At 43.7% G+C, this 281,144-nt stretch overlaps 3 protein-coding genes, 1 long non-coding RNA gene, 1 other non-coding gene and 1 pseudogene across 6 annotated transcripts; 5 read left to right on the top strand and 1 right to left on the bottom strand.

The window, feature by feature from the left end:
• Positions 1-9,282: 9,282 nt before the first annotated feature.
• Positions 9,283-24,199, top strand: LOC110542591 (aldo-keto reductase family 1 member C1-like). The gene is made up of 8 exons (XM_060368494.1): positions 9,283-9,429; positions 12,227-12,394; positions 13,779-13,895; positions 16,209-16,286; positions 16,711-16,833; positions 19,750-19,859; positions 20,289-20,454; positions 23,970-24,199. The coding sequence occupies exons 1-8, from the start codon at positions 9,349-9,351 to the stop codon at positions 24,003-24,005; spliced, it is 879 nt and encodes a 292-aa protein (XP_060224477.1). The 5' UTR covers positions 9,283-9,348; the 3' UTR covers positions 24,006-24,199.
• Positions 24,200-32,584: 8,385 nt separating this feature from the next.
• On the top strand, positions 32,585-32,746 carry LOC132648203 (U1 spliceosomal RNA). Its single transcript, XR_009586576.1, has one exon. It is a non-coding gene; the product is annotated as a U1 spliceosomal RNA (small nuclear RNA).
• Positions 32,747-62,208: 29,462 nt separating this feature from the next.
• On the top strand, positions 62,209-226,189 carry Plekhm3 (pleckstrin homology domain containing M3). 2 transcript variants are annotated; one of them, XM_021642033.2, is made up of 9 exons: positions 62,209-62,418; positions 64,801-64,887; positions 82,200-83,031; positions 96,540-97,472; positions 126,057-126,202; positions 135,355-135,548; positions 157,989-158,052; positions 198,420-198,577; positions 220,226-226,189. In XM_021642033.2, exons 3-9 carry the CDS (start codon positions 82,431-82,433, stop codon positions 220,401-220,403), a joined length of 2,274 nt encoding a protein of 757 aa, XP_021497708.1. In that variant the 5' UTR covers positions 62,209-62,418; positions 64,801-64,887; positions 82,200-82,430; the 3' UTR covers positions 220,404-226,189. The 2 variants fall into 2 exon arrangements, with proteins under 2 accessions (XP_021497708.1, XP_021497707.1); XM_021642032.2 differs by lacking the exon at positions 64,801-64,887 and having other exon boundaries at positions 62,211-62,418.
• Positions 144,047-274,162, bottom strand: LOC132648077 (uncharacterized). The gene is made up of 8 exons (XR_009586456.1): positions 274,061-274,162; positions 267,869-268,123; positions 236,612-236,806; positions 203,404-203,619; positions 202,766-202,828; positions 149,919-150,221; positions 148,482-148,730; positions 144,047-146,216 (listed from the first exon to the last, which is right to left on the bottom strand). It is a non-coding gene; the product is annotated as an uncharacterized LOC132648077 (long non-coding RNA).
• LOC110551444 (tubulin alpha-1C chain-like) lies at positions 188,726-190,843 on the top strand (annotated as a pseudogene).
• Positions 274,163-274,219: 57 nt separating the features above from the next.
• Fzd5 (frizzled class receptor 5) lies at positions 274,220-280,284 on the top strand. The gene has a single exon (XM_021642025.2). It carries the CDS (start codon positions 274,348-274,350, stop codon positions 276,106-276,108), a length of 1,761 nt encoding a protein of 586 aa, XP_021497700.1. The 5' UTR covers positions 274,220-274,347; the 3' UTR covers positions 276,109-280,284.
• The last annotated feature ends 860 nt before the right edge of the window (positions 280,285-281,144 follow it).

Here is a 281,144-nt window from a genome sequence, read left to right as displayed (position 1 = left end):
ACAAACAGATTCTAGCTTTGAACTTTACCCTCTTCCACTTACCGTTGAAAAGAGTATTCATTCATTCGTTCACTCATTCATTCATTTATATGTGTTGGAGGAGGCACATACATGCCACAATACACGTGTGGAGGTCGGAGGACAACTCGTAGGAGTTGGTCAGGGATCAAGCTAGAGTCACAAAGTCCTGTCAGCCCTTCTTGTCCCTTCTTCATGCCACCTGCCCCCCCCACTCTACTTTGTCACCCTCTCTCCCCACGACATAAGCTATTTTCTTTTCCTCAGCTAAGTCTCCACTTCAAACTTTTCGTGGATACCCCATTTTCCCCACTTTTCAGGATATTCTCCCTGATTCCTTGGCTTTTCATTCGCTTACCCACTGGCTTCATGGTGGCCTTGTTTCTCACAGTTCTTTAGTATTGGGTGATGGGTGTTATTTGGGTTTTTGTTTGTTTGTTTGTTTCCTACTCCTTTTTGCTCTCATGACAAGCCTCCATTTAAGACTCATGGGTCATAACTTTTCCTTGGCAGCACCCAAGCCAGGCTCACAGCCCTGCCTGGTAGCCACAGACTAGAATCACAGAGTCAAGGTTTGCCCGGCCCCCAAAGAGAGGACAAAGTCAGCCCTGAACATCTTGGTGAAACCCTGTCTCATATGAACATTTGACAAGGCTAACACATGTGAGTAAGGGCCCTAGTTTCAGTCCTCAGTACCAGGTAGGACCCGTGGAGGATATAAACAGCCACAGAAATAAATTGCCATTTATTCATGACCACCACAGCCTGTAAGACTTATGTTGTTGGGGCTGGAGAGATGACTCAAAGGTTAAGAGCACTGTTTGATCTTCCAAAGGTCCTGAGTTCAATTCCCAGCAACCACATGATGGCTCACAGCCATCTATAATGAGAGCGGATGCCCTCTTCTGGCCTGCAGGTGTACATGCAGACAGCACATGGTACACATAACAAATAAATAAATCTTAAAAACAAAACAAACAAAAAAAGACAATATATTGTTATACAAACCAACAAAAATCCCAACAGTTCTATTTTGCCAATGAAGACTCAGGAGCCAGATGTTGCAGTGAAAATCTGCTAGCTTGGAGAACCAGAAAAAGCACACAGATGAAAAAGGCTGGAGAGATGGCTCAGGGGTTGGAGCACTGGCTGCTCTTCTAGAGGTCCAGAGTTCAATTCCCAGCAACTACATGATCCCTCACAGCCATCTATAATGAGATATGGTGCCCTTTTCTGCAGGCACATATGCAGGCAGACTACTCTATAAATAATAAATGCATCTTTAAAAAATACATCTTTAAAAAAGAAACAGAACAAAGCACACAGATGACCTTCCTACTCAGCTCATGACCCAGATGGAAAAAGCCAAAAGCCCAAGGCTAAAGCCCACTCAGCTGACAGCCCAGGAGGAAAAGGCCAAAAGCTAAAAGCTGAAAAGCCAAAGAGCTAAAGAGCTCCTTCTTCTTCTCCACACTGCCTTAAATACCCCTCTCTCCAAGTCCCTCCTTACTACTTAATAATCCCTGTCAGCTGGTTAATTGCTCCACCTCTTGACCTAGGGTTAACTTTATTAAATTCTGTTTACAGAAAGTTCTTGGATTAAATGTGAGTGTTATGTGAGTGTTAGGACTGAGCCGTGCCAAACAATAAACAGGTTTTTACAGTTCACAACCTTGGGATTCACAATGGGATCAAAGATCCCGCAATACACTTCAGTTGCCATGGTTACAATTCCCCATACTCATGACTGATGGCTTTCTGATGGAAATATGACTCAAGTGTCTGTCTGTATATATGTATGTGTGTTTATGGAGATGATGTCTCTCTACATAGCCCTGCCTCTGCCTCCTGAGTGCTGTGGTTAAAGCTATGTGCCACCAGGCCTGGCTATACTCGAGTATTCTTAAGAGTTTCATGAGTAAGAGAACTAATTCAGGGAATCAAACTGGGACCCTTGCTTTTCCACCAGTGTAAGGGTCGATGCCTCATCTGCCCAGTCAGAGCAATGATTGGCGCTCCCTCAGTGGGGTTCTGTGAGACACAAACAATGGTGTTAAGAGCTGTGTGATACGCATCAGTGTGAGGTATCAATGTTACATTAAAGTATCTTTCTGTTATGCTAACTATTGTGTTTTGTACTGAGGACTGAAAAAAAAAATCTCCAGGCATGGTGATACACATATCTAATCTCAGTACTTGGGAGGCAGAGGCAGAAGGATCATGAGTTTTCAGTCAATTTGGGCTACATAAAAAGACCCTGCCTACCAAAGCAAAGCCAAGCATATATCATCAAGTCTAAATCTCAGTTAATGGTATCTTATTCAGGAAACAGTTTTACTTCATGTGTGTATAGATGTAGAGAGCATTTGGATTACAGAAAGCAAGTCTGCTGTTTTCCAATCAGAAAGCAAATGACTTGATTCCAGGCAACTCATTTTAAAGGGCTTATTACCAAATTGTCCCTTGCTAAAGAAGCCACATAAGAAATGTGTAGGAACTAAAAACTGACCCCTTTACAAGTTAAAGACACTGAAATGGTCAGACTAGAGAAGAAAAAGTTAATGTTCTCATGTACTTAAAAGGCTTTATTGTAGAAAAGAGCCAAGAGTGCTTTCCTCTGTGAGCCCAGGACAGAATTAATATCAAGGATGATATTGGAATGCTAATTTAAAAAATAAAAGTTGGAGTGTTAAAGAGATGTCTCAGAGGTCAAGAGCACTGGCTGCTCTTCCAGAGGTCCTGAGTTCAATTCCCAGCAATCACATGGTAGCTCATAACCATCTATAATGAGATCGGGTACCCTCTTCTGGCATACAGGTGTACATGCAGACAAAAAGACTATGGATAATAAATAAATCTTTAAATAAATAAGAGTTGGGCATGGTGGTGTACAACTTTAATCCTAGCACTCAGGAGGCAGAGGCAGGCAGATCTCTAAGTCTGAGTCTACCCTGTTCTACAGAGTGAGTTCCAGGCAGGGCTATGTGAAAAAAAATCTAACTCAAAAAAAAAAAAAAAAAACCACAAAAAACAAAAACAAACAAAAAAACCTAGAAAAAAACAACCCTCCCAAAACCAAAAAATAAAAAAAAACAAAACAAAACAGAAAGATCCAAAAAAAAAAAAAAAAAAAAAACCAAAAAAACTTTCAAAGAACTCGAAGCCTCCTACAGCAGTGGCCACCCCTTACAGTGAGAAACTCACAGGTCCAAGAACAATGGAGAGGTTTCTGTTCCAGGTGGGAATTGAGCTCTGCTCTGAACTCTCATCTCACCACACATGTTTCAGTGTGATTCAAGGGAAGCATAACAGCTCCCCTGGGTTGCAAGAGACATATGCTCAACTTTAAAGGTTCAAACAAAACCAGGCTTGATGGTGCACACCTGCATCCTGGCATTTTCAAAGTGGAGGCAAGAGGATCAGGAGTTCAGCGCCAGCTGGGCTACAAGAAAACTGTTTAGAGGAGGAGGAGGAGGAGGAGGAGGAGGAGGAGGAGGAGGAGGAGGAGGAGGGGGGGGGGAGGAGGAGGAGGAGGAGGAGGAGGAGGAGGAAGAAGTTGTTTGAACTGAAAAAAGATTCATTTACAGCTGCTGTCACGTGGAACAGGATTCAAGGGTTGTACATGTGGAATGCTATCCTTTTTGTGGGCTTCATGCTGGAGCAGGTTTGTCCATTAGATAGTTCATAGGATGTGCAGATTTGCCCATCTTTTGTCAGTCTCTCAGGACTGTTCAGATAATGCCCAGTCATAGCAGTCTTTGCTGATAATATTCCCAAACAGCAGAATTTCACACTACTTAACTTGGGCTCCGATCGAACAATCTTATCTGATCTGCCGGAGCTGTCTCTATGGCATTAACTAATATTTACCGCAGACTCACAATATCAATGACAGCAAATCTGGGGAACTTCTTGAGGCGCCATGATTTCTGAGAAATTCTTACATTTTAAAGCATCCATAATCATCACTTTCTAATACTCATTTTCCAGTTAGTACTGGTGGTACAGGCCTATACAAAAGATATGGAAATCTTTCTCTATTTTAAATAAAACAATAATTTCAAAAGATCATGTAAAACAGTCTTTTCTCCTTCCCCTCCATGCACTCCCCCTACCCCCAAGTGTACATGAATTAGCTTGGAAGTCTCGTGGTATTTATTTCTAAGCTAGGGCTTTTGCTAACTCTCATATCCAACAGTTTGGTTATAAATTATGGCCTGAATAGGGTATGAGCGTGTAAAAGCTTGTTTCCCCCTTGACAGTGTTAAGAGGTTGACCCTAGTGCAAGGTGGTTTTGTCACTGAAGAGGCCATTGTTGGGTGGGATTAACAAATGTAGGTCTTATGGGACCCTCGGTAGTTCCCTCACAATGAAACTCTTACAGTGTTTCTAGGGCTCACACGACTTCAAGTACGGCCAGCGGACCCTATTCCTTGTGTTTCAGGAGCAATTCTGCACCTGAGCGGTTTAGGACATTACGGGATGCCAAAGGAGGCTGTGCTGGGAGGGGCAGTAGCTGCTGAGAGCCTTGCACAGCAGCATCTTGGGACAGAGGTGGCCACAGTGCTAGTAACCACGGAATGTCCATCTTTACCATCTTCACTTTTCCAGTGGCTACTAGAAAGTGCTTGGCTAAGATATTCGGATATCATGGAAATTCCATACCAGAGAGAGAGAGAGAGAAAGACATAAAGATTAGATCATGATTCCTGTGGCTGACTTAATGAATTATACATATCCACGAAATGCTGTTGAATGTGGGAAGAGAGACACATATTACATAGTTTCTCAAATAAAGAAAAGTAGAAGAAAAAAGTTATTGTAGGAAAGATGAGGTATTATTCCTAAAAAAGAAAATGTTAGTGGTTTGAAAGTGTGAATCTTTAGATCTCATGTTAGAGTAAATTAAAATGTTCAGACTTGGCTATTAAAGGTGAAACAGAAGAAAGTCAACAAGCTTATCTGGGATAATGCCTTTTTGATGAAGCTACAACAGGCAATTGATCACAGGATGGTTTTTCTTCAAATCAATTGATTCTTGGAGAGGAGGTAGTCTGTGCTCTGAGACTGGGTTCTAGCCAAAGCTGGACCAAACTCCAGGATGGTGAAGGAAGAAAAGGTCAGCAAATTTTGGTGAAACTAAATTTAGTATATAATTTAGATTTGAATATAAATTTTGGAGATTTTTTTTTTCCTGCTTTACTTAGAAAGATTTGGGATTGATGAGTCTCTCTTTTGTGACTTAGATCAAGGTAGGAAAGGGATGGGAAAGGAGGGAATAGCAATATTTAGCCAAAAGTTCCCAGACCCAACCACCTGGAAGTCAATGGTGACACTAAAGCTTCTCTTAAAGACAGCCTTGTTCCATCCCCTTGAAGTTCCCAGGCAGAAGGCAACTTTAAGTGGTTTGTCTGTCTCTCAGTCTGTCTGTCTGTTTTGTGACTCTGTCTTTCTCAGTGCTTGACTTGGAATTGACAAAAAGAGAAGGTGAAAGCGATTGACAGCCTCCACAGAAATTTTCTATATGCTAAAATACCATTGTAAGTGACTCCCCTAGACTGTGTCACAGGTTGTTTGCTTTTTGTAACATGCAGGTGAGCCATGAAGGTGTTCTTGTATGGTCCACAGAATGATCAATGTAGCTGGACTTACAGTTTTGAATGAATTAGTTTATTACGTATGTAGCAAGTGAAAGTTAAAATAAAAATAGTGATAGATAAATAGATGATAGAGAAAGAGAGATGATGGATGATAGATAGCAAACATGATTAAATTGTGCAGTCAGAATATCTAGAAGTTGCCAAGTGCCCTGGTGCAGGCCTTAAATCGCAGCACTCGGGAGGCAGAGGCAGGTGGATCTCTGTGAGTTCCAGGCCAGCCTGGTCTACAAAGTGAGTCTAGGGCAGCCAAGACTACGCAGAGAAACCTTGTCTCAAAAAACAAAAACAAACCAACCAACCAACCAAACAAAAAAGAAACCAAGCAAACAAAATCCAGAATTTGACTGAGAGAGTGTGTTTAAAAGCAACCAGCCTGAGTTCTCAGCAGAGAGGTCCTGGGTCCACGCCCGTGAGGCTTACTTGGTCAAAGGGAAAACATCAGCAGAAAGGCAACATTAACCTGGCAGCTTGCAAACATCCGGTAAACACCACCTGGGGAAGCTGAGACAGTCAGCCAGAGTTCCTAATAGACAGTCCTGAGCAGAGGAGAGTGATGAATTCAATGGGGTGAGGATTCCAACTAGAAGAAACAGAAGAATACAGAGACAGCATTATCAAAACGGGTGCTCACAACAGCCAGCAGAAACGGACTGAGAATATCAAGATCCCCAGTGCAGGAAAGTCAAATTCAAGACCCACCAGAACCAGGGACTCTAGGCTCTGCTGCCCAAGGGCGCCTTTGAGGGCACTCTGTGAAGTTCTAGAGGATCAGAGCTCACACAGCAGGACAGAATATGAAAGTCTTTTACACGCAGGTCTCGGGGGAAGCTGAGGCCATTCCCACGGCTGAGTTTCTGGCTTCTCTTTCCCACTGCAGGCACTTTTATATCATGGAAACCTCTAGAGTTTATATTTTCTGTTTCTCTGTGTATTTACATAAAATATATGAAATATAATGTCCCCAGGGATGAGATAGGAACCAGGAACCAGAGCCCAAGGCAGTGGTGCTGGGAGAACTCTCCCCTTGTCCATCTGCCCAGGTTTTAGTTGTGAACCATGTAGTCTGAGTGGGAAAAAAACAAAACAAAACAAAACAAAACACAACCAGAAGACAAAATCCTGACCTGCCCAGTGTGTGCTTAGGAGATTAAGATGCCCTTATTAAGCTTTCTAGAGGGGCTAACTGGGTCTTCTGGAACCCTTTTTTCAGGCTTAGGTAATATCAGGCTTTTTTTTTTTTAAGATTGATTCTGTTTATACCTTTCTACTGGTCTCAGGCAAGCAGAAAAACTTAACATTGCCCCTTCCCCCAATTCCGCAGGTGGAGGTTGTTAGCCTAATTTTTCCTTTTGCGTGAGACTCTTTGTAATAAAACAGCACATTTCTAGGAAGGAGAGAGGGAGGAAGGAAGGAAGGAAGGAAGGAAGGAAGGAAGGAAGGAAGGAAGGAAGGAAGGAAGGAAGAAAACCTCTAGCTGTTTTCAAAGGCATGATGTTTTCACTCTTGGGCTGTTTCACTGCTTTCTTCCTTCCCTGTCAGATTTTCTTGGAGGAGGGTGAGGGGGAAGAGGGGGAAACTAGATTGATGGACAATGACATCCCACCCCTAGACAAGGACCCTTAGAGGATATTTTGAGAAACAAAAAGAATGCTTTGGGTCTTCAATGAGGGAAGCGGCGGCTCTGCTTCCAGAGCTGGTTTCTCAGTGAGCTGGAACGACACTTGGTAACCTTTCACTACACTGTCAGTACAGAAGACATAGCTGCTCTTCAGAATAGGTGTTCAACAAGGGCATCCCGATAGGCCTCCGAGGAGAGAGCTTTCTTCTGAAATTCATGATGTGTGGTGAGACACAGACCAACCCAATTTCCAAACTGGCCGTGCTGGGGCTGTAGGTCCGGTGTACCGTGTTTCCCAACCATGCACGGAGTCCTGGGCCGTGGGAGGAGGAGGATAACAAGTTAAAGGCTATCCTCTATTACGCAGTTAGTTCAAGGTAAACAGTACATGTGACCCAGTTAGCCCCCTTAGAAAGCTTAATAAGGGCATCTTAATCTCCTAAGCATACACTGGGCAGGTCAGGATTTTGTCTTCTGGTTGTGGGTTTTTTGTTTTGTTTTGTTTTGTTTCCACTCAGACTACATGGTTCACAACTAAAACCTGGGGCAGATGGACAAGGGGAGAGTTCTCCCAGCACCACTGCCTTTGGCTCTGGTACCTGGTTCCTATCTCATCCCTGGGGACATTATATTTCATGTATTTTATATAAATACAGAGGAATAGAAAATATAAACTCTAGAGGTTTCCATAATATAAAAGCGCCTGCAGTGGGAATGAGAAGCCAGAAATTCAGCCGTGGGAATGGCCTCAGCTTCCCCTGGGACCTGCGAGTAAAAGAGGGAGGGGGGGGACATCTGGCCCGTGGCATTCCTGGGCAGGTGGAGGCATTCTTCCCATGGAGTCAACGCAGTTCTACGGGATCAGAGCTCATGCAGCAGGCCAAAATATGGAAGTCTTCTACGCGTGTTCTTAATGTTCTAGTATGTCGGTGTGTGTGACTATTATTCCAGCAGTGAGCCTTGTGTTGCATGTTCCTGTGAATGTGCGTCTGTGCTTGTAAGGGAGTATGTGAGTGTGAGCATGCCAGTGTGTTAGCATGTTTGAGTATGTGCCTGTGTGTGAGTGTATGTGAGTGAGTGTGTGCTATGTGTGTGCATAGAGAGATGAGTGTCTGCTGAGTATGTGTATGGATGGTTGAAAGTGCATGTGATTGTATATATTTTTGTACAAATCTGGCATGTGTATGTATGTACATGTGTGTGTATGTTTTGTCTATGTGTGCCTATTTGTGCATGTGTGTATGTGCACATGCATGCACATGTGTCATGTGTACACATGCATGTATTTGCATGTATATGCGTGATGTATGTATGTGCAGCATATGCAGGGGTGGTGCATGAACATGTGTGGACCAGATGAGAATTGTGAGGGTATTGCTCTGTGTAACTCTCTGCATCACTTGCTCGAGACAGTTTCTGGTGGGAGCCGCAGCCAGCCGGCTGGCCAATGCCCCGGTGGTCCTCCTGCGTCCCTACCTAGCAGCTCTGGGGTTATAGGTGTGCACAGGCCCACTCAGATTTTTATGTGGGTGTTGGGGATGTGAACTGGGGTTCTCAAGCTTGTGCAGCAACTGATCTTCCTCACTGAGCCATCTAGCCAGCTCCCACATCTTTGAACGTGACTGTGTGTGATGTGTGGTAGCTTACTCTTTTTGTATGTATGACCAAGAAAGGTTTCATCATAGACAGAAAACCATGATCCCAAACAAGAGAATAGGTGTAGGAAGGCTTTCAGTGTAATAAACAGCCATTACATGTTCAATCAATCTGTGATAAGACAATTCATGGGGGACTATAATGAGAAAACTTGGCAAAAAACTAAATACTTTATCAGCATATAGTAATGTACTCTAGAATTCTCCTTTCTGTGAAGTCCTTGAGCTGGTTCCATTTCTCTGGGGCATGTGAGCTGTGGCCTCCCTCCCCCACACTCTACTGTTTACGGATTGGACAGGAAGTGAGTCGTGACTAACCTTGTACCCCGCAGTTACAGTATTGTCCTGTTACTCTGTACCCAGTGACAGCAGGAAAAACAGAAGCGGAGAGTGCAGAATGAATCCCAACTGTTCTGCAGAACTAAGTGACGGCCACCGCATTCCTGTGCTCGGCTTTGGAACCTTTGCCCCAGAGGAGGTAAGGGTAGTGGTTTGGGAGTTTAGAAAAACAAAAACAAACAGTCAAACAAAAAACTAGACAGGACCAGCAGAAACTGAGAGTTTGACCATGTAGTTAAAGACTATAGTTCATAACTCTGTCTTTACTTTCAGCTTCAACCTGGAATATGCCTGCTTCCAGCTGGGTGTAAAAGAGAAAACTTAATATCTGCCCTCACTGCATAAATGATAGTCACATGTATGTCATGTCTTTGTGGGACGTTTTCATGTTTTGTTTTGTTTTTTTTTTTTTAGCGAATGTCTATTCAGATCACTTCTCCTCTATGTAATTAATTTTGTTACAGAGTTTTCTGAGTTCTCCATGTACCCTGGATAGTAATCATTTTCCAGACAACACATTATTTTTGCATCTCTGTGGTCAGACTACCTCATAGAAACCAAAGAAGGGATCGGTGTTCCGATGTTTTGGGGTTTGGCTTATGGTTCCTGAGCTCCAGTCTGCTGTGGCCAGCTTTGACTGAACAGAACATCAAGGTGGTGGTGATGATGGTGCATGCGGAAGTGGCTGCTTTTCTTCCCCTGGAAGAGAAGCAGGGAGAAGAGAAGCAAAGGAAGGAGCTAGGGCAAGATAACAGTCCCAGGACAGAAAGATGGAGCTAGGGCAGGCGAGCAGTCCGAGGACACAAAGACAGGCTCCTAGTCCCTACTTCCCTCAAAATGATCACACTCCTGCTTTCCATCCTACCACACAAGGAATTGAAATCAAGGGATTAGCCCAATGATCTTGTCAGAGTCCTCTTGATCTAATTACCTCTGCAGATGCCAACATGATGTACCCAGAACTGTGTTTCAGTAATTTCTTGGAGTTTTATTCCTTAAAAAACAAACAAACAAACAAAAAACCAATCCAAATCAAGTCAGAAAAGTGAACCCGCGTAGACAGATGGCTGGCAATGATTTTTCTCTTTCTTCTTCTTCTTATTATTAATTACACTTTATTCATTTTGTATCCCCCCATAAGCCCCTCCCACCTCCCCTCTCGACCCCACCCTTCCTTCCCTTTCTGCATGCATGCTCCTCCTCAAGTCCACTGATAGGGGAGGTCCTCCTCTCCTTCCTTCTGATCTTAGTCTATCAGATCATCTGGAGATTATTCCTCCACTCTCTTATTCCAATCGCTGCAAACAAAAACTACACAAAGACCCGCAGGCAAGTAAAGAATGCTTCCAGTGGGAGAAATAGTTTTCTCCAGGGAAGAGAACACTGGTTGGTCATATGATGTCAAGTGGTCAGCCCTGACAACATATGTGCAAGTAACATTATACGGTCTGAGCAGTTGTATTTAGGAATACATGTATAGACATATACACATCGTCATGTAATGACAATTAATGAAGAAAGAAGTATCCATATCCAGCTGGAAGAGAGCAAGTAAGGGTATGTGGGAGGGTTGGGGGGAGGAAGAAATGTTGAAACTATTGTAATCTCAAAATTTGTAAAAATTAGAAGGATATACATTTTAACCTTATCATCAAAAAGGTAAAAAAAAAAGTACTTCTGCATTATTCTGTGTATGTATTTTAGTTTCTATGTTCTGTACTTTGAGGACATGTCTTAAAGATGGTTCCCTATGCTAATGATTTGAAGGATTTACTCTGTGCTTTCTTCTTTCGGTGTCACTGTTTCAGGGTAACTACAATGCTGCTTTGATTGCTGTGGCCTGGTACCAGGTCTTGAAATTCAAACTACAATGAGAAAATGGTTCATCTTGGAATGGCTGTTACAAATGGATAGCAAAGAGCAAACATTAATGGGGATGCAAAAAAAAGAGAGAGAGAAAACAGGACTCCCATACACTGCTGATAGGAACGTAAATTAATACAAACACTAAAGAAAACAATATAGAAATTCCTTAAAACAGAACTTTTGCATGCTCTACCCATAACATCCTTCACCTATACAGAGGAAATAACGTTGACATGCTGGTGTGGTTCATGCAGCCCTGGTACAGGTTCAGGAACAGCTGCTCACTGACCACTCGGACACCAGACTCAAATCAACAGAGGTTTATTGAACACTAAACAGAAACTGATCGGTCAGGGCCATAATCTGGACTCAGAAGCTAGACTATGACATTGATCTGCTCCTAAAGCAGTTTTTTTGTTTGTTTGTTTGTTTGTTTGTTTGTTTGTTGTAGGGAAAAAAAGTAACCAGGTAGCAACTAGGTAATGAAACTGTAACCAGGTGTAGGAAACAAACCACAAGTAGGTGACAATGACATAACAAAAACGCAAAGGTATCCAGGTGTAGGAAGCAACTTTACATCATTTTGGCTAGACAAAGCTTTTCTAGCTGACCTTTAATTTGATTGGTTCTGCAGTTGGCGGACTTGATAGAGTGTCAAGGTAACAAAGTACTCAAAGTTTGAGAAATGAAACCATAGAGAAATAATCAAAATGGAGACTTGGGGGCAAAATGGCTTCCGATAAGCTAAAGGATACAACAGGAGTCATAGTTATGCTAAGAACTGAAGCAGGTCTCAACAGAGGGCCTATAGAGTTTAACAGGTTACAAGAGCCCCATTAGTAACAATTATGAGTCCAATTTAGGTGTGGTGTCCATCAAGCCAAGAATGAATAAGATGTTGAACACACACACACAAAGTGAAGTATTTGTTTTGCCACAAAGAATTAAGTTTGTCATTTTTATAGAGAACATGAAATAGAGGATTTTTTTACAAACAGTAAGTCAGACAGAAAAACCAAATACATGTATGAAAGCAAATCTCAAAATACTTCTTTTGATTGCTCTTCTAGGTTCCCAAGAGTCTGGTTAAGGAGGCTACCAAAATAGCTATAGGTGCTGGCTTCCGCCATATTGATTCAGCTTATTTCTACCAAAATGAGGAGGAGGTGGGGCTAGCTATTCGAAGCAAGATTGCTGACGGCACTGTGAAGAGAGAAGATACATTCTACACTTCAAAGGTATCGCACGTGTATAGTATGCTGGTGTGCAAATGAATGACATTGGCGTGGCAACGTTTGCATGGCTTGATCATTAGTCAAACGAGGCATAGTGGTCCATTTTTTTTAAATTACATATATTCAACCGGTGTTGAAAACAGAAGAAGGGGGAGATCTCTCTTTCCTTACCACAGTTTGAATTTGTACATTTAGTGCAAAATAATTTTGTTTTTTAAAGTCTTACCTGAAAAAGCAGTATGATTTGTCATGAACAGAAACATGACAAGACTGTTTTCCTAATCTATTGGGTGACTATTATTTCTTTTTGTTTATTTGTTTTTGTTTGGTTTGGTTTTGTGAGACAGGATTTCTCTATGTAGAATTGATTGTCCTGAGCTAGCTTTATAGACCAGGCTGGCCTCGAACTCACAAAGATCCATCCTGAGTGCTGGGATTAAAGGTATGTGCCAACATGTCCAACTTTCTTAAGAAGCTTGACTTACTTTTTTTGTTTGTTTGTTTTCAAGACAGGGTTTCTTTGTGTAGTCCTGACTGTTCTGGACTTGCTTTGTAGACCAGGCTGGCCTCAAACTCACACAGATCCACAAGCCTCTGCCTCCCAAATACTGAGAGTAAAGGCATATGCCACCACACCCAGCTCTGAGAATCTCATAAAACACTGCTGGTCTTATATTGCATCTAATATATATTACAATATCAGGAATATATGTAAATAAAAGAAATATTATGTAAATAATATTATGTAAATGAATGAAATATTAACTCTCAGTGAATGAATGGATGAAGGAATAAGATAGAAACCTCCTTTGAAGGGGAACAGGGACTGTCTCTGATATGAACTCAGTGGCTGGCTCTTTGACCTCCCCAAACCCCGTGGGAGGAGCAGCCTAGCTAGGCCACAGAGGAGGACATTGCAGTCAGTCCTGGGGAGACCTGATAAGCTAGGGTCAGATAGAAGGGAAGGAGGACCTCCCCTATCAGTAGACTTAGAGAGGGGCAGGGAGGAAATGAGGGCGGGAGGGTGGGGTTGGGAGGGAATGAAGGAAGAGGCTACAGCTGGGATACAAAGTAAATAAACTGTAATTAATATAAAAAAATAAAAACTTAATTAAAAAAGAAGCCTCCTTTGTAAACTCTTGTGAAATATAACTCACAAAGTTATATTATATAATAAAAATCAAGCTATTATGTCCAACTTTATACAAGTATTCATAATTTCCTTCCATTGTCTATAGTTTACTAATAAAACCCAAATATGTATCAGGCTTGACATTAATAGATTAGGCAAAGGAAAACTTAAAACTGGACAGAGTATTTTTGCTCTGTAGTCATCAGTTTCTGACTAGTTGAAAAAGTCTCAGTTTTTACTTTCTAACATTTGCAGCTTCCCTCCATATGTCACAGACCAGAGCTGGTCCAGCCTTGCTTGGAAGAGTCACTGAAAAAGCTTCAGCTGGATTATGTTGACCTCTATCTCATTCATTTCCCAGTATCATTGAAGGTAAGCAACCAGCAGCTTCATTCCTACATTGTCTCTGTGATCGGCATGATTTCATTGATGGTTTATATAGGCAGATTGGTAGAAATTTCATGCATGTATCATGGAAATGATTCAGGATAATTCTTGTGAAAAACAAGGAACCCAAATCATGCTAGATTGATGTATTTGGAAAGGTCTTTAGAAGTGTGTCTGCTTATTATTTAAAACAAAACAAAACAAAAAAAAAACACAAAAAAAACACTACTACAGGTTTGTCTTTTGTTCTAATTTCTCCCCACTGGTAGCAAATAATGGCTTGTTTAGGGTTCATGGTTGCTTACATTCAGTGTTTTATCTACGTCTTTCCCCATAAAATTTAGTCTTGAAAACAACGTTGATTGTGGACTCATTTTAATTTTAGTCATTTGGTTTTAAGTTAATCTCTTTACTTTTGATATTGAGATGGTCTGGCTTTGAACTTGCTATACAGCTAAAGCTGACATTGAATCAAGATTCTTTTGCCTCCGTATGCTAGGGTTACAGGAAGGCACTCTCATGTTCACTGGTCTGTTTTTGTTTGAAATTGTTTGCTTTCTGACATCTGACAGCCGCACAAACATGGGCAAGTGGCAGAAACAGGAGCATTTCAATGAATAAAGCGGCACCTCCTAGATATGAGTGCTGTATTAGCAATCATACATTCTTATTTTTGAACTCGTCCTAGCTATGTTGACATTCTGGCTTCAGTGGGAGCTTTTGATCATTGTTTTCAACCATCTGAGTGCTGGAATGACAGGTGTGCACCAACACACCTGTAACATGCTGAATGGTTTTGAACTTTGTCTTTTAATTGGCTGGTTTCCAGCGGCTCCTTAAAATCCATGACTTCGTTTTCTTATCTGTAAATGCCAATAGGAATAATATCGCATAACTGACAGAGAAGCAAAGCAGCTTACATGAACTGATATAGTGCCTGGAACACGGCCAATAGTTGGTAAATGTGTGCGTTAATATTTGTGAAATAATGTATAACAAGACAAATGATACATCTTACTCCGTGTCTAGCAATAATTGAAATTGTACCCATCTTCATATTGTTTAGTCAACAACAAAAAATTACATTTGACTACTGATATCTCCCATGATTCAGTCCCCTTTGTATGGTCCTTGACATACTGGACTAAGAATAATAATAATAATAATAATGCAAAAGAAAAGAAAACCTTACAATTAAACACAGGATTACAGACGTAAGCCATGAAATGTTGCTTTTTGAGAGACATTACTTGACCTCATTTGCTCATTAGGATGATTAATCTTATGACCTGGAAAACAGATTCCTCAGTAAACACATGATATGCTCTGAAAAGAATCCACATTCCAAAGAATTAGTGGGCCACACTTCCTAGCTGGGCCCAGGATTTGTCTGTATTTTCCTTGTCTACCATTGAAAGGGCTGCAAATGGAACTTCCCACCCTTAGGCATTTCTGTGAGCTCCAGAATCTACAGCTGAGAGTTTCCTGCTGTTGATTTTTTTTCTGACTTAATTATCTTTGAGTTTAGAGGAATTTAATCTAAAGAGTCTCTCTGACACCAGTGTCCTGTCTATAATCCTGTTTCCATGTTTTCTTTGTTCTTAGTTCATATTCCTTATAACTGAAAAAACAAAGTCCATAGACTCAGTATTTATTTGTTTATTCTTTTGCTTATTGTTGAGACATGCTCTCACATAGCTCATCAAGAGGTGAAGGATGACCTGGAATTTCACATCCTTCTATTTCTCTCCCCTGTGATCTGGAATTACAGCCATGTGTACCATGCTTGGTATATACAGTGTTGGGCATTGAACCTAAGGCCTTGTGCACACTATTTCAAACTGTCTACCTACCCGGTAAGCTGTACGCTCAGTTCCTTGATGGACAATGTGTAGCTGCCATGTCTAACCTTTGACCTTTGGTATGCTTAGGGAAATTAACACTGGCGGGAGCACTGATTCTGTAAGCATGTCAAGACAGAGATTGCTTATTTGCTGGGGATCATGACCACATAACTACAGACTTTCTCAGTGGCAGGGAGATGTTTCCCCAAGGGAAATCACAGCAGTAAAGCAAGTCAAAAAGACCTAGGGAAATGTTGTGAATTAACACGTGTAATGGATGTGAGAGAGTGAAAGAAATCTATCACCTTAAATATTCCTTACAAGTTCATTCGCAAAATCTTTTGCAAGTATAAACGAGTTTTTGGAGGAGCCCTCTATATTGTGTATATTGTGCATTGCTCTGGGGACAGCCATGACATTGGTGAGATGTTTATAATGGCTGCATCTATTCTAGCCAGGCAATGGTCTTCACCCAACCGATGAAAACGGGCAATTATTATTGGACACAGTGGATCTCCGTGACACATGGGAGGTAAGAACTTGGGATAAAGAACACGGGGAAGTTTAGGTGGGGGGAGGGGGGAGTCAGATCTCAGCTTACAGGTGAGAGTCAGATATGCCCATTTAAATCAAGAAATGCATATCTTTGCTACAGCTACTTTGCTACCGTGAGGAGTAAGGTATCGTTGCAATGCACTGAAGACAGCTAGGAAAGCGTTGGGGGGAAAGTATCTTCCACTCTGTGAAATCATTTCTCTGCTCCCTCTGGAGAACAAAGGCATTCTTTCTGCCATTATCTTCTGCCCATATTTACAGCTGGTTTCTCTCTTCTTGATAACCAGTGCAGTTAGCTTATTCTCCTTTCTCAGCAGTGTCCTTTCCAGCAATACAGCACTGTATTTATGACCATCTACAGTCTTCACAAGTTAGTCTTTTCCACCTTCCCTCTGCCCCAGGCCATGGAGAAGTGTAAGGATGCAGGGTTGGCAAAGTCCATTGGGGTGTCCAACTTCAACCGCAGGCAACTGGAGATGATCCTGAACAAGCCGGGGCTCAAGTATAAGCCTGTGTGCAACCAGGTGAGTGCCCTCAGCTTCCTTTCCTTCTTCTCTTCTCTCCTTCCCTGCTTTATTACTGTCCACACATCATCTTCCTTTGTTATCTAAACTTCCTGGAGCAGAGGACACTAACTGTACGTCAGCTTAGGAAAGTCTTAGTGGAAATGGTTGGCGAGGCACAGTGCCTCTGTGCGTGCAAGCATTTGGAAATGGGAAAGCAGCCAAGGAGAGCTTCACTGACTAATTATGAAGAATAAAGAGTGAAGGAGCCAGTGCAGGGCTGAAGTGATGGCTCAGTGGCCGAGAACACTGCCTTCTCCTCCAGAGGACCCCAGTACAGTTCCCAGCACCCAATGGCACCTCACAACTCCATTTCCAGAAGGTCTGACTTCCTCTTTTGGCTTCCTCTGTATGAAGTTAATTTTAAGTTTACAGAGTGAGTTTTATAATGTCCCTTCTGTTCTCTTTACAGACAAGTTGAGGAGCAATAGTGTTAGGGTCTTGTCCTTGGGTGCTGTCTGTTGATACAGTAAAGACCATGGCCAAAAGAAACTTGGGGAGTAAAGTGCTTATTTCTTCTTAGTTTATAGTCCACCACTGTAAGAAGCCAGGGCAGGAACTCAAGCAGAAACCTCAATGAAGACTAGTTACTGGCTTGCACCCATGGCTTGCTCAGCCTGCTTCCTTATACACTCCAGGACCACCTGCCCAGTGGTGGTGTCTCCTCAGTGAGCTGGGCCCTTGCACATTAATCATTAATCAAGATTCGACTACAGGCAATCTGATGGAGGCATTTTCTCAACTGAGGCTATTCCTCCTAGATAACTCTAGCTTGTGTCAAATTGACAAAAAGATAGCCTGGACACCTCCCCTCCCCCCACCACACCTCATTTATTTTTCTCTCATACAATACATACTTACTGCAACCAGCGATAACAACGGAACACAGCATAACAAGATTCAATAAGACTAGACACAAGCCCTCCTATCAAGGCTGCACGAGGCAACCCAGTAGGAGGAAAGAGTCTCGGGGTTGCAAAAGAGTCAGAAACACCCCCACTCTCACTGTTAGAAGTCCCACAAAAAAACCCAACCTAAACAACCTCAGCATGTAATCAGAGGATCTACCACAGACCCATGAAGGCTCCATGATCGCTACTTCAGTCTCTGCAAGCCTCTGTGAGCCCTGCTTAGTGGATTCTGTGGGCAATGTTCTCCTGGCATCCTTGACCCCTCTTGCACAGGGTTCCCTGAGCTCCACCTAATGTTTTGGTGTGGGTCTCTGCATCTGCTCTCAACATCTCTGATGATGATTGGGCTACGCATTGATCTGATCTATGAGTATATCAGAATATCATTAAGAAACATTTCGTTGATTTTGGTTTTGGTCAGTTGTGGACACTTCTCTTTAAAGGTGTGGTAGAAATCAGTAGCGAATCCATCTGGGCCTAGGTTTCTCCTTGTTTGTTTTAGCTGGAAGGCTGTTATTGCTTCTGTCGAGTTGTTTCCGTGTTGTGACTTTATTTAGGTAAGACGTGATTCGTGCCTAGGGATTTGCCTACTTCTAGACTTTCTAGTTCTTTAGGATGTAATTTTTCTAAGTATGCTGTAACAATCCTCCAGATTTTATTGTAGTTTATTATAACTAACTCCTTCTCTATCACCTATAATTTTAGTAATTTAGTCCCTCTCTCATTCTCTCTCCTCTCTTCTTATTACTCAAGTCAGTATTTTTTTTTAACAGAATGTTTTCTTCTGCTTCAGTTATTACTGGCCAGTCAAGCAATAATTGTCTTGGCGGTGGGGGAGGGGAGGTTATATTAAGATAAATTTTTATGTATTTAAAACCTATTTTCAGTATCTGTTAACATCCTTTCACCTGATTTAGTTATTTTCCTGGGGTTTTCCAGAAATTGACTTTTTATTTTAAGAGACTGATTTGGGGGCTGGAGAGATGACTCAGTGGTTGAGAGCACTGACTGCTCTTCCAGAGATCCTGAGTTCAATTCCCAGAAACTACCTGTAGTGAGATCTGATGTCCTCCTCTGGCAGATAAAGCATCATATACATTAAATAAATAAATAAATTTTTTTTTTTTTTTAAAAAAGAGAGACTGATTTGATTTTTTTTGTGTGTAGAATTCTACAGTAAATAAAATTTTGATGAAGAAGTAAAGATGAGCTACAGTTATTCCTATTTAACGGGGTAAACCTTGTTGTTTCCTTTGTCATCAATGGCCTGAGAGAGGTTTACTATGATAGTCAGTGCACTAGGGGATATTTGGGTTCTCTGTCTGTGTGTATATATCTGTTACTGTGTGTCTTCGTTAGGGTTTTATTGCTGTGAAGAGACACCATGACCAAGGCAAGTCTTACAAAAGAAAACATTTCATTGGAGCTGGGTTACAGTTTCTGAGCTTTAGTCCATTATTCTAGTTATGGGAAGAACGGCAGCATGCAGGCAGACATGGTGCTGGAGGAGCCACGAAAGAGATTTACATCTTGATCTGAAGGAGGCAGCAGGAGACTGTGATTCCACCCTGGGAGGAGCTTGAGCATAGAGAACTCAGAGCCCACACCTCTCCAGGGCTGCCTCTTTTCATAGTGCTCAACCCCTTCACTTCTCTTTCTCTTCCATCTCTCTGCTATATCCTTGCACGTTGTAGTGGCTTGCACCGAGGGCAGGCCACCCCAAGGGCGCCTCTGGCTGGCTTCAGCCTGCCTGCCCTCTGTTTTTATGTTTAAAACAGGGCCTCTCTGTTTTTACGTTTAAAAAGAGGATCGTTATGTGAAGCTGGGTTTTCTATTCAGACTTCACATAGTCTAGACTTTTCAATTCATCTTCTTATGAAAACTGTTTTTGTTTTTTGTTTTTTTTTTTCCATCGACATATGAAGGTTTCTATAATCCAGTATCTTTCTGTCTTGTCCACCTACAGGTAGAATGTCATCCTTATCTCAACCAGAGCAAACTTTTGGATTACTGCAAGTCAAAAGACATTGTTCTGGTTGCCTATGGTGCTCTAGGCACCCAACGGTGTAAGCCATGGTAATAAAGATTGTGACTGAAGCTGGGCTATGGCGGTGCCTTTAATCTCAGCACTAGGGAGGCAGAGGTATAGAAATCTCTGTGAGCCTGTTCTACAGAGTGAGTCCCAGGACGGCCAAGACTACTCAGAGAAACCCTGTCTCAAAATAAGAAAACCAAAACAAACCAAAAAAAGGATTTTAACTAAATCATACATACGACTCTTATAAAATCATTTCAGCCTTGCAATTCTGAGTTTTCTGGAATTAACTCAGCAGTCTTAAGGCGGGGGGGGGGGGGGGATCAACATTTGAAAAGATTCCAGCTAGCCTTACCAGGTTAGAGTCATATTTAGAGTCCGGGGTCTGGAGTGGGCACACCCATGTGTTTTGTAAGCCTCCTAACACATCAGATCTTGACGTCAAGCAGTCACTATTCCCTTCTTTTCAGGATAAATGAGAATGCCCCCTATCTCTTGGAAGACCCCGTTCTTTGTGCCATGGCGGAAAAGCACAAGCAAACTGCAGCCCTAATTTCCCTCTGGTGTCTGCTGCAGCGTGGGATTGTGACTCTCGCCAAGAGTTTCAATGAGAAGCGGATCAAGGAGAACATGAAGGTGAAGAGCAGGCTGTGGGCATCAGGGCTCCTGCACAGTGTCTGTCCAGTGAAGGCCTTTTTGTGAGCTCATCCGTGTTGAGTGACCGTCCTTCGTGTTCCCTGGGCATGTGTGCTTCATGCGCCTGCGCGAACTTTCTCTCTCTCTCTCTCTCTCTCTCTCTCTCTCTCTCTCTCTCTCTCTCTCTCTCTCTCTCTCTCTCTCCAGTACCACTCCGTTGTCATGGCTTCATTGTCCAGATGCTTGGACAATCTTCTCATGTCTAGGCTTAAAACTGCCGCATTATCGTGTTTTCATGCTCTGGGGGTCATTGTAAATTACAGGCCAGGCAAAACTGGAGAGATGGGGAGAAAGATACCTTCTAATGCTGGGAAGACTTGCAAGTTGTATTACGAAAGTGTGCATCTGCGGAGATTAGAAGAACAGGGTGGCAGTGTGAGGGTGGGGTGGGGTACCTTTGTCGTCCTCCTACCACATTTATATGCGCTGAATAGTTGCTTTTCAGATTCAGTAATTGTGGGAGCATCTTCTCCGTGATTTGCCCATGTTTTCATTAGTCTCGTGATATATTTTTAAATCACTGAAATCTCTTCCTTACTGCGGTCACACCTTTCATAATTTTACCTTGTGGTCGGTGAGTATTATGTCTTTCCTATATGGGAAGCAGAATGAGTTTGCTACATTATATACCAGTGCTGATTTTTTTTTTTTTTCCCAACTGGTCTTGACTTCAATAGAAGTTTTTGAGTACTACGCAAAATAAGGATGAATATAAAGAAAGATATATGTTTAAATAACATGTAAAGTTTTTTAGCAATAAAAGTGACCATCTTCCTTTCAGCCAATGTATTTACTTTCCTCTACTGTGACGATTTTATTAGAAAATCAGTGTTTGATTTGTTACTCTCAGTTTTAGTACTGGGCATTGACCCTAGAGCCTTACAGATTCCAGGCAAATTCTCTGCTACTGAGCGATGTCACCTAGCTTGTTTTCTTTCTTTCTTTTCTTTTCTTTCCTTCTTTCCTTCTTTTTTTCTTTCTTACTTTTTGTGCTTTTTACTTAAATGCATTGGCTATTCTTGACTGCCTCTGGGCAGATAAAACTTAGAATAACTTTCTCCCAACACTGCTTCACTACATTGAAACATGGTCTAATTTTTTAGAATGTTAAGCTCTTTAATATAATTTTGGTATAAATTTCTAATTTTAGATCATCTTTTAATATTATTAAATACATTTTCACTTCATTCATTTTGAATGAATTCATTCATTCTGTCAGATTGAGCTTAATAACTTTGATAATACTCATTTTGCTTAGATAATGTTCAAATTTACAGAAAGGTTAGTGAAAAATAATAAATTGTTACCTTTTACCTAGATTCATCAGCTAATAAAGTATGGATACTTTTTTTTTTACTGTTTCTATTTCTTTCTCTTTTTTAAAAAAGCGTGTAGGATCCACACATTTTTAATAACTTATTTTATTTCATGTGTTCTGCATACATGCATATCTGTGTGAGGGTGTCAGATTCCCTGGAACTGGAGTTACAGACGATTGTGAACTGCCATGTAGGTACTGGGAACTGAACCCAGGTCCTCTGGGAGGACAGCCAGTGCTCTTAACCACTAAGCCATCGCTTTAGCCCCCAGGATCCACTCATTTTAATAATTTAGTAATTAGTAAAAATCATTTTGATGCTTAAAGTGTTACAAATTTAAAAAGGGGCATCCTTTTTTGAGGTATCTCCTAAATCCTTTAAAGGAAGTATCATTGGTATTTGAGAAATTTCTGATTACATCAGAAAGGGTATTTTTCACATTCTTATTTATTGATTGGATACACAAAGCCAATGGTATCCATGAAAATTATTGCTACCTCATATATTTTAAAAAGAGGTCATTAGATTCCTCTAGATCTGACATGAAATTCATCCTGTGTTTTTCACATAAAACAGCTCTGTTTCCTCTCCAGTCTGTTTTGAGTTCTGATTTTTGCCTGTCGTATTGTGACGTTTAAATGTATTATACATAGTAATATATTTGCATTCAACTTCCACTTGGTATTCATTAATCGTTTTATTTGATCTTTGCCAAAAGGCAAGAAGCATTTCGTTAATAATTTCAATCCTTTTCGCTGCTGTTACCTTAAAAGTCTTTTGGAATCTATTATCCCCACACCTTTCAGTCTGATTAGCTTGTGCTTTTCAGGGTGGCGAAGACGTGGTCTTACTAAAATCAGTCTACTTAGGTGACAGGTTTTTGAGTTCTAGTTGCCTGCGGAGGACATGGCAGTTATAGACAGCCTCAACAAAAATTACAGACATGCTCCTGCTGGTTTGTGAGTAACCTTGGGAAATACATCATTCGATTCATTTTCTGACGCTGAATTTAATATGGTTGCTAAAAGTTGCCTTAATAGTGGGCAGTGGGGTCAGTGTGAGACGGGGCTTTTGGAAACTCTGGTCGCACATCCCCCACAGAGGTCTGATACACTAACACTGTGCATGCAGTCAAGGTTAGATGGCCACACGTGGGCTTCCGTGTTTATTATCCCACAGACTGCCAATATTGCTGACTTTATACCCACCTGCAAACCCCTAAATTTGACAGCTAGAGAGTGGATATGCATTGGGGGACTTTACCATAGTCTGTTTAGAAGGGTCCAAAACTCGAGCTAATCTTTTAAAATAAATTACTTTTATCACTTTATATGTGTGTTGTTTTCAAGTGAAGAGACCTGCAAACTACATAATGAGCTTCTTGGACATGAAAGTGTATCTCCGAATTCTGTCCTTTTCATTTCTGCATTGAACATAGCGTATTATATATGATGGACAAGGAGTTAAAAGCTTAATGAGTGAATTTGATATTACTAACACTAAACTGTAAGTTTAGTTTCCTACAGAGAACCATTATTGCTACCTCATATGTATTCATATACATATCATATGTATATGTATATATATATGTATACATATATATATACATATATATCACTGGTTCTCAACATGTGGGTCATGCCTCCTTCCACATGAGTTGTATATCAGGTATCCTTCATATAATATATTTACATTATGATTTATAGCAGTAGCAAAATCATAGTTACGAAGTAGTAATGAAATAATTTTATGTTTGGGGGGTCACCACATTGTGAGGATCTGTATTAAAGGGTCACAGCATTAGGAAGATTGAGAAGCACTGGCATATACACATACATACATACACGTTTGAGTCACTGTCTGTGGAAATGTTGTCCACAAGTCATACTCAGATCCCATCCTCACTGACTATCTGGAGTGTGAAAGGATGTCGTATTGCTTTGGTAGACCGATGCTGTAGTTGATGAAAAAGAATGAATGTGCACATTTGAATGCCTAAGTTCTGTCACCTTCCAGGCAGGAGAACGGAAGTGAAATGATTTAGTTCTGACTAACAAATCTTTACTGTGCAGTCGGAAGACGGATCATTCTCTGTACCGTCTGAGCCTGTTCTGTGCATTTTCTTTCTCACTTCAGTACTGCTGCCCACCCCAATTATCCATATTCGGATGAGTATTGACATGGAAACCTTCGTCATGACCTCATCCTGAAGGGAGCATTGTGGGACACGCTGTAGATACTGATGGACGTCACCTCTGGTCAATGCTGCGAGCCAACCCACACTCAGCCGGATGGAGAGGGGTGGCCATGGGGTTTCTGTGAGACTTTGAAGCCAATAAAGTTTTGGTCTGTGAGGTACATGTAAAGCACAGTGCCGCCTTTCTTTGTGTGACTGTTTCTGTCTGACTCACTAAAGTCCGAGCTCAAAAGCACCTGCCTTTAAGTGTTGAGAAGGAAGGGTGTGGATAACCAACCCAAAAGGATGACCAGGTAGTAAATCCTTCCAGTTGGGTGAATGGAATTGAGGTGAGGGGAACTGAACAATTATCTGCTTGAGCTATGTGGCTATATTTACAAGTTTATCATACAGATAAAAGGGAACTTTCCTTCCAGAGTTGAGGGTTAAACCTAATATCTTTCAGTGAATAAAGGGAATAGGACCAACTCTGCTGGGTATTGGCTGAGAGGCTGAAAACCAAATTAACTGACGGGTGAAAAGCTCCTGAATACTTGTTCTGTGCCCAGCTTTCTTAGTTTTAAAACAGACTTGTATTTGATATGGATTCTTTTCCAGTCTCTTTACTAATCATTATTATTGTGTGTGACGTGTGTGATTGTGCGGACATGCAGGCAACAGTACATGTGGCAGCCAGAGGACAACTTTTCAGCACTGTCTCCTCCCACCATGTGTCCTGGGGATTGAACTCTGGTCATCAGCCCTGTGTGACAAACTCTCCTCCCAGCCGAGCCATCTTGCCAGCTCCCTTTCAAATATCTTTAAAACGAGACAAGTATACTTATACATATGGAAAACAAAACGATCTCAAATCCATTAAGTATTAATGACACATTACTATTTAAAAGGTAAACAATACATTTAAGACAGATTCTCCGAACTTAAACCTTTTGAAAACAGCACGTGGAACATAGCAGGACACTTTCAAAAGCCATTAGCCTTTCGCAGTCCCTTTTACAAAATCACACAATCATTTTGGATAAATTTAGGAGTGTAACGTTTCTCAGCGAGGTTTGAGGCCCTAAAGCTTCGTTGCAGATGTCATTTTTGCAGAGAGTGAGACCGTGTCTGGAGCACTGGTCAAAGACACTGAGAACGGCACCGTTGTCGGAGGCACATGCAGGCCACTAGGTGGCGGTAGGAGTCTTAGATGAGGCAAACCTCCACACGTGTTTCCTGCTGGAGGAAGCAAGGAAGCCAGTCTTAAAACTGGCTAGCGGGGGCTGAAGAGGTGGCTGCTTTTCCAGAGGAAAAGGGGTTCGATTCTCAGCACCCAAATGAGCACGGCAGCTCACAACTGTCGGCAACTCCAAAATCTGACACCGACACCAACATACATGCAGGCAAAAAGCCAGTGCACATAAAATAATAATAATAATAATTAAAAAACCTGACTAGCCATGGGTGAATCTGTCACACCTGGAAACTTCATGCTCATCCTGCTTCTTACGTGGTGTGGATTGGACAAATCAGGGTTTATGAGAGAAAGGCTTTGCTACATAGGGAGTATGTTACAGCTAAAACAGTCCACCTGGTGGATGTCAGCACCATTACTAGCAATTGGTACAACTGGTATACCTGGGAAATGAATATAAATCAAGGAGAGCTGGCAGCTGGGACCCGTGTGGGGAGGACACTTGTAGCGCAGAGTGAGAGCAAATTAAACGCAGAGCCGTCACATTCAAATGAAGCATAGTAAAGACAGTAACAATGATGGCTTGAATCAGAGAGCTAGGTGTCCCAGTTTGGTGATCGGGAACCATGGAACAAATCCATCACATATGGGAAAGGGTCCAGGTTCTGGATAACGACCTGGTGGAACTGCAGATTGGGGTACAGTTACACGACTCGTCTTTAACAGTCTTTGAGTGGGTAGTGACGTTACTGTCACCCTTTGTGATAGCCAGTTCTGGAAATGTCAAGAGGAGTAAAATAGGGACTTTGCTCAGAGTCTAACAGAGGGAGGAGTCTGAGCCATAACTGAGGTCAAATGCGCTTAATGTGAAGAGCTGTTGGGACACAGGACAGGAAACGTGGATTCACTCTGGTTAGCTAAGACTTCTGAGCTGGGCTCTGTGGCACACACCTGTGATCTGGGAAGCAGAGACAGGTGGATTTCTTTGAGTTCCAGGCCAGCCTGGTCTACAGATCAAGTCCAGAAAAACCCTGTCTCAAAACAAAAATGAAAACAAACAAAGATTCTTGAGGGAGACTTCCTATTTCACTATGACATTTGAGATGTGTTATGAGACTAGCACAGAAGGACATTGCTGGCACTGTGGCAGCCAGGGCTGAGTGTGGCCCACAGTGGGCAGTGTGACACTCAGCATAGAGAGGTGAGCGGTGGCCGCGGAGGCACAGCGGGGAAGACACTGGAGAGGTAGGTCGGAACAGAGTGACAAGAACTTTTAGATAATGGTACCCATGGAAGGCCTCTAGCCGAGCAGTGGTACCCTTGGAACGGTGCCTCCTTAAGGGCAAAGAACTGATAAATAGGATGGCCAAAGCTGGAAATCCAGGGAGCTGGAGAGCGTTTCTAGAGAATCGGGCCAGCGCCAGCAGCATTTTCTCTGTTCAAAGGGTGGCTTTCGCAGGGTGGTGGTGATGCACGCCTCTAATCCCAGCCAGCACTGGGGAGGCAGAGGCAGGTGGATCTCTGTGAATGCAAGGCCAGCCTGGTCTACAGAGTGAGTTCCAGGACTGTCACACAGCTGTTACACAGAGAAACACTGTCTTGAAACAACAAAAAGAAATAAAACAAACAAACAAACAAACAAAAAATGGGGGGTGGAGGGCTGGCTCTCACTCCCGCCTCAGATTCTCAGGAAATGAGGTGTAGGGTGGCCGGTCTTCTCACACCTGTGAATAACTAAAACTGCACACTCATGCTTAACTGTCCCTTCCCACTCTGGCTCTAGCTCTTTCCTAAATGCTCTTAAACCACCGCACCACACAGGGCAAGTAAAACTTCCTCAGTTAAATTTCTGCGTGATTAGAAGAAATGAAGAGACATTTAAAATCCATACCCAGAGCTGTAGAGACGGCTCAGTGGTTAAAAAATTGGCTGCTCTTCTGTAATGCCAGGATCACAGGACCCTCAGAGACCACCAGGAGATGACTCGATGCAATAGCAAGAGAGCTTTATTATGAGAGCGATTGAACTCGGGACCCAAGTCTCAGTGACAGAACAGTAGAGAAGTGGGACCCTGAGCCCTGAGTGAGCAGGGTTTTTAAAGGAAAAGTCTGTGAGCATGGGGTTTCCATGACAGCAAGCAGGGGGTTCATGTTTCCATGAAAGAAAGCAGGGCGGGGGGATGCATACCTTGACATTACAGAATTGGGTAAAAGCCATAGGGGAGAGGTGACTGTTTACATAATCACAATTGCCAGGGAGATTGTCTCTATTTTTTACTAAACATTTATTCTGTGAGTTTTCCTGGAGGCTGTTGCTTGGAGAGCTAACTTTGTTTTCTGCCAGGTGCACATTCTGTGATATTTCCTGGTACCTGAGTTCAGCTCCTGGGTCAAGATGGCTCCTTATTTCAAAATGGAGTCACCCAGGCTAACTTAAACTCTTCACTTCCGGTGACCCAGGTTCGATTCTCAGCACCCATATGGAGGCTCACAACCATCTGGAACTCTAGTCCCAGGGGATCTAATGCCCCCTTCTGACCTCCATAAGCACCAGGAACACACAGGACACAGGCAATACACACAGGCAAAAGACCCATATACATAAAATAAAAGTAAATAAATAAATTTCAAATGATTAAATAAAAACAAAACCCACAACACATAGCTTGGTGATTACTGGTTTCTCACCGACCAACCAGCAGGCCGGAAGAAAGTTAGATTAAGTTCTCTGAGGCCCTTCATGCAAGTTGGCTGACACAGTCACCACGCATGTTTACAACACAGCACAGACAGTAAGTACTCAACACACACAGAGACAGTAAGTACTCAACACACACAGGCTCCTTTTGCCGAGGTTCTATCTATTGCAGTGTCTTGTGTCTTGTGTGTTGTGTTGTTGTCTAGTCAATGTGGTGTTCTTCCGTTTCACAAACCAGAACCGAACCTTCCTGTAGTTTCAATGAGCTACAAATAACCGCTTTGATGTTTAAAAGAATTTGCTCAGCTCTGCAGTTTTGGTTTCCATCACAATAAGAAAAAAAAAATTAGACAGCATTGTTGGTTTTTCTCCCTGGAAACAGAGAATGAGGGCTTGCTAGGACTTGGGTGTGATGTGGTCCCCAGATGGCTCACTATGGGAGGGTTGGTCACTGCTTGGTGATGCTGTTTGGGTACAGTCTAGGAGCTAGAGAAGGTGCCCTGCCTGGAGAAAGTAAATCTCTGGGGGTTGGGGTGAGGGTGCATACTGTTTTGGGTTGCTCTGTTCTCTCTTTGCGTCCTGTCTCCCCCCAAGGTGAGCAGCCTACTCCTCCACACACCTTCCCACCACTTCAGGACCTAAACTAAACCTCCCTTCCCTTGAGATTTTGTCATAACAGATGCACAGGACATCAAATTCAGCAGCTCTTTTCCCTAAAAACGTATGATAATTTTGTTCTGTTAAGCGAATCTTTTACTTTCTCCCACGTCTTTTCAAGTCTTTCTTTTAAAATTTGCATTGCTTTAAAAATCTTTGTTTCGCTTTTAATTGTGTCTATGTATGTGTGTCTGCACAGGGGTGTGTGCACATGAATGCAGGCATTCATGGAGGGCAAAGGTATCAGACCCCCCAAAAAAAAAGCTGGAGTCACAGGCTGTGGTGAACAACCTAACTTGGGAGCTGGGAACTGAACTCAGGTTCCCTACAAGAGCAGTACATGCCTTTAACCCCTGAGCCATTCTCCAGCTCATTCATTAAATTATATCTTTATTTATTGTTTTTGTGAGTGCTTATGTGTGCAGGCACATGTGTACATGACACAGCACACATGATGTGACAACCTTCAGGGGTCAGTTCTCTCCCTCCATCATGTGGGTTTCAGGGATAAAATTCTGGTCATCAGTCTCGACAGCAGGGACCTTAACCTGCTGAGCCATCTTTCCAGCCTTTTTTCCCCCCTAATTGTTGAAGTCTTGAAAATATATTTTCAACTTTGAAAGGTTTCTAGTGTATATTTTGAGCAAGATTGCAATTTTGATGACATTTTCAGCTACCTAATGTCAAGTTAAAAATAAAGATAAAGTTGAGTGTTTAACATAGAAGCCTAAATGTAAAAGGGCCTCCCTAGCAGAATAAGTGCTGGACGTTTTACACTTTTAAACACTTTGGGTCTGATTTTGTTTAGAAGGGGCTGGACAGAATGTGCAACCATCATTAAACCTGACCCTGCCTGGTGTGCACAATCGTCTTCTAGCAAACCAGGAAAGGCAAGGTCAGCACGCAGAAAACAGCTGAGATCACCGTTATAATGTCTTGGGGCAGATTCACAACTTCAAGTGATCAAAATGTGCCCCTCCACTTCTCGGTACTCTTGTGGGTGAGGCAGGAAAACAGCGTGAGCTCAGAAGTTCATGGTCAAATTGGGCAACATGGTGAGACTGTAACTCTTACTAAGAACAACAGAAAGCAGCTCACAGAAGCTTGCGCAGAAAGAGAATTTATTGTTCTGTGTGATTGAAGAGCTTCATGCGCGGCTGGATACCAGGGCTCAGTGAGGTGATAACCAGCTGTTGTTTTCTTAGGCCTTCACCTTCCCAGCTGTACTTTTCCCGTGTTGGCATCACTTGCCAAATCAAGCCATTTCCGAGGGGTGGTACCTCAAAGAAATGAGCACAGCCGCTCCTTGGAAAGGGCCTGATTTGGCAAGTGATGCCAACACAGGAAAGCATTATTTCTGGGTTTGTCTGTGAGGAGACTGGCATCTGAATCAGTGGCCTGAATCAGGGAGATTGCTCTCCCTAGTGGGGGTGGGCACTGTCCAATCCACAGAGTGCCTGCAGAAAGCAGTAGAGGAAAGGTGAATTCTCTGTCTGTCTGTCTGTTTGTCTTTCTCCCTCTGTCTCTCTGTCTCTCTCTCACGTATACACTCCTCTGGATATGGGGAATCATCTTCTCCTATCTTTAGACATCAAAACTCCAGGTTCTCTGGCCTTCAGACTGGGGCTCACTCCAGCAGTCTCCCAGGGCATCATGTCTGCAGATTTGGATTAGGCCATGCTACTGGATTTTTCTGTTGGGGGTTATATATGGTTTTGGTTTATGATATATTCATGTACTTGGAACAGAGCTTAATTCAGGGAAGGTGCTCAATAGTGTTTTAATCAATGGACAAATGGATAGATGGATGGTGAAGAGATGGATGGGTAGGAGAATGGATGGATGGATGGATGGATGGATGAATAGGTGGTGAGATGGATGGATAAATGGATGGATGAGTGTGGGTAGATGGCTAGATGGGTAAAGGGATAGGTGGGTGGGTGGCTGGATAGATGAATGGATGGATGGATGGATGGATGAAGGAGGTCATGAAGTCCTAACAAAGGAACAAGCTACATCACCCTGTTATGCTCATTGATCATCGAGAAGTGTGTTGTCAGTGGAACTAGCGTATAAGGTGAGGATTAGGAGAAAATGAGGCTAGACAAATAACCCAAAGGCAGCACATACAAGACAGCAAAGAGCTATTGCCTACAGTTCAAGCAAAAGAGTAACATCACATTAGCAAGTTACAAAAATACAACCTGGGCAGCTGAATGGAAGATGAACAGTGGTAAAAGCACAAAAGTCAGGGACCCCACTTAAGAGCTGATCAAACTTCAGTTTCCTATTTCTAGCTGCATGGGCCACCCAACAGATTCCTTCCATTTGACCCTTCGCAGTCCTGAAAAACACTTTGTATCAGCTGAATGAACATTTTTTTTCTTGCCTTGTTAGCCATATATCAGGCAATTTGGAGCCAACAGCCTCATACCAAATTTGTCAGATTCACTAGTGTACCTCTACAAAGGAAATTCAGACAAGGGCAGAATGTTGACCTTGGTCTAAAAGACAGCGAATGATTTATAGTGACAGCATCCCTCATGGTTCACAACAAAATGCTTCTCAGCAGAAGTGTGGGTGGGGACGGACCTCAAGAGGGTTGGGGAGACACAAAGACAGCAAGTGGAAGACGTTTTTGGAAAGGTCACAGAGTGTAGCGGCTGGCATTCGTAAGACTAAGGGGGCTTGGAAAGCTATGATAGCATGAAAGTTAAGAGTCTAGATTCAGGTACCAGCCCGCCTGTGTATGAATTTTTCACATACCACATGCTCTTGAACAAAGTGTTTAAGTTGTGTCTTCATTCCCTCACTCTCTGTTGAACAGACAGAACAATAAAATTTATTTCAAAGGACTGTGGTGCAAAGAATCCATATATAAAAAGTGATTTTAACAATGTGTGGTCTAATGCCAGGGCTTGGTGACTGTGACAGTGATTTCTATTTTCTTATATCTGCATTTGCCATCCATGACAACGTGCAGTGATTGCTTCCAAGAAAAGACTCTGTTCAGTATATTTTACTGTTATTTTAGTCTGAGACAAGGTCTTGTATAGTTTAGAATGACCTTGAACTCCTAATTCTTCCACCACTCATGTTCTAGGGTTATAGGCACGAATCATCCTTCTCAGCTGTACACTGCATGTTCTTCCGTAATTAAACACCAAATTATAGTTTCTTTTCTTATTTCTTATTTTTCTTTGTTTGTTTGTTTGTTGTTATCCCTTGGTTTTTCAAGACAGGGTTTCTCTTTGTAGACCTGGCTGTCTTAGAACTTAACTCTGTAGGCCAGGCTGGTCTTGTACTCACATATAATCACAGAGATCCGCCTGCCACTACCTCATGAGCACTGGGATTAAAGGTGTGTGCCAACACCGCCTTGCAACATCAAATTATCTTTATGAGCAAGATATACATTTGTTCAAAACACTTCCTCTTTCATTTTGAGGCCATCGTCATGAAAGATGAAAAAGATGAATTGAGGCCATTTTCAACAAAAGGCTTATCTATAATGCTGTGAGCCAGGTCAGGAACCCAAAGAGAAACAGTGCTCCAGGAAAAGGATACTGCCAAGCTTTGGGCACACAGCACTAATCTGTTGCTTCCATTTTCCCCCAGATCCCATGATGGTGGTCTCTGTTGTCCAAAACCAAGCCATAAGCCAGCAAAGCAGCAGAGGCCCCAAACATAGACTGCACATTGTTCTATAAGAGCTTGGAAAGAGTGACATCCCAGTTGTATTTCCTGACTGCCATTTTTTAGGCCCTTTGTTCATGGTCACCCAGGAATGATGCATATTCTCCTGGAAGTGCAGTGAAGTTTTGGTGAGTGAGCATTTTCATTGGAAGTCTCCGTAAGCTGTAAGTGAACAAAGGCCTAGAAATTTACTCCACTCAAATAACCTTGGACAAAACCACCTTCCCTCCCTATCTTCAGAACAAGTGATTAGCTAACAATTTATGATTCAGAGCAAGTTGAGAATAAAAACTGATTCCACTGATTTTCTCATTAAAATCAGTTCTATGCATACATGCCCGGCAGGAAAATACCATGATTAGGAAGGTGGTTTTCTCAAGGTGTGGCTCATTTATTGCATTCCAGATGTGCTGACTATGCAGCTTCTCCAAACATGGGAAATTTGACTGCATTATCTATATGAGTGGAAAACTGTGTCCATGCTCCCTCCTCTCTGAACTCTTTGAATCTATATAAATATTTAATTCCTGGCTCAACAAACATTTAAAAATGTTCAATCGCTTACGTTTATCCTAAAGAAATATATGCTAAAGATTATTTATACAAGGCTCTTCTCCACTTTCTCCTCTAATAAATTTAGTTTGTCTGGTTTTATTTTGAGGTCTTTGATCCACTTGGACTTGAGTTTTGTGCAGGCTGATAAATATGGATACAAAATAATTAATTTTGTATCTAGCCACTTTTCTGAAGGTGTTTATGGCTGTAGAAGTTCTCTGGTGGAATTTTTGGGGTCTCTTATGTATACTATCATATCATTTGTGAATACTGATACTTTGACTTCTTCCTTTCCAACTTATATCCCTGTAATCCCCTTTAGTTGTCTTATTGCTCTGGCTAAGTCTTCAAATCCTATATTGAAGAGATACAGTGAGAGTGGGCAGCCTTGTCTTATCCCTGATGTCAAAGGGATTGATTTAAGTTTTTCTCTATTTAATTTGATTTTGGCTTTAGACTTGCTATATATTGCCTTTATTGTGTTTAGGTATGTGTCTTGTATCTCTGATCTTTCAAAAGCTACATGAAGGAGTGTACTCTGCTATGCTGGCAGACAGGAGCCTAGCTGTCCTCTGAAAGCCTCTACCCAGCAGGGGCTGGAAACAGATATTGAGAGACTCACAGCTAAATATTGGTCAAAGCTTAGGGAATCTTGTGGAAAAGTGAGGGGAAGCATAGAAGGACCTGGAAGTATCAGGAGCTCTACAAGAACACCAACAGAGCCAGCTAACCAGGGCTCAGAGGGGCTTTCAGAGATTGAAGCACCCAACCAAGAATCACCCATGGACTAGACCTAGGCCCCCTACACAGATGTAGCCAATGGGCATCTTGTGTTTCATGTAGGTCTCCTAGTAAGGGGAGTGAAAGCTATCTCTGACATGGACTCTATTGCCTGATTTTTGATCACTTCCCCCTGGCAGGGCTGCCTCTCCAGACCATAGGGGAAAAGACCATGCTCAGTCCTGACACAAATTGATGAGGGGGGGTAGATTGGTAGGGGGACTCCCTTTTTTTCTGAGGAATAAGGTAAGGTGGATTGGGGAAGAGGGAGGGAGGATGGGACCAGAAGGAGAGGAGGGAGAGGTCTATGATTGGAAAGTGAATAAATGAATGAATAAATAGATTATTTAATTAATTTTCAAAAAGCAGAAGTTGAAAAAATATTATTTATTCAGTATTCTGTCTGTATATATGTCTACATACCAGAAGAGGACACCAGATGTCATTTTAGATGGTTATGAGCCATCATGTAGTTGTTGGGAATTGAACTCAGAGGACCTTTGGAAGAACAGCCCATGTTGTTAGCCTCCGAGCCATCTCTGCAGCCCCCAAAATATATGCTAAAGACTAAGAGCATAAGAGCATACAACATTGTGATCAGATAGTGTATCTGTGTGGGATGTGGGAAAGGCGAGCGGAACAATTATAACACAAGCTGATAGTATTTTAATAACAGTGTGATTGTACAGTTACTTTAGAAGTGAAGAGAACCACTCCCATCACTTGCTATGCTCTGAGGCTGGTGCTTGAGTAAATGGCCCACACAGAGAAGTCCAGAGCCTTTGCACTATTTTAGAAATACGGTAGGTGAAAAGACCCTTGGTTTAAAGCAGCTTTAAAAGGCCTGCTGCTTTGAAATGCCTATAACTCAGAACTTTCCAGGTATCTTCAGTTGGCCAGGTAACAATTAAATAAGATCGTTAATCAACACTTAACCGTAAGCTAGTAAGTTACTGTAATTCAGTCCTTATATAGAAGAATCCCAGTTGGCAGCAAGCTTGACCACAGCCCATGCTGTTTCCCCTATAGTTGAGAGAAAAGGAGGAAATGTGTGCAGGAACAAAATATTCCCGTGAGCATAAGGGGGTAAGCATATTTAGAAGAAAAATGAAATCAGAATACATGTCAGGATAAATGGAAGAAGTACTGGTCTTTCAACCAAAGGAAATTCCCTCAGGAGGTAGATTACAAAGGTGACTGAATTGCTGAGACATCAAATCCATTGATGAGAACCCTTTCACGTTGCTGTCCTGAACACCTTAAGGGGCTGAGGAGGCTGATCTGGGCTCACAGGTTCAGGGGGAAATTTCACTCCTTTATGGAAGGGAAGTCATGATGGATGTGTTCTGTCTGTGGGGCTGGGGACACAGGCGGCTGCTCGGCACACTGTGAACCAGAAGGTACTAGTGGTTGAATCGAACCGGGGATGGTCACATCTTCAAAGGTCCACCCCTAGCGACCAGCTTCTGCCAACCAGGCCCCTCCTCCTAAAGGCTCCAGGGCCTTCAAGGCAGCACACAAATTCAGGACAAAATTCCCGTGTGCCTGTGGAGGACATTTCCAATTCCACTCGTATCTCAGGTGACCCAGAGATGACCAACAAGATGTGTGAATTAACAGCTTCAAGCTGTAGTGTTGAGAGGGAGAAGAGGTATTACCAAGACCTACAAGGCGTGATTGTCTGGTTAGAAGCAGAACCGCTGGAGAAGTCCTTTGGTCAGAGTCTGGGCCATGGTGTGTGTGGAAGACAACTTCCAGAAGGAACTGGAGCCATGGAGACTGCTACAGAAGATGCCTACAGCAAGAACAGAGAGGCAAAAAAAATACATCCGTACCCCTCTGCCTCTGCCTTCTCCTTCTTTCCTTTCCTCCTTTCTTTCCCTGTCTCCTCTTCCCCCCGCCTTTTTTACACACATCTCTCATTGGTAGAATGTGCATAATCCCTTAAGCTAGAAACTCAGCAAGTCGAAGTTTCCCATAATAGAGCAGAAGCAGTATAGAGAGATATCACATGAGGAAGAAGGGATGATGAAGTCAATGATAGTAGCAATAACAGCAGGGTAGCAGAGGGACCCAAGGAGAGGACTCTAGGCCAGAATGCTATGAGTGTGGACTAGGAGAGAAACAGCCAAGCAGGTTGGAAAGGAACCAGCTGAAGAGGGGAGCTTGGTGACTCTGAGCCACTGCTAAAAAGCCTCAGCTTGTCTTTGTAGATACTTAGCTGACTGACAAAGGAAGTAGTAGATTACATTCAACCTAGCTTTTTTAATTTTTATTTTTATATTTTTTCTTCACAATTTATTCATTATATATCCCAATTGAAGTCCCCTCCCTCAACTTCCCCCAGTTCCACCCTCCCTCCCTCTTCCCCGCATCCCCTTCCCATAGTCCACTGAAAGGGGGGGTTCTCCACCATTGTTATCTGCCCATAGCTTGTTAAGTCTCATCAGGACTACCTGGATCCTCTTCCTCTGTGGCCTGGCAAGGCCACATCACCAGGGGTGAATGATCAAAGATCAGTCAACTGAGTTCATGATAGAGGCAGGCCCTGCTCCCCTTACTCGGAGATCCACATGGAGACTGATCTGCCAATCAGCCACATCTGAGCAGGGGGTCTAGGTCCTTGGTTGGTACATCAGTCTCTACAGGACCCCCTGGGCTCAGATCCTTTAGCTTTGTTGGTCTCCTTCTGGGACCCCTGTCCCCTCCATGTCCCTCTATCTCCACTCCTCTCTTCTTCCATATGACTCCCTGCACTCTGCCCAAAGTTTGGCCATGAGTCTCAGCATCTGCTTCGATCCTCAACTTGTGTGTGGATCCTCAACTTCATATGGAATAACAAAAAATCCAGAATCGCTAAAACAATCCTCTACAATAAGAGATCTTCTGAGGAGGTATCTCCATCCCTGATCTCAAGCTGTACTATAGAGCAAAAGTAATAAAAACTGCATGATACTGGCATAGAAACATACTGGTAGATCAATGGAATTGACTTAAAGGCCTACACACCTATGGTCACCTGAATTTTTACAAAGATGCCAAAACCATAGAAACAATGGAAAAAAGACAGCATCTTCAATAAATGGTGCTGCTCTAACTGGAAGTCCACATGTAGAAAAATACAAATAGACCCATGTCTATCACCCTGCACAAAATTGAAGTCCAAGTAGATGAAAGATCAGCTTAGCTTTAAATCCACCTTTTAGTATAGTATATAAGCCCTTTTGCAGTATTTATGGAAAATTCAGTTTGGAACTTTTCGACTTGGTCTTCAAAGCTTAATACACAGCCGTGTGAATGAAAGCCACAAATGTAATATTGGGCCAAAAAAGATACATGCAAAATGGTCCATACTCTTTGAGTCTGTGTTTCTAAAACCCAAAGCAAGTGAAAGAGACTATGCTATTCAAGTCCCCACTGCAATTAGTCTAGAATAGGATAGAGACAAGAGAGAGCATGGACACGATTCAGGATTTCCAGAATATTCTATTTCTTGGTGTGTATGCGCTAATTCTTTTGATGTGATCAGTTTTGAAGGTTCATTGAGTTCTGTGCACTCTAAATTTGGTATACTTTTCTGCCTATATGTTATATACTTTTGAAAAGGAGTTTGAAAATTAAGTAGCATAAATTGATTTGAAGCATCCCGGGCACAGATGCCATGAACTTATATCAAATCTCCTCACTTCAGTCAAGCAAGGGAACACTCAGGCCTCCATTCCCTTCAGTTACCAGCATTGATCTTTGCTTTTGGGTGGTTGATTGGTTGGTTTTTGGTTTTCAGGGTTCTTTGTTGTTGCTATTGTTTTTTTTTTTTTTTTTAGTTTTTTCTCAAGACAGGATTTCTCTGTGTGATCCTGGCTGTTCTGGAACTCACTGTGTAGACCAGGTTAGCCTCATACTCACTGTCTCTGCTGAGATGACTGTGCCATCACCACTAGTAGCACTAGGCTTTATTAAGAAGACCTAGTCTTTATTAAAGAATGGCATCAGGCAAACTGAAAAAAGAGAGCCCTTGCCTTGTGCAATGCACAGCACAGAGGAAGAAAGGAGGCAGGTGTCAATAAAACAGCCACACAAGAGATTGCAAAAAAAGGGGATGAGAGAATACAAAGAAACCCGCAAAGAGGTGGATTTTCGGTGTTAAACTCAACTAGTCCGCCAGAGGGCGACCACAGACAGGTATTTGCAGTGATTCCTGCCAGTGGGCTTCGTTCGGTCCGTTTTTGTCTCCTGTCTCTCTCTCTCTCTCTCTCTCTCTCTCTCTCTCTCTCTCTCTCTCTCTCTCTCTCTCCTTGTTTATTTACTTTTTACTTTCCATCCCGCGGTGCCCCTCCCCTCCTCCCATCCCCCTTTTCTCTCCTTCCCCCTTCTCCTCTCCTTTTCCCCCCAGAAAATGGGAGACCCCTTCCCTGCCCCCCTCCCCCCGTATTAACCTTCCCCAGTACATCAAGTCACATCAGGACTGAGCACATCTTCATCCCCTGAGGTCAGGCAAGGCAGTGTTGCCAGGGGGAAGTGATCCAAAAGCAGGTAACAGAGTCTATCTCGTCAGGCGCCCCATATGAAGCCCAAGCTGCCCATCGGCTACATGGGTGCAGGGTGCAGGGGGCCTAATTCAGTTCGTGCATGCTCCTTGGTTGATGTCTCAGTCTCCGAAAGCCCCCATGCGACTGGGTTAGCTGTCTCTGTTGGTCTTCTTGTGAGGCTCCTGTCCCCTCCCTGTCCTTCCATCTTTCCCCCAGCACCTCCACAGGACCTCCAGAGTTCTGCCAGTCACTTCTTGAGAGTTGTTGGACCAGCAAAACCTAAGAATTCAAGAGCGATTTAGCGAAAGAAAATGCTGCCTTAACCAATAATATAGTAATGAGTCCTACCAAATGCTTGACCTTACAATTAAAAAATTAGATAGATTAGATAAATTAGATAGATTTAAAGGATCCTATCCAAGTAAAATCTCCTGCTCCCTTTCCTCTTTTTTTCAGACAAGCCTCATGGATCCCAGGCTGGTCTTGAACTCATTATTTAGACAAGACCAATCTTGAACTTCTGCTCTTCCCGCCTCCATCTCCCAGGTGCTAAGATTACAGGCACGTGTCACCACTTCGGTTTTAAGTCCTTCTGGGGATTGAACTCAAGGCTCTGTGCATCCCAGGCAAGCACTGTATCACGCTGAGCTACATCCTCCTTCCTTTTCTTGATTTCCACACATCCTGGCAGTGAGCTGGCAATGAGCTCAGACACGCTTCGCTTTTTCTTACCTATTAGTAACAAACACCCCCTAACCCTCACTCCCACCCCCCAACTCACACATAAACACAGACCCATCAACCTTCCCATCTGCTGAGGCCCACACTCCCTACAGAAAGCATTCCACTGTGGATATGGTAGGACTACATCTGTTTCACATTCAAGCAGATAATGAACAAATGTAATGTATATGTGCTGTCTATAGATGTCTATTACATCATGAGGAGGAAAATCAAAACTAGAAGCAAGGTATTTCTAGCCTGTTTATTATCTAGTATGATCTAAGCATCCTAGAGATATTTAAGACAGGGGGCTCTCTTACTTAAAATTAATTGCCAGGGCTGAAGAGGCATTTGGGTGATGAAGAGTGCCTGCTGCTCTTCCAGGGGGCTTGAGTTTGGTTCCCAGCATGTGCCTGGTGACTCGCAACCACCTATAACTCCAGCCCCAAGGGATCTGATGCCCTCTTTTGGCCTCCACAGACACGCACCCACACGTGCACAGACACAAACACAAAGGCATAAAAATAATCAATAAAAATAAATCATTAAAAATAAGTTGACAGTACAATTAAAAGTCTTAGGAAAGGAAGGAAGGAAGGAAGGAAGGAAGGAAGGAAGGAAGGAAGGAAGGAAGGAAGGGAATAAATTAAAAAAAAAAACATGGTGATGGTTAGAGGACTATGGTCCAGTCATTACCCATCTCCCAGACTCATCTGCTCTAGTTTCTTTCTTCCTTGCTACATTTTAGGATCTAGTTTCCTTGGTGTATGATAGCAGCTGAGTGTGTGTGTGTGTGTGTGTGTGTGTGTGTGTGTGTGTGTGTGTGTTGTGTGTTGGGCAATTGTTCTACCCCTGAGCTGCATCCCCAGCCCTTTTTGAAATTTATGAAAGCGATAAATATTTCCCGTTTGCTGTTTACCTTGCTTGAAACATTCCGGTACCAGGTACTTTGTCACTGCTTGGGGAAAGGCGCTTAGGTCGGTCACTCGTGGGAACCCTCCTCATTCACTGGATGGACATTGCACCCTAATATTTAACTTTTACTCTCCAGCCTCGCCAGCAGCCGGATACTGTGCCTGCATGCAAATGGAAAGAAACATCCAGTGGATTTCCCGGAAGCGTCTTTGTGGACAACATTCCGTCTGTTTAGGACCTGGGACCCTGATAGGGCAGCACGAATGAGAAGAGGGGAGATGGGCTCCCGGAAAGCGTCCCGACTCCCGACTCCATGTGACCGCAGGCAGAGCGGGCTGTAATAGCAACAGAGCTGTAACTCAGTTGGACCACCACGAGCAGCTGCTTTTCGGTCACATGCCACCAACGCTGATGAAATGCACCACCCCTGCCCCGGACACACCACCCTATTTTCTTCAGCACCGTTTTACATACCTTCACCGCCCGTTACTGACGGAGGAGCTGGGCTCTCATTGGTGGCTTCAGTCCCTCTGCTAGTGTGGCATCTTCCATGTGGGAATGCTTTACTATGATTTCTCTAGAGGTTTGTACAACGGGCAGGCAGGGAGCTCAATTCAGTGAAAAGCCCAAGGGAAAGTGTCATAATTCTTCCCACAAGCCATGAGGTTTAACAATTTCCGTAGAGGAAGCAACAGGTAGCCGGTGAACTGTAGCAAAAGTGCTCAGACGCTTGAAGGGAAGCATCAAAAACAAGTAAGAGACAAGCAGCTGCCTGTAGAGTTTATCCCTGAGAGAGAGAGGAAAGCAATGAGGAAACCATTTGGCACTCATGGCAGACACCATCAGTAACGTCTGTAATATGTTTTCTGGCAATTTGTAGAAGAAGAGAAATGATCGAAATTACTAAATTTTTTCCAATGAGAAGTTGTCTTGTATCATAAAAATGAGGAAAAAAAAAAAAAAAGAAGAAGCCACTAGTCATTTTCAATGGCAAAACACTTAAGGAAGGTACACAGAGATGAATGGAAAAATAATCACAGAACAACTGTCTTGTAAACACTGAAGCTGTAATACCAGTGGAGAGAGGAATATGAAATCTGGAAAGATACTAGAGGGCTTAAAACAGATTTGATCAGCACTTGAAGTGGAAAGCACTCACGGGGTAAGCATTGTAATTGTTAGAAGAATTTTGCTTTGAGAAGGATGAATTTAAAAGAAGGGGGAAGGAACTAAAAACAAAAGTTAGAAAAAAAAAAAGGAAAGTGCCTTCGTTCTTAAGAGGGATTGATGAGTGTGTGATGGACGACGGTGCCACACTCGAAGCTTTAAGGCGCTCTGCAGAGAGCATCAGCAGACTTCGAGCTAAGATCAAGACAAGAAGACAGCACGACTCATACCTGAAGTACTTTAAATTGTTGTGAGTCAGTTTTGTTTTGTTTTGTTTTGTTTCTCCTTTTGGTTAAATGAGGAGGATGGAAATACTACCTCTTGTCGGGTCAATCTTTTCTTGAAGATCTCAAGATTGTCCTTCGTTTTACTTTCGAATTAAATTTATTTTTAATTGATTCATTGTAAACAAAACCAAACCAAACCGTTGTAGGCTAGAAAGACAGGTCAGTGGATGAAGCCTGAGGACCTGAGTTCAATCCCACAGAGGAAGGGGAGAAACTGAATTCAGCTAGTTTTCCTCTGACTTATGCACACACCCACATATGCCTACAAGAATAAAAAAACAAATAAAATTTAAATGTAATAATTTTAAAAAACTGTAGCAATATGCCTATTGATGGGCTGATGTGATGTTTGCATGTGCATGTATTGTGAAATGCTTAAAGCAGGTTAAATGCCTGCATGCCCTCAAATACTTGCAGTTGCTTCATGGAATATGCATGGAAATTTCTGCTACCTCACCAAGAGTGCGTGCCCCTCTGTACCCGCACACGCTGGACAACTGCTCCTACCCCTCCCTCTCTCCCGGACTTACAACCCCCACCTTACTTTCCACTTCTATGAGAGCGACATGTTGAGATTCCACAAGTGACAGTCTCTGTTGCCACGTGCCCATGTCAGGTGAAGACCATTTTTATACATCATTAAGGCCAGATAATTTGGGCCTATACATACCAGTAACAATAATAAACCCAAAACTCATGCATTTATCACCACCGTTTTACTTTGGTTTTTGTTTTTGTTTTTTTTTTTTTTCTGGGCTTTTGCTTTCCGGAACACTTTAGAAACCTGTTAGCATATTTTATCACAGTAGAAAGAACTCGCTGTTTCACACAATGGGCAGCCATGGTCAGTGAAAAGCATTTGTTTTCTGTTACTGTTAGCTAACACTCTGGGTTTATTTAGCTTGCACTTCTACATTACAATCTATCACTGAGGGAAGTCAGGGCATAAACTGAAGCAGAGGCCATGGAGGAACACTGCTTACTGGGTTGCTCTTATGGCTTGCTCAGCCTGCTTTCTTAAACAGCCCAGCACCATCCATCCAACACTAGCACCACCTGCAGTAGGCTGGGACCTTTGACGTCAATCATCAACCAGGAAAATGCCCCCACAGACTTGCCTCATAGACATTCAGACCAGAGGCAATTCTTCTTCTGGCATTCCCTCTTCCCGGATGACTCTAGCTTGTGTCAAGCTGACAGAAAACTATCCAGCATAACATGAAAGAAAGGTGCTAAAACAGACAAAACAAAACAACAGCAAAACCACCCCAGGATGATTTAAGAGAGTATGGGAGTCTCTTAAAAATTCTAATTTCTTGGTTAAGAATCCTAAAGATTAACGTCTCTGGAATTAGCAAACACTGGTACAGGGCTTGAGACATTCTGCATACAGGTGGGACTGGGGAGGGGCAGGCGGGACAGGACTGTGACTGTGTGGTCTATTTCCACTGCAGTGATAAAACGCCTTGATAAAAAGCAACTTAAAAGCCAGGCATGGAGCCACATGTTGCTAATCCCAGTACTCTGAGGCAGAGGCAGTAGGGTCTTACAGGCCAGCCAGGGCAATATCTGCCTCAAAATAAAACAAAACAAACAACAACAAAGAAAACTTTAAGAGAAGAAAGGGTTTGTTCCAGTTTGCAACTCCAGGTACAGTCTGATATGAAATAAAAAAAAAAAAAATCAAGGCAGCAGGAACTTCAATAGCCACAGCAAGGCCAGGCCCTACAGTAAAAAGGCTCTACTTTTTTTTTTTCCATCATTCTCTTAAGTACTCTTTCCTAACTTTCTTATGTAAGGCATAGTAACAATTTGCTTGGTTCTGTAAGAAATATAAAGAAAAATAAGAGAGAGCCTGGAGCTCTTCCAAAAGACTCAAGTTCGATTCTCAGCACCCACATCAAACAACTTACAACCTACCACCTGTGGCTCCCGCTCCAGGGAAGTCTGATGCCTCTGGCCTCCACAGGTATGTGCACTCACGTTCACATACTCACACACAGGCACACATCCACACACCTAGTGAAAAATAAAAACAAATAACCTAGGCATGGTGGCATACACTCTTAATCCCAGCCCTTGGGAGGCAAAAACAGGTGGATATATGTGTGTGGATGTGTGCCTGTGTGAAATATCTAGTTTAAAGTCATCAGACTTGAGTGATGACAATTCTCTCCAAGCTAGCTTATTGCAACTCCGTTGAAAATATATAGAAAAAAAAAAGAAAATATATAGCACTGTTTTATTATTATTAATTATAATTATTATTATTATTATTTTTATTTTGAGACAGGACCTACCTGACTAGATATTTCAAATGAACACACATACACACACACACACACACACACACTGGAACATAATCCAAGTATTAGATTGGAAATGACAAACTTTATTCAGTTCGGCACTCATTTTGCAGATGATCTATGTGCAAATCACGGTACAGGGTGGGTCTCAGGCTTCAACAAGACAACTGCCTACAGGGGGCAGCAAGCGCTTATGTAAATACATACATCGACGCTTCACAGCCTTTCGTACAGCCTCTTCTAGGTGGTCAGCTCTCGGAGCCACAGAAATTAGAGTCTGAAATTACCGCTGAAATATGCACATTGACTCACGACAGACAGGCAGCACCGCACTTCAGCACAGGCTGCTTCCTGAATTACCGTCCTCCAGGCGTCCCAGTAGCCTTCAGGTGGACCCTCATTCCCAAAATCGTTCACAGGAGAAGGGAGGGTTGAGATGAAACCGTTCATTCATTCTACCAGTACGTGTTGAGTCGCTTCTGTATGTGAAGACCTACTCCAACAACGGGAAAGAGCAAAGACCTACTCCAACAACGGGAAAGAGGAAAGACCTACTCCAACAACGGGAAAGAGCAAAGACCTACTCCAACAACGGGAAAGAGGAAAGACCTACTCCAACAACGGGAAAGAGGAAAGACCTACTCCAACAACGGGAAAGAGGAAAGACCTACTCCAACAACGGGAAAGAGCAAAGACCTACTCCAACAACGGGAAAGAGGAAAGACCTACTCCAACAACGGGAAAGAGCAAAGACCGCATGGCTCCTTGCAGAGCTTCTCTTCCAGAGGCAGAGAGAGAAGAAAGACTAACTCGTTTAATGACATAACATAATTTAAGCTCATGATAAGGACCATAAAAGAATAGGAAAGAGGGGAGGCTCAAAATACCATTCTCGATAGAGGAGTGGGAGAAAGGCCTCCTGCAATAGTGCATTTGGTCACACTTGTATCCTGTGGGTAATGAAAACACTTGGTGGTGGGCATAAACGTAAAACAACAAAAACCAGGGGAAGTCTCTAGGCAAGGCTTATGTTCACACTGGGAACATCTGGAAAGCAAGAAGTATGGAGACCTGAGGGGTAGGGAAGGAAAAGGGGGAAGAGACAGGTTGGCACATCAGTAGGCACTCTTGGTGAAAGGAGCTTGGACTTTGTTTTGTCAAAAGGATGCCTGTTAGCAGGGAGCTGGTGTGCATGACCTGCTGGATGCTTTACATCTGGCTGCTATGGACAAAATGGGCTGCATTGAGGGTCAGAAGGAGGCTGCATTAGGAGTCATTGTGCTGCTCATACGAGAGATGGTGGCACCAAGAGCCTGGGTCTGCTGTGATGTGACGAAGAGATGGGAAGTTGATGAATGGAGGATGCTTTGGAGGGATAAATATAAAGACTTGCTGGTGGGCTGAATTCTGGAGAGAAGGGAAGAAAAGAGCCAGAGACGGATAGACCTATAGATTTGGGTTTGAACCACAACAGAAGAAAGAAGCTTGGAGCAAAGACCAAGAGATGTCTATGGACTCCTTATTCAAGCATTTCCCACTGAGTTTTAACATCCCAGCATAAGCTATATTTTCTGTTTCTTTTTACCTCTCATTTCAATTAAGACTTGTTTCCAGGAAAACCTTTACAATGTATAAAAAGTTATACTAAGTGTTCATTTGATCCTTTCCCAAAGCTTCAAACACTAGCTTTCTATAACAATGATTAAAACAATTATTAGTGTTGAAATTAAAAAGTTGTTGCAGGCTGGAGAGATGGCTCAGTGGTTTAGAGCACTGCTTGCTCTTCGAGAGGTCCTGAGTTCAATTCTCAGTAACCACATGGTGGCTCACAACCATCTATTCTGGGATCTGATGCCCTCTTCTGGCATGCAGGTGTACATGTAGATAGAGCACTCATAAAACAAACAAACAAATTAAAAAAAAATTTAAAGTTGTTCTGGCTGCTCTTTCAGAGAACCTGGGTTCAATTCCCAGCACCCACATGGTAGCTCACAACCATCTGTAACTCCAGTTCCAGGTGATCTGACACCCTCACATATACATACATGTGAGCAAAACACCAAAGCACATAAAATAAGTATATAGTGAATCATTAAAAAGTTGTTGGGTCTAGTTGATCTATACTGTAATCAAGTAGAGAAAACAATGCTGGAAAACTCAGTCATTTCAGTCATTTATACTCCTGGGGCTGAGATTACCTTCTAACCGGCAGCATGTTCTTTGCTTAACTGGTTGTCTGAGGCTCATCCTACACCCATGTCCTGGTGGGATCTCTGAATTAGGATCATAGCACCTTTTCTCGGCATCTGTCATCCACAATGCATTGCTCCCGGGACCTTCCCTATGTGTCTTACTGTGGTCTCCGGTTGTCTTTCTTGCCTATCTTTCTTGTCTATCTTGCTATTCCCAGAAAATGTCCCATAATTTCTTAGGTGCAACTGATCTTTTGGGCTTTGTGTAAAGTCTTCAAAACCAATAAAATTTCTTAATGAGGCCTTCAATGAGTTAATGAGTAAGAAATGCTTTCTGAGGCTTAGGTAAAAAGAACATCTTTACCTAATGTTTGGGTGGAATCAGTCAATCTGTTACTGGCTGAGTAAGCCTTGCTACCAATTTGTGAAAAAAAAAAAAGAAAACAAACAAACACCAACAACACCAAGTCATGGTTGACAGAACAGGAGAAGTTGTCTACAGCTGTTCTGCATCATAGATTAATTATTTTATATCTCATGGGGGTGGGGGAGGACAGTCAGATTGGGCCAGGTTTGAGTCATGCAAACTTTTGAACATGCTTATTTATTTATTTAGTGTGTAGATGAGAATGTGCCAGGGTATCATGTGAATCAGAAGACAACTGTAAGGAGCCAGTTCTCTCCTTTTGCCATGTGGCTGCCTGGTCTTAATCAGGTCTTTAGGCGTGGTGGCTAGCACTTTTACTGGCTGAGCCATTTTACCAGACCTATGATTTACATTTTTAAGCATCGAATACGTAAGTATTTTTTTTCCGAAAAATAAAAGAATTTTTCTCATGTGAAAAATAATGCAAGTTTTATACTATAAAATATTTAAACACAAAAATACATTTTTTTCCCCTTTTGAGGCATGGTCTCATGTATCCCAGGCTGATCTCCAGCTTGCTATGTATCCAAGGATTACCCTTCAATTTCTTCCTCCTACCTCCTCCTCTAGAGTTCTGGGATTATAGGCTTGCACCACCATACCCCATTTTCTGCAATGCAAGAAAAGGCAATCCAACCCAAGCTAGACAAGTGCTCTACCAGTTAAACTACTTTCCCAGCTAAGAAACTATGCAAACAAAGAACAAGTTAACTATAACCACTCAGAAACTGTTATTATCTTTATTTACATACTATAAAATATATGTTTGCGTATATGTGTGTGTTTGTCTATAAATCATCTTAAGAATCGTGAGTTAGTTCTACGTGATATTCTTTAAAATAACGCTATTTTAAAGTCACAAGATTGAATTTTAGAAAACCACGTTAAAAAATGATAGAGAATCTCTGTGAATTCAAGGCCAGTTAGGGCTACTTGGCACACTGACCCTGTCTCAATCTATAGCAAAACTCTTTTGAGTTATGGCAAAAAGTTGTTCAACATGACATAACAATTGTTTTCATTTTTCAGCATATCTTCTATTTATTATCTCTTTATATATTTGTATTTATTATTGATATAAGCGATAGCTGCTGTTACTATCATGGCTGCAATAACGGGAAGAGAGGAGGAGTTGTTTTGCTGGGAGGCATAAATCCCAGCCCAAGTTCTGACTAAATACAAGACAATCAATTACTTTGAGCCTCAGTTTCCTCAAGTATCTATATCTTGGACCGAATGAAGCCCGAGCCTTTTCCAATTTTAAAATCCTGTCCAAGTCTTATTTTGGAATACAGGTAGTTACTGAGATGTGTTTGTTAAGATGCAAATTTTTACTTTCAAATATTTTATCTGAAATATTCCTATTTTCAAGCTCAGGGGAAAAAAATGGATCACATTCTGAAGGAAATTCAAAGGCTTTGAAGATAGGGCCTATTTACAGAGACCAATTTGTTTCTGTGCATTATTTTAGCATGCAACTCTCCTCACTCCGAAGCCTCGGAGGCTCGGAGCCTCGGAGAAGTGGGGGTGGAGGAAGCCTATTACCATGGAGATGGATGAGAGCAAATGGTCACATCATCAAAAGCAAACTAGAAATGTACAAAGCTTTTGTGATGCTGATCCTTTTTCTTTTTTTTTTTAAGTAAGAAGAAGAAGAAGGGAAAAGGCACAAATAAAAGGACAGATCTCTCTCATTAAATCCAACACTAATTTAGTAATCAGTGTAATAAAGGTACCCTTGAAAGCCTGCTGTGAGGAAAACACAGGATGACAAAGAGGCACAAAAGGTTGCTGGCTGCCAGGTGTAATTTCCAGGTACTCCACAGACATTTGGACTCTGTTCCCTCAGCTTTTCTTTACCAACCGGCCGTCTTCACGGTGGATTCAAACTATCCATTTAGTCACCCTTGTGCATTATCCAAATATTTTGAAGGAGAGAAGTTGCAGGAAAATAGCTCTTTATTTTATGATTCTGAAAAGACAACTTCAAAATTAAGTATGATGGGTCAAGAGTGAGTGTTACTGTGTTTTCCTCTTTATTACTTACCACTTTGGATAATCCAGAAACATTTTTGATTGTGGGGTAAGAATTGAAGTAGGGTAAAAGTCCAAATATACAGGCATTTATCTCCAAATAAAGCTATCAATTGAACTGCTTGCACACATTATCTCTATTTATCATATCTATCTATCTATCTATCCATCTATCTATCATTTATCTATCTATTTTCTAGCTATCTCTACCTGTATCTATCATCTATCTATCATCTCTCTCTATCATTTATCTATCTTTTTTCTACCTGTCTACCCATACCTGGAATTGCTGTTATATCAGTCCATTAGTCTTACTCTGATGGAAACTGAGAAAATAGTAGAGATGGGAAAGTGTGGCTCTATAGCATAACTCAGAGTATGTGCTTAGCACATGTGACAACCCGAGTTCCCACCTACTGGCTCATGCTCGAAGGCAAGCAAACACACACACACAAAGATGCGCACACATATGGTATACACTCACAAACACATACACACACTCATACAAACACATATATATGCACACACAAACAAAGACATACGCACACACATATACAAATGCACAAACACACACATATATATACACATGAATATACATACATATGTACACACACACATTTATGCACATATATACATACACACAGACACACATGTATACACACAATGTGCACACACATACACATGTCCACAAAATTGAACTTACTATATTTGTTACTTTACTTGTGGTATGACGAAGAATCTGACAAAAATAAAATAATGGTTTATTTTGGCTCATTGTCTGGTGAAAAGGGCAAGATAGCAGGAGCAAGAGACAGCTGGTCATGTTTGATCTACAGCCAGGAAACTGAAAGTGATGGTAAGGTGTCTACATTACTGACTTGAAGCAAATTACTGAATCTGTAATCCACCAAAACATAAACAGGACTTTACTGACATTCTTGGGTATGAAAGATTAAAGTTCAAACAACACGTCTAATACTGAATGACATCAAAGAGCCCCTCCTTGAATGAATTTGTTTACAGATAAAATTTGTCCTTCTTCAGGTCTCAGAGACCTGGTGCTTCTTTTCTGATCTAAATTCTACTTGGATCACTCATACACAGAAGGACTCTGCTCCTTCCAGTGCCTTATGAAAGGGCACCTTCTTTTCAGCAATTGGGACAGGGGGTACCAGAGACACCATAAACAGTGCAGGCTGTTGCCATAGCTCTTGGTTACTCACCAGAACTTGGTGGTAAGACCTACATAGCTGAGTCACAAGACATGGAGAACTCAAGCTGACCTGGAAGCATCCTCCTTGCTGGCTAGCTTTCATGATGCCAGAAGGTGCTTTGCAGGCGATGGCAGAGGAAAGTCATCAACAGTCTCACCCAGCTGTAAACTCTGTGAGTTGCCTTGCTGTAATGATTGCTCATTCGTGCAGTAGTGGCATGAATGTTGTGGAGGCAAAAACTGCTTTCTCCTTGGACTTCAAGTAATCAAGGAATGGTGCCTGTAAGGGATGCCCCTGCAAGAAAACATACGAAAGCTGTCTCAACCCTGGAGGTTTGGTCTGAGGGCTCTGCAATGGACCTTTTCTCCAGACCTCATCTGGAGACAGCATTCGGGTACCAGTCCACTTGTTAGGGAATGGGCTGAAGAACATGGGTTGTTTTTTTTTTTTGGGGGGGGGGCATTCAGCATAGATGCCACCTATTTTATTTTTAAATAACTTATTTAATTGTATTTTATGTGGATTGGTGTGAGGATGTCAGATGCCTTGGAAATGGAGTTTCAGACACTTTTGTGAGCTGCCATGTGGGTGCGGGGAATTGAACTCAGGTCCTTTGGAAGAGCAGCCAGTGCTCTTCACCACTGAGCCATCTCTCCAGGCCCCACTTATTTTGTTTAAGGAAGAGGAAGGAGAGCAAAACACTGTGACCTAGAGGAGAATGCACAGAAGGATGAAGGAGACAACTTCTACTGTAGAAGATAGAAAGAAACTTCAGGAAACTGGCAGCCATCGTAAGCACAAGCTTTAAAAGAGGAGAATGAAGCAAGATTGCTTCAGGATAAGCAAAAAATGCAATGCATTTGTGTGCTGGAGAGATGGCTCAGCAGTTAAGAGCACTGGCTGCTCTTCCAGAGGACCGGGTTCAATTCCCAGCACCCACATGGCAGCTCACAACTGTCCTGTTTCAGGGGATCAAACACCCTCACACTGACATACATGCAAGCAAAACACCAATGCACAAAAAAAAAAAAAAAAATTGAACGCAATGCATCGCTTTGTTCAGATGCTGTCAAGACTACCATTGACTGGATACTTATAAATTCAGAATATGTGTGCCATGAGGCTTGTGTATGTTTCTGATAGTACAGGAGGCCAGAAAACCCAAGATTGAGGCTCTAGTCTGATGGTATGAGAAGGATGCTTTAAGAAAGATGCTTCCGGAACTGGGAAGATGGCTCGTTGAAGAAGTGCCTGCCATGCAAGCACGGGGACATGATTTCAGATCCCCTGAACCAGTGTAAGAACTGGGCACAGTGGCATATGCCCATAACTCTAGCACTGGAGGTGCTAGCACAGAGACAGGTGGCCATCCTGCCTAGCCCAATCAGAGGAGCTTTAGTTTGATATGAGAGACCTGTGTCAAAATTACAGCTGGAAGCCTGGTGCTGTGGCCCACGCCTGTAATCCCAACACTGGGGGAAGCAGAGGCAGGTGGATCTCTGTGAGTTCGAGGCCAGCCTGGTCTACAAAGTGAGTCCAGGACAGCCAAGGCTACACAAACAACAACAACAACAACAACAAACAAACAAATAAACAACATCAAAACATCAACAACAACAGATGGAGACCAGTGAAGGAAAGGCATCCAACATCTACCCCTAGGCATATAGGACGTAATAGAAGATAAATCCAGACCTAATTGCAGCTGAGGGTGGTGGCACACCCCTTCAGTCCCAGCACTTAGGAAATGGAGTCAGGAAGATCAGGAGTTCACTGTGTGCATAGCGAGTCCAAGGCTACCGTGCTTCAAAACAACAAAACAAAAATCCGACGAACAACACCAGATGCAGTTGTTATTATCTGTGAAGCTCGGGTTTTTTTTATCTTGATATTTGTAGTCTCATTGAAAGGTACCTATTAATGTAAAGGTATTCTGGTGATTGTAAAGATGTAATTACTATAAGTGCCAAGCATTAACTCATCAGCCTCAAGAGGGTAGTAAAGAAACATGAAGGTCATGACTGAGCCGAGAGAGCTGACGGAGGTGTGGAGGCTGCCAGGGCAGAAAGATGTGCAAAGGCCCTGTGCCACAAATGAACTGGAATGTCAATGGCTTTGTAAATGGCTTCACTGAGTGGAGCAGACAGCTGAGGGGTGCGTGGTTTAAGTCATTACTAGAGAAAAAGAAAAGAACCATGTGTGAATCTCATCAAGTTTTTGTTTGGTACCAGCTGCTGTGGTGTCATAGGAGAATGGGTGGGCTGGGGGATGGGCACTGGGGGTGGTGCTGATGTTATTTTGCCCACCATTGCAGGGCTTTTCAGAGGGGAGCAGATGGAAGCCTAGACCAGGGGGAAGGAAAAGAAGTAACAAGTTAGCTGGACGGTTGTGATACTCGCCTGTAATCCCAACACTTGGGAGGCAGAGGCAAGTGGATCTCTGAGTTTGAGGCCAGACTGTTCTACAGGGCAAATTCCAGGACAGCCAGGGTTAAAAAGAGAAACCCTGTCTCAAAAAACAAAAAAAAACAAAACAATAAAGGAAGAAGAAGAAGAAGAAGAAGAAGAAGAAGAAGAAGAAGAAGAAGAAAGAAGAAGGAAAGAAGAAACAGTTTTGGCCAAACCAGCAAAACATGACCTCCCCTGGTGTGGGGCAAGCTTCCAGAAGAGCTAAGCCCTAGCTGCTTTTGGTTCACAGCTTCCAGATATGGCACAGCAGTTTGAATGGAGGCATACCAAATAAACACCTGAATGACTTCAAGCTTTGTTTGTATCTTTAAAGGAATGATGGGACAGGCAATTTTCCTAAAGTTCAATAGGGAAAATCAGCAGAAGCAGAGTGGGACACATTCCTCAGGATTGTGGTTCTGCCTGATGACCGCTAAGCACTGCTGTTTCCAGAGACAAATTCCCAAGAACCCAATGGCCAAGGACCAAAGAAAGAGGCCTTGGAATCAGAGAGAGCAAGGAGGACAAACATGTTTCCTAATTCTGAAAATCAGAGCCCTGAGTGAGCAGGGGTCCACACTGTTTTTGTGAAAGTCGTTTTGCAGAATGGTAACTTCTGGCTTTGGCCACAGCATCTCTAAAGACAGTTTTTGGGACAAAGGGGCCAAGAAGGGGCTGTTTTAGAGCCATTAGCGGGCTCCCTTCCCCACAGTCCCATTAGCAGGCCTTATTAAACCAACTCAGACAAAGGGCAAAGACGCCCTAGTTAATGGAGGGTCTCCCATAATTACTGTGCTCAGCCGCTTCTTTTTGGGTCTGAATGGTCTTTAAATAATGTTTCTCTTGCTGTGGTCTCAGACAATGACCTAGCAGTCTGCTTTAAGCGGTGCCAATCCCATTAGCTAAAGAATAGCAGAGCTCTGTGTGTGTCTGCAGGCCAAGGAGGGAGGGAGAGAGAGAGGGAGGGAGGGAGAGAGGGCCAGAGAGAGGGAGGGAGACAGAGAGAGAGGGAATCAGGTATGTTTTCTCTCTCTTCCCTCACTTCTACCATACAGAAGGGAGTGAAACACACTCTTGATTCTCATGTCCATTCTGAAAACAGCAAAGTCCTTCCTCTAAGCTGTTGAAGAAAATGCCTCCTTTTTGGTCCATTTCTCTGTAGAGTGTAGTCTTAGTTTTTATTTTATTTAAAAATTTTTAGTGTACAAAATAGTGTTTCGTCATGACACCTTCACCCATTCTCCTTTGCCTACATTTGCCCACTCCCCAGCTCCCTTCCTCTATCTGTCCCCTTCCTCTCCACAAATTCATTTCTCCAATTTTATTTTCTTGGGTTCGTGCATGTTTGTGTGCTTGAGTTTGTGCATGCATGCACGTGTGTACACACATGTGTTGCTAAGCCAGATCCCATGAATAAGGGTTTTTCCTTCTGGGATTAGTTTGTTTTACTTAGCTGGATAATTTCCAGTTCTGTTCATTTTCTGTAGGATGTGATTAAACATGCCCCAGCCCCATGAGAACATTAAGCCTCCAAGCCAGTATGAACATAAAGTCACTCCAGTAAATGTCTGGCATTTAGAAGAACTGGACGATGCCAAAAGGCAAAAGTTACAGAGGACAGTCCCAAGATCTTCAGACCTTCTCTTTTGTAGCCCTTTTTCCTATTTGTCACACTCCCCAATTCCCCATAACTGCTGCCATTCCTGCTCAGATGCATCCTGGGACTTGGGAGCCCAGGAACCACACAGCTCTAAGAGGAAGCCTCCTCAGCAGATGCATTGCAGTCCTGGGGGAGGATATCCCTGGCTGGACTGGGGTGCTACAGTGTTACAGCTCCTCTTTGCTCCTCCTCCTCCTCCTCTTCATCATCATCATCATTATCATCATCATCATCATAATCATCCTTGCAGCTCCCAGGGGAGGGTGTCCCCAGCTAAATCCATGAGCTCAGGAGCCTCAGACCACTCCACTTCTTCACGTCTTCCCACCTTCGATCCTTAGGATGAGAGGGTCACACAAGGCAGCAAATCCCATACAGGAGGTTTATTGGGAGGGACAAATCCAGGGTTGGAGGGGCCAATCCAAGAGTGGCTGTCTCTGCTCCTGAGAGAAGACAGCAGGTAAGTGAACAGTAGGCAGGACTTGTGTAGATTTTCTTAGGGGGTGGAGCTTTACAGGGTAGATTTTTCCAGGGTGAGGACTGGTGGAATTTCAAGTCCTGTAGGGCAGGGTCTGGGCACTCTCCCTCCTTGGGACAGTGACAGCTGAGAATGACAGTTAGAGCCATTAGTGAAGTTTGGGGATAGGGCCTGGCTGCTGGAGCTATTCAAGCAGGGACCTGGCCACTTTCTTGCCTTGAGGGTGTAGTCCCCCCGATCCCTCCCCCCCCCCACTGATCAAAGCGATCTGCCACCACAGACAGCTGTCAGAACCCCTTCTTCCTGGAATGTCAGAGCCCTTTTCTTCCCGCTCCAGGCTCTCAGACAAGAGCAGACAAAATGGCGGCTCCTGTCAGAGGCCTCCTCAGCCAGAGCTGTCCATGGTGACCTTTCCTGTGTCACCCTACTGCCACCACAGGAGCTGCCTAGATGGCGGTACCTCCTCTCCAGTCTCTGTTGGCTATTTACGCTGCAGGGAAGGGCTTCCCTGGTGTGGACTCCCTTTGTAAACTTTGTATATTTTGTAAACTGTAAATCCTCAAGGTGAAAAAGTGGCCAGGCCCCTGCCTGAGATGCTGCAGCAGCCCCTGCCTTCTGCCAGACCTCCCTTCCACCCTCTGTAACGCACAAAGGTCATCTTCAGCCCCTCAGTAAGACCTATCTGGGATTATGATAATTTGAAGTGAAAGTCTGAACAAAAATTTACCAAGCCCTGAGCAGGAAATCCCACCTTGAGCTTCTTCAAAAACCCAGCAATCCCAGAGCAGAACTCACCAATCCCTGAATAGGAAAGCCCACCAATCCTTGAGTTCCCCAAGCTCCAGACTTGAAATTCCACCAATCCCCATGCTGGAAATCCTTGCTCTAGAAAGCTCCGCCTCCTAAGAAATCCTATATAAAGGCTGTGTCTGCTCAGTTCCCTGCTGTCTTCTCCGAGGAGCAGAAGTAGCCGGGGTCCGTCCCTCCTCTCCCAGATTCATCCCTCCAATAAATCTCTTTTAAGAGATTTGCTGCCTGGTGTGACTCTCTCATTGGACGATATCAAGAAGCAATGAAGAGAAGAAGGGAAGAAGAGAAGTGGAGCGAGGCTGAGGCTCCTGAGCTCCTCAGCTCACGTGGGGATACCCCCCTGGGATCTTCCTCTCAGAGAGGTGTGGTTCCTGGGTTCCTGAGTCCTACGGTACCTCTCTTCAGAGATGTAACCCTTTCATTGGGGATACCTTCTCCCTCCACAGCCTTGTGATTCCTGAGTCGGAGGACACCCTTCCACCTGAGCAGGAAGGCCAACAACAGAGGTTTTACAAAGTTTACAAAGGGAGTCCTTGAGTCCTCATGAAGGGCCAACAATAACTAGAGTGCTTGATTGTATTTAAAGCCAAATTTTACCCTTGGCACAGAATATGGGAAAAGGACAACCACAATTCACTCAGGAAGTTCAGAATTCCCCAATGTGAAGGTAAGTTCATCCATCACCTACTTTGTAGTGAAAATGTATAAAATGATAGTAAGAAATGCTGCTGAAAATGCAGCTGTTTGGAACCGGATTTTGCCTGCCTTTGCCTGAGGGACCTTTTCTCAGGGGTTTCAGGATGATCTGACTGGTGTCTATGAACGAACAGTCTAAGCCTAAGGAAGGGGTTCTTGCCAGTTACACAAATGTGTTACTAGATCTGGGTCACCAAGCCCTTTTCTCCCAGCACATACGTCACATGGTGACTCCAGGGAAAAATAATATAATGTAACCAACAGAGTACAAAAGACAATTTTAGGTTCTGTGTTCCAGAAAGACACTCTGGCAGTGAAATGTTCTACCGGGAAAACTAAGAACTCCATTTTAGGTCTCCAGGCTTTGGCATCAACCTGCCTTCCACTGTCCTTCCACGCCCCATAAGGCTGTGTATCTCTCTGTGTGACTTCATTTAAATTTAAGTGCTAGCTTTTCAAGAGCATTAATTTGCAAAGTTATTTGAGAGATGTCAGTTCTTTGTCCATAGACCATTGGTAACCAAGAATGTATGTGCTAAGACATCTTTCTGCAGGAAGGGAACTTTGGGTTTGGAGAGCTGGGTTCTTTTGTGCCTGTGAGTCCTAGTCTGATGAAAAGAACTGAATAAGGTAAAATTTCATGGGCTTTTGGGGTAGGGCCTGGAGTAGGGATTAGGTCCTATGAAAAAGAAAAAGGGATTTCTCTCTACTGAGGGTACTGGAAGGGACAGTTTCCCGAGCAAGCACAGCAGACTACAGTGTGCTGTTTAGGTCTCTAGCAGAGAGGACTCCTTGCTGCTTCTGCTAGGAGCACTGTCAACAGATTTCACTCAGCAGTCAGCCTCTTCAGCTTGTCACCTGCATAAAGTTGCCTTGTCCAAGGATACGTAGAGGCCCACTTCCAGTGACAGAGGGATGTGGGAAAATAATGTCCTGGCCATCTTAGGCAGGGCCATGCTGGAGCTAGCTTCTACTGACTCTCAGGGCCTGACTGTGAACACCAACATGATTGATGTTCTGTGATGTATATCTAGAAGTGGAAATCCAGCTATGTGTATCTAGAGGTCGGATTGTTCATGATATTTCACTAATCAAAAGCATAGTTTTTTTCTTATGTAGGGAGTCAGTTTGCCAGCAAACTACTGTTCTCTTGTACTTAGAATCTTTGCCAAATGTCTGAATGGTCCCTGTCTTGGACGTCTTTGTGGGGTTAGCTGAGGCTGTGGTTGGGCCTCATGGTTATACCTTTCTCCCTGCTCAGTTCAATTTTCTTCCCTTTCTTGCATGTAGGCTGATTTCCTGTACTGAAGCTTTTTTTTTTTTTCTGCTTTGGTCTCTGGGACATTCAACCTGCAAGAAAAACTTTTGAGGGTCTCAAAGTTTCTTTACACTCTTCATATTATGTAGACATTTTATCAGATTCTTGGATTTTTCCCAGAAGGAAACTGATAACATATCATTCAAAATGGTTTTGTTCCATATCAGTATTAAGGCACTTTTTAAAGTGCTTCCTCATTAATAGTGACTCATAATGACCCATGGTCCTCTACTTAGAGGACAAGAGATTTCCCTAGAAGTCATTAATTGATTAGTCACAATCAAATTACTTGGTCAAAAAGATTTATTTATTGATTGATTGATTGATTGATTACATTTTCTGTGTTCCTCCTGCATGCCAGAAGAGGGCACCAGATCTCATCATAGATGGTTGTGAGTCACCATGTGGTTGCTGGGAATTGAACCCAGAACCTCTCTGAAAGAACAGCCAGGGCTCTCAACCTCTGAGCCATCTCTCCAGCCCCCTAAAGACTTTTTCCTATAATTTCTATAATTTATTGTTGAGCGCTCTGGCTAAAAGCGTTTTGTAGGTAGTAGTGGTAGAGAATCATTGAATATTTTGTTTTGTTTTTTTCATTATAATTTCTTGATACTCAGTATTTGTAGTCATGATCGTCAAAAGACTTTGAAATATGAATGATCTACCCTGTTAACTAATTTGAAAGGATCCTGGCTATAATGTGAGGGCTGAGGCTTAGAGATACGATCCCAGCAAACAGGGTGAGGAATTAATAAAATACTCTGGTTCTAAATCTGAGGAAGTTCCTTAAAAAGAACTTTGGGGTCCATACAAAGTTTATTGAGAGAAACTAGTTACCAGACTTTAGGGGACTGTTTCAACATTTTAATGATGGGTATGACCTACTGCTGGACAGCTCACTCATACTTTAGAAAATTACTCTAGTTGGGCAGTGATGGCTCATGCCTTTAATCCCAGTAATCAAGAGGAAGAGGCAGGCAGATCTCTGAGTTTGAGGAGTGCTTGGTCTACAGAGTAGTTCCAGGACAGCCAATGAATGCTACACAGAGAAACCTTGTCTTAAACAAACAAATAAAAAAAGAAAATTGCTATATTTGTGATCTGAATATTTGTCTTAGCTAGAGTTACTGTTGTGAAGAAACCCTATGACCAAAACAAGCTGGGGAGGGAAGAGTTCATTTAGCTTACACTTCCATAGCACTGTTGATCATTGAAAGAAGCCAAGCCAGGAACCCAAAAGGGCCTGAACCTGGAGACAGGAGCTGATACAGAGGCCATGGAGGAGTGTTGCTTACTAGATTGCTCCTCATGGCTTGCTCAACATTCTCTCTTATAGAACTGAAGACCAATAGCCCAGGGTAGAACCATCCATAATGGGCTGGTCTCTTCCAGATCAATCACTGAATAAGGAAATGCCCTCACAGCTTTGCAGGTGGCCCAATCTTATGGAGGAGGCATTTTCTCATTTGAGGTTCCCTCCTTTCCAGCAACTCTGGTTGTGTCAAGCTGACATAAAACTAGCTAGCATAATGTATCACAAATGCCTAAGGAAGTAAGTGGATCATGTTATATTGACCTCACTGAGCATTCTACTCATCTTTACTTGGGCATATTTTAAGGAATAGGATAAATGTATCTACTTTGCAAACTTTAAGTTATAAATAACCTTCATTTTTTTCTGATCTAGTTTAAATATTGTTTTAGAAGTTTTGCTCATTATATGTTATCATAATCATTATTATTTGTGTGTGTGTGAGTGTGTGTGTGTGTGTGTGTTGTGTGTGTGCATGCATGCCATAGTATGCACATGGAGGTTAAAGGACAACTTTTGGAGTTATTCTCTCCTTCCACCTTGCTGAGGCCGCTCTTCTTTCTGCTGTGCTCTGTTCTCTAGACTAGCCAGTCTGGAGGATTCTGGGAGATTCTCCTGCTCTACTTGCTTCTGAGTGTAGGAGTATTGGGATTACAGATGGAATCCCACTGAATCCAACTTTTTAAAGTGGATTTCAAGGATAAAACAGGTTGTCAGGCTTACGTGGCAAGAGCTGTTATCCACTAAACCATCTTGCTGGTCCTAAAATATTTTTTTGATGAGAGTTTTGTTTTAGTTTTTGAAAGACAGCACCATTTTATTCTATTGTGGGCTGTGCAACATTTTATTAAATAAGGTATAAAAGTAAAAAAAATAAATAATGATATCTTCTTACATGTCATGTGGTATCTGGTTTTATTGCTTTGGGAGGGTTCTGGAGGGTTCTGGTAATAAAATTCAGGGCCTTCCACATGCTACCACTGAGCAACATGTGTTTGGGGTAAAAAAAGAAACAGAACTAGAAATGGAATCCAAGGCCTCATGCATGCTAAGCAAGTGCTCCTCTGTTGAGCCTTAAACAAATATTTACTGAGATTGTTTACTAAAACCATGGTAAATGGTATGTAAAATTTACACCTAAATATGACAAAGCCCTGCCCTTTGGGAGACATGGAAGGGGATATATGGTGAAATTTTTTGTCAGTTATACACACAATAAACCTGGAATAAATAAATAGGAAACGGCTAGTAACCACGAGTGTCTTTTTTTTAAAAGTGGTCTGGAATATGTGAAGAAAAAAGAATGTTGGAGATCCACCAGGAAATTTGGTCTATCAGTTACACTTCCAGTAGTAAATAAACAAACGTTGAGTTTAATCATGGTATAGTGAGAGGCCAGGCTAGTTCAGACTCAGGGAGATCTTGGGCCTCTGAGAAGGTTATTAGCTCTTTTTCTTAGGTTCCCGCTCTCTCCAACCCCAAATCTCCGCTGAGCCCTTGATGTTCACCTACCCCCACCTCGTCCAAATGTCTTCACAAAGATATTCTCTATGTGATAGGAAAGATGGCCACCAGAAGCCACCAACCTGGATCTTTCCAGCCCTGTGACCCCACAGGCAAGATCTGTTCCAGAATTTTAAATAACAAATTTCCAGGGAATGACTCTGCCTGGGTCACATGCTATTGTGGTTTGAATGTGTTTGGATACCGTCATGTGTTTGAACACCTAGTCCACAGCAGAGGGAAGGCTGTGAGGTGGGACCCAGCTTGAGAAAGTGGGTCACCAGGGATGGGTCTTGAGGTCTCTTAGTCCCAGCCCTGTTTGCTGTCCTCTCTCTGCTTCCTGACTGCATCTACAATGTGAATGGCTATCTCATTCTTCTGCTGCCATGCTAGGTAGGCTCGAGTCCCTCAAACTACAAAACAAAATAAATCCTTTCCCTATAAAGTTTTTTTTTTTTTTGTCATGTTTTTGCCCATAGCAAAATAACTTCTACAAATGTCCAACTTTGGATCGACCACCATGAGCAAGATGAATGGACCATAAATAGTAGGATATGCCTAGCACTCATTACATTCTTATGGTGTGATTTCAAAGTAGGCACAGGTTCCCTAAGGAAGTGTGAGTGCTGAGTAGAGAAAAACAACAACAAAAGAGCTATCCCCAACAAGTAAGTGCCGACGGGGCTATGAGCTCTGAACTCTCTCTACTAGTGTAAGTCCACTACAAATGTTGAAGTTAGAAAGTAGCTGTAGACAGTGGTTGGACCAGATGGACTTTGACGTTTCTTTCTATTCTCTTATCAAACTATTCTGATTGCTCGAAGAGAGGCCTTCCTGGATGACAGGAAGTGGGCAGTGTAGGTAAAGATAGTGGCCCCTGAAAGCCCTGCTGTGGTGCTAGTCAGGGAGGCTGCCCATACACAGCAGCAAGAAGAAGGTCACGAATCTGAAACATCCCCCCAACTGCAGTCTGTTAAAAATAATGAGGATGATGGTAGCAGACGGCCTTTGGATGCTGATGTGAATTTAACGATTTTGAATTTAGAAAACAAACAAACAAAAACAAAATATTCCCAGATGATAACTAGCCCAGAAGCCAGCAGCTTCTCAGATGAGGTTATTATGGGTTCCCAGTGTTAGTGATAGGAAGTAAATTGAATCATTTTGCAAACATGGATTTAAAAAAAAAAGTGTTTGAATTTGTTTTCTTCAATTTTAAGTTTTTACACTCTGAATTTGCTTTCAGTAATGAAGTTCAAGCACAAAAGATCCTGGACTCATCTATTTTATTTTACTTTTTTAACTAGGGGAACGGTGTAACTGCTTATATTGTGCTTCTCGCTTCAGTGTCTTTTACTCTCCTGACTACAGACTATATTTTGGACCTTAGTCCTAAATTTGAAATTTTAAAGTATAATTACCATGTAGCAAATATTATGTTTGGGAGCTATATGTTATAGATTTGATTCTTTACTCTTTAAGAATTTTACTTTCAAGCCAGGCGTGGTAGCACATGCCTGTAATCCCAGCACTCTGGGAGGCAAGGGCAGGTGGATTGCTGTGACTTCGAGGCCAGCCTGATCTGAGTCCAGAACAGCCAAGCCTACACAGAGAAGCCCTGTCTTGATAAACAAAATAAAGAAACAAAAACAAAAAGAATTTTACTTTCAAAAAATATTATATATCCCATTTGAGTCCTAATTCTCTTCACCACTAAACAGGCTTTGGATGGGGGTCGTTGAGATACACATATTTTTTTGTTCTGTTTTTGCTTTGTTTGTTTTGTTTTTCGAGACAGGGTTTCTCTGTGTAGCCCTGGCCATCCTGGAACTCACTCAGCCAGGCTGGCTTCTAACTCAAAGAGATCCACCTGCCTCTGTCTCCTGAGCGCTGGGATTAAAGGCAGGTGTCACCACCTCCTGGCCTGCTTTTGCTTTTGAGACAGGTTTTGTCTCACAGGTTGCTCTGGTTGGCCAGGAACTCTTCGTGTAGACCAGGTTGGCCTCCAACTCCCAGAGGTCTTCGTGCCTCTGCTTCCTGAGTAGTGCTAGTGCTGGGATTAAAGGTTTCCATCACCACACTCAGCCTTCCTTTTATTAGTCTTAATTGAGAAAATGACTGAGAAGTGTGCTGTGGTGGAGAAGTAAGGCTGGAAACTGGAAGATTTGCCTAACTGGAACAGCACATCCTTGCCGAGCCGTCTGGTTACTGGGAGACCTCAGTAGAGGTGACCTCTTCACTCCCGCCTCCCCTCCCCGTCACGTCCTATCTGGGAAATGTACAGCCAGGTTAGAGATCTTCTCCCTCAACCACACCCTCTCAACCCCTGCGCTTAACCAGAGATGTAAAGCAGTTTGTTTCTGTTTGTGGAAAGCATTATTTCTGGGAAGTTCTCTTAGCCAATGGCAACTGCTGATAGCTGACCCTACTCTGGTAGGTTCCAAGTGACAGTTTTAACTACAAACATTCTTTTGGAGTTGGGAGGGCCAGGGAGGGGACCAAAGCCTGTGATAAATGCTGTTTTGGAAACAATGAGATAAGGAGGTCAGGCCCCGCCCGGCCGCCTGCTCCGCCGGCTGGAGGGGACCGGTCCTCCCGGGCTGGAACCCTGTGTATCCGGGTCTGTCTGCCGGGCTGCCGTGGGGGAAGCTTTTGAGAGTGGGACCGGGAGAAGCCGCTTGTAAACAGAGCCGGGCCGGGATGGTCGGCGGCTGGAGCAGAGCGGTTGTCGGTGAGGACAGCGGGCTGCCTGGGTCGGGGCCGTGTCCGGGGCCGGCTGCAGGCCGTGAGGGCGACGGGATCGAAGCCACGGTGAGCATCCGCTTCGCTGCGGCCTCGGGCGGGCTGGGCGGGGCGGGCGATGACACATCCCAGGAGCTCCCCGGGGTCGCGGGGGATTCTTCCCACGCACTGCTTTCTGTTGTATTTCGCGCTGGGGAAAGCACTTCATTTGTGGGAGGTGAGTGAGGGGTTAGTAGACGTGACCCGCAGTTTATTTGTTTATTTGTGAATTAAGAACACGTAAAATAGAAAGTAGTTGCAGAAGATGATGCTGTTCTCTGCGTTGTTTTTAGTAACCCCTCCCCAGCGATCATAGAAACCAAACCCCAGAAGAACCTTCAGCCCCGGAGAAATACGACGAGTGTTCTTTCTGTTGACTCTGCCCATATTGAATGTATAGTAAATGACACCACAGGACTACTGACAAATTGGTCTTGTGCGAAAAGCTTACTAAGCTAAAAAACAAAAGCAAATACGTGATAAGGAGTTCTCAGGCCCACCCCTTAAGCTGAAAAAATTCTGCTGAGTTTGAATGACAAATAGAGACTGGCTTATGTGTATAGTTTTCGAAGCAAGGTGCCTTTTATTTAACATGTTAAATTGAGCTATGTTGTTGTAAACGTATTTTCTTTCTTTTTTCTTTGACCCATGGAACTAGAGAGAGAAATCTGTTTTTTTTCTTTAAAATTTCAATAATCATAATAATTTGTGATTTGTACTTATTCAGCACTATAGAATAGTACACGTTAGAAGTGATTTCTTAAAACACTAAGTTTTTCTTTCATTTACTTCAAGAAAATACCTTAGCAAAATGAGATCTTTAAAGGTCAATAGACACATGATACCTTGGTAACATAAAATAACTTTTAGCTAGGAGTCAAATATTAGGTTAAGTTAACAAGGAGAAGTGTGTAAATGTCATGCACCAAGAAATAATACCAGTGTCTGATGTGTTTGTCTTTATAGTAAATACTTTCACAACTGCCATGATTCAAGCCTCAGCTTAAATTCTTGTTTGGTCACTTTTTCATTGTGTCATTCTGGGAAGTTTACTCAATTTTGTTGTTTCCTAATCTGTAGAAACAGAAGAATAGCCACCTCATCAAAGATTTAATGAAGATTAAATATGTATGCTTTTTGAGATAGAGCTCTCTATGTGCCCCTTTCTATCCTGGGAATTGCTGTGTAGCTCAGGCTAGCCTTGAACTCAGGGAGATCCACCTGCCTCTGCTGGAATGAATGCATGTGCCACTGTGCCTGGCAACTTGATGTCTTCAAAGTGCCTGGAAAAAGTACCTACAATAGGTGTTTGTTGAATGTATTAAATACAAAATTCCCCTATTGGAAAGCAGATGGGTAATTCTCAAGTGTTTTTGGGGAGGGATGGTAGAAGTGGTTCTTGTTGGATGGGTAGAGGGTTTCAGTTTTGCAAGATGAAGAGACCAGTGGAGACTGGGGTGTACAATAATGATGGGCTTTTAGTACACTAAAGAATAGTTATGTTGGTAAATTTTATGCTTCGTATATTTTACTACAATTAAAATGTTTCGGTGTCAGTGTTCAAACATTGTATACTCAGACTTTTTTATTACCACACATCAGCCTCACCTTCGGTTGCCTTTACTGCTGTGAAAGTGCAGTTTGTGGCACTTTAGTTAGTAGATTTATGGACTGAAGATTTATCATAAAGCTTACAAACAAATTATAAAACTAAGACTCTGGGACAGCCATAGTTCCAAAAGTGTCCTTCTGCCAACATTTTAAAGTCTATTCCCCAACACACCTGACTGTATGTTACATGACACACTTGAAATTAGAAGGGAGAGGTCATTAAGGTGGGTCTAATCTAATCTAATCTAATCTAAGTGAAGTGTATTGCTTTCTATGGCTGGGAAATCACAAGAAGACTCAGCATACTGGGGCTGATTTAAAGATGGATGGTACCATTGAGCAGGAGTTTAGGCAGCCTTGAGAAATTTGGAGGGCCTATAACTACCATGAGTGGCGCAACATGAAGCTACCAAAACCTGGTATTTTGCCAACAATCCAGGTAATCTGGATTATTTACCAGAATTTCTACATGGAAGCTGAGCATGGGTTGAGCCAAGACCTTAGTGACTATGAGATAAGAAATATTTTTTAAAGAGCCTAGAGTGTGAAAATTTGTTGTCATGATAGAAAAGTAATATAGAATTTAGCAGGAAAATGGACAAAATAAATAAATACATAAAGAGAGTGTTATTGTGTGGATCTAGGATGCCCTCCAAGGCCTGTGTGTTAAAACCTTAGTCCCCGTAGAGGCGTTTTGAGAGGGGAGGGAGAAGTCTTTAGGGAATGGCAGCAAAGGGGGTTATTTGTCCTTCTCTTCTGTCCTTTTGCTCAGTGTCTCATAACTGAAGTGCTTTTCCTCAGGCCATGCTGCCTGACCCTGATGCACTGTCCTGCCTCAGTCGCAGATGTGATGTGACCAACTGATCGTAGATGGCAAGCTCCAAGACTGTGAGTCAAAGTGAACCCTTTGCACGTGGGAATTTCATTACAGCCATAGAAAGCTAATGTACGCTTACAGGAATTAGAAGTAAAGAGCTAATACATTAAATTGAGTTCTTTCCTTTAATCAAAGAAGTGAACATGGAAGCAACAACAAGGTAATACTTCTCCAGATCTCAAATCACTAAAGATTTCAAAGAGTTCATTCTCATGTCAGATAATATATCGTGGAGCAGACATTCTCAAATACCACGAGAGGCAGACAGTTAGTACTTTTTTTATTAATGTATTCATTTTACATCCTGATTGTAGTCCCAAAAGTACACTGATTGAATGTAAGAAGTCTCAGTGTAAAAGTAACTTTTATTCGCCTCATATAATTGTCATCTGGAAAGCTTACTTGCCTCTGTCTGCTGACCTTGCCCTAGTCCTGGAAGCTTCTAGCCTCCCAACAATCTAATCAAGGCCTAGAATGTTTTAAGCTTCTAAGACTTACTGCTTAAGCTCACCCTTTCTACTTCTTTCTGAACTCTTGCTGGCTGGTTCAACTCAGCGGTTCTGGCCTACACTCCTCTTCAACCTGAGTGATTCAAACTGGCTTCTTTCACCTCTGACAGAATTGCTCAGCATGGCCACATACTAACTTTGGTAATGTGTTCTAAGCTTTTGGCTCCTTCTCATTCAACTCTGCCTCCATCTGTCTTCAGCCTCTCTCTGCAAAACTGCCTCTTCTCCTTCATTCTCTGTGCTGCTCTGTTAAGTAGCTTCCCTTTCCTCTTATTTGAGAGTTTCCGTGTATCCTATTCTGTTAAACTTTCTCTGATTGGTTACTTTGTCTGCCACTCAATTAGACATCACTTTTCAAACATAGGTGCTTCCTTCTACAAACTAACTTTACCTTCATTGTTTGGGATTAAAGGTGTGTAGACCTGCTTTCCTCAGTCACCTGGGATTAAAGGTGTGTGCCACCACTGACCAGAGTGTCTGTATTTCAGCTGGATCACAGAGACCTAGAAGGATGTGATCTCTTGCTGGAGAAGCCATGCTCTGAATTAAAATTTCTCTACATCTCAGCAATACTCCTACCCTTCAATTCTTTTTGCAGTTCAGAGGACCTTATGAGAATAGTTAAGTTCAACGTAATGCTGAATATGCCTTTATATGGAACAGAATTGGAAATATTCTAAATGCCCAATAACGGGGGGATAGTCACATGTGGTTCCATCAAAAGACATGATATAATGCACATATCAAAAAGATATTATGAAGAATTTTGACAGTAGAAAAGGATTCAGTGACTGCTAAGTGGGAAAATGATAACAGAACTGTACCTACAGTACACGTTCAACTAACATATCTTCTTTTTCTCTTTCTTCTTCCTTCCTTTCTCTTTCTTTGTCATACCCCCTGTTAGAGGGTAAATAAGAGTTTATTTTCCCTTTATTCTTTTTAAAACACTGAGCAGTGTGCTTGTAGTACTTTTTTATAACCGCAAAGTTCAGTACATGTTTCAAAGTTGACTACATATAGTGAATACATTTTGAATATAAAACATGTACTAACAATGGAAACAGTAAAGTTCATAAATAATTATGTAAAGAGCAGGAAGTTAGTTTTTCAGAAAACAATAAATAATTCTGGAAAGATTACATGGTGTTTCTTAGTAGGGTAATCGATGCAAACTTTCATCAGAAGAACACTGAATGTGATATTGAAGTAATAGAAGGTGTATGGATGAAATTTTACTAAACTCCCCGTTCCTTTGTCTCTTTTCCTTTCCTGTTATAATTAATTCTCCCCTCCACTAAGACAGAGCCTCATGATATAGCCTAGGTAGGCCTGGGACTTGTGTAGCCCAGGCTAGCTTTAAACTAGCAATCTTGTCTACAGCCACTCTGTCCTCAATGCTCTTCATCTCATCTGGGCTAGTGATCTTTCTTCCTTGGCCTCCGGAGTGCTGTGATTATAGGTGGATGTTGCCACACCTAGCTTGAAGCTCTTGTTTTCTTTAAGATGAATGGATTTAGGTGTTAGGTTATACCTCATTGTAAAGCTAGGAATTAAGGGACTGAGGAATATGTAATCATTTGTAATCATTTGACATAAAGGAAAAGGAGCTTGTCATTAGGACTAGGAAAACCAAGCTAGATGGAGGCCAGTATGACCTTCACAGCAAGCATCCAAAGATTGTGTGTATTGAATACCAGATAGTAGACATACTGCGATCTCAGTGTGTAGCCCTTTCAAAAGACTTGAAATTAGGCCATGCATTTACATGTTTACAAAGCAGGCTGAGAGACTGATACTACTCTACTGGTTTCAGAAGATCTGATTTCAACCTAGAAAAGATTAGTTATGTAGGCCTTGTTGTTAAGATTCTCTGTTTCTAGACAGTCCCCAGGGGCACCGGGCTATGGCTATCCCTTCTCTTTTCCAATGACTGGCCCCTCTTCTGTTTGATATCACCTTCTCCACACCTTCAGAACAGTACCAAACAGTCGTCACAGTGGCTCCTGGCCACTTGCTGCCTTCCTTCATGGGGAACATTTACACCCGGAAAGAAAAGGTATGGAGGAGTACCTGGCAAGGAATTGCTTTCTTTGTTTTCTTATTTTTTTTCGGAATTGACTTCATATATGAATCATAGCATATGGACCATAAGGAGACACATTGTGTTCTAGCTTAAAGTGCAAACCAAATAATTCAGAGACCTTAGTAACAAGCGTGATGAAAGTGGTTGCCAGTAACAAAGTCCATATATAATCTGTTCCTACTTCACTGGCTACGGTAGGTATAAAGACAATACTAAAAAACCCTCATAACTTAATTTCCTGCAGACTATGCAGTAAAAACATGATTTGGTCAATGAGTGTCATTAATCTCGATGGCAAATAAATTATGGGCAAAAATCAAAGTGAAAATAGTTTTATTTATTTTTGTTTTGTTGAGCTAGGTTCTCTCTATGTAGTCGAGGCTGTCCTGGGACTCTATGTAGAACAGGCTAGTCTTGATCTCACAGAGATCCTCCTGTTTCTGCTTCCCACATTCTGGGATTAAGGACAGGAGCATGGCTGACTGAGAGGCCATTTCATTGAGATGTCAAGTATCCTGTTTTTATTAACATTTTTCTTTGTTAATTTGAGCTCGGTTTCAAATTGGATTTCCTAGTTACGTACAACATTCATGAGTGGGGTAGAGGTTTATATGTATATCTAAATATCTTGAGTAGAGTAACTAGTTTATAATTCAGTACAAACTAAAGCTGCCTTGTTCTGTATTGTCCAGTTTACTTGTAGATAATTAGCTAATTGGGAAATGGGTAGACACACTTCACTGTGTGGTCTAGAGGTGTGATAATAACCTTGAATAAGACACACTCAGTCTTGTCTTCATGAAATTTACTGTTTGTTATGGGAGACTGTTATTTTTAATAAAATCCCAAATGTTTGGTTTTTACCAATAAAGAAAGACTCAGGAGCCAGATGCTGGGGTGAAAGCCTGCTAGCTCAGAGAGGCAGAGAAAGCACCTAACTGATCTTCCTACTTAGTAGATGTCCCAGAAGGAAAAGGCCCCTTCTCCTTCACACTGTCTTAAAAGCCCCTCAAACTGAATGTCCATCCTTTCTACTTCCTGTGAGTCTCTCTATCCTTTGGACTTCCTTTCACCCTCTATGGTTTTTTCCTGTGTTCACTCCCTGTCAACTGGTTGCTTGCTCCACCTCTTGACCTGTGGTTGACTTTATGAAAGCTCTTGGATTAAAAGTGTATGCTAGGGCTGAGATACACCACAACTAGAAATCATTTTTTCCAGTGCCCAATCTTGGGGTTCATTGTGTGATCAAATATCTTGCAGTGGGAGACATAAGAAAACAGGCTCTTGTAAAGTAATATCTGACTTAATAACGGAGGCAATCAGGATGCTATAGGGGAATGAATATAAGGTAGGTCCAAATGGGCCTGGGAAGTCAGGAAAAATGATTTCTTAGCACAGACCAAAAGGCTGGATTAGATGCAACCACTCTGGGAGGGGCACTCTGGGAGGAACAATGCTGGTAAAGAGGTTAAGGATAGTGGCAGTGGAAAAAGGGCTTCCAGGCAAAGAAAACAGGGAAATTCTAATTTCTATAAATTCTTTATGACTAGAGACAGAATGTGATTGTGGTAGGAGTGTAGAAGGAAATTTAAGAGCTAAAGCTGGAAGGAAAGTGATGTGAGCTCTTGTGGATAATATTTATGCAGAAGGCAGCAGGGTTTTGACTTCAGAAAGCCCACCTTTCTGGGGGTGTGGTGAGTGGATTAGAGGAGGAGACTGCCTTGATGGCATGGTGATGGTTGGCCTGCAGAGGTGGTGATTTGGAGCAATGGGTAGGTTTAGCAGACATCACAGAGGCAGAATTCACAGGGCTTGCTGATTTATATTAGTCGCTGGTGAGTCAGCTAGAAATGCCAGAGTGGATATTCATCTTTGTTAGGGAGATGATGTCCTTTTCTCTGTAGCAAATGTTTGGAGGAGGCAGGCTCAAGGGTAAGATGAGGAGTTGGTTGTGCGTTGTAGGAATTAGGGCATATATAAAAAGCAGTTACAAATGCCTTCTATCTCAGGAGAATAATCTGTTCTCCATCTGCCACGTGGATTGTAGCTAAGGCCACAGACATGAAGATCATTAGGGAGGGTGGAAGAGATGCTAGGTAAGAGGACTACAGGTTATTTATCATCCGAGCACAGGACAGGAGAGAGGAACATTCATGGACGAAGGAGAAAGGGCAGAGGTGGCTATGTCAGTGGATTCATGCGGGTGGTGCGCAGTGGTCAGTAAGAAGGCTCCTAGATTGGGCCATCTAGAAACTGCCAGTGACCTTTGCCTGTAAAGTTTCACCTGGGGCAGAAACAGAGGCGCTTCTCGTGGGAGAGTGAAGGGAAGAGTAAAAGGCAGAGCCAGAGCCTGAAAGTATAAAGATGAAACATTTTTTTTCAGAAACTGAGAGACAGAGAAAGGAGGGAAATGAACTGAGTGGTGGTATATGTTTTTTGTCCCAGCACTCGGAGGTAGATGAATCTATGAGTTCAAGACCAGCCTGATCTACAGAACTACCGTTCCAGAACAGCCAGGGAGCTCTTCTTTTTTGTTTTTATTCTTTAAAAAAGCTTTTTACATACAGGATGTTTTTGATCATATTCTTTCCTCTCCCCTAACTCCTCCCAGATCTTCCTCATCACTCTGCCCACCCAACTCTATGCTCTCTCTCTTTCTAGATATCTAGTATAAAAATATCAAAACAAAAGAAAAAGTGTACAAAGAATGCACACAGACTCATTTTATGTTAGCCAGCTACTCCTGGCATGAGGCCTGCCCTAGAGTGTGGTTGACATGCCCAGTGACACTCCATTGGAGAAAACTGATTTTCCCCTTCCCAGCAGCTGCCAGCTACACACAGCTTTTTGGTTAGAGTTAAGACTTTGTGGCCACTTCTTTTTCTCTGTGCTGGGATTTTTGTCTGGTTTGTGCACATCTAGTGTGCCTGTCACAGTCTCTGTGAGTCTGTGAATCTGTGAGTATATCAGTCCTGTTGTCTCTGGAAATACTGTTTGCTTGGAGTCATCCACCTCCTCTGGTTCTTCCAGTCATTCTGCCTCCTCTCACAGATCTCTAAGCCCAGAGGGGAGGGATTTGATGGAGACATCCCATCTAGGGATTGGTGCTCCAGATCGCTAACTCCTGGCCTGTTGTGCAGTTTTGGGTCTCTGTGCTAAAAATTCTGGTCTACTACAAGCAAAAGTTCTCTGCTTCGGGTTGAGTGATGTGCTGATTTGAATCTGGCCCTAGCTATTCTGCTAAATCCCTTTAAATCCTGAACTCCTGCACTTGAAGGCCACTGAGAGGCAGGTGCATAGCAGCCCTTGCTGCCTTTAACTCTGCAGAAGGAATGCTTGAAGACTTTCTGTCAGAGCTTCCCAAACAGATCCCCGTCACCACCGTTCCCCTAGTTTATTGGTGTAAAAAAGGAGATGAAAGATGATGTAGTGATCTTTTCCTTGGTGGCAGATACCTGGGGCATCCCATACCCTGCTTCATAAAGTATATCATTCTGGTGTTTGATTTGCACCCCAAAGCCACCTTTCAAAGTCTGACAGGAATCCTTTTTTTTTCTTCTCCCCTATATGTTGACAAAGTAGCTCAAGTTCAGGTTCAAGAAGTTTGCCCCAGATCACACTCTGGGACCTGTGCTCAGAGAGCCGGGACCCAAGCCTTCAGCTCTAGGTCTTGTAGCCCAAGTCGGTGCCCTACACTGGAGGACTGTGTGCTGTCTGTCTTTTAGTTGTTGAGTGTCATGTTATCTTCTTAGTAGATTTAAAAGAAGACTGAAAGTTATCAGTCAATTTTGTTATTTTGTTTGAACTTCATATATGCATAATGCTAACTTCAAGTTAGCTTTAAAAGGAGGCTATTTATTTAAACATGCTTTAATAGTTAAAATATGCCTGACTTATCTCTAGTAGCATCCAGTTTGAAAATATTTCTTTTAATTCTCCTGGCAGAAACTTTGTTTGCAAGTTCTTTTAAGCAAACATTTTTTACAAGTGTTTCTATTTATTGGCCCAATGAAAAATGATTTCTTAGGGAAACAGTAAGAAGTTTGGGCAGTTGGGACTAAACATTTGAAGTCACAATTATTATACCCTTACAGACATTCCAAATAACACATCCAATGTTACAAAGAGAATTGAGGCTACCTCTTTATTAGAGAGCTCTGTTCAGGGACTTCTCATATACTGTTCCCTTGGAGAATTTACAGTGACACAGAAAGATTATAGAAATGATTCCTATTTTTTTTTTTGCAAATTAGGTATCAACTATTTCCCTGGGTATAAATATGACAGTTATCAGGTAGCTCCTTGGGTCATGAGCTTAACAAGTAAAACAATAAAAAATAAATGTTAGTTACAGTTGCTAGTATTTGATACTGAAGTTTCAAGCACCATGTATGTGAAATGTTAGGATCATTAATTGGCTTTGAATTGCAATAGTATGCAGTGTTGCCTTTACTGAGGCCGTATTACTGGAGACAAATAACTTCCTCTCTTTAAGTTTTCCTTGTAAAGTGGAATTAATATCAGCTCCTACCTAACTTGTTAGAAGGATTTAACAACTAAGTTCTCACAAGGAGCCTAACCTAATGCCTTCTTTTTAGTAAGTACTAAGAAAACATTAGCTATTTATTATTTGTTATTGGTCTTAGGCATTATAAGAACTGAATTTTATTTTTAAGCATTTATTAAGCCCATCGTTCTACCTTTAACATAAGTCCATCCATATTGAAAGAGGCCTCTGCAGAATTTTTTTTTTTGGACAGGTTTTCTTTTTATTTTTGAGACAGTCTTGGCTGTCCAGGAACTATCTCTGTAGACCAAGCTGTCCTCGAATTCACAGAGATCTGCCTGCCTCTGCCTTCTGAGATTAAAGGCATGCACCACCATGCCTGGTTCTCCAAAGGACATTTGTAAAGGTTTTACTACAGTGGTGGGCAGGACTCCCTGATGGTGGGCAGCTGTGTTCACACATTCATCATCTTAGTACCAGGCCAGATCAGTCAAATACCAGTCAATCAGATCCTAGAATTTATATATTGCAGAATTCGATTTTTTTTGTTAGTTTGTTGGGATCAGGTTTTATGTAGTCTAGGCTGGCCTCAGATTTCCAGCGTATGTTGTGGAGGCTGGCCATAAACTCCTGACCCTCCTGTACCACCATGCCCACCTTGCAGAATTTGGGGAAAACCCATTTCACATGAATGGTAATGGTCCTTAATAAAATTAAGGGGCTAGGGAGATGACTCATTGGTTAGGAGCAGATACTGCACACACACACACACACACACACACCATATACAACACTATCCACACACACAATTACAAATAACAAATCTTAAAAAAGAAACTTAAGACCAATTAAAGGAATGAAAAGATAGCGCCTACTACTCTTAGTGTTTTTGTAATTGTGTGTGTGGATAGTGTTGTATATGGTGTGTGTATGTGTGTGTGTGTGTGTGTGTGTGTGCGCAGTATCTGCACTCTTCCTCTGCCCTGTATAACAGACAGAGGATTTTCTGGCCTTCATGTTGTGCAGTTAGGTTCTTTCTGTTGTTTGTCCTTATCTTTTCTTATCTTTGAAGTCAGAGTTTTGTCTGCCTTTGCCGCCTGTGCTTGCTTCCTGACTAAATTGGTTTGAGGCAGATTGATAGCCAAGGTCACTGTCAGATTAAAAGGAGAACGGAAGTTCATGGATGCTGCCTGTCACTGCTGAATATGCATCAGATAGCTTTTTGCTTAGACCTGATCACTGGCCTGAAACTCATTTAACAAACATTTTAAATGTTTAAATGAAAACATTTAACAAAGACCTATCCTCGCCTTTTTTTTTTTTTTTTTTTTCAGATTTAAATATAACAGGAAGGAAGGGTTAAGTGCTTCTCATAATAGTCTGTATAAGCACCCTGAAGCTGGTAGCTTGATATATTTTTTTTCAAATTCTGTTTATTTGTGTGTTTATGTATTTATTTCTTTTGTCTTTGGTTTCCTCCTGGAAGCATTGCTGTGTACATATCATTGCCCTTTGGCTGTGATCTGATCCTGCTTATTAAGGATACTTTCTGTGTTCTCATACATCTTATTTTTTTTTTTGTGACTGATTCCTCCCCCAGTTGTTCAGCCCTTCAAGGGTAGATCTGTGTTTTATGCCTCCACTATCTAAAGTACCCCTTGAGTGCTTGCTCCATACTTTTAAAGTCTCTGAGAAATGATATAACTATTATCTGCCTCTGTGCTTCCCAACTGTAAGGTAGTTTGGGGTAGACAGAGCAGGATTGCCGTTTAACAGAGATGGCCCAGAGGCCTTGTATCAGCCCAACTTGCTGGCTGCCCTTCAGTTGGGAAGGCAGTGCTAGTACAAGAGCCTTTTCCTGGGCTCTACAAGCCTTTTCCTGGGTGTTGTGCTCTTTGCTGTATTTGTCCTATTGCACAAGCTAGGTGGCTCAGGCCTTGGCTTCAGTCTTTATGGTTCTACCCCTGTGGCACCCATGAGCTTTAAGGTGATTTAAAAGGTTGAATCTGGGTGGCCCACAGGACCCGGTAATTAGCCAAGGATTTCAGAACGTCTTTGTCTTCCCCCATGGGACCTTCAGCTAACAATAGATGAGTCATTTTGATCTCTTTCATCATGGTTGAAACAGTCCCGTTACTCCATTCACCTCTCTCTGTTGAGATTGCTCTAAGTATTTATTAAAAGGCTCACCAAGCACTTTATAAACCATAGTCTAAACTGTGCATGAGGAAAATGAGTATTTTCACTAAAAGCATGTAATTTCTCCCACAGGTTAGCTGGATTTTGAGGCATTATGCAAGAAAAATTAAAAGAACTCCAGCTTATATTTGGAAATACCTCCAACCCCATTTGTATTTAGAAGATTACAAATAGTTGTCTGAGCTGATGATAATCTTTAGGTCTGAAGGCACTTCCCTAGTCCTTCTGGGGTTCACTGTTGCTACATGTCACACTTTCAGCCCTGGGGCCTGTGGTCTCTAGGAACACCTTGCAGTTACTCCCTACTGTAGTTAGGGATGGACTCCAGCAACATGGGGTTTGGCTGTTTCGGGGTTGCAGATTGGGACCAGTGCATGCTAGCCAAGTGCTCTATCACTGAGCTATAGCTCTGGCCCTCCTATTACTTTTTTTAATTTATGTTTCAAGGCAGGGTTTCTCCATGTAACAGAGCCTTGGCTGTCCTGGACTTGCTTTGTAGACCAGGCTGGCCTTGAACTCACAGAGATCCATTTGCTTCTGCCTCCTGAGTGCTGGGTTAAAAAGTGTGTACTCCCATAACCTGCCCTTCTTTTACTTTTAATTTTGAGGCAGGGTCTCAGTAAGTTGTGTAGGCAGGCCTTGAACTCACTGGCTTCTTGCCTCGATCTCTCACCTCTCTATAGATAAGGTTACAGTCCTGTACTACCAGGCTGGGCTAAGGATAGAAGTTGTCACTTTCTACCCCAATCTCAGGATGAAGGTGATTGGAACAATCATTTGCTTCATCTTTAATCACCGTTCCCTGCAATGGAGGCCAGGGCAGATGGAAAACATCAAGTCTGCAGTTTTAGACATTTAAAGAACTGAAATCTGTCTGTCTGTTTTATTTCTAAGAGCTGGGCATATTAGGACACTGGTGGTTTCATGAAAATAGACTTCTTAGTCCAGTGGCTGACGTAAAAATGCTAATAATTTTGCTTCCTTTGGTAGCAGAGCAATCTGAGGTTTGTAATATTGTATGCTTATATTTATCTGGATTGCTGAAAAAACATCTTGGAGCATGAAATGTCATAAGATTTTGCAGGTGAAAAATGATAAACAAATGCAGAGCTGAACTGAAAAATACTTTGATTGCTGGATGTATTTCAAAAGGGACATCTTAGTGCTAGCATTAAAAAGCATTGGACCCCGAGTTACTGGAAAATAAGACCAGCCAAGTTGCTGAGTGTGTGTGTGTGTGTGTGTGTGTGTGTGCTAGGTCATCACAAAATATTACTGTATTCTGCAATGGTGCTTTTATTTCTATCCACAGTCTTAGTTAGATCTTTGGTACCGGATATTTGCCATGTTTCAGTGGCAAGGAAGCTTTCTGTGTTCAGGTATAATTTTTAAAACTTGGATAAACATGAAGTTTTAGGAAGTAAGTCGTATTTTACTAAAGTAAGCTTATATTCAAATATATTTTTTACCAGGAAAAAGATTATATTAACACTGTTAATATAAAATGCAAAAGCTTGAAAAATTATGGTGTTTTAAAAAGTAAGTCAAATGGCCATCACTCAGTGGCTACCACAAAGTGACCATCATACGGTGACCATCACACAGTATCCATTACATGGTAGCCTCAGTCCAGGTACTTGATAGTCTTGAGTCTTCATTTGAGGATGACTATCTTAGCACCCACAGTATACACTGTGAGGCTTAGAGACATAAAGTGCCATGCGACATAGCTAGCACTGTAATAAATTATCCTCCTCCTCATCATCTGAAAAGAACATACAGTGGGTGATGTAGGAGAGGTACCAGAGATAGACTGTGGCAGTTTAGAGAGCCATTTGGCCTCCAAGAAGGCATTCAGAAGGGATGGCAGATGAGTGGCACTTGAGTCGATAGAAATTTAATGATAGACGTGGGCAGAGGGTAACTTAGTGATGATTACCAGCAAAGACTGGGAGTTTGAAAAGCATAAAAGTTAATTAGTAGTGTTCTTGTTCCGAGTAAAAGGTGTGTACAGAAGGGAAGTGCAAAACTGGAAAGGCATACTGAGTCAAAGGTTCAGGAGGCCTGGGATGTCAGGTTAAAGGGTTGGATCTTGTCGATGGGAGCTTCATTGAGAGCTCCACTGCTGTTTCCCCATTGCCTACAACCGTGTCCAGTCCAGAGTGGACACTCAGCTAATATTACATATTACATATACATATTACAGAGTATAGTTTTGCCATGAAGTGGGTCAGGTAGCTGGGAACATAGGACCAGAGGTCAGGTCTGCATTTGAGAATGAAGGCACAAGTTTGGAATTGTAGGCATATTTGATTGTGTAGCTGCAGTCAGTGAAGACGACTCAGATAGTGCCTGTATTTGATAAGGAGATCCATAAGAGGGGGAGGAGGAGGAGGAGGATGTAGACTGAGACTAAGTGAGTTGGAATAAGAGGGAAACTGAAGAGTTTAGTGCCCGAGTGTATTAGTTTCTTGTTGCTGTGACCAAATACTATTAAGCAATGGAAGGAAGGATTATTTTAGTTCATTGTTTCAGAGTGTAGTCCATCATGGTGGGCATCGTATAAGCAGGAGTGTGAAATGGCTGGTCACATTGCATTTTCAGTCAGGAAACAGAGATGAATTCTCTGCTTTATTCTCTCTGGAACCCCAGCACATAGGATGCTGCTGTCCTCATTATGGGTGTATTGTCCCGCCTCTCTGTAAATGCCATCAGACAGAGCAAAAGGTCTGTATCCTAAATTCAGTTGAGTTGACAGTCAAGATTAACCAAACCAAGTGCTGGAGAGGTGCCTCGGTGGGAAAAAGTACTCACTGCCAGGCACGAAGACTTAAATTTTATTTCAAGAACACACATGGTGGAAGGAGAGAACTGACTCATGTATACTGTCCCTGACCTACACATACTGGTGAGGCATGTGTGCTACACATATAGATCTTAAACGAATCAATCCCACCAGAAAATTGTGGGCAAAGCTTCTATGGGGGACTGGCTGACCTAGGCAGACATGGGCTTTGAAAATAGTAGCAGCCAAGTAATGAGGAGGCCACTAGATGACTGCAGAAGTTCCACGGTGTGTGGCCCATGCCAGGCTGTAAAGAAGAGGTGGCAGAGCCTTCTCCTTTCTTCCTCTTTATGTTCACTAATATTTATTGGGATTTCTGGTTAGAGACTATATTCAAAGAGACAGTGGTACCGAAACTATGTATATAGTCTTGATTCCAATTGAGTATGGGGCAAAATCACCCTTTACTATTCATTTTCTTTCTCCAAGTTACAACCCCATGATTAATTTTTATTTTATTTCATATCTGTCAGTATGTCCTAGAATTTCTATGCGCATTGATTACTATACAAATACTTTGTATGAACACAGTGCTCATCTCGAGACATAGCAGTAGGCTTTTATTGGAGTCCGGGTACAATGCAGCCATTTCATGCTCATTCCAAGCCTGTAAAAATGGGGTTCTACCTGAGTTCCAAGCTGTGTATTTCATCTGAAAGCCCCCAAGGGCCCTGATCTGATGCTGCTGGCATGTCTGTGCTCCATCAGCATATTCACATGGTCTTTGTGATAGAGAACCGTAAAAAGCAGCGTACTTCCTGATTCAGAAAGGTCATTTTGCTGGTCACATTTTCTGGTGGCTTCATTACATTGTGTAACTCAGAAAATTTCCAGTCAGCTCCAACTTTAACCCCAGTAAAGAGCATGTGAGAGCCCTGAGTGCTGGCCATCCTTGTGGTCACCTTGGCTCTCATTTTGCAAATAGATAGGCAGAAACAGGTTATTGGAAGTGTCTCTGACAGCGAATTGTTCTTCTCAGCCCAGCAGTTTCTGAAATTGCATGGCCCCAGATGCTCGCAACACTCATTACATTCTGACAAGTCACTGGGAGGAAGTTAGCACCTTTGTCAGCCAGCTCAGAAGGTCGGGTACCTTTCTTTGTGTAAGTTAGTCTAGTGTTATTCCTCACCCATGCCTGCTTCCACCTCTGTATGGATTCAGCCTGTTAATTAGCCTTGCCTGTTGCACGTGTAAACAGCACATTTTCTTATTAGAAAATAGCAATATACAGGTTCTTCGTCCTGTTACATCTTGATACATGTGTGAGATTCTTTGGTTTAAGCTCTCAACTTTTCTTCCTATACCCAATGGGAAAAATACTTTAAAGAGATTCTGTAATTGAGGCTGGGGACATGGCTCAGCTGGAAAGAGCACTTGCTGGTCTTCTAGTCCTTTGGTTCCTAGCACCCCATGGCAGTTTACAACCATCTGTTAACTCCAGTTTAAGGGGATCCAGCACTGTTTTCTGGCCTCATTGGGTATCAGATACCCATGTGCTGCATATACATACATACAGGCAAAACACTCATGTATGAAATAAGAATTAAAAAATCTTATAATTCCCCGAATTTGAAAGACAGATACTATTAAGTATTGATTTTGGCTTCAGATACGGCTTTTGTTGAACCGATGAGTATTTTCAGGGAGAGATGGGGAACCTGTGGTTGATGAAGGGGTCCAATGGAAACTTCATAATTGCATGGCTGCTAGTGTTATTAGAGGCATGTTGGAGCAGCTGCCTAGTGAATGAGCTACATGCAAAGCAATTTGATATCAGCAACTTTAATGGCTCCAGGTAGCTGAGTCAGGCACTCAGAGGTTAAATGGTTTGCCGCAGGCCACCCAGCAAGTGTGTGGTTGAGCCAGATTTAGAACAGAGTTCTAATTAGCTCTTGACTTCCAGCTTTGTACCGAGGCTCACCACACTGTACCCCTACACTAGAGTTCAGTTGTCAGAGGAAGGGACACTTCGTATTTTGACCTGTCTGAATAGGTTTAGTTAATTCAAAACGAAATGAGGCAAGCCTATAAGAGGTATTCAATAAAGAGACTAAAGACAGTAGAGTTCAAAGAAAGATAAAATTCCAAAACAAATAAACAAAAAACAAAAACCAAACCCCAAAAGACTCTAGAAAAGGGATTCCCCAAATATGACAATGTAGCAATTGTAAGGTAGGGTAAGGGTACTGTGGCATGCTTATCAAGTTGCTCAGAGCCTGCAATGGGATTTGAGAGATTGGCTGGTCACTTTTAACGCAATGCAGTAAATCAAGATGCAGTGAGAGTTTGGGTAAATAGGAAAGGTTCTCTAGCTTTGACAGAAGTAAGGAAGAGTGAAACAGCAGACAGTGTAGGTGATGTAGATAGGCCATGAGGGACCAGGGATGTTCAATGTGTGTGTGTATGTGTGTACAGCGAGGGAGAGGCAGAGGGAGATGAAGAGTGAGTAAGAGAGGACAAAGGGAGAGGGAGAGACACAGAGAGAGACTTTTATGTGCTTAAGCAAAAATGAGCATACATTCCTGGACTCCTAGAGCTTGTTTTAGTGGGGAGAAGAAATACTAGCATTAATCATTAAAAATTAAATGATAATATTAAAATATGACAAATGCTTAAGGAAAAAGGTGATTAAGGTTTATTCAGACATGTAATCCCTGCTGATGGTCCATACTCCTGACCTGACATGATGATAGTGGCACTTCCATGTTGTGTTATTCTTCCTTAAAGCATGTAGCTCTGGTCCAATCATGAAGAGAACATCAAAACAAATAAACAAGAAGCCCACATAAAAGGAGCTGGGAGAGGGCTTAGTTGCTAAAGTGCATGCTGGGCAAGCATGAGGTGAGGATCCAAGTTTGGATCCCTAACATATACTGGCGTGATTTAAAGATTGCTTCTTCAGCATTTGTAAAGCTCTGGATTTGATCCTTAGTAAACACGCACGCACACACACACACCTTGCTGGGTTTGAAATGATAGGTATCAAAAGAAAGACTGGTAATCTTAGGAGATTAATTTAACAATCTATATGTTGATATCTTTTCTGTAAAATGGGAATCTTGTAGTGTATGCTCATTTGAATATATTAATTTTTCATAGTCTCTGGTGTACAAGAGGAAATTGGAAAAAATACCATTTCAAGTTTCAGAATTACTAAAACTCATTATGTAATTCAAGAGACTGAGGCTTAACTTGGGACTCAGAAAGAACAAACCCAAACCTGTTTGCAGCCGGAAATGTTGTATGAAGTTCTAATACAATAAATATTAAAACACACAAAAGTGCCAAGTTCAGAGTCACCACCTCTTTATAAGAGAAGCCAACCACAGTTTCCATGATCTGCACATACCATTGCTATAGTTAAAGGACAGATTTTGGTCTGGGGACAGGGTTCAGTTGATAAAGTGCTGGCATTCACAAAGCCTGGTTTGATCCCCAGCACCACCTAAAATCAAGTGGGGTGGCAAACACCTAAAACCCCAGTGCTTGGGAGGTGGAGGCCAGAGGATCAGCAGTCTGGGGCATTTTCAGTTTTGTAATGGGTTGAAGTCAGCTTGGTAAATAGATAAATAAAAGTCTGTGTATATTAGTTTAATTTACATATATTCAGTAGCATAGTTTGATGCTGTTGATTTAAATATACTGGTTTAATGACCTAACAGCTAAAAATTAATTGATTAGTTAAAGTTTTTTGAAAACAACAACAACAACAAAAAACAAAAAAACATGTCTCATTACCATTTCAGCAATGTGTATTGGTATTACTAGTTTTACCTACTTATTAGCATGAAGAGGAAAAAAAAGATGTTGTCTAATTTCAACTGTTTTGTGAAAGACATCCTAGACATTTGAAATGCAGCTCGTGTGAGTGAGGAACTTCGATTCACTGAATTGAAATAGCCATATATGAATACTGTATTTGACTGTATAATAAAGGTCTGTTCTAATTGTACCCCACCATGGAGGTCTAGCGTTTTCCAGAGACAGTGGGTCACTGCTTATGTAGTGTTCTTCCTGCTCAGGTTGAGCTATGAGGTTTGGTGCCTCAGGTCCAGAAAGAGAAGAAATGATGTACTAAATCATACTTGGGCTGTAATTTTGCCATAGGCTTTTTGTGTCATAAACTCCTGACCTTTAATCCTAGGCTAGACCTGTACTCTGAGGCCAATCTAGAAGCAGTAGTTTGGCACATGAGACCTTTTTCTAGGAAGACTGGAGAATTCTGAGGGCCAGAGTGATCATTAGGCTTTATTTGTTCTAACCTGAGGAAGCACAAGCAGGGATGTTAATATTCAGGTTTAGTCAAAGGACAGCCTCCCTCTCCACTTCTCCCTGCACCATCACGGCCAACAGACCATGAGCCATTTTAAGTTTTATGAAAGCGTTCCTGATTTTAGACCGATTGCAATATAGGCCCAGCCACAGAATCCCTAGTGTCTTTTTGCTTAGTATTTTAGGTCAACAGATCAGAGGTTTTTGCCAGGACAGTCTTTTCACAGCTGCTCTCAAAGACTTCTCTCTGTGTGTAAAAGCTGTTGGCCTTATTCCCCATTATCAGGTGCTCTACCCTGTTCTGCTTAAGTTCTCATTCAAAATAAAGAGTCATGTGTATCCCTGAAAATAATAAGTTTCTATAGGTGTTGTACCCTGTGTGTATGGCTGCCATAGAAGAGGCATAAAAATGGGAAAGTGATTAGATAGAGCTGTGCATTATACAGTGAAACTGTCTCAATAAAACAAACCAAAAAAGATAAGGTCTCAATTTGTAGCAGGCTTAGAACTCACTGTGTAGGCCAAGCTCACCTTAAACTCATGGTCATCCTCTTGCTTCTGCTTCTTGTTACAGCTATACGGCAGTGTGCCTGGTATACAATGACCGTTTTTTTTTTAAAAAAAAAAGGTGTTTGGTGGGAGTAGGGAGCTGGAGAGAAGGCTTAGCAGTTAAGAGCACTTGCTGCTCTCACAGAAGACCTAAGTTCAGTTCCAGGTAACCCTGTGGGACAGCCCATAGACACTGGTAACGCCAACTTCAAGGGATCTGACACCGTCTTCTGGATTCTGCAAGTACCCAACACACTTGGCATTACACTCATACAGACATGCACATGTATTTACATAAGTGTAATAAAAATGAAGGGTAACCTTGTGCCAATGTCGTCTTGTTTGTTTTCTCCCAGGAAATCGAGGATTGGCACTGCCTTGCTTTGACAAACGCTGCCCTGCTGTCTCTGAGACCTCCAGGAACAAGCTCCCGTATGTCTGTGCTTGGTCTTGTCTAGGCAGCCAGATGAAGATTACTGCCTCTTGTTTCCACAGCTGCATTGCTGAACCACCTCTCTCTGTTGGCTGAATGTTCGTGACACCATTTCTTGAAGCAGTTTAGGGGCTGAGACCTTGGACCCTGTGTCATGGAAGCTTTGGAAGTAGATGACATCAGCCCCGCCTTAGAGGTTACTGAGGATTTCTTTAGTACTTTTGACAGTAAGTTGGAAAAGGCTGTGCAACAAGCAGAGGTTTATGGGATTCAGGAAGTCCCTGAGCTGGTGGGACATGAGGTACTTGGTAATATAACAGACAATGGTGCTTTGAGAAGCGTTGCTTCTCTGGGCAAGGGGAACATGATTTGGGACCACTGTAAGAGCAGGCTCCTAGAAACCAAAGCTCAAAATGTCTTCCCTGCCAAAGAACAGCTTATGGTCCAGAGAGGGACAGCCCCAGATAATCTTTCCTGGATGGAACAAAAGGAAGCATCGACCTTCAACTTTTTCAACATCTGTCAGCGTCGGAGGGACAGACCTCGTTCTGTGAATGACTTATTGGATGAGACCACAACTTTCAAGCCAGGACATGCTCGGTCGAGGTCTGACGTTACCCACGTAGACTGGCGCGTAGTCCTTAGCACCATGCCTTTGCAGCAGCAGCAGCCATCCCTTCAAGGCCCACACTTTGCCAGGCCATCTTTTCTGTTGTCTTCACCCAATAAGGTTGAAGATGCTCAAGGAAATACAGGTATGTTTTACATCAGACTTCTGGTCAACAGCTGTTGATTTCATCTCTGTCTACCTTATATCTGCTAACTCTCCAGTATTCACCTCTGGCTTTTCTGTCTCCCATACTTTGGTGTATTCTTTGCTTCAAATCAGCTTATCTTCTGAAGAGGTATTTAGTGAAAGTATGACAATGTCTAAGTCTCCCTTTCTAATCATCTGTGTTAGAATATTCTTACACCTCCTAATGTAGTGTTTTCCTCTGAACACTGTGCAGTATTGCTTGTTCATATAAGATGTTTTTCAGATCACGTATTAGATTTTATTAGCCTTGCTTCCTGGTGGGTTTAAGATGTGTGAAGACACAGTCTGTTGTGCAAAACTTTTCATCCAGCTGAAGGAGTCAGACATCAATGAAGTTTCGGAAAATTACTCAGAATGAGAGATAGTAGATGGCCAACTGAAATGTTTGTTCTACTCCATGTACAAGTGAGTGGCAGTGACTCTAAGAGGACAGAGGAAAGAGAAGGCACAGTGCGCTGGGCTGCTCAGAGAAAGGTTGCAGGTGACATGAAATGTGCTGCCCTTGAAGGACATGGAAATTCAGAAAAAAAATCAGAAGATGATCATCACAATCATAGTGTGAACGAAGGTAAAATGAGTGGGGTGCAGCTTAATTGTAGGACACTTGCTTAGCATGAACAAGGCCCTGGGTTCTGTCCCCAGCCCCGTAGGTTGGGGACAAAAGGAAATGGGAATGTAGTGGAGAGTAAGTGTAGTATGGGATGAGATACCATCTGGAGTATAGAGTAAGGAAACACAGGGCTTCTGTCTGTGGCGCGCCGCATCTTCACATACGATACAAAGTCACCCTTTAAGACACTCTTCCCTGTCGGATTCACAACTTGCCATTCCTCATCTTCTAGACTAGTGATTCTCAACAGTCCTTTAGGATAATTCCTCATGTTGTGCTGCCCCCAACCATCAATTATTTAGTTGCTACTTCATTAATTTTATAAAACAGTTTCATAAATTTCATTAAAAAATTTATTCACAAAACTGTAATTTTACTACTGTTATGAATCACAATGTAAATTAAATATCTGATGTGCAGGATATCTGATACACAACTCCCAAAGGGGTCACGACCCACAGGGTAAGAACTGCTGTTCTAGATTCTCACAAATCTTCAAGAACAGCTAGCAGGGTTTTAACTATAGGAGCAGAAGGAAAGGGACATAAAGCCAGGATGTGGTGACTGAGCAGAGCCTAGGGAGACACTGTATGGCTGGGACCCCTGGAAGAACTGACAGCTTTGTATTGATCTGTTACATTCATGTAATGGGTAAACTCTAACCAGCAAATTACCTCAGTAGATTATTAGAATTCACATGGCATTTTGTCATTAAGTCACCTTAACCATTTGTAGCTCCTTGGCAGGACCCAAATGAAGAGGTTATCATAGCTGTAGTTTTCCAGCTTGCTCTGGAAACAGTTTGGGCATCCTTGGTTCTTTAATGTACTGATCTTTCCCCTTGAGTACCTGAGAAACCATGGTGGTTTCTCTCTTTTTTTTTTAAACTTACTATTTTTTTCCAAGATAGGTTTGTGTGTGTATGTGTATGTGTGTGTGTGTGTTTGTGTGTATACCACTGGCTGTCTGGAACTCTCTCTGTATACCAGGCTAACCTTGAACTCAGAGAGATCTGCCTGAGTGCTAGGTATAAAGGCATGCACTACCACTCCTGGCTTATGATTGTTACTCTTTAGTTTCTGAGTTTTAAAATTCTGAGTAATAGAACCAGGCATGGCCAGCTCTTGGGAGGCAGAGGTAGAAAGATCTCTGTGAGTTCAAGACCAGCCCAGTCTACCGAGCAAGCTCTAGGACAGCCAGAAAAACCCTGTCTCAAGAAACAAAACCAAACACATCTGAATAATAATTTATAGTGAAATATAAGCGGTGATTTTGAAAAAGACGTTATACTACATAAGCTTTGTAAGATCAGAATAACATTTTAGCCACTGCTTAGTCATTGCAACAGAAACAGACAGTTTGGGCAGACATGGCAGTCATCTCACAGCTTTTCTTTCTGACAAGCTCTGGGGAGCAGGCAAGGTATGTCTTTTTTTTTTTTTTTTCTTATCAAGTGAAGAGCAGGGGCTAGCAGGGCCCCCAGTGCTTAGGCTGGGAGTAGAAAAGCATTTTTGTTTTGTGGCTATCACCCATTCTGGGGAGTACACAGTTCTCATCTAGGTGTACAGCTGTATGAGTTGACCCTATGGATTTATAGGCTCAGAAATCAGCCAGTGTGCTCCTGTGGTCAGGGTTGTCCTTCAGGGTGAATTCCAGTGGCTGAGCCACCCAGGGCACAGCAGACAGGCAGTCAACCAACCTTTGGGTATGAGCCAACATTTGGAGCCTTGTCACATTTTTTTGACTGTCTTATTTTAGATGCTCATGAATGCATTCTGGAGACTGCATTGCATCACGTATCAGCAGACCAGGGCTGACTTGCAAAAGGAATGTTGGCTGAACTAGTGAAGAAAGGATGCTTCAGAGGGTCCAGCCATGGGGTATGGCTGGGATCCAATCTCATTATTACAGTGAGCGTGAGTGTGCTTTATCTGAAAATGATTGCCTAATAATGTCGGGGGTTAGGTCATAAAGTGATTAAAAAGGAACAGACCTAAGGCAAAGCGGCAACAGTTATTCCAAAGAATTTCAAAGTATGTGGTGGAGTCCAAAGCTTCCTTAGGACCAGCATCTTATTAACATCTCAGTGTCCACTGTAGCCAGGCAGCTGCACCACTCTGAGGACTTTGACCCCACCGTAAGAATGTCTGATTTCGAGCCCTAGCACTAATCATTAAGACATGCTCTTAATGAGTATAGATGAGTGTCTGTATAGATGTTCTTGCCCCCTGTGTCACTGTCATGTTATTCCCTGAGGAACAGTACACTGATAGGTATGAAGGAATTCCTCAGAGGATAAAGGAGGTGGAGTCCTGCCATCGCAGAACAAAATCCAGACATGCTCATCTTAAGGTAAAAGCTCCAGTGAACATGTGGGTGTCAGGTGTGTTTTATATATGAACAAGGTTATAGGCACACACGCTTGCTCCCGTAAGTAAGGACACATGGTAGATGAAGGTGAGACTGTCTAGAAAGAATATCCAGCTAAGACTCAGGAGTCTTAGTCAACTCTACTCCTGACTCACTATCTCTTTATAAACATACTGAGACAGATTAAATTATCTCCGCAGTCCTTCCCAGCCCTAAAACTGTACCATTCTAGGATGTGTTTAAATGGATCCTGACTCATGGTTGTGTGGAAACTAATTCCTGTATGCAGATCAGTAATTAAAGATCATGACTGGTTACATTTTTCTAACAAGATTTCTGTATGACTTGTAAGTCTACTGCTGTGTGAACTGTAGTGTAACTTTTTAAATAAAAAAAAAAAAATTAAAGGAAGCTTTTGTATTCGCTATAGAGCCCTGAAGCTCAACAAACTGCCAGAATGGAACTCACTTTTCCTCCCTGACTGTGTTAACATTTTCATCTGCTTGGTAAGGGCAGTGGTCAGCCGGGCTTTTGTTTCTGTAGGTGCCGCTCTCTGGTGACCCGGTCTGCTCCTAGGCTTGTGTTTTCTTGTTCTGAGTACTTTAGGAGGTGGTCTCAAGCAGAGATTTTCTTTACAGCTAGACAAACCACTGCAGTGTAGTCCTTTATCCTGAGCTTTATGCTACTGCTTCAGTTCTCCTTTCCCTATCTTTCACTAGAAAAAAAAGACAAATTTTGGGTCTTGCACTAAAATGACTGCTTTTTCAATTATGCTGGTTCTCAAAAGCCCCGGAGCCAGGAGAGATGGAAATATTCATGTGGATCTAGAATAAGTGAGGTCACCAGGACACAGTCTCTCACTGAATTTCTGATTCACACTCCAACAGACTAGTTAGTACAAAGAAGTTGCTAAAATAGGTCACAGGAAGTTGATTGTGTGTAGTCATACAATTTCCACTGGTTAATGATCCCATGTTGGTCATTGCAGTCATAGGAGACCCAGTGCTCTTCACCGACAACGCTGCTGTAAGGGACCTGTAAAAAGGGAGTACTTGATGGTCTTTGTGGGTGTTCTCTTAATGCATTTTATTTTCTTTTGACTAGAAAAACTGTGGTTATTAATTTTTCGAACTGCTAGAGTAATCTTTCTAAAACACAGATCTTTTGTGTATGTTCATAGAAATGAACCATACAGGGCTGGAGAGATGGTTCATAGGCTAAGAGTACTAGCTGCTCTGGCGGAGGACCTAGGTTGGAGTCCCAGTACTGGTACAGTGTTTCCCCGCCGCTTGTAAGTCCTCTTCCAAGGGATCTGATGCCCTCTCTCACCTCCACAGGGGCAGGCACACACACAGTGAACAGACGGATATATAGGCAAAGATTCACACAATAAAATAGAAAACTGAAAGAAACAAACAAACTGTGGTTCGCCATTACTTGTGAAGTGGCATTAGGAGTCTTCCCAGCCTTATCGCCGGTGCTGCTCTCTGCTGAGGCTTGTTTGCCGTTTGAGAGTGGACCTTGTATTTTCTAGTTCCTGGCTTTTGACCAAGCTGTGCCTTCATAACGGGAGATTCTCCTTGTCCTTTTTGCTTTCCATAAATTCTTCATTATCTTTCAAGGGCTAATTCAAATGCCACATTGTCCCTCAGTTTCTTGCAGTTTTTTGTTTTTTTTCTTCTTCACTACTCCATTTTTTTTTCTTCCGAACACATTTTATACTGTTGTATATTCTAGTTAATTGCTTTCTATATGTCTCCTGCCTTAGACGAGAAGCCTTTAAAAATGTGAACCTTCTTGTAGAAAACTGTACTGGACGAAGGATGAGCATGTGGAAAGTTGAGTTCTTTGTGTGTTTGTATGTGTGTGTGCATGTGGAGGCCAGAGAGCCCCATTAAATCTCTTCCTCTGCCACTCTCCAACTTACTTCCTAGAGCTGGGGTTACAGGTCCTTCCTGGGGTTTTGCCACTGGTTTTGGGGGCTGAAGTAAGCTCGTCATGCTTCTGCGACAAGCGTTTTACCGCCTGAGCCATCTCCCTAGCCCTTGTTAGGCTGAAGTCTATGTATTAGGGCTTAGGAAAATCAGGACAGATAGTGAACTGCTGTGCCCTTCCGTGGGAAAGGCTTTTTCTCTTGCTTCATTGTAGTTCTGGGGGTAGGCTTGGACTTTCTTTGTGCGCTTCATTGTCTGTTGTTCTTGTTCAGCTCACCTTTAGGCAGTAATGTTGGCTTTATGGGTGTAGCTTCTGACATTACTAGCCCTGAAAACATACACACAAGTATGTTACACAGACTGTGCAGGTTGCAGATTTGGAATATATATACATATATGAGTGTAACAACAACTAATGAAAAAAGAGGCCATGAATTTGAAAGAGAGCAAGGTGTGGTATATGGAAAAGTTTGGAAGGAAGAAAGGAAAAGAAGAAATGATATAATTATAATCTCAAAAAAAATAATAATTTGAATAAAATCAGTACAGAATAGCTATATCTTCTCTTCTAAAATAGAAATGGCTTCTGTTCTCTCTCCTTACCTTCTGCTGTGTCAAGTTGAGTAAAACTTGTTATTAATATTCATAGTAAGAACTATCATTTAATGAGAGTTAATTTTGTACCTAGCCCCCTAGTAAGAAGTGTTCATTCATTATCTTTTTAAATATTTATAGTAGTTTAATATAGTGGGTTATGGTGACCTGATTCTACAAATGGAAATAGAGACTTAGACAGGTGAACTTACCCACAGCCATCTGGGTAAGACTGGGACCCAACTATCTCTAACCCCAGAGAAGACATGGGGCAGCCCTGTTACACTACTTCCTAACTCTGAAAATGTGTAGGACTCATTACCACAGGTGATACATCCGGCCTAGATTGAAATTCTGGAGATTAGAGTTCTACTTTCAACTTGCCCATTTTGTAATATCATCCTTGCCAAGTCATTTCCTTCCTTGAACCTCTTCGCAATTTTAAATCAGAATGTTTTCAAAAGCACATAGCTTACAACTGTAAGGCCATTAATATGTTTTCTTCTTACCAGTTATTGAACACTTACTTGGTGAATGTCAAGGCACTATGTGCAACAACAGTTAGCAAAATCCCAGAGAGGGACGGTCCCAGGGCCTCTTATCTCTTTGTTCTGTGCCCTTAGCATATTAATGCTGTGTCTTTTCTCTGTTTTTTCATACCACAGAGCTATTGCAACCCCAAAGCTCATTTTATGCGTTAACAACTACGTTCGGAAGGAGGAAACATTGTTCTTTCAGGGCTCTTTCCCAGTGGCTCCTAATAGCATCCCAGTCTCAGACTGGGTGGCATGCACTCTCCAGTGAAGGACAATAGGGTATTGTAAGTGGTTTAAACAAATTTACGATGTTTTCCTCAGGCCAGGGGAGAGGCCATGTCCCCTGAGCATATGCCACCATACCCAAACAAGATATGGCTTTTCCTGGTAAAGCATTTGACAGGTTTGGCCTTAGCTGGAGTTGAAAGGGTGGACTTTTTAGGGTTGCTCCTGGCTCTTAAATTTCTGTGATTCTCCAAGTTATACAGCAATGTGGTGCTGGAATGCCAGTTGCTTTAAAGTCTAAGTAAGGGAGATTGTTTTATGTTTATTTTCTTTAGATTAGAGAAGCAGAGCAGAAAGCTCGCTGTGGCATGTAATGACATAAAGTTTATGCTAGGGATTGTTAACTAGGTTAAAAAGTTGGGTTTATGATCCCCTAGTCAAATTTGTATCAAAGAAGAGAAATTGGCCTGGACTGAATTGACTGTGGCTACTATAGCCTACCACAAAGATTAGTATATCCAGTTCATAATTCTTTTCGAGCCTATGCAGGTGACCTGTCTTTCTTCTAGGTTTATGAGGGAGAACAAATAAGGTGCCTGCCTTTTGTGGGGACAAAAACAGGATATCTGAGAGGAATGCTGGTAAAGATCCAGTATTGATAGAGTAGCAGAAGTCAGAGGACTCGAACCAGGCCTGTGACTCATTGCAATGAACATTCACAAGTAAAGAAGTGGGGACAAAGGGGTATACTACGGGACACACTACAGCTTCCACAACAAGATTTTTCTTGTTGTTCTATTTGCTTGCTTGCTCATCTATTTGTCTATCTATCTATCTATCTATCTATCTATCTATCTATCTATCTATCTATCTATCTATTTTGGGGGGAGGTTGCAAGGATAGAGGGCGGATACCAAAGGACAAGATGAGTAGGATTGGGTGCATGATGTGAAATTCTCAAAGAATCGGTAAAAAGTTTTAAAAAAATAAAAAGAAGAAGCAATGGGGGAAAAGGGTCCGTGGGATAGTGTCTCTGTATTATGATGGGGAGAGGTGTCTTGGCACTACGGAGCATACTTAAAATGGTTGCCACAGCATCCCTGCTTCAAATATTTCACAGGAAGTGCATGTGATCCTGTCAGTTTCACTTCTCTCCTGCCCCTGAAATGAAGAGAGCAAAGATTAAAATGTGTTTTTCCCAGCTTCCGCCTTGAACACAGTTGAAAACTATAACATGAAACAAATAGAGTTGGCAGCTGTGTTTCATGGACTAAAAATTACGAAGAAAAGAATAATATTAGTGATGTAGGATTCAGAGGGGCCTTTAGGGAGGAAGGAGTGTTTCGGCTGAGGTTTGAGGGCTGTCTACTAACAGAAGGTGGAGAGAGCATCACACATAGAGGGGGATGGCCAGGGAGCTGACCCGCACCTAGATAGCAGGGGTTGAGTTCAAACCAGACACATGGGCCGAATGTGGTATGTCTCAAATGTCTTTCAAAACACTGAACTATTACGAGAATTTGGATTAGGATACTTTACAGGAAGTCTGGAAGTTGACAGGAATGAAAAGTGGGGCTAGGACAGCCACCTTCCTGGTAGCCATTTGTGCCCATATAAGGGGCCACCAATTAGGTTAGTTCTCTTGGCTTTCATTTGCATGCTCCACCCTGGGAAGGAGGGGGTACTTCTTGGCAAGTTTAGGAGAGGAACTAGGTAACATCTCTCAGAAGATGCACCAGTTGTCTCCAGTCTGCTCCAGATATGCTTCTGCATTTCCAGGGGCCTTTCAGGTGAGTCCCTCAGAAAGGGGAGGGCTGTGGCTGTTGTGGGCTATAATCCCGGGGTTGTGTTTGCTACAAACCTAAGTTGCATCCTCCAACCAGCTGATAATTTTATCTGCATGTGTTATCTTGTCAGGCTCGTTGGTTTAAATCTCAGGTTAGGAAAAAGGATGAAGTTTATTGGGTCTCCTCAGGCTTCTATGGCACATATAATGGATTGATGGTTAAAAAGAACTAGAGAAGCAAATTGTGTTCAATACTTCAGGAGGCTATGACAGAAGAAGCAGATTTTAAGGCTAACTTGGTCTTCATAGCTAGACCCTGTCTTAGGAAGAAAGGAAGGAAGAGAACGGAAGGAGAGAAAAGAGCGGGGAGGAGTGAGGAGAGGAGGGGAGGGGAAAGGAGGGGGGAAAGTAGATAAAACTGTTTGGGAAGCTCTGCTAGTCTTTATCACATGAGGTGATGACTTAAGTAAGAGTGACTATAGCAAGGAAAAGAAAGTGGGACATGTGAAAAGTAGAATGGGATCAACTTGGGGATAGAGAGAATATAAACTGACAAGGAAAGAATGGCCCATCGTGTGGAGTCCACTTCCCCTTTTGTCTTCTCTGAATAACCAGCTCCATCCTCTCCATTGCTGACACTACTTCCTCTTCAAGACTCTCCAGATCTCAGGTGGATATATCTTTCTTCCCTAACCCCACCAGCTGTACTTGTTGAAAGGTTTTGAGCACTTTGGATTTCATAGTGTGGACACTTTCAGACCTATTTTCTCTCCGCTACTGTGGGCTATCTATCAACATAGGAGATTCTAGCAGAGCTCTGCATAGATTCTATCAAAGTCATCTATTGATACATCATACAGATGTTAGTAGAGACAGCTCCTGGTGCTTAGGAGAGAGATTAGGATTACTGCCATTGTAAGAGGCATTGTAAGAGGCTGTAAGAAAATACAGCAAGGAGGAAAGAGAATGTTTCTTTTATTTGAGTGTAAGGTGTAGTCTCACTAAGGTGAAAATGAGAGTGGGGAAGATAGGAGTGGATACAACATAAAGCATTGGAATGGAGGGAGAAATTCCAGAAAATATTGCAACCTCAGAGGCCTTGAGGCTAGAACGTACATGGCTTATATAAGCAACATAGGAAGGATTGTGGATGGAGTAGGAGAAATGATGAGAGACGTAACAGAAGTATCAAAAGTCAGACAGTACCCCAGGGAACATGGATTATTGATGTAGGGTTATAAAAATGATACGAATTTGAAAGTTATGAATTTTGCCTTGTGGTAGTGGCGCATGCCTTTAATCTCAGCATTTGGGAGGCAGTAACAGGCAGATCTCTGAGTTTGAGGCCAGCCTGGTCCACAGAACAAGTTCCAGGACAGTCAGGGCAAATAGAGAAACCCTGTCTCACACACAAAAAAAAAAAAAGCAACCCCCCCCCCCCCGAATAGAAATAAGAAAAAGAAAGTGTTTTTTTTTAGACTAGACATACATTCTGAAGTATTTATAGTTGAAATGATATAATGCCTTTAATTTGCAAAAATTCTAGAGAAAAAAATGAAATAAATTTGGAGAGAGGGAGAGGTGACAAAACAAAACATAGTAGACTTCGTGTGTGTGTGTGTTTGTGTGTGTGTGTGTGTGTGTGTAGAATGCACATATATTCATGCATGGATGCTTGTGGGTGCACTTTCTTGTGTGTGTGGAAAGCAGAGACCAACAGCATCACATGCCTTCCTCTGTCTCTTCTCACGGAGTCTGGAGCTCACAGTTAGGGCTAGGTTGGCCAGCCTGCAAGTCCTCAGGGCCTTCCTCTCACCAGCCCCTAAGAGCAGGGTTACAGGTCTGCACCCCTGCCTGGCTTTACCGGAGTGCTTGGGATCCAAACTCAGGTCCTCATCTGTACTTTATCTACTGAGCCGTCTCCCTACCCCAGTGGTCTTTACATCTGAAGGAATGAAGTTCACTTTCTACGAGTCTCTGAAATTTAGCTGGACATGGAAGTGCAGGCCTTTAATCCCAGCACAGAGGCAGATGGATCTCTGTGAGCTGAGGCCAGCCTGGTCTACAAAGTGAGTCCCGGACAGCCAAGGCTACACAGAGAAACCCTATCTCAAAAAAAAAAAAAAAATTGAAATTTTCCATAATGGAGTATTGAAGGGCAAGCTTGGGAGCTTGACCTAAGGAAGTCTGGCTTTTTAGAATGTTTTTAGGGTTTTGGCCTGACAAGAGATATGTAAAGGGTTATGAGAGACCCAGAAAGCATAACTTGGAATACTACGAGATAGCCCAGAAGGAGGCAGACTGGATCTTGGTGAAGGTAGAGGCCATGAGAATGGAAACTTTTTGGAGAACTGATGAGGAAATAAAGGCAAAAGAGGAACTCTGGTGGGTCATGCAGAAGTGAGTCAGGGGCCCTGCTGGGAGTATTCTCTTTTGTCAGTAGTGATCCTGATTCCAATGCTCTGGGGATGGCCAGGAGGAGAGGGAAGGGACCTTCATTAAGGAGGAACTATCCCGGCCTGACTGCACGCAGGGGTTCTGGGCAGCAGGGAGTGCAGGTGCTGGACTTGACTGCGTCTTAGTTTTGTTATAAAGAGTTTCTGCGGTGGTTTCATTATGAAAGTTATGGTTATGGTGACTCACTTAGATCATGTTTCTGCATCCCTCCCTCCGGGGGGGGGGGAATGGTGTAACTCCTATTAGTGATCCTATCTTAATCACTTACATTCATTAAGATTGAAATTCTCTTATGAAATTGAGCACTTTAAAATAGATGTGTAAATTAAATGAATTAAAATGGCAAGATCTAGGGAAAACACCAACTTTGGCAAAATAATGAGTTTACACACACAAACACACACATCTTCTAACTTGTCAGTAGCAAAAAAATTTAAAAAATAAACTTCAGATCCAATAGTAATAGTAATAGTAGCTAGAAATTAGACAGTTCTCCAGCCCCTGTAATTACAGTTGGTTAAGCCTTCAAGCACAAAATTTAAGAAAATATAATATAAACGTCTTGATATGAAAAAGAAGTAGGTGCCCCTGAGAAGCTTCCTGCTTGCCTTTCCTGGCTTTGTGTGTTTGGAGACAAGACTTTTTACGGTAGCCCAAGCTGGCCTGGACAGCAGTGCTCCTGCTTCACTCGGTGCGTGCTGAAGCCTGGAGGAGAACAAAGATGGAGTCTTATTGGGTAGGAAAACAGGGTTGGAGCACACTTCAGCTTTAGTAGCCTGGACATTTCCTAGTGAAACTTCTTATCCCTTCCACCTGACCTGTCATCTGATCCCAGCTTTTACCTCAGAAAGGAGTGAACATGGTTTGGTATGCTGCTCGGCCGAGGCACAATTATAGTCCAACCTGGAATTCCCTGAAGCTGCGGTGAAAAGCTCTCAGGAAAGTAAGACAAGGAGGTTGCAATGTGTCTAAAAGCAAGAAAGGCGGTTTCTGTTTTACTCAAGGACTCCTGGCTGAGCTGCCAGGTCACAGGAGGGATGAGGAGGGCACACTAGCCTAAGTCTGATTGTGGAGAAGGCAGCCTGATGGAAATGAGAGGGGAGAGGTGGCCGCAGTGCTGCTGACAGCCCTGCCTCCCTCCTGCACTGTCAGGAGAGAAAGATGCTGGAGAGGAGGCATCCATTATCTCTTTCTACAAAAGGATTAGTGTGGGTTTCAAGAAATTAACGGCTTTTTAGTTACCACAGAAATAGTAATGAATTAACATTAAGACCAGAGATGTAAAGTAGCTACAATAGGCCTTTCTGCACCTCCTCTCTCTCCTTTCCTCAGTTGGTACTTTAACCCTACCTTCCTTGTTTTCCTCCTTTTCTCCTTCTCCCCTTTCCACTTTCTCCCTTTTCCTCCCTCCCTCCCTCCCTTTCTCCCTTTTTTTTACCCAAAGCAGAAATCATCCTCTTTTCAGGTGTCTTCAGGGAATGACTGAGTTTGTGGCTATCTATGGAATGTATCAGCAGAAAGATTAAGAAACAACGTAGACATTAAAATTTCTACCAGGTCACTTTTTTGACTGTTCTCTCACCTGGATGCCCTTTCATGGCAGACCAAGATCTCAGGAAGCAAGGCATGGCAGCGCTTACCTGTAGTCTGAGCACCTAAGAACCTGGGTAGAAGGATCTCAGGGAACCTGTCTCAAGAAATGAATTTCCAGGAGGTTTCTCTAGTGACTTTTATTAAAGTTCTCCATGGCATCCAGTTTTGGTTCTCACAGAGGGAGATGCTGTGACTAGATCAGTGTGCATGTGGGAAGGGAGGAAAGAGGACACGGAGGGCAATATGTCCACCATGAGCTAGATACTGTGCTAGAAGCTTTATTTCTAATTCAACAAGAATTTTCCTTTTTTGTTTTTCTTTTTTTTAATTTATTTGAGATAAATACTGGCTTTGTGGTGCAGGCTTATGGCATGATACTCGGTGCGGAGCTCTGTAATCCTCCTGTCTCAGTTTCCCCAGTGCTGAGATTACAAGTATATACCTGTACCCACCTTACAATATTATTCTTACTAAGGACCCACAATTGTATTGATAAGGTGTTTTCCTGAGTGCTGTGCTATAGAAAGGAAAAGAGAATTCACTCCATTAGTGAAGACAGACTTTAAAAAACAAATTTAAAATCTTGTTTATTTGGACATTAAATAACTTATGATAATATAGTCTTATAAAAGCCTTTGATAGAGGAATAACATAGTAGGGCCAGATATCTACAGATAAGATAGGGGAAGGCAAGAGAAGTCAGGAGGAAAGTTAAGTGTGTGGTCACTGCCTGAAGTAGTGGGATGGAACCTTGTAAGCCAAGGGCACATCGTGTAACGATAGTCTGGTCGCACTCAGAGAAGAAACAGACCCCTGAGGTGAGACCATGAAGGTGATGTTCTGGACTCAGGGTGGAGATGGTGCCAGATAGAAGGTGCTGTTGTGAGGTTTGCTGGGCTTGCCTGAGGAGCAGGAGTTTATAAGCAGCAGAGTTCACATCTGTTCTCCCCTTCTGGCTGTAGCAGCCTAGGAAAAGACAAGAGTATGAGCAGGGAATTAGCTTGTGCGGCAGGAATGTTCTTTTGTACTTTGGGACTTACCTAGAAAGGAAGGAACCTGGCAAATATGATCCGACATACAGGGCATATGTGTCCTATTGACAGCTTTCCCAGCATTTCTGTTTGCACACAGGCCTCTGCGTCACATTGACATTGCATGTACTCTTCGTCACCTTGGGGTGAGAAGTTTCCCCAGATATGTCTGCCAGTTATGTCCCTGCCCTGGAATTTTACTACGTTGCCTTATCTGAACCAGAAAGATGTTATCCCCTATGTGATTGGTTTCATGTACCTGCCTTCTCATAATTAATTATTACTTTGACTTTTCTTTTCTTCTTTATAGAACATAAGCAGACATTCCCAAACATACTGAAGAAGGGTTATCTGGAGATCAGGAAGAACCATGACAATTACTGGCAAAGCTGTTATGCAGAACTCTCACCTTACAACTTGCACTTCTACAGCCTCGATAGCAGCGGGAATCAAAACCTGTACGCCACATATCAGCTCTCACACTTCCAGAGCATATCTGTTTTAGGCCATCTTGAGGCCAGGATGGTAGACACTGTTCTTTATGACAATTCTCAGCTGCAGCTAAAGGCAGAGTCCCCGTGGGAGGCATTGGACTGGGGGCAGAAGCTCTGGGAAGTTGTACATGCTGCTGTGCCCAGTTACATGGGACGGCAGGACGAGATGGCAAACTCACCAGGACTTGGTCACCATGCTGACTGTACGCAGAACCACTGTTTACAGAAGAGATCCAGCGGGATGCTGTCCACCCCTGTCTCGGATAGCCCCAAACAGTACCAGAACATCCTCAAATCAGGGACTCTCTACAGGCTGACTGTCCAAAACAACTGGAAGGCATTTACCTTTGTGCTGAGCAAGACCTATCTTATGGCTTTTCACCCTGGCAAGCTAGATGAAGATCCTCTGTTGAGCTACAATGTGGATGTGTGTTTGGCTGTGCAGATAGATAACCTGGATGGCTGTGACTCTTGCTTTCAAGTCATTTTCCCCCAAGATGTCCTCCGCCTCCGTGCTGAGACCCGACCAAGGGCTCAGGAATGGATGGAGGCTCTGAAGACAGCAGCCAACTCTGCGAGGAGTTCCGAGCAAAACCTGCAAGTCACACTGAGGAACAAGCCAAAGGATCAGATAGGTGGCGCTGAGCTGCGGAAGAACAAGCGCCAGTCAGTGACCACCAGCTTCCTGAGCATCCTGACCACGCTGTCTTTGGAGCGAGGACTCACTGCTCAGAGTTTCAAATGTGCAGGTACGGAGTGCATGTCCAGCCTGAAGCTCGGCCAGGAGCTTCCCCAGGTCCTACATGGGAATTCCCCTTTAAAGGTTCTCGTACAACAGTCACACATATTTATAGAAAGTATCTCTTCTCTAAAGAGCACTTCATTAAGAAAATATGCTGGGTTCCAGGCCAGCTGGGGCTATGAAGTGAAACCCTGTCTCAGAAGAGGACAAAGAAATCTAAGTGGCACACAGGAGACTAAGTCAGATTAGACTGCCCTGAGCTGAAGGCTAGTGTGGGCTACATATCAAGTGTTAGCTCTGTCAGGCTGTACAGTGTGGGACCTTGTCTCAAAAATAACCCAACCCAAACAGAATCTATCCCTGCTAATACTCTTTTGTTATCATAAAGAGAAGCAGTCATGAGGTACCTCAGTGAATCAAAATGACTTGGCCAAAGCCTGACCAGACTGGAATTTAGGCTTCCTGAGTCAGCCATGATTCCATTTCCTCTGCCTTCTCGAATAAAGATCATTGTGACTATGTGTGTCACAGATTGCTTCCTGACAGAACTTCACATCCCAGCTAACTATTGACACTCCTCAGGCAAGGCAGATGTTCCTAGCAGGCAGCTGAGGTTTATCATGACCTTGTCAAATCCTGTTTTGGTAGAATAAGTAGAAAGTCAGCATTGAGGACATCGTGGAGGTGGCTGAAAGGAGGGTACACAGCTAATCGCAGATCACGCCTGAGTCTGCTTATTCCTCTTCTAGCCTCCCCCAGCACTGAAAGAGGAAGGAAAAGGGGTGGAAAGACCTCCTCCTTAAACCAGGCCTCTCTACTTTAAGCTAAATTAAAATTACCTCCCTTTCACTAAACCCTCAATTTGTGATGATAACTTACTACAAAGACAGACCTAATTCGAAGCCTAATTGAGAAGTTTTAAATTCTAGCTTTTTAGACTTAAGTATCTGTGTAAAAAAGAACAAGGACCTCACTACCAGCCAAGAGCAGGTTTTATACTCTGTTCTTGCTCCTGCTCTGGGAAAAGCAACTCAATGTAGTTGATGGCCACTTTTCTATTGGAAAACACTTGACTTTGAGGAGGGTCTCAGTGACTGTGCAGTAGGAACTTGGAGGCGGGCCTGGCAAAAGGAGACACTCTGGGCCACAAACACCAGGACAACCAGATGTAGCAGTGCACACCTGCAATTCCAGCACTTGGAAGGCTGAGGCAGGAGGATTGCCAGCTTGAGGTCAGTGTGGGATATATCCTGAAAACCTGTCTCAGAAAACAAAATAATTGGAGAAACACTGAGGCAGCATAGAAACCACAGGAGGTGATATATGTGTGTACATTCGACAGACCAGATCTTGTGCTGAATCAGTCAGCTACTTTTGGAAGGGTTTTGATAAGAAGACACTAGTTTTAGTAGTTTGGGTTCATTTAATTTGTCTTTATTTATTCTAGAAATTGTTAGCACTTCAGCATCTTATTGGTGGCATATATTGTTATATTTTGGAATTCAGGCATTCAACAATACTTTACTAATTGCTTACAAGATAGTTATCCTGAATTCTTAATATACTTGTGTAACATTAGATTGCTGATAGGGTCAATAAATTTCTAGTTATTGGGAGATGGTAGAATTATCCAGCCATGTTCCCAGCAGTCTTACTGGAGTATCTGCTTTGTAAGAGAATGAAGAAACCTCAGGTGGCCTTCGAAGGCTGTCATTTATTCGCACTTCTCCCCTTTCTCTGAGTTTGCTTCCCAATGGACCATGCATCGCCCATGTTTTGAATTGCATTGAGAAAAGGGAATGTTGGAGAGCAAACCCAGTGCATCTGAAAATTGGAGAAATAAAAACAGGAAAAGGCAAGGAGAAAAGATGAGGCTGGGAGAAGGAAGCTAAGTGGAAGAGGAAACGTATTACATAATGGGCAAGAATAGAACTTTTTGGCAGCATCAGCCAGTTCCCTGTGATAGGATGTCTCCCTTGGCTGTCTAAATTTGGTGCTCACTAAATCAGGATTGTTGGAGGATAGTTGAGTAGGGGGAGCAGGGGCAGTCAGGGCACAGGGTAACAGGGGTAACGTTCATTGCCCTGCTCAGCTGATGGCCACTTTTCTATTGGAAAATACTCGACTTTGAGGAGGGTCTCAGTGACTGTGCAGTAGGAACTTCGAGGCGGGCCTGGCAAAAGGAGATACTCCTTCATGCTTTGGCTTGGCACTCCAGTGGTATGCAGGTGGGTTTCTAATTTGGATGGAGAGAATGCTAATATGTATTGTATAATGTATCACAACCCGAAGTAAAGCCAATTCTGTTTCATTGCCCCTTTTGCATCAGACAGTATGGTATTCAGTCGCATTATATGTGTGGTTTACAGGCCTTTTCCTTCTCAATACCAAATGGGGAAGGAATATTCGTTTCCTGCCTCAAGTTGGAAATTATTCTGTGAGTCCTGTAGGGGGCAGAGTCTCAAAAGGAAAAGAAAAGGAAAAAAAAAAAAAAAACAACAAAACTTGTTAAACAAACCTGAATGTGTGTGTGGGTTTTTGTGGGTTTTTTTTTTAATTACTGGGAGGCTGTTTGTTATATCAAAGATTGTCATAGCAGATGGACCTTTAAGTATCTGTGTTTCTCACAGGCATTGTTAAATCACCCGCTCTGCTTTTTGTAATGGCGTCATCCTCCTCATGACAGCAGACTCTGAAAAAGCAGCTGCCGAGCACGCTTGCCTTCCTGACTGTTAGTCAGTCCAGCCCGTTGGGATTTATGTATTTTTGAAAAGCAAGTTCACAGACTTTCATGGCTTTAGTGTATCTCTTTAGACTGTTAAGTTTTTAATTAGTCCCCCCTCTTTAAATATTTTCGACAAATGAGTGTTAAGTAGAAGGTTGCACTGAGTAGGCTCTTTATTCTGATGTCATTTGGTCACTATTCAGAGGAACCACAAACACTGGCTTCTACATATATAAAATGGGACAGTTAGCCTTATTTCACTAAACCCTTTCTCTAAGTGAAGAATTCTTAGATCTTTTAAATTTTAAAGAGTACCTACAGACAAAACGGAGCATGATCATACCAGGATGCCTGAGGTTATGGTTTTGAGCCATAACTGCATATTTCTTGGCTTGTGCTTAGACTTAGGATTGGTATATTTGGTTGTGTATGATAGTTGCATAGCTTTCCCTTCAGCCTGGTGGCTGCTTAGGAAACTCTTACTACAGGAACCTAGCCATGTTCATGCCTGTCTTGCAGGGAGCCCTGAGCTTGCCAGTCCAACTTCCTGACATCTGAAAAGCCATTGCTGTAGGCAGCTAGGAAAACCCAGTTGCATTTATCAAAGACTTACATTGGTGACTGCCAGATAGCAGCCACGGTAAGATCCACAGACATGATGGCCACATACCAGATTCCAGAGCCTTCAGAGGAGGTGCCAGGTAGGAATGGAGGAAGTCATTTTTGGCTTCAATAAGGCTGAACTATGTGCTTGACCATGACATCACAGAAAGTCCAACTGTAGAGCAGCACATGCTGGACAAGGTGTTTCAGAGCTGTTGCTTGGGGATGCCTTAATATGGCCTCCGTGGAAAGCTTCTGCAGTAGAAAATGAGGTGTGCTTCTTTAGTGAAACCACGGGCTGGAATTCAGAATTGTATTTCACAATGAGGAATCTGTGATGCTAAAATATTAATGCTTAAAAGATGATTATGCAGCTTATTAAAATATTTATGAAGTGCATAGCCATAAGTAGTTCTAAATTTGGTTATTCATAACCGCCATGTAAATTAGACTATGAGACAGCATGCTTGTTTTCTTTAGGAATTTGACATGTGCACCCACTTAGCAGATACATGGTTTTCTTGGTATTAACTCATAGAGGAATTGCCCAGCAATCAGGAAACCTAGCAGTTGAGTACAGTAATTTGAAGAGCCTGTGACTTTATGGGTGTGACAGAGATGCAAAGCTCACCTTCAGCAGTGTTTCTTGTGTGACTGTTTTGGCACACTCAGGGCAGCGCTCATGAGTGGAACTGAAGTTGAATGTGTGAAGGGAAGAAGAGAGGGATTCCTCCACCGTTTTCCCTCTGCTGTTTTTATGGTTTTGCTCCTTGGCTGCTGTTTAACCTCTGGGGATTGCTGTTGGTGATTGTGCATCTAGGGCATTAAGAGCTGTTACTTTTCCTTTTTCTTCCCCTCCAGCTTTTGGGAGGGGGGGACTCAAAGGGGAAAAAGTTTTGCTGTGAATTCTTCAGCCATTTAGTGCAAATTCCTGTAATTACCGGCATTGTGTCTCCTCTGAATGGCACATAATACAGCAGAAGCCATTCCTAATTGAGACCTTACAGGAGGTACAAATCCCCTCTTTGTTCGGCCTGACAAATTAGTGCCAGAAAGTGGCAGGGTCCGAGTGGGAATCAAAGGCAAGAAACACAAAGATGAAACTTAAGGCTACAGTAATAACCCTCTCTTGTCCTGAAGGGAAAAAAGTAATGACCAATGAAAAATGAAGGTTTTTTTTCTGTGTGTGTATGTTGTTGTTGTTGTTGTTATAAATTCCCTTGACATGACAGCACCTCAGGGCTGTTCTATTTATTTAGTAAGAGTGATTAAATAGTAATGCAACAGGGCAGCCCATTGTTTCCCTGGGTGCCCCCATCTCGCAGACCCCTGTTTCCTTGGCTAATTGATTGACAATGAACCTCTGAAAAAGAAGTTTGTTGTTAGGACCTGGGATGTGCGCACCCTGCACCCTGGTGTGTCTCCGCATGCATGGCCCATTTTTGTGTGAACTGTACTCCAGTTTTCCTTTGCCTCACCTTACCCCTTCTTTCTCCCTTTGCTCTCCGTTGCCTTACTTTCTGCTCTTTTTCTTTTACCCTGAAACAGACAAACAGGTAGGGAGAGTTAGAACTGTAGTACAGGCTTTGGAGAGCCTGTACTTTGGGGTCAGCTATCCATTCCTGTTGGGGTAAGACAGAAAACAGTAGTCTGCGGTGAGAACAAGGGAGAAGAGGGATTGCTGGTGCTTTATGGCATAGAAGCTGGTTTTTAATGTGTGGGAATGGCTGCTTGGAAGTCGTCTTTGCTCTTAAGATTTCCCCCATCCCTCAAATTCCTTGTTCAGTTCCTTGAAGGGGGAAAAAATCCTCACACCAATAGCATTTACATGTTGGGGGAGGGGAAGTTTGGAGCCAGAAACAAAACCTTTTTTCAGTGGCCCTCAATTCCTGAGAAACCAGACTTGATTACTTGAAGATCAAAATCTGGCTGTTGGTGGTGTAACTCAGTACCTCAAGGATGCTGTAAGCTGTGGGAAGATGACCAAGGGCCCCTAGGCAGATAATTAATAGCCCCTGGTTATATATGCTCAACTAGCTAAGCTGAAGATAAATCCCTAATTTAACTCTGTTACAGCTGCAAAAACAAATCATTTCAAGCCCCCAGGAAAGCAAAATATATTAAACAAACACTATCGACCCCACTAATACCACATGGCATTTCATGTGATAAATGAGGGCATGTTTCTGGCAAGTGCCTGTTTTATGACATCGTTTAGACATAAAGGATACCTTTACCCTAGCAATACAAGCATCCCTGATAGAAAGTATAGAGAGGTTAATTATTCATTCAGTAGCTACCAGTTTGGAAGTAAGCAACATTTCTGGGTTGGGCCTCGTTAGTTACTTATTGGCCTGCAAAGTTACTTTAGATACTTAAATCCTGCAAAGTGGTAGTTGTTGAGAACTAGACATTGATTCTACTTAAAGGAAGATTGCTTGGTTCCTAGGTGAAAGAGGAGCAAGCAGTTGTGTATTTTGCTCTTAGGAAAAAAGGTATAAAAGTGTTAGGGAAGATTTGTTTTTACCCTGTGGTGAACTGAAGTGGCAGGTCTTCAAAGAAAATGAACTTGGAAACCAAAAGAAAGATATTTTTCTTTGTGTTTAGTCTTTTATACTACTTCAGATCTTTCTCCCTTTTGGTAGGCATAGTAATGAAGTGAAGATTTATTTGAGTAGTGTACAGGAAGGTAGAGAATTAGAGGAAGAAAAGCTAGGGAGAAAATGCAAATATCTACTTGGTGGCTTAGAATCAGCTCGCATAAACAAGAAGCACCTAATCTGTTGTTGCCTTGTCCTGTTGCCTGTTCTGACCAGGTCACGGACCCCAAAAGACCAGGAAGACACAGACTCCGCTGTAAATACATGAGGTTCTTTTTATTGTAAATTACAAATCATTACAAGCTGTAGCTTGGGCCCACACCCCCCACCACCTAAGCAGTGAGAGCCGAGAGCGCTGTGCTCAGGTTAGTCCAGTGATTTAAAGACTCTGGTCCATCCCAGCATGCCCAAGGCAGGGGCGATTCCTGCCTGGCAAGCATCTATTGGTCAAAATGCTACATTTTGAATTGATTGGCTATAAGAAGGTCCCCAGACCATTAATGACCTGGTGTTCCTCCGTAGGGGGATGGGCCAGTTTCCTAGCAACTGTATCTCTAGAGGGTGGGGAAAGAATGCAGTAAGGTGGTCCTTCCCCTCAGGGCATTACTGGACTTCTCCACCCACCTAGTTTAAGCCTTAATTAATAATAGCTGCTAATTTTTAATCTTTTGGTTTCTCATTGCCCAAATGATTTCATTACTGTTTTGGGTTTGGCTTCTTACACGAACAGACGTGAGATCACTAGGATTTTGTGTGTGTGTGAGAGAGCTCACATTTACATGTCCATATGTGCACTAAATGGCTAAATTTTATTCTCTACTATGAATATGACCATGAAGCTTGCTGGTAGTAAGAAAAAAAAATATTCAAGTTTTAATTTGAATGTTCGTGTCAACAAATATTTAGAATAGGAATACCCTATTTATTTATTTAAGATTTTATTAAGCATTTTTATGTATCACACACACTCTCCCAGAATCCTTGGGACATATAAACAGCACTCTAGTGCTGTGCCCTCCAAAGTCGAGCAAAAAGCCCCTCCCTCAAAAGGCATGTAAAGGTGTTCGAGGGAATGCTCCAGAGAGTGGGTGGCCACTGACTTGAGCCCACTGTTCCCTTTTCTCTTGCTTATGCAGGAGAATCCCTGTTGTGATTTGAGATGAAGAGTTAAAGCGGCTTTCCCCTTTCTCTCTCATTTTAGACTTTGTTTTTAACTTCTAGGAAAGTCTGCTTGGCTTTTACTACATCTAGCAGAGATAATACTGTATGCCTGGTATGGAGCAGATGCCATGTAATGCACAAGAGTAGGTGTGGCCTGGAAGGCCTAGGACTCTGTAGTCTGTTGAGAATGCACAAAGGAATATGAGGCTACTAGATAGTAGGTCAGGCCGCTGCTGTGCAGGGCCTACTGTTTAGAAAAGCATCTAGCCTAATCCCCAAGACCATGAAACTTGGCTTATCAGAGCTTACAGTTATGTTGTTGTGTGAGTGACTGGCAGTTTTTCCCAAGCATTGCTGACTGATAGGTCCATGTCAGTCTAAAAGGTTGTCAGGGAAGATTTGGAGTTTATTAAGGACAAACACTGGAGTTCTTCCTGCCTGGGTTTCCAGTTCTTCTACCTTCAAGTTCTGTCACCCTGGATAAATAACTTCATTTCTCTGTACCTTCATTTTCTCATTTCAAATGTGAGAACATAATCACATCCACCTTATTACTTTGAGTGTAGATAATTTGAGGGCTTAGGACAGGGCATATACTAAGGCTGGCTATTATTAATGTTTGCCTACCTATGACAGCCAATTGCCTATAAGTATACATACCAAAGATACACCTATTACAAAACTGAGTTGGATCCCTGAAACATAGAATGATAGAACTGAGCAAGTCAAGCTTGAGAAGTGACTGAAAACAAATGAGATGAGATTCAGAGTGACAGGTACCCGGTCCTGTACTCATCTTAAAAAAATTGACCTCAGAGATGGAGGGCAGAGGAAACTCGACCAGCAGCAGTCCATGTAGGCATACAGATAAGGCAACTGGAAGCCAGCATTAGGTATGGTTTGGCTCCATCAAAAGCATTTACAAAACAAGCCCCAAAAGAAAAGATATCTGGCTGATAGGACAGCCCAGCTGGTCAAGGCACCTGCTGCCAAGGCTGCTCACCGCAATTAGATCTCGCAACCTACACAGTGGAAGGAGAGAACAGACTTCTGACCACGACAGTGACCGTAGCTCACTGCCTCCCCACAGCCATCCCACATGAGTGGACACCTAGAAAACAAACATTTTAAGAAAGAGATACCCTTAATGTCCCTCTGTCCTGGCCAGACCACATCTGGAATTTTCAGTTTTGGATATTGCTTTTTAAGAACAACGCATATCTGTTGAGAAAGAACATAGTGAGGACACTAAAATCAGTATATACATGTGACTAGAAGAGAAAATAAAATGTTAATGTCACATCTTTGAAAGCTGCCACTTACAAATTAGGCGCACTCAGTGTAATTCTATTTGACTAATGTAATAGAACTACCTCAAGTGGGTTGTTCTTTCTGTGGACAAGGAGAAAATGAGCAAAGGACTATCCAGTGGGACTAGGAATCCTTGAATTTCGGATGTCAAGTTACTTTGAAGGCTGGAGAGATGGCTCAGAGGCTAAGAGCACTGGCTGCTTTTCTTGAGGTCCTGGGTTCAATTCCAAGCACCCACATGGCAGTGGTGTATAATTCCAGTTCCAGGGATCCAGTACCCTCGTCTGAATTCTGTGGACACTTGGCACACAACTGGTGCACAGATATAATGCACCAAAACATTATACACATAAAAAAATAAAAATATTTTTTAAAAAGATACTTAGATTGTCTGAGAGTCTTCTTATCTGCAAGACAAAGTGACATATTAACTTAGGCCTTCTGCAAGTGTTTATTGAGCCCCTACTAAGTCCTGGGCACTGTGCTTGGTGCACAGAGAACAAGACAACCCTATTTTGTGTAAGTAATTGTAACACAATTAAATAGAATTCTTTAGTTCTCTTTCTAAGCCCCCCACCCCGGAATGTTCTTGCTCTATACCATCTCTTTTATCTCTTATCCTGTAAGTTTTTGAATGTCTCTAGTTTAGAAATAAATGAGATTAATGTGTTTCGTTTAAAAACTTATTCAATAATACCTTTTTTCCTTTGGTAGAGAGAATGTATGCCGGTAGGAATATCAATTGACTGAAAAGGCGGATGGTGGCAATCCTTTTCCTGGCTCTGATGTCCATCGTTGTATAAATTACTCTACTTTCTACTCTTTTTAGAGTCTAAGTTTCTAGGTCTAGGAAAAAAAATCTATGGGTAACAAGAATATGAACACACACTGAAATAGTAATGTGAGTCTGTGAAGAACAATGTTACATAATTTGTATTTTAAACTATTTCACATCCTGAAATTCAAGGAGATTTGATCACTTTATGTAAGTAGGCCGTTTGATTTTATAGGATATAAATTTGCCTTTTTGATTTATTCCTAGTATTTTCATCATAGAAGTCACATGTGTCTCTTTGATATGTCTCAGAAGAAAAAGATCATTTTGAATTTCAGAAGACAGGGATCTTTTGATAGACCTTCCTGAACTTCATAGGCTTCACTGTGCTTTTCTTTAAGCCGCTCATTTCTCCGAGTCTTTGTTGCTATACTTTGGTCTGGAAAGTTCTTGTCCCTTTTTGTAGCTTCCTTTTTGGCTAACATTGTTCTCATCACGTGTTCATTTCTGGTTAAACTTCTGAAGAAAGTGTTACTGGACGATTGGACTCCACATTGAGTTAAAAGTTTCTATTTACTGACCTGTCCCTGGGAGAGAAATTGGTCTAGATGTGGTTTGATAGACTGGTTAGGCCAAGATTCTTCTTAATTTCTACCTAGGATCTTTAAATGTCTAAGCTTCTCAGAGAACCCTAAGAGTAAGAATTCTTACTTAAGAGGCTTTTTAAAAATCTGCTTAAGGCAGAAACATAATTATGTAAAAAATTGCCTTTTTTAGTTTTTGGACTTGGGATATTTTTTTGTAGCCCAGGCTAACCTTAAAACTGTGATCTTCCCCCCTTGGGCCTCCCAAATGCGTAAGGAATACCCCTAAACTTGACATTTTTAATGTATCTGTAGATAAGGTAATCTAATACAGCAATACCAATTTGTTTCTTGTATCAGTTTTAAAACTATTTATTCACTTAATTGAGAAAAATGGACTATATAAAGTCCCAGAGACTGAGCTGTGGGGGGAGCCTAAAAGTTAATTTTATAGTAGGAAATATGACTTTATGCCTGCATGCCTTTCTACACTGATAAATGCTAACACTGAAAATGATTTAATTAAATCAAGTCCATAAAAACCAAAAAACCATCCCCTGTTTTGGATGAAAACTAGGACGTGACAACAAAGCAATGAACCCTGAAATCAAGGGTTCTGGCTGCCGTGTAGTCTGTTGGTTCTGGCTGTGCACATAATTCTGTATTGCATATACTTTGTTGAAGCCCTCTCTGTATCTTAAATGTCCTTTTTCCAAGTCTTTCTTGATCTTTTCCTCTGCTCCTTCCTCTCTCTAACGTCCCAGGTAGAAGTGAACGTTACTGTCACAAGCTTCCCATGTCTACGCATGTGTGCCTTTGCCATGGCCTGTGATTTTGTGTCTCACTTTTTGGAGACCTTAGTACCCAAGATGTTTATCAAAGATCTGTCTACCCCAACACGTATCAAAGGATATCTTATCACCCACATAAGAATCTTATGTGATGTGGGAAGGAATGTCTGGACCCATCCTATGACCACTTGAAGGTAGAACCCCTAAGGCTTTATTATGAAATTTCTAAATTAACTGAATGTACTTAGAGATGGAGAAAGTACTGGTCTAGCTATAAAATCTTCTTTTGTTTTGTTTTTCGAGACAGGCTTTCTCTGTGTGACTGTCCTGGAACTTGCTCTGTAGACCAGGCTGGCTTCTGCCTCCTGAGTGCTAGGATTAAAGGTGTAAGCCACTCTCGCCCAGCAATAGAATGTTCTTAATAGGTAAATCAAACCATCCTTTAGTTTTTCCTAGGTTATATGAGCATATTACTTTAAAGCGTTTCCTCTATATATTTTAAGATATATATATATATAATATATATATATATATTATATATATTCCTCTATATATTTTAAGCATTTCAACTATGGAAGTATTGATTTTCTGAAAAATTTCCAGGTTTCCATGTTGTCCTTATACTATGGAAGCATTCATGACATTGTAACAGGGTTCTAGGTAGTAATGAATTTAAAGAAAGTAAGGTGATAACTCTAACTCTTTACCTACATTCTGGCTTTATTTTGTTTGCAAGTGTAGTTAGTATATGAGTTTTAAGGCAGCCTTTTCTTTTTTATTTGCTATCAAACTATAGCATCTTTCACCCAGGTAGGCACATGAGCTCCTAACTAGCCTTGCATTCCGACTTTCCCATAAGCTGTGTTAGTTGCAACAAGTGTGAGCTTATTAAAGTTCAGATCGGCCCTGCTGGTCCTATTTACAATTTTCAATTGCTTCCCACTTGTTTTGGCTTCAGTTTTACCATCCCTATTGGATCTTGGCCTGTCAACTAGGTTTCAATTCTTTTGCCTAGTGCCCAAGTCCTAGCACTGGATTCATTTTTTTTCCTCAAAAATTGTACCCTCTCCCAAGCTTTCAAATTGAACATTTGAAAGCTGATCCTCTCTGTTGATCCTCTCTGATCCTCTCAGTTGATTTTCTCTGAAAGATTGCTACTACCAGCACTAGTCAAACTCATATTTCAGGTCAGTACTTCGATGTCACTTCCTCAAGAACACTTTTTGCAACTCTTCAAACTGCTTAGGACTTATTAATTCTCCTGACTATAATTCAGGTTTAGTGCCCCTTGCTCCGCTCCTATTCACAATCGAGATTGTAAGATTTCTTGTGTAATTGCTTGCTTAGTGTATGTCTCCCGTACATGGCTGCAGATGCTGCCCAGGCAGTTGCTGTAGTCATCCTATTCATTGCCATCTGCCTAGCTCTGCCTCTGGTACACCGTAGGTACACACGGAACAGTTGTAATAATCTGTCCCCGACCTTCCTTCTGCACTCCCACCATTGACTTTGATGCTCTCACATCTTTTTTAGGGATCTCATGTAGGAGTCATCTGTATAACAAATTGACATGTTTACCCCTAAACCATCTAAGTTGTTTAAAATTGTTAATAGATGATGAGTCTAAAGCCTACTCATGTCAAACTGGTGATGATGTTGCATCTTACAGTTTCTAGGCACTTTTTAGGTTTTCACTACATGACTTCTTAGTGCCTTTTGCTATGCTAATATGAGGGGTAAGCATGCAACCTTTCCAAATGTACTTAACCTGTCTTTGCGGACTAAGAATCTCAAATGTAGGTTGTGTCCCACTTCTAGGAACTGGGTTATCAGAGCTTATCTGACACATTTGTGCACATTCTGTTTCAACTCAGTTGTTCACTGCAGTTCAAGTATGACACTCAGTCCTTCATGAGACTACCCTCTTTCACATGCCAACCACAGCTGTCCAAGGCCACTGGGCCACATTCACTGACTGGCTACAGATGCTCAGGGGTTCCCGTGACCCACTCAGGTCTGATGATTTGCTAAAACAACCCTCAGAGTTCAGAAAAGAGCCACACTTACACTTATCCATTTTATTGTAAAGGATATGAATCAGGAACAACCAAATGGACAAACTGTTCTTGAGAATCAGGGTATGTCTCCATCTCATCATATGATCTGTTCAAAGTGAGGAAGCTCACTTTGAACTTCCATGACCAGAGTTTGTATAGCAATTCCATTATGTAGGTAAAATTGATTGAATTTTCAGCCATGTGACTGAACTCAGTCGTCAGCCCCTCTTCCTCCCTGGAGGTCAGGCTGACGAGAAGACCTTATTCTCTTCATGTGGTACTTCTTTCTGGTGACCAGCTCTCTTTTGAAGCCTTTGAGTGGCCTGCTTCATTACTATAACTCAGGTGTGATTTAGTGGACTCATGAATAGCAAAGGCATTTGTGTCATTTAGGGGAAATTCCAAGAATTTCAGAAGCTCCTTGCCCAAACCCAGGGATGAAGGCCGTACACATTATTATATTGCAGCCCAGGGTAATATATGACCATTTCCAAAATCAAAATGGCACCTGGCAAGAAGGGGGAGACATGATGTACATGTTTCTCCTCAGAGAAAAACATGCAGCCCTCAGCATTTACCTGTTCCATTGTTCTAAGTGAGGCTGCTTTCAACACTGACTCGGGCTATCCAGGGGAGGAGGGTTTTGATGGTATTTTCCTGGATGTTCCTGGGGCCAAAATAGGCAGGCTACATCTTACAGCTCTAGACTCTCAGGCCCCTGAAACCATCCAGAGCATCAGCTGCTCTCACACAGATACTACTCTCTCAAGTTTTACCTTAAAATATTGAATGTTTACATTTTAATATACACAAAACAACAAGCTAAATTAATTTTCTCTATTACTTTTAACTGAAAAAAAAAATCTAGTTTACTGTGTATTTACCACTTTGAGACAGGATCTAGGATTCCAAGACCATAGATTTGGCTCAAAGCAATTTCCAATAAGATTAAATGTTGCATATACCAAACCTTATGTCTTCCTTGTTTAAATCATGTGGGGCTGAGCCAAAAGGCCACCAGGCCTGTGCCTCTGTCTCAGAGGAATAGGCTTAGCTTGAAAATCTGGTCTCCTTCTCCTATTTCATCAATAAAGATGTTCTTCTCAAGCCCCAGAGTCTTAGAGACCACACAGACCATAGGGACATGTGATGTGGTATCTGGGGGCATCCAGACTCAGAGGGTAAGGAATAAGTTAGGAGCACAGAAACATGGTCTCCTCCTGGTCACGCTGCCACTGACTCAGTCAACTCAAGCCAGCCTTTCCAGTCTTATGGGTCACCATCTCTAGCACTCTGTCCTAACTGCTCTGTCTGTATACAGTTCATACATCAGAAGATTCTCGCCAAACCAAAGCCACATATCTTAATTCAACAATATTGTACATCACTGTATTTTTGCCCAGAAATGGTGGGGTGGTTCCCTGGTGATGGCCACCTTTGAGACAATGATGTTTCTCATCCATTGTTAGGATGAAGGATTTTAGCATGGGTAAAAGGTTCCTTATAGTGCCAAAGGTTTCCTTGTATCTCCTTAAGCTTAACTCTACCAATAATCTCACCAGCATGCATGCGCCACTTGTTTTTCCCTTTCTTCCCCCACCTTGGGTGGATGCTCTCTGTCTGAGCCATGAACCTTACAGAGTTTTACAAGGTAATAAGCAATATCTCTTTCTTTTCATTTCAGATATCATAAAGATGATATTAGATCTATTTATGCATCTATCCACAGCTGGAATCCCTGAGACAATACCCTCTAACTGCAGTAGAGTAGGCAGAATACCTGCTCTCTGAGGTCAGAATGAGCAGGCTAGGATCCTTTTAAACTCGCTTGTAGGGAGATGCCTCAAAGGAATGGCATTTGCCACATAAGTCTGGTGATGTGAATTTGACCCCCAGAACCCATGTCATGGTGGAAGGAGAAAACCAGTTCCCCAAAGTTGTTTTGACCGCTGCAGTCACACAGTTGTCCATGCACACCTCATCACACAATGATGTATAAAAATTTTAAAACTAACTCAGCAGTTGATACCTCATTTCTCCATCTGTGAAGAGGTCTGATGAGGGACTGAGAGAGAGTTAGGGATTAATTTGCTAAGAAATTCCTTTCAAATGGCAAGGTGAGGACCAGAAAATAGGAATTTCTACTTATATAGGAAGTTTTTAATTTGCCTTACCCTGTCTAAAAGGATGCAAATAACCTTGTTGAAGAAAATAAAAGGCTATTAAGGTTTATTAATAGGCTATAATTATTACAGCAGTTATTATTAACCCACTACCATATCAATAAAAAAATAGACACCTGATAGAATTTTCAGTAAGCTTTATTTCACTTGGGGCTGGGCAGATATTAACCCCTTAAATTATCTCCTTACCTTCCAGCCCCACATCTCATGACAGTTGCTCTAATCATTTCTATCCAGGCCACGTCCCATCCAAAATAACATAAATACTTGCACGTGCATTTCATCTGGCCTGCTTCTCTCCAACATGGCCAATCCTTAGAGTAAATTCCTCCTGGCTATTGGTCCTCTCCACAGTAACCTTTGGCAGTCCTGCTTCCTTTTCCTCTAGTGCCTGTCTCTTCCTCTCCTTCTGTCCTCCAATCCCTTGAAACTTGGCCACGCCCACCTCACTTTGCCCCACTCAGCTGTAGGCCTTTTATTTAGTGAATTGGATAATTTTGAGGCAAGGTTACACAGCATTACTTGGGGTACGTGATAGTCTGCTCGTAAAAGACAGCAAACAGACCTTGGGGAGCAAAATAATTAACAAATACAAAGCACCAGACCATGCTGTAGCATAGTCTGTCTTTATTACAAAACATTTAGTTAAAAGATTAGCTTTGGGCAGGGTCATAGATACTTTTTAAGAGAAACAGAAAAACCTAGACGTCATAAAACAAAGGAATAAAGGAAAGAAGCGAGCAAGACAGTCTCAAAAACTCATAAGGCATATGGAATTTGGTATAGGATGAAAATGAAACCCAAGCATGGATTTATAGGAACCTGATGAAAGTCATCTTTTTCCATTTTGAGACTGTCCCTAGTACTCTTTGGGTCCACTCTCATGACTTTAATTTTATCAAATTGTTGTCATTACTGAAATAGCTCAAGTAGGCATTACTCTGAGAGGTGCTGCCAGGGAAGAAGAAGGAAGGCTGTGTTTTAAAGATACTGTGAGGTTCAAAGAGATGAGACCTCATGCTACAGAAGGGAGGGGAAGCATGTGTTAAGAACAGGGAGTGGTGTGAGGGGAAGTCAGAGGGGACCATGGCGCAACACTATGTGTGATTAAGCGACAGACTGAGTGGGGCTAATGCAAGTAGAGACTTCTAAATCCAAGCTGGAAGAACAGATAAGGTCCAGAAACAGAGTAGAGACAGCTCTTTTTTCAGATAAACCAAAAGGATAATATCAACTTCTAAGCTGTTAAAAGGTTGTTGACCTTTGAGACCAATCATAATAGAGCTATGACTAGGAAATCACACAGCGTGCTAGTGGTGATTTAACAGAACATTAAATGCCAGGGGAAGCTGCTGTTGAAAGAACATAATTGGAGCATATATTGAATTCTTGGCAAGAGAAAGTGTTTGGAGCAGGGCTGGGACTAAGGTAAGTTGAGCCAGGTACTTGTTTTAGCATGGGATCTTTTAGAAGACCTGAGTGATTAAGATAAAAAAAAAAAATCTTAATATAATATCTGTAATAGGAAAAATAATGCCCATGGTCTTGAGTTTAGAGACAGTGTAAGCGTCACTGTTTCTTTCCTCAGGCTCAGCCATGTCGCAGAGGAACACTCCAGTAAGGCGCTTCTTTTCATAATACATATCTTTCCGCAGCTCGAAGTGTGTAAATGCTAAATAGCCCATCCCAGCCTTTGCCTTTTACATACTCCAGATCTCCTGTTCGGGATCACAGGGCTTTAGGCTTAGTAGTACAAGAGAAGCAGTGGAAGAAGCTAAGCTGTGCTAAAGGAGCATTAACCCCTGTGGCCAGCAGTCCTCAAGTAGTCTTTGAGTCCTTAGTGGACAGGTGATTCACCAAAAGGATACATTTGTGAAGAAAAAAAAAAAAGCCCCAATGTTACAAGTAAGTTCTCTAGAAGACAGGGTGCAACATGGACAAGACCTCTTTTCCATGCTACATCCTTTACCAAATAGCTTGAATAATAATTTTCTTTGGGTAAAGCTTATAGCCAGGTTATGGTAGTGCAAGCCTTTAATCCCAGCACTCAGAAGGCAGAGGCAGGCAGATCTCTGTGAGTTTGAGGCTAGCCTGCTCTACAAAGCACGTTCTAGGACAGCCAGGGTTATACAAAGAAAGCCTGTCTTGAAAAACAAAACAAGAAGGAAGGAAGGAAGGAGGGGAGGAAGGGAAACAGGAGCGATGGAGTTGGCTGAGTGTAGAGCCTGCTGATTTTACTCTTCCGTGTGCAGTGGCGGGTGTCTGCGGTGGCGTGTCGTCATGTTAGCCCAGGTAATGCTTTCCTGTGGACACCTGTCCATTGCAGCATCACGTTGTCTACCTGCAACTCTGACTCCTGCAGCAGCCACAGGTTCAGAACACCGTGCTCATTTTGACAGAGCCTTGCCTGTACTTCATATCAGGCGGTAAGCCCTCCTGTTTCTGTCCCGAGCCAAGACCTAGTCAAGTTCAGAGGGGTATAAGGACTCAACTGGTTCTCTCCCCTTTCACTTTTTTTCTTGGCAGTGAATCCTCTCAAAGCTCAGACCGCTCCCCTGCTTGAGACAGCTCTAGCAGATCCCCTGCCCTGTTAGATCAGCTTGCCCCAGGACAGCCTCTTATGGTTTGGCTTTACCGTTCCAAGCTCTTTTCTAAGCACCTGTACTTACAGTTTCTCTCGGGTAACTGGAGTACAGTAATTTCCAAACATGCTCTAGTTCCTGACTTAAGCCTTTACTGACAGGACTTTTTCTAAGATCTTTTTCCCGCTCAAAATCCAACAAACAGAATAAAATGAGAAAGTCAAGTCATTAACTTTAAGAGGAAAACAGGATTGGAAAGAGTACTACATTTGGACTGGTTAAAAGTACACTAGAAGATGAATTATAATATTTTAGTATGAAACCTATCTTACACTAATATAAATGCTGCCATCGAAGTGTCTTGTAAGAAAACTTAAAAGAAACTTTTGTTTCTTTTAAAATCATGTCTTTTGGAGGTGAAAATTTTATGTAAATCATTCTGTTTACAACTCAAGGCAGGTACTTAGATGAAAAGCAATCAGACTCTCTAGAACAGCGCACATTATTTGCTTACTCGCCTTAGCAAAAATCAAGATTTATTGCCTTTCGAGATAAATTTTGACTAAATATTGACGTTAGGTTTTCAATCATTGTTTACCTGAAAGACCAATAAATCCTGACATTTCTCAACATGAGTTAGAATCGACTTAGTACTTACTAATTTATTTCACACAATTTTTTTTTCAATGCAGTTGATTCAGGAACCTTGAACAATCATCTGATATTTCACACAATTTACAATAAATTAAATTAAAATTTTTTTAATTCTATATGGTAGTGGTTATCTGCATGAATGTTTGTGCACTTCTTGCTCTTGGTGCCTGTTGTGGTTAGAAGAGGGTATCAGCTGCCCTGGAACTGGAGTTATGAATGGTTGTGAATCATGGTGGGTGCTGGCAATCAAACCTGAGTCCCCTGTAAGAACAAGTGCTCCCAACTGCCGAGCCGTCACTCCAGCTCATGACTTAAAATCTTAGTAGCAACATTCCACATGATTGGATGAATACTGTAAAATTTAATAAGTTTATGTTTTCAGTCATCAGTAATCATCTAACATGTCAAATTTCCTTCATTTTTTAGGTAAGTACCGTACCTTTAGTACTATTAATACAGCCAAAATGCTGCCCATCAAGACTGACTTAGTGTTTAAATATTCAGAACAAATAACATTCCCCAAGTAGAAAACCAAAACCAAACAAAGGCCTTACGTAACAGCTTACAGTGTACTTGAAATTTTTAGTCTTACTCAGACTGGAAAAAAATCCAATGGCTTGCTTTTTTTTTGGTTGCCTTAACTCTGCAAGAGAATCAGGTAATACACAATGATGATTTGTAGGTAGCCCCTGTCTTGACAGTTGCAGTCTGCTGGTTCTAGTCTCCTCACCTGTCACTGTTCTGCCTGTAGATATAATGGGCACAGAACTCTCACTGCATCTAGGCACAGTGCTAGTACTTTACAAGCCTAACATTTGCCACGTTGCTGTGTTGAAAGGGAAATTCCTTGGTTCGGTACCCCATTTTCCCCCAGAGGAGTTATTCACTGCTGCTATATTCTTAAGGACATTGCTGTGCTAGCAACGGCTGCAGTCCATTCTGCAAGTGCCAACTCAAGCTAGCCTAAGTGTGTCAACCATGATAGGGACAGTTTCCTTCCAAGCCTAATTTATGTTTTTGAGCATGTGTCAACTCTCAGACCGTATAGCAGAATTTTATGACCCAAGTTCTCGCCAACAAGCAGTGACGTTTTCCCATATTTAATCTCTCAGCACTGTAAAATTTGTAGATGAACATAAAATGAAACCCACCAAACAAAAATTATTCTGTAATAAACAGAAGTGACTTCAGCAAAAATTTGGAAACAACTAGTGAGTATGTTTTAGGATTGTATTTAAATGTGTAGAGTGTAGCGCCCCTTCTAGCTATAGAGGTCATTTTTTCTTTTTAAAATATTTTTCAATTACTCATTGACAACTTCATACATACATATAAGGTATCTTGATCATAGCCTTCCCCACACTCATTCTCCTTTTCTTCTCTCCCTGGACCCCCTTCCAACACAGCCCCCTCCTACCTTTACCTTTTCTCTCTTCTCTTCCCTTCCTTCCTCCCTTGCTCCTTTTCTCCCTTCCTTCCTTTCTTCCTTTTGTAACTCACCTGAGTCCAGTTCATTAATGCTACCCATGGTTGGGTACAGGGCCAACTACTAGAGCCAGACCCATGAAGAAAACTGACTCTCTTTTTTGCAAGCAGCCATCAACTGCCAGAAAGCTTTTTGAGCTCCTCCCCCCTGCATTCTGGCGCTTTGACTGGCTTGACGCTGTGCAGGTCTTGTCTGTGGAGACCCAGCTGCTGTTAGCTCAGGAGTGCAGTGGCCACGTCACATCCGGAGGACAGCACTTCACAGCGCTTCTCCCCACCCCCAGCTCTCGTATTCTCTTTATCATGTATCCTGAGTCTTGCTGGCAAGGTATTATATACATGTTCCATTTAGGGAATGAACACTCTGCAACACTTATTTTTAGCTTTTTGACCAGTTTACGCGTCTTTACACTAGCTGTTGTCCGCTGCGAAAAGAAGTTTCTCTGACCCAAGTTGAGAACAGCACTAGTCTGTGGGTATGAACAAATATTTAGAAGGCAGATTGACATCATGAACAACGAGCAAAACAACAATAACAGGTTTCCCCATAGGGCCCATGGCCTCCCCAACCATAGATTGTTGACCAGGTAATCAATGCCAAGCATGAATTTCCTCCTGTGGTGCATGCCTGAAATCCAATCAGAAGTTGGGTAATTAGCCCTGCCATAACATTCATGCTGCTGTTACTCCAGTGGGTACATCAGTATTGTAGCATGCGTGATCCAGCACTGGGTAAGGTGGTCTTACCCCAACACACACACACACACACACACACACACACACACACACACACACACACAAATATAAATACCTCTCTCCCCCCCCCCCAATAGCCTGCATAGTTCCTTGTGGAACCATGAAAGCTAGCCAGCCAGAAGGAGGAAATTTTCTAGTTAGTTCCAGATTATCTTTCTATTTCCTGCAATCAAAGTGTATGATATCTTTAGTTACAGAATCTTACCATCTAGTTAATTATGGTGAGCAGGCAAGGGCATTGGCAATAGCCTATGTTGTGTTGGAGGCATCTGGGGCTTTTGGCTAGTAACCTGAAGTGAGATAATCCATGCCTGGCATTGAGATTTTCATCTAGTGGCATGTTTTTGTTTTCTGGGACCAACCAACTATGATGTTTTCATCCCCTGGGAAGAGATTTCACTATCAGAGTATTTAAAACCTTTGGGAGAATATAATTTTGAATTTTTGCAGCCTAAAATGGGTTGATAATTTCAACCAAATCTCTGCAACCCATACTATCTCCTCATATTAGTAATTAATTATGGTGGCACAAGATTGAGTTCTCCTTTTTGCTTCAGTTTTGAGATGCTTATGAATACTATTTGTCCAATGACAAACAAAATGTATGTAACTCAATATGCCACAGTCTTCATCTAAATGTTTAGTCTATTAATTTGCTTTATGATTTACTAGATACCTTCTGCTTTATGGGTTACCGTCTTATTCTAGAAACTGAGAAGTAATTTGGATTTTTGAGACAGGAAAGAGGCTGAGTCAGTGATTTCTAAGTAGGTGTTTCCAGATTTCTGTATTTTCTGCACCCTTTCCATTCTGCAAGTAGAATTCTATAGCCTCATTTGTACCGTGCGGGCTGAGGTGTGGTGGGTATCCACTCCTGCCTCTAAGTGCTGTTCCTTTTTGCAGTGCAGGATACAAAACAAGGGCACATGTTTGTTTTGCATCAACTTTATTTAATACCAGCTTTATGCTGAAAAGATTGCTTGTGCTTATATTAAGCAATCCTTCACTTAAGCACTACCTATATTTGGGCTAATCCCAGGCTGGAAAAGCAGAACATTCAATTTATGCTAAATATAGCAGTTTTTTTAAAAAGTGTATATTTAACAGTAGCTCGTTGTTTGTTTGATTGTTCATTTTTTGTTTGATTTTTTTATTATTAATTTTTATTTTATATTATTTTATATTATATTATTATGTTTATATTATTTTGTATTATATAATATATTATTTATAAATTTATGGATATTATATTTATAAATAATATGTTGTATAATATATTTCATTTTTATATTATTTATTAGGTGTTATTATATTATTTTTATATTAATCACAGGTTATTTACTTTGTATCCCAGCTGTAGTTCCCTCCCTCATTCCCTCCCAATGTCACCCTCCCTCCCTTATTCCCTCCCAATGTCACCCTCCCTCCCTCATCTCCTCCCTGCCCCTTTCCAAGTCCACTGCTAGGGGAGGTCCTCCTCCCCTTCCATCTGACCCTAGGTTATCAGGTATCTTCAGGACTGGCTGCCATGTCCTTTTCTGTGGCCTAGCAAGACTGTTCCTCCCTCAGGGGGTGGGGAGGTAAAGGAGCCAGTCGTTGAGTTCATGTCAGAAATAGTTCCTGTTCCCCTTACTAGGGAAAACCAATTGGTTACTGAGCTACCATGGGCTACATGGTAGCTACCCCTCCAAGCAGGGGTTCTAGGTTATATCCATACATGGTTCTTGGTTGGAGAAACAGTCTCATTGAGGGCACCTGTGCCCTTATGTATTTTGTCCTTGTAGAGCTCCTGTCCTCTTCCGGTCATATTAACTCCCCTTTTTATCATATGATTCCCTGCACTCTGCCGAAGGTTTGGTTATGAGTCTCCGCATCTACTTTGATATACTGCTAAGTAGAGTCTTTCAGAGGCCCTCTGTGGTAGGCTTCTGTCCTGTTACTTGTTTTCTCCTACTTCCCATGTCCATCCCATTTGTCTTTCTAAGTGAGGATTGATCATCTTACCCTGGAACCTCCTTCTTGTTTAGCTTCTTTAGGTGTACAGATTTTAGTATGTTTATCCCATCTTATAGGTCTAGTATCCACTTATAAGTGAGTATATACTGTGTGTGTCTTTCTGCTCCTGGGACAGATTATTCATTTTTTGGACAGGGTCTTTTTATGTAGCTCTGGCGGTCCAGGAACTCAGTAGACCAGGTTGACCTTAAACTCACAGAGAGCTGCTTGCGTCTGCCTCCCAAGTGCTGGTATTAAAGGTGTGCACCACTACATGCCTGGCTTAACACTGACCCTTAACCAGTACATGGTTACAGATAACAAGCTAGGGAAGCCAAACTGTTTATGGCCTCACTCCCAATTTTTTGACTTTTTTTTTCAGCACTTGGGGTAGGGAAGTGGTGTCAAAATCCAGGACCTTCATATATTCTAACCAAATGCTCAACCACAGAACCACACCACCTCTCTTCAACATCCCTAATGCTTATAAAATACCAAGTCATTGGAGCTCTCCTTCATTTGGGAAAAAAAATACAGTCTCAAGAGTCCAAACCTATTCAAAGTCCAGGCCTTGGAGCAGCATAGAGCAGCATTTTACATAGTGCTTCTCTGTGACGAGTCACTGCCCTCTCTCAGGACACTGGATAGAAGAAAGGAGGGAAGAGAGGACTGGGACCTCAGCTTAGCTGTGGACACTTCATCCTGTCCTGTGCCGTTGGCAAAGGAGGCTATGACAGTCTCATCAAGTTTCCCTTCTGCTTTCTGCTTTCTCTCCCCACCCTTTTGAAGGACTAGGTCTCCCTGTATATACCCACATGTGACTCTCTTGCTTCAGCCACTAGAGTGTTGGGATTACAGATACCATGATGTTTTAGCTAGGCTTTATTTTATTTTTCATGTTTTTACAGAACAAGTGAAAATTTGTTACCTAAAACTCTTTGTCTCATTCCTCCCCTCATTTTTTTTTTTTTTTTTTAGAAGATAGGGTCTCTAAAAGATAGCCTAGGTTAGCCTTGGACTCCTGATCCTTCTGCTTCCTTATTCCAAGTGCTGGGATTATAGTGTACATCAGGCTTTTTCTCTTTCCTTTCTGCAAAGGCACTTTGTTCTCTTCTTTTCTTTGTTCTTTTTTTTTTTTTTTTTTTTATTCTTCAGAGCATCTCTTCCTGCCAAATACAAAGCAAAATTCTGGCTTGACCTCATGGAAGTGTATGAAAGCTCACATTATACGATGAAAAGCAGCTTGGAGTACCTGGCACTTCCTCGGTGACATAGAGATGGACTCAGCCTTAGCTCTTGTCCTTCCCTGTTGGGCCTCTGGGTTCCTTGGTTTGGGGTAGGCAGCAGAACTTGACAGCTATTAAGCAAGGAGAAGGCTATTGGCCCTTATTCAAGACCTCAGCATCAGTAACACCATACTGCAGCCAGCCAAGCTAAGTAGGTGCATTTGTGAGAAGAAAGATTATGCTTTGTGGAAAATTTCTCCAGAATTTCTGTTCCAAGCCTTAGACTCTTTTGGATGACTTAGTGAAGGCGGTTTGGGAAATAGATTGTACATGCAGCAAACAGGGTTCTGGGTAAATGGAGACATTTGTTTCCAAAAGTGTATCAGAGGGGAAGCTAAGCTCTTCAGAGCTTGTGTTCATTAAAGATGTGAAGTGCGGTGGGAAGAAGAAAAAAAAAAGGCTAGTGAGTTCTCTTGTGAGATAGTTATTTGTTCTTATGAATTGAACACTTTGAAAAGTTTCAAAAAGAACCTGGGAGAATGCATTTGCTTTGATCTAACATGTAGAGTGTCCCCTTCCACAAATGCCCTTGAATGTAGAAATGTTATTGAAAGTCTGTTTGAAAGTACATAAAAATATGTGTAAATAAGCCCTAATTAGTTATTTCAATTAATTATTGTCTGTCTACTTTGCAGCTCTTATTTTCCTCCATAATGTTGCTTTTCAGAGTCCACTTTTGGCACTCCTGAAAAAAATGTTTAACAGTCATTTTCAAGAAAGCACACTTTACTCTGTTGAAAACCTCACAATGACGAATTAAAATCCCAGATTATGCCTGTTTGTGGAGAATTGCTTCAGATGCTTTCGGTCCATGACCTACAATATGATAGCAAAGGAAATCTCACTGTCAATCAACAGAGCAGGGTTTCCTTCTTGAAAAAGATGATAGGTGCTGTTTGAAGACAGTGAGTCTATCAGGTTAGTAGCCTCTCATCTCCCTCCTAACCACCCTATGCTCTTTCAAAGGCAAGTGCATTGGATTCAGTGTTAAAAAACTTTAATTCTTTCTCAGTTGACTAGGAGGCTTCCCAGAAGTATTGAGAATGTTCTGGGTATAGCTGGTGGTAGAGCTCTTACAGAGCATGCATGAATCCTCCATTCCATCCATAGTATGGGGAGTAAACACTTGTAGTCTGAGCTCAGGGTTGTTTTCCATATCGGATGTTTAGAAATTGACTGAGAAATGAAACTGTTGGTCTGGGAAGGCGTATGACAGATCATGATTTTTCTCAGAGCAGTCTGCATGTCTTCTAACGGGTGTTTAGAGCTTGGAGGGACCTTAGAGGTCTCTGAGAAACCAGGAGACTAGTCCCTGCCTCTACCCCTCAGAGCTGCTGGTGAGGAATAGGGGAAGATGCTCGTGAGAAATAAGCATTTCTGGTCCCTACTCCATCTCACAGAAGCAGAATTGTTTTGGGGAGGCCTCTACTTTTGCCACAAACCACTAGAAAACTTGGGTACACACTGAATTTGACTGTCTACCAATCTTAGCTATCCTGTTTATTTTATAATGAGGAAGCCAGATGAGAGATTGGATCAGGTTCACAGCATGGGACAAGAGGAACCCAAGCTTCCTGACTGTGGATTAGCACTTCTTTGTACACCACACCAGAGTAGTCTCTGGCATGCAGACAGGTCCAAAACAGCCTAAGAACTGAGTGGACAGCATGTTTCCACATAAAGTAGTGAAGACACTCAAGGAACAGAGGAAAGAGTTACACAGTGTCGTCCATGTGTAGACCAAAACCCCAAAGAGCCTTAGCTGTGGACTCCTTTCCCTCCTCCTCCCCATCTGTAAGCCCAGAAACCTGTGCAGAGCTCTGAGAATGTTCAGCTTGTCTCAGTGGCACATGTAGTCAGACACCCACTTAGGACCTGTGGCTATATGCTTTTTTATCCATATTTCTATATGCTTATTTGTATTTTAAAATGTTGCCTATATACGTTATAGAATATTACATCATATTAAAGTCATTAAATTACAGAACGGTAAGCCCATTAAACTCATTAGTACCAGAAGACTCTTACTGCTATTTATTATACACCAAACAATCAAAAAACCCAAACTTATTTAATTAATTTTCTTATGGTGAGAATTTGGCTATGGTGATGTATCTTATGATGAGAATTTGGCTATAGTGATGATCCTGACTGAATGTCTGCACGACCACAGTCACCTCTGATCCATTAGGAGGGACTAAGTTCTGTTCTTTTTACTGCTCTGAAGGCAGTGGGACCTGGGAGAATGGTCCATGATAAATGAGGCAGACAAAAGTCTCTTGCAGTAGCCAACTTTATTCAGAGCATCAGACAGTTTATGCTCTGGGAGTTAAGAGGAGTCACATGAGTAAAGTATACAATCACAAGGGCAAACCACACATGGCTAACAAACAGCACATGACAGAAACATGGTTTTCCACAGAGGCATATAAACAAATAACAATAGCCAGTTGTAGTGTAATTGAAGTAAACTCACTCCTATCTGCTACCCCTGGGAGGAACATAAAAATACATTCCAAGAACAATTCCATGTTTTTGAAGAAACTGACGTCTTGGTCTCTTGGAGTTTTCTCACAGGCACTCGGAATTCTCCCGACACAACTTCATTCTTGGATCATGCTCTGACACTATTCTATGTCATTTCTGTGTTAACTCTGTTTGATTATCCATTAATTATCAGAAATAGTAATATCCTCAGAGCTTGGATGTGTCCGGTCCCTCTTGAGTCTGTCTACTGTTCACAGTAAACACTTTTAATGTATAGGCTTTAGAATGGGCAACATGTGGTTATAGGAATGGGAATGACAGCAGGCTGTTTGAAGAGGCAGGCAACCAGGTTCAAAGAATTTTGAGATAACTAATTGTATGTTTTTTATATGTATGAGTGTATATATTGTGTGCGCCACAGGGTTCCTAGTTTATCATGCTTCGACACAAACGTTTATTGGTTGTCTATCATGTGTTAAACTCTGTGTTAAGTGCTGAGGATAAAAAAAAGTATATCTGAGAAGTTTATGGTCTGCCTGGCTGGAGAGGCCCATAAAAAGGAACCACAGTTCAAGAAGGCACGTGTAAGTACCAAGTGAGTCACAGTCTGTGAGTGCAGCAAGCAGCATCCCAGCACTTACCACCCGGGATAGTGACAACATCTCCTCCCTCAAACAGAAGCTCCCGTGGTCCTTCTTGTCTGCACATTGTTTCTCGTTCCTCAGCTAGCCTCATAATACTTTTGTTGCTACCCAATAGTTAAGAAAGGATAATAATTTTAAGAACCATGGGAATAGCTAGTTATTGGAGTGCACCCCTAACATATGTATTTGATATAGTCCCCTCTGTTTTTAAAAACAAGAGGATGTAATTCTCCATGCAGAGGATGTACTGTGAAATGGAGTGGTTATAATGCCATTTTATCTGTGATAGAGACTGTTAGGTGTTGTGGTATTTTCACAGAGTTTATGTGTGTCTTTGTAGGTAGGCAGTTAGTATTAAGTAAATGTTTTTTGAGCTCCTTGTAATGGAAATGGGTTATAACAGTAATTACCACATTATTAATCGTTGTTATCATCATCACCATCATCATCGTCATCATCATTAAGAGTAATTAGATACTTACATCAGATCTCTTTAATTTATGTATTTCTGGTACCCAATCATGAGGAATACCACAAGGAAGAAGCTCTATAGTGAAAGCTGTTAAAAAGACAGGTCAGAATAGTGATGCTATTTGAATAGTGTTCATCAACCTTGCTGGCGCTTCCAGGAACAGGATGTTTGTGACAGGGTTTCCGTAAGTATCAGTAGAAGGTAGTTCCTCTTGAGTAAGAAGGCACAGCCTCTTTGGGACAGGGCCATGGTTATTGCCAGGTCCCCAGATAGTCCCTGAATAGTGCTCACAGAATCATGAGACTTCCGGGATAAGAAAAGGGCATGAAGAGTCACCTACCAGCTGCCAGTAGTCTTGATAGTGGGCACGATTTGTTGAGGCAGCAAGCACTGATGTGTCTGCTGTGAGTGAGGGCGCACTGAGCGCCTGCTTACCTGGGTATTATTTGTAGATAATTAAACAGGAGGAGCGTACGAAGGAAAGCTATAAAAGTGAGATGGGGCCAGCCAAATGCCAGACTCTTTACACTGATTTTTTTTAAGAAATGCCATGTGTCTGATTTGGGTGATCATTTCATCACTAGGCAGGCTTATAACCAAATCTAAACTCTACCTTTCCTTTGCTGAGTGATCTCACACAACATATTTAACAATGAAAAACCTTCCTCTTTCCATCCCTAACTTCTTTCCTTTTCTTGATATTTTTGTTTTGGTTTAGTTTTGATTTTCTTTTTGTGGAAAAGGTATCATGTCATCCAAGCTAGGCTGGAATTTGATATAGAGCCAAAATGACCTTTAACTTCTGATCCTCTTTCCTTTGTCTTTGAAATGCCCCAGGTGCAAGTGCCAGCATATCACAGTTTTATGTAGTGCTGAGGGTTGACCTCAGGGCTTCTCTTACGCTATGCAAGTACTCCACCAAGAGCTCTTTTGTTTCTTTGAGACAGGGGCTTGCTAGGTTGCCCAACTCTGGAATTTTTAAGTTGCCCAACTCAAGATCTTTGCTTCAGGTTCTGGTACTACAGGGGTAGACCACTATGCCTGGCTCTATTTTTTCATCAGTAAAAAATGATCTCTTCTCAGAAATGTTGTGTAAGCCAAACAAACCTGTATCAGAAGCTCCCAGCCACGTATGTAGTATAACTTAGTTTCTGAGAAAGACAGTGAGGAAATAAAGGTAGAGTTGACGAGAGACTGATCTCTGGTAGCTATGTACAGAAGAAATAGAACCAGAGGAGACCAGAGACAAGAATCTAGTTAGGTAACACAATGTCTGCCCCTTGGGAGGTCAGTAGGTTGAGACTCAGGCTAGGAAGGAGGGGACACATTGGTTTATGTGTTCTCTGCAGCTTCTCTTCATTGAACTTAAGGGCTGTGTAGCCTTGTTCTGTGTTGTTCAAAGTCCAGCAGCAATCATAGTCTATCTTTTGCCTTGAACAGGATGCCAGCGATCTATTGGCCTTTCTAATGGCAAGGCCAAGGTGTGCAATTACAGTGGGTGGTACTACTGCGGCAGCTGCCACGTGGACGACAGCTTTCTCATCCCAGCACGCATAGTTCACAACTGGGACACTTCAAAATACAAGGTACGTGCCAACCTTGGATACACTTAATAGTAGCGAGTGTTCATATATGGTTGGGTGGCTTATAAAGCTAACTATAAACTGATTGAGACAAACTAGCTTGTAAAATCAAACAAGCAAAAAGAAAAAAACAAAGCTGGGCACATGGCACACACTTGGGATTCCAGCACTCAGGGAGGCAGAGGCAGGCGGATCTCTGTGAGTTTGAGGCCAGCCTGGTCTACAAAGCAAGTCTAAGACAGCCAAAGCTACACAGAGAAACCCTGTCTCAAAAACAAACAAACAAACAAAAAACCAAACAAACCAGGGTCTCACTTTGTAGCATAGTCTGACCCCAAAATTGCAATCCCTCTTGTCTCTAACTCCCAAGGGTTGGGCTGATACATACATCCCAGTTGTGCCACCAGACTTCATCTAATGCTTTTTACAGATCTCACTCTTTAAGAGCTTTTTGATTATGATTCTTATTAATTTCTTAATTTTATATATGTATATCTTTTGATCTATCTGTCTGTGTAAGATAGGTAAGTTTTTACCTCTAGGCCTTGATAATTAACTATAGGTGCTAAGAGAATTTTATACAAAGTGGGGATACTGACTTTTTATAAGCATGCCTGTGATCTCTGGAGAAGACATATGTGACCCAAAGTGTTTCTTGTGATCAAATAGCGCTCTGATTCAGGTGAAGGCCAGTCTTGAAGCACTCTCAGCCCTGGAACTAGAATATTATGAGAAGCTATCTAGCGAGAAGGAATGGTGCAGTTAGTCATCCTCAGGCATATATGAGATTCCTGTTTGTTAAAGAATGGAAACTAATCAGAAATGTTGGGATATGCTAAGAGCTTTGCACAGTAATGACTAGCACGCAAGGAAGACACCCAAGGAGTATGATAGCACATTTGTTGGCTGTAAAAATGCAAGTCAGCAGGGGAGGAGGAACATGACATGTTGGGTCATCCCAACATAAGAGTGTAGAGAGCAGAGGGCAGCAAAGGGTGTCTGGAGACCAGGAATGATGAGCAGTGAGGTAGAAGGAGCCCAGGCTGCCTGACAAGCCATGTGAAGAAAGTGCTTCCAGATGAACTGTGACAGATGCTGATAGGTCAACTAAGATGCGCCCTGAGAACGGACCATTGGCTTTAGTCATGTGGAGGTAATTAGTGACCCTAATGAGAGCAGTCTGAATGGAAAGGCAGGAACAGAGGCTTGACTGGAGTGGGCTCAACACAGAATAGGAAGAAAGAAAGAAATGACAAGAATAGGAGACGTTTTGCTCAAAAGGGAAGAAGACAGGTAGGGGAGTAACTCAGAGAAGCAGGGTCAAGTTAGGCTTGACTTTTGTTTTAATAGAAAAAAAAATAGCAGCGTGATTTTTTTTTTTTTATGCTGATGTGAACTCCCCAGGAGAGAGGAGAGAGGCTGGAATAATGAAGCCAAGAGAGCAAGAATGGCCTCCTATAGACAGCAGGGGAGTTGGCCAGTACTTGAACCTTGGAATGAGAGGCGAGGAGCCTGAGAGCATGGGATGTATTTGAAGCTCATGGACGCTCTTTCATTTGCACCAGTGGGCTTGAGCAGGTTCTTTGGTCAATATGTTTCATGTACAGGGATTAAATTTCCATGTGGGTTACTCTGGAAGCTTTCTCCTGCTAATAGGGTAAGTCAGATGATCAGGAAATAGTTCTATCACCTCACCTGAGGCTTCTCTCTAGCCATGTAGTCCTCACTGTCCTTCCACAAGGAGCCATCTTGTTCCTCTGACAACCACAGCTCCTCTTTCCCCATCATGGTTTTAACCAACTCTAGTGGATTGATGTTAATTAGACATCTGTCCAGAGCTTACCTTAACACCTTCTAGAGTGCTTGGTTAGTGAAAGACAAGTTCCTTGAACTTCCCTAAGTCTCAGTTTTCTAATATATAAAATGAGTCTAGCCTCCCTAGGTTCAAGTCTTGACTTTGTCGCTTACTGATGTGTGTGTGACCTGGTTATTTAGTTACTGAGTTATTTAGACTCTCAAGTGTTTTAGTTTTCTTATTTATAAGATGAGGATGCTGTTAACTTAAAGGAGTCACTACTGGTTGAGTGGCTAAAATACAGAAAGAAACTAGAATGGTGCCCAGCGCACAGTTCCTGCCAAATAAGCGTGTGCTTTTGGTCACTCACACATTTATAGTTGAGAGTTATATGGAGTAGGTTATTAAAAGAAAAACAAAATAGTTAGTGATTTGAGCTCTCTCAGGGATTCCATCCTCTGATTTGAGGACTAAGCAGGCATGGTTGCCTAATAACTGAGAGTGAAGCCTATCCCATGGGCACCTCAGACTCGGCACACTCACCAAATGCATACTACCTGCAATTACAGATGTTAATATTCACAGTCATATGTAGACATTCATGTGAATGGTCCCACAGTCTCCACTGCCAGACATATGAGACATCCTAGAATATTCCCTTTACCACATAATTTTCCTGGCCACATAATTTTCCCTCGAGGTCATGCTCTCAGCCCTACCACACACACAGCTTCAGCAGCAGTCACACAGCAGAACTGAGGTCAGCAGCCTTCGAATGGTGGTTCTTGCCCTCCAATTTACTTCTCTTGTCCTAATGTTCCCTCGATGAATTTTGGTCCATGTCTTACTATTTCATCTTACAATAAGATAATAATAGCATGCATGCCACAAGGCCACAGGGTTCTTGAATGGGCCACAGAAGGACCTAGCGGAGTATCCAGTGTATTGTAAGTGCTCAGTTTGGGACGGACCTCACCATACTTGTCTCCAGAGTAAACACAGTTCCCTTCATGAGCTCTAGTTCCTGCCCACCTCTCTGGCTCCTTCATCCACACCCATCCCCACTAGTTTCTTCGTTAAAATCACACCAATTCTTTCTAATCCCTATCCTGCCAGCCTGTCCTGCCAGCCTGTTTCACACCTTTTGGCTTTCTCATGGGTCTCACCTAGCCCAGCAAATCCTGAAACCTGACTTTGAACTGTATTTCCTCCCCTAATTCCTTCCTTCCTCTCTAGACAGTTATCATGGCCTCCCTCTGCATCTTGTACTTGACACTCCCAATATAGGCTATAAATATACTATTCATGTGTGTATGAGATAAAGACATATTTACGGAGGCAGGCTGGTTGAATTCACTTTAGACTAATGTGCTTGGAGCAGAGCTTTGACAGCTAACACCGAGCAAGTGAGTGAGGTAGTCCTGGCCCTGTGGTCTGCCGAGAGCTGAGGCTGCTGACACCTGCCAGGAGAATGCATATCAGTCAGCGGTGCAGAAGCAAAAAGGAGGCCCTGACAGCAAATGGCTAAGACAGGCATGGTTCCTGAAAGCATGACTCTGTTCACAGTGAGCTTTGAAGACTACAGAAGCCACCAGTCTAGCTGGTACTGAACATGGGCCATGTTGTGGTGGTCGTTAAATAACTAGACTTGATTTGAGGGAATAGGTAGCTAACTGAAGATATTTATTAGGTACACTCACTTCATTCATGATGCACATGAGGAGTCAGATCTCTGCTTCCCACATTCTCAGTGGACCAGGGACAATTTTACTGCAGGAACACAGCCAGCTGATTTTATCAAGATCATCTGTCACTGGCATTGAGGAACTATATTCCATTTAGTCCAGTGTCTGCCTGTTTTTGCTCAGATACCGGGAATTAGCTTAATGTCCTAATTGTGAGGATCAATTTAGACCTATCAGTTTCTAAACCCAGACATCATTCTGTTAGATCTGCCTACTTCCTTAATAGCAAGTACGTGACTGCCTGACTACCCGTTGAAAAAAAAATGGCTTTGTAGAACAGAATGAAATTGTCATCCTAAGCATTTCCTGGCTGCCCTCTGGATTATTAATAATCATGATTACTTTCAAAAGTAGGATTGCATTCGTTCCTGGTGTCTGTGCTACAGATTGAACTGGGCTCCATGGTTGAGAAGGAGTTAACCCTACTCTTAAATTTCTGTAGCTATTTTCTAATGAAATTCTCTTTGAAGGTAACTTCCCTGCTCTGTATTCAAACCAATCAGGCAGGATTCAAAACACTAACTTTCTTTTCACCATAGTTGTACTTTAAAAAAATGTTTTGTGTGTCCTAGCCTGAATATTCACATTCCATTTAGCCAGGGGTTTTCCATGTTACACAAGCCTATCTCTCCATCTTGGGAGGCATTCGAGGCAAGTCCTATTGCCTCTAGCTGCTTTCCTCTTCTTCATTATTGCCTCTAAATGCGTAATGAACTTAGAAATAAAACCAAACTGTTAAATTGTGTCTGAAATAAGAGTGTGTGGCTGAAAGGGAATGTAGTTCCTGCCCTTATGAATCCTTTTATTTTAGTGGAGGAGTCAAAACATTAAACAAATAAATATATAAGTACAAAAATGACTTTGGATATGAAATACTTATGCCTGTTCATCATTGTTTTAGACTTAAACTCAAATGTGAGCCTACATGCAAGTGCTGCCTAATTGCATTATAGTCTGATTCAGTTTGCAGCCTACCTGCCTTCTGACAGGAAAGAAAGATGGAGAAGGAACAGGGAGCACTTCTTTTATAGAGTAGTGAGCAGATAAGTTATGACAGAGTAATTAAAAACTGAAGGAACTGTGACTGCAGACTGCTGAGCACAGAGCAGGGTATCCATAGTTCTGAGTCCTGGCTCCACTCTGTCATGACATGACCATAAATAAGTCATTTGGGGGTCTCTGGGCTTGATTAAACACAGAAAATGGGTTAATTCGTTGTTTTTCAAAGTGGATTTTGTAAAATACTCACACGTTTGACACTTGTTAGTAGGGCTCTGTTGGAAGGCCACCAGCAGGCCATCCTGATGAGCATTAGAAAGAGTTTACAGCTTGGAAAGAGGACAGTGGAGTTAGAGAAGGATGTTCTGTTTCCAGCTGATGAGTGAGGCATAGACTAGCCTTTCTCCCATTCTTCTGCTCACAGCAGAGCTGGAACCACACAAAACTGTCCTGTCTGTACTCAGGTAGACTTGAGAAATAGATGGGTTGAGCAGGTAATCCTTCTTCTTCCTCTTCTCCTTCTATTCCTACACACACACACACACACACACACACACACACACACACACACACACATCTCATCTTCCTTGTCATTACCAATGAGCTACATTCTTAACCCAACCCAGCTAGGTTTTCTCTACTACCAAGTGTCTCAGAGTTTGAATATGAGAACATGTTTCATTTTGAATCACCAAGAAAGTGCTATGCAGCCCCTTTAAATTCCTAACACCAAGAAAATCTTCTCTATGGGACTTGTAATCCTGGGAACGTAGATTGAGAAAAAATTGACTAGATTATGTTTTCCTTTCCTTGTCATGCTAAGATCATGTCCTCATGTGTTTTCTTTGGCCTTTTCTTCCTTTAATAAAAACAGGGGGGGCTGGAGAGATGGCTCAGTGGTTAAGAGCACTGGCTGCTCTTTCAGCGGTCCTGAGTTCGATTCCCAGCAACCACATGGTGGCTCACAACCATCTATGATGAGATCTTGTGCCCTCTTCTGATATATATGAAATAAATAAACAAACAAATAAATAAATAAAATATTAAAAACAAAACAAAAAACAAAACAGGGTCCTTAGCGCCACTGCGTCATTTTCTCTGGTTGACTATTTCTTTTTCTATTACTCCTTCACTCAGAGTGGGTGAACATGCCAGAACAGTACTCCAGAATCCTCTCTAGGATTATGTAAACCTGAGAAACATCCAACAATTCTGTAACTAAGAGGTAGTTGTTACCATTGTGACAAAACACATGCTTTGTTCAAATCTGCGCAATTACACTTAGTGTTCAGATTGCATGTGCTTATTTTTAAATGCATGTGTGCAATCCCAGATTTGGTTATCATTAGTTTCTAACTGATTTCAGTGTGATTGTGCTGTCTTCTCTAATGCTCCTTATCGTGAAGAGGAAGTCATGTTTCTATTTGGGCTTCTACCCTCATAAGTCAAGCAGACTGCAGGGCCGTAAAGACAGAGTCAGTTCACACACCAAAACACAAGCACAATTATGATGCCGAGTTCCTCTGGCATAAACTATTCTCTTTGTTTATTACAAGAGCAATGAAGCCCTAATCCCAGTGCTCTAGGCCAGTCTAGGCTAGTACATAGCATATAGCATATTCCCCAGAACCATCAGCGGAAGGAGAGAATCCAGTCCTGAAAGTTATCCTATGACCTTCACAGGTAAAACATGACATGAAGATGTCGCCCCACGTCACCAATCATGCGCATCCACACATTCACAGAACAATAAATAAAATAAAAATAGCACTCTGGCATTTTTGTTTTTCATAATTTGGTTTGCAAGAAGGACAGTAGCTCAGCTATTTATTGGGACATACATGGTGTTACCATGTGACTTGTGCCGTCTTTAGTTTAGCAGGAAGGAAACTTTCAACCCACGAGTACCGTTGACTTCTTCCCTTAGGTTAGTTAACAAGAGTATAGCTTCTTCCTTAGGCTAATATTCATTTAAAAACTTTTCTTTTTGGGAAAGTGATTTTTTAATGTTAGTGGAGTGTGTGTATTAAATCATGTTATCATCAGAGGGAGGGGACTTTGAGAACTCAGGGAATCAGAAGGGGATTGTAAAGCTCAGCTTTGCAAAACTAGCATTTATTTCATGCCAAATTGCAAGTTTTTCTAAAAACTACCTCACTAGTCTTTGTGAATGGAGTGGAATCAAAGGAATCTGGTCTTTGAAGACAGACCATGAGTTCAGCCTTGTTGCCACAAATGGCTGTAGCAACCTGGGATGTCCACTCACCCAGGCAGCCTGGGCAGTGATGCGCTCTGTGGGAAGAAGGCTCGTTAATAAGTTGGGACGTTACTGAAGCCAGCTCTGTTTTTCTTTTCTTTTGTTTTAGTTTATGAATGCTGCTGTCAGTAGCTGCTGTCCTATTAGTGCCCTGCTTTTACTGTCTCTGTAAAAGATTTTTTTTCCCTTTTGCTTTTGGGCTTAAGTAGCACCTGAAGAGAGAAGCCTTTTAAGGCCTGGGAGACTGGCCAGTGCCCTTTGTCCTTCTGTTCACCTACTAAAAGGTAGCATTGTTAACCTAATTCAGCAGGGCCCTGACTCAGTATAAACACTGTTCTCTACACCCAGGAAGACTAATTGAATTGTACAATACATCATTTTTAAGCAACAGTTTCAAGTGGATTGTACTTCACTTTCCTGAACACCATCAGGCTTTTTTCCTCATCGAAATATTTAAGTGCAGCAGATAGTTAAACACAGTAAATACAACACATAACCCAGTTTTGTCTTTCTATGTAGAGCTGGAGCTGGGAGGGGCCTGAGGACAGGGCCATGGCTGTTGTATTCTTCACAGAAGGCTGGATGGCTCTGCTGTTTGGCTGCTGTGACGTCTTTGCGTCACAGATGGGAGTGAGGTTACTGTACTCTCGTACCTTGTTGTTTATGGTCTGGTAAAGCAGCTAAAGGTCTTAGCCAATTCTGGGAGCTGCTTTGTAACTTGGATTTTCAGTCTTTTAAGCTCCTATAAATACACAGACACACAGAAACATACATACATACACACACATACACCACATATACATACACATCTCATACCACACATCCACACACATATGCACACACTCTCACACCAACATACACACTCACACCACATACACACCAACACACATACTCAAACACCGCACATATACACAAACACTCACACACACATACGCATGCATACTTTAAGAAATGATGTACTTTTGTAACCCTTTAAGAAGTGTAAACTTAGGTGTGAGTCTTCCAGTTTATGATGCTGAACTTTGTGTCTAAGAAGTGTACTTTTAATTGGTGCATAATAGCCTGACATCTAATAATCGGGCTTTCATATTGTATGCTGAAGGACTTTGTGATTTTTTTTTTGTCAGTCTCTTGTTCCCCCCTCATACTGTCCCTCTCCGCTCTGACAATCAGATTGACTTCACTTGTAATCCCAGCCCTAGAGCCAGTGTGGCTTGCTCGAGCAGGCCCACCTGGCTCCTTGTCCCTTCCCCTCCTTCAAGCTGCCTGTAAGACACCCCCTCCCTCCCCTCATGGCTCTAGTATGGCAGGCTGCATGTGGTTTTTGTTTTGAGTCGATTTTTTCTACTACATAGCCCCTTGAGGGTGGGGCTTGTCCTCTCTTTCTTCATTAATAAGCTTCTGCTGTGTAATGTGAAGCATAGTGGATGTTCAGTTTTCTTTTAAATGAACCAAGTTGTTTCTTTTAGTCCTGGATCCCAGCCTTGCCTCTGGAGAGGGTTAGTGGGAACTTGCGGAGAGGTTTACCTTCCATGAAAAAGGCCGAGCCGACTCTGTAGATCACTGGGCAGCTTACGCCGCATTTCTGCAGACTGGCGTGGAGAGAGTCCAGTCACCCACAGGAGCTAGTGTGCTCTGTTACTGACGTTTCTCTCTTTCTCTGGTGCAGTGCGTGTCCAGTGCGCTGCTCACCTTTACCTAGAACAATGCCATTTGAAAACAGCTCATAAGACCAGAGGTGGATGCACATATTGACAACAGTAGACCACACTCACAGGCACTACCAACGCCATCTCCTTTTTGAGCGGTTTCTATTTAATTTACTTTTCATGTAATTTCCTTCCTCCTGCCTTTTTTCCTTTTCTTGAGGATACCCATTTATTGTTTTAATGTTTCTTTCAATATTTCACAATCCGTATAGTTTTCTGTTTTAAAAATATACCTGCGTGCACGAATATTTATGCATTTTTTTAAAGACTATGAGTCACCCCCCTCCCCCCGCACATTGCTTGAAATAATTACAGAGCTACAGGAATTTGAACATAGGAAGCATTCGAATACCCTTCACCAAGTTTTCTGCCTTGGTCACATGTTAGTTCACGAATGTAGGATATGTAAGACTAAACAGAAACGTGACACTGGTATGCTGTGTCTGTGGGGTTCTCCGCCATCACAGGTGTGGGCTTATGCAATTACTAACACAGCTGTGGAGTTAAGGAGGCCAGCTGAGCTTCTGGAAGGGTGCGTAGTTCCCCTGTGGGCCTTTTCACTTAGCAGTGTACAGTGCTGCCAGGCAGAGCGGGCAGGTACGGAAAGCTGGGTGATTCACAGGCGCTGATAGTCACAGTTTGTTTTGCAGGTGTCCAAGCAGGCTAAGGAGTTCCTGGAGTATGTGTACGAAGAGCCCCTGATCGACATCCAGCAGGAGAACCCCATGCTGTACCTGCATGCTGAGCCGCTGGCCACTGTGGTGCGGCTGCGGCAGCGGTTGAAATCACTCCGAGCTTACCTGTTCAGCTGCCGGGCGGCGGTGGCGGAGGATCTGCGCCGAAGGTAAGTCATTGAATGCCAGCCTGGGAGGACAGTCAGGTGCCCCTTAGCTTCTTTCCTGGGCAGCCCTTTTCCAGGTCTGTGTGCCTGCCTTCACCATTGACCTCTCCTGCCCCTGGCTCATTTCACTTTCACCTTCTACCTCAGTCACTTGAGCAAAAATGAACCTCACTGCTCAGCCTAACTCTAAGGCTTTGAGCCTGAAAGTGAGTGCTCCCCACCAGTATGTTAATCTGCTGTCATAACCCAGCCCAGTTTTCCACAGGTCACATAGGCAGGTTTTAGAACTTTCCTAGGTTTTTTTTGTTTTTGTTTGTTTGTTTTTGTTTTTTTGTTTTTGGATTTTTAGAGACAGGGTTTCTCTGTGGAGCCTTGGCTGCCCTGGACTCACATTGTAGACCAGGCTGACCTTGAACTCAGAGAGATCTGCCTGCCTCTGCCTTCCAGAGTGGACTACCATGCTGGGCATTTTCCCAGGTTTTACTTGCTGTTTATCATATGTAAGCATGAGCAAGCCTGAAATATTTCACAATTAAAAAGCACTTTAATGTAAAACATTAGCCAAATCTTTTGTTCTGTACAAAAAAATATATATATACAAATTTGGTAAGTGCTGCTAGTAAAAAAGTGTGCATTAAAACACGCATCCTAGGCTTCTCCCCTTTACCTTGCTCTTGGTACAGGCTGCTCTCATGTCTGTAACTGAGTCAGTCCATAGCTCATAGAACACAAGGCCACACCAAGCTGAGCCTGAAAATGAAGTTAAAATGTGCTTGCTCTCATAAAATTCCTTCTTTTACAGTTGTATTTTATGAGCACTTAAATTCTCACCTTTGGCATATTCAAACCAGTTTATACTTGAAATAATTATTGATGGCATGCATAAGTCCCTAAAATACCTTTTGATTTTTTTTTTTAATAGAAATGACCAGCAGCATACATTAATCATAGTAAATGTTCTTGGATGTAAGCCCACCTGCATAAGAGCTTTGGAAAGAGCCAAAATGATAGAGTTTGCAGTTTGAGATTCAGTTAGACCAAAGAAACTGACATGCCCCAGGCATCTGAAGAAGACATTTTAGAGCGCGCTAAATGTGAATAGTGAAAGGCAGGCACATGCTATGCAGGTGAGCTCTTATGAAATAGTATGGAAAAGACAGATGTCATGGAGTGAAATACTTCTCATTCAGTTACATAGTTGTTTTCCCCAAAGCTAAAGACTTAATTTCAGATCTTAATTTTAAAAGCCTAGAGCTTTTCTGGGGGTGGGGGGCTGGAGAGATGGCTCAGCAGTAGAAAGCACTTGCTTGTACTCCTAGCACCCAGTGTAAAGGCTAACAACTGTCTGTAACCCCCATTCCATGGAGCCTATGCTTTCTTCTGGTGGGCAGTGCACACACATGCATGCAGGCAAAACACCAGTGCGTCCTCATGAGTTAAAAATAAATACATCAGAAAAAGATTTTCAGGACTATCTTTGGAAGACAGTAGAATTCTGTGTTTCCTGTTCATTTAGCGACTGAATTAGATAAAAACATCCTTTTAGCCCTCAATATTCTTATTTGCTACGTTAGTACTGTTTGAATTTGCTCAGAGCTTGTGTTTCTTGCACCTATACTTGTGGATGATATGAAAATCTACACCTGGGAATCCTATTAGATACTCTTCCATGATAGCGTTTAGCTTTGGTTAAAGCATTTTAAACAGGCCATGCATTTGGAAATTAAGTAGATGGCCCCTCCTCTTACAGATGACCAGTAGTCTCCACTCCAGCAGCCTGGTGGCTTGTCACTATGTACTATGCCTTATAAGCCAGACCACCAAGAGAAAAGTGGAAGTTTAAGACAAACGCCTTGAGAGGCTATTTCCAAAACCATGAGAATGAAGACAGCAAGCCTCTTTTTATTCATTTCTTTCTTCTGGGCTTGCTCATGGCTGTTACGTAAGCTGCATACAGTTTTGAGTGGCTTGATAGAGCCAGGGAAGGAACAGAAACACAGATGGGTATTACATGTCAGTTGAGACCACCGAGCAGTGAATGAGAGTAGTCACCTAGTGAGGAAGACATTATCTGGTTCTTTCTCCTTGCTTCCCTGTTTGTCTCTTACTATGATCTCTGTCCCATCCATCCAGACCTACCAAGGGTCTGAATGAATAAATTAGTGAAATAACTGATCAAACCATCAGAATATTCAGTCAGGCCTCTCTCTAGAGAAGGCCAGGCTATCTTGGGGCTTAGAGTACCCTTAACTCTCTTTTCTTCCTGCTTAAAGCTATTTTGAAACCTTTTCTTGCTAAACTCCAATCTTGCTACATTTAAAAATACCCACTGCAGTTTCTGAGATAACTGTTAGAGCTTTCCTCTCCCAGAATTGTTAGAATACCTTTATATTAATCTAGCTAAAACCACTTTTCCCTCTCCAATCAAACCTTTACATTAGATACATTATTAAAGTTCATGTACGCATTAAAGTCTGCCCAGGTGTAGCCAGGTATACTGTTCTGCTTTCTCTCACACCGTCCGTGTACTTCAAACAAAGACCGTTGTTCCACTTAGGATAGTCACAGCAGTGGGAATGAAACATGTTTCCATATCAAGCGTTCGCAACAGTGCTGGTCCATAGTAGGCGCTCAGTATAGACTATTACTGTTATTAATGGTGCTTTCATATCATACTGTTCTCACGTCTGACTTCAAAAACCGTTGATAAAGTGGTCCACTTAAAAGCCACCCCGATGTCCTCTCTGCCAGGGCAGTGCAGTTCTGGTGCTGTACGGGGAAAGAGGCACACGGGAAGTGTAGAAGGCTACTGTGTGTCTGCGCGTGACAGGCTCCCCCAAGGGCGGCGAGGAGATGATGTTCCCCAGCGAGCCTTACAAGAAGCCCGTTCTTTCTATTTAGTTTCCTTTTTCTTGGATTCCCTACACGTAGGCACATGAAGACGCGGTTGGGGATAGCACTGCTGAATCCCAGGACTTCGATAGGTGGAGTTAAGAGGGTCAGGAATTCAAGGTTGTCATTGGCTGTCTAGTATATTCAAGGCTAGTCTGCACTACCAAAGATCCTGTCCCAATAAAATACGGCAAGAAGAGTGCCAATTCAAAGCCATTCTGTTACATAGAGTGTGAGGTCAGCCAGGCTGTGTTGCAAGACCCTGTTTACACAAACAAGCAAACAGAATAAAGAAGGGAACCAAATGGGTAACAGCACTTGCTTCCAAGTCTGACAACCTGAGTTTGATCCCCAGAACCCATGTGGTAAAGGAGAGAACCAGTACCTACAAACCTGTCCTTAGACTTTCACATGCCTCCATGGCACAAACATGTGTGCCCACACATGCACACAAGGTGAATTTAAAAAGGAAAAAAAAAAGTTCACTAGCGATCAATAGTACTCTACCGCTTTCTTTTTATAAGTCAAAGTACATGAATGGTCCTTTTATATTATTTCAAATAGTTTTGACCTCTGTTGAAATATGGCTGTTCAATGCAACAATCTCTCAGATTTTCTGAGGTGATAGTATGTTCTAGAGCAACCTGTATGTAATTCCCACTCTGCTATCTTCTGTGTCTCTAAATATAGCTGTAAGTAGGAAAGGGGGTTATTAACTACTTAGCAAGCTAAAATTCTCATTTTCAGAGTCACACCTTTCATTTCTATAGAAATGAGATTTGTTTAAGAAACAAAATGAGCCAGCAATATCTTTCAAGATACCAGGCTTGTTCACAGTGTGCATTTTAGGTTCCTCTTCCAGCAGAGGCCAGAGCATCTTGGCAGGGAAAGGGAACCAAGCCAGTTAGGGGAGAATGAATGCCCCCACAGGGCGAGGTGCTGATGGGCAATGGGGAAACAACAACAAAAATAGCAGAGAATGTGATTGCTAACTACTCATAAAGGCATTTTCTTCCTGCCTGGTTTTACCTCAGAATGAGAGTGGTCATTAATCACCAGCAAGTAGGCCCAACATGCCGAAGACCTGTCAGCACCGTATAAACAGAGTAAAGCAAACTGTTAATATTGCTGTCGCGAGAAAACTGGAAACAGACTGATTAATCGTATTGGCGCTTGACCGCCAGGGAGCCAACTTCGGTCTCTGCCTTATTAGGGAAGTCACAGTTTGCTTTTAGGCCCCTTGTTATTATGACTGTACGGTTCTCATCCTCACTGTTTTTGTTATTGTTGTTAAATGGATGTCTCGTTCTTGAATCTCTGCTGCAAATCTTGACTGGCAGCACTGGTTAGTTTAGAAAGAGTCAGTGTCTTCCGTGAGGCCTAAAATGTTTACAGTGCTGACAGTTCTCTCTTTCTGATGACTCCCAGATGGTGACCCTGCTGAATTAGCTCAAGGCCTTGTTAACTTTTTGTTAGAAGAGTTATTTATCGTGTCCACACATGAGGTGTGTGAAGAACACTGGGAAATCTCGGCCGTGTCAGGAAGCATAGGATCAGTAGCCATTAAGGGACATGTTTTGGAGGGACATGTTCAACTAAATTTGGAGCTAGGAGGATAGGTGTAAATCAGAGGTACCAAACAAGAGGCACCTCAACACTAAACTTGGCCAACAGACCTGTTTTGTTTGGCTTTACAGGGATGGCTTCTGCTAAGCTCTGAACAACATTTTAAAAGTAGGAGTTGCCCACATAATGTGCACACACACACACACACACACACACACACACATTGTGCTTTTGTAATCTAGAAACTCCTAGGGAAGATGAGAGATGGAGCCAAGAAAATCCTTGGAAGCTCCCAGGCCAACCAGCCTGGCATATGACAGAGGAGAAAAATAAAAATGAGGCCTTGTCATTCTCCTCTTCCCCCCCCCCCCAAAAAAAATGGTGGAAGGTAAGAACTGATCCCTAAGGTTGTCCTATGACCTTTACTCCATGGTACACACTTATAATCACATACATACATGCACATATATCATACACAGTCACACCCCTTACACAAAGTAAATAAAATAAAAAACAAGGATTTATATATATACACAGATGCAGCTTCCTGCTTCTCTTTGATTTCCAGAAGCTCTCATTGCACAGAGCTTCTCTTATTTTTATGTAGCAGCAATCTGCTTTAGATCTAGGACTCTCGCTTTACTGTGGTTTCTACTACTCCTGTTGTCCCTTCCAGCATAGCAGCTCCTGGAAGATAGAATTCCTGTTAGGTCTCTTAAGCCCAGCCCATCTCATTCATTCATAGTAGTTCCAGGGTTTGTGGGCATTTGAGGTTGTTTTTTTTATCCCTGGATTCATAAGCTTAAATGATAAGAACAGTGTGTTTTGGATACTGGAGCTGGCCCCCATTTCAGGTTGGGGGTGTCAAAGGTTGGAAGCAGTCTTAGATTTTGTCTTATCGAAAGACAAACACGAAGGCGCATATAGAACCAGTAGAAAGAACACTAGGTCAACTGGGACGTTCCCGACAGGGTGGGTTAGGGCGCCCGGTTCCTGTGCTGGGCTGGGACAACAAGCATTTCCCAGACATCTGTTGTTCATTTTCCAGAAAGACTGCATCCGGTCCCCCAAGACGGCAGAGGGGAGTGGAGCAAAGTAATAAAGTGAGAGTACCTGTGCAGGTGGAGTTGCAGGGCCTGAAGTCAGGCATTCCCGCCCCAGAGTTCACCTTTGTACCAGCTGTCAGAGCTGGGTGTCTCACCTGTGATGAGGAAGTCAGAAGATAAGGAAGAGTACCTGGAACAGTGTATGTGCTCCGCAGTGTTAGCTCCCATATTCCAGTAAGTGCCGATACTCAGGTAGGAGACGATACAAGCAAGGCGGAAGGGGCAGAAGGACGCTGAGCCCGGAGGCATCAACAGTGTGGTCTTCCTATGTAAAGAGTGTATCAGGAGGCATTCCCAGATATGGAGTGTGGCCCTGCAGTGGTGGCACAGAGGAATCCCTCAGAGGTCGTGCTTTGATGCCCTCTAGCACCTTTAACGGATGCCTTCCCCTTTCATTTTCTTTACCTGGATAATCAAAAACAAATGCAGAAGAGCCTCTTCCCCATCACTGCCTAAGCTGTGTCTTCAGGCATTCCTTTGACTTCTAAAACTTTGTAGAAAATCTCCATTTTCTCTTTGCCCAGTAACTTACTTGACCCTTTGCTGGGAATTGCATTCTTTGAAGACATTGTGACTTGTGCAGGCTCCTGTTTCACTGACCTTCTGGCCACCAGGGCTACACTTGCCTGTGTGTCTCATCTTCATGACCTTCTTTATCCTCCAGCTGTTGGAGTTTCGCCTCCGTGGCACCCTTGCTGCCTCCATGCCTTCCTGTAGCTCCCAACAGAGGAGTGAGAGGCAACATCTCCACTGCCTTTCTTCATGTTTCTAGGCCCCCACTGGAGTCTGTGCTGCAACTCTTTGCATGTTGGGAGGTGCAACATTTCCTCAGGATCCTTGATGATCAAGGAGAGTCATGATCCGTCTGTCTACAAGTCTACAGTGACTGGAAGAGACTACCAGCTTGTATCTCTAGCTGCCTACTGCTTATTTCCACTGACATGTCCACAACAGTCACTGAAGCCTGAAAAATACACCTACTGTCCATTTCACTTAATTTCACATCATTTCTTACTTTTCTGTACTCTGAACTTTGTTTTTAAGCTTTGCTTTAATATTCACTAAGAGCTAGTCACATGGTTCCTTTACTTTTTGTTCCTGTCACCCCCTGGGTCTAGCCTCTCATCACCTGTTTCTCTAGTTTGCTAATTGGGAAGGCTGGATCCTCTGACTAGTCCAGGTAACAGCCATTCAGCCATAGAACAGACTGACTAGCCTGCATGTATAGTTCATCTCCCTGGAGAATATAACAGCACTCCCAGTTGGCCATCTGATTCCTGTGACGTGACTGTGACCTACGAGTATGGCTTCCTCTTTTACAGGGCCCTTGGTGGATCGTAGACACCCCCCCCCCCCCAGCAAAAATAAAATGCTTATTTCCTTGACACACCACTTGCTCAGTGATGCCTCTTCCTGTCCCTTCAGTGATAGCTTCCAACAGAGTTCACCAGGACCCCTCAGTTGATGTTTAGGTGCCCAGGCCCTTTAAATCTCTTCAGATGCATCTCCTATCTTGTTGACCCCTGGAAGGCTCTTGGAAGAGAAGATTATTCTGCTCTTTCTTAGAGCCTAAGCTAAAAGCCTTTGTCGGCTCTGCAATAAGAGCTTATAAATCATTAAAATTATGCCATCTGTTTTCCAGAATAACTTGCAATTATTAGGATTCTTATCAATAAGAGGGACTTTCCTGGAAAGCTGTGGTTTTCTTTATAGCACATAGGACAAAGGACACTTAGAAAAGAAGGAAAGGATAGCAACTGGAAGGCTCTCTGACTTGCCCACAGTGAAAGGCTGGTGAGCAGCAGAGTCCAGCTGGAGCCGTGTTTTCTCATGTTCCGGAGGTCTCCATACTCTTTAAAAAATGTGCGTCAGACAAGGTCTTTCTATGTGGCTGGCTCTCACTATGTAGCATGGACTGACCTTGAACTGGTAGTGATCCTCCCAGATGGTATTGCCATTCCTGGCTCGTGCTTCTGAGAGAATTCTCTTTCACTCCTCTGAAGCCATGACTGAGATCCTCTAGAACAGTGTAAAGAAAAACAGGATAGACACACAGAGATGGGGAGCGGGGAGTAAAATGGCTGACTGCTCTGTGTCTGGGCTCACCAGCAGGCTGTCATCCCTGGGGAGCCAGGCAGGACCGCTGGCTTAGTGCCAGAAAGTACATTTTCTATAGGTCACCATTTACCAGACCTTTCTATTTCTCAGACCTGGAAACTTAAAACAAAAGTATGGCAGTATCTACAGAGTTTCTTTATGTATGTCTCTAGCCAAAACAGATAATAAAAGCAAAATATTATTTCTTATATTTCATATAAGAATATAATAACATTTAAAAACCCAAGGCAAACAGCCTCAGAAATCAAACAACTTTAGAAAAGAAAATCAATTTTAAAACTTTTTCTTCTAGAAAAAGAAAGTTCCTTCTCATTTTACCTTAGATCACTGAAAACATCACCTAGACCATCACCAGCTGTTGAATAAGCTTTTCTTAATTCTTTTCTGAGCACTGAAATCATTAGGTTCTGGGAAATTTACAATGATGTTTGAGTATTTCCCATTCTCTGTCATTGAAAGTATGAGTTGGGTCTTGATATGGCTGATAAATCCGAAGTGTCCATTTTGAAATAAATCTCAACTATTTTCTTTCTCATGCTGGTCGGGAGCAATCGGTTCTCTCAAGCCCATGTTCCTGGTTACTCAGAACAGCACTGGGTCACTTGTCAGGGAAGGGAATTGGGCCTATTGTTTGTCAAGTCCTTTTGGCTGAATGGTCTGCAGCAGCACACTGGCCAGACTTTCTTCTTCCTCATAATTCTCCTTTTCCTGTTTCACATCTTATTTGAGTATATCTACTATGTCTAGTCTGAGTTTCCACTGAAATGTTAGTTTTGCTAAGCAGTGAGAGCTTTCTGTCATGAAGGCCACCATTTTTATTAACATTGTACTATCTGTTGTAGTAATTACAAAAAGAGTATTGGGCTGTATATTATTTATTATTAGCCGTAAGATTATCACAGCAATGTTATTTAACTCGCTTTCACAAATAACAACACACAGACACCTGTTAGATTTTATAATTGCCTTATTTACCTTGCACCAGGCCGGTATTCCTACCTGCACTGTCTCAATCACTTCACCATCCATCTCCCAGCCCCCATCCAATGCCATCCTCCTTAACCATTCTATCTTCCATCCATATCTTATAAATACTTGCTTTTATTCTCCATCTGGGCCTTTTCACACTACTATTGGAGTCTTGCGGCCCAAGTGGTGTTTTCTCCAGGCTCACCCATCCTGGCATCCTCCTCCTCCCTCTCTTCCCGTGATTCCTCGAGGGATTCTCCAGAGCTGGGAACCTTAGCCATATCTACCTCATTCTGCCCTGCACAGGTATAGGCTGTTTCATTATCCAATTAGGTATGATGACTTAGGCAGGTTTACACAGAGGGCCAGTAATTAGCATCAGATCAACCTCCAACACCTATCAGACTCATTTTGCATCCCCTTCTGTTTTACCCGGAATTATAGTTTTTCTAGTGAGTTCACAAGAAGTGTGAGGCTAGATCCAGAGGATGAAATAGCCTTTTCACATTTTTAATATCTCAAATTTACTATGTCCAAACCAAGCTCAAAATCCCTGTCCCTCCTCCTATTGCAAACCACCCTTTTTCCTGTATCACTTAAGGACACCTCCATCCATCCATCTCTCCAGGCCAGACACCTTCCTCTTGGCAAACTCTAACAGCTTCAGCTTCAAACCGTATCTCATCTTTCCCCCTTTCAGTGCTGACCTGGGTCCAAGGCGCCATTGTGCTCTCCTGGATTATTGCAGTCACTGCTCCCTTGCTTCAGTCTCTTTTTAGGATTCTGGCTGCAGCTGACATGCAGATTGGACGATGTCACTTCTGGCCCAACTGATGTAATAGCTTTACCTTTCACTCCAGTTTGGAGCCAAAGCTGTGCACAGTCTTGTCCCCATTAGTCTCTGTCTTACCTCCCACCACTTCCTGCCTCTGTCCCAGTAGGACTGGCCTTTCTGTTGGTCCTTAAACACACTAAGAAGGCTCCTTCCTGAGTTTCTGTACCACCTGCTTGCTCATCTGTCTAGATTTTTATGCAGCTATCATAAAAGAAGCACACTTGACTGTATTTTAAATTCCCACCAGTGTGCCCCCCCATCCCTCCTGTCTTCTCTCATGGCCTTTTCACAGACAGCATGGTACAGTATTTTGTCTGTCTCCCTGTCTTAAGGTACAAAGGTTGTCCTTTGTTGCAAATATTCTTCAGCTGTTTCCCCAAAAGGTGAGTGACACTGAGTCAAGGCTTTTTATCTGAACTGCTCACTGCTGTATCCCCAGGACCTGGAACAGCACCTATTCCGAAGTAGAGACCTAATAAATACTTGTTGAATAAGTTCATTAAGCACATAAAATACTGCTATCAAGATTCTGGCAACTTCATTTGTTCAGCTGGGTTTTGCTTATTACATAGATATGATTCATCATAGAAAACAAAAAATAAGAAAGCACCTTGTGTTGTTCTGCTTCTTTCTGAGCACTGTGGCACTGTTTTCTACAACATTTTCTGTGTAAATGCTTTTTTTTTCTTTAAAATGGTTTTATGGTATTTTTTTTTCCATGTAATCTTGTCAGTTAGTGTCTCAGTCTGTACTCAGGTTGGCCCTAAAGTCATTGCAGTCCTCCTGTCTCAGCCTCCCAAGTTCCGGGATTGTGGGTCTGAGGTACTATGCCTAGGTAAACATCTTTACTGTCAGTAAATGTCTTTTAAAATCACGAAATACTGAGCAAAACCGCTATATTTTGTGTTCTTAAATGTAAAAGAGTGTTACTGTTATCAAGTACACTCAACAGGAGTCGCAGTGAACAAAGAGAGGGCAGAGTATCTTCATACAGACGCTGGGTAGATGGCTCTGCGGGCAGAGTGCTTGCCATACACCATGAGAACCTGAGTTAAGTCCCACAGAGAGGCTGCGCCTGGTGTCTGTTACCCAGTGCTGGTGGGACGACAGGAAGGTCCTCAGGCTCACCGGACAGGCAGCTTAGCAGCAGTGAGTTCCAAGTCCAGGGAAAGACCTTGTCTCAAACTATGTACAGAGAAATGGAGGAAGAGAGCCGTGTCAACCTCTGGTGCCCATTGAACAAACACGAATGAACACACATACACACAAACAGAGTTGGAGAAAAAAATATGCCTAATTTAAGAGTCTAGTTTATTATGAACACAAAATTCTTAAAATCCACACACATTATTTGCTGTGTCTCTGATCTTAAGATGCCTCATTACAAAGATGAGATCTAAGTGCGCAAAATGTGGTTAATACTGAATTTTAGAAGAATAAGTTCATTCACAATTAGTGTGTGTGTGTGTGTGTGTGTGTGTGTGTGTGTGTGTGTGTGTGTATGTACAGACATTCACATGCTATGGTGCCTGTGTGGAGGTCAGGCTTTCTCCTATGCCTCATGGGATCTGGGAACCAGGGGTCAAGCTGCAGTTCTCAGTCCTGTACACAGCACCTCCACCCGCTGAGCCGGCTCACTGGGCTGATATTCTCCCTGAAACAGCATCATTAAAGACCAGTCATTGATTATTACTTGAAGTATATTAGTAGCACTTTTTTATGCTCAGTATATGAACATGAATTTTTAAAAGCCTCTGGAGTATTTATTAGCCAGGCCTTTATGGCCAGTTTCAACGTAGTTAATTTAAACTGTCACTAACACGAATCCACCAGGGCTCAGAAACTATAAAATATAGACGCCATTTTGATGACGTTGTCTATCTCCTATTCTCCTGTATTACCTCCCTTCTATGACTTTCTCCAGAAGTTTCATTCAGCCAAAAATATGTATTAGATAGATATCTCTTGTACTAGGACACATCAGTATCATAAATCTAAAATAGCGCTAGAGATTGCCTGTAAGACAGTGCCATGCCATAGTAAACAGATGAATGAGCTTCGGGAAAGGAGTGCTGGGAAGGTGTATAGTAATTGTACTAAACTATGTACATACATAACTCCTTACTGAAAAATTCTTCGAAAATTAGGAAGTAATTTTTTTTTTCTTTTTCCAAAATTAAATGGACTATGTATCATATACCTAAAATCATTCTCTGGAACATTGTAGGAAAAGTCTGACATTCTTGCTCCTATTTAAACTACTTTAGGAATTTGAGCTGCAGATTATAAAAGAGATGTGATCTGTCACTGTTATAGCCAGGCCCCAGAATAATCACAGCCCAAATTACTTCCCAGGCATCACTACTCCTGTCTGTAGATTGTTGCTAAGTAGCTTACATACTTTCTGAATAACTAGGAAAAGAAAACCCTTATTTCTTGTTAGTCTCTACTCAGATATAATACCATGTTCAAGCTGCCACTTTTTCAACCAATGAGATTAGCAAAATAAGGTATCTGGAGAAATGATTGAAGCTTATTTCTTCCGTGTGGGTTCTCATCGAAATATCTGCCTTTGATTTCAAATTGTTTTTCCATTAGCTCAGAGCATGGCTGGACGCATGAGTCCTCTCCACATCTAGCCTAATGTAACTATTTCAAGAGAGTTTGCAGCTCATATCACGGACACCAAATTGCTCTTCCTGGGATGCCTCACAGTGCTTTTTACAGACTTCGATGTGGGTGCAAAGTCACAATGGCTCTTGCAACTCAATACAAATTACCTACCCTGGATCATATATTCCTGAAAAAGACAGTAGTAATATGTGAATAAATGGCTTTCTTTATAAATTATCCTTCACTCACCTCTATCTATTTTTCTTTGAGACCCTTATTATTCAGAATCAAATTCTGGAGGTCTGCATTTGCCATTATCTCTTTTTTGTGTGTCCATGAATATGTATGGTGTAAATTTCTTCTTTAAAGCCTGTTTAAGTTGAGATGATTCCATTGTAATACCTCTGTTCACTTTAATCTTGTGTGTGTGTACATGCATGCATGTCAAGGCCAGAGGCCAGTCTAGGGTGTTGTTCTTTGGGAGCCTTGTTTTTTGAGACACTGTCTGGGCTCTCACTGACCTGGGCTCACTGATTTGGCTATCCTGGTTGGCCAGTGAACTTCAGGGGCCTTTCTGTGGCCACCCCCACCAACACTGGAAGTACTTGTAACTGCATCTCACTTTTTAAAAAATATATTTTTTATTCTTTTGGCAGTTCTGTACATGCATATACTGAACAAATTATTTTTACCCTATTACCTTCTTTCTTTGAAAGCTTTCTTCCCAAAAAGCCCCTTCCACTTTGATGTTAGTGTGTGTGTGTGTGTGTATGTGTGTGTGTGTGTGTGTGTGTGTGTTAGGGTTGCTTGAAGGAGAGTGGGTGAGAGGTTACTTACTAGAATATGGGCGACTTATGGGTGCCATTAAAGAAAGTGACACCTCCTCCCCAGCCGTGGTTAACTGTCAGGCGTCCTTCAGGGCTTAAGGAGATGACTTAGGGGTCAGGATAAGTACTGCTCCTCCAAGGATCTGAGGTTCTTCACAACCACAGCAGCTGGTTCGCAACTGCCTGTGACTGCCACTGCAGCACCAGGGAGATCCACCTCCTCTGGCCTCTGTGGGCACCTGCACTCGTGTATGTATACCTACACATAATTAAAAATAACAACAAAAATCTTTTAAAATAAAATAAAAAGAATCCTCAAATTTTACTTAAAAAAGGAAAAAGGATCCCTCGGGGAGGGATGAGCCAGTCTCCTATGATGACATGCTGACAGGCCGGTGTTGTACTTCCCTTGTGTTTGCACAAACAGTGAGTTTGTGTGTGGCCACCACATACTGTCCAGAAGACATGTTTTTATAACACACTTCCCTGTTCTCCAGTCCTTCCATCCTTTTTATCCCCTCTTCCAAGAAGTTTCCTAAGCCTAGGAGAGGGTGATACAGCATCCTACTGAGGGCTGAGGACATCACTGTTCCTTACCATCAGCACTGAGGCTACTCCCAGTTCTGTGTCAGCCACTTTCCTCAAAACACAAACTTCTCTGAGAAGGCTAAGAGCTGCAGTAAGCTCTGAGTATTTAGAAGGCACTTTGATCACATATTCTTTTTAGCAAGACAATAGTAGTGAGTTTCTCTAGGGCCTGTTATCTCTCCAGGGACTAGTTCTTGACCAGGTTGACCAAGTCTGTGTTGTGTTCTCTTCTGTGGGTCAGGCCTTGAATCCAACCCGGAAGCAATTGGTTACCCGCATAACATTTAGTACCTGGCATTTTTATGTGTGTTCTGGGGATTGAACTCAAGTCCTCGTGCGTATATAGCAGGAAGCCTACCAGCTAAGCCCTCTTTCCAGCCCCAGTCTCTGGGTTTTTAAGTCCCAGTTGCATATCTCTGAGAACTGAGCTTCCTGGAAATATATATATATTTCTATCAGAATCTTGTGAAGAGCCGACTTCCCTCAAAGCCTAACTCTGTCCCTTTTCTGTCATGAGTATTGGAGTTGGTTGGAAGTTGAAGTCCTCAGAAATTAGTCAGGTTAAATGAGTATTGATTTATTTAACTTAATGCCATAAAACAAAATGAAATGAGGTTCCCTAGCTTTTTTTTTTTCTGTTAAGACTTCTGTCTTTGATTTCATAGGCAATTATCTCTGAATGTTTAACCCCAAGTGTCAGCTAATATAAGGGCTCTGAATCATATATGACCTTTTTCCTTTTTAGTTTTCATCTTTTCTCACTTTTCTCATTAGAACAAACTATAAACGAAGCCTAAGTTACCTTCCCAGTATGTCAGACAATTCCAAAGATAATAAAATAGAACTACTGGTACTAGACCTGGGTGTGCTAGTTGATGGCTGTGGTTCTTTAGCAGGATTCTTCAGTATTCTTTGGTACCAGAGAACTTGATATTGCTACTCATCAGTGATGTGATTTCCTTTGATGGATGAGACAGATGTGGAGTTGGTTTTCCTTATCTCTTTTGTTCTTTGGCTTGAGTGTCAGGACCAGCTAGATGAATTTGCATTGCCATGCACGTGGTTTGCTGCTGCAGAAATGCTGCTGGGCCTGATGATTAATAGCATTATAGTGCAGGGAGGTCACTTCTTACATAGAAAGCTCCAAGTCTAGTAGCCTCACCTGAAAACAAAAGAAATCTTTTGCAGCAGGGGTCCTGTTTACCAAAGGACTGCTAAGTCAGATAACCTTTGCTGGGTTTACAGCTTTGAGTTCCCAATTTAGAAGTTACATAGGATAAATTAATAAATAATACTTTTTACATAGCATTTTAGTAAAAATTAGAAGCATTTCAATTAAGAGTCTCTCTCCCTCCCTCCCTCCCTCTCTCTCTCTCTCTCTCTCTCTCTCTCTCTCTCTCTCTCTCTCTCTCTCTGTGTGTGTGTGTGTGCATGTGTGCACATACAAGACCCTTCCAGTTGGCTTCACATTCCCTTTACTGGGCAGGGGCCAGGCTCTGATACTGACCCCTATTTCTGTATTCCTGCTTCTGTATTAGCTTCTTTATTTTACATCTAAATATGCCCAACTCTCTCCCAGTCTTTAAAGAAGGAATTTTTTCTCAATCCTGTATCCTTCTTTAGCAGGGGTCCACTTTCTCTCCTTTCTTTTAAAGTTAAGTTCTGAAAAGAGTCATCTGCTGTCCTCACCCCTCTGCAATCTTACTGTCTTCCTCCTCCCCCAAAACCATAATCCCAGGTCACTGACGGATTCCTGTTTGCTAGCAGGCACATGAGTGTCTTACTCATGTTCTTAGGCCTTCCCAGCTCCTCTTGTGCTGTGGAGGCTTTCTTGCCCTTGAGGAGCTCCCTTCATCTGTCCCCTGATGCAGTCCTTCTGTGTCAAAGTGCTCCTTCCTAGGCTTCTCCCTGTAAAGAGCCTTTCTGGCACTGTATCTCAAGGGTCCAGTATTTTCTGTTTCCCAGGTGTGCTGTCCTGGGCTCTTTTATAATTGTAGCTCCACCTGAAACCCACAGGTCAGAGACAGGGTAGCTCAGGAGCCTTCATTGGGCCACTTCATATAGTTCCCATCTTCTCCTCCATCAGCCCAGGCAACCTCCCCAGCAAGAGCACTCCTCTCCCTCTATGAGCAAGCACAACTTCTGGTAACATACTTGACTTAGTGGAGAAACTGAGTCATGCAGGCTTCTGTGGCTCACCATGACCTGAAGGTTGAGGAGAGGATTGTTCTGGTGGAAGGTCCCACCCACTTTCTAACCCTTTAATTCTCCTTAGACCTCTTTATTTCTCAGTCTTTCCAACAAAAAAAAAATTCTTCTCTTCAATCCCCTTCCTTCCCTTTTTGCTCTCCGAGGTCTTTTAAAGTCAGCCCTCATCGTGTCATTGTCTTACTTAGGGCACTTCTGTGGCACCCCATTTCTTTTTAAGTTGATTCAGCCTGATGGTCAAGACAGACAACCAATAGCTGGCTACATTACTAACTCTCTAAGCTCCCACTCTGCGGTGTACCTGCCCAGACACAGAAACAGACAGAACTCCTCGCCCAGGACAGGCTGTCTAAAGCACCGGGCATGCTTCAACCTTTGAGTACCTACTGCTGCTCCTTCCACCTGAAACAACAATCCATCCTTCCACCTCCGTTCCCTCCCATTAGCTCCTCACTGCCCATTCTTTGAGGCTTTTCCTGCTGTGGTATCCTGCGGGCTTCCCTCACCCTGCATTTATATCTGTATGTTTAAAAACTATGTTTTTCCAAGTCTTCATGGGGAGGCGTACTGCCTGCTGCATACTGTGAGCCTAACATCTGCTTAATTCAATGAAGTATGTGCGGATGCTGGGTGTTGATTTTGTGTTCTTAAGCTTAGTGGCAGGTTGCAGAGGTATCTGTTAAATTCGTGGTAGATAAAGTGATAAGTATTTTCTGATCAGTGAATGCAGGTAGTTACCTATGCTTTATTGAATGTATTAATAGAAAAACTATTGCTGGCCTAAGTATCTTGAGGGGACACCAAAGTTTGCTTCTCAGACATGAGTGTCTCCACCAGCATATTCCATGAAATGACTGTATTCCCTCAGGTGCCTTCCCCTGGGCAGATCTGCTGCCTGAGCAAGCCCTGCCCATCAGGTTCTCTATAACCCACCACCTATTCAGACCTGAAGGAGAAATGACCCCAGGCATCCTTCCTAGTTCAGTCCATTTTCTCAAGGGCTTATATCTCCTGGTCCAGCTTGTATGACTCAAGCCCGAGTAGAGCAGCCCTTGGTGTCATATAGATGGGAAGTCTCCACAGCCTGCCTATCCTGATTTAGTGTTTGTGTCCTCACCCTGCCTTTCCTCTTGGTTAGTCTTCCTAAAGGAAACATTTAGAGAATATGTTCCCAGTTCAGTTTGCTGCCAAGGGAGAGGGGAGCAAGGGCCAACAAGTTTTATCTGCCCTGTTGCCCTGCTGTGGAAATCTATATGCCTCCTCTGGGCACAAGAGCATAGCCCTGGCTCTAAATGTCTGTAGGAAGATCCTCTCCTCTTTCATTTACATTAAAAAGCATCTCTTCAGAAGTTGCATTTTAATAGGTCCCACCTGCCCCTCCTAGGAAAATTTATTCTCTCATTTGGCGTCAGTGTTTTTATGTCATGACTTCCTTCCTCTTAGAGAGAAGGGCTGATTGACGTTATCTCTCTTAAAGTCTGTATTTTAATGGCTACCACTAGATCTTTTGGACACACATCTTCTCCAGACACAGTAGACTCGTTTCCTTTATCTTTTCCGTACATATATTGCATTTTTCAATTTTTATGTCTGTCATGACTGACCGCATGTAAATTTTTTCAACACTGGAGCTTGATTTAGGGAGACAGTAGATGACAGGCTTCTGGAGGGGACATACAGTGTCTCTTAAAAGGAGAGGGAAAATAAATTCATGCAGAATACATTTACACAGTAAGCAGCATTAAATAAAGGCAGAATTACTTTTAGCTGTACAGATAATGCTGAAGGAACAATGGAGATGGCAGGCAGGAACCAGGAGTTGCTCACATAGTATGAAAAGAATAATGAACAGGGCTTGGAAGTAGGAAGAATCCAAGAAGGAGAAACTGGAAATTCTCATCAGTTGTGTTGTGTTCATTAAAGCAGCAAACCCAGCACCTACTATAAGACCTGCTTTATGCAGGTCACATACAAGTGTTCGCTTGATTAGATAACTAAGGACTCTGTCTATGGAGTTCAAGGACATACCAGGATGATTCAGTTTACACATAATTCTTGCAACCTATCTATTTCTAATGATAAAAGTGTTAGGATTTTGGACCAGAGAGAGCTTTAAGTATAGAAACCTAACAGATCTGCGACCTAGCGTTAGTCCTTGCTGTAGATTATGTCGGTCACTTTCTTCAGGCTTTCTACACTGATAGATGCTTCTCTATGCCAATGGAAGTGTCAGATGGAATGGCAAGGTGACTGTCTAGTTCACACACGTGTGTCACTGTATGTTTCTCAGCACTGCTGCCTCATTGCTTTAATTTAAGAGACTTCATTATAGGCATTTATGTTTCAAGAAGATGATTCCTTCCTTCCATCCATTCCCAGCACCCTCTGTCTTTCCTATGAGAATATGACAGTGCCTGTTGTTACCCTTGGAATCCCACTAAGAGACCATGTCCTAGATTTTCTTTTCTACATGTGTTTGGGTCTCAAACCTACTTAAGTACATCCAACAGCAAGACCACAATCCATAAATACAGTGTTATATTCTGGAAAGGATCCTGGAGCAAAGAAACAACATTACCGAAATAATTTGATTTGTGAAATTTAAATAAAGTCTGTAACTTCCATAGTCATTACTTGTTTAGTTTTGATCATTATCCTATGGCTATGTAAGTTGTAAGCATTCAGGGAAGTGGGATCAATGCTACAATGATGTGAGCATTTTACAAATAAAGAGGAAACATAGACAACAACTTACATATGAATCTCCTTATCAAAACATAATTTTTCCAGAATGAGAAAAATTACAGACCATCAGAGGATACATTTAGGTAATGCCAGACACCGTAACATAAAGCATTAACCTTTATCTATGCTCATCTCCCTTCCCCTTCAGTTTCTGCTCAGTCTGTTCCATCAATTCCCATTGTTCCAGCTATCCACTCTGTTCTGTTGTGAGAATGTCTGGCTCTTCTGCACCCCACACACCCTGTCTCTCTCTCTGGATATTTAACACATAGAGGCTAATTTGGTCATCTTCCCTCCTTGATAGCCTGCTCCCATGTTGGCCCGGGCATCACCATCCACACACCCACAGCAGATATGTGAGAGTTATCTTTGACTCCTTCATCATCTTCCATCCATTCTAAATGTTGTCGGTACTTAGAAAAATCTCGTATATGTGTACACCTGCCCCTTTCAATATCCCTTTGTCATTATCCCAGAAAGAGCTTCTAATACCTTGTCAGGGATACCTGACAGATACTCTCCATCTTCTCTACTGCCCTTGCAAAGAAGGCACGGGCTGGGTGTGGTGGTACACGCCTATAATCCCAGCTCTCAGGGAGACAGAGGCAGGCAGATCTCTGTGAGTTCGAGGCCAGCCTGGTCTATAAAGTGAGTCCAGACAGCTAAGGCTACATAGAGAAACCCTATATTGAAATCAAAACAGAAAGAGAGAGGAGAGAGAGAAGGAAGAAGGGAGGGAGGGAGGGAAGAAAGGAAAGAAGGAAGGAAAGAATAAGAGGGAAAGAAGGCAGCCAGGCACAGGGGCTAGAACAGTTATGCACACCTGAATTGGCTGAACTTCGGAGGCTGAGAGATGATGATGACTACAGGTGAACACCAACTTAACATAGAGAAAACAGCCTCTCAAACAAACAACACAAAGTGAAGCCAGACTGGGAGATGCCCTGCTTGGGTAAAGTGCTGCTGTATACGCATGATTTCTTGAGATTGGATCTCCAGCACCTGTGTAAAAAGCTGGTAGCAGCTATGCATGCCTGTGATCCCAGTACTGGGGTGGCAGAAACTGGAGACTCTCTGAGACTTACTGGCTAGCCAGCTTAGCCTTATTGGCAAACCCAAAGGCAATGAGAGACCCTGTGCCAAAAAAAATTAGTGGAGAACAATCAACCTCTGGCCTCCACATGCACATTCTTACACTTGCACATTCACACACTCGTGTTGACAAAGGTCAGTGATTATTTTACTGCTCCCCTAAAAAATAATACACAATTATGACAAAAAGAACAAATGCCATAGCTAAATTAGATGGTCACTTTAAATGCACCTCTCTTCTTCTGTCCCCAACTCTTAAGAAACTAGAAAGAACATAGTCCTTAGTCCCCAAAAAGTCTTGACTTTGAATCCCAGGTTTGTGATCCTGAGCACATTACATCATTCACCTCTGAGGCTCCCCTCCCCCACTTTTTTGTTGTAAAATGGAGTCCATACTTAATGCTTAGAACAGCTGTGACGGTGAAGGTGGGGTGACATTTTGTATGCTGAGGTAAAAGTAGGCCCCTTTTACTATTTATTGTGGATGCTTAAAATGAGGAATGGTCTCTTGCTAGCTCTGTCTTGTGTGTTGATGAGTGAAGATTAATTGTATCTCTTGGTCCCACAAACTATGGTCCATTGTCCACAACAGGGTCCTTTCTCTAAGAAAGCTACTGCAGATGGCAGAACTGGGCCGTTCCCTATGCACTGCCAGCCACACAGTGCTTGTGCTCTTCTTCTTGCCACAGGTCAGCCCCAGACCAGTGGAGACGAAGGAGTCTGGCCTTAAGAGTGTGGCTGAAGGAGTTCTGTTTCCTGGAATGCAATGCCCTCTTCACTTGGTCTGTGGGTGGAAATGTGTTTTGAAACAGAACTCCTCCATTCCTACTCCATATTCCTACAGTTCCAACCTAGAATGTAGCTATTCGATCCTCCATGAGCCAAGTCTTTGTCAAATGATCCATTGCCCTTTTTTTCAGTAGTGAGGAACAGTGCCTGGTATACAGTATGCGCTTAATCAATGTTAGGTGGACAGAGAACTGAACATGTTCATCTCTCGAGTTTGGCAGCTAATCTGTCCTTAATTGAAAAACTGGAAAGTGAATTTCCCAGCAAGTTAGACAGCAGGCCAGGGCTTCTAATGCTTGGCTGTGCTAGTAATAGGAAAACTTGCTGTCTGCCCATGTATGTGTCCTCTCGTTTCCCAGGACTGGCCCAGAGTTTCTAATGGGCAGCCAGAGTTGGCTTCTACCGTTCATAACGCTTTGTCTCCAGCTTGTAAACTAATTATGAGTTTGTTTACATCCTTATAGCCTTTCATGGCTCCATGCTTCTTGAACTCAGATACTTCCTGATGCTTGGCATATAAAGTATAGTCATACATGTTAGTTGAGTAAATTGGTGGTTTCATTTAAAATACAAGATAGATCTGGAGAGACAGCACAGCTACTAAAAGCTAAGGCTCACAACCAGCCACACATTATATAGTACCATGTAGAAAAAAAAAAGAGAAAATACTAGCAATTGTGGGTTTGGCTTTGGATTTGGTTTGTATATGTAGTGTTTCCTTTTTGTTGTTTATTGATTTACTTTTAGTCAGGGCCTCAATATAGAGCCCAGGTTGACATCCAACTCAATATTTTCCTTCCATCACCTCTGAAGCACTGGGGATTACACGTGTGTACTGCCCTTACTGAGTGTGTGTGTGTGTGTGTGTGTGTGTGTGTGTGTCTGCCTGTCTGTCTGTGTAGTTTCTAACTGCTCTACGTTGCTCGCTTTCATGGGAGCTGCTTGCCCATAATTGTTTGTTTCCTAGTCCCTCACAGTCATCTGTCTAGGTCCTAGAAATTGACAACAGCTGATGAAATTTGTTGGCAAATCTTAATTTACAGTCTTATGTTATTGTTACCATCTGTGTCCAAATTTTAAAAGTTAATTTCAGTATGCCCTTAAGAGAATATATCATTAATGTGACATTCAGTAGGACTGTCCCCTGCCCATAGGTTATTCTAGAGAAACACACAGGTTGCCATTCTAATACTTAACTCTAAAAGTGGTTAGTTTAGATATACAGTTGTATTAGTTACTTTTCTGTTGCTGTAGCAATAAAGCTACTTATAAAGCATTTAATTGGGCCTGTGGTTTCTGATGGTTAGAGTCCATGATGGCAGAGCAAAGGCCTGGCAGTAGAACAGCTGAGAGCTCACATCTTGATCCACAAGCAGAAGGTTGAGAGAGAGGCACACTGGGAATGACGTGATTCTCTTAAAGGCCAGCCCTCGTTGAAAACACCTTCTTTAACAAAGCCCCATCCTCTAATCCTTTCCAAACAATTCTACAAAATGGGGATCAATATTCAAACATACGAGCCTATTGGGGACTTTTTTATTCAAACTAGCACATTATTGTTATAGCTACCAAGATCCTGAGACTTCAAGATCACTTGTCCTTGTAGAATATAGCAGCTGGACCAGCACCGAAGCTGTGTTTGAAATGTATGTAAGAGCACACAATTTGTTAGAGACATAATTAGTATGAGAAACCAGAAGCAGGACTCGGCATAGTGGTACACTCCTGTAATCTGTTGAGGCTGAAGCAGGAGGATTTCGAGTTCAAAGCCCCAGTGGACTACACATAAAAAAACTTATCGCCAAAAACTTAAGAACAAAAACAAAACAAAATAAAAATCAGGTGTGGCCTAGAATACTGCATAATACTATAACATTTCAGACAACATTAGAATTGAAAAATCATACTTATTTATAGTGTTTATGTTACAAAGAAACGTATCAAAAGAAAGCTAGTGTTAGAGGTTTCTCAGAGGGTCGAGAACTTAAGCAGGGTGAAAGGGGAGAGAGCAGGGGAAAGGAGTCCTGAAAGAGACTTAACAGGAAAAGTGTCTTGTGGCACCATTGATCACCTGTGTATCTGCCTTTGTTTTCAGAATTTTCCCCAGAGAATACCTCCTTCAACAGATCCACCTGTATTCTCTTGCTGACCTGCAGCAGGTAAGTGCTCGGAGAGTTTTTCCATTTTTGTTTTCTGTCAGAAGTCACTTAACTAATTTTTAATCAGAATGAGAGAGAGATTTAGTATAAAAAGAAACTATGAGACAATGACAATACTGTAAGGAATGCAGAGTCATTGGAGCTCTCTTGCATTGCTTCTGGGGAAGGTGAGTGGAACAGTCACTTTGGAAAGCAGTTTCCGTAGAACCCAGAGATTCCACTCCCGAGTAGATGCCCAAGTCAATGTCCTTAGGAAAACTTGTATGTGTATGCTGGGTAGGGTGAACCCTTGCAGTTCCGGCTACCTAGGAGACTAAGGCAGCCTGGGCTCCATAGCCAGCACAGCAAGACCTGTCCCAAACACAAATAGAACAAAATCTTTTTGAGAATGCCCAGTGCAGTATGATTCATGATCGAATAAAGTGGGGAACAACCCAGATGTTTATCAACTGATAGAGGGTTGAACAAGAGTGAAATAGCGGTGCACACTACAACACGGGTGAGCCTTTGAAACATCACGGTAAGAATCCAAGTAGGAAAACCTGTTTATCTTTACAACTATTAAAATGGCATGTCCACAGTGAGCAAATCCATACTGACAGAAAGTGGAATAGTGGTTCCAGGCTCTGGAAGAATGGAGGTGAGAAGAAGAGACTGCTGGTGGACTGAACTAGACAGTGATGGTGCCTTGAGAATATACTAAAGAGAAATTGTTTTCTTTAAAATAATGAATTTTATGTGATGAGAATATTTCAGCTGCAAATTATGTGAAAGAAAAAAAGATGCAGGAAAGGCAGTGAGTGAAGCATAAATCCTTCAGACGAGCTGAAATCTTAAGAGTTGAATGGCTGGTAAAGTTTAATAAAACATAGCAGAGCACAGAACACAAAACAACAAAAAGAAAGAGAAGAGAGTCAAACCCAGCTTTTATGATTTTGTTAGTGCATGTACTTTTAATGATTGACCAGGTTAGCAGCCAGGGTGAAGCCGTGCTTTGTGTGCTCAGTCCTAAGTTCTGAGTATGCTTAGCTTTGGTTAATCATTTAAATCAACCTCATGCTCCAAGAAGTTGTCAGGTGCTAAATGAAAGTGTTACTTTACTTTTTAAATACTGTTCTAAGAATCGATTAAAAAAATTGTGACAACTTTAAGAAAACTCAAACTGCTGGGAGTCCATCTTTTGTTTTCTTCACTGGTTATTTTGGCCAAAAGAAATGAGATCAGCTTAAAAACTCATGCTTGACCTTTGGTTGTTTTTCCAACTTCAAATTACTTTTCAAGGTTTCTGGTGTATGTTTGTTTTTTGTTTTTTGTTTTTTTTTTTTTAATTAAAATTTTAAGACTTTCATGTTCATTGTTATTTGGAGGTAAGACAGTTTGTTCTAAATAGAAGAAATAATGGAGTGCTTAGTTGGACAGGCCTGAGAGAAGGCTAGGGCTTTCATCTGTACTCTTGTTAAGTTCAGGCCTGCTTGCTCCTTCAGTCCTGCCTGCCTTTCCCGCATAGGAAGCACCCGTGGGATCTGCTTGCTAGGGTGCAGAGGGATGGATCTCCAGTTATCGTCGCCTGGTGATGCGAGAGAGAGAACTGATTGAATTTTCTGGTATACATTTGTTAACTATCTTCTTAAGCAGGCTGTCTGGTCATCGTGGCTATGCGTCCAGACACTGATTGAGACCTGTGTCTAAAGGCGCCAGACATTTTTATAAAGGTGCTTTGAAGTAGAGTCGCTCCTTCAAGGAGGCCCTTCAAGAGTTTTGGTGTCAGATGAGAGAGAATTAGAGTAATTCCATATTCATTTTAGGGTGTCAAAGTAGTGTGTCCATTTGGGATAATAGAGCCTGCTTTTTAAGGCTTCCATACCCTGCTGGCCCCCGCATGCACACCTTCCTTTTTCCTTCTCATAATAATCAAGCCATACACGCCAAGCTGCTTACTTAAGTCAGTGACAGTGGTGTTCTCGGTGGGCCAGGCCATTAGTCCCCAAAGCCCCATAAGTAGCTTAATCAGTTTTCAGCTGGGCAGTGGAGTGATAGAAGCAATCACCAGCTTATCAAACTCCCTGTGGGCGGGGGACTAGAGCTCACTGCATCCATTTATGTAGCAGCTCACTCTAACCTGGTTCTTTGTGCCTGGCTTTAAGAGCCCTAAAGTTATCATATTTAGAGGAAGTTTAATTCAATTACTGCTTCTGCCTGAGGTGGACTAAATTGGATTTAGCTTTTGATCTGTCTCTGTCTTGGCTATCAGCCCTGAAGGGCACCCCTGCCCACCTCCCTTTGGTTATGTTTTCTAGGTCCGAACTGTTCTCGGGTATAGAGAAGTAAAGAGACCCGTAGCAGGAAAAACAATACTATCTTTTTTGTGAAAGAGTGTGTCAGGATAGCAGGAACCCTTCCTGGCTGACCGGCTGTAAGCCTGCATGGATCTGAGCCATTTTGGTCTCTAGTCTTTCGTCAGCTCCAGGAGTGTTAGAGTCAGCAATTTTTCCCCCCATTTGATTCCATTCCTTATTCTTGAGGGCAAACTCTTAAGCAAACTTTTCTATCTTATACAGTACCTATGAAAAAGGGAGTTTTTAGGAATATGTTTTATAGTGAAAGAAAGAGAAATTAATAAATTCTTGAGAAGTGATAGCTCCTGAAAAATAGGTTCCTTTTTACAAATTTCACTCATGAATTTAATTTTTTAAAGAAAAATTCAAAAAAAGTTACGATTGAGTAGGCATAGCAGCTGGTGCTTGCTGCCCAGCCTGCTGGGCTGAGTTTGATACCTGAGACAACCCCCCCCCCCCCATAGTGGAAGGAGAGCTGAATGTTGAAAGTTGTCAGTTCTTGTCTGACCTTGCACATGCACCTGCGAACATAGATAGATAGATAGATAGATAGATAGATAGATAGATAGATAGATAGATAGATAGATAGTAGGCATAATAAAGAGGAAGTTGGAGTTTATTCATAATTTTAAAACAGTATAGCATACAAAGCATTACTGTTAGAGATGCCGAAAACACTCTGATACCAAAGAAATGCACCCCTCATAAGTTTTATTTTTATAACAGTCCTCAACGTTTTAGCAAATGTACTCAATCAACAATGGCTGAAGACTTTTAGCTACCTAATACATCTTTTGTTATAGTCAAGAAATTACTATTTTTATTCTCTGCCACTTTGGGGCATATTCATTCTTACTATGGTATACTTGGATATGTGGGAATAAATTACAAGGGCTGACAGTTGCTTAGTGGAGAAGACCTGTTCCTGTTGCTGAGAGCAATCACCTGCTAGCTATTGGCAGAGAGCCTGCCAGTGCTAAGTCCTCATGGCCTGTGTTTCACAACTGGTTAGACTGTTCTCTGGCTATTACATGCATGGCAAGGTGGCCGCTGGACAGCACATTATGTGACTAGTCAGTTGGCAGCATTTTCTGGAGCACGTAAGATAGAGCCAAGGATCATTCAGACCTGATGGCGGGGCCAGGGAAGTGTGACATTAGAGAAGACAAAGGTTTTCCAATTCCTGGGAGACCTAGGCACACCAGCTTGCCTCGCTCATTTCCTAATGATTTCTGTTCAGTAAAAAAGGTATTAGAAGATGGTACTCAGGCTGAGGTGGTGGTGCATGCCTTTAATCCCAGCATCCAGGAGGCAAAGACAATTGGGTCTCTGTGTTCAAGTCCAGCCTGATCCACAGAGCAAGATCCAGAACAGCCAGGCTACACAGTGAGACTCTGGCTCAAAGAAAGAAATGCTATTAGTATTGCTTTCTTTCTTTTTCTTTTTCTTTTTTAAGGCTTTTTAAAATTCCTGTATATCCCTGTGTGTGCGTTCGTGTGTGTGTGTGTGTGTGTGTGTGTGTGTGTGTGTGTGTGTGTGTGTGTGTGTATGTGTCTGTGTACTCATAGAAGCCAGAAGAATGTTAGATTCCCTGAGGCTGTAGCCACAGGCAGTTGTGAGCCATCCACCATCAGTGCTGGGAACCAAACTCAGGTCCTCTGCCTGAGCAGTAAGAGTTCTCAGCTGCTGAGCATCTTTCCAGCCCCTTCTCTTTGTGGGAGGCTTTGTTTTGTTTGGGGAACTTTTTGTTGTTTGTTTCTTACAAAAAATGTATGTAAACAGAGGCTTTCTGTTAGGAAGGACAAGTACGGTGTTTTTTAAATTCTTAAAGTAGTTTTTAAAAAGCTAAACAAGCAACTACTGAGCTTTTCTGAATATGTAAACATGTAAAGTAAGATTTTTTTAATAGGGAAAGTTCTTTCAAGCATTTTCCCCTGGTTTGGGTTTGATGCCTTGAGAAGAGGGAATAAAATACTTTCGTTCTTATTTGTTTGTTTGATTGATTTTTTTTTTTTTCGAGACAGGATTTCTCTGTGTAGCCCTGCTGACAGCCTGGCTCTGGTTAGCTGGCCTCTATCTCAGAGATTCCCCTGCCTCTGCCTCCCCAGTGCTGAGATTAAAGGTGTCCTCCAACACCACCTGGCTCAATCGATTACTTTTAATGAAAAGAGATGGAGAAGTTGAGCATTTTAAGTAGAGTTGTGAGTGGGAGGGGTGCCAAAAAAAAGAGGGTCTGAAGACCTGGAGAGCCATGAAGGGACTGAGCTATGGCCGAGTGCACACTACGTCTCCAGAGCAGCCCAGAATGGCTGCAAGTGCTTGGTTCATGCTGAAGCAATGGGCATTTGGGCTGAGCAGCAACCGTCTCACAGAGCATGTGCATATACGGTGAATCTGTTGTTGGATAAACTCATGGAGGAAGGGAGGGTTGCATACCCTTGTATGTGTGTCCCACACTGAACTCACCAACTTCACCCCCTATACAAGCAAATGAATTAGAATTAGTGGCCTTGAAACAAAACAAAGGCAGAAAGCACCACCTGTGACACAACAAATAAGAGATCTCTGATTTTTTTACTTTTGTTTGTGTGTTGGGGGTGTGCACACATGGATGCACACGTGTACATAAGCCAGAGGACAATGTGAAGTATCTTCCTGTCTATTTCCACCTGACTCTCTCACTAAACCTGAACCTCGCAATTCAGGCTAGTCTGGCTAACCAGCAAGCTTCTCATAGCCGGGACTTGCTTTTAAATGAGTTCTTGGGATTTGAACTCTGGTCCTCTTTCTTTCACAGCAAGTGCTCTTACTCACTGAACCGTCTCTCCAGTCCCATGATCTCTGCTTTTGAGTGTCAGAATAACTGTATTTTGTTTGTTTTTGAGACAGGGTCTTGCTTTGCCACCCAGGCTGACTTCCACTTCAGTTTTCCTACTTTAGCCTCCAGAGTGCGGGATTGCAGGCATGCACCACCAAGCCTAACTAATTTTGCAGTCTTCTGAATAGTCGCCAAGTGTCCCTGGGCAGCCAACTTCTCAGCTAAGGTTTTGGCTACTTCCCCTATTCATCGCTGTGACATACATGGCTGTCAGAAGTGTTTCGCACAGGAACAGTGCATCTGGTGGCCCACTTCAGAGGCTTCCTAGAACTATAGCTAGTGAGTAAGTTCATAAAAAGGCCATGTCCAAGGCAGTTCAAGGCCAGCCTTTGAAGACATGTTTTGCTGAATTCTTCAAGGATGTTTGGTGAATCACTTTCTATTCCCCTGCCCCCACCAAGCAAACAGAATCACAGAGTGGTGTTTTCTGTGGGCACTCTTCACAGAGTCAGGAGACAAAGGAAGGGCCTAAGTGGGCACTCAGGGCAGCTGCCCTTCTGCCAAAGAACTAACAGGTGCTGACCTTTATTCATATGTGGGTTGATGTCATTGAGTCCACAGCCAGCAGGAACACAGTGCCTCAGTGCCCACAACCAAGTCATCAGTCTCCAAGCCTCAGGAGGCTGAGGGACTTGTATTCACAGCCTCAGCAGCCCTGATCCCGGCACCATTGTCCACCAGCCATTATGGGGCAGAATAACTAATTAGGAGCATTTGGATTTAACAAGCAGAAACACAAAGCATGACAGCTCGCCTGTGCTGCTTCCTAGCCAGTGCTTATGTCTGCTGTAGCTACTGCAACTTGAGAAACCTGTGGATACTCTGGGTTGAGGCAGGAACGCGCTGTCATTAAGACATCACTGAATATGTTAGCTGCTCTAGTCAGGGATGCTCTTCACTATTAGTGAACTAGGGGAAACGCCATAAGGTATTTGGGAAAGTGTGTTTTAAGCAAATGAATATCTAGAAAATGAATATGCCTATTTTACTCAAATTCTGCTCCCACCCCCGCCAGAGGTGGTGGGAAGAAACTGAATGCTACTCTTTGAAATCCCTGCTGGTTGGCAGTCTCAGGGGAGCAGGTGTTTCTTGAGTAGGTGCTGGGCAGTTCATGCCTCCTGCTCAGACTCCAGGCTCTTCCTGATCGTGTGTGGAGGGGTAAGAGGAGGAATGATAAGAACCAGTACACGTGCTCAATCCAGAGCAAAAGTCTTCAGTCTTGGGCATCTCTGCCTTCCACTGACCATATGACTGGGTTTTTGGATTTAGGTTTGGTTTGGTTTGGTTTGATTTGGTTTAGTTTAGTTTAGTTTAGTTGTTCAGTTTAGCTCCGTATAGTTTTTTTTATGATTCATTGATAGGAATAGTTAGCTGAAGGGGATAAAGCAGATGAATAACATGGTGATGATGAAAATTATGCTTTATGCCAGCTGTTCACCTTAGCACTGGGCCCAACGATAGCATGGTTCACAGCTGCTTTAAAGGAGTTGGGAAGAGATGGCCAGTGAGTGGATCAGAAAAAATGTTGACATCCAAGTTCAGAGTTGACGGAATTAAAAAAAAAGAGAGAGATTAGAATGGATGACCTGGTATATTTGGATAGCAAGCCCCATTGTCCAGGTAAAAAGGAGCTTGGTTGAGGTTCCAGAAGCTATCCATGATCCCCTTGGGTACAACCACCATATAATGGCTGAAATGCAGCCACAGAATTGGAAGGTGGCCAGTCAGTGTTGAAGTCACCTTCCTGGGATCCAGGTCACTTGGCTCCTACTTTTCAATCTGTGTGTGGTGGCGATTTTTGTGTTTCAGTCATAATATGGCCTCATTAAAGACCTGTTTCCAAAGACACTTGCTGCCAGTAGTGGTATTGATCTATCCATAGCCTGACTGCTCAGCTTGACACCTTAAACAGAAGGTGTCACCAGAAATGTAAGCAGAGAGGCTGCAAACCCTGTCATGCTATATTTGGTTAGCAGGGCATAATTCATTATCTATTGCTATACAACAGATTGCCCCAAAACATATAATTTAACACAAGAGCGAACAGTAATTGTCTCTCATGGTTGTTATGGGCCAGGAATTCCTGAGCAGTTCAGTTGAGTTGAGGTTGCAAGGAGTATGCGGGGTGGGGCCTGTGGTTACCAGCTGGAGCCGGGTAAGCTCCTCCCACAGCTGGAGCAGGGGCAGCTGGGGGCTGTTAGCGAGAGGCCTCGTGATGTGATAGCTGGGTTGAGAGGGGTTTGAGAGAGTAAGAGGTAGCTGACGGTACTCTTTCTGCGCGACCTGGAAGTCCAGGTGCTGGCATTTCTGCCATATTCTCATTGTTAAAAATGAATTGCTAAATCATGTCCCAGTGGTGCAGTCTGTTAGCAAGTAGTGCCAGAAGACTCAGGCTCTGCTTTTCATGTGTGTGTGTGTTTATGCATGTTCACATGTAATCCAGAGAACAACCTCCAATGTCATTTCTCACATACTGTCCACCTTTGATGTTTTGTTTGCTTGTTTTCCTTCTTTCTCTTTCTTTCTTTCTTTCTTTCTTTCTTTCTTTCTTTCTTTCTTTCTTTCTTTCCTTCTTCTTTCCTTCTTTCCTTCCTTCCTTCCTTCCTTCCTTCCTTTCTTTTCTCTCTCTCTTTCTTTCTCTCTTTCTCACTCTTTCTTTTTTTTTGGAAAAGGTCTCCACAGGTGGTCTAGGGCTCGCATGCAGACAAGGCTGGCAGGCCAGCAAGCCCAGGGAGCTTCCTGTCTTCCCCAGAGCTTGTGTCACAGTGCACGCTACCACAACCAGCCTCTTTATGCAGGTTCTAGGGATGTAAGCCAGGTGCTTCTGTTGGTGTTTTTGCAAGCGCTTTATTCACCATCTCCCCAACCCTTACTTTTCACATTGTAAAGACAATATAAACAGTATAAAGCACCCACCCTGTAATAATAGCACATCAGCACATCCCTCATAGTCTGTCCCCTAAACGACTCTGTAGATATGGCTGCCCTTAATTTTTAATATATGCTTGCCACGGTGAGTGTGGAGGTTGGGGGGCAACTCGTAGAAATGAGCCCTCTCCTTTTACCAGGTGGGCTCCAGGACCAAAATCAGACCATCAGGCTTCAGGAAAGTCTCTTAACCTACTGGCCCTTTTCTAGCTTTCTAGCTCTGGCCCTTTTAAGACTTATTTTTACTTTCTAAATCTGTGTGTATGTTGGAGTATATGCCACATGTAGATGCCCACGGAGGCTAGTCTGTTAAGTTTTTCTCCTGTTGTGTCAGTGTATTTGAGCACAGAATGGCTGGGAAACATACCCAGCCTGGTGTGGCAGATTGTACTTTGTAAAGGTGGGTGAACACTACCTCCAATCCGATGCGCCTTTCTTACCTGTGACTTACCTGCTCCTGTTGAGAGGGAGGGATTTATCTCCTTTCCCTGAATCTGGGTAGCTGGGACATTAACATTTTTTTTCTATGTGATTTTTCAAGGCCAAGATATAAAAGGTAATAAATAGAGCTTCAAGAGTTGGCATGAAGCCACTATGTCATAAGAAACCCATGGAGGGGGCCACATGTTGTCACCATGGCCACACCCGAGCCTGAATTGGCAGCCACCATCTACCACTGGATACATGAGAGAAAACTGCAGCCTTGGCCTTCGTGTCATGTTAGCTGAGGGCACAAATGAGTGTGCAGGTAGTTTGGAACAGAGTAAGCCACCTCTACTGTGTCCTGCCTGACCTGCAGACTCTGTGGCATAGTGGCATGATTGTTTTATGCCACTAGAGTCGGGGTAATTTGCTTTGCAGCAACAGTAATTGGAGCCTCCCCATAATTTGGCTGTCAGGGAAGGCTTCCTAGGGCTGATTATAAATTAAGATTCAGGGCCTATAGATGGGAGCCAGGCACACAGGAGTAGAAAAAGGACTTGGGTTTGATAGCCTCGGAGCCCTCTGTGATGTGAGCTATAATATTCCCATCACTAAGGGCAAGAAGAGAAAAAAATCATCGCTAACCTTGACATTCCCAGAGAATATTCCAAGTACGTCAGGATTATTTGGACATTTGTCTCAGTAAAACACTGATGGAATGAGTTCAATGGTGGCATCCCTCTCAGAAGTGAAAGATTCCAGTGTGCCCAGAGCTGCAAAAAGTGGAGTCTGTAGTTTTCCCTTTCTACCTGTACACAAAAGCATGAGCTCAGTTCTCTGTTTCCAGATCCCTGGCTGGGTATTTCCTCCATGTCCATTCATTCCTTCAGCAAATATGCATTAAGCGTGAATAGACCAGAAACTGGCCGAATCTTGGGACTAATAGACTCACTTCTCAAGAAAGGACCAGTGTCACTTCCTGGTACAAACACACGCCTACTCTCTTGGTTCTGCTCTACCTGGTGATGTCTGTGGGATTTTACCCCTTGCTACCAAATGCCAGCCTCCTGCCACATTTTCAGCTCATCTTTAAGGACACCAGAAAAATAAAGAAGGCTCTCTCTAGTCAGGTACTGAAGGCCTCAGGAAGTCCAGCACTTTCCAAAGTTCATTCACTTGCAGTGTCCTAAGGTGGAACCGGAAGTACAGCAGCCCTGTCAGACAGCTGAGCACACTGTCCTGGCTGACAGCATTGTCTGCCTGTGACCCTGTGATCCGTCTGTACTGTAGCTTGCTACTTTGAGCAGCAGCATGTCTATCTTCTAAGGGAAAAGGAGAAGGCTCACCAGGGCGGCCTTTTCCCATTTTTGTTTGGTTTTTAACTTCTTCATTAACTCTCAGTACAGCGTGAATGCATTTGCTTCTGCGATCTTAAGGTTAGGAATCAGTTGTGACGGCAGGGGCCATCTTTGTAGCACAAGAGAAGGCATAGGTGCAGCAGCGTCCTTGAGAAGCTGCTGAAACATTCGTGAGCCCGGCTTCAGCATGGGGATGGGTTTCTCGTCACAGAATTCTGTACTCCTGAGGGTTAGTCATTCATGTGTTCACCCACCAAGGGAGAAAGTGGCAAGGGGCTTACATGCACCAGGCTCTCACAACAAATAACAGGAACTGGTGGAAAGCTGCCTCTACCACCACCCCAGGGTAGCCAGTGTGTACTAACATGACAGCAATTCAGAAGGGCAGCCTCGCCAGTCCGTTCACCACTGTAAAAGAGAGAGAAACGGGGTTGGAACAGGGCTGCATTGGCCGGGATTCCTGTGGAGACCCATCGAGTGGAATCTGTGGCTGAAGTGGCCAGAGGCGAGACTGCAGGTTGGGACAGTGAACCTGAGAGCTTCTCTGAGGGAACAGCTGTTACTCAGTAGACCCGGAGTCACCAGCTCTGTCCATTTTCTGAGAGAAGCCGGAAATCCGTATTTTATGTGAAATTTCTCAATATTTAAACACTCTGCAGGCCAAACAAAACACAGCCACCGGTTTTGACCTCTGCTTTATAATAGAGAATGCTTGCTTTTGTTCCTGCAAACTAATGAATGCTCAATTAAGAGAAGGAATGTGGGGGTTAGTGTTAGACTGTGCTCTTCAATGGGCTGCAGACCCCATCCCAAACCCTTGAGATACTAATTGACAGGCCTGCCCAGACTGACAGCCAGGCTCTGAAAGTGGACACACACAAGGAAATAGGAAAGCTATTCCAGGTCACTCTGCAAGGTCAGGGCAGCAATGCAAACATTGAGAGGGCTGAAAACACAGGTCAGGTGGCAGCAAGAAAGCCCCACAGTCCTGATAGCTGTGGTTAATAAATCATATTGGAAAGGTATCAGCAGCCTCTCTCTCCCTGGTATTGCTCTGTGAGGTGGAAAATTAAATAGAAATCAAACTGCAGATGGCTGTCAGGAGCTTTTAGGAGATCAGCACGCCAGTGTGAGGCCAACATGGGATGAAGTTTCTGCCTGGAGCAAAGGTCTCCAAAAGAGTAATGATATACACTGTTGGGCATCAGAGAGGGGCTGGGTACCGCAGTGCTTGCCCCCTCGTGTCTCGGAGTTCACCTGCCCATGTTCAAATGCCAGTTCACCCAAGTGCACTTTGGTCAAATGGCCTTCGTCAGGGAACTTACTTTGTGCCAAAGGAACTTAATCCCTGAAGTAGGAATGATATTATTTGCCCTAAAAGACTGCTGTGAAGCTCAGTGTTAGTACAATACGACATATAGTAGTCTGCCTAACATGCAAGGCCCTGGGAGACGTGCTCTTTGCTTGTGGTGTACATAATTGCACTGGTATACTAGGAGAGCCCAGCCTCCTTTAGGTGGCTCTTTGGGACTTCCTTCGGTGTCACCAAGATACCCATCTGTAGACACTATATTGCAACCATCACTGCAGAAGCAATGCTGCTGCATTGTAGTTTTGCCCACCAGAATCTGTAGGGGGATGTTACACAGGAGCCTGGTGTAGTCTCAGCTGCCCCACCGTCATTATATGGCGTAGATTGGTAGAAAAACTCTGGCACACACACCTTTCAGTCCTAAACCAGACTTCCTTGTGGGCCCACAAGGGAATGAACATGGAGAGCTCCCTCCTTTCATTGTACACTTCCTTTGCACCTCACCAGAGTGATTATGGTACTGTGACCTCAGCTCGCCTCCTCTCTACTGTCACAGCAAGGTCTTCAGAGCTTGTGCCGAAGGTGAGTTTGTGGCTGCTAAGAAAGGAGAGTGTCCTCCACACCTATTTCTCTGAAGAATGAATGCCCCTTTAGTAGGTTATGCACATATATCTTCAGTTTTCACAAAAAAAGCAGCCTTTTATAGAATTATAGAGGACACATTTTTGTGCTCAAGGAAAACCACCAAGATCATACCGTTTCTGCCGCTATAAGAGAAGCTCACCAGCCTGAGATGTTGGCAGAAACAAAAAGCAAGCCTGTTTCTTCCCACCTGCAATTATAGTTTTACTAGCTTGTAAAGCGCACACAGAATTTGTGGTACATTCTTCCCTTGCAGTAGGGGAGCGGCCCTGCTGTGAATGTAATTGGCTTTCTAGCTTCCTTTAACACTGAGGTGGAAAGGAGCTGGCCTGAAGGGCCTTTACGCTTAGAATTTCTCCATGCTGAATTGTGTTTAAATTCCATACATCTCCCTGAATGCATGGTTCCATTAAGCCTTAGTTAGAAGTGGAAACAAGGCTTTCGTCTGGATGTAGCCCCTTCCCTGCCATTTCTTGTCACTTGGTAAAAGCTGAATATCTCTCTTTCTCTTTACCTCTCCTCCCTACCTCTCTCTGCGCCACCCCTCTCCCCCCCACACCCCTGTGGGTTCTTAACTTAACCTACTGGTAGGGATTATTTTGAACCGTTACCCCCTGTTAAAGAGACACGATATCTTTATGTGTCACTTCGTTCAGTACATCTCATTTGGATCACCCCTCCTTTTCCAGCTTCAGTTTGCACAAACTCTCTTCCCAAGCCCAGGGTCACAAGGCACATCTTTGGACAGAAGCTGTCTTTCTTATTTTACCTCGCTGTCCTGCATGTCCTTGTTTACAAAGCTAAAAGTGGAGTTCGACAATCTTTTGAGCTTCTTCCAGCGCTCGGGGCCCTGGTTTTAAGCTCCTTGAGAAGTTACTGAAATGAGAAAGCCACTCCATATACATCTATTTTCCAGAGCTTCACAGCCAGGTTGCACAAAACAGCCAGCTAAGGCAAGGAGCCAGAGGAGCCGGACCCCTGAATGCCAGGGAAACACCATCAGCTCTCGGAATAAAGGGCAAGATTTCCAGGGGCCAGAGGTCAGCTATTTCAGCTTTATGTCAAGAAGCAGCAGTTTTAGTATTTTTACAAATACAGTCTGAAGGACAGCTTATAAAAACACATTCAGTAGATAATCTTGTATCCTGTAGCTATCAGACAGGCTCTGAGAAATGCATTGTTAAGCAGTCCATTGTTGTGAACATCATAGAGGCACCTAGACAAACCTGTTTGGTACAGGTCAACCCAGCAGGCGGCTTTGCAGCACCATTCAAAGATGCTGAGGCTGACACTTAGCATACTCTGACAGGAAACCCTTTTCCCTCTGAAAAGTTAAAATACTATAGTCTAGTGATTAAAGATAAGAGAGTAATAAATCAGCAACACTTGTTTGTCATCAGTATCAACCCTTATGGAGTGTGTTCTAAGTGTGTGCTGCACTGTCTTATATTGCATAACATTGGAGAATGTGACTGTGCTGATACATTCTAAGATAGGTATCATTTTTCTCGTGCAAACCCAGTCTTTGTACAAATTAAGATGGCGAACCCACAGGTGGGAGCTAGAGTCTTAAAGGGTAGGACTGCTACTGTGCATTTTGTGCATTAGTGATTGAAATGTTTAAATGACACAGACTGTGACAACTTTCCGTATTCCTTAAAAATAAACCCTTTTCTTTATACCTCATAATCCAATAGCAGTTAAGCTAATGTCGAACACACAAACGTAGGCCATTAAAGTAATTTGCCATCTGGTGGGCTTCCTCTTGAGCCAGGCAGCACAGTACAGTTAACTAGTAAACTAGGAGTGAGTATTTGCCTTGGGGTGAAAAGCAGGGAGCCAGAGGCCATTTGCAGCTCTGGTGTGTAAGAGATGGGCTACTTAGGAATTTGTGATAGATACAAGAGACATTAAAGCAATGGGGTAAGATTTTAAAGCTGAAGAATACAGGAGAGCAAGAAGGCTGTGACAGGACTCCTGGGTGGCGTAGAGGTCAAGGGCACAGGGAGAAAGTAGGCAAGGCAGTTGGGAGATAAAAAAAAAAACCAGTGATGTTAGTTTCACCTTCCCTGCCTGGTGCCTTCAGGGGCAGGTCAGTGCTCACCAAGCCAAGAGTCAGGAGCCAGAGAAGACAGGGTTCTTGGCCTTCTTGTTCCATCCCTGAGTTGCTAAGATACAGTCCCACTGAAGGCAAATTTTCCTTTCATAGTTGGTTACAAGAGAACAGAAAGGGATGGCCCTCAAACCCCATGACCCAAGAGGACAGTAACAGTTTATCCTTACCAAGTCATGTAATATCTCTGGTGCTTAAAATTTTTGAGTGTAAAATTAGAAGGCTGTACTAAATAATTAGATTAATAACAGTGCCTTTTTATTATATGCTCAACAAATACCGTTGACTTTTATGTTAGAGGACCGACTTTAAAACAGTGCCTGTTTTAAATCTACATGGATTATCTCATTTAATCCTCAGAACAGCCCTTTGAGATAGGTACTGTTATTATCCACGTGTTACCAATGAGATGAACTTACTAAAGCCATCCTGCTAGCATGGAGGAGCTGGCGTTCAAACCCAAGCCTCTGCTCTAGCCAACACGTTATTTGCAGTTTTAGGTGAGATGTTTCAAATGTTTCAAAATATAAAGGATGACTGCACCAGCTTCATAATTACCCCAGCAGTTGTAGGAGTCCCTGAGTGGAGAAATGAGAACCACCGGATTGGATGGTTTCCTTCTAGCACCGAACCTTCCCAGATCCTCTTGCCAGCAAAGCAAAGACTTCCCCCTCCAGGCTGGAGCTCCCTGGGCCTTTCCCTGGGTCGGGATGGGAACAGTGGGTCAAAGGAAGATGGACACCTTCACTAGCTACAGAGTACCAGCCCCAACCCAGTGCTCAAGGAGACTCAAGGCACATTGTGACTTTATTGCCCAGGACCACTTATCCGTCCAGCTCCTTAATAAGCCTTAAGCCCCAATATTATTTATAGGTCAATTTTAAATAGTGCCATTGTGATCATGTTTTTTTAATTCTTTTTATTTTATTTTATTTTATTTTATTTTGTTTTTCAAGACAGGGTTTCTCTGTATAGACTAGGCTAGCCTCGACCTCTCGGAGATCCTCCTGCCTCTGCCTCCCGAGTGCTGGGATTAAAGGCATATACCAACACTGCCTGGCCTCATCAGATATTTTCATTCTGTCTGTACCAATGACCTGTAGCCATCAAAACCAACAAGAATCTAGAACAGAGCACCTGAGTCAGCTCCCAAATATATTGAGGTTTACAAGGAAAGCAGACAAATTATGTGTATTTAAGGAGCTTCAGGTTTTTAATTTTTCAAAAGTTTGGGATGTCACATTCTGTATTTACATCTTGTGTCAGAGATTCTACCTCTCCTCCCTGTATATATTTTATAACTGTGACTGCTTTCTAATTCCCTCCCCTTCAGCTGATGGGAGTCATTGGCATATGTTTGGAGTTCTGCTAGCGCCCCTCCCATAGAATGTGGTTAGAAAACTCGATGCTTCTAGAATTGCCATTAGCCTAAAGGTTCCTTCTGGAAGGACCGAAAGCAAAATCTCTGATGCAGTTGACATTTTAGGTGTGTATATAATTTACCAAATTGTTGGCCACTTGGCTCTGAGTTGGTGGTCACAAAAGGAATTAGCAGCACCCCCCTGCTATCCCCAAAATATGAAAAGGGAAGGGTGTTACTTGGCTTTGGCCCAGAGTCCTGCTGGCACACAGAGTCAAACAGCAGCACAATGGTACATTTGGCCACAAAAGGCTTTGGGAAAGCAGAAAGGGCCAAAATAGTTGTGGCATAAGTTGGCTAGTGTATTAAGCAAATCTGAGTTTAATTTAACATAGAGATAACAACGTCTTCACCCCCCCCCCCTCACTCCCACCCCCTTAACTGGCTGTTGCTTTCTCAGTCTCTGTGGGATGAAAAATGCAGCCAGGAGTTAGTTCACAGGGGCATTCATGGGCTTTCAAAGTAAGACACGCAGTGGTCCTTACATAGGCTTTCTCGTTTGCCTGGGCAAGATGGAATAAGGATAAAAAGACAGAGGTAGCTGGGGAAATCTGAAAATGTATCTTGAGGTTTGAATTCCTTCTGTGAGTTTGCTTAAGCCACACTGCCTGAGCTTAGTCTAGAGAGGCAGGCAGTCTGTCTCCCTGGGATAAGGAAGGATTTGGAACTCAGTGAGTGTGAGGTCTTGGCCTCCACTGTGTTTTCTGGTTTGTTTTGTTAGCAGAAGCAAGTTATTCTAGTTCCTTGCTCCTGGCTTTTCCCTCAGCACATTTAAGCAATGAGTCTCCACCCCATTGATGGCAATGGGGTGGATGGAATGGGATAATGAAAGGGTAGATGGACACGTTGATTCAGCTTCCTAGGATGAGGGAGGCAAGGAGATTTCAGACCTCAGAGCTAGCTTCTCAGTCTATCCAGGGTGGTGAGGGAAGGGGGACCACAGGGCTGAAGTCATCTCATACTAGGAGAGAAGTTGATGTCCCCAGAAACAACCATGGCCAGCAGCATTGGGAAAACCAGCTTTTATCCCTGGGAAGTGGTTGGCAGTAGAGAAGCTATATAGAAAGAGAATCAGTGCAGTCACCAACCAAACTAATTAGGACATGTAAAATGGTTAAAATGGTATAGCTTATGTTATGTATATTTACCGTTTGTTAAGGAGAAGAATGTTTTTTTAAAATAAAAAAACTTTAAGCATCTCAGGAAAGAACCAGCACTCCTTGACTGTGGACTCTACAACCTTGAGTATTTACTAAGTGCTTGTTACTGTGACCAAGCGAGTTCAAAATATGTGTCAACCAAGACACACATTCTAGGTGAACACGCACTGAGAGTCCACTGAGTCATGAGAAGGGCTGCTTGTAGGAAGGCACATGAGCCCCACACCCAGCAGGCTCTGTGGCTCACAGGGCAGAAGCACACAGGAGACAATTTAGTGGTTCTTTTTGAGTGTGGAGGTGGGCAGAGGGAAGGTCTCACTGTGTAACCCTGCCTGTCCTGGAACTCACAGAGATCCACCTGGCTCTACCTCTGAAGTACTGAGACTAAAGGCGTGGGCCACCACACCAGCCTTCACCTGGTGGGTCTTCCCAAAAGAAAATGTCACCTAAGTTACAAGTTCTTAGAAAACAGTCTCTAAGCGAAAGGGTCAACCTAGAGTTCATCCTTCTCTGCCAGTTCTGGTTGTGCTACTGTGAATAATGCTTGGGCAAGAGGAAATGCCCAAAAAGTGCAGAGTAGAGTGAGTCACCTCCAGGAAGAAGGCAGAGATGGGAATGAACTCAGAAGGGGCCATCTGTTCCTTCCAGCTATGCTATTGTTTGTAGCGGAACACTGTCATTAATCTCTGTTTTCTCTTTAGTGCTACTCGGTCCTGAGTGCAAATAAATAGCTGGCTTTCAAGAAAATCTTTAAACAACCCTGGTGTGTGGGTTTGCTTCAGCATGACCTCTGATGGGGCCCTTTAGCAAGGTTGCTGAGGACATAGCATCTGAAAACAGGCAGTCTGAGTTGAATGTCGGCTGTGCCCCTCAGCTACCCGTAAGCCTAAGAAGTTACTTAAACTTGTTACAGCTCAGTGTCCTTTTCTTAAATCCTGCCTCACTAGGTCGTGAGTTTAAGTGGGGTACACATGTATGTGGTGCCGAGTGGAGTGTTTAGCAGTACAGAGAGTGACCTTGGTGCTCTTAGTGAAAGTCCCCTCTGCGCTGTGAAAACAGACCACTCGGCTAGTAGCACTGTAATGAACTTTATCATGGCCCATCTGACCGCAGTTTCTTGCTTTGCTTGTTTCCTGTTCTGGCCACCAGTTAAACTATCTGAGAACAATAAGAACATACTAACAGTCACTAGAAACTGTCTGCAACATTACACTGGAGATTTGTAGGTGCATGGTTTTATACATACTATCTACCCCTCTTCTAGCATGACTCCAGTCTTTTCTAGAATATACCCCCACATTTCTCTGACATGGATAATAATTTACTCCGCATGAATGGTAAGGAAACTAAGAGAATAAGTGTTGAGTCTTTATTGGTATGTGTTAGTAAATAATTAAATGTCATAAAAATGCTGTAGCATTGGGGAAATGTAGTGAAAGCAGCAGTTGATCCTCTGTGGTACTCTCACTCTTTAGAGACACTAATGTGAAGCACAGTGCTGATGGCCCAACAGAGAAACGCAAAACAGAAGACATGATAACGCACGCCTGTAATCCTAGTACTCAGGAAGCTAAGGCAAGAAGATCAGGTGTTTGGAGACATTCTGGGAGACAAAAAAGTTTTAGAGCAGCTTGGATTATTAATCAAGACCTTACCTTAAGAAACCAGGGGCCAGGGGCCATATAGCTCAGTGGTCAAGTTCCTGTCTATGCCTGCCGAGCATGCTTGACCCTGGGTTTGATTCAGTGTAATTCAGTTCTTTGGTGCTAACAGAATTGTGCCCTTAAATGAGGGCTTTTTCTGTTGTCAGAACTCAGTGTGTTCTTAGTAATAAGTTATTCTACATGTTAGTGTATACCAATACATATATGCAAATATATAGTTTGCCTTGTATATTTAAATAAATAATCTCCCTTCCAAAGTTTGGAAATTCTTGGTAATTATATTTACTTCATTATATTTACTTCATACACATTTTCACTTGATTGTATCTACATATTTTCTAGGATGTCCTATAGTGTATTCTTCTGAAATCACCTTGAGGTAACAATTGTGAGCACTATACCAAACTGCAGTTCTTGTTTGTTTGAGACAAAGTTGCTGTCTACCTCACTGGTGTGAGTTGCCCTGAAAACAAGAAAAAGTAATGGCCTGAGACTGTGTAAGGGTGGGGGTGGGGAAGGAGGGCGAGAAGGCAGCTTGGCCCCAAATGCCTTTGGAACCTGAGAGAAGGGAGAACTGACTGCCCCAGACGTGTTATTTTTCCTGTGGCTTCCACCCCCACCTCTTCCAGTCTGAGCTCTGAGTACAGTTGAAGTTTTCACCACAGAACTTGGCTATGCTTCCTAAGGGACTTTTCCCCCCATCTTTCCATAAATTATAGGTTTGTATATGAGAGCAGAACAGATGATTTCCATTATCCTTTGGGTTGGGTTCGTGTGTATTTGTGTGTGTGTGTGTGTGTGTGTGTGTTTGAGAAACCTCCTGCTGTCCACTCTTAAATGTGTATCCGATCTCAAAGCTGAATAGCTTTTGTTAACAGGAGAGCCTGTTGACCAGTGAATTGGGCCTTTCCTTCTCAGTAAGATTTTAACTATGTCAACTGCAGGAAATAAGAAGCCAGGCCCTGCTCTATTTACTGGCATCCTTAGCTCCAGTACAGTACCTGACACACTATATTGAAGTCCCTCTGTGAGTGTATGTGCAGAGTTGTCATTTGACGTTTCTACAATACATTTTACTTTCATCAATAACCACTTCGGATCACTGTAAAATAATTGGACAAATCTGAAGAGTTAACCAACCCAGGATATAGAAACCATTTATAAGTAGTTATCTAATTTTTTAGTCTTTGTAGTAGTTGCTTTTTTTTTGTTGCTGTGGTAAAACACCATGACCAAAAGTGACTTACAGAAAAGCGGAGTTTGTTCTGTCTTACGGTTCCACAGAAGGTCCATAATGGTGAAGCACGGCAAGTGTGCACAGGGGACTGAGACATCACATCTCTGTTCACACACAGGAAGCAGAGAGAGTGAACTAGAAGTGACCTCAGGCTGGAAACTCCCAGCCCTCCCCCAGTTACACACTCCCTCCAACAAGACTCCGCCTCCAACAAGAGCACCACCGATCAGGGACCAAGTGTCCAAATACTGAAGCCTGTAGAGGTATTTCTCATTCAAGCAGCCACTGTAATGCTTAAGCAGAGAGAACTCCTATCCGGGCACTCCTTTTTGTTTAGCTACCCAGTCTAAGTGCAATGCAGTGACAGGCCAGGGAAAAGAGTGAACTGTATTACATTGGAACTTATTCTTCCCTTTTGAAATCCTAAAATGTTTAGGCTAAGCCTCTCAAAGAAATAGTTTCCCAGAGAAAGGCACAAAGGAAATGAGAAAATGAGGCCTACAAAGGTAAGCAGAATATAATTTACTTCAGGATTTTGAACATTTTGTTGTTCACAGGCATAATGGGATTAGAGGAAGTAAAAAGTACCCATGACAGGATGAGAGGAAGAACGCAAGCAGGAAAGAACAGGTGACATATGTAAGGAAGAAGAGTTGATGTTGGGTAAACATTTCAATAAAAAAAAATTGAGAGACTTGGAGAAAGAGCAAGCAAGGATGGTCATGTCACCTACTTCCAGAAGAAACAGCAATATGGACTATAGAAGCAAACTCCGAAACAGAGGGTCACAGAGGGAGAACTGAACAGCTCAAGTGGAGATGGTGAAAGAAGAGTCAGCCATCGATGAGCAGAGAAAGGGAGGTACTTCCAAGAAGCGTGCTAGAGAGATGGAGAAAGTGGCTGAGGAAGACAGTTTTATAACTCAGGATCTTCTGAATGAGACTGCCATCAAGGTAGCCCCTCCGAAAGGGCCTAGAAAGTGCTATAAATTCCCACTACAACCTTGACTTGAAGTTTAATGAGCCAAATATGTATTTGCCTGCTGCCTCCTGCCCTAACCTTGACCAAGTCCTACTGAATTAATACCCTCTCTTTCTGCTGGACTGCCTTGGCAACTCTTTTGTTCTCACTGTACTAAAAATAGTTCCAGGGACAAAAGGGATGAGATACATGAAAGGCAACAGCTTAGGATATGTTAATATATGCCTTTCTTGTTCAGGACCAACTAATCCATCTTAGGAGCCCCCTAGAACTAGTGCTTTTTGATGTTGGCATTTTATTCAATGATTTATTGATGGCTGAGCCCCTTCCTGTATTTCATAATATGAATTCAAATTTAATACATGTAGTCACTCTGAGGATTAAATCCTATGTTAATTCTGTTGTTTACTCTAAATAGACGAGATATTGATTGCATAATTAAAAAGTTAATAACTTAGACAGCCTTGCTTACCTAAGTAGTAACTTAAAGTTAAGATCCTGACCTGTGGCATGACATTTTTGTGTGTTTGTCAAATGCATCATGTGCTATGCCTTATTTAAAGACAAAACTGTAGAACTTAGATATGTTACTCAGGTAAATGAGACATGGTAGGAACTTAAAAGCAAAATGGTTAGTAAGTTACTATAAATGTTTTGTGTAATGTGTTCAGTTTTAATTTGAGCAAAATGGTTGTTGTCACTCTAGAGCTGTATTCTCTTTTCTAGAAATGTTCTCTACAACTGTATGCCTGACAGAGTCTAACATAGGCCTACACCAAACCTTGACATAGTATTTCCATAGTATAATAAGAGTAACAGCTGGCGTTTTTAGACCTTAATATGTGCCGGTAAGTGTTGTAAGAGCTCCGCTTCTGTCCACTGGATTCACATTGGATCCTGCTGTTCTTGTTCCACAGATCCACTAGAGCAGGGAGGCTTGCTCTAGATCACCAGTTAGTACATTTCTCAAGTTCAGAATTTAGGTGCAGGAAGGCTGTTTCAACAGCCCTCTTAGCTACCAAGTAAATCAGGATGTCTCTGGTTCCATGGACTGTTGGCCAAGCTGGTGGGAGTTGTTACAAACAGTGACTTTAGGTGTGGGTTAAAATATTTTATGGAAAGAAAGTGTTTCTTTCGCTTCTCTCCATTCTTCAGGTTAAATCAGAGTTTCATTCTGGTGCTGGTAGGATTTGAGCCTTTGATATTTGCTGGTCTCTTTTTTAACAGAGTTGACATCAACAGCGCTGCCAGCAAGTAGAAAGGGGCTCCAGCTTGATTTCGTGGCTCATAACTTACTATATTCACAGAAGACTTCTATTTTAAATAAATGTGTCTAACTACCCAAAAGGTTTAATTTAAACAAAACATTGACTAAGTAACATACATAGAATGCAGCTGTGACAATATGACTGTTTTCATGAGTAAAGTTTGAGAAACACTGTCATTATCTAGCATTTTGAAACTCACTCTAATGGCTTTAGCTTTCAGTGGCTTTCAGGCTGTAAGTTACTTTCTTTTTTTCCTTGTTGAAATCCCCATATGCTTCTTTTATCAAAGCAGTTCCCCCAGGCGGGAGAGATAGCTCAGTTGATAAAGTGCTTGCATTGCAAGCATGAGAACCTAGGTTCAGTCCCTGAACCCATGTAAAAAAAAAAATAAAATAAAATAAAAATCCAGGCATGGTGGCATAAATTTATAATCCCAGTTTTAGGGAGCAGAAACAGAAGGATTCTGAGGTGTCCTGGCCAGCCCATTTAGCTGAATCAGTCAGCCCTGGGTACTAGTATGAAATCTTGTCTCAAAAAGAATGAGTGGCTCTGAGGAGTGACACCTCAGGATTGTTGCTGATCACACACAGGTGAAAACACATTTTTGCATACCTGCACATGTCCACCTGCACACACACATGCGTGTATAAAGAGTCCCAGTCTCCCTCTGTGGGCTTCAGGTTTCTCCAGGTCTTAATAGTGTCACTCCCATTAAGAGATTAGTTTTAAATGCTCTTTTCTCTAAATCATTCCATTCCTACATTTTAAATTTTATTTATGTATTTATTTATTTTGGCTTAGAATCTCCTTTTTTAAAGTGATGGTGATAGTGGATGATAGATTTTAATTGTTTTTAGTATCTTTTATGGGACAAAATAAAACTTAGAAATTGTTTTTAAGTGAGCTGATCAAGAAAACAAAAATTACGAGGACCTTTCCTCTATCGCTCTGCACTTACAGTGGAGCCCTTTCCGGCTGCTGAGCAGTCTTAAGTATTTCAGGAGGGGTGATAAAGATTTATGCCAAGCTTTATTTCTCAGTGTATTCAAGCCCTTTCTTCAGGGATGTTATTAAAAAGCCTCTGCTTGTGACACTCTTTTGTGTCTGTTCCCTACATTTATATTTTGCTATCAAAAATAGATATTATATGCCTCAGTATCTGTGAGTGGTTGCCTCTGGGACTCCTGCTACGTCAGATGGGTGTCAGATGTCTCACTGTAGGCTGTTTCCTTGGCTTATAGTTTATTCAATACATATCTTGCATACACCTACCACCAAAACTCTCAGTACTTACTATATAAAGTTTTAAGTTTTACTATTACATGGGATAGCTTCTCATCCACCCCTAATGTAGGAGATGGCTATGGAAGCCTGAGCTCACGGGCAAGATAGCACCAGATTCTTTGGTGATAGATAGTTTATGTGTTGCTCTAGCTAGACGACCCTCCAGTCCAACTCTTACATCTGGGTCCTGAGATGAAGAAAACCACCACTAGCTTCCGATGCTGCAATGGTTAGTGCTATATAGTCAGAACAGATTCAAGGTTGCAGGGGAAAGCCCTCTGGAGTTCTTTCTATTTTGAGTTGTGCCAGCTATTAATTTGTAAAACAGTTACAAAATAAGACTTGGGCTTAGCATTTCCCTCCCAATCACTTTCCTAAGGACAAAGAAGACATAACCTCCTTCTGCCTGGCACAAGGTAGGTACCAAAACCTCTGATAGTAAAGTCACAGATGTGGACCCTCTCAAGCTTTGAATGTATACATTGTTATGGCTGGGTTTGCCAAGTTGGGGTAACAGGTACCAAGACGTGGACTTGGATCTACCTTTCAGTTTAAGAAAAAAAAAATCTGTATCAGTAGAAAAATCTTTTGTTACTTGATTAGAGCTGTACAGTTAGCCAGTTCCTACTGTGATAGCCCAGGCCTTCTATAAGTTTCAAAGAAAGAAAGACGGGGGGGAGAGAGGGGGAGGAAGGAAGGAAGGAGAAAGAGAGAATGAGAGAAAAAAGAAAGAAGAAAAAGAAAACAAGAGTGCATTTCTGACCATGTCTGAGAGCCAGGCTTCTGTCACCAAGCAATAAACGGAAAGCTCGAGTAGCCTTGCATAAGTGGGAATTTGTGGTTTCTAAAGCTGCCCATTCCCCCAAATGACTAAAATATGTTATTGGCATTTGGCTGTTTCCTATGTTTTGCTCTCCTTAAGTTTCTTTTTAAAGGGGTTTGAGTTTAAAGGCAGAACCACTGAAAAATGCAATTTAATCATAGAACTGTGAAAGGCTAAGCCCAGAGTTAACCCCAGGATGCTCTGGGCTGTTTTGTTAGACCAGAGTTTGGAATGAGCCTTAATCCCAGGGCATGCTAGCAAGTAAGAAGGAAGCTGAGAGTGAGGCCAGGAACACAAGATGGGCCAGGCAGGCTGTGAGTATCACTCACTGAGTCCTCTCTCCATTGGGAGGCCAAGCAGCCCCCAAGATTTACACTGGGAAGAACAAGAGAAAAGACAGGGGAGTCAGGGACAGGAGCCAAGAGCCATAGAGAACGAGAGGAGTCCTCGGTGGCAATACTGTCAACACACTGCAGCGCTCCAGAACAGAACCCCAAAGGACCTCCTCCTTCATCCCAGTTCACTTTTTGAAAAGCTGTGATGTTACCTAACTAAAAAGGGATGCAGCAGCAGGGAATTTGCAATTGTGATCAGTTGCTAAAAAGAAAGTAATCTTTTAGGCAGCAGAGCAGGGAGGTTCACAGCCCAGCCATTTTCTAGACCTGAGTTCAAGTCCTCATTCCTTGGCTCTGAGTTCTTATCTATCAAATGAGACACTAATATGATGATGATGATGATGATGATGATGGTGGTGGTGGTGGTGGTAATGATGGTGATGATGATGATGATGATGATGATGATGATGATGATGATGATGATGTGGGAACATGGGGTTATCTGTCTGGCAGGGGTCAGTGCCCGTGTGCTTCAGTGTTACTAGCCCAGCACCACAATCAGCAGTGGATACATGCCAGCTGCCTCTTCTCTGTGTGCAGAGAGAGCGGGGCTCATTCTTGAAAGTGTGTTGGTGTTTACCCTGATCTTTAAATCTTAATAAATTATCTTCAGAAACACTTGTGATTTGGAATGCTTATATAAGATTCCATTGCTGCAGTTGGCTTTTAAAGATTTCCAATCCTTTCCTCTTATAAAGAATATACTATACTATACATACTTCTGCAAGAACATTTATTTTCTAATAATATAAAATTAGATTACTATAGAGATGTGAACTTTTTTTAAATACCTGGAATATATATTATGCATATCATATATTTATATTGTATTATATGAGCATTAATTTGTTATTTCTAAAAAATATAAATTTGGTCATTTTATGGGGAGAATGGCTTTTCAGTGTTTGACTTTGCATGCTTATTTTCTGTTACATATAAAGCCAAATTTTATATATTTGTATGTTTATTACCACATCTATTTTTAATGTAGTTTAATCTATTTTTTACATGATAGCTTGTGCCTATTTGTGGGCAGTCTGTATATTTTCATTTAGCTTATACATTAATGTGACCACATATGTGATATTTTTCCTTTTTTTTTTTGTTTGTTTGTTTGACCTTAGTTTTTTGTTTTGTTTTGTTTTTTTAAGACAGGGTTTCTTTGTGTAGCCCTGACTATCCCGGACTCACTTTGTAGACCAGGCTGGCCCTGAACCCACAGGGATCCACCTGCCTCTGCCTCCCTGAGTGTGGGATTAAAGGTGTGCACCACTGCACCTGGCCTCCAGACTTTTCTTAAAGAGTAAAAGGTCAGGCATAAGTACAATCATTTTGAAGACAGGGATTTGAGGATATTTATGGGCTACAGAAATGCAAAATCAAAATATAATGATTGATATTGACACTGAAATTGCTATTTAGGAACACAAGTGATTACTGAAATATTCAAAGGAAATTAAAAGGAGCGTGGCTCATTCATCAAGAGTCAGCACAGGAAAGATGGATTATTAAAAACAAGGCTGAAGTAATTTACCCATTTGGGGGGAAAAAGAAAGATGTACCCCCTCTTCATACTGAAACTTTTAATCTCTTAAGCAGTTAAAATTGCTTCTGTGGGACTTGGGAAATTTTACATGACTGTTAAATTAAAGAATTCAGTTATAGTCTTAAGATTGAGTAGTAACGACCAAGTGCCCCCGAAACATCCCAAGGTGGCACTTAGAGAGCCAGACACAGTCCGTGGAGCTGAGGCACTTAAGGGCTGCACATTAATATATCCAACTTTGGCTGTACAGAAGGAGCTGAACATGCACCACGTGTGTGTGTGTGTGTGTGTGTGTGTGTGTGTGTGTGTGTGTGTGTGTGTAAAACTCTACATAATCAACCAGAAAGAACTATTCAAATGTTAAAATGTTTTTCTAGATCAATTTAGAAGTTGCCCATGTTAGCCTTTCTGGCTACCCACAAAATTGACCCTGTGTTGTCCCACTGTACAGCGCTATGAGCGCATTTCCCAGGAGTCATGAGGCACGCATCCGCTGGAAGTCCTGAGCTGCTTGTGGTGCTTCCCTGGCAGCAGCTGCACATCTGCCCTCTGTATTCATGCCCTTAACCCAGAACCCCCCCCCCCTGGTCAGAGCCTTGCCATCAGTTTGGACAGGGCTGTAATTTAAATGTTTGGCTCTGAGGCCTGCCCTAGGAATGTTTCTGAAACATTCAGTTTTAGTTTTTGATGCAAAGGTTAAATGTGCTTAGAAAGGCCTGAAATGGAAGTGAGGCAGAAGCCATTTCTTCTCCACTACAGGTCATCTGTTTTGCAACTATGGATGACACCAGAGCAAGAGGAGACAGACTGGGGGACAAAGTTAAGGACACTCTAGACAGGTGTGAGGGGCCCTATCTTAAGGGAATAGTGGTAGAAATGAAAAAAAAAAAAAAAACAAAAAAACAAATACATTAAGGTCAGGCGGGCCCGAACAAAACTCCAGCTTGCTGCATGCTGAATGTCTGTAATTACTCATCTTGATTCATTTGTCTTTAAAACTAACACAATAATACTGCCTTAGGAAAGTTGCCATAGGAATTGAAAATAAATACAGAAAGCACCCAGAGGTTACAGGTGATAATAGCAATAAATGGTCATTATGAGGATTAGAACTTATTCAGGGAAAAAGAAGCAAGCTAGGAGACAACAGAAAATGGGCATGTGCAAGATAAAAGCTGTAAGCAAAGGTGCAGAAATAGCTGTGCTTAGCATGAAGGGCATACTAAAGATTTTAAACCTCATCCTGCAGGGACTAGAGGGACTTCAGAGAGTTTGTTAAACAGATGCCAGCTCTAGAAAGACACAGTGGTTAGAGCTTGGGTACAGGGATTCAAGCTTCTCCACTTACAAGCTACATGACCTATTACTGTTCACCATTGGCCTGCCAGTCTTCTAGGTGTCTCTCTTGCATCATCTCAAGCGGAAATGAGTTCAAAGCTTAAGGCAGTGACTAGCAGACACTCAACAGTTGGTTCCTGCTATGAGGATGGTGTAAGTGTTGCTAATTCTGTCATTATTTCTGTTACCTCATCAAGTCTGCATTTTATAAGGTCAGAGAGGTTAGAGTGACAGAATGAAGCCAGAGAGCAAGTAGAGAAGCTTCACCTGCATAGTTTAAAACTCCTTTAAGTCTGTACATTTGGGCTGGGGATGGTTGCTCGCCTAGTGTTCATGAGACGCCAGGATCAGTCCTAGCCCTGTCATGTATCTATGTGTATAGTCTATGATTTAAAAAAGAGAAAACTCTGGACTTCCCCTAGTTTATCTTACCTGGTGTACAACTACTTGAAATTTCACTTGACCTCTTTTCACTACGAAAAATGGACTGTGGAAAACTAAGCAGCATTCCCTTTCACTTACACTGATGGAGAGCCTGGAGCCAAAATCTCCACAGTTACCCCAAATTCTCTCTTTGTCACAAATGTTAATGAGCTAAATGAGCACCACTCTCTTCTTCTGGCCTAACGGTGACAAGGGGCTTAAGGGGCAAAAGGCAGATACCCAGAAAGATCTAGAAGACACCAGGGGTTACACCGGACCACACAGTCTGCCCTCAACCTGCTGGGAAATTGCCTGGGTCCTGGTTTCCCTTCCAGGACTCTTTTCCCTTTAGATTTTACTGAACTTCCTAGCATGTCTCACATGGGCATGATATTCAAAATGTCTTTTTCTTTGAACCTAATCTTATCTTTAATTGTCCTCCTGTTGTAAAACCATAGTTTCCATTTCTTTCTTGAGGCCAAGGCTAGGGCGAGTCACTTGATATCTTGACTTTTTCTTGGATTGACAATGAACTAGAGGTAAAATAGTTGAGCTGGAAAAATACTTCCTCTGTGCAATACCCTGAGTAGTGTGAAATTGTGACCTCAGAATAGATGCAGAATTAATTTTAAAATCTCCTAACAATACTGTTTTTCTGCCTTTTTAAGCTGTTCATTCTTATAAACAAACAGTAAAACCTGTAAAACTACCATGGGAAACTACTACAGTTTACCTAGCCAACCATGTTATCAAAACTGAAAGAGGTGCAGCAGAGGGGGAAGCCAGAGAGAGGAAGTCGGCTCTGACAGGGCCGCAAGGGAGAACCTCAGCCACCACCAGCTAGATCATAGCTGGAAGAAAGTACCAAAAACGTTCCAGTGAATTCTTAGAAAACACATCCTAAAACACATCTAAAAAAGTAATCCTGACTGTTTCCTAACTCCCAGACCAGTATTGAACAAGGGAAGATTAATGTGCAGAATTAAGTGATAATTATGTAAACAAAAACCAACCTTAAATTACCTGGCATTAGATAAGGCTGTTGAGTCTGTGCCTATCTTATAAATCATTCTAATTGAGTAGGCAGTTCTACCTTCCAAACCTGAAAAACTTCTAGATAGGGAACATTCTGAGGAAGCAGCCAGGTCTCCTGGGATACCAGCATCAAGTCTGCTGTGGTAAACATAGGCTCGCTGTTAAGAAACTATGTGAAAATAAATGTCATTAAGAGCAAATAGGCTATTCCTAGGCTATACAGAAGGAAAACTGAGGCAAGTTTTCTATATATTTAGTAAGAATTACAAATACACGTATGCAAATTGTATATATTACTTAACTAAACTCAACCTCAGAATTGTATTTTAAAATCCAGCTCTTCTTATATTCCATGCTCCAGAAGGAACTTTTGTTAACTAATGTCAGCCTGCGTCTCTCTAAGCTCTTCTATACTTTTAACAAATGCCAGTTTGTAAAAAGACGCTGTGCCATTTTTCTGAGGCTCCCACTTTCCACTCAGTTCTCTAGCTGTGGGCACTTGCACCTGTGGATGTTTGGGCCCGTATGCAAATTAGTACAAATAAAGGTTCGTCTCCTTCTGCTGCCTGGCCGTGTGCTCAGTCAGATCAGGTGGATGACTCAACCTGCGCCTGGCTGCTGTCCCTGTTGGAAGGCTCCTCACTGCTGTGACCCCTCCACATTTCCTAGAACACCGTGATGGCTTCACACAGTTGTTTCAAGTTTCATTTTTCCATCGTGAGGTGGAACATCTTTTTATATCGTTGCTCACCTGGTAAACTTATATTTAATTAAATTCTTGGGCTTGTTCTAATTAATTAAAAAAAGAACTTTGTGAATTGTGAAAATTCGCACTTTGTCATGCCAATAAATGTTTTCCTAGGTTTGCCATTTTATTTTGTAAATAATATATATTTTTTTATTTTACTCTTAAGATTCACCACTTTTGTAGCTTGTCAAAGTAAAAAGTACTTATGCTTCATGAATATTTTCTTGAAGACATTTTTCTAGTTTTACCTTTCTGGCTTTCTGTTATATTGAAATCTTCAGTTTATGAGGAGTTACAGTTTTCATGAGTTTAGTAATGCAGCTCTATGTTCACTGTTGATGGCTAGCCAGCTGCTGAAACATCATTTCTTGATTGGTTTACCTGTCCTTGCTTTATTGCACACTCGCTTCCCATATACCTGAACCCCTGGCCTGGGTCTCCATAGGCCTGGCTCCAGACACCTTCAACAAGCCAGATCCTACTGGGAAAACAGGACGTGTGGGAATCCTCAGCGTGGTGAGTGGCGTTTACTGCCTGTTGACACCTTGAAGCGAAGACTTAAAAATTAGCAACAGCCTCAGACAATGGCATGAGAGCTGATTGGAGCACTAGTTCAGTTTATGTGTGGGGCTTGTTTTCTTCCTCAGTGACCTAGAGAGTTATCAGATCACAGTTATCCTTCTAGCCAGGAACTCACTTTAATTTCTCATTTAATCTCAGGCCTTGCTGGACCCAGAGAAGCAGCTAAGTAATAATAATGTTAAGTGCTTACATTGTACTTTTCATCCCCAAAGTGCTATCTAAACATTGACTAATTAAATGCATTGATGAAAGGATCTGCAGAGGAAATCAGTATCTGGTTGCACACCTGTGAGGGAACCATTCCTGAAAGGCCCTGCTTCCGTCTTTGAATGGCACTCAGCAAGCAGGAGAATAAGAAAGCTGCTGACATTATTTCACTTCTGTTGAAAATTTCCTAGGGTATCTTCTAATTAGCCTGGCTAAACTCACCTTTTATCTGTCTCCCCAGATATTCCCTTTCTACATTCCTGGGGCTATTCAACAAGCCTCTTTTGATGTTTCCCCCCATGGTTAATCACAAAATCACAGACTCTTCAAACTAAGGGGGATCCTTGTTGATCATTTAGTTTTGAATGATTTAGCACAATCGCCCTGTTTTGTACAAGAAGAAACTGAGGCATAGAAAAGTACGTGCACTAAGAAAAGTCTTTCAGCTTCCTGGGGGAATCCCTGGGAACAGAAACCAAGATTGCTAACTCCCATTTTGAACCAGCTGCATCCTTTTTTCTTTCTCTGTATCTGTGTTCTTTCTCTCTGTTTTCTTGACATTTTCTCTTAGTTTTACTCTCATCTTCCCCCTGCTTATTCCCAGCTTTTTCCATTTCTGTGTCTCTGCTGACTCTCAGAGTCCATTGGTATATGCTCAGATGAAGTTGCTTCTGTTTTTCTCTCTCCCTTTCAGTGGGGTCTGTAGACCCTTCATATTGTCCTCTACTTGGGTCCCCTCTACTCATATCTCTCCAGTTTTCCCCATATTCATGCATACATAGAGTTGCTTTGGTTTGCTTTTTCTCTCTAGTTATATTTGCCGAACTATCTTTATATTGTAAATCCTCCAAAAGATGTAACCATCTAAGAATTTTTGTGTTGTTCACTTGGCCAAAGGTAGATCTAGTACAGATCCAAACTTATTAGTGCAAGCCAGCAGGCATGGAAGTTCACACCTTTAATCCCAGCAGAGGCGGGCAGATTTTCTTGTTCAAGGCCAGCCTAGTTTATATAGTGATTTCTAGGCTAGTGGGCTATTTTTTTTAATAATAATAACATTTTTAATTTTTTAATAATTAAAATTTGATAAGCCTTAATGAAAATGAAGTGGATGCAAACCGGAGCCTCCTGGACTATATGTCCTACTTTTACATGGAAGGTGAGTTAGACACACAGTGACCACCTGTTCTGGTCCAAGCCTGGCCTGGCCTCAGACCACAGACACCTTAGGAAGGCAGGCCACTTTCTAGTTGTGAAGCACACTTAAGAGAAGAGGCCAGGACACTGCTTCTCCCCTGAACTCCTTGGCAGGAGCTCCTCATCACCTTCTCTCAGTGTTCGAGGACCACATACAGGACTAAATATGCATGAGTACATTTCCATCCAGCCTGGTGTCCAGATCGGCAGTGCCTGCTAGGAGCTCTACTGCCTAGAACATGATATCCAGCCTGATGGCCAGATGCCAAGTGACAAGACCATTGGGGGAGGGGATGACTCCTTCAACACCTTCTTCAGTGAGATGGGCGCAGGCAAGCACGTGCCCCGGGTAGTGTTCATAGGCATGGAAATAAGGTTCGCAATGGTACCTACTGCCAGCTTTTCCACCTTGAGTAGCTCATCATCAGCAGGGAAGATGCTGCCAATAACTGTGCCCATGGCCGCTACACTGTTAGCAAGGAGACCATTGACCTTGTCTTGGACAGAATTCACAAGCTGGCTGACCAGTGCTCAGGTCTTCAGGGCTTCTTGGTTTTCCACAGCTTTGGTGGGGGAACTGGCTCTGGCTTCACCTCCCTGCTGATGGAGTGCTTCTCAGTTAATTACGGAAAAAAGTCCAAGTTGGAATTCTCCATTTACCTTGCCCCCCAGATTTCCACCACTGTGGCTGAGCCCTACAATTCCATCCTCACCACCCGCACCATCCTGGAGCACTCTGATTGTGCCTTCATGGTAGAAAATGAGGACCTCTGTGACATCTGTCATAGAAACCTGGACATTGAGCACCCGGCCTACTTATTAGCCAGATTGTGTCTTCCATTACTGCTTCCCTCAGATTTGATGGGACCCTGAATGTTGACCTGACAGAATTCCAGATCAACTTGGTGCCCTACCCTCACATCCACTTCTCTCTGGCCACATATGTCATATCTGCTCAGAAAGCCTTCAATGAGCAGCTTACGGTAGCAGTGATCACCAGTGCCTGCTTTGAACCAGCCAACCAGATGGTGAAATATGATCCTCGCCATGGTAAATACATGGCTTGCTGCCTGCTATACTGTGGTGATGTGGTTCCCAAAGATATCAATGCTGCCATTGCCACCATCAAGACCAAGCGTACCATCCAGTTTGTGGACTGGTGTCCCACTGGCTTCAAGGTTGGAATTAATTACCAGCCTCCCACTGTGGTGCCTGGTGGAGACCTGGCCAAGGTCCAGAGAGCTATATGCATGATGAGCAACACCATGGCCATTGCTGAGGCCTGGGCTCGCCTGGATCACAAGTTTGATCTGATATATGCCAGGGATGCCTTTGTGCACTGATATGTGGGTGAGAGCATGGAGAAGGGAAAGTTCTCTGAGGTTCATAAAGATATGGCTCCCCTAGAGAAGGACTATGAGGAGGTTGGGGGAGATAGTGCTAAAGGAGATGATGAGGGTGAAGAATATTAGCCCCATGTGATGCAATTTTATACTTCTATTGTCTTGTATTTGTCCTACACTATCAATAAAGGTGGTTCTATTTTAAGTGGGTGGAAAAAGAGAGAGAAGAGGCCACAACTGCCGCTAGGTAGCTGAGTGATTCCCTCCCTTCTTTGGGTCATAATTTTTCATGTATTAAATAAGAAGGGTGAATTTAAATGACTGCTTGGATCTTTTTCTCAATATTTAATAAGGCAGTAATACTGGGTCAAAATAAATAGTAGAAGATTAAATCAGATTTATCTCTGGCACATAAGTAACTCAAAAGCAAGTTCCACTGGTCATCCTTGAGACTCTTCTGGAACTGTCTCAGTTTTAAGCATTTTAAGCTGTTTTCCACACATATAATATGTAAGACTCCTCAGCCTGCTGTGGGCTCAAACACTGGCGCGTAGTTCTTGTTCTACAAGTGCTGTGTTCATACCGATGGTGCATGGACACAGTGCAGAGAACTGTGAGAAATTCGCCCTGGCCCGTTATTACTGTTCTTATAAGAAATTTTCACTCTGGGTTTATCTTGGCCATCCTAAACAATGGAAGAAAATGGAATTAAAATTCCTTTTTCTTTTATTCTTTAAGACTCCAGCGGGAAGGCAAAGTTTAGCACAGGGGGAGTGATTATGAACACTCACAAATCTACCCAGTGGCACTAAACCACATCATATTATCATGTAGTTCTCTCCAAAGTCTTAATAGAAACCGTCAACGCTCAGGGGAAGATGGGATAAGAACTCTGTGGTGATGTTGTAAGCATCCCTCAGCACAGTGATTGACAGGCCAGCTCTGTCCTGTTGAGATGATGAGGGTGAAGAATATTAGCCCCACGTGCTGCAATTTTATACTTCCATTGTCTTGTATTTGTCCTACACACTGCTTAGCTGATTAAGCCGCTGTGCATCTCTCCACGTGTCTATATGCTGAGAAATGGCACATTTACAAAATACAACCCTTTGTGGTCATCTGACCAAGAAAATGCAAGCTGAATTGTTAGAAGTTGTGTGATGACACATGACATTCTCGTCCATCTCATTGAGCCTGCCTGTTTCTGGCAGCTTTGTTCAGCATGCACTGGATCTTCTGATGAGGCTTTTACAATGGAAATCATTTCTGTCAGGTGCAGCACTCTTTATCACTGACTTCCCAACAGTTGCCCAGAGTCTAGGGGTTGTTTAGCGGCCAAGGAATGCTTGTTTGGAAATGGGGGTAACTTGACAGATCAGAAGGAAAGCTTCGTGGATGCATAAAATAAATTTGAAGAGAGTCCAAGTTACGAGTGTTCCATCCCCCGCCCCCACAGATCATGAACTTTGTGATGGTACCGTGAAGGTGAAGGCGAACAACATAAAAGAGTGCTGTGTGCCCTTCATCCAATCCCACAGATCGCTATTGGCTGCAGACCTTGAACATGACACTGCAATTTCCTGGTGCCACACATAAGTAATAAGCAGCTGCTTCTCAAACTGTGGTCTGGAGAATGCAGCACTAGGTTATTTTTTAACTTAATTGTAATTTTTGATTGGTCTGCAAGAAAGTAAATCAAATAAAGGCTGTTGTCTTAGTCTGCCGAAAGCCATAGGCCTCAAATTCCAATGCTGACCATCTTGACCAGAATAGAAGAGGGGAAATGTGTGTATCCCCAAGCTGGAAGTTCAACCAGGAAGCTTTTATGGGCTGCTTTTGCACCCAGAGAGTAAGCATGCTTGGTGTATTTCTCCAATGGCTGAATCATGTAAAGTGAGATCAGACAGTCTCTCGAGTTCTGAGAATACCTGAAATAATTTAAGTGAATTTTTAAAAGGAAAATCTAGTTGTCAGCTTGGTGTTACCTTTTGTTCTTGTCCAATAGTACAATAAAATGACATGGTTTTAAATCATGGTTGGAGTTATCTGCTCTTTAAACACCCAGTCAGTACGACAACTCTGAAACAGTTGTCTTTGTGAACTCCCCAGGTAAAGGAGTTAGACTGGACCTTCCCTGGTACAAGAAATGAAGTCTAATGGAAAACAGAAATCATTTCACTGCAATTTGGACATCTGCCTTTTCTCAAGGAAAAGTTGGGTACATGGAGAAAGTGGATGAGGTTGAGTAGAGAGAGAGGCGATGGAAAAGCTGCATGTGTTTTCTGCTAATTGCTTTGTCATGATATTATTCACGTAGACATGCAGTTTGCAGGAAATAAATGGAAAGATAACTAAGCCTCATCCCACAGGTCTGCTTTCCTTGTAACAGAGCCAGTTGGCCCTCTGATTGCAGAAGCAGCTGATGCTGGAGAGGAAGTGGCCTTCTGACTTTTGGTGGGCTGTTACACAGTTAGATTGATCTGTGACTAACTTACTTGAAAATCAGAAAGGAATAAGAGACAATCACCAGATGTTGCTAAGATGTGATTTTAATCAAGTTTGAGATGTGCTGAGTATCTCTCCAAGCCTTTAGCCTTGGCCAGGGTGAGATATTCACCCACGCTCTGTTCTCTTGTTGGACAATATCAGAGGCAGGGGATGTGTCCACTTTCCTGACCTTCCTCCTGATTGCATCCCAACAGAAGAACAACATGTCACCTTTTGAAAACTGGCATGTGGACTTTATACCCTTCCTTCTTAGCCCTGCTACAGACCTAAGTGTTTGTAAGAATTGTCCAAATTACTGAAGATTTTTACTTAGATTAAGATACAGTAGCAGTCTGCTCTCACGGACCAACTACCATCAAGCACCATACTCCCCATTCCCAGTATACTAACCCTGATCCTTTCTCCAGCCCTGTATGTAAATATAGCCCTGTATGCTTTTAGTGGAGGAAACTAGGGCTTGGAGAGCTTAGCAACTTGCCAGCGTCTCCCAGTGGAAGGCAGACAGCTACCATGTGTGCTCAGGTCAGACTCACAGTTTGCCACTGCCTCCTGAGCCCAGAGACAATGGAGGGTAATAGGGGATAAAAGCCATGGGATTTCAGCTTCTTTGGAGACTCTTTAATGAAGCAAACTATGAAGTTTAAATGAATGTAAAAGTGCATCTAATCTGTAGGGAAGCAAACCCGTGGCTATTTATTACCTGTTTTCTTAACTATCTTTGACCAAGTTTATTAGAAAATGTTTGTGCTCACACCTGTGACTGTAATACTAGAGAGGCTGAAGCAGGATGATTGTGAGGTTAAGACCAGGCTAGTCTACAAGGCAAGACCCTGTCTCAACAACAAAAACAGAATACATTTGTACTTTATTTTGTAGTAGTCAGCTGTGGCATGCTCCCAGTTTTACTAGAATCTTCTGGATCAACTGTAGCCTGGCTAGAAGATTTGTAAGACTTTTTTTATGCTGAACCCTATGTTGTGACCCTGTGTTGTCAGACAGGGAGGTGTACCAGCTCGGGGTGACAGCAGAATTCAGTTCTCCCATCTGACTTTCCCTCATTTAACTCTGCCTTATCCATTCTTTCTCTGGGTGGAGTGGGGTGGGGTGGGGTCCTGAAAACTTTGTTGTGGTCTTCACTCTTAATTGGAAACTGGGGGAATAGACTACACTTTGGTCTCATTTAAGGCCACCATCCTCCTAGTGCTTTCTGAATAGGTTCCTAACTTCAAGCCACACCAAGTTGTCTAGGCTGTGGGATTCAAAGGTGTAAGGCCCTTAGGTGGTAGAGGGAAGGCTGTGGGAGGCAGGGCACTTTTGTATTTTTGAGCAATTATCCATGTAAAGGTGGGCCTTGTGTTTTAAAAGGAACCTTAACGAATAGCTGAGCATGGGAGCTGGATTGGTGAGTTCCTGGTTTGAAGACCTTGCCAAGCATAGAGTCTAGTTATACACATGGCGTCTAGTTGGACACATGGAGCCCACTTTTCACTGTGAGGTAACCTCTAGACTAGAGGCCACGATTGCTAATCCTCTTCCCACTGGTGCTAGTCATTGCATTCAAGGACAAAATAGGTCCTTGTCCCTGGAAACGTATCAGTTGAAAGTTTTTCCTTTCCATAATATTAATGTAATATTTATAAATTCTAAAATTAACCTGAGAATATTACCTCACTTTTCTGGGGAAAAAAAATGTTTAAGCAGCTTCGGCCGTTTGGAACAGGGCCACACACCTGAGATGACAGTGAGAAGGGCAGAGAAGGAAAAGCACTCCTGAGTAACTGATCTGCCTGCCGGTGCTGTCTCGGTGCTCCTACTTTACCCACACAGCACGGTGACTGAAAATGTGTGTGACATCTAGACAACCACCACACCCAGCCGCAGCCAGGGAAACAGGCGGGAGAGCATCCTCCCTCAGGCCACAGGCGCGTGGGTGCCCGGCAGGGAGGCATGAGCCTCACGGTTTGCCACAGAGCAGCTTACTCTCTTAGCTGTCCCATGAAGAAGTGCCAGCTTCGTAGATTAGAGGGGTCAAATTCTCACCTCTGTGTGTTCAGCACAGGAGAAGCAAGGTGGTCAGGTAAACGGTAGTAAAGGAGTGAACAGTCTTGACTTTCGTCTTGTGTTATACAACGTGAAAGTGAAAAACTTGTGACCATTGTAACCAAAAATGGGGTTTTGGTTCAAGTCAGGAATGATGAGAGCCACGGAGCCTATGTGAAATCTATGTGAATGGTAAAAAGCGAGGCAGCACCCTCAGGAAGGAAATGACCTGGAAGGACAGGAACCAGAGCAAGCCCTTCTTGTGTCAGCAAGACTGCTCACAACTGGGCTGGTAGTGAGTTCTGGTTTGGAGACCTTGCCAAGCAAGTGAGACGTAAAGTCTAGTTATACACAATGCTCTTGCATCTAGCATCAGGGACATAGTAACATCCTATTAAATCAGGGAAGGTTCTTGTTAAGGATAAGATGAGAACTCACTGAAGGCTTGAGAAGAAAGTTGTCATGTGATAAAGTGGTTTAGAAAACTGACATGTGCTCACCAGATTAAAGGAGAAAGACTGACTTCCAGGATTAAAACTCGGGTTATCCTGTTAATCTAGAGAGAGTGATAGGAGGTTGGAGATGTGAAACTTGGTCAAAGGAACTCAGCAAAAACCTCAGAACACTATGCTGAATGAAAGAAGACACACCCATACACCCATACACATAGACACACACGAATAGACACACATTCACATCCATCCACACACACACTGCATATGGTTCTGCTCCCATGAAATAGGCTTATAGGGACAGAAAGTAGATTATTGGTTCCTAGCGCTTAGGAGAATAGGGCAAAAGGCAGTTGGAACTTAACATCGGGAGCTGGAGAGGTTCTAAAATTGTTTGTAATGAGGTACACAACTCTTTAAATAAACCAAGGTTTAAATTTAAATAGCTGAATTGTGTAGTGTGTGGATTATATCTCAATAGAGCTGTTATTTCAAAAAATGGGAGAGGGAGTCAATAAAACATGATGAATGACAGGTTAGTTTGATGGAAATAAATCATTCACAGTCAACTGCATAATTTCCAGGTTGGCTGTCAATGAAATAACAAAAATCGCCACTAACATTATTATTACTTGAAATTTATGCTTTCAGAATATCCCAAAGAATCATATATAAATATGATTATCATCAGGGACAATTCAGTAGCATTCTTCTCTGTCACTGGACACAAATATCCCAATCTAGCAAAAGCTAAAATAATATTCAAAACTTTAACCTTGAAATAGCCTAAAAGTAAAAGTGTTCTTCAGAGGATAAACTGATTAAGTTAGTAAAATAGAGATGTGTATTGGGAGCTGTGATAGGGAGACTAGATATTACAAATTAATATTCAAAACGCCATTAGTTTCCCTAGTAGGAATAAATATATATCGCTGGCCATATCAAGTTGATGAAAATATTGTAGGAGCCTCCAGAATGTTCATACTTTTGTCCTGATGAATTCTAGATAGAGAAAAAACTTAGGTCATGATGCTCAATCTCTGTTAGATCCTGGATGACACCTGTGTCCCCAAGAAGATAAGGTCTTATTATCATCTGTATTCACTTGGTTCTCAGACCATCCTAAATCCTCAGGTCTCTGCTTAAATGGGTCGTTAACCGTGATTGCTTAAGGAAGAGAAAGGAAACCAAACTCAACAGGATTGCAGGATTGCTACCACAGTGTAGAAACTGCCCTGAAGCGTGGGGAAGCATCTGTGGCTGGATGCTTCCTAGAGAGTGTGTATCGGGTGTTGGTGTTAGGTGCATGTCTGACTGGAGCTTACTGGAGCCAAAGGTCCCTCTGAGAACAGCCGAAGGGGAGTGCTCGTCTACCTGCAGCCTGCTGTAGGTTATGGAAGGAAGTGAGGTGAAGCGTGGTAGAATACATGCTGACCCAGCAGCCATGGTAATCTTACCCTCCCTGTTAGGAAAAGAGCTATCCCTAAAATGCAGCAAACTTGATTTTATATAATCACTTTTTATATTTCAATGCAAAGTAATATACATTCACCACTGTAAAAAAGCAAAAACACAAAATATGCGAATGGCAACCTGGTATCGCTACTGTAGTTGTTAACATCATGGTATTTTGTTCTTAGTGCTTAAAATCCTCCTCCATTTCCATCTGTGTATAGCCTCATTTTTCTATAAAAGACAGATTACAGTCCTTGAAGTCCTACTGTATTTCCCTTAGGTATTAGTTGGAGGTAAAATTGTCATTGAACGAGGTACTTATTTGAAAAAAGATATCCAGGTAGCTATTGTTAGTTATTTCTCTAAGTTAATTTCATTTTTTTTTCTGATAGCAAAATCAGCATATATAAACAGATATTAATGGTACAGAAATAAAAGGCAGACTTTTACTGCTGTGTAAGGTGCTGAAGTCTTTCAAGCCCATACATATTGGTTAAACGCAGAGCGATATGACTGTCATGGGTTCCAAAGTCATGAAAATTTGCAGGCCAGCAAATAAAATGACAGTGGGGCCGGACTATGGGCACATACATGGGATCAGCTGTCTTGTGGATGGCCCATGCCACGAGAGCCTGCCATGAGGTTCATCAGCATGCTGGAATTCAGGCTAGTTTTTTTTCAAAAGTAGACAATTTTTTTTCTGTTGTTCTTAATGTGAAAACCCCCATTTTAAAAATTTGCTCATTATAAAACACTAAGAATTTTAAAATTATAAACTGAAAATGGCCCTCAAACTGCCAGCTTACACATTGTTTAAATGACTATACTTCCCAGCAGCATGAAAAGCCCATTTTTCCATGTTTGCTGTGTGTCCCTGGGGGAGAGAATGGAGATGAAATCATATTAGTTCATCACCGGAGAGCTGTGCTGCTGCCTTGGTCACATAGACCGCCATGCCTGCATTTCCCTGCATGCCTTGCAAGCCTGCCTCTCCCTCTTCTGCACCCCCTAACTCTGAACTTGTCTCCTCAAGTGGGGCTCACCATGCCCTACGCCACACTGCAAGAGCAGAGGAACACAAAAGAAGCTTGGAGTCTTCACTAGTTCTTTTGGAGCCAAGTCCTGTTTGTGCCTTTTCTCCCCTGAGCTGCTGGGAAAGCATAAGGACAGGTTTTCCTGTTGGGTAAAGGAAAGGAGCCCTCTCCCTTCCCACATCTGCAAGACTTGTGCTCTCAACGCTGTGCCCCCCTGTCTTGTTTCTCCTCCCGCAGGTGATAGAGGGAAAGCTGGCTCCGTTCTTGGGCAAGGTCATTAAGTTTGCCACCGCGCACGTCTACAGCTGCAGCCTCTGTAGCCAGAAAGGCTTCATCTGCGAAATCTGCAACAACGGCGAGATCCTCTACCCCTTTGAGGACATTTCAACGAGCAGGTACAGGCGCCTCGTGGGGCAGGAAAGTGCCCGAGTGTCACGTGTGCTTTTGTCTGGCCAGGACCAGCTCATTTTTGAGCTACGCATTGTGTCTCTCTCGCACCCACTCGCAGTCAGGTTCCCCTTGTTTCTGTAGCGCAGTTTTCTCCCTTGGCTTCCCCTTTATTTCCGGCCCTCTCTCTCTCTCTCCTTACACAGAGGGAAAGAGCAGAGCCGCAAAGGAAAGCCGCCTCCCTCCAGCTTATTAAGTGTGTGTTCAGAGTTCAGTCTTAGGATGGGGAGTGGGGGACGGGATGCCCACCCAGCTTTTCTGAGCCAGATGATTAGAAATGGCAAGTAAGAAACTCTTAAAAAACAAACAAAAAGACAGCAACAAGGAAAAGAAATGGGAAATGCCCCCCACAGAGAAAGGCCATGCCTGGATTGGGTGCTACATGCACTTCTCCAGGCCCTGGTGGGGAGACGACAGAGATGAGAGTTCTCAGGCCCTAAGAGAGGAAATTTCACCTGGGATTAGTTTTCTAACCGAAGTAATGTTTGGCCATCAATAGATCCCCTGGTTGATGGATGATTTTCCCACTAACTTGGGTCAGAGTTTTTACTATGGCTTTTCTAGACTCACAAAATAATACATATCACTTTTCCTTTCATCCCAGAAACATAATAGAAAGAACTTTGTGTGTGCGCACTGGCTTCTTTGGCCACGAATGTCATGGCTCATTTCCACCCTGCAAAACTCACTTACACTGTGGTTCAGAACAGAAGGTGAGGCATATAGCCAGGGGAAGCTAGGCGTGTAAGACAGAGCTAACATGGGGAGCGTTGACTCAGCCCTCTTGGCCACTTTTTAAACCCAAAGACTATTTGTAAACATTCAAGAACTTGGGTTAGACCATACATAGAAGGATGTAAAAATACACATGAGTCCAGACTCCAGTTTCCAGGTGCCTTTTTTGGATATATGCTCTAACCTAAAAACTTCTACACAAGGTTTCCAACATCAGTATTTATAATATTATTTAAAAAGGAGGCAACCTAAATGCCTATCAACCGATGAAACGAAATTTGATACATGCTCCAGTGTACTATTTAGCCTTAAAAAAGTGACACGAGGGGGCTGGAGAGATGGCTCAGTGGTTAAGAGCACTGCCTGCTCTTCCAAAGGACCCAGGTTCAATTCCCAGCACCCACGTGGCAGCTCACAACTTCCATTTCCAAGGGATCAGACACATTCACACTAATGCGCATAAAATTAAATAAATTGTAAAAAAAAAAAAAGTGACTCGGAATTGTTACATACCACAACATAGACTTAACAGAAACTCGACACAAAAAAGCCACATATTATATGATTCCCTGTATATGTAATGCCCCAAATAAGCAGATCCAAGGTACAATTGTAGTTGCCCAGGACTTGAGGGAAGGGGTAAAGGCAGAGACTTCTAAAGAACACAGAAGTTTTTGATGATGCAAATGAAGGAGTGGATTACAGTAATGGTCACATAATCTTGTGAATGCTAAAACTCATGAGTTAGAGGCCTTGAGGCAAATGAGTGATACTGTGATAAAAAAGAAATAATAATAAATAAGGTGCTTCTATGGAATCAGCCAATATATTGGACCACAAAACAAATCCCAGTTAGCTAAAGAGGACTGAAACTACACCCTGTTTGTTTTCTAGCACGTAGAATTAACAGTCCACAGTAGGAAAAGGCCTAGAAACCCATGAGATGTTTGGAGACTGAGCCGTGCCATTCTAAATTACTCTGGGGTTAAAGGAGTGATCACTAGGTAAGTTCTGAAGCATTTTTAGTGAATAAAGGTGAAATAATGGAAATGTAGGTTAAAGCTAAAGTAATGGTAGGCCAGCGGGTTTGTCCAGCCTGTGGCTGCACTAGACTGCGTGAAACCAGGGAGAGCTACTAACGCAGCCCAATGCAAAATTAGGAACTTATTTAGAGCATTATGAGACTCCTGTTCTAACTTGATTGTATGGTTCAAGCATGAGCTTGGCAGGTGACAGTGTCATAGGTCAGTGTCGGAAGATTAGATACACCTGGCTTAGTGGAGCTTAGTGCTATAAACATGTATATTTGCAGGAGAGGGGAAAGGCTCTCAATCAGCAGTCTAAGCATAGACTTCAAGGAGCTGAGGAAGAACAGGAAACCCCAAGCAAGCAGAAAGAAGATTATAGATTGAAGCTCATAGAAATTCAATTGATGGGGGCTGGAGAGATGGCTCAGATGTTAAGAGCACTGTCTGTTCTTCCAAAGGTCTGAGTTCAATTCCCAGCAATCACATGGGGGCTCATGAACATCTATAATGAGATCTGGCCTGCAGGCACACATGCAGGCAAAACATTGTATACATAATACATAAATAAATCTAAAAAAAAAAAAAGAAGAAGTTCAAATAGACTTATAACAAACAGGAAAATGACTAATTTTTAAGCCTCCCAAACAAAGGCCGCATGGCTTCACCTATGAATCTTCCTAACTATTTAAAAAATAATAATAGTACTCAGGCAAAAACAAAGGAGCCAATTCTTCAAAAAAAAGAAGAAATTGACACATGCACACACGCATGCATGCGCACAAACACATGTGCACGTACATGCGCACAAACACTCGCGTCCTGAACCTGTACCGGTAGAACTTGAAGGGGAAAGAAATGAGTCCACTATGAGCAGGTGTCAGCTCTAAAGGACAGCTCCGCAGGCAGAGCTGTAAGCAAGCACGTCCTTAAACCCTCCTCGGGGGCTAGCTGGCACACAGGACACCTGCTCAGTAAAGCGGACAGAGACACCATCGTCCTCCACGGAATTCTGCATGCAAACATACCAGTGCATGCACCCTCATACACATGTGCACACATACCCCGCCCACACACAGTTACTAGAAGTAACAGAAAGATGTGAGAAAAAGCCAAGAGCATTTGGCAATTTAAAAAAAAAACTTCAAAATACATAAGTTGAATATGTATGTTCGTGTGAAAGCATGCACACAGATGTTTATAGGAACTTTTTTCCAGCTTATCTAAAACCACAAGCAATCATGAGCTCATCAGTAGGTAAGTGGATAAACAAAAATGCGGTATATCCATTCAGTGGGGTATTAGTTTCCAATAAAAGAAATAAATGAACAGGCCACAAAATTCTGTGACAGTCTAGAAAATGGAAAATTATAGACACAGTAAAGATCACTGGTGGTCAGAATTCCAGACCAGGGAAGGGTAATTAGGTAAAACAAATTGTTAGGGCAGTGAGACTATTCTATGTGATGCTGCAATTATGTGAACATGACAACATCATATACATATACAGAACCCACAGAACCAGACAATACAGAATGAACTTAATCTAAGGTGTGGACCTTGGCTAAAATAACATGCCAGTATTGGTGTATTCCTCGCAGCAGTGACACACTGCCACAGTAAGGTCATATAGGGAAGACAGATGCTGGTGCCAGTGACCTGGACTCAGGGAACTCTGCTAACTGTAACTCTAGAGCTTCCAAAGGAGGCTCAGGGGTTGGAAGCTTGTCCGTGTGAACAGTCGGGTCCAAGATAAAGTGAAGTAGAACAGAGAGCTTGCAAAGGTGTTGTGGAGTTTCCAGATGCTGCACACCCCACATCTAGCTCCGATTTCTTCAGCCTAACATGAAGATGCTGCATCTGTTGGAATTAGAGAACCACTGACTCCTTATTAGCTACAGTCCATGGAGTTTATGTATATATATTTCCTTAGTTTTCGATTAACCCATTTTCTGTTCTAGAATAATGCATTACATTTAATTTTTATATCTTTCATAACATTCATATCAAAGATTCAGCTACGACAGTTTCAAAGATTTTACTTATTTTGATGATCTTGACAGTTTAGTTTTGAAGGATACTATTGGGTATGTCTGATTTTTGTTTAAGATTGCACTAACTGCAGGCATGATTGGGCATATTTATAATCCCAGAACTCGGGAGCTGAGGCAGGAGGTTGTCACAAGTTCAAGGCATCCCTGAGCTACATAACAAGTTCCAACCAGCCTGAGAAACATGTAGCAAGAACCAATCTCCAAAAACAGCACCAACAAAATTACACTAGGCTTTACGTTTCTGGGGTTGGGGTGGGACCCAATGCGGAGGCAAAGTGCCGTTTTTCTCACATGTGACAAGCACAGCACCTTCATGACTTACCCCTGCTGAGCTTGTTGTGCAGGTTCCTCTGCTGTTCCTCTCCTCCCTCTCATGCCATCCACTCTGAAAGGAATCACATAGAACTCTCAGTAGGCCCCACTGTCCCAGGAGCAGAGCATGCCCAAAATTACTTGAAATCCTGTTGGGGCGATCTGTCCTTTTCTCCTATTCACTTTTTTTTTTTTTCTTTTTAACTCTATTCTGCTATTCTTGTCAGTGTGGATTCATGCATGGTTATTTTGTCCCTTGGGTTGTCCAGTGGTCATTGTTCGAGCTTTCTTTGCATTTGCTCCGGTGTCATGATATCATATCTCAGTCATTTTGTCTGCTAGCTTGCTGATCATCATTTTCTCCCTTCCTGGCTGTATAAGATGATTCAGTCTCATGTTTTACATCTCTTATCCTCATCCAAGATGTGGCCACATGTCAAGGAACCCACCTGCTTTTGCTGAGAACGACCATAGAGGCCAATATCTGAGCATGAGGCTTTATACACCCACAAGTCCCTAGATTTGTCCTCTTGACAAGGATTCCTTTTCTGTAAGCTTTGATTTAAGTCTAAAATCGATATCTTCAGGGATATTATATGAAAGAATATATTTAAAGACAGCATGACTGTCAAGGCTCTGAATTCTCACCAAAATGGCCTCATTAACCCACGTGAGAGGCTGAATCTGCTGCTGTTTAGAGTCTTCTTTCTCCACCAGTCACAGGCAGCTCTCCCAGATTGCAAAGCCTGTGATTCAGAAAGAACCTTGACCATCCTTCCTAGAATCCAGGTTGATAACACTTCCTCTTGGTGCTTCGCCTGGTGCTTTGTATAAAGTTCAGCCCTGAGAGTACTTTATACAAGCCTTCAGGACAAGACAAAAAACAAAAAACAAAAAAAAATCAAGGTTAGCAAAGAATGCACGCTCAATTTGTAGAATAAATAAATGTGATAAATTAAGTGATTTGGATAATGAGGCCAGTGTGTCATTGAAATTTTACGAATTAAAGAATATGATGTATGAGATTCACCTTGAAATAGTCTACCTGTGCGGTGAAGGGATAGATAAAAATGAGAGAGTGGCATAAAGCAGCAGAGTTGAAGCTCAGTGATAGATACACATAGATACACAGGCATGTGTTGTGCTGTGCTCTGGATTTCTGAGTATATTTGGAAATTTATATAACATGTTTTAACATCTATCGTATTTGTTATCCTTGTAGAGCTGGATTTTATTTTATCAGTATTATTGTAGTTTAATTTTACAAATAAATTCAGGACTGGGTAGATGGGTCAGAGAGTAAAATGCCTGATGTGCAAGTATGAGGTCCAAGTTTGAAGTGCAGGAACACCCACGTGAGAGCTGAACGCAATACACATATGTCCGGAGACTTAGTGCCTCTGTGAGGTGGAACATGAAGAGAGGTGAATCCCTAGAACCCTCCACAGTAAACACCCAATAAAAGACTCCATCTCAAGCACGGTGAAATGTGAGAATCAACATCTGATTTCCACACATGCACCGTAACACACACACACACACACACACGCACACACACACCAATTCTCATGAAACTAGAACTTTCAAGAAACGATTCTTGAGTGTATTACCAGTATATAGAGAGCCAACTGCTAGAGATACAGTGCAGATGCCTGATCCTTCTCACAGCTGTATACAGTTTTAGGGACAGAAGAACCACGGGAACGTTCTATGAAAGCATGTCAGAGCTAAGTGGACCTGGGCCTCACCTGCATGCGCGCTGTGCACGGTAGGGGAGGAAGAACCTGTCCACGGTTCCCAGGGAACTCTGTGCTGCTCTGAGTAGGTTCTAGACTATACATGTTTCAATTGCTTTTTCAGTTATGACCATGTAACAAACATTGGTCAACTTGGACTTTCTTTTCTTTAAGTCATCATCTAAGAGGAGGCTTCCTGAGTAATTTGAAAATATGCCCCTAGTTTTAATGTGTAGTTTCCTTCCCTGGCACATGCAGAGAACATGCTAGAGTTACAAGGACTCCCATTAACTAACACTCGTTCTCTCTCTTTTTTTTTAAGGTTTATTTTGTTACTATGACTGTTTTGCCTATACATATGTCTGTGTACCATATGCATGCCTCATGCCTGAGGAAGTGGTGAGCTTTCATGAACCCAGGTCCTTTGCAAGAGCAACAAGTGCTCTTAACACTTAGCCAAATCTCCAGCCCAGCCAGCACTAGTTCTAACCATGTACACACCAGAGTTCTTTCTTCTGCCTGTCCTCTAAGTGCTACCTCTGGTTTTATATTTATTTATTTTTAGTGTGTGCATGGATGTGTGTGGGCACTCGTGCCTTAGAACATACGTGGAGGTCAGAGGACAGATAGCTTGTGAGAGTTCTCTCTTTCCATTACGTGGGTTCTGGGTTCAAACTCAAGTAATCAGGCTTAGTGGCAGGTGTCTTTCTGCACTAAGCCATCTCCTGGCCCACCTCTGCTTTAATGATAAGGAAACCTAAGCTCAGGGAAAACAATTTACTTGTCCCAACAGATAGAGCAAAGCACTTAACTCTATCTGACTCAGCATCCGTGCTGTTCATCAGACACCACTGCTTCTCCTGTAGCTGAAGCCTTCAAAGAAGTCTGCAGGGTACACCCTAAATGTAATTGGAAAGATATCTTCGATCTGCCTTTAAAGGTGCCTCCCTAGAGATGTGCTTGTCAGTTGTCCCTTTATTTGCTCCCCTGGGAGTTTAGACACCTGGAGCAATAAGCCATGGTCAGATGTGATGGGCAGATACACATTTTTGTTGTTAAGTGAAGGAGTGGCTGTTGTGACAGGGATAAGGGAGCTTTGACACCCTGTATCCCTCGGCAGTGAGGTTGTCTGTGGAAGCTGAGGGTACCTTCCCTTAACTCCAGATTGTTGCACTATCCTAAGCTTCTCAGACACAAATGAAACACCTACATCTACTTAACTAAGAACCCCCCAATGTCCAGACAGCAAGATTTACATACAATAGAAAGACCATTCCGTAACTAAGCCTAATCCAGCATTTACCTGTGAAAGGGTACAAGAGAAGCATGGCTTTAGGAGGAACAAACATTCATTAAGACAATGGCAGAATCCCACATCCTGGAGAAATAGAGACAACACACCCCTGAGAAAATGAGAAATAAGAGCTCTACCTTAGAGAATTACAAGTCGGGAGATTAGCAGAAGACTTAAGGAGAAACAGTGGGCACAAACATTGCATAAGTTTACACTGACCCGGGGACTTAGGTTTTTAGTTGGTTTATAATTTTAAATTGTCTCCTGTGCAAATTTCTTTCATCATCTCCACACCTCTGCAATCATCTCTTGTTATCAAGGACCCCTTCCTGATTCTGCTGAGGAGACATCCTGTCCTCGGGATTTCTGTGAAGGTGCCATTCCTAATTAATTTTAATTTTAAAACACTGTGTGCATCTTGAAAGAGACCTGTTAGCTCAGCCAGCCATCCCCAAGTTAGTGCCATCCTTCAGTCCTCTGTCCTGCTCCATTTGGCTTGCCTAATTTTTTTTTTTTTTTAGATGACAAGAAAGTTTTCCCCACTGATATTCAAATATAGAAAACATGCCACTCCAGCACTTTTTGACCTCTATACCCTTTTGATGTACGTAAGAAGATTATTCACAACACTGAGTTTAGTGTCCTCACAGTGTGTGTGTTCCATAGACTTTGACTGTTTTGTTAGATCATGAATGCTGACAACACTTTAAATGAACCGATTAGTTAAGGGAATTTCAAGGTTTCCAAATCTATGGTGTCATTATAGAAGTATGACATAGACTCAGCTTGTACACAGGTTGGAGCCACTGACCTGCCATTTATGGGGTTGCTTTGGCAGGAAGGTTAGTCTGTCCAGCTTGCCCTTGGAAAGACCTCAGAATAACATTCTTCCTCTGTACCCAGGGCACCTACAGATCAGGCATTACTCTTCTAAAAGGCTTTGTTGTTTTAAGTTAAGTTTTGAATGTAAGAGTTCAAAAGCACAGACTGAGCTAGATCTAGTGTGAATACCCTTAACCCCAGCACTAGGAAGGCAGAGGCAGGTGATCTCTATGTTTGAAGCCAGCCCAGTCTATATAATGAGTTCCAGGCCAGTCCTAGCTTCCTAGGGAGACCCTGTCTTATAAAAACACAAATAATAACAACAACAACAGTAAGAAGAAACAGTACAGACTAAACGTTGCTTGTGGCTTTTTTTTTATGTAGTTGATTTCTTCTCCAAGCAGTGAGGATGACTCACAGGACCTTGAACTTATACTGGGTTCTCACCAGCTGAGCCAACACACTCTCTCACCACATCCGGTCTTCACACTGTCGAAGAACTTTCTTCGCTTTATCTTGAGAATGAATGAACATTGGCCTCACCTAAATGCCCATAGCTAGTGAGGCTCCAAAGGAGCTCCACATTTCTGTGCTGACATCTCTTTTGCCACATTAGTTCACATAAGAAAGGGAAATGGAAAGGGAAAAAAACTGCTCCCAAGGACCTTAAAAATGCAGCCTGTTACTTTCACCTATCTGGCCAAACTCCAAAATCGTCCAGTTTGTGCAAAAGGACGTGAAGTCTTCCTAGTATACTTAAGCTATTGAAAATGCTTTTGTCGTTTTGCATTTTGTTGACATCCCTACCATCCTGCCTTCCCCTGGGGACCTGAGCTTGTTGGGGCATAGGTACTGTTCTCTACATTGGCTCTTTCTGCCCGTCTTCACACCTCACCTACACATGGAGCTCCAAATGCCTCACAGCAGTCAAGCCAACAAAGGTTTCCAAAGAAAAACGGAAGCTGTGTTGTGATCTAACCGCTGAATGCTTTCCTCCCATCCAACAGGCTAGATACAGAGTTTTTCTTAGCACAGCTTGGGTAGTGACATTAAGATCTGTGTTTTCAGGTAAGGTGTTGCTGCACATGCCTTTAACTCCAGCAGAGAGAAATGGATTCATGTGAGTTTGAGGCCAGCCTGGTCTGCATCCAGAGTTCCAGACTAGTCGAGTCTACATAGTGAGATCCTGTCTCAAAAAAAAAAAAAAAAAAAAAGCTGTTTCTTTTCTCCTACTCTATTTGCATTTTACTTGCCCACTAGCAGGGCATATGGAGAGTCTCCATGAAGAGAAGATGTCAGATAAACTTGTCACTTATGTGCCAAAATAATAAACTGCACATTTGCCAGCAACCTCATAAAAACTCTTCCATTTTTCAAGTTCATTATTTTTTAAGAGAATTGAATGTTAGATGTTTCATCTGCATTATGTGTGTGAGAGAGGGAGGAAAAGAGAGAGAGAGAGGTAGGGGGAAAGAAAGAGGTAAGGGGGAGAGAGAGAAACGGGGAGGGGGTGCAGGTGGAATAAAGCTTAAGAGAAGAAAGAAGTGCCATCCAGAATCTTGGAGTGTTCCACCGTAGCTTCCTATTTATTCAGCCTTCATTTCTGAGAGCCCTTGCTCAAACAGACCGAATTCCTGGATTATGGCCTCATGTGGACTTAAATACACACACATTACATACCCTTTTCTCACTAATCAGCCTGACACATTCCTTTGTTGGTAAATGGCTCCAAAGCAAACACTGTCAGTGCACCTAATTACCAGGTTTGTGGGCTATGCTTGGCAGTCCTGTTACATCCTGTTCAACAACAGAGGGCAACAGCCTCAGCTGGGCCAGGCTTAGGGAGGGAAGAACTTACCCCCAATGTCTATAGTCTTTTTTTAATGATATTTCCTTTCTGTGGCTTTTCTTGGGGAGCAGCCCACTCAGGGAGTATTGTAATAAGGTGTATGATCTCAGAAAGAGCCAGAGGAAACCTGGGTTCCTGTCCTAGGAGCCATGTCTGGGAAAACACCTGCTTCTGTCTGCCAGCTGCTTTCTGCCCTGGGATTTAAGTGCTGGGCACCTTGTTGATGGCTCTCTAGTAGAGTGCTGCCGGATTTAGAGTCGTCCCTGTCTGTAGATGGAAGGATCTTCAGAGACCATGTAGATATCTGGGGAGGGGGAAAAAGAGTCTAGAAAGCTTGTTAATGACAGGAACAAGGTAATAAAACCCAAGATGCTCTTCTTCGGTCTCATGACTGCCAACCCATCCATGTATTGATGTATTTGCTGTGTCAGTGAAGGTTTTCCTTGCTTTGAAGGAAAGAAAATAAACTTTTTAGCACACTGTTGGGTGGTTTGGCAGTGAGGACAGGAAGTCTTTTATTTTCTTTTGCTTTAAAAAGAAAAGAAAAGGAAAAAAAAAAACTTTATTTAAAGAATTAACTTGGTATATAACGTTGCACCTTGGCCAACTCCATATTCACATACCTAAACACTTCAGAATGTCTGCTAATATAGCCAAACCTTGCATGAAACACTTGGGCCTCACCCCACCCTGTATGCCATTAGCCTCTTGATAGCTACAGTCCTCATGGTGAGGCCACCATTGCGTTTGGTCATTTCAATAGGCGCTGTCAAGACATGTTCCTTCCTAACTTTCAAGTTCGGTATCCAGGCTACACTGCCCTGTCTGTGCACATGCCAGATGACCTAACAGTCTGTTGTTTAGAGAGAAAAGTGGCCGTCATTGTTTACAGCCACGCTTTCATTTCTGACTATAAAATGAACCGATGCTCATTCTAAATGATCTGAAAAGTACACACAACCATAAAGAAATTCTCCATAATTTACTATTTTTCTACACATATATTATTTATATATTTACATATGAACATATAAAATGGAGTCATGTTGAAATGCAGTCTTCTATCTTCCATCTCTGAATCCAAATATAATCTAATCTATAAATGTTTACCGATGAGTACTTACAAAGGATAAATTTTAATTGCTTAAAAATTATTAAATCAGAATATGGGCTGGAGTGATAGCTCAGTGGTTAAGAGCACTGGCTGTTCCAGGGGACCCAGGTTCAATTCCCAGCACCCACATGGTAGTTTACAACTGTCTATACCTTCAGTTCCAGGGGACCCAGCACCCTCACACATGCAGGAAAAATACCAATGCACATAAAATAAAACTAAATAAATTACTGAATTAGAAAATACTGTGTGGAAAAAAAAAAACTATGTTCAAATAAGTAAATAAATGAATGAATAGTATTAGGATCCCTCTAATTAGTAGTGACAGGCTGGTTCATGGAAAGATGAATGGGAAAGGGATGAACAAGTATAGATATCATTAACTTTGCCTCTTAGTTGCTAGATGACCTCTGACATGCCACCCTGGTCCCCTCTGGACCTACCAGACTGATGGCACCAATATGTATTAACAAAAGGTATGAGCACTTTTTTTCTATCCTTGAGGTGTGAAGCATTTTTATATAATGTTTATGTATTGTTTTATATAATGTTCAAGCAAATTGACTGATTTTGATACTCCTTACCTAAGGAGCTTAAGATACAAACTGAAACTGTGATTCTGCCTACCATTTTGTAAGATCCTTTTAATGAACTTTTCCTGTTTTGCTCACTGCTCCATCCCAAGCAGCACATAGGAACTGCTCGCTGAGTAATTCACGAATGAGTATGTGAATGAATCAGTGGTTTGTTTCATTTTAACTTAGTCACATTCTGTATAAATGATTCTAAAATTTTAATGACAGACCTTTAAAATTAGCTTTTAAACTATTTTTAGGAAGTTTTTATTGAAGTAGACATGAGCAGAATATAGGACTTTTGAGTATTGGCTAACATCCGTTAGAGACAGATGTATTTTACTGGGGCAGTGAAGCCTCTAATATCAGAGAGGAAAGACTTTAAATGTCTGAGCTTAGTAAAACTACTCAGATGACTTGATTTCAAAACATCTTTTAGGTTTCTTGTTAGTGTACACTTTTTCTTCCCCCTGGGACTGTAAATAAGTAACCTGAATACACAATGGGAAGACAGAAAGTGTTTACCTTTCCACACAAAAAACATTGACTCTGTAGACTGAGCAGTTTGTTCTGAATTAACTATTTTGTGCTTTTAAATTACAAAAGGTGCAAAAGTATCTTTGCTTTGTCATGTGTGTGTATATGTTGTAATTATTTTCCATACAGTGAATTTTGAGAATGGACATGGTAGTGTCACTAAAGTTGTCATGTTAAAAATTATTTTTGTTTTAATGCCTTCTCTGACACACTATCATATTACCATGTCTTCATTAAGTACCTTTATTAAGTAGCGTAGTAAGCCACACAACAATGCTGCAACAGTAAACACCTGTACTCCATAAGCAGCAATAGTAATTATCCGTTCTGTCCCCGATGCTCTCAGAGTATTGAAGGTACACAGAAAGACAGCATGGATACTATACACACTCGTGCTGTCTGAATGGTGCTGTCTGGACCAAAGCATACCAGAGCACAGAGCTCAACAGCACCAGAGAGAATCAGTAGTCACCTGCCAGAGACTCCCACCCCCAACAGAGGAGAATGGGCCTCTGTACCACACATATGACTCATGGAACGTTAGGCTGCTAAGTCTCAGTGGCCATTTCTGTCTTACCTTGTTGCCAGAGCACTAGCCCTGAGATTTGGAAAAACCATAAACCTATCTTGTGAATGACTGCCACCCTGAACTAGTCTCACTTTTGGTGTGGTTGCAGTAATTTTTGTTCCCACAACCAATGGGACGAATCAGATAGCCTTTTAATGAGAAAACAAGAAAAGACAGCAATATATGAAAAAAAATTTCATGTGAAAACCAGAAATGTGTGACTCATCTTACAATAAAACTAATAAAATAATAGGCAGACTTAAGTACTGAACCTGACTCTGGTTCAAATCCAGCCTTGGAAACAGACGAAGCCACTGTGCTTGAGTAGATTTAATGTAAACTGCAAGTTCTAGTGTGGGAAGATGATGAAGTGTAGTCAAGCCTTTCCTCAAGAAGGGAGTTCACATCTTTCTCTCCTAGAAAGTAGGAGATCATTGGTGCTAGGGAAAAAAGGAAATTTACATGAAAAGACACAGCTGAATAGCAGCTTACATGAGCCATCAGCGATCAGACAGAAAAATCTTCAAAATGTAGAGTGCAAAGAGATTGAGCAGATTTCCCCAGCAGAGAAGAGTGCAGAGTTAGGGAGCGGTCTTAAGGTAACAGCGAGAGTGGGCTTTAGATAGTGTCAGGGCTTCAGAGTCACTGATGAGGTGGATGTCAAAGCTTCCGTCGGGGGAGGTGACAGCCTCCGCTCCCGTGCAAGCCTATTCACAGTAGACTGTTAGGAGACAGGCCTGTGCACATTAAGGGATCCTCCCAGGCTAACTCCGCCGAAAAGAGAGTTTCTCATCTCAGTTTCCCTCTCCCGAGCCTGCAGGTCTTGCTCAGGCCACCATCTGAGACTGTCAAGAGGAAGCTATTGGTTGGCACAGCTGTTGCTACAGCCCAAGCTGAAGTGTTCCCCAGGGATTTCTTTGTCTAGCAACACTGGCCTAGGAAAAAACATGAGAAAATTATGTAATGCCATCTTGTTAAAAGAATGGCCTCAGTGGCAAGAGATAAATAAGGAAATAATATAAAGTAATAACTGCCTTGTTCCTTCGAAATTCACATCAGTAACCAAGATTGTATTCCTAAACAGCTCATGCTGCTCGTAAAACTAGGCTTATTTTCTGGACTCTCTCTGCATTTTCTAACACACTCAGGCTCGGAAACTTGCTCTTGTTTTGGCTCTACTAAGTGATGAACTCAGCTCTGCTAAGTGAGTCCCAGTCAGAGTCCTAGATGAATGACTTCCTTTTAAAGGCATCTTTCATAAATACTTGGTAGTTAAAACTTTTATTTTAAATTAAAATATAACCAGTGAGTCAACAGAAGTGCAGGGGGAAGCCAAGATCCCTTGCTGTGATCTGCATTACCCTAACTGCATTCTGCTGCTCAGCTGGCTCTGTCTCAGCCAGGCCTCTCCAGGCATTCTTAACCTCCAGGCATTGGAGCCACTGAGGAATCTGAACAGAGAACCACTGCTCTTGTTTCTAGTCCCCAGTAGCTACATCTAGAATGTGTTCCAGTTCTGGCAGCAGTCACAGAAATGTTTAAATCTTCTGCAGTGCCTTTACTTTCTCTAGCAGCAAATGTATTTCTGTGAAGTAATCCCAAGAAAAGGTGGGCATTTTTCCCCCTTGAGAATTATAGTGACTGCCAGGTAAATCTTAGGATGCAGATTTAGTGTCAAATGTTACTTTTCCCCCAGACTCTCTCGCATTCACATCAAATTTGTTGTGCTTTTAAACACACCCTAGAGTATGGCTGATTTCTCTCCCAGGCCACAGATTAGCAGGAAGGACTTATTAAGCATTTGCACAAAGGATGATGGTAAGTTGATGTCCCCAGTAGGGTAGCAAAATTAACAAATGAATTAATTAACCCTTGTTTGCATTCTATTTTGAATCCAGATTGTAAGTAAAGCTTTTGTAATAGGTATTAGCCAGGCTTAGCTGACAAACTCAAAGTCCAGGACCAAAGAGAGCCCAGTGCTTTGTGGGCTGCAACCAGAGAAAACGCTTCCTTAATTAACTCAGGCTTAAAGGGCAGATAAAAGCGTCATTACAGCACATGCCAGTTGTCTTTCCAAGAGTTGAGGTGTGTGGTAAATAACCTGAAGAGCTATGTGACTGCTAACTGGAGGAGGGCCAGATTCAAATCACAGCACCAGAACCAAGCCGAAAGCTTGGGGCCACAAAAGCCACCAGTTATTGTTTTGTATTATATCCACGAACTTATAGGCAGACTTAATAGACTTCAGAAAACAAACAATGCCTAACTCAAAGAAGTAGTTTTCAGATTTTAAAAAGCTGATTTATGTACACACACACTACCACTACCACCATCACACCACACTGTAAACAAAGGCCACGTAGTTGCTGCCTATTTTAAAATTCAAAAGGGAGGATTGGGGGATGGGTGGGAATCACAGTGAGTGACCCCAAATATGTTGTAGTCAAATATAATGCTCCCTGCATTGTACCTGTATACATTATGAACTCTCTGCAAGACCTTTGCCCTATTAACAAAGATGTCCATGTCCCTTGTTCTCTGACTCCTGGTTCTGCTGACAAAATAAAGGAGTGTTTGTACTGTCAGATTTCTGGTCAACCTAGACTTATATCACCTGTTGAGAGTGCCCCGGCCACTGCTTGCCTCACCCAGTTCATCAGAACTCACTCATAATCAGTTTCTTGCTAAAACTGTTTGTCAGCGTCTCATTAACTTAAACTTTCTACTTCCCACAAAAAGTGGCCCTAAGTCTTATTTTTAACATTGTACTTTGTTCATTTTGCCTTAGGACCTTTAATAACAGCTTCTGTGTATTTTACCGTGCATAGGTGCATAAAGTGTGTACATCTACAGATATACAGGCCTACTCATGCATGACACCAGACAGTTTACTATTTAAGGAATTTACACGGTTTTTGTTTTTCTTTTATGTATATCCTCAATGACAGGAGAAAACAGCAAGCCCAAACATTAAAGTGGTCAGGCTCCAATCGCTACTTCACTTAGCTAAAAGATTTAAATAATCTTCTTGCTCTATTGAAAAAGTCAATGATAGGTCAGGACTGTATGGACACCTTATATAGCAGCCATATGTAAAATGGCACTCGCATGCTCATAGCATATACTCATTTCTTCCATTCACCGCGTTCATCACGGGCTCTACAGAGTGGAAATTAACCAAGGCTCTATACTTCCTTCTTTTAAGGCCTGTCCTTTCCTTGTCAGAAGGCCAACAAACTGAAGCCTGAATTTTAATCCAAATAAAATATCCAAGGCCATTGCCTGAGCCAAAAATGAAAACGCAGCGGGAGGAGAACCTGACACGAATGAGCAGAAGCAGTGTAGTGACCTCCACGGGGTCAGTGTCCTTTAGCAGTTTCCTGTGACCTCCCTGTGTGCAGTTTGAGTCTGGAAGGGGGCAAACGAAGCCATCAAGCCTGTCTCTAATTGGTCTCACATCATCAGCATTCCAGAACAGGAAACAGTCTGCAGCCAGGAATTCTTGCTTCTTTGCCATAAGATTTGAAAAGCAAAGCTTTCCCCTTGCATGGCTGTAGCTCAAGTAGGTTGTAGTAGGTTCTGGTTCTTGGATTCAATAGCCATAATAAAACGTGTCTGTTCAGTCTGTGGTGATTAGATTTCTAGACTGTGAATGTCTCCCTTACTTGCCATGGGCTAAATAAGATAACTTTTAGGTCAAAACTGTTCATAAAATGGATAGTTTTACACGAAGAAATATTTCCTAAGAAGCAAAATATGATTTATATTGCCCCAAAATAGTGGGCAACCCCTACACCTCTTCCAAAGAAGGGTGTACAGATAAACAGTAATATTCCCTAGAGCTTTCTTTCACAGAAACAGATCGCCAGTGTCCTTTCTGCTGCCACTGATTTTGCTGTGTCCAGAACCAGACCCTCCCTGCCCTTCATGGGTCACCGCAGAACAACCTGAAACTGTCTAATTCATGTAGCCCATCCTGTAGCTTAAGTAAGACAAGTGAATGAAACTAAAATGTAACACACCCCTTAGTGGCCCTCTCATTTGGCTTTTCAGTTTGAGACTTTCTGGAGAGGAAGCAGCCAGTGCTCACTGGCACTCATTCTCCCACAGAGCGTGGAGAAGAGGAGAGTACCCGTGCCCAAATAGCGTCTCCTACTCACCCCTCATATCTGCATATTAGAAGACGCTTTAGAGATCATCTAACCCAAGCAGTGTAGAGAAGTAGCTTCAAAGACAGAGTAACTTGCCCAGTGCCCTGTGACATGCCTCATGCCAAGCTGAACCAAGAACTCAGGCTCCTTACTCTAGTGTGCTCGCCTGTGCCATAGCAGCCTCATGGATGCTCTCCTGCGCTGCTTTCACAGCAGAGCTGGCTGAAGCAACTTCACAGTTCACAAAGCAATCTACTTTATATAAAGTACATGCAAAAAAAGAAAAAAGCTCTGATTTGCCTCATGGTCTGGGTAGGGCATGAAGGTATAAAAGAAAGACCTCAGAGAAATTGATTGAAAAAGCTAGTGAGTGCAGCTGAGAGCCAGCCAACAGGACAGCTTTGGGATAGAGTTGAAAAGCCCCTGTGAGCTGGTAAAAAGTTGAGTTACGAAGTGATGTGTTCTATTGTAGGTGTTTATATCATGCTTGATTTGATCTTACTTTTGGAAATAGAATCTCAATCGTCCACCCTTCTTGCCTCAGCCTCCTTATATGCTGGGATTGTACCACATCTGGCCTTTGACCTTTCTCTTTTCCAGTGTTGAGAATCAAACCTAGGGTCTTATTGCATAAGCTCTCTACCACTGACCTACATCCAAACCCCTTGACTTCCTAAATGATATTCTAAATAACTTCAGAAACAACAGGATAATCAGTACTTATCTGTTCAGGTGTTTTTATCACATGCTTTGTTGAAGATAAATTGTTTTGAGAATGACGTGGATTAGAGTACTGAACTGGGCCTTGTTGCTTGGCAAGAATATAAGCTAGCAGGTGGGAAGGGTGTCACCTAACCCACTGGGCACTCCTCTGTGGTTTCATTTCAAGATAGTTAGGTCAGCAGGTATTATTTTGACTTCCACAGATATTGTCAGTGTGTGGAGATATTGCTCATTGTCACAGCTCAGGGGTTGGGGGTGGGTGCTCTGGCTACTGAGTAGAGAATCATCCTACAGCGACAGGACAGGCCCTTCCTCTGAAGAAAATCCCACCCAAAATGTCAGTGGTGCTGAGACTGAGATTCCTAGACTCATGAAGCAATGGCTGCACCTACAAAAAAAGAAATGGAAAAAAATCCCCTGTATGCCTTTGGTCAATAGCAAACACCTCTGCCTGCAGTCACGTCCTGTAAGACACGTTGTTTTCGGTAGCTAACTGCAACAACCAGAGAACTCTTGTCACCTGGCCAGGGGACTCAGGCATATAGACACTGGCCTTCAATTGATGTGGGACTTTTCCGTTTGCAGTCAGAGATGATTACAGTGATAGATTTGTCTGGCATAAAAGACATACTCCTGAAAAATTGGGTGGGGTGAGTCTTACTTTCTTCTTGTTTTATGTGGAGAGGTGAGTCTCTGTGAAGGTGCACGTGTGTCCTTGGTATGTGTGAAGGTCAGAGGTCAACCTCAGGGATCATTCCTTGGCGTCATCCACTTTGGTTTTTGAGACGCTGTCCCTCACCGTTGTCTGCTACTCACCGAGTTGCCTGGACTGGCTGGCCACTGAGCTGCAGAGATCTGGTAGTCTCTGTCTCCCCGGGGCTGGGGTTACAGGCTGTGCTGCCATATGAGGGCCAGGAATCGACCCCGGTCCTCGGCAGAGGGAGAGGCTGTTAGTGCTGAGCCTTCTTCACAGCTCCTGAGTCACATTTAAAATAGTCAAAGGACAGCTAACCCAGAGGAGCCAACCATCTTTCCTGGTGCGACCTCTCTGAAATAGAGCCTGTTTGCCAGAAGAGCAGAGCTGTCTGCTGCACTTGCAGATGCTTTGCTGGCCCTGCAAAGCATCACACTTCTATTACAGACCTTTATTAATTTTGTATAACAACAGATTTTAATTTCTCTTCCTTTTTTCTGCCATTTTTTAGGGTTTTGTTGATTATTTGTTTGTCTGTCTGGGATAAGGTCTCACTGTAACTCTTGCTGGCCCTGGATTCCCCATATAAGCCAGGCTGGCCTCAAACTCAGAAATCCACCCGCCTCTGCCTCCTAAGTGCAGGGATTTAACGTGCCACCATGCCTGGCTTGCCACTGTTCTCTAAAATGAAAATCGGGGAGCTTGGTGGGAGGGAGCTAACAGCTGATTGTCTGAATTTGGGAACGTCATTGATCCGTATATCCATACCACAGGTGAAAATGCCTCCAGGGTTACAAATTGTTAGAAAATAAGCCTTGGTTCTATTTTGAACTCATTAATTTCTTTATCTCGCACTTTTTTCAGTTACTGACCTTTGGCTAGACCAAGCAGGTGCACTGGTCCCCCCTCACTCTAGGGGTGCTTTTTGCACCAGAAATATCTGATAAAGCTCAATCTCTTCCCTCACTGCAGGCCTGGTATCAGCAGAGATAAGGGAGTGGCACTGGGGAACTGGGTGTTTTCTCCTTATCAGTCACTGCCTTAGGGCCATGTCCCTGGGTGTATAAATCTATGACCAGCCCTGAGGAAATTCATTTGATAAAGCTACCATTAGTGTCATTTAATGATAGGAACTTACAGAGGTGTGACCCAGTGGGGACAAAGCCACTGCCACTAGGGGATAGCTAGTCCAGACAGAGACACTAGGAGACCTGGATCTGACCTTAATCCTGACTGGCAGGAGTGGAAGGGTAGGGAAGGGTGACCCAGCTGGGTCCAGCAGAGCCAGTGTCTAGGAGGCAGCATCAAAGTCCCCTGAAAGGGCTCTGTCACTTCTGTTTGCAGGGCCCTTCCACTCGTATCTGCTCACGGTACTCTCACGGCAGCCTAGTAGTTAGGAGGAAGTCATAAGTCATGGTCAGCAGCTCCAGAAAGTAGCCAACAGCTCATCAAGAAAGCAGCAGTCCACCCAGGATGGCCCAGCTACAGAGACATGTGACTTGACACTGGCATTCCCTCAAAGCTCTGTGCCCCCGGCTCATGCACATACTCGCTCAGATCGCGAGCAGTGTGGCCACCGGTAGCTGGTGCCAGTAGTTCTCCATCTCAGTGACAACTCTTGCTCTAGCTCTCTGTGTGCTCAGGAGATGATCCCTAGGCCTTTGGGAAGCGTAATTTCCTGCTCTGTGAAATGAGGGACTTGATGGGGCTGTCCAGGCCACACACTGACACAGGTGAAGTGAGGCTGCAGAGAGGCTTCACAGATGCCTGAGGGACACAGCTTATCCTGGGCCAGGAACTGCTGGACGCTTTACCCATGATCTCATCCAGGGCCTGCAGCAGCCCAGTGTGATGACTGTTGCTGTTATCTCCACTGATGAAGACACTAATGCTCACCAGTGAAGTCGCTTGCTCCAGGGCATCCTCTGGCATGGATAGCACACACCAGATTCCACGGGCAGGGTGGCTCAGAGGCGTGGTTCTCCCAGCACTGGGAACTGGAAGGTTAGAGCGAAGTGCGAGCAGGATGGGTTTTGATGCGGGCTTCTTAGGCTCACTAATGGTTCCACATAGTGCAAGGAAGAGAGATGCTAACATACTGAATCTCTGCTTCTTGTCTTAAGGACACTAGGGCAATTAGCCCAGGACGCACCGCACCTTAATTAGCACCCTAGGACTGCCTAGATACTCTGTCACCAATAGGGGTCACCTTGGGGGGTTGAACTCCTTCATGGGATCCCCAGGGGGACACAAGTCCTCATCTTGATATGTAGCTGCAGTCCCCTCAGATGGGAGAGCTGAGCTGGGAGCGGGTACTGCTGGGGGCAGGAAGCCAGCGTTGGCCACCTCTTCACCAGTCCTTCCCGAGAGCTTCGGCCAAGTCACTGCCTCCTCCACAGGGCATGGGTGGGTGAGTGGGAAGACCCTCGCCGGGCCAAGCCACTGAGTCATGCAGGGTGCTGCTACAGGTAGAACACTCGCACGTCAGGGAACGGTGGCCTGAGATACCCCAGACCCAAGACTGAAAAGCCCAGGGTGAACCTTGCAAACAGCTGCATGTGACACCAGTCCAGGGCTAGACAAGATGGAGTAGTCAACCCCATGGGCTCCCAGGATGAGGTGAAAGTCCCCTGTCACAGCTCATGTGCGCACATGAGCAGGACACTGGCTGGAGCAGCCGAGGTCATTCCTGAGAACCTCACAGTGAAAACAAGCTGCAGAGACAGACTCCCCTATAGACTCACTAAGCCAGACAAGCACCCAGTCATCCATCTGGAATGTCTCCTCTCCATACATTACCAAATCTGCCCTGCTGGCGAGAAAATGTTTTCTCTCCCACCCTTCCACTCTTCCTTGTTCACACTTAGGTCATACAGGTAGGTTTTTAAAGGTGGGAGGATTTTCCTAATTTTAAAAAGCGCTCAGAGTAATAGGCCTCAGGACATCATCAGAGAATGAGAATGTGCCATTTTACCTTCCCAAACTAACACATGAAGTCAGTGAGTCAAGAGGGCTGAAGCAGAATGCTCCCCAGCGAGTGGTGGTGCTGCTGCCATCAGGCTTCCTTCTCTGCACTTCACCTTGGGGTTTCTGCTCTTCTTTGTGGTGGAGAGGAAACAGGCACACAAGGCCTCCTGCTGCCTGTTGTCACTCAACCAGCGTCACAGGGTCAGTGTTGATTCCACCCAAGCCAGGGTCTCCTGGGGCTGGTTCCGATCACAGGAAAACAGTCATTAGTGAAATCTAACGTTGAGCCTTTTGGAAACAGACAGCCGCGTCTCTCAATTATGCCTCTTCCCAGGGACAGGGCTGTCCAGAGGGATGGAGAGGGCCCCAGGTTTCACTGGGGCCCCACAGACTGTTGCGCTCTGCATTCTGCTCACCGGCTCCATGGTTGGCTCTTGCAGGTGTGAAAGCTGTGGAGCTGTCTTCCATTCCGAGTGCAGAGAGAAGTCTGTCCCCTGCCCACGCTGCGTCCGCCGGGAGCTGCAGAAGAAGCAGAAGTCCTTCTGGCGGCAGCTGAACGTGGATGAGAGCCTGGAGGAGGCGTGCGCCATGTTCGAGCTGTCTTACCAGAACACCTGACTGCGGGCCTGGCCACACTCCCCCACCACCACCCAAGGGCCATTCATGCCCGTGCAGACGAGGCTGTTCCTTCTTCAGCTAGATGTAGATAGATAAGTTATTTATTTATTCTATATACACTGATACGTCCTGTATGTATGCTTTGTGTAACTCATTGTTCTAAAGGTCCACAGAGATCCTGTGGCTAGACTACACATAGCTGAGTTACACTTGGCCATGCAATCCAGCTGCTCGCTCCCAGCAAGTGTGGTTTACACACGCTACTCTGTATTTCAGACCCACATACTCACATTGGCTCCAAGGGCCTGTCTACTGCAAGGCATTGGAGGAAGCATTTCTTGAAGCAAAGCCTTGGGTTGTTACTAAATTTTATTCAGCATTTGCTGGGGAAATTGAGGCAAGGAATCTGCCTCAGAAGGAAATCTCTAAAACACAAGAGTGCTTCGGGATCCTTCCAGGTCCCGGAGTCCTTGGCAGAGGCAGGAACAGTGAAACAGCACACAGCCAAAAGCTAGAGGGCTCCTTCTTCCAACAGAAACCTTCAGGAGCAGAGCTACCCTGGGTTTGAAGTTAATCCCCGAGTGTGAGTCCAGAAGGACCTCAGGGGCCAGTCACTCCTCCATCTGTTTGCTGGTACGAAGCTCAGCACCTGCCTCATGATGAGACTCCACGATGCCTGCCAGAGAGTGCATGGGTGCCCTAAGAGCGTTTTCAAGCATGGCGTGGAGGACATTTTCCAGTTGTTTTTTACGGTGCTGGCCAGGAGGAAATGTCCCAGGATCATCCTCAAGCATATCTGTGCATAGTCTGCTAGGTAGAGTATCCTGCTCGCATCTGGCGGGGCGCGACGTCTGCTTTCCTAGAGTCCTTCACAGACAATGCCTGGCCACTTCTGAATGTTTTATTTCTCATTGTCCCCCACTCTTGACCTTTAGTCAATCCATGTAACCACTCTTGCTTTTGTATTCTGGGTGTTGGGTTTGTTTGGAATGGGGCTATATTCTAAGACAGGGTCTTGCTGTATATCCCTGGCTAGCCTCAAACTTGTGATCCTGCTGCCTCAGCCTCCAAATGGTGGGATTACAGGTGTGTACCACCATACCTGGCTTTACTTGTTTTTAATTATTTTTTTAAATATTTAAAATTAAAAATTATACACTTATTAAAAGCTATTAAAAAGTAACATTTTGAAAAATGCAAACCTAAACTATTAAGAAAATACCAAACATAAATAGAATTAATTAAGTTAATATTGCTGAAATAAGTAGATACATATGTAGATAGTTGCCACCTTATAGCAACACAAAAAGTATGTAATATGACAGGCATGAGAAATGAGTCGCTGTGCTCTTTGGAGGGTACTGTCCCCCCTCTGCAACCCTTTGGAAGAGCCCGTGTAGTTGTCACTGTGACCAAGATGGCTGCTAGAATGGCACTGGGAACCTGATGGCCAGCATTCGTTCTGCCTTAACCCTTTCCAAGGCAGGAAAGTACATTCACAAGGAAGTAATTTGTATGTCTTTCACAGTGAGCACCCGTTGCCCGCGCTTCCACCCTTTCAGATTTTCACTGCTGTTCAGATCTGGTGGAAATACTGGCTCACAGAGAATGTATCCACTTCAGCTCCATGTCCCTCCCCACACGCACCAGCTCTTGAAGCTCTGTCCACCAGGAGACACTGAGCTGACGGGGTAAGCACTTCACCTCTCAGCCCACACCATTCCTTTGGCCCCAGCCCACAGAGCTGAGCCCTGTGCACACCCCTATTTCCTGGCTCCCCAGAACCTATAACCAAGGCATGCAACTTAGTAAAAGGCCAGGGCCTGTTTATCAGACACTTCCTGGTGCCTCTTATAAACTCTTGGGGAGGCAGGTTGACACCCCCTCACTGCAGTGGCAGACAGGCGAGAGGCGGGTGGGAAGTCGCAAACACTTGGTGAAACAGGCAAACACTTGGTGAAACAGGCAAACAAATTTGAGTATCTCCCTTCCTCCTCCCCTTCGTGAAATACAGTATTTATACTTTCCAGCCTCGGCGAAGAGAGCAGAACATGATCTTTCACTAGAGAATTATAGACCTGCTTATTATAAAACAGATGTGCTCCCGTGGCACGGTGCCTTCCCTCTCCACCCCCAAATCCCTGTCACTGCAGCTTGCACTCTGCCTTTGCTGTAATTAATGTATCTGTGATTCTAACTGGCAGAGAGGCTGTTCCCAGCACACTGAGCACAGACCTGAAGGACAGAGCCCCCACCCCACCCCACCCCAGGTTTTCCCTGAGTCCTGCCCCAACTCACAGGTACCCAAGGTCAAGGGTGAAATTTGGATCCCTGCTCAAGACACCAGAGCTGTCCCCACTGCCCACTTAGAGGGCCCTGCTATACATGAGCAGACCTTGGGAGCTCCTACACACTTTCCCTGACCTTGCTTTCTCTTAAGTTTTTTAAAGGGGAAAAGATAAGGGGGCTGTCATCAGCGATCTAGAACTGGAGCTGTGTGCCCGCTACTTCTGTTTCATTCTGTTGTACATCCCTAATAGTCTGGCCCATGCCAGCCGTGGGCTCACAACAACCACCTCTGCCACCACCACCAGGATCTGATAGGACACAGTGGATCCAGCTTAGGAGTTGGGTCTGCCATGAAAATTCAAAATTGCTATTTTCAGTCCAGAAGGCCGTAAAGTGCGTGAAGGCCCCTACGGTTCCCAGGTCTAACAGATCCCTCGGTGCAGTGCGGGGCAGTTGCTCTAATGCTTAGAAACCATCGAAACAAACGCAAGCCTGTGGGTCTCCACCTCCCTTCTGCATCTCAGTAAACAGCATACACGTAAAGCCTGATGGAAAATGGTCTGTCCATTAATCTCCCGGAGCTGCCAGTGGAGTCCAGGCCCATTCCCTGGCGTAGCACAAGAATTCCCTCCTGCTAGTGCCAGAAGCTCATGTGTGACACCGTGCAGCCTGGGGGAAGTGTTGGCACCCAACCCCACGGTTAAGAAGCCAGTTCCTAAAATAGACCTGCGTTTGCACCGCAGCAGGAAGGCCGGGAGTGCTGGAAAGGCAGTCAGTGCGATGGGGGCAGAGGCCTCCAGGGCCGCCCGCTCCCAAAGTTGAAAGCAGCTCGACGTGAAAACATGTAAACGCTCTGCCGTCCCCTTGACTTCATGGTTGAGTAAGGGCTACCTCTTGGGAGCTTTCACATCTGATGAGCTGAGAGGATAACCGCTTCTGGATTCCTCTATAATAGGCCTCCACCAAAAAGAGAGAGAGCGTATGACTACAGTGCCTCGGGATTTGCAGGTTCCAATACAGTCCCGACATAGCCCAGTGTCGTGATTCCCCTCGGCCGCCCCAAAGCAAAGGTGTCTCTGTCACCCTGTCCCTGTGGCTGAGCTGCAGCGCAGCCTCTGATGAGGTCCGGCCTCCGGGAGCAATGCTTGTCATGTGCGCACACTGAATGCGAGCACCAATGAATTTCTTTCTGCACCTCCTCAAGGAGGCTTGGCTTCTAGCCCTGCAAGTTCATTCTCTATCTGTGGGGCAAAACAAACAAACAAACAAAGAAAAAACCCACAGACACAAACTACCTAAGAGAACAGGACCACAGTGATGCCACACCCACTGAGCACCGATGACAGCAGGAAGTGGACATTCTACTGCTAGTTCAGGTCGAGCCCTGCAGACTAGCACTGTCTGCTCTCTATGCTTTATTGGAAGAGCCACATTAGGAACTAATCTTTGACCCTTTGTCAGAATACTGCCTGCTTCCAACACAGACTTTATTTTGTTTCTCATGTTAAATAGAGATGTGTGCAATTCTGTTCTGGCAGTTTTCTATAGTGCTTTTCATCTTCTGAAATAATGTGGAGAAGTCAGAAATTTGAGACAAGGGAAAGAAGCTAGCTCTTTCCTCCTTGGCTTGGTTGGGGCCACCATCCTTCCTCTTTATCCTGGGTGAGGACTCACTGGGTCAGCGCCCTGCCCCTTTCTGCTCGCCCGACCCCAGGTTACTACAATCCCCTCAGCTAACCTAACCAATGCTGGCCTCTGTCACGGGGTGGGGGGGGACCACAGTGTCTTGACAGTTAAGTGTCAGTGCCCAGCAGTCTCTCTGTGTAGGCAATTCTGTCCTTTCTTTGGATTCAAAACTCTTTAACTCAGAATTTTTTTTCAGGTATGTTTTAGTAGGTGCAGGACTGAGATTAAAAAAAAAAAAAAATCTGCATCACTGTAAAACTCTGGGTAAAAGGGAAAGTGTGGACCCCCAGACTCTCCAGCATTTGAGAGGTTTGAGTTAAGTGGGTTCGTGGTGGTCATGGCGTGGTCTCCGTAAAGCAAGCGCTGGTGTGATGGGAGGCGCTGGTGCGAGGGACATCGGCTGCTCTGTGGTTCCTCCCTGAGGGAGAAGAGGCCACTGGCTGCTCATTGTTTTAGACAGCTCCCTAATGAAGCCAGTTGTTTCCCAGGCCAGACGAACAAGACACCTGTAGTAGTAGCTTTTCCACAGTGGGGCCCCTCTGGCAGGCTGTGGAAGCTGCAATCCAGCCCTGTCCCCTCCCTTGATTTTCCTGCCTTTTGTCCTCAAACCTGGTCTGGATTTGAGACTCATGCTAATAAACCACCTAGTGGACAGCTGGCCGATGGCTCTTCCCTCCCACCGTTTTCCCTGTAGGAGTGCCTTATAGTCTAGTCTAGTCTCTGACCCACTTGAAGCCTGCAGGACCCTTCAGCTGACTATGGACCCCTCTGCTCTTCCCTGCCAGCTCCTCCTCGGCGTGCAGGACGCCTGGAGCCTCTCTAGCCCATGATGCATGCTGCACCTTCCACCTTTGCTTACCCCGGTGCCTTAACTCCACAAGTGAAGGGATTCACGCTGCAAACACGTTATTTGAGGGAAACATGGGTTTCTTCAGTACCATTGGCACTTTGACCAGGAAATAAGAAGACATAATCATACAGTGTTTTGACCTTATTTTACGGTGTTTCTTAGCCACTCTGTTTGCCTGCTTTCATTAACGAAACTCAGGGGAATGTCATGTCACCAAGGTCAACGGGGAAAGAAAGAAAACTAGCTACCCAGAACTGAACGTCAGAGTCTACAAACTTAGTCTTTATTAGGTTCAAACGTGACACCGACACAAGGATTTCTTCCCCTGCCCCTTTACTGTATACAAATGTTCTTCATTTACCACCTGTGGGAAGTGGGAAGCCTCTGGGATGCATGGTGATGACAGTGTAGCTGTGTGCAGCCTGGGTAGTCCACTGAGCCCCCAGAGCAGGCTTCGCCGGAGGGCTCTGCCTTTGCTCGCCTGTCAGGCTCGTACTGTAAACAGTTATTAGCGGTCTCTAGGGAATGGTGAAAGGGGGAGAATGCCAAGACTGCAGGTGAAGAGCAAGAGTTCGGTGATGCACAAGTTTCTGTACAGCTTGTTCTCGGGCTCCTGGATCGGGTCCAAGTCGTTCCCCCTTACCCCTGCTCATGCGGTACAGAAGCAATTAGGATTTTGCATTTGAGCTGTTCCTTCACTCTGTTGGGTTTTTGTAATAGCTAATGTGCTAATTCATGTGTTCTCTGTTGTCTGGATTTTATTGCCTTTTGTTTTGGATAATTTATCCATATTTTTGTTTACATTATTTTTTTTAAGAAAGTAACTGTAATAGTATAAAATTGAGGTTGTGCTGTTGACATTCTCAGTTTTTACAATTATCTGTCACATAATTTAAGTGTACCTGTTCCTAATGTATAAAGTTCTCTCCTTCTCAATAAACAATGAAAGTTCTTTCTCTCACGTTAGCTTTATTGAATACTAGAGTGTTTCGGGTTTGCTTGTTTGTTTGTTTTAGGAAAGGGAGAAATGAGCCCTTGACATTGATACCAAATCAAGATTTGAGGTCTGTTGAGAGTAGGTTATATACTTTTATGGAATGAGTAAAGCTTTTTTATTTTATTTTATGGATATATCTGTATACTACATTCATATTTGGCACCCAAGGAATTCAGAAGGGGCCACTGGCTCCCCTAGAATGGATTTACAGGTGGTTGTGAGCCATCCTGTGGGTGCTGGGATCCAGACCTGGACCCTCTGGAAGAACAGCCAGTGTTCTTCACAGCTGAGCCGTCTCTCCAGGCCTGCTGGTGTTTAAAGTGTCGGTTACATCTCAACTTATGACTCCATACTGCAGTCAGCCTTTCTGTGTTTACAGAAAATACTGGTTGAGCTTTGCTTTCTGTTGATGTGGTAAACACCACGACAAAAGCGTCTTGGGGAGGAAGGGGTCCACAGGCCGATCGAATCGAGACATGATCTAGGCCGCGCCTCCGTTGAGACTCTCACCTCAGGTGACTCCTGGCTGGGTCAGGTTGACAATAAAAACGAAGCAGGACAATGGTATAACGTGAAAGATGCAGTGTCCTGTTGTGGGCGCTCGTTGCTGGGCTGGAGCAGCTGAGGCAAATGTCCTGAGGTGGCTCCTGGCAGTTCTCCTATCCCTTCCCTAGCTCACTCCATATGGGAAGGGCAAGAGCCAGTCAGCCAGTACTGAGAATGGCTGCGGCAGAGGACGATACCCTGGGAGTAAAGAAAGTAAAGATCTGGGCATGATGGCACGCCTTTCATTTCGGGACTCCGGAGTACTCCTGAGGCGGGAGAATCTCTGCGAGTTGGAGGCCGGCCTGGTTTATATAACCATACATCGACTCAGCCTCAAAATAAGAAAAAGAAAATAAAGCGCAGGTATCTTTGCTCTTGAGTAGCCTCAGAGAGCTGAGAATTTATTAAAAATAGGCAACTGCCTTCTGCCCCGGCTGGCCCTTGCCCCTTTACCAAAAAGGCCTGAGGGCGCAACACCTGTCTCCTTGGAGCCTTTCCAAAGCACCATTGCAACTCACTTTCCCAAAGAAGGACATTGAAAGGAGACTAGCAAAGGCATTTCTGGCTAAACATTTGCCAAGGGTGAACCCTGAGCCTTGCTCCCTAGACACACCCAAATCAGGCCCTGCCCTGCCCTGCCCTGCCTGTCCACACAGGAAAGCAGCCCAGCCCCACACTCTGCCCCGGGGTGAACTGGACTTCATCCTCACACCTAGCCTGCCACAGTCCATAACAGAAGGAAACGGGTTAATGTTTCACCTTGAAAAACTAGACTCAGGACGAAGTCAGAGCCCACAGAGCCCACACTCAACAGGTCACTGCTAGCGTACATGAGGTCTGGGTTAGCAGCGCTCAGGCACTTTGAGAGGGAAGGCTCCCGATGCCGTCAGAGGCTGGGAGACAACTGACATCTTGTTCATCTCCGCCAGGCTCAAAAGGCACAATTTGGTTCTCCCTCGTGGGCTTACTCTGTCCTTTGATGTCGGCTCAAAAGATGGCTTCAGTCAATGATCCCAACATTAAAACACAAATAAGAGCAGAGAGCCAAGGCGTGTCACAGACAACTGAGACAAAATCTCTCCGGATGGGGCCTGAGCGATGGGGTTATTTTAAAACTGTGAGTGTGGGCTAGGGGTGTAGCTCAGGAGGGGATTCCTTAGCTAGCAAGTACAGGTCTCCGCATTTGAACCCCAGTACCACAAATAGGAAAGAAGCGGCCCCTTGTGTGGGGCTGATGTGTTGGGAAAGTTAAGAGCCACGAGCCTAGCACAGAGGCCTGTAATCCCAGCTACTCCGGAGGCTGAGGTGGGAAGATTCCAAATTCAAGGACCGTTTGGGCTACAGAGTGGGTTCAAGGCCAGGCGGGGCAACTTACTGAGATTCTGTCTCAAAAATTTAAATAAGGGGCCAGGGACCTAGCTGAGGGGCAAAGCATTGTACATACCAACCCAGTATGTACAAGGGCTCCTCGTGCCCTCCCCGTGTTCAAGCCTCAGTGTGGGGAGGGAGGGGCGACGAGCATAAATGAAGAGGTTACCTTGAAATAAACGTGAGCTTAGTACAGTAGTACAGTAGAGGTCCAGAGTAGGACTATCACATGCATGCTTAAGGCGGGGAGGGGAGACCATAGGGCTTTGTTACTTCTTCCAACAGACAAGACAGAACGGAACTCTGGAACTCACTGCTCACCAGCCTCGATGATTTTCACAAAAGCTTACCTTTTCACCCCCGCTGTTTCCTTCCAGGCTACGGTTAGCCTCCACGTATCTAGTATTCGCTATCTCCAGAGGTCACGAACCGCCGTGTCATGGCTGCAGGTGCTAAGCGAGCCACAAAGGACCTTCGTATTCTCGCCTGCACCTGAGAGGCGCCCACGTGAGAGACTGCTCCCAGTTCAGTCCTGAGCATGCGCATCAGCCGCGCGGAGGGACAGTCATCAGGTAACTGGCGGGGCGCGCGCGCGCGCGCGTGTGTGTGTGTGTGTGTGCGTGCGTGTGTGTGTGTGTGTGTGTGCTTGCGTGCGTGCGTGCGTGCGTGTGTGTGTGCGTGCGTGCGTGCGTGTGTGTGTGTGTGTGTGTGTGCGTGCGTGCGTGCGTGCGTGCGTGCGTGTGTGTGTGTGTGTGTGTGTGTTGCGGTTTTGTTTTTCTTGTTTTTTCCCAGAAGGGTGTGGTTCAGGAAATTCAGGAGATTCTTAACCTGGGTCTAGCTTCCACTCGAGTCCTTGGGAGAATCCAGCTTTCAGGAACACCAAGTCATTCCAATCCAGGCCCCGGTTGGATTTTCAACTACAGATGCATAGAGAGTGGAAAGGAGTTACAGCCATCTCTCCCATTGTGAGGTTAGACAACATGCATGGACCACGCAGAGCTTTCTACTGATGGGAGAGCTCAGAGTCTCCTACCCAAGAGGTGATCTTTCCGCTCTCAGGGAATACCAACGGCAACCCTAACCTGCTTCCAACTCCCTGGGAGGCAAGTGCCAAGGGCAAGAATGCAACCGGAAATGAACTTGGGCCCACGGAGTCCTTTCCTATGGCCTCCCAAAGCAGCTTCATTAGAAATCGTACCCCTGATTATGAGGAAAAGTTTTAATTTTCTTTTCATGGTTGCATTAACTTGTGATGAGGCTAGACAACTCCTTCCATGACAACACAGGTATCTGGTGCATGATAGCCAGGAAGCACGAGACAGAACACATTCAACAGAAAAATAAGAGTTCGATTCTCCTCATTGACATCTGTTCCCTCGTAGCCTTCCAGAAAGATCCAGCCAGCAGAAAAACAAATGGTTCTCACAGTTGAGCATATAGAAGTTCTAATTTATGTGCTCTGACATCCGATTTACCTGGGCAAGAGGGAAAGTCATTACTCCCCCACCTTTATTCCGCATCTCTCCATTAAAAGCTATCGCTTTTAAACAAATCAGCCAGAGTTCATGAGTTCATACCCTATTTCAGATCCTGCCATGCAAACCCCAGGCAGCTGTTGTGTTGGTCCAGGGAAAATTCCTCCAGCCTTTGTCCGGACTCTCCTGATATGGTCTGTTGTTCTGAAGCTGAGGAGCTATTAGCACAGTAATTTTTCCAAATGAACATTGAGCTAAATTATCTCAGAGGTATAAAGGAACATCTCTCCGTGTGTTATGGAAAATTGCCTCCCAAATTACAAGACTATACAAAGCACATATTAATTCTGGGCCCAAGGACATTCAAATTGCCTTAGATTTGTGCTGCATTGTGGTAATATACTCTTAATAATGTCAGGCTCTGAGGATATCACAAGGTACACGCTGTTATGAAAATAAACCAGAATTTCTCTCCATTAGGATCACTCTACACACACCCAGGCCGGGCTAGAGGCATTGTGCTCTGAAACTCAAGTCTTTTGAAGAGGAAATAAATTTAATTGCAGAGGCAGGGAGTAAATTTGAATTCTAATCTAGGTCGACTTCCCCAAATGGCTTTCTCGCTGCTGCCCATGAGCGAAGCACCTAGAGAGCAGCTGATGGTAGTCATGGTGCCCACAGGTGATGTCTGGCTTTAGATAACATCTCAGAAGCGACTCCCACACCAGCACGTTAGAGATAAGAAGGAAAGAGAGACAAGGTTCCGAAAGGACAGTGTCCAGTACCAGAGATCTGGAGTCAGCATGCAGCCGCAAACAGGGAGAGCACCCTGGAAAAGAGCTCTTCCCAAGTCACCCCCAAACTTCTTCTTCAGGGCACTCAGTTAGGTCACCAACTAGTCACCAAGGGTGTGTTGAATGGTGGTTTTCAGGTTTTTAAAAGCCCCCAGGTACCCACTCCTACCAGGCCAAAGTTCTACAGCTGAATTAACTTCAAGTGCTTCCCTCCCCTTAAAAAAAAAAAATTACATGTTCCAGAGAAAATGCCAGACATGACATTTTATTCCCACATACCTTAATACACATCAAAGAAAGATGTCATTGTCCCATAGGCAGCTTCAGTGTTTCCCCACAGTTGGCAAAATTAACATTAATTCCTGGCTATCATTTCAGTTTTCAAATCAAATTTAACTAAATGTCTTTAAAACATATTTTCTGGTGTTGTTTGAATAGCTAGTCTTCTATTATTATTATTATTATTGCTTAAATTATTACTTTTCATCCTGACTGCAGTTCCTCTTCCCAGTCCCTACCTCTCCCTTCCCCTTACACATCAACCCCTCTTCCCTTTCTCCTCAGAAGGAGGAGGCCTGCCATGGATACCAACCAGCCTTGGCATATCAAGTTACAGTGAGACTAGGTGCATCTTCTTCTATTGAGGCTAGACGAGGCAGCCTAGATAGGGGAAAGGGATCCAAAGACAGGCAATGTAGTCAGAGATGGCCCCTGCTCCCACTTAGGAGTCCCACATGAAGACCCAGCTGCACAGCTGCTACATACGTGCAGAGGGCCTCGGTCCATCCCATGCATCCTTTCTGGTTGGCCATTCAGTCTCTGTGAGGCCCGATGGGTCCAGGTTAGTTGATTCTGTAGGTTTTCTTGTGGTGTTCTTGATCCCTCTGGCTCCTTCAATCCTTCCTTCCCCCCCCCATTCCCCAAGCTCCACTTAATGTTTGGCTGTGGGTCTCTGCATCAGTTTCTATCAGCTGCTGGGTGAAGCCTCTCTGATGACAGTGATGCTAGGCTCCTGTCTGCAAGCATAGCAGAGCATCAGTAGTGTCTGGGGTGCTCTCTCTCTCATGGCATGGGTCTCAAGCCAGGCCAGGAATTGGTTGGCCCTTTCCTTATCCTGCTATATCTTGTAGGCAGGACAAATTGTGGGTCTAAGGATTTGCGGCTGGATTGGTGTCCCAGTCCCTCCATTGGAAGTGTTGCCTCGTTACAGGAGCTGGCCGTATGCCCCACTGGAATAGTTAAGCAAGTCTTTTAAACAAGAAAAATTATGGGGCTAGAGAGATAGCTTAATAGGCAAGAACAGTTGCTGTATAACCACAAGGACCTGAGCTCAGACCCCCAACCCATGCTAAAAATCCAGGCACGACCATATGCTCCTGTAATCCCAGTGCTGACAGGAAGAGGGGATGAGAGGCTCCCTGAGGCTCAACAACAACTACCTTAGCAGAAACAAACAAAGAAACTGAGCAAGCTCTGGTTTCAAGGAGAGACCCTCCCTCAGGGAGTAAGTAGAAGGGGATAGAGAAAGACACCAGTGTCTTCCTCGGGCCTCCGTGCACATACATGGGTAACCACACCTGTGTACATACATATATACACACAAAAAGAAAAAGGAAGGAAAAGGGAGGGGGAAGAAAGCACCTTCTGACCCATCTGGAACGGAAGGCCCTAGCCCCACTCCAACCCCCTACCCATTTCAGGTCATCCGGACAGTCTGTTCGTAAAGGTTCCCTCCCTTCAGGATGGGGACCTCAGGCCCCAGCCCGGCCTGCGGGAATTTGAGCTTAGGGAAAGTACAGCAGACATGTCAGGGGACCTCTGAAGAGGGGACCCGTGAGTGACTTCTCCCCGGAACCGCACTGATGTACTTAGGTCCCTTTGACTCTGTCAACCGTGCTGTGCATGGCTTCTCCACTCATGTTACAGGGAGCTCGTTTCTGGCCCACTGCCTCCCCATGCCTCTGCCCTCCTGTGTCCATCTGTGGTCTCCCCGGGCCCACTCAGCCAGTAGCCACTGCAGAGTGAACCTCGCCAGCTATGTTCCCAGAAAGCTAAACAGGGCCAGGAAGAAACTTCCTTTGCAGGGGAACCCGGCTCTTAGCAGCCTGGAAAACTGACTCTGGTAGAAATAACTGGACTCATTGACATAATCTGCCCTCTCAGGGCTCAGAAGTTCCTGTCTGTTACCTGGTATCATGTTGCCACCCAAGCCATTAGCTCAGGAGCCAACACCCTAGTCCTCATGGGGAAATTTCTTCACCCCTCCTATGTTAGTTACTATGCTGTTTCCAAACATGACAGAGGATACAAATGTTCTTTCCTCAGCTGTCCTGCTGGGTGAGGATTTTAGTTTAAGATACTAAGACAGATTCTCATATAACCCTCATTGGCCTAAAACTTCCTATTGTATTCAAGGACAACCTCTTGACACTTCTGATCCCCCTGCTGTCACCTCCCATGCCTGAGAGTGCAAGCTTCAGCCATCATGCCTGGCTTACTCAGTGCTGGGAAAGGAACCCAGGACTTTGTGCACGCTACAGCACCACGCTAGCAGCTGAGCTAGAATATCCCAGAGCTGAGCATCCCAGCCCCTAGTTGTTAGAAATCAGCAACATAAGCTTATAAAAAAACGCAGAAATCTGTGCAAGAACGTATTTCTCCGTAGCAGAGGCCGAGACTTTTTTTTTTTCAAGAACATGACTCTATTTGCCATTTAAAAAAAAAAAAACTTATTTTTTTCATCAAATATAAATAGTGGTTTGATTAAGGTTATTCTTTAAAATAGGCAGGAGCCTATGATTATCTATCATTATGGTCAAAACGTTTTAACTTTAATTTGTTTTTAATAAAACTCCTTATCTCAGGTCAGAAAAAGACAGAGGTAATAGAAGGGTTGGAATTTCTTGCTGAGATGTGAAGCCTGTGCAGTGGACATTCTCAGAGGTCCCTGGACCAGCAGTGAGTGTCAGCTGAGAAAATGTTGGAAACAACATTCTCAAGCCTCCTATGGACTTACTATCCTGAAGGTGTGGGCCTGGGGATCTGGGATCTGTGTGCTGGTGCCCAGCCACCCGCCCACCCATTGGCCCGATTGTGTCAGAATGAGTCCGAGCCCCACTATGATGGCAAGTTTTGGTTGTCACTTTGGTTGGATTGCGAAATATATACAAGAGCAATAAAAGACACTTCTGGATGTGTCTGTGATTGGGTTTCCAGAGGCTAGTGGCCAAGGTGGGTGCACTGTGCCCTAGATGAAGCAAAAGTAGAATCAGGAGGAAGCCTGTTAGCATGGGCATTTCTTCCCGCTTCCCCTGACGTCCATGGAGCTTCCTGGGTGCTAAGGATGCAACAATAATGAACATGCAGGCCGTCTGTCAGAGTACAGACTAGACCACAAGCAGGGCAATGCTCTCTGGGCCCTGGCTGTGGATGGCATCCTTCGGGTGTTGAAAGGATGAGCTCAGAGTCCAGCTTTTGTCCTGGTTTCTGCATTTTCATACGGGCCGACTGTGGCAAGTTCCCTGGCCTCAGGGTGGTCAGAACGTTTCATCTTCCCCCAGGGTACCTTTCCTGTGGGGACAGTCCGGGTTTTGGAGCTGTCCTGGGATTTACGTGACGATGTACCCAAGGCATGTAGCCCTGGCCTCACACACAGGAAAGGAGCGGCAGCTGTCCAGGCGCTGCAGAGAGTGGTTTTTCCAGCCGGGAAACACTTCCTAGGACACGCTGGAAGCCGGCAGCTGGCTGTGTGTAAAGTAGGGTTGGTGGGAAGACTGGAATTAGGTGACCCCTGCAGGCTTCAGGTGTCCTTCTTGAGTTTCTTATCGTACGACCTCATCCACCATTCTACCAATTCATCTTTTTGTTGTTGTTGTTGTTATCGTTTTGTTTTGTTTTGTTTTGTTTTTGTTTTTGAGACAGTGTATCTCTGTGTAGCCCTGGCTGTCCTGGAAACTCACTCTGCAGACCAGGCTGGCTGCAAACTAAGAAATCCACCCGCCTCTGCCTGCTGAGTGCTGAGACTAAAGGTGTGCACCACCATGCCCAGCCTACCCAACATCTCTCTAAGAACATTCTAGAGGCCAGCAACACCTTCCATACCACTGGGCTTCTGGGACTGAGATATGCTGTAAGGCGGCAGCTCCCAACCTGTGGGTCCAACCCCTTTGGAGCCTAACCACGCTTGCGTAGAGGTCGCCTAAGGCCATCGGAAAACACGGGTGTTTGCATTACGATTTATAACAGTAGCAAAGTTACAGTTATGAAGTAGGAACAGACATAATCCTATGTGGTGGGGGTCACCACAACATGCGGAGCCATGCGCATTAAAGAGACACAGCATTAGGGAGATTGAGAACCACTACTCCAAGGAAATGGCTCAACTGCTCCCCTCTCTGGCTGCCCCCCCCCCGCCGGCGCCCCCCCCCCCCCCCCGCCTTCAAAATGTGGTTGGAATGGGGACCTCAGTGCTGATGAGCTGACCAGAAACCGGAGAGCTTGGACAAGCTTGAGCCACTAAGGTTCCCTCTCCCAGAGGTGAAGGTGGTGGTCTCCTGTGGCTCGCTCCTGGCTCCGCCCATCTCACCGACCAGCGACGGAAGCTGACTTCGTCCAAGCGCCTCCTCTCACCCTTTCATAATTCCTTTCTTCTTTGATCGTTAACTTAGAAAGTCCAGGCAAACTGGAGTACCATGGCCTCCTGCTCCACCATTTCCCATCTCTACTAGGAACCCTGGCCTCCCCTCCTCCTCCCCTCCTCCCCTCGGCCTCCTCCTCCCCTCCTTTTATTTCTATGGCTCCCTGATTGGAAAAGATCAGGCCCCCTTCTTCCTTCCCAACTCCACAATTGTCACCGCCAATTAGTGCATTGTTAGAGCACACAATGGCGCTACTGTAGCCAGTGGAATGGGAGGCCTTTGTGCTTCTCCAACGGGCCATGGGGGCAGTCAAGTTTCATTTAGAGACTTAAAACACAACTGAAGAAAAATAAATGCTATCAGGAAAAAAAAAAAGTGTGTGTGTGCATGGGGGGGTGGGGGGGCATGAAAATAAACCAGAAGGAAAAAAGTAGAAGAGAAAGGCAAAGATGTTGAAGGAAAAGTGATGGTGAGCAAATGATGAAAGGGAAAAGAGGGGGAAAAAAAACAATCCACCATTCAGAAATAAGGCTGAACTCCCAAAGAGCCCCAAGAGGTTGCTACATACAGAAGTTCCCCCCTCAGAACACAAAAAGGGCTCAGGCTTAACAGTAATTAGTGGTGTGATTGTGCTTGAACACTGGGTGTCTTTAGAGGGTTTTTCCAGCTCCCCCCTAAGCCCCTCCACCCTGTCCTTAGCAATAAAAGGGACGGGAGGAGAAGAGTGGAGCTGGGGTAAGGGAAGTGGCCTGCAAGCCACATTGCCCCAGTAGTCTGCGGTGGGGGTAAGTTGGTCTTTCTCTTTGGCAGGTAAATTGGATTTTATTCTCTAAAGCTTGAAAATAATTATAGGGTTTTTTTGTTTGTTTGTTTGTTTTTGTTTTTGTTTTGTTTTTTTTCTTTAAGAATGTGCCATATGGATGCATTTTCAAGTCAGTTTTATTTCAAGTACCTTTTGAGCAGCCTGGCCCTTTTTGCAGCCCAGAGATGCTCCAAGAGCCCCCAGGCATTCCACCCAGAACCCACAGGTCGTGGGCTGTCTCTGTCAGACAAGCCTCTGTCCAGGAGAGCTTTTCTGGTCAGAAAACTGATAACCAAGAAGAAGTGAGCACCGGGCTCAGTAGGAGAAAGCTGTACCTTGAGGGCAAAGATCTAAATGCCTCTTGTGTCCATGACATGCTTACAGCATCCTGTGCTTCCCTCTTAACCCACCCCTCAGACAATCAGACACTGCCCCTGCTTATCAGAACTCACTCACGGTACAAGGAACAATCAGGCTCCTGAGGTAAGGCTGGTCATACCCAATTCATTCCACTCACTCTCCTACCTGCCTATCAAACGCCCTAATTTCCAGAAAAGCTTCAGCCAATCAGAATTACCAATCAAGGTAATTATACACTAAGAGAGAGGGTGTGTGTACGTGTGTGATTGATTTTGTTTTTGTTTTAATTTTGAAACAGCCAATTATAATTTGTGACTGCTCAACCCTTTGGTGTCTTAATTTCCTTTTAAGCCCGCTTTTGTCAGAAACAAAGTCTGCGTAGCCTAGGCTGGCCTCAGACTCACCATGTAGCTGAGCATGACCTTGAACTTGTGATTCTCCAGCCTCCAACTTCTGAGTACTCGGATTGCAGGCCATGTCACCATACCGGTTTCCTCCCAGTACTTTAAATATGCTTCCTTCCCCACTTCCTCAGTGGGATCACGCCAGACTTCTTTGGAAAACGGACAGGCTACAGGACTCATCTGCTCCACGCCATCCTTGAAAAATAAAAATCTGCGTCTTAGAAACAAGACTGTTGAAATTTACTCACTGATGCTGCTATGTTCCTTTTTTTATTTTCCCATCCGGTGATGCAGAAGAGCTGCAGCCGAGGACTGTTCTCCAGCGTTTACTGGAGCGAGGTGGAATGCGGGGACCACCCTAGAGTGTAGAGATGGGAATTATTCTCATCTACCTGCGAGAAGAATAGAGAGTGGGTGGGTAGCTGAAAGATGGCGCGTCTGGGCTCAAGAGAGATGGCGCGTCTGGGCTCTCATGTGAGAGGCGCATCCCTGTGCTCAGCTTCACACATTGCCAAGAAGTGCTGAGGACAATTCGGGGAGGAGTTCTTGGTCCTGGTTCCAGAGGTGCTGCTGAAGTTGCCCTCTGTGGTGGAGGCTGTTTTCTATCCTCCTTCCTGTGTAGAAGCATCCTAAGCCTTTCCCATTGCCTCTTGCTTATACTCCACAGCCACCATCAGTCTCCAAAAGGACACATCCTTACTCAGCCAGGAACTGACAGCAGAACCTTCAGAAAATGGCCCACGAAATGTCACCCATACATAGGAAATGCAAATCTGAAAGGGATTGTGAACTGAGCGTGCTGTAGACTCTTTCACAAGTGGTATCCTCAGACTTGACCCAAGAGGATTTACCAAGCTGTTCTAGGTTGGATTAGAGATGTGGGAGGCGGAGCACAGAAATTCTGAAAAGGTTCTGGCAGAGGCAGATGTGACACACACACACCACACACACACACACCCCACTCTGCTTTCATTCTGCCTCAGGCTTCTGTTTTGGGGAAGAGTAACAAGAATTCAAAGACTCTCGAACTCACAGAGCAAGAGGTGCAGAAGTTTACAGTGAAAGACAGCCTTGCTAGGGACATACCACCCAGAAGTGTCCATCGTCAAGTTCAACAGCCACAGAGCTTCAGTCCCCACTGCTCTGCTTCTCATCATCCCTTTCCAGACCTTCTATATTTGTTTAATAATAAGCTTCACAACACAAGAACTGAGCAGTTATTACTCTATTCTTAATCCTCTAAGCATTGAATTGTACAACCAGATATGGAGGGCACAGAAATAAGCATTTGAATTATACAATAACTTTATACCTACATTCCTATGCACCCATTCCCTTTTACAAATTCATGGTCTCTATTTGCTACATCTATCTGTGTGTGAATTCCTAAGTACACAAGTCCAACTTGCTCCATTGATATGTGTGCTCTGAAAATCCAGCTTTTCTTTTACTGTGGGTGCTGGGGGTTGAACTCGTGTTCTGACGTTTACACAGCAAGCACTCTATGGAATGGCCCATCTCCCAGACCCAGGCCATTTCTTCATCTGCCTTTCTTTTAGCACTGCCCTCAACATGGTCTGGATTACATGCACGTCTCATCTTGCATTTCTGGTTTGAAAGTCTCATGGCTCCAACCGCCTTCCAGACAAAATACAAGTCCAAAGCATGGTTGAAAAGCCCAGGATGAAATGGTCTTTTGTTCTCTTTGACTGCATCTCCTGCCAGTGGGATGGCTTGCTCCTTGGGCCTGAAGCATGTGTACCCACTGGACTTAATGCCCACCTGTCATCATCTTGACAGTCTTAAGACTCCTATATTTTAGAGCTCTGTGCTATGGTTCAAGTATGTCTCTGAAAATGCATGCATTGACAGCCCCCCCCCCCCCCATGCAACAATGTCACAAGGTCATTAGGACACAAGGACTCTGCCTTCATGAAGAGATTCACACTGACCATGAAAGGGCTTGATGCTTGGAATGAAAACATGTGGGCATGATGTCTTCATCCTTCTGCCTTCTGGAGTAAAACTTTCACCAGATGCCAACCCCCTCATATGGGACTTCCTGGAAGCCCAGCAGTCAGGGATACATAATTTTTTCTTTATAAATTACTCAGTGTGTAGTATTCTGAGATAGCAACACAGACTAAGACACCTCCCAAAGATAGTGTCTTGTCCTGTCCCTCTTCCTTCTCCACTTCATATCACGATACCCTACAGTTCTCTAAAGCCTTTTGTGACTCCTGTTTAGAATATACTCCTATCACCTTGTATATATACTCCTATCATCTCTTTGCTTAACTACAGTGTCCCTTCAAAACAAGGCATATATGTGTGTGTATGTGTGTGTACATAGATATATGCTATCTTCACACACACACACATACACACGTATGAGAAGTCTTCTCTTAGTTCATCCCTCCAAATATCTTGTTGCCCCATGGCAAGGTCCACTTTTTAGCTAATTTCGCTTATTGTTTATTTCCTGCCTCAACTTGGAGACCATGACTTCACTGGAGTAGAGATTGTGTCTTGCACTGTACTGAGGTTTCTCAGGTTTGGTGGAGTGACATTAAACCAAGTGGTGGTGTGTTGAAGAAAGGTTTACTGGGGGCTGTGGAGATGGCTCAGAGGTTAGGAGCACTGGCTGCTCCTCCTGAGGCCCTGAGTTCAATTCCCAGCAACCACACGGTGGCTCAAAACCATCTATAATGAGATCTGATGCCATCTTCTGGGGCGCAGGCATTATATGCTTAATAAACAAATCTTTTAAAAAGAAAAGAAAGGTTTCCCGAAAGTGCCACTAGTCTCCAGTGGCCACATCTGTGCACTATGTACAGATTTACTGTGGCAGTATTTCTACTCTAGTCTACCCAGGATCCTTGGAGTCAGGTTGCCGCTTACCACCGTCTAGGACCAGTTGAACAGCCACTGCTGGGACATTCACCTAAGGACTCGCTCTAATTGAGCATTTTGGAATGAGGGACTCAATGTCCCACGTGTCCAAGCAGGGTCACTAGTCACCTCTGTTGTTGAACACTTCAAGTGCAGCTGACGCAACTGGAGAACTGAATGTTTACTTTGACTTCATTCTAATTGCAAGCCGCGCACTACTTAACGATGGAGACGTGTCTGAGACAGGCTAGTTAGGCAATTTCACCCCTGCATGAAATCATGGCATGAACTTACGCAAGCTGAGATAACCATGATGTCATCAGGTGATATAATCTCATACATGCAGTTGCTACTGAGGCAAACATCATGACATGGCTCATAATTTTAAATGGAAATATCCCTGTGTGATTTGCAGCTCCCACACTGGACAATGCAGTCTTCTAAAGGGAAAGAAAAAGCAGTATAATTCTGTTTAAATACATATATATGTTGGTTTGGTTTAATTTGATTTGGTTTTTGTTTTTCCAGACAGGGTTTCTTTGTGTAGCCTTGGCTGTCCTGGTGTCACATTGTAGACCAGGCTGGCCTTGAACTCACAATGCCTCCCTGAGTGCTGGGATTACAGGCATGCACCACTGCATCTGGCTAAAAATGAATCTTTTAAAAAATATATATGTATACACTAAGTTAAATGAAAATGAAAGAAAGAAAAAGATTTTGTAAGCCAGAAGCCTTTGAGCAGCTTCCAAAGAGACGATCAGTAAAAAATGAAAATCGCAGTTTCCATCTTCCATGACTACCGCCACCTGTGGATACAACTGACCTGTGAAATGGGAAAGCCTACAGCCTTCCACACCCTAGGAAGGAAATTTCTGGTGGAGTCAAATACTTTTTTGCTCTGGTTACCGTTTGATTTGGAGGTGAAACGTCCCTCCCCCCCAGGCGTATATGTTAGGACATTTGGTCCCCAGGTGATGGGGCTGTTTGGGATGTTGGGGGACCTCTGGAAGTTGGGGTCTTGCTGGGAGAAGTGGGTTGCTGGGGGCATGACTTCATGGGTCCTAGCCCTGGGTCTAGCCTGAGACTCCTCTGCTTCCTGGGCCTCCAAGATGTGAGAAAGCTGCTTCATCTCCCACTGCCACAGACAGAGGTTACTACCACCTCTGTGAACGCCTCTGTGTCTTCCCTACCCGGAGCTGTCGGCTGAAAGTCAGTCCTTCCCCTAAGTTGCTCCTGCCATGTATTTTGTCATAGAGAGGGATGGTAATGAGAGCAGTACAATGTACTTCCCTTTCCTCCAGCATTTCCAAGGCCTTCTGCTAAGGCTGACTGCTGCTGCTCACAGGTCTTGTACACCACGACCATTCATTGTCTCGAACACAGCACCACCAGCGGGGCCATCAGATGCTGGGTAGTTAAAAACACCGAAACAGAGCCAGGTGTGACAGCATATACCTTTAATCCTAGTGCTTGGGAAACAGGCGCATCTCTGTGAGTTCCAGGCCAGCTCTCTCTACAAAGAGAGTTCTAGGACAGCCAGGGATATACAAAGAAACCCTGTCTCAGAAACACACACACACACACACACACAAAGTGAAACAGGAAAGAGAGAAGATTCCATTTTCAAGATGTACCATTTCTTTCCTCAAGGACATCTATGGGTGATAACCATAAAAGCAGAAGATCATTTGAGGATTATTTTGGAGTTGAGGGAGGTGGGTGAGCTGATGTCACTTAGAGAAAAATGAGCCACAGAATGGCAGAAAGGAGAAAATCTCTATAGAGTTTGAATTGCATGACCAGATTTAATTTGTACACATCTGGCTTACAAAATCCTTATTTATTTACAAACTCTTTAGTAGTTATTTATTAATTTTGAATTGTTATCAGCAAAAGGGTAGATTTGTCTCAGGGCTCCAGCATGTGTTTCCTTCTCCCCTGCAGCTCCTACCCTGGGAGCTGAAGTCAGCCCTGGCTGCTGCCCTGTCTCAGCGGCCTCATCTGAAAAATTGCAAGCACAGCAGTGGTCACATGGGGTGCTGAGGACTCAAAGCAGGCTGCACAGTGGAGCACCCAGGAAAGACTTTGAACGCAGCCCATCAGGTGAACATCGAACAGAAAGCTTCTCCCATCCACGGGCCGGGCCAGGAAAGCAGAGGCGCCGTGGCCTGTACCGAGCGACTACCTACAGACAGCCGTTTTCAGAATTCGTGGCAAGAGGCAGCCGGCAGGATGGGTGCCTTCCCTGTGGCCCTGGCTTGGACGCCAGAAGAATTCCAGCTTCAGAACAAGTCTGGCAGCTTGCTCCACCCCTACTCTTTACACAAAAGCCACTCGAGCTGTTTGCTCAAATCAAGACCCTTCCTTTGTGGTGGGTCAGGGGATTATTGTTTCTAATGGTCGGCAAACAGGTTCTCAACCATTAACCCTTCCAGCCTCTGGGGACGCGGGATAGGCCAGCCAAATCCACCGACTAGAGGTAATCTCAAGCACCGGGGACGTAAAGACTGGGACCCCCTGGAAGAACAGGGTAGGTTTAATGGCATCCTGGCTGGGCGCTCAGCGGCTGCCCATGGCTCCCCGCTGGTGGCCTCAGATTCCTGGCAGGCCCCTCAGGATAAAGCCAGCAGCCAGAGAACTCATAAATCAGACGTTGTCCACAAAGCAAGTGACAGGTAAGACTGAGCAGTAGGAATCTTTCCTGTCTGTCACTGTACATTCAAAAGCCTCCACTGTCACCGGTGTGAGCACAGGGAAGTGATTTCTCCACAGCACCATTTCCTCCAGAGCAGATAACAAGTCTCCGCCCTGTAGACTTCTGATGCCAGTTGGAGACTGGCGCGCTGCAGAGCTCGCCAGCACACAGTGCGCAGTTGCTGTCATCATTTCAGTCATGCTTTAAGGCAGGTATTGTAGTTAATAAAGTTCAAGTCTATGTTCAGGGGTTATGCGTGAGAGTGTCTTTTCCTCGCTATGTGTTTATTGTCTCATCCTGGAGACATCAAAAGCCTAAGAAGTGACAGTTTGTATTCACTTTCGGAAGGGACACTGGCACCTGAGGTTCCAGTAATCACGTCCACAAGGGCTTGGCACTGCCTCCACGGGCCTCAGGTGGGCTCGGCCCACAGGATGTAACCCAGTAAATTACAGAAAAGGAGGATGGAGGCTCAGCGATGTCCTGAGATACCAATCAAAGAGAGAGCCGGGGATGCAGAGCTCAAACCTGGAAGAACTCCACCTGTAGAGTAGAAGACAGCGGCCTCCTGAGGAATAAGCTGTTTAGAAAACAGCACCGTCAGCCCTTCTAATTCTTCTACCCGTCAGTGGCATCCATGGAATCGTTCTGAATGTTCTAACATAGAAAAACAACTCACACTTAACAAAAGATTAGGAAGTTGTAGCAACTTGCAAGGGGGGTGGTTTTTAATCTAATTGCTTGCCATAGTGGTGAAAGCTGTCACAGAATGGATAACGGAATAGAATATTCTGGGATGTTCTGACGTGGAAGGGCGCGTACAATTTGTCTGTAAATGATCTCTAGGGGGTTGTTGTTGCATGAAATAACTCAAACATGAAATTTGGACATGGAAGTGTTGATATATTTTGCTTACTTTAAAAAAAAAAAAACACTTAACCACTGAACTACATCTTCAGCTCTTTCATTACATTTTCATTTGGTGACAGGATACTGCTGAGGGGCCTTGAACTCACTATATAGCCCGTGTAGTTAATAAAGTTCAACTCTATTTGTAGGGATTATTCTTGAGAGTATGTTTTCCCCTTCACATCCAGCCCCCATAAACACAGACCAATTTAGTTTCCACTTTTTCTCAATCTATACCGCAAACAACAAACTCACAGAGCATATGTGCTTGTCTTCAGGTCCATTCACTTCTTGCTATCTGGAGATCTGTCCATAATGCCATCTGCATCCACGAGTAAGATTCCATTACATGGATTCACCAATTTGATGTACATCAAATTGTTTTTTGGCTTTGATGCTTATGAATAAAGATGCAAAAATGTCTAAGCCTTTTTGAGTTCTCCCACTCACTCTCTGTTCGGTAATGTCTAGGAGTGGAACACTGAATAGTGCTCTTAACTGTTACTCGAGGCTTTCTGATCCACAGAAAGAATGAAGTGAAGAAAAAGAGTTGAAGGAAGGAAATGCTGGGGTGATGAAGAGGAGGCGGCAGTATGTAGGAACATGAAGTACCAGGAACCATTCTGGAAATACCTTAACCTAGACCAGGCCCTCCTAAACAACTTTGTGTACCTCAATCACTTGGGGTCCCCAGTTTCTCTGTCAACAAAAGGAAAGAAATAATGTCAAAGAGATGGAGAAAATAGCTGACGTTTTCAAGTAGATGCACCAAGAATGAGGGGAGCCAAGGAGATCATCTAGTCCCTAAAGAGCTTACTGCACAAAGAGAAGGACCAGACTTTGGATTCTCAGCACCCGCACTTAAAGCCAGATGCACCCATAATGACAGCGCTAGGGAGGCAAAAATAGCAGGATCTTTGGTGCTTGCTGGCAAGCTGCAGGTTCAGTAAAAGACTCCATCTCAAAAAAATAAGGTAGAGAGTAACCGAGGAATATACCTGAGATTGATCTCTGCCTCCAAGTGCACACATATGAGTGCACCACACACACACACACAGAATGATGCGGGCCATTGACACATGTTTGTCTAGCCCTAAATTTGACTTGAGGAAGCATGGCAGAGCATCCTCATTGCTGGGTATAAGTAAGGAAAAGACAAGATTCAACACAATTTTACGGATGTAGTAGGGAAGGAAGAGCAGTTGCGTCATCTGGACCCAGAATGGTCCCCCTGTTTGGTTTGGAGCTCAGACTTTTGTGGAGCTGAACTTCCTGTCTTTTTATAACTAGTCCAGAGACCAGGACGTTGCAGCCCACATTTCACAGGCTGGCGGCATCTTACCACTCAGGTGGAATACGTTAGTGTGTGTGTGGAAGCAGGACAGGGTGAAGGTCTAAGGTGTGGCGGGGGTGGCTTTCTGTAATTTTATAGGGGAGATTTGTGGGTGGGACCTTACTGCTGAGCCCTGGTCATCGTGTGGACAGGGCCATAAATCCTCCGGTAGTTAGCAAAGCTTGGCTGTTGTTTTGTGTCTCTTCAAGTGCCCTATAAATATTCAGGGTCCGGTGAGCACTGAGTGAAGGAAGAAGCCATCCTTCTATGGGGATAAGACGCTGGAGAAGGAAGAGGCCTCCGCCTCACTTTTTTCAGACGGTGTAGGAAAGCTACATTACCCAGATGACCTAATGATGGAGTCATTATTTCCGGAGACTTACATTTTCCTGCTGCCAATTCTAATAAAAGCTTCAAGATTCTGGTCCCTCCCCTGGAACCTTCCCTTTGTTTATAGGCAGAAATACTTTTCCTCTGTGTTCCTGCCTCTGGCAAGAGTTTAGACATTGTTGAGGCAGCAAATGTATGGCTTGAAGTAGAATCTCAGAAGGGTGAACAAGACGGAAAAATGTGAGCCTTAGTCCTTTACAGATGTCACTCCTCGGAGCCAAAGGAGTGTCTGTTGTTCTGATGACAACAATTTTGCCAGGATCTGTTAGCTTTTATTTTCTCAGAATGACAGTATTTCGTTGTTGTTGTTCCTTCCTCACAAAATCATGATCTTGGAAGAGCTGGGTGGCAGCCAAGGAAGTACAGGAGCAGGAGGGAGGTGGAACTTGACATGAGAAGGAAGACTCGCCCTTGCACAGAGCTGGGTGGTGTGCACATGTGTGTGCGTGTGCGTGTGCATGCACGCACGTGTGTGTGTGTGTGTGTGTGTGTGTGTATATGAGAGAGCTATAGGACCAGAAACTCAGTGTTTCAACTAAGCTGACGAGCCAGTGAGCTATGGGAATCATATTTGTCCCTCAATTGTGGGGTTACAGAAATGTGTGGTTGTGCCTGTCTTTTTACATGGGTAGTGGGGATTTGAATTTGAGTCTTCTTGCTTTCACAGCAAGCACTCTTACCTGCTAGCCACTGCCTAGTTCTTTGTAAATGCTGATGAATGACTTTGGACAACTGGACTAGAGGAACAGAAGCCACTTGCTTTTATCTTGTCTTTTAAAAATAAAAATTGAAATAAAATAAAAATTAAAATTAAAATTAAAATGATCATTAACCTGAAGAAGAAATTTGGCTTCTAGTCCTTACCTGCCACTAATCGGAGTAGACTGAGCAAGGGAACTCTCACCCAGGTATTATGAGGAGCTTCCATTCAACAACAGCATGTTTCTCTATTAAATTGTCTTTATTGAGAACGGGCGATCAGGTATCTGGGGAGGGTTGGATGGAGAAAGGTGGCTTAGGGGTTTCTGCAATCATCTGCTCCTTGTCTCCTCTTATCTTCCCTCTCGAGACCCTTGCTTCTAACCTCCCTGGTCAGGTGGAACAGTAAGTGTGCTCATGTCTACACACGGTAATTTCTTCCTGGCCCCAGGTATTTCCTTGGGAACAGGATATGTTCCCATCCCTGGAGGGTCAACTGCCTCCTACTTAACACAGGCCTCAGGATGGACAGGGTGTGGACACTAAGTGATAGAGGCCTGGGGCGAAATGCAGACTTCTCACCCCTGTGGGCATGTTGGGAATTGGAAGAGTTACCCAATGACACTTTCCCATGTAAAATGGGACCATAACTTCCTTGGAGGATTCTTGTAAGGACTAATTAATTTACAGAGCATATGTTTAATGCCACAAAATAGGTGTCCAAATGACTGTCTGAATTGGAAAGGGTAGAGAATGATCAGAGACTATTTAAAGGAGCTATGAAAATAATTTGTTTAGAGAAATATTCAACATAGGCAGAAAAAGAGGCATGAATTTGAGAATCCTGTCCATTTGCCTGACATAGTGTTTGGCATACAGTTGGTGCTTGATTAATTATCATCTGATGAACCATTTCATACCATATAGAAGGCACTGGCTGGCAGATTTTAAAATCCTGTCTTTTGTTTTCACTAACAGTAGGTGCTAGACATCCTCCAGGAAAGATGAAGAAAGGACACTCTTCTCTTCCCTGGAGGCCACACCAGGTTTGGGGCTTGTTTGCAGGGGTACAGAGTATGAACAGAGTGGCGTGGGAAAACTGGAGAAGGAAGGAGGAAACAGGAGCGTAGGCGGCCAGCCAGGGGCTCTTGCTTTGGTTCAGGTCCAGACAGCGGCGTGAGTATGGCTGTGTGGAGTCGATGAGTCAATCTCAAAAGGGAGAAGATCTCAAGATAAATGCAGGGTTTTGTAGCTGGGTTCCTCATCTCTGTGCCTGGCCATTGGAGAGTGGGGCCTTTCTTGCTTAACTGAGGACAAGATGCAATGCCTAGGGCCCAGAGGGGATGTGTGGTCAGTTGACAGACAGTGCCATTAACAGGACTCCCCATGTTCTGATGGTCTGTAGAGACATTCCCAATGCCCCAGGAATGGGAAATCTTTAACCACTCCTCCTGTGCAGCCAGAAACTGCCCCATTCTACAGGAAGACTAGGATCCATTTTGGCCTTCACAAAAAGAAAGAAATTCCCCAGCAAAATACAGGATACCACAGCCTGAGACTCAAGGCCTGGAGGCTTTCTTGAAAGAGTAGGAGTTGGGTGAACTCGGCAAACATGCACCATTTGCTATATACTACATTTTAATTCATGTCTCCTTATTGTTTCATGTTATATACATATTTCTCTTTTCCCACATCGATTATGTTGGAAAAGTTTTATCTGTCTGTTCAGTTAACAGTTCTCCACTGCGTACCAGCATTTTGGAGGTACAAAGAAAATCAGGACAACATTCTGGCTCTTCACTTTGACGATAGTAATTTAAAAGCTAAATATCATTACTTGAGGTCTTTGACCTGGCAATTTAACTTACAACAATTAATTCTAGAGGCTGGTGATGTAGCTAAGTTGGTAGAGAACTTGCCTAAGATATACAGGTCCTTGGATTCAATCCTCACAATGTACAAATAGGCACGGTGGTACATGTCTATAATCCAGGACTGAGAAGTAGAGGAAGGAGAATCAGAAGTTTATGGTCATTCTTAACCACCCAGAGGGTAGAGACCAATCTGGCTAGAAAGCCTGTCCCCCCCACCACCACCAAAAGGAGCTGAGGTAGGGAGATAGCTTAGTCAATAAAGCATTTGCCATGCAAGCATGAGACCCGAAATTCACCAAGCACATGTAAAAGCTAGGCGAGGTGGCAGGTGTCCCAGCTGCAGGAGAGCAGACACAGGTGGACACTTAGAACTTGGTGGGCAGCCAGTCCAGCTAGTCAGCAAGCTTAATAAGAGACCCTGCCTCAAAACATAGGAAGGAAAACATTCAACATTGACCTCTGGCGTGGGTTCATGAGCACATGCTCATACATATGAAAACACTCACACACAATTTATTTTAGCTGGAGATATTGTTCAGTGATGGGGTATTTGCCCAGCATGCTCAAGACCCCAGTTAAAAAAAAAAATGAACCTAGCTGGGCACACGCCTGTAAACCCAGCACTGGCGCGGGGGGGGGGGGGGGCAGAGGCAGGTGGATCTCTGTGAGTTTGAAGCCAGCCTGGTCTACAAAGTGAGTCCAGGACAGCCAAGGCTACACAAAGAAACCCTGCCTCAAAATAAATAAATAAATACTCCCAAGAAAATTACTATGCTATTTTTAAGTAATGATCCAAAATTTTAAACAATAGAAATGTTCCCTGTTTGAGAGCTAAAGATCAAGAACCAATGATTATGATAAGTCTAAATAACAAGACTATAGGGCTGGGAAGTTGACTCAGTAGTTAAGAACTCAGATTGATTTTTCAGAGAACACAAGTTCAGTTCCCATCACCCACACCAGAGTGCTCATAACTGCCAATAATCCCAACTCCAGGGATCTGACACCTCTGGTCTCTGCAGGTTCCTTCATGCACACACCCATATCCACACACACATAATTAAAATTATAAAAATAAATCTTGAAATGATAAAATATTACTAATACCTCCAGAACACCACTGTCTAGGATTATGCTGTATTAGAAGGTAGGAAAATTTTTCCAATAAACACTATTCAAAATATATGTGTATGTGTATATATGTTAGACAATATTCACTTAAAATGCATATCTATAATTATCCATATACAGAGTCAATCTAGATTCCACAGCTGAACTATGCAACAGGCAGCTACTGAAAGCTTGCTATGTGGCTAGTCTAACCTAAAATCTGCTCTCTATAAAACAAACAACAACAACAACAACAAAAAAAAAAAAAACCAGCAGATTTTGAAGAGCCACACAAATAAAGAAATGTAAAATACTTCGATATTTTGATTATATGTTGAAATCACATTTTGGGTGTGTGGAGTTACCTGAAATATCTTGACTTTGAGCTTGCCTTTAAAGTACTTTCTAAACAACAGGAAAATGTAAGATGATGCATGATGCCCATGAATGTTCCTGAGGGACAATGCCCCTGCAGAGGAGGGCTGACAGGGCCGGATGGGGCTCTACGCTAATTCTGCACATGCCCTCCTTTGGTTGCCTGGGTACAGAACCTGCAAGTGTGGAGGGCCTGGCTGTGATGCATTACGATTGATTGAACGCATTGAACGTTGCCTTGTTTAAGCGGGACATCTCATTTGACGGTGAGAAAACCGAAGAAGCCTGGAGACAGTGATTCAGCTGCTGAACTGAACGAGCCGGTGATCTCAGCCATGCTTGACTCTACAGGACAGCTGCCTGCCGAAGCAGTGCCCAGGAGAACAGGGTTACCTTGGCTGTCTGGATCCCTCTCATCTCCAATTCCTGCCAACTTCTTATAGCCACTTCAAAATTGACCTTTTTTTCATGGAAACTTATGGCCGGATACTAGGAAAATAACTTTGCTGACAGGAAGTGGTTTTCTGTCACACTTTTCTGTTGGGCACAAGAGCCAATGAAGTGTAGCCGTGGGGCCAACTGGGAGACAGGGACTCATCAGTTTTGGTTTTATGGGAGGGATCTGCAAGAGACTAAGCCAGGGCTTTACACACATTAAGTTGGCATTGCCACTGAGCTACCCCCAACCTACCAATTCTCAGTCATTGACAGTACAGGGACAAAGAACCAGGGTATAAGTGAATGTGACTATCTTTGAATGTCATGCTCTTGCACAGTACAACTATAAAAACCCAAGACAGTAATTGTCATAGTAATTACGACCTGCCAGGGGAGGTAAGCATAGTTGTGGAATGTAAAAATCGTGTCCAGGCAGGGTCAGCTGAGGTATAATAGCTTGGTGTCTGTCTTTCCCTTTCTATGTTTAAAGGACTGTCCTGGTTCAGGGCTCTCTTCCTTTCCCCTGGATAGACAATCCACTTAGTGTAGGTCATCCAAATTGTACTCCCCAGCCTACTGCTTTGTACACACTGCCTCTGGCTCAAACGTCTGAACAAAATTCCAGATCTTTATCTTGGCATCCAAGGTCCTCCGGTGTTGCTTCATCTGCCATTCTCATCTTATCACTGAGTCACTCTCTAAGGCCAGTCTCTGTGTCTCCAGTCAAAGTGGTCCCTCCTGGTCCCCAGCCTGTCTTGCTTCTTTGCAGGCTCAGCTTCTAAGAGAGTCTTCTGTTTGGCAGCCCTCACCTGGCTTCCGTTGTTGTTCTGGTCTACTTTCTTTCTCAGCACTAGTGAAATCTTCATAAAGACCTTTGCTCCTCTTAGGCCCAAACTTATCCTTCAAACTTGTCCTTCACCCTACCTATGATTGAGTCTCCTGATCCTGTCTGATCATAGCATAGCTTCGATTGTTATGGTAGAGATCATGTACACCCCACCTCTAATATCCTAGATAGGACTCTTCCTTACATCACTTTATGTCTTCAACAACACAAACATGATCACTTCCCGCATAATGCAGAAAGTGTGAAAGATTGACCAAGAGGAAACCCGCTACCTTTGATCTAGGCCATGGTGATCTTCTTTCTCTATACTGCTAGATACCTGGTCTGCTCTCTGCTACGAGTACTGGTCACAACATTATTCACTAACAGAATGTCTTAGAAATGTTGCATGAACACACAATGGTCTACTCCACCCCTCCTTTCTTGGAATGTCCCATCACTTGCTTATCTGTTCCCTGGGGTGGCCATTTAAATTATTGCTTTTTTTTTTTTCCCTTTTAAACTGGGATCTTAGGTAGCCCAAGTGGGCTTCAAATGAGCTCTATAGCCAAAGATGACCTTGAGCTTTTAAAAAACTTTTATTACATAATGATTTTTTTTTTCTTATGTTCATGCCACAGGACAAATATGGAGGTCAGAGGGCAACTTGCTGGAGTCAGTCCTCTCCTTTCACTATGTACATTCCAAGGATTGAACTCGGGTCGTCGGGCTTGGTGGCAGGTGTCTTTACCCACTGAGACATCTTGCTGGCCACGTCTGAACTTCTGATTCCCTTACTTCCTTCCACTCCCCAAGTGCTGAGATAGAGGTGTGTGCTACCATATCTACCCGTCATGGTCAGTTTTTACTAGAAAGAAAACTGCCCAGAATATCCTGTATTCTTGTGGATATTTCTGCAGGTTAAATTCTTCAGACCTGTGGTAATTTGAATAACAATGATCCCCATAGGCTCATATAATAGAACACTTGGTCATGATTGAGTGGCACTATTTGGGAAGGATTAGGAGGTGAAGTATGTCATCGGAGGTTGCTTTGAGGTTTCAAAAGCAGGCCAGAGCCAGTCTCTCTCTTGGGCTACATACAGATTAACACGTAGCTCTTAGCTATTTCTCCAGCACTATGCTGGAGCCATGTTCCCTGCCCTGATAACAATGGACTAAACCTCTGCAACTCTAAGCAAGCCCCCAATTAAATGCTTCCTTTTATAAGAATTGCCTTGGTCACAGTGTCTCTTCATAGCAACAGAACAGTGACTAAGACAAAACTAAACTATTAGAATAAAAAAGAAACATTCGTTTGTACTTTCAAATGTGTATTCAAATTGTCCTTCTTGGGGAGGCAGAATGTCAAAGATCTTACTTGTAACCACTCAAAGATAGGCAATTATGTTTCATGTTTTCAGTCTGTTTTGTTGATCAAAACAAACACACTTGATTAAACCATTTTCTTGTTTGTATATATTTAGGATTTGTGTCTATTCAATTAAAAAAGAAATCTACCTCAGTAGTCCTAGAAACTGAGAGCTTGGTCTTGCCATTCGTAGATCTCATAGCTTCATCATGGATCACTAAGCCAAACTCAAGCACATCTAAAATTATGTGTAAATATACCATTGTTTGGGAGTAAAATCAAGCCACTAAAAAGAAGAATCAATGCTATCCAGTATAAAGAAAACAGATTTGAGTGGTAGAAAGCTAAATTATTTTCTCTTTCTCTTGCCAGCTGTATGATATGATGGGCATGCCATTTAAACCAAGTAAACTATAATTGTCCCTTCTATAACAGATGTAGGGCTATATATTTTGATACATACAAGAATGGATGGAAAAATCCACCTAGCTTCCTTGATAGCCATTCAGAAGCCATGTCTCATTCACCACTTCATTACCAGCACCCAGAGGGTCCCTGGAAGGTAGCAAACATTTCCAAACCCTTTCCAACTGTGCTTATTCTAAGAGAAGAGCTACCAAGAAGCTGCCTTGGCTGAGCAAATTTCAGAGTCGATCTCCTTCTTGTTCACACATGCATCCCATACTCCAAGGAGAGCATTTTTATTCTCCGGGGGTGGTGGGGAGATGAGAGGTTATTTTGTATCTGGGCTTAAAGTTTACCTCTCAGGGCTAAGAAATCTTCAGAATTATTCCAACTCACAGCTCTATACATCTGTACCTTTCATTTGGACATAATTTTGATTTAAATTTTTTTTTTTTTTTGAGAAAAGTTCATCCTATAAAGTCCCGGCAAGATTGGAATGCTATGTTAGCCAGGCTGGTCTAAAATTCAGAGATCCACTTGTTTCACAAGCGTTGGAATTAAAGATATGTGCCGCCATCTCCAGCTGGATAAAGCATTTTATACACAGATAAAATAACCCTCGGAGCTCTTGCCTACAGTCCCTACCCATCTCTCAACTTTTGCAGTGAAGTTCTAAGACTCACATTAGCTTCCTGATGTTTCATGTTCAGAGTCTGCAAGCCAGTTCTGTAGTTCTATGGTAATAGACAAGGAAGTTAAAAGATCCAAGTTTATAGGGTAAGTTGATTTGTTAAAAGATCCAAGTTTATAGGGTAAGTTGATTTGATGGGGATGGATTTGAACTCATTCCCACACAGTGACTATTTATTCGGTCCATTCTCCAAGTCCTCACAATGGACATTTACAAAATGCTTTAATTTCTACTTACTAATATAATCATAGTCATAGTGTCAGAAGATATGATGCCATCACTATTGCTGGACAGCAAACAGCCTCAAAACTTAAGTGTTTAAAACCACCATCTCTTCCTCCTTGGCTCCTGCATCTGTAAGCCACACGGACCCTGGCCAGGTAGGCCTATTGATCTTGGCAGGCTCTGCTCATGTCTCTCTAGGTCAACTCTGCTCTAGGCTGGGCGGGCCTTCAGCAGTTTCCTTGGGGCAGCTTTGCCACACACAGTCCCCCTCCTGGAACTGTGGTTTCTCCTGGACACACTCTTCTCGTGAAAAGAGCAGAGCTACAAGGAAGCAAAGCAATAATAGCATGTTTTCAAGCCTGTACTTGTATCGTGTCTGCTAAAATTCTATTGGCCAGAGCAGGTGTTACCATGAGAACCAAGAGGTGAGGAGTATTCTCATCTCTTGTGGAAAGTGCAACACCACTTAAGGGTGTGCTGACATATAGAGGGATGAAGAATGCAGGCACAGATGCAGACGACTGCAGCCTGCAGACAGCAAGCCTACTTGGATTCAGTTAATTTTTGTCCCCTCGCCTTGAAACACAGACTTTCCAAAGCCCAGTGTTCTCTCCCTTTGGGGATCTAAGCATGTGGCACAAACCAGACCAGGCAGACCAGGGGCTACCCTCTCCTGCGACTTCAGACAAAGCCTACACTTTGGCCTGCCTCCTAGAGTAAACAGAGGAGGCTGACATGCTAGCACTGGCTCACGCCTCGCCTCCCGGCTCTGGCTCCCTCCCCAGTCACCCCCACCCTAACAGCTTCTTAGAGTGTGATCCACTGCCTAGTGAGAGAAGAGTAATTGAGGGTGTAATTTATACTAGAAAAATTACTCTGAAAAAAAAAAAAGGAGAAGAAGAAATTAGAGAGCAAACAGACCAGATACTCCAGCTCAGAGGCAGCTCAAAACCAAGACGACTAAGGCAAGCCCAACAAAGCAGGGAGAGGGGACCTGGCTAACTGAAGAGTGGGTAAATACAGCCGGTGAGAGAGAGCTAAACCAGAAGAGAAACCTCTAAAATAGCTTGAGGGAGGCTGAGGTTAAGCATGTGATAGTCCCTGGGATTGGGCTCCAGCACAGCAGAATGAATAAATAAATAAAAGGCACACACACAAAATCTCACAGGAAAACATACGAAAGCCACAGCCTGACATTTTCGGAAGTGCTCAAGACGGAAAGCTTTGGCAAATGACATTAAGTTTTCAATGAAAACGTTGCAGGGAGACTTCTTTTACACACCCTGCCGCTTCTGCTGCCAGAACAAACATGCTGGGAGGCTGAGCGCACACGACACGAAATCCAAACACACCAAACAAACTCAGGAAACCCAGAGAGAAGTGTCCCTAATGCGCCTCTGTGACGCTCGGCTTTCTACCTGAGCTAGCTTTTGCTCTGAGGAGAAGGCTGCTTTTACGGCAATGAAAACTGTAGTATTCCCTTCTTGATATGCTGTGAGTGTTAAATAATGACAACTGGCCACCAGTGCAAACTAACAAAGGCCACAAACCCATGTGTGAGCTGGAGAGAAAAAGGAAGAGGGGAAGAGACCCTAGTTGCTTAGTGATGGCTATCCCCTTTGGGAAGAGGGGAGCTCTGGGGTAGTTCCTCTCACTCAGTTCTTCCCATTGACTTCTTTGTCCAGCTTCTTTGCTGGTAAAATAATGGAGTAAGGCCAAAGTCCATCCCAGCATCCAGAGGTGATCTGGACACAGCACCCCAGCCCATTGGACTCTGGAGGGATGAAATCCACGTGGCGTTTATCTTTGCCCAACTATGGCACAGCAGAGTCAAGTTGGCACCGGCCCTTAAAACCACAGTGGAGTTATGGCAGGCCGGATCCCTGCAAGTTCAGCGCTGCCAGCTACTCACGACATGCCCTCCAGCCAAGTTACTAAATCTCTTTATGCCCGGGTTTCCTCATCGGTAAAAAGGGGAGAATGGGAGAGGCTGTTATTACTGGGTGCTGTGAGGATCAAGTGAGATAATGCAAGGAGGGGTTAGTGAGGGGCTTGTGCAGAGAAGGCGCTCCCTCAGTGTGCTCTTACTATCTGCAAATGCCATTTCGGCAACACTTGGATGGCAGCTTTGTTGGTTTTTTGTTTGGTTGGTTTGTTTTTTGTTTTTTGTTTTTTTTTTTTTTCCATTAAGAGGTAAATACAGAGAAAAGAAAGGCTGTTTATAAAGGAAAGATCGTGTTTAAAACAACCACCTTGTCCATCCTGTTGACTTGCTGATGGGAAGTAAGATTTCTGCCTGGGAGAGGGGAAATAGCAGCCTGGGTTGGGCCTTAAGTACAGCTTGGGTTTGTGCTTATTTTGGTTGACTTCTGTGCGTACATTTGGCCGAGTTCATCCTGCTCATCCTTGCCTTGGACCAGTATGACAACGGCTCTCCGTTTTATGCTCACGTTAGAGCGAGGGGACTCACTCTAGACGTGGTGGCACATCCCTATAATCCCAGCACTCCAGGGGCTGAGGCAGGAGCATTGCGAATTGGAGGCCAGCTTGGGTTATGTAGTGAGCTCCAGACCAGCATATTTTTAAGGGGAGTCCTTGCCTCCTTAAAAACCTGTTGAGGGTTTTTTAAGACCCCTCAACAGAATTGAGGGGTCTTAAAAAAAAAATTCTAATGCCCAGATGTCAGTATTGTGTGTGTGTGTGCGTGCGTGCGTGCGTGCACACATGCAGACAGAACACCCAAGTAACCGAGGCAAGCACATTCCTGCTTCTGCGGCTGCTAGTGCAGCTCTGATTGTTGAGCTTGGTTGTGGTTACGTAGCCACTTTTCATCTGCAGAACTTCATCTAGATGAAGACTTAGGGCGTGTGCACGTTTCTACATGTATAATATACGTCCATAAAAAAAAAAAAAATCAGACACAAACCCGCTGGTTGAAGTTGCACCCAAGAACAATTAAATCTAAATCTTGCGGGGTGGGAACCTGGCCGGCAACAACCGTTTGTGTGAAACTGCTCAAGCAATGGCACGTGCGGCTGAGGTGGAGAAGCCTCAGTGTCTCCCCTCCTCCTCCTCCTCCTCCTCCTCCTCCTCCTCCTCCTCCCCCCTGCACCACCACCAAGGGCCCAGGCTTAGGTCTCAGATCTGGACTCACGGGGCCAGCCCTGGGACTCGGAGGCAGCAGGTCCAAGTTCCAGAGCTGATTGGGAGGCATAGGGAGGGTAAGGCAAGCGTAGGAATCTGGGCTCAGGATCTGGCACGGTCACTCACAGCTAACCACTCAGGTGACCTCACAAGAGTTCCTTCCTGTCACCTAGGACTCATGCTTTCTTTGGCAGAGGTGTTCCTTGCACATACAAAGGTCGGTCGACGAGGCATTGTTTTCTAAAGCTGCCAGTTTAAAAGGAGCCTTGAAGGGCATCAGGCACAGGGCCTGCATGGGTCTGCACCCGGTCCTCTGAGTATATAGCAGCGGCGCCCAACCTTCCCATCACTGCGACTGTCTAAGACAGCTCTTCATGTTGTGGTGACCCCAACCATAAAATATTTTCCTTGCTACTTTGTGACTGTAATTTTGCCACTGTTATGACTCGTCATGTACATATCTGTGTTTTCTGATGGTCTTAGGTGACCCCCCTCCCCCGGCAAAGGGAATGCACATCATGGGGTAGAGACACACTGGTATATATTATAGCTTTCAGTTTCGTGTGCTTATGGGACTCCCGAGTATGCAAAGGAGTGCGTCTCTGTTTCTTGTGCCTTCTGGGCTCTTCTCCTTCTGTTTGTTTTGTCCAATTGATGTGTTAGTTTTTCTTTTTCTTTCTTTTTTTTTTTTTTTCCAAGACAGGGTTTCTCTGTGTATCCTTGGCTCTCCTGGACAGGCTTTGTAGACTAGGCTGGCCTTGAACTCACAGCGATCCACCTGCCTGTGCCTCATTTGAGTGCTGGGATTACAGGCGTGTGCCACCACGCCCATTTTTGTTTTATCATATTGTATTGTATTATCAATTTTATTATAACCCCTTAGAAGCCTGTTTGTTTTCTAAGACAGAAAGGGAATGAATCCAGATGGGAGCGGGGGTGGTAAGGAACTGAGAGGGATAGAGGAAAAGGGAAACTGTAACCGGGATATATTTTATGAGAAAAAAAAAAAATCTATCTTCAATTGAAAAAAAGAAAGGAGCCTCAGAGAAGGTCAGGGCTGAGGGCTGGGGATGGTGGTGCATGCCTTTAATCCCAGCACTTGGGAGACAGAGACAGGTGAATCTTGTGCGTCCAAGGCCAGTCCAGCCAGTAGAAGATCCCATCACCCCTCCACCAAAAAAAAGGTCAAAGGTCACTCTGCCTCTGATTTCAGGCAGGCTGCTAAGCAGTATTCGCACACTCCCTCCACTGCTGCCCTGTCACCCTCTGACCCGGAGGAGCCGCTCAGGTTCAAGCTTCTGTTGCAAACAATGACATGTTTGTTGCACATTATTTGTGATTGTGCAGACAAGTGGGTGGGGACACGGCCACTATGTGGCTGCTCTTTTCCCTCTTCAGCAACTGTGACGTGCATGGGGCAGTGCTTATCAACATGGCCCAATGGGGCACGGTCTCAGAGGAAGACCTTAAATTCTCTTGTCTGCACTTTCAGCTCACCGTCACCAAGGTCTCGGGAAGCTGTAGCTAAGATATGGTCTCTTCCTCCAAGGGTGCCTGTTAAAAGATTGACTGATCCGGGTCAGAACTGGCAGGAGCCGTACACTCCTTAAGAGGAGCCAATACATTCCTCAAGCTCCCCTCTCACAGGAGCTGCTGGCTTCTGCACATGCTCTTGCGTTGTGACGCCCTTGTCGGTTCTTCATCTGAAGGGAAGGAAGCCTTGCTCTGAGCTTCCAGACTTACAAGCTAAACAACCCATTCTTCTTTTAAAGTAGCTGGCCTTGAGAATTTTAACAGCATTTTGTTTTGTTTTGGTTTTGTTTGTCGAGACAGGATTTCTCCTGTAGCCTTAGTTGTCCTGAACTCACTTTATAGACCAGGCTGGCCTCGAACTCACAGAGATTCACCTACCTCTGGCTCCCTGAGTGCTAGGATTACTGGTGTGCGTGACTGCGGCCCACTTTAAAAGCAATTTAAATGCTTCTTGACCCTTCATTTGAGGACTGCAATTATACCTGTTTTCTCCTGCTGCTAGCCAGTTTTCTGTCATTATTATAAAACATCTAAGGATGCTATCTTATCAAGCGAAAGAACCTATTTTGGTTTATAGTTTTAGAAGTTCTAGGAAGTGATGGATTGCTTATGTTAGAGTCAAAGACCTTCAAAGAATAACTGGCTATCTTTTAAAAACAAAAGGGCGGCCGCCTCTTATTTCAGTGTTAGAAAGACAGGCTCTTTCCAAGTCTTGCTTAATTAATTATATTTGAAAAGTTAGATACACTGTTAGCCTGAAGTTGGTTCCCTATTTAATAAATCATCAGGGATTTGAGAAAATTTTAAAGTGTAAAAAAAATTTTTTTTAAATGGAGAATCCGTAACTGTTATATCCTTAAGTTAAACCTCTTTCCTCTCTACAAGGTTCAATTTTTTAGGAAGGAGAAAGCCAGTGATATCAAATGCTGGTACTATCAAAATATCAAAGCATAGATGGAGCAGAGGAAAGGTGTGGGGACGCAGATGCTGAGCTAGGAATCATCCTAAGATGGCAGGACCCTCAGAACGCTATCCCAAGATTCTTCAGGCTGTTTTCTTGGTCCCTTCATAGCTTGCTTAAGGATTTCCCCCCAGAAATCTTAACATCTTTTAAAATTAAATAAACTAATTCTGAGACACAGTCTTATTATGTAACCTTGGTTGACCTGGAACTTATTATGTAAACATCACTGGCAAACTCACAAAGATCTTCTTGCCTCTGCCTACTGAGGGTTGGGGCTAAGACATGGGTTGTTATGCCCTGACAAGATAGCTTTTTAGCTACGATACCAAAATTGCACACAATGCATGCATGCATGCATACATATATATAATATATACACACACACACAACACACATCTTTATGACAAAAAATTATATTGAACAACTGCCAAGGATTTCATTAAGAACCTTTTCCTGCAAAGAGATAGCATTTAAAAGAAAATAAAGAAATGGGGCTAGAGAGATAAGTTCAGTGGTTAAGAACCTGGGTCCTGGCCAGATGTGGTGGCCTTTGATTTCAGCATTCACTCGGGAGGCAGAGGCAGGAGAATATCTGTGAGTTCAAAGCCAGCCTGGTCTGCAAAGCAAGTTCAGTCCAGCCAGTGCTACCCAGAAAAACCCTGTCTCAAAAAACAAAACAAAAACCAACCAAACAAAAACCATTGGTCCTTCCAAAGGACCTGGGCTCAATTTCTAGCACCCACATAGCAGCTCACAATCATTTGTAACTTCAGATCTAAAGGATTTAATACCCTTTACTGGCTTCTAAGGGCACCAGGAATGCACATGGTACACAGACATATGTGTGGGCAAGAATGCCCAGGCACATAAAATAAAATTTAAAAAAAAAATTTTTTTAATGAAGAGACAGTTCACAACTGCAAAAAAGACACTCACATGGTGCATTTGTAGTAAAGGGCTTACATGCAAATACAAAGAATTCCAACAGTGTAACTGAGAGGATGGCAAATAAACACGTGAAAATATGCTCTACATCACTTGTCAGGAGGAAACTGCAAACCAAAACAATGGGATACCATTACACACCCCTTAGGCCGGCTAAAACCCCAAACACTGACAACACCAATTGCTGCTAAAGAAAAGGAGGAACTGTCACTCGCTGTGCTGGTGCAGACAATTTGGAAGGTACTTGGGTTGCTTAAGAAAGTAACCATACTCATGCAATGTGTGACCTAATGGTCACTGGATGGAGAATGTGTGCATGCACACACACACACACACACACACACACACACACACACACACACGGGTGTTTTCAGCAGCTTCACTCCTAACTTGCGAAACTCGGAAGCAACCAAGAAATGTCCTTCAGTAGATGAGTGGGTGAGCAAACTGTGATTCATCCAGTCATGGCAATATGACTCAGAGGTAAAAAATATCAGCTCTACCTAGGGCCATAAAAGATAAGAAGAAACCCTAAATATACGTTGTCAAGTGAAAGAAGTGGGAAAATAAAATATAAAGTATAAATGTGACTACATGACTTCGATTATATGAAAAAGAACTATACAGACAATAGAATGACTGGTGGTTACTAGTATCGGGGTTTTGGTACACGGAAGAGGTTAAGAAGTGCAACCCAGCTCATTTATTTTTAGACCGCGAAACTATTCTGTATTATACCATAACGATGGGTACATAATATTACACATTGTCAAAACCTTTAGAACGATAAAACTGCCAAGAGAGAATACGGACAGTAACCATGGACTTTAGTTTAGTAGTGGAATACCAATATTGGTTCATTATTTATAACGGAAGTACCATGCTACTTAATGTAAGATGCCAATCAGGGAAACAGAGCAGAGGTGAGAGGAGGAGCAGAAGGCGGCAAGCACAAGATCCCCGCCCTGGATGCTTCATTTTTGCTAAATATAAGATTGCTTTACTCAAGAGAGACAAAAGGTGCATGCTATTGTTGACATGTTACTCCCGCCAACTAACTCGACCGCTTAGTTGAACACAAAAGTATCATTAAAGTGCCTTTGGGTAACAAGAAATGGTACCCTGTAGCTAAACATGGGCAAAAAGTTGGGAGGTAACAAGACCCCAAAGCCATCCGTCCTTTAGCTAGAACATGAATATCAAGGGTAGAATAGAAGGCAGCACAATGTGGTCAGGGAATAGGTGTCCCCCTTTTAACTTCACCGGTGAACAACCAGTGTCCCTGTACACAACAGTACCCTTCAACAGTAATGGATGCAGCCAGGCATGGCAGCACACACCTGGGATGCCAGCACTCGGGGAGGCAGAGGCAAGCAGATCTCTATGAGTTCAAGGCCAACCTGGTCCACAAAGCAAGTCCAGGACAGCCAAGGCTACACAGAAAAGCCCTGTCTCAAGAGACAAACAGAAAAACCAAACAGAACAAAACAAAATAGTAATGGCTGCAAGGGATCCTGGGACCAGAGATGAGAAGCATGGTCTCTGCTTGAGACTGGAGATCGAAAATCATTCAACAGCAGGACACAGAGCTAAGGGTTTGTGTTAGAGCCCCAGGTGGCCTAAGAATCACACTGTTGCTAGGCCTGGTGGTGCAGGTCTGTAACTTCAGCTCCTCTGGCTGAGGCAGGGGCATTGTAAGTTCAAGGGTAATGTAGAGAGACCATGTGAGCAGTGAAAAACAGGACTAGGGATGTAGCTCAACGGCACATACCTTGTCTCGTAGGCGTGGGCCCTCAGTTCTGTACCCAGCACCAGGAAAACAAACAAACGAAACCAGAAAGGAAGAAGAAAATTGCAGTGTAGGTGGAGCAGTTGGCATGGCAAAGACAGATGACTCCGGGTCAGGTAAGACGGAATGCTATTTCTTAGATCTAATACGCCTGGCGTTTCTTCTGTGCGGAAAAAAGGTCGGGGATGAGTCCTCATGTGACAACTGCCTGCGCATTGTTCTCAGGGCTCATATTCGCTCTTCCTCTATGACATGACTGCACGGCAGAGACGTTTTTTCTTGTCACTTGGTGTGAAGCTTCCAACAACGAAGCTGTGAGATTGGCCATTGGAGTTGAGACACCCACTGAGGCAGGAGCAAAGGGCACTTGGAGGCCAACCCTTGGGAAGCAGATTACTTGAGCTGCCAGGCTGTCCCTTACTAGTCCCAGCGGAATCCATTATTTGGACAGGGAGCCTCGTGGGGATTCTGTTTTGGAAACAGGAAGTCGCTGCTCTTCTCACCTGACCTGTTCAGGTTCAGCCTAGTTCTTCCCAGGAATTCATGTGGCAGGTGTTTCTAAGTGACTGGCAACTAATAGCCACAGGACGCTGGAGCCTAAAGGACACCGTGGGACACTCTGATACCATCTCTCCGCCTTGCCTGACTGACAGAAATGAGCCCCAGAGAGGCTGACCGCTCTGTTCAAGCGCACACAGCTGGCTCACTGGCTGAGACGTGATTCCAGCTTGCCCCCGGCTTAACCCAAGGATCTTCCGACTGTGAGGTGCTCCAACACCAGGCCTACACCTAGACCCCCATCACCTCTTGCAGAATTTGGCACCCATTTTTGAGGAAACTTTAGAACTAAACCTGTGACTAATTAGAACCAAGTGTTTCCTCACCTTGAAGTCACCAGCAAAATTCCACTGCTCCGTGTCCCAGCGCGCCTGAGGCCTTCTGGGTGACAAGCTCAAAGGAAGATTATTGTCTCAACTCAGTCCTCTGTGTCTAGGTCCCCCACAAAATGGAAATGGCTTTACTTGGGGAAGAACAAGAGGACAAGATGAGATGAAAAGGAAGCACGTTTAAAATGGATGAAAGGAAGCCCTTCTTCCCCCCACTGCACACAATTGACCTGGGGAACCCACTGCAGCAGGATATTAAGATCAATGGCGGAGATTTGTGTTTTAAAAGATTAGACATCTCACATGCATATCATCAACAGGATGAAAGTGCCAGGGATAAAAGTTCTGGAGCTTCAGTGCCTCAGTTGATCACCAACTGGGCCAGGTAAAAAGGAAAAAAAAAAAAAAAGAGGGTCTCTGGACCATCTAAGACTTCATAGGCAGGCAGATTTGGGGGATTCCAATTACCACCACTGTGTGTAGCAAAGCGCTCCAGGCCAGCAAGGTAAAACAACATGCATTTAATTACGCCCCAGACACGTCGGCTCAGGGGTTTGAAGAGGGTGAGGCGGTCACTCTTGTCTCTGCTCCACAATATCATGAAGCCTCTATTGGGAAGACTTAGCCAGCTGGGGCGATTTGAAATGGACACTGGAGCCCTCTGGGGGCTCCTTTACCTGTGTTAACAGACACGTGACCTGTGGTGGCCACAGGTCACTTACCCGGCCTGGTCAACTGCAGCACCTACACTGGCTTCCTTGAGGGAGCGGAAGGAGGAAACCTTATAGCAGGAGCAAACCTTATAGCAGAAGCATTCTCTCTCATGCCTTCTCTCTCTTCTCTCCCTCCCTCCATCATTCCAAGAAAACTGTCCTACAAGAACCAGAAAGAGGCCACATAGTCATTTATGAACTGTCTGTGGAAATCCTATTACATCATTTCCAACACATTCTAGTGGCAGAAACTCTCTCTCTCTCTCTTTCTCTCTTACACACACACACACACACACACACACACACACACACACACACACCCTGGGATTGTGGCAGAAGGAAAGGACCTGGGCCTCCCTCCTTCTTCCCCTGTGGAATGGCAATATTACATTGTAGAAGAACAAGAAAGGTGGGACAGTGGATTTTTTTTTTTTTTTTACACTTTCTTTGGAAAAATATAATCTGCTAGGGAATGAGCTGGGGTGTAAGATCCCCACAAACACACAATCCAGCGGAGAAAACAGAAAGACTGTGAAACAAGTCATGAGGTGCAAAAGTGAGCAATCCCCTGTACATATTTCCGGGAGTCAGGAGCCAGGGTGTTTTCTGCTGCTGAGACAAATATCTAGGACCAAGAGTTTACAGGAAGAAAGATACATTTGTTGTGTGGTTTCAGAGATTGCAGCTGATGGACAGTCAGTTGGCTGAGCTGCTTCTGGGGTGTGGGAGACAGAGCCTCATGGTGCATGGGATGTGGCAGAGCCGCTCAGCTCAGGACAGCTAAAAAGCAGAGGGTGAGGCCGGGAAGAGAGAGAAGGAACGGGAGAGAATACGCCTGCAGCAGGTTTCCTCTTCCTGCTTTAGTCCTTGTGGACCCTAGGCCTCCGGGCTGAGGCCGGCCACATTGAATACAGGTCTTCCTTAGCTTATCCTTTCTGCCGATGTCCTCACAGGAAGGCTAGACCTATGCTTTCCTTATCTCTCGGGTGTGTCTCAATGTAATCAAGAGCAACCATCATACACAGGATCCATTCCCGTCCCCTCCTTTTAAAAAAGTAATTATAATTCCGTCAACTGTGTTGTTTTCCAACTGGTCTGGAATCTGCATTCACCTGACTAGGTCCCATGCCTGACAAGTACCAGGGATATAATAGATGCCCAACAAATGTTAGTTGGCAGATTCAAGGAGTAAAATGCTCTTTAGGGAGTAGCGGTGAAATAATTTGTGGCCCCACAGACAGCTCCAACTCAGCTCGAAAGAAGTGAAGTCTTTGGAAGGGCAAATAGCATTTTTTGCTGGTTTAAAAGAGAATGAATTCCCATTGCCAACTCTCCTCCAAAGACTTCCATGAGGCGAGGGTAAGTGGGCACATTCTCATCTCGAGTGTGCAGGTTATGCGGAGCAGCTGGGCTACCCTTTGTTACAAGTGGCTGAAAATATGGCTCTTACAGGGTTCAAAATGAAGTGATGGATTATAGCATCCAGCAAGAGGTCCCGAGAGTCAGGCAGCCTTAAGTCATCCTTCCCGGGTGTGCCAGCTTAGCTCTCTGTGCGTGTGGAAGCCAGAGGTTGGCACTGCCTGTCCTCTGTCCGTTTCCACTTCAGTCGTTCTCGATCTTATTTATTGAGACAGGATCTCTCTCTGAACTGGGAGCTCACCCAGCCTGCTAGCCCACTGCTGAATCTGCCCGTCTCTACCTTTCAGCATTGGATGACAGGCACGTCTTTCTGGCGATCCCCATGCTTGTGCCGCAAGTACATTTACCTCTGAGCCATCTCTCCTTCAGCCCAGTTCTTACGTGGCTGTGGGATATACTGACAGGATTCACACATCCGCCCTGCATGGGTCTCCTGTAGACAAATCGCTGTCCACAGCGGGGACAACTGTTCCTTCTGTTCCTACCACCAGCCCCTTCAAGACTTCCCATTCATCCTTTTCGTTCTAGTCAAGAGTGCGGCTCATGCGCATGCGTAATTCTCATAAGAAGGGAAGCGACGTGGTTAGGTGGACCAATTATGCATTATAACCCACGGCTTAGATTAGATCTCCTACCTTCTCTGAAGTACATATAGGAAAGGTTATTAAAAACAAACAAACAAAACTGGACACCAACCAGGGTCCTATCAGGAACGAGAAAGACTAGGTGAGCTCCAAGACTGTGTGCGACATGGAGCCTGGAGAAATGTAAGGTTCTCTTTCCGTTTTGGTACTTGTCCCCGCCCAAGTTTCTGTGGAGCGTGCTGTACTACTAAAAAGTGGCATGTTTAAGAGATGGTAAGACCATAGCCTCCCCCACCCCCTCACCCTCCTCTTCTCCCTTCTCCTCTCTCCCCCTCTGCCCCTACCTCCCTTCTCTCTTTCTTTCTCTCCTGCCTTCTTTCATGGTATGAAGCACAAGGTATAAAGGAACTCCTTAACAGAAGCACTCTTTTCTTGAAATTTGCAGCCTTCACAAATTGTAACAAAATCTGTTACCATTATGAATTGGGATTGGCTTTGGGTTATAGCTCAGTGGTAAAAGTGTTTGCCTAACATGCATGAGGCCCTGGACTCCATCCCCAGGAGGAGGAGGTAAAAAAAAAACTATCCAGTCTCAGCTATCCTTTCAAGGAAACATCAATTGAAGATAGGACCCACTTGCTTTGTGGATAAAATAGTGCCTAATACTTTTACTTTCTTTTGTCTGTTTCTATCCTTTGTTCTTCTACCTCACTAGTCAGTTAATAAACCAAACATAGTGTCAGTGAAGAAGCGTCATGTACAGAATAAACATATGGTTATAGTTTATGAAAAAAAAAAAAACAAAACAAAACACCAACACTTTTGATTAGACCCAAGGGCACCTTAGGTAAGCAGCTACTCCATGGTGACCTAGGAATTTCCAGCAGCATACCACTTGAAGCAGGCTCTTTCTGCTTCCATGGCTTTTGTCTGGCCTGTTTCTTCTTTCTAGAAAAGTGACTCCACCTGCCCCTTCGGCTTTTTCAAGGCAGGGTTTCTTTGTGTAGTTCTGGCTGTCCTGGAACTCCGTAGTGCAGACTGGCCTCAAAACCACAGATATCTGCCTGCCTCTGCCTCCCAAGTGCTGGGATTAAAGACTTGCGCCACCACTGCCCGGCATACAAAAGCGACTCTTTTTGACTTCCATCCTATCCTTCTAGTAATTCAAAGAGATTGGAACAAAACAAAACAACAGCAAAAGATACTTCCAAACTCCCTTGCAGCTAGTGTGTGGATCCGGAATACACTGTCATCCAAATGGCTTTGACAGTCAGCTGCAAAGTGAAGCCTTCTGCTGCTGTTGCAGGCAAGTGAGGCAGTAGAAGGCAGCTCACGGTGCTGGATTTGATATCTCCTTCTACTGGTGAGTTGTCAGCTCGAGGGTATGGAAGATGGCTGCAGGAGCAGCAGCCTGATTTCTAGATCCTGGCTACTGTGCCCAGCCCCTAAGTTCAATACACCAGCAATACTGAGCTCTGTATCTTCACTCTAATCCTTCCCACAGTTGCATAAGCCCCTGTTTGAGTCTTAGTACTAAATCTTTCTTTGCTTGAAATACCCAGAGTGGTTTCTATTCCCTGCACTAAACCCGATGAGTTATCCAACTTATACTCAGCCATCCAGTCAAGTCTGCGTCTTCCCTGAGCCATCAGCTTGGCTAAGTGCCCCCTCTAAACTTCCACAATACCCTGGATTGTCAGACCATGTCTTTCTGTCTCTATGTTCTTGGCAACAAGTGCTGGGTTCATAGCAGGTGGGGAATCGTTGCTCTTGGTTTCTTGTTTTGAGGTGCTAGGTGGGGAATTTGGAGCCTTATATCAGAATCAGGTTTGGTGTGAAGACTTAGGTTCTGATCATTGGTAAGAAAGAATGTAAGAGCCGGAGGATGAAGCAACATACAGCAAAAAGATGTCTTCTGGTCATTTGCATACATAAGCTCACTGCCACTGTGGTTATCTACACATTGCCCAAACAAGGCCAGACCCATCAACATGGAGGGGAGGAGGCTGTGAAAGAGGTCAATGAGGCGTGAAACACCCGTGCTTTATACATGTATGAAACTGTCAGTTAAAAAAGATTTAAAGAAACAAGTTCTGAAATCTAGTACAAGGAACACTCTACTCTATGCCTAGTCTGCGGAACCCAAACAATAAGTTGCATCTAAATTTAGACTGGGGTTCTAGAGAGTCCTGAGTCCTCTGCTCTCCCCTCTCTTCACCTCCATGTAGAAGAAACTACAGAAGAACTGAAGGGATTCCACAGAACAAAGAAAACTGCTAACTGTAAGATTTACCTCCCGATCATTCTGTGGCCCAGGTGTTCTTGACCAGTCCTGGCTAGGCCCGCAGCCAGGCTTGCCATTGATGAGCATGTAAACTTTGGGGTCAAGGAAATCCAAATAGGAAGATACAAGGCCCCTCTGCGGGCTACATAGTCCATCTGAACCACAAGTTCTTTTCACCTATAAAATGGGATAATAACGTCCAGTCTTCCCGGATTCTTTGATACGAACATGGGAAGCACCCGATTCTCACCCATTGCTGATGTTTGGAGTTGTCACTGGCCACTCAAGTTTACCACAAATCCATTGAGTTACGTGTTCCCCTTAGCCCACACAGACCCACATGAAAACAGTGAAAAAAAAAAAAAAGCATTGACTTCTTGTTTTGATGGCTCTATTTTATACACTAATGTGTATAAGATACTCTTCTGCAAAAGGCCCATGGGGCTCAAGTTTCTAGCTGAACTGAGATGGAAGCAAAACTGTTTTTTTTTTTCTTTTTTTTTCAGTAGTTCGTAGCCCTAGATAAAAATGAGAATTGCCTGGAGAATTGAAAAATCAACAAGCAACAGAAATGAGCAAACAAAAGAAACCCGCAAGCAGTATTTACGGCCCTCAACCAGCAATCCCATTCCACAAGGCCCAAGGTTAGGCGGGTTCTTAAAGGTCCCTGGGTGATTGCAGCATGCAGCTGAGAGCTGCTGATCAATGTGGGAAAGGTTAGTACTCCACATCCTCAGGGGGGAAAAAGAGAGCTGCTTTTACCTTTTTTATAATCTTCACTGTGGTGTGAGCAGGGGGAGGACTGGAGCTTAGAGGGCGATTCCCGTCTGGAAGGCGCAGAAGACATTTCCACTCTCAACCTGGGGAAACGGCTCACGTGTTTCCTCCCGGCGTCTTGGTTTCTCCTCGGAAAGCGGCTGACAGGGTGGAAAGAGGACTGAACCGAGAAGCTGTGGACGCGTGAGGAGTTTGTCTGGAAATAGCCGCGGAGGCTGTGGCCCTCGCTTGCAGCAGCACCTGTGCGCACAGGTGATGGAGGATGTCAGCTGTACGCACTTTGCTCAGGGCCAGCGTCGAGCCCTGCTTTGGCGTTCGGTTTAGAACTAAGCGCCAAAGATAACTGGTGACAGCTGGAGTGTGCTCGGGAATAAAGTACAAACGCCCCAGAAAACCGGGGAAATAGGAACGCGAAGTGAACCTTAGGAAAAGCTAGTTAAGTGCCACGAAAGTCCGTGTAGACCCTTTGGGTGCTGAACAGGGGTCTCACCGCTTTACCCTGCAGATTCAATGAACTTCTGAGGCCAACTCTGCTAGATAGATAAAGATTTCAAACTCTCTCCTACAGACACGAAGGAGGTCCTGGAGCTGGCCAGTGAGTTGCTCAGGAGTGTAAGGTGAGTGAGGGCAAGGCCATCTGGACTCACGCTGTATTTGACAAAGTGGGGTCAAGCTCATGCGGTAAGCTCACCTCAGCTGCCACTCATTCATTCATCGAGTCTGCAAGGCTGTGGAGTAGACGCAGCATTTCCGCCCCAGTTATCAATACAGTGAATAGTACACAGCGAGCCTGGCATGGTGGCATGGGTCTGTGCCCTCAGCACTCAAGAGATGGAGGCAGGACGAGCCTCCAGAGTTCAAGGTTAGATTGCATAGTATCACCCTGCCTCAAAAATAAATAAATAAATAAATAAATAAATAAATAAATAAATAGTATACAGAGGCTACCTGTTCACCCATTCCTATAGTATTGGGAATAATGCTTTTTATATATAATATTTTATATAAAATATAAAAGTTTAATCTTAGGAATTTGACTCTGCAGAAACATGTTTAATATAGCACTTATCAGAAGTGTGACATTTGTTTAAGTGGCTTTATGGAGGGACAGGTGAGTAAACTAATTGAGGACAGTTGGTAGAGTTCCAAGTGCTTAAAAATTTTACCTCTGGGGGCTGGAAGGATGGCTCAGTGGTTAAGAACACTATTTGCTCTTCCAGAGGACCTGGGTTCAATTCCCAGCACCCACATGGCAGCTCACAACTGTCTGTAATTCCAAGATCTAACACCATCACACAGACATACACGCAGGCAGAACACCAATGCACATAAAATAAAAATAAATAAATTATTTAAAAAAAATTATCTCCAGAGCTGGATATGGTGACACACACCTTTAATTCCAGCACTCCAGAGCGAGGAGGAGCGCTGTGATTTTGAGGCCAGCCTGGGCTACACAGTGGAACTCTGTCTCAAAAAAAAAAAAAAACTAAACAAAAACAAAATTAGGAACTATTGTCTTCGGACTGAGGAGACAGCTCAGTATGCTAAAGAGCTTGCCCTGCAAACCCACTGGCCTGAGTTTGATCCCGGGAACCCAGGGTGGAAGGAGAGCTCTGAGTGCCAGGCAAGCACCAGGACACACACCTCCAGCGCTAATAACGAAGAAAGTTAAATGTGAAATATATGTATGGGCCGGTAGAGCCTTTCTCAGTGATAGAGAACTTGCCTAGGATGGGAAAGGCCCTGGGTTCGGTCTCCAGTGCATAAAACAACTGGATCTTTAAAAAAAAAAATACGTGTTCTAGTGTTTAGTATAACAAATTGAAACTCAGAAGAAAACTTTTTGCATTTTAAAAGTAATCTTGAAATTAAGTTTTAAATTAAGTCATGTATTCATTGTATGTACACACTATGAACCCACGTGTGTGTGGGTTCGTACTCATGTGTGCATGCACATTTGGAGGTCAGAGGCCGGTGCTCAGTGTCATCTCCTGTTGCTTTCCACCTGTGAGTGCTGGATTATATGACCACCATGCCTAGTTTTAGGTGGTACTAGGGACTGAACCCAGGTCTTTGTCTTTGCTAGGCAACCAATTGAGCTACATTTCTAGCCCACATACTTATCTGTGTGTGTGTGTTTGTGTGTAAACACTTAACATCTATTATCATCAATTTATGACTGTATCTTATTGTTATTAACTGTAATAATCATGAAGTGTAAAGATATTAATTTCTACCCTTCTAGTGGACTAACTATACCCAATGATTCCTTTTGGTGCCAGTTTCTTTATCTGATTATTATAAGCATTACAGGAAGTAGAATACATTAATTATTTAGCAGCTTGCCTAAGGTATGTTAAATAGGCAGCATACTTTTAGAAGCTGTTTTGGTTTTAGATGTATTTATTTTTTTGTGCAGGAGTGTTTTGTCTGCATGTGTACCAAGTACATGCCTGGTACGGAGGCCATAAGAGGATATCAGCTCTCCTGTAACTGCAGGTACAGATGGTTGTGAGCCACTGTGTGGGTGCTGGAAACTGAGCGCAGGTCCTCTGCAAGAGCAGATGATACTCTTAACTGCCGAGACATTGCTCTAGGCCCAGCCAGCATATTTTAAATAATCTTTAAAATAATATATGGGGTAAAGGCAAAATTAAAATAATACAGTGTTTTATTTTGTCACTGTATTTTTTTTTGGTTTGGTTTTTGTTTTGAGACACAGACTTCCAGTGTAGCCCAGGCTATCCTCAAGTTCAGAATCCTCCTGTTGAACCTCTAGACTGTTGGGTTTAAAGGTCTGAGCCTAATCCCAGCACTCAGGGAGGCAAAGGGAGGCAGAGGGAAGCAGAGGGAGGCAGATTGCTGTGAGTTTGAAGCCAGCCTTGCTCTACAAAGCTAGTCCAGGACAACCAAGGCTATAGAAAACAAAAAAAACAAAAAAAACCCACCTGTCTAGAAAAATAAAAAAACCAAAACCAAAACAAAACAAAACAAAAAAGTCCAAGCCATCACATCCAGCTGCTGTTTCCTTCCATAACTACTGTTGTTATTTGGGATCTCCAAGCAAAAGTCAGATTTTTGTTGTTGATTAAGAAGAGAGGTTGAAGGGCTAAAGAGATGGTTCCACAGTTAAGAGCACTGGCTGCTTTTCCAGAGGACCAGGGTTCAAATCCAGCACCCACATGGTAGTTCACAACTGTCTGTAACTCCAAGATCTGACATCCTCACACAGATATACATGCAGACAAAACAACAACAGCAGCAAAAATAAACAAAACAAACATGAGAAGTGTAAGCTGGTGTAAGCTGGGCAGTGGTAGTGTACAGCAGAGGCAGAGGCAGTTGGACCTTTGAGTGCCAGGACAGCCAGAGCTATACAGAGAAAGAGAGAAAGAGAGAGAGAGAGAGGTTGACAGAGCAGTGGATAATAACATTCTAGTCAGAACCCAGTGGAACAACACAAGCATTCTGGCTAAATTCCAGTGTGAGTGGTTTACATTCTCCAACTTCAAAATAATTTTTATTATTAGCCAACACTTGTCCTTCGCAGCAACATACACAAGGGTACTAGGCCTCCCTTGGCATGTTGGCAGGCTGCACATACTTTCCACTGGGGGTTCCTTCCTTTTCTGACTGGCGTGCTATAGTCTTTCAGTCTCCACCGACTCCAAGCCTAAGATGTTCGCAGACCCCGAGGGCCCAGCAGTTACTAAGAACAAAAGAGATTAAACATGTACACCTTACAGAATTCTAGGGGACGGAGAGATGCACATTTTAAACATGTATTAACAGCTGCGATGTCTGTGAAGAGGTGGTTTACTCCTTTTTAAACTTGGTGAGTGAGATTAAAACACGCAGTTCCATCAGTTTCCACAAAGCCTCGTTTTCAGCCTGTACAAATGGCACAGAAGACAATAACAACACCCAACAGATCTCAGCCAGGGAGGCCAGCTCAGAGTCCTTCCAGTATCCCTGTGCCCTCCCCCTATTTCACATTCCCCCCCCCCCCCGCCAGCGGAAGGAAGGAGCAGCGTGCAATTTAAAGACTTCTTCGTAAGCGTGTGAATGAATTTCAAGCACGCTAGACACCTCGGTCTCCCACCCTAATTAGAACCCGGAGAAAAAGGAGCGTTTGTGGGACATTTAAAACTTGCAGTCTACAAACCCAACAGGAGAGCGCCACTGAGCGTCCCTGCATTCACTGCGCGCGTCGGGTCTTCCCGCGGCCCCCGGCTGCCCCCGTGCGCCCCCCTTCCCGGGTCCCAACCTCGCCAGGGCGCCCAGCAGCTAGCCCTGCGGGACCCAGCACCCTGGGACCCAGCACCCCGAGCCGTGCGCGGCCCCAGCCCAGGAGTTTTTCTCTGCGGGACCCGCCGGAACTTATAAACCTCGACTGCTAAGGACTAACATCTCCAGAGACTTCCAAAACTGTAAGGAAACCCATTCTCCTGTCACAACGGTTAAGATCTGGCTGCCTATGGGAGAAGGCAGAGCCTGGGAGACCTCGATAGTTCCAGCGGGAGGGGGAGAGTGGTGATGGTGGTGAACCCTGCCGCCCCAACTTCTGGCTTCAGAGTCCAGGTGTGCCATCAGAGCGCCTACTGTGCGCCAGGAGCTCCTACAGGGAGGGGCGCTACTCTGTGCAGGTCCCCGCTGTCTTGTTAGCTCAGCTGCTGTAGGTCAAGTCCTGAGGCGCGCTGGCCTCAGAGTCCTACGGTATCCGGACGGCGTATCAAGGTGTAAACGATTAACCCACACGAGGTTGCTCGTTAAGCCCTAGGCGCGTCTGTCACCCAGCACCGGGCGGGGCGGCTCAGAAGGGAGACAGGTGGCGCGGCTGAAATTGACAAGCGCGGGGGCCCGATAGGGACGCTCGGCCAGAGAGGGGTGGCCCGAAGCCCTGGAAGGAGGCGTTCAGAAAGCAGAACCCCCCCAGGAGAGCGAGCCCGACGGCGGCGGACAGCCGCGGAGAAACTCCAGGAGGACTTGGGGCCAGCTTTCCCGCCCGGCTTCTCCGGGAGGCCTGATTAGCATCGGCCCCGCCCCCTCCGCCTCCAGGCCCGCGATTGGCCGACGCTCTTCCGCTGCCCCGGCTCCGGGCGGGGCTGCGGGGGGGCGCTCGCGGAGAGGCCCGGACGTCGGGGCGGTGGGCGGGGACGTGGTGGAGGGGAGCGCGCGGCGGGGCTGCCCAGCTCTGGGCAGGGCGGGAGGGGGCGGGCCCGGGGCGGGGCCTCCCGGCGGGCATTAGAGGCAGGTGACCCGGGCGGGGCGGGAGAGGGCAGTCAGCCCGCGGCCGTGCCTCCTCCTCCGCCGCCGCTGCCGTCGCGCACCGCTCGGCGCTCCGCTGAAGGTGGGCGAAAGAGTGCGAGGGCTCGGGGGAGGAGCCGGACGGGGCGCGTCCCCAGAGCGCCGCCACCGCCCGCCCGCCCGCCCCCCGGACTCGGCTGGAGCGCGGAGCCCCCTGCAGGGGAGGCGGCGAGCGGCTGGCGGGACGCGGCGGCGGCGGGCGCGGACCATGCAGTCCCGGCCCGGCGGCCAGCGCCGGCTGCTCGCTGCGCTGTGAGGTGGCGGGGTCCCCTCCGGCCGCCGCATCTCCAGGCGCTGCCCGGCGCCCTTGCCCTTCACCCCGACCCCGGGACACCGGTGGAAGGCACGGCCTGCCCCTGCCCTGCTCCGCCCGAAGCATGCAGACGGCTCCGAAGGGAGACAAGGCGGCTCACCGGCCCGCGCCCGCCGTGGTCGAGGGGCGCCCTGCTCTCTGAAACGGCTCCCCACCTGCTGCCATGCGTCGCCGCCACAGGTACCTAGCTCGTCGTTAAACTTTTCCCAGATCCGGCCCGGGTCGGAGTCGCGGGGCGGAGGGGCCCGGCTGGCTGCGCACGTCTGCCGCCCAGCAGGATCTCCAGAGGTGAGAGCCCCGAACCCCAGGTCTCCCGGCTCCCCCGTCCCTTTCTCGGGCACTGAGCTCCCTGGCCCCAGGCACAGCCTGCAGGGCCTGGCCGGGAGAGGGAGGCGGGCGCGGGCAGCGGGGTGGGAGCGAGTCTGAAGTTTGGTTCCAGGAGGTGGAGGGGAGGAAAGGAGTTCGTGTAGCGATTGGCGCCCGCTTGCAGAGACCGAGCGGCCGACGCTCCTCCAGGAGGAGTGGTTGCGATTTTTTTTTTCTCTTTTCCCTACCTTCTCTCTTAAGAGTTCTGTCCTTGGAACCGGAGCCCTAATCGTCTCTCCAGCCCTCTCTGGCGTAGAGCTGAGCGCTGCCCGGCGGAGGCAGCGCCTTCCCGAAACAGTTTATCTTTGGACGGATTTCTTTAAAGAGAGAGAGAGAGAGAGGAAAAAAAAAACCCAAAGCAAACAACAGGTTGCCAGCCCGAGCGTCACGTTCAAGACTCGAGAGGGAGGGAGGGAGAGGGAAGCCCCAGCCGCGGATCCGACGGGCAGCGAGAGGCCGGGCGAAGGAGGGGGCGATGGCTCGGCCTGACCCGTCCGCGCCGCCTTCGCTGCTGCTGCTGCTGCTGGCGCAGCTGGTGGGCCGGGCAGCGGCCGCCTCCAAGGCCCCCGTGTGCCAGGAAATCACGGTGCCCATGTGCCGGGGCATTGGCTACAACCTGACGCACATGCCCAACCAGTTCAACCACGACACGCAGGACGAGGCGGGCCTGGAGGTGCACCAGTTCTGGCCGCTGGTGGAGATCCACTGCTCGCCGGACTTAAGGTTCTTCCTGTGCTCCATGTACACGCCCATCTGCCTCCCTGACTACCACAAGCCGTTGCCACCGTGCCGCTCCGTGTGCGAGCGCGCCAAGGCCGGCTGCTCGCCGCTCATGCGCCAGTACGGCTTCGCCTGGCCTGAGCGCATGAGCTGCGACCGCCTCCCGGTGCTGGGCGGCGACGCCGAGGTGCTGTGCATGGATTATAACCGGAGCGAAGCCACGACCGCCTCCCCCAAGTCCTTCCCAGCCAAACCTACCCTCCCCGGGCCGCCGGGGGCGCCGTCTTCCGGAGGTGAGTGCCCCTCGGGAGGCCCGTCCGTGTGCACGTGCCGCGAGCCCTTCGTGCCCATCCTGAAGGAGACACACCCGCTCTACAACAAGGTGCGCACGGGCCAGGTGCCCAACTGTGCGGTGCCCTGCTACCAGCCGTCCTTCAGCCCGGACGAGCGCACGTTCGCCACCTTCTGGATCGGCCTGTGGTCCGTGCTGTGCTTCATCTCCACGTCCACCACCGTTGCCACCTTCCTCATTGACATGGAGCGATTCCGCTACCCGGAGCGCCCCATCATCTTCCTGTCCGCGTGCTACCTGTGTGTGTCACTGGGGTTCCTGGTGCGCCTGGTCGTGGGCCACGCCAGCGTCGCCTGCAGCCGCGAGCACAGCCACATCCACTATGAGACCACCGGCCCTGCGTTGTGCACGGTCGTTTTCCTGCTAGTGTACTTCTTTGGCATGGCCAGCTCCATCTGGTGGGTCATCCTGTCGCTCACCTGGTTCCTGGCGGCCGGCATGAAGTGGGGCAATGAAGCCATCGCAGGCTATGCCCAGTACTTCCACCTGGCCGCCTGGCTCATCCCCAGTGTGAAGTCCATTACGGCGCTGGCACTGAGTTCCGTGGACGGGGACCCGGTGGCCGGCATCTGCTATGTGGGCAACCAAAACCTCAACTCGCTGCGAGGCTTCGTCCTAGGCCCGCTGGTGCTTTACCTGCTGGTGGGCACGCTGTTCCTTCTGGCGGGCTTCGTGTCGCTCTTCCGCATCCGGAGCGTCATTAAGCAGGGCGGCACTAAGACGGACAAGCTGGAGAAGCTCATGATCCGCATCGGCATCTTCACCCTCCTCTACACCGTGCCAGCCAGCATCGTGGTGGCCTGCTACCTGTATGAGCAGCACTACCGGGAGAGCTGGGAGGCCGCCCTCACCTGCGCGTGCCCGGGACCTGACGCTGGCCAGCCGCGCGCCAAACCTGAGTACTGGGTGCTCATGCTCAAGTACTTCATGTGCCTGGTGGTGGGCATCACGTCGGGGGTCTGGATCTGGTCCGGCAAGACCCTGGAGTCTTGGCGGCGCTTCACCAGCCGCTGCTGCTGCAGCTCCCGGCGGGGCCACAAGAGCGGTGGCGCTATGGCCTCTGGGGACTATGCGGAGGCCAGCGCCGCGCTCACCGGCAGGACCGGGCCGCCTGGCCCCGCCGCCGCCGCCTACCACAAGCAAGTGTCTCTGTCGCACGTATAGGAGGCCTGGAGGCCTAGGCCGAGGCCTAGGGACAGCGCTGGGAGTTGAAGGAGAGGGTTATTTTGCTTGCTAGCTTTGTGAAGGTCACTTCCGTTTACCTTCTTGGTGCTGAAGCCCCTCCCTGAGCGGGCTTGGACAGTTTCAAGAGAGTATCTACCTGCCCCCAGTATTCTACCGGGGCTCAGCTCCAGTGCAGCGCGTTCTGGTTTGCGTTTCTTACTGCCTTCTTTAGAAGTTCCCTGTTTTTAACTTATATGTATTTTAATTTTTTAACTTGGTTGCATTTTGGCAACAAAATTTACCTTTGCTTGGGGGGGGGGCTTCACAATCCTCAAGCTGGCACTGTAATGAGGTTACCATTGGTTCAGGTTTCTTGCTTTTTTTTGGACTGTGTGGTCTAAATTGGGAAAAAACATCTCTTTTACTTGTCTTTTTTTTTTTATGTGAACAGTGAAAGGCTGCTGTGACTGGGAAGGTGTAGAGTGTTTTGTGTTTTTCTTTTTAGCCACTTTCTCCTTACATTGTCTAAAACGTCCAAGACACTTGGAGGCTAGAGGCCATCTGCTCTTTCTCTGTCTAGCCCCAAGTCTTCCCCATGATGTAGTTAGGACTATCCCCAAGTGACAAGGTGAGGGGGCTAGAGGTTTTGTGAGCCTCCTTAACCTGGCTCAGCAAGAGTTGAGCTCTTTTCAGCCGGCTGCCGTCATTTTTATTCCTGAAGGAGCCAGCGTCGTGTCCTGAATACGTTAGAGGTAGCATTATAGTGCTGGGCGTAAACATTGGCCATAGTGAGTGAGAGCCTGAGGGATGGCTGATGGATGAGTGAATTCTGAACTGGTGAGGTGGTGAGCTTTGTGCCTGAGGGGGAGTGGGTGGTTCTTCATAAGCCCCAGTGATCCCTTATTGTTTAAAAATACAAAAAAAAAAAAAAAAAGACACAACAAAAAACTTGTGCTACAAATTTCAGTAAAAATAAACCCGCTCCCTTCTTCTGGAAGTACTTAATAAAGGGGGCTCTCTTTTTAGATTAATGGACAAAAAACGGATATGCTTCCAGTAATTAAAGTAAATTCCCATTGCTTATCTGCTCCTCCTACCCCACCTCCTTTATCGTGTTAAACAGTCGTTCTTGCCTTTCTCATTCCTCCTCCTGGAGAGCCATGATTAGAAGCCACACCCACCCTCCAATGAAGTGCTCCAACTGGGGGAAGGAGGCCAGTTACCTGGGAACAAACGTTGGCTGGGTGGAGGGAAGACCAGTGTCCCTGAATTCGGGGCTAGTTTAAAGCCAGATACTCCCCAAAGCAGCAACGCCTGCCCTGGGCGTCTCTGAAAACAGACAAGCCTCACAACTTAAGCTTTGTAGTAGGGATCAGTACAGTGCTACGGCAGGACAGACCGCCTCGCTTTCTTTTCCTCTTCTGAGAGAGCCTGTATAGTTGGCGGGCACCCCACTCACACAGGTTCCCTGCTATTAGAGAAGCCTGTTTGCTCTTCTAATCTGTTTAACAATTCATTCGCTAAGAGTGTGAGGCCATTCCTGGGAAAGGAACGACGCTGTATCAGCCAGCAAGTCCCAGGGACGAAGACAAGAGTGGGGACTAAACTTAGGGAGCTAAAATGGTCAAGCAATTACAGCTCCACAAAGCTTCCGTAGAAAAACAGCTGGAGTCTAGGCATGCTGGTTTTCATTTGCAGCAGCTGGGGGTGGGGAGGGTGGGAGCTAAGCCTGAGTCAGCTTTACCTCCCAGGTACTGAGTGGAGAAATGCATAGTTGCCACTGGGAATTTAAATGCTTAAGACTCCTAAGTCTTAAGGCTGCCCAGAAGCCTCACATTTGTAAAAGGCACTGCCCTCGATCACTTCTGCTTGAATCAAAATGAACATTTCAGTGGCTTCCACAAAACCTCATCCAGGTAGCTGCAAAACTACCTGTGTGTCTTATTCTATGTATTCACAGGCCTCTGCCGGGAACCTCAATTGACTCCCTGTCTCTGCACCATTTCTCCTGTCTTTTAAATGAGGCCCTTTTCTTATCACCTTGACCTCTCGGCTTCTTTAGCTTGTCTTCCCGGAATCTGCTGCCAGAGTCAGCTGTGCCTAGTTCGGGTTGTTCCCTCTTCACAAACAAAGTTGTGAAGGAATCTAGAAAAGATGTTGTGGGATGAAGTGGGTGAAAGTGATACAATTCATTTTTAAAAATTATTTTTTTCATCTTAGCAACGTGCCAAAGCTGAAAAAAGAAAAAAGAACAATACCCTTTGAAAAATAAGGAAGTTGAAACAGATGGGATGCCAAGGCTGTGGTGTAGGGGCTGTGCAGGTAACACCTTTGGAAGAAGCTTCAGAAATCTGTCTTGTTTCTGTTCTCATCTTTGCACTCCCCTTTTCTTGTACCCTAAGAGGGACAAAGAGGAAGCCCACCTGTTTCCAGGAAGTCAGCATGAGCCTCTGGCCAGCCTAGGGGAGGGAAGAGGGAAGCTGCATGTCCAGATGGTTACCCCCTCTTTCCACCACGCATTTTCCTCTGCTTTGCATATCTGCTGTGATAACAATACGTGAAATGAGAAGCTGTGGGGTAGTTGAGCAACTTATGCCAGCTTTGTGTCCTGGGGAGGACTTAGAAGGCTGGTTTCAGCTGTAGGGTACTTGTCTTAGGCCACTCCTTCACCTCTGTGAGCATTGGGATACTTCACAGGTCAAAGGGTGACAATTTAGATATGGGACCTCGGTGACTCTGACAGCCAAATATTAGAAAAGTTTGGTTTTTTTTTTTTTTTTATTTTTTTAATTTTACATTATTTCCCACCTCACATTTTGGAATTGTCTAAATTGGATGAAATCAATTTTCTTGGTGCCTTATTGGTTTATTCTTGTAACCCCTTTGTCATAGCTTCATGTGACCATTCCCAGTGACCAGGGCCTGTGTGTGTATGCCTTGTAATTGTGTGCATGTACAAGCTTAAATGATGTGCCAATGGCACTGGTTCTAAAATAGTATTCATTAGGTTGTTCCCCCCTGGTCTAGGGCAGCACTAATGTTGACACTGGCTTCCAAGAGAAAACGTCATAGACCGTACATCCGTACATCGAGCCTTAATGACAGCATCCGTGACCTGCACTGGCTTGTAGAATGGGAACCCCCAGAGCTAGGGAGCGTAGTTGTATATTTCAATGAACTGCTACCCCTGCTAAAGAAGCTAAAGAAGACCAAGGGGGGTAGAAGAGACAAAGCTTTGAATAAGTGCTTTCTAACATCAAAAGTGGCAAACGGGACTGAGCACATCACAATTCTAGGCAGGTGTGAGGTACAGTGGCTAAGAATTGCCTGCTGCCTCTTGGTGCCCTTTCTTGTCTCCAAAGTCCAATCAAGTGATCCTGGGTAAGGTGAAGGGTAGGTAGGCAGGATGTAACTAACCTCTTTCAAACTCTCAGAGCCTTCTGGTAGCTTGATGATAATTGCAGGATTTATTTCATCCAGGATAATGTCTGTGTGTGGTACATCGTTTTAAAAGAATATTAATTCATTTTGTTACAAACTATGTATAGTATGTATGTTTTGTGGATGTGTATATACGTAATATATATTATATATATATATATATATATATATGAGAGAGAGAGAGATTTAGTGACTTTTGATACGGGTTGGTGCAGGTGAATTTATTACTGAGCCAAATGAGGCACATACCGAGTCAGTAGTTAGAGTCCAGGGCATTCAGTGCTGTGTATGATTTGCATACATGTGTAGTGCCTATCCCATGCAGTAAGAATCATCGCTGTCATGCCATATCCAGCACTCACAAGTCAGAGCCAGCAATATTTTATTTGTAGACAATCAGCTTGAAGCTATAGATTACGACTAAAGTGATTCTGAATCTGTAACACTAGCAACAGGAAACTCAGAGCATCCTGAAGAGAGTTTGGTTTGGTTTTGTGCCTGGGAGTCAGTACAACAGCAGTTGTGTTTAGTCTCAAGATCCTTAACTTGTTGACTTTATTATTTTGAAGATTTTTTTGTATTATATTTGTGGGAAGGTAAAATAATGGTTTAAGATTTTTATCAAATATGGAGATTAGTTATTTATGAAAAACAAAGAAATGTCTATTTTTGTTTCTTTGTTCCCAATTAATGTAGATAACTTTTTAAAATGCATTAAAGCAATGGTGAAGAAAATGCAGTGGTGCTGTAGAGTCTTTTTCTCCTCTGTGGAGAAATGTATCGGTTTCTAAGAATAACAGAGATGCAGGTTCTAACACTATCACTAACAACAGATGTCTCAGATGTGCTTAAAGTGTAAGTAGCTGCATTTTTATCAGTAAAATTGAGCAAATTCCCATTGAAAGAAGAGGAGGTGAGCACGACATTTTCCTTGACTGTGGTTCCTGGATTTCTCCTGCCCAGAAGATCAGAGACATGGGCCGATAGACATGTACGCATGATGCCTGCTGGACACACTGCATGCTGTAAGCTCTGTGTATCTGGGGCAGGAGCTCCCAGAAAGGCTTTTTCCTTCAGCTCTTGAGCTCCAATAACTTTAAATCAGGAGCTGAGAGAGGAGCAAAATTCATTGAAAGTGACGCCCAGTTCCCATACCCACCTCCAGATAATTTGGACAGATGTCAGAATGCTTATTGCCAGACTTAACTTCTACTTGTGGGCTTTTGCCTGGGCAAAATTCTACAGACTCTCTAAGGTAACCCCATGGAGTTCTCCAGTGAAACTCCCCGGCATCGTGGGAAAATGTGAGGAAAAGATGGGTACTTCAGGTTTTAAATGTATAGGACAGAAGTATAATAATGACTAATTATTATGTCAATATGATAGCAGTAGACTCCAGTATAAGTCAGGGGGAGAGAGAGGAATTCTGAGAAAGGCAGAACAGCGTCTTGCTGAAGAGCAACCACAGTTCCTTCCTACGTACAGGACTCTAGTCGGCACTTCTACCTCGTTCTCTTGGCTCAACTTCCACCCAGTGGAGAAAAGGTAGTCAGAAAGTGGAGCCCTGATAAGGCTGGAGAAAAGGTGGGCCCCAA

The sequence above is a fragment of the Meriones unguiculatus genome, chromosome 15 (genome assembly GCF_030254825.1).
Source record: "Meriones unguiculatus strain TT.TT164.6M chromosome 15, Bangor_MerUng_6.1, whole genome shotgun sequence".
Classification (NCBI taxonomy): domain Eukaryota; kingdom Metazoa; phylum Chordata; class Mammalia; order Rodentia; family Muridae; genus Meriones; species Meriones unguiculatus.
The sequence above is the reverse complement of the archived record's forward strand: the minus strand, read 5'-3'. Positions and strand labels throughout refer to the sequence as shown.

Excerpts from the sequence above, each read along its gene's own strand:
- LOC110542591 (XM_060368494.1), top strand. The coding sequence starts at position 9,349 with ATGAATCCCAACTGTTCTGCAGAACTAAGTGACGGCCACCGCATTCCT. Across the intron at positions 12,395-13,778 it reads ATACATTCTACACTTCAAAG|CTTCCCTCCATATGTCACAG; the intron begins GTATCGCACGTG and ends TAACATTTGCAG. Across the intron at positions 16,834-19,749 it reads ATAAGCCTGTGTGCAACCAG|GTAGAATGTCATCCTTATCT; the intron begins GTGAGTGCCCTC and ends GTCCACCTACAG.
- Plekhm3 (XM_021642033.2), top strand. The coding sequence starts at position 82,431 with ATGGAAGCTTTGGAAGTAGATGACATCAGCCCCGCCTTAGAGGTTACT. Across the intron at positions 97,473-126,056 it reads TCAGAGTTTCAAATGTGCAG|GATGCCAGCGATCTATTGGC; the intron begins GTACGGAGTGCA and ends TGCCTTGAACAG. Across the intron at positions 126,203-135,354 it reads GGGACACTTCAAAATACAAG|GTGTCCAAGCAGGCTAAGGA; the intron begins GTACGTGCCAAC and ends TTTGTTTTGCAG.
- Fzd5 (XM_021642025.2), top strand. The coding sequence starts at position 274,348 with ATGGCTCGGCCTGACCCGTCCGCGCCGCCTTCGCTGCTGCTGCTGCTG.